General features: G+C 41.7%; 1 protein-coding gene across 1 annotated transcript; it reads right to left on the bottom strand.

Annotated features, from left to right (window-relative positions):
* Positions 1-11981: 11981 nt before the first annotated feature.
* Positions 11982-225150, bottom strand: ADAM12 (ADAM metallopeptidase domain 12). Its single transcript, XM_009907111.2, has 23 exons — positions 224943-225150; positions 206428-206561; positions 168061-168134; positions 106781-106859; positions 102620-102696; positions 88074-88257; positions 82264-82329; positions 81319-81390; positions 79014-79183; positions 77749-77833; positions 70146-70294; positions 48643-48820; positions 42590-42679; positions 40548-40743; positions 31685-31793; positions 31379-31577; positions 28366-28443; positions 26435-26543; positions 23024-23159; positions 22288-22396; positions 21641-21823; positions 14939-15066; positions 11982-12513 (listed from the first exon to the last, which is right to left on the bottom strand). The coding sequence occupies exons 1-23, from the start codon at positions 225058-225060 to the stop codon at positions 12453-12455; spliced, it is 2784 nt and encodes a 927-aa protein (XP_009905413.2). The 5' UTR covers positions 225061-225150; the 3' UTR covers positions 11982-12452.
* Positions 225151-231388: the final 6238 nt, after the last annotated feature.

Raw genomic sequence — 231388 nt, forward strand, 5'->3', positions numbered from 1 at the left:
GAGGAAATCACCTCAGGTTGTGCCAGGGGAGGTTTAGGTTGGACATTAGAAGGAATGCCTTCACTGAAAGGGTTCTCCAACACTGGAACAGGCTCCCTATGGGGGTGGTTGGATCCCCATCCCTGGAGGTGTTTAAAAGAGGCAGAGATCTTGTGTTGAGAGACATGGCTTACCTCCAGTCTCAGTAAAGCTCGAGAATGGTTTGACTCAATGATCTTAAAAGGTCTTTTCCAACCAAAACAATTATGTGATTCTATGCTTGTGCAGAGAAGGCAACATTGTCCCAGATAAAGAAGAGGTTAATGTCATATACCCTTGTTACTCCTGTATGGGTACATTTCTGAATCCTCTGGGCAGAGGAGTGCTACCATTTAATGGAAACTCATTTGCCTGAAAGGATGATGACAATGGCACAGAATTCAGGCGAGTCAAGGGCTCTGAAAGTAGAGACAAATTGAGCAGTAGATAAACCCCTACTAATATGATTATAATAAATAGAATAACCTCTGTGTCTTTAGCCCAATGGTACTTCCATAGTAGTAATTACATTTCTTCTCTTCTTTTTTTTTGCTGTATTTAATTACTGGGAAATTAATGGGTCCTTAATAAGGAGCAAAGAGTAAGGAAATTTTCTCTTTAGTAGTCGATACAGGGTATAATAGGGAACCTTCCTTGCCTATGATTGTACATTTTAAAATAAAAGCATGGTATTTTGTTTTACTTGCCAGGTTTCCGTGAAACAGGAGACAGGCAAGACTGCCTGGTTTTGGCTTCACATGATAGTGAGACAGAAATGTGCATTAGCAAACAAAATCGGGCATGTTTAGTAATGGCTCAGTAAATATTAGCAAATGGGTGGTATAATTTAATCAACATGGTTGCAGTTGATAAGGTGCTGAAAAGCTCCGATGGAGACTGCTGGGAGGCTAAATGAAAAGCTGAAGATTTAGAGATAAGGGTTGATGGATATAATGTTACTCTAATTGAGACTAGTGGAGAACCTAAAGGACTGAAAAATTAAATTGAGGACCTGTAAAACAAACTTAGATTAAGGAAAAAAAAAAATACATGAGATTGATAGAGGCTCCTGCAGGAGTGCAGGCAGAGCAAGGGGCAAGAGAAGATTGGCTGTGTGCTGGCTAAGCTTAAGCTTTGCTTAATGCTTTTCTTAAATACAGTCAGGATAATTTGTGTTATAAGGGTATGGGTGTCAATCAAAACTTGTGTGTTATGGGGTGGGATTCAGGCTTGTATTCCTCTTGTAGATTTGAGGGTGAGGCTGGGTTTTTCCCTTCCTTTACAAATCTCCATTCTTCCTAGTGCTGTCTTGTTTGGGAGCTGCGAGTTGTGATGAGATTCTCTGTCCCTCAGCTCACGTCACATTACTCTCAGCATTAACCTAACCATATGGTTACTCAATTCTGGCAGTTCTCTGGGGTGAGGGAGAAATGCTGCTTGGCTGTCTTTGGAAGAGGGTAAGAAGATGTAAACTGTAAAATGGAGATTTGATGCATTTAGTAATGAGCCAACTCTGGAGAGTAAGAAGGAGCAGAGCACCCTTGTTATTTACTGGGTATTACTGTCTCAGCCATCAGGAGGTTACCAGAGTTTCTCCCTTAATAGCTTTAATGCTGCTGGATATTTGTTAGACTAGTAATTTTATGGCTAAGGTGCTTACAACTATAGATATTTTTATTACTTAATGTTTTTGTAATGCTGTACAGTAGAACACACTACTCATGCTTCTGGTTTGAAGCTTTTAGATGGGAAGGAACAAAAAGTTAGTTGCTGGGAGCTGCTGGGGGGTGAATCCTGGAAAACTTTCTGTTTAGCAGTAGCTGCAGAGAGGCATTTATTTGATTTTTTTTTTTTTCCCCATGCTGTTTTCAGGGTTTTAAGGGCAGTAATGTTTTTGTTCTTTGGAAGACAAGAGACTTTAAAGAGTAAGGGCAAGATGCAGCATAATGCCTCTGCAAGAGCTATATTGCACTGGGAGACAATCTTTCAGCTTTTGCCCATTTGCTTGTTGACTTAGGGCTGCTGTTGGAGATGGATATCAATTGGAAAACTACCAAATTCAACACATTCTTGGGAAATTCCTTGTAGCTTTTTGTTGTCGCATTTCTGCATCCTCATTTCTTGTAATAGGCACATTCTGTAAGAAAAGCACTGAAGTTCCTGGGTGTCTGGTGAGATACACATTGAGCTGCTGGAGCAGGTCCAGAGCAGGGCAATGAAGCTGGTGAAGGGACTGGAGACCAGGTCTTGAGAGGAGTAGCTGAGGGAATTGAGGTTGTTCAGCCTAGAGAAAAGGAAGCTGGAGATCACCTAGTCAAAATCCCTGCTAAAGCAGAATCACCCACACCAGCTTGCCCAGGATCACAAGGTCCAGGTGGGTTTGGAACCTCTCCAGAGAAGGGGACTCCACATCCTCTCTGGGCAGCCTGTTCTAGGACTCCATCACCCTCACCCCAAAAAAGTTTTTCCTTATCTTCAGATGGAACCTCCTGGGTTCTAGTTTGTGTGTTGCCTCTTCTCCTGTCACTGGGCACCACTGGAAAGATTCTGGCCCCATCTTCTTGCCCTCTGCCCTCTAGCTATTGATAAGCTTTGAGAAAATTCCCTTTCAGTCTTCTCCAGGCTAAACAGCCCTAGGTCTTTCATTGCCACAGAGATTCTCCAGTCTCCTCAGTATCTTGACTGCCTCTGTACTCTCTTCAGTAGTCCCTTGTCTCCCTTAAACTGGGGATCACAGTACTGGGATGTTCCTATGCACAGGGATTCTGCCTAGCACTCAGAATAATACTTATTATCAAGTTGCTTAAAAATCACAGCTTGTTTTTTGTGCCACAGAATGTTCCTCTGAATGAATGAATGTCCTATCACAGTGCACCACTGAAAAGTGTCTGTCCCCATCCTCTTACCCCCCACCCTTTAAAGATTGATCAGCACTGAGAAGATCCCTTCTCAGGCTGCTCTTCTCCAGGCTAAACAGCCTCAGGTATTTCAGCCTTTCCATCTCATAAGACTGATGCTTCAGTCCCCTCAGCATCTTCTTAGTGTACATCTGAGTTTGCAAAGCTCCATGACAAACTAGAGACAAAGGTTGGGGGTGGTGGTAGAATTCTGTTTAAAGAGGCTTGTGTAATATCTTCCTTTGTAATCACCTTTAGGTTGAGATTGGCTTGAATGGCTGAAAATGGTCTGGCAAGAGAATTGTGCTCAGCAAAATTTGTTATCTGTAGTTGAAAGCTGAAACTAGAATTTGGCTTTATATTCTAGCCTGGCATAGCAAAAGAGCTGTACCCACAGTGAGCTTCTAAAGACCTGGGGCTCTCCTCTCTTACAGAAATAGTGAGCATGCCCATCTGAGGCAGGCACTGTGCCACTGTGGGAATGACTTGAGTCTGCATGCCTTGGAAAAACGAAGATAATGCTCAGAAGACAGGCCTGGCTGAAGCAAGGAGGGGAAGAGAAGCTCATTCATCTACAGGAGTTAGATAAAATTGGCTAGGGGAGAGAACAAAGAGAATATGACAAAAAGAAGCAATGAATGGCAGAAAAAGACCCCCAAAACAATAAAGAGGGAAGAAAGGATGTGCTGGATGTGGAAGGGCCAAGACTGTGCTGGTTTTCTTGAAGAGAACTGAGCAGCAAATTGCAAGTATGAATGTGGTCATGGCAGGGCTGCTAAGATGGAGGGAAGTCTTCTGTGGTACTGAGAGGACTGCAGGAGCCCTTAGCTTGCCTGTGGATCACACTCCCTTGGCGGTGGGTACAGATACCTGTGCTTGAAAGTGTAAAAGTAAACTTCAGGAGGTTTACATCATATTGTTCTGTAGTTTGTTATGTCTTACTGTATGCTTGAGAATATTGGAATCTTAGGTAATCTCTCAGCTCTAGTGCATCCAGAGGATTTGCTGCTTTCAGAGCTGTTCTTTTTCTTTAATTTAGATTTGTATATTAAGGCACTAAGTTGGAAATATTTGGAAAGAAAGGAATAACCCAAACTTCATCCAAAATGCAGTTTGGGGAGAAAGAAGTGTAAGCACTGAGTGTATTCATTGAGTGAATGTATGTTTCAGGCATTCCTAAATCACTTCAAAACGCTGCCAGTGATAAACAAGGAGCGTGATTGATTTTTGCAGCTGTTCCTAACCTATACTTTTATATCAATATCGAAGTCTCATGCAGACTACTTGGGCATGACCTAAAAATTCTTTCAAGCCATTCTTTTGATGCAGGTTCCAGGTTATTAGGCTTTACTCACTGCCCCAGTCAAATTAATTCTTTCTGTACTGATCTAATGACTCTGCTTTGCATCCTTAAGTGGGCTGTAAGTAGCAACAGGGGGATTAAATTTCTTTGGTATTTTATGCTTTGTTTAAAACCTTAGTCCATGCCTTAATACCATACTTTTCTTTTTGGCATTGCCCAGAGGCTATTGCAAACTGCCTTTAAGCTGCTGAAAATTAAATGCAGAATTGTAATTATTTTTTTCTCCTCTACTGCTTCCCTCTCATTTTCAGGATATTATTTTCTATTTTCATGACTGTCCCTTTAGTCAACAACAACAACAACACCACAAATCAGCATTTTTACCCAACCTTGTTAATGCTCCTCCTGAAATTTTCCAAGGAGATGCTACTTCACCCCAAATCATGAGCACAATGCTTGTACAGCAAATTTAGCTTTAGGTCCAGAAGTGAAGGAAATGTTCAAGGTGTTAGGGCATCTAATAATCTTTCAGTAAAGTGTATTAGGCTAGAAGTAACCTAATGTATGTCTGTAAAGAAAAAAAAGAGAGCAGCTTAGCTTTTGACTTTCAGAGTTGAAAAGCAATTTACAACTTTAATAGTAAAATAATCTGATATAAATGACCTGAGGTCTTTTCAGACCTGTGTCACAATGACACTGATGGGAAGGCAAAAATGAATTGCCACTGTTCAGTTGTACTCAGAAAAGGATAACTCTTCCCTTTAAAGATGTAAAGCACTTTAAAAAGTTTTATTTTATTGCATTGCATTTTACTTAGCCTGGTGTTAAATAATGCCTTAATTTACTTGAAATTATTGCACCATTGTATATGGGGCACTACTGTATGTAGCCTACTCTGAAAGAGTCATTGAAGAAACTCTTACAATAGAGACTCACAGAATCCTTTGAAGGTCATGGAGTCCGACCATTCTCTACCAGGTGCTAAATCATGTCCCTCAGCACCACATCTCTGCAAGCACAGGGATTCAGCCACCTCCCTGTTCCACTTTATGAGACCCTTTCAGTGAAGAAGTTTCCTCTAATATCCAACCTAACCCTTCCTTGGTACAACTTGAGGCCATTTTCCCTCATCCTGTCACTTGTTCCCAGGGAGCAGAGACCAACACCCACTTTGCTACAACCTCCTTTCAGATAGCTGCATTCTTTCTACACTGGGACAAGGTCTGCAAGGGAAACTGTGAGCCCAGCACTTTTAAAACAAATCAAAATCTTCCAAAGAAAGGCCAGGAGATGATGTAGCCCAGCTTTCTGTTAATTCTTCTTTATATGATGCAGTCTTCAAACTACAGGAATTTAGGAAGTCTTCAGAGGAAAAGCTCTGGCCATGGAAGAATGGTGCTGTTTGACCAGAGCAGGGAAATGGAGGAAACTATTCAGAAGGATGTGAGTGACATTAGAAACATTGCCTGGGAACTGGGAATGGCAGACAAAGGGGCATGGGCTGGGTCACAGAGGTCAAGAGTTAGGATAGTCAGTGTGGCTGTGGTGGAGCCAAGAAGCAGGAAGCCCCTCTTCTGCCACTTGTTACATAAAAAGGCAGTGAGAAAGAGTCAGACATGCCCTAAGCTATGGTTTGTGTGTTTTGCTTGTCCAAATTTGCCAGAACCTGCAGGGCAGAGTTGGAAGCTTTTTAAAACTGCGGACATGCAAGGCAGGTAATGTAAGGCCATTCAATGCCATCTACTTGAAAAGTTATCTGTCTGCTGTGTGTGCCTAGAGTTGGTGGTGCCAGTTTGCAGGGTGGCTGCTGGCTTTTCTTCCTGAATGAGATGATTTTCTTGATTTAAATGAAATTCTTCAGCAACTCTCTCCTATTTATTTTCCCCAGTTCTATTTAATAGAAGGAAAATATTCTGGGAATATCTGCACATATAAGCATCAGTGATGTGCCTATAAAAGGTATGTGCAAGGAAAAAAGCAATCAAATTTTTTATATGTGTACTTGAAGGAGTGAGAACATGCATCAGACGACCTTTTCTCTTAGCATCTTGAATTCTACCTTGAGAAAGCTAGCATTTTCTTTAGCCATCTAGGTGATTGCATGGATCAAACCCCAGATACAATTAAAAATGTAGTTATGGAGAGGTGTTACTTAAGAATGAACAGATAGCTCAGCTGGTGAATCACCAGATTGTGTTTGCTTGAAACATGTTCAAGTGAAAGATGTGGTGTAAAACCTGCTACAGAGACTGTGAAAACTTTAGCAAACTGAAGTTTAACTGAAGACTTGTCAATGAGTGAGTCATAAAAAATGATCTCAAAATTGAAAGGCTGAGAGAAGGAGCCTGAAGAAAAGCAGACTGAGGGGGGTATACTCTCAGTGCTGATCAATAGCTAAAGGGCTGGGGGCAAGAGGATTGGGCCAGACTCTCTTCATGATGTCTAGTGACAGGGCAAGGGACAGTGGGCACAAACTGCAACACAGGAAGGTCCACCTGAAGCTGAGGAAAAACTTGTTTCCTGTGAGGGTGCTGGAGCCCTGGTGCAGGCTCCCCAGAGAGTTTGCAGAGTCTCCCTCTCTGGAGAGATTCTGAACCCACCTGAACATTGTGATCCTGGGCAAGCTGCTGTGGGTGACTAGACTAGATGGTCTCCTGAGATCACTTTCAACTCCCACCATGCTGTCATAATGATGATATCGGTAGTTCTCTTTCTGAATTAAGTGAATTCCAGAAGTTCAAACTCAAACATGAGGATGTCAGGAAATGGCTTTAGGATGAAAGAAAATGGTCTCAAGTTGTGCCAGGAGAGGTTTAGGCTGGATGTTAGGAAAAAATTCTTTACTGAAGAGCAGTCAAGCCCTGAAACAGATTTCCAAGGGAAGTGGTGGACACCTCATCATTGGAGGTGTTCAAAAGATGTGTAGACAGGACACTTTAGGAGTGGTCATAGTGGTGTTGGGTTGATTTTGAAGGGCTTTTCCAGCTGACATGATTCTATGAAACCTTTATCTCATTATAGTCTGGGGGCTTAAGGCTTCTTTCCTAAAAGCATGATGTGAAAAGGGGAGCTGTCTGTAGTGAACAGGACAGCTTTAGCTTCTGGGTTTGTGGGGTGCAGCTATGTGGAAGGCTGCTGTGGGTGCAGTGCGAGTTTTGGCATTTCTGAGTTTAGAAACTTTTGTTTTGGAGGCTGCTTGTGAGACACAGAATGAGTTAATTTACTGTCACATGGTAAGTTCTAGTTAAATTAAAAAGTACTGTTATTTGATTGGAAGATAAGAAAAGAGAATTAATACAGTATACTGAAATGGTCAGAATTGAAGGGGGGGTGGGTAAAAAAGGATGCAGATCTGTTTCTTTTCTGTGCTTCTGAAAAGGCTTTCAACCTATTCTGTGAAATTAAAGAAAATCTTGAAAGTCTGGTAATTGATAGCTTAAAAAAAAAAAAAGAACAGCCAAACCTAGCAATACTAAACCCAAGAGTTTTGTTGAGGAAAGAGGGAGTAAATATCCAATTTTCTCTTTGTTTACTGCGTATTTATTCATTTTCTTTGGTGGTGGTTTGTACTTGCTGTTCTGTTCCTTAGCATAATAGCTGCATTGTCATGCAGTGCTTTAGGGAAAGCACACTGTGTGTGTGTGTGCTCAGCCTTGCCTCTGGAAAGGGACTTGGCTGCAGCAGTGTCTCATGTTGAGTAGGGAGGAGGGTGAAATGTGTGTGGGGAAGAAGATGGTAAGGAAGAGCAGTGTGGTCTGCTCAGAACATCTCTCCCAAGAAGATAATTTAAACACTTAAAATCTGAAGATGTAAAGTGTGAGGTATCTTAACTTTTAAAGGGGATTTAAAAGTCAAAGTCTGCTGAGTATAGAAGTAGATGAATATATTACAACAGGCTGTAAAGCCTAAGCTGACAGCATCACTTTGAAACCAGATGCTACAGGGCCATACACTGGGAAGCTACCTGGGAGTAGCAAATACTGATTTTCACATCCTGGTGTATCCCATGGTAATTTGGTTGCTTTTACACCGTCCTTAAGAATGTAAACCCATTCATCTGCTTTTCACAATGGGATGTGACATGACATCTGCATGGCTAGTCGTAAAGACACTAATTTGGTCTGAAAACATCACACAGGCAGCTACTACTCACATCCTGGGGAGGGTGGGGAGAACTTGCATCAAAACAAAAAGAAGTATTGGATAGCTTGATTAGTTTCCACACATACACTCATGTGAAAGCTACAGATCCTTTTCTGTCTGTGGTATTTGGCATCTGAGTATGTGTAAAAGCATTTGCATATCAGCTAACTGGAAGGATTCCAGACTCTATGACCATGAGAGACCGTGCTGGTTTGCAGCAGTGGCAGTCATTTTGATGGGATACTTTGGCTTCCTTGCTCTTGCTTCACAGTTTTTCTCCAGACAGGTAGAAATCTCCATCTTCAGGCATGTCTACCAGCAGATAGTAACCCCACTAGACACATGTGACCATGCACTACCAACTGTGAGAGGACATTCCACATCACAGGGGATGTGGTTTAATGTGCATGGTGGTGTTGAGTAAACAGTTGGACTCGGTGATCTCGAAGGTCTTTTCCAATTGAGATGATTCCAGGATTCTATATGCTTCAGCTGCTTGTGTTAGGAAAGTGTTAATTGTTTCTAAATTAGGCATGTATTTTTCTCCTTAATCATCTGCTGAGTTCACAGCTTGTTTAAGCATATTTTTCCCCAGATTGCATGCTCTTTCTCTCATTGGATTATTAAGGGCTCTGGGCTTTTGCTGCTCAGCTCCAGAGGCCAAGGATCATGGAATCATAGAGTCACAGAAGGGTTTGAGTTGGAAAGGACCTTCAAAGATGATCAAGCCCAACCCTTCCCTGCAGTGAGCAGAAACAAGGATGTCCTCCACAATGAATGGCTGGACTTTGCCACCTTCTACCAACAGCAGATGTGATACTGGGCAGCATGTGTTGATGCTTGTGGAGCTGGCTACCTCTGGAACACACCAACAGCCATATGGGCTCTTTGAGAGAGATAAGCCAGTAAGACCATCCTAACATTTCAATCTAAAACCACCACAATGCTAGGACTGTGGACACCTAGCAGTATCCTTATTACCATTCTTCTGCTGTCTTCCTTCATGAATCAAAGTGTTTGTATGTTTGGTGGTTCTTTAGGGGTGAAGAGGCACTCACCTGTATGGCCAACGGGTTCTCAGCATCAGAGAGTCACGGAATGGTGTGGGTTGGAAGGCTCCTCTGAGGATCATCTAGTCCAACACCCCTGCTAGAGCAGGGTCAGCCAGAGCATATTGCCTAGCATCATAATGTCCAGGTGGGTTTTGAAAAATTTCCAGAGGAGACTGCACAACCTCTCTGGGCAGCCTGAGGAACTCTTGAGCTCAGCTCCCAGAACAGATGGTCTGTGGAATGTTCTGGTTGGCGAGATGGCTGCGTGAAGTTACGGGGCTAGGACTGGGCGCTGTGTGCAGATATATGTATTTCAATACCTGTAAGACTGCATGGGTGGGTCCCATTTATTTTGAACCAAAATGATACTTTAAAGCTTTAAGTCCATACACATGCTAAGTCTTACCTAAGCTGGTACCATTGTATTCAGATGTTAGAACTTTGGATGTAGAGAGTACAAACTTTGTAGGCATTTAATTTCATCTTTTTCTTTCACTGCTTACACTTTCATCTTATGATTCTCAGCAGTCATGACAAACAGGGGCCTACAAGAAGGCTGGGGAGGGACTAGGACTAGGGGGAATGGAATGAAGCTGGAGGTGGGGAGATTCAGGCTGGAGGTGAGGAGGAAGTTCTTAACCATGAGAGTGGTGAAGCCCTGGAATGGGTTGTCCAGGGAGGTGGTTGGGGCACTGTTCCTGGAGGTGTTTAAGACCAGGCTGGATGAGGCTCTGGCCAGCCTGATCTAGTGTGGGGTATCCCTGTCCATGGCAGGGGGGTTGGAACTAGATGATCCTTGTGGTCCCTTCCAACCCTGACTGATACTGTGATACTATAACATTTTGATCCAGCAGGAGGAGTTGTCATTACAGGAGTGGGAGTATTCAAACCATCAAACTGAGATCATGTGTCTGCTTCAAACTGACATGCCCCCCTCAGGCCTCCCATTTTAGATATAAACCTACTGTAGACAGGAGGAAATTAGTGTTTCAAACACAAAATATGTAAAATGCATAAAAAGCTTTCAGCTGCTGTGCTGAGCCTAGGAGAAGTTCTCATCCTACTGTTGTTGTGATTCTCCATATGTAAAGCATGGTTGTTGCTATTAGAGTTGCTTTAAGAACTGAAATACTTTTGTGAAGCATTTGCTTTGCTATTCAGTAACAAATTAAACTAGGCTTTATTCTGGTTTATTTGGCTCATCCATGAATATGAGTGCTGCGTTGGGGAGCAAGAATGGGGGACATGAAAGCTGATAATACTGAGTGAAATGAGATCCAAGTTTCTATCAATGCTTTTATTTTTGCTTAAAGAAACAAAAACTTACAAGCAATGAGGGAACCAACCTCCATAAGGTAATAGTTCTATTTCAACTGATATTTGAATACTGTGCTTATTACAGCACAGGTGAAAACAACTGGATTCAGCAGTGGTAGTGAGAAGGTACAGAAGAGACATTGTAATGCTACCACATAGTAAAGAGATGATTTTTCTTTTCTTCTTTCTCCATGTCTTAGCACAGCCAAAGTCTATGTATTAAAATGTACACTTTGATTTGAAAATTAAGAAACCCAGAACAAGACTTTAGAAGTTAAATACAACACAGTAGTAAATATGCAAAGTACAGTTGATAAGCAGAGCGATGAGGCAAAAAGAAGTAAGTATAATGGTTGACACTTAAAATGTAATTCTTTGTAATGCTTGGCTTTCCCCCACCCCCTGTGTGTGAGCTACTGTCAGTCTAAATAGGACAGCTATGTGAGGTGTTGCCATCTTACACAGTGTAGTTGAATTTAATCACCCAAGCATCAAAAAGGCAATGATGCTGGGAGGGCTGATATCTGCGTTAATATGCACTAACCATCCCATGCTGGAGGAAAATGAGGTTAGAGAACATACAGTTTTATGATATACAGTACTTCTTGAGTAAGAGAACCTTGACAATGTGAAGGCATCCTCCTTCAGCACAGATTTATCAACGATTTCAAACAGTAAATTGAAAAGTGGAATTACAGTACAGCTGCTGACACTGAGATCCTTTGGTTGAGTCCATAGGTTACACATCTGCATGCAGATGTTTGGCATTTCACCATGTTCACAGAATCTCAGCATCGTGGGGGTTGGAAGGGACCTCTGAGGATCATCTAGTACAACCCCCTATAGTCACCCACAGCAGGTTGCCCAGGGTCACAATGTCCAGGTGGGTTTGGGATCTGTCCAAAGAGAGAGACTCCACAAACTCTCCAGGCAGCCTGCTCCAGGGTGCCAGCAGCCTCACAGGAAACAAGTTTTCCTTATGTTTAAGCGAAATCTCCTGTGTTCCAGTTCGTGCCCACTGCACCCTGTCCTATCACTGAGCACCACTGAAAAGAGCCTGGCCCCATCCTCTTCACCTGCACCCTTTCAGCTGTTGATCAGCACTGAGAAGATCCTCTCTCAGTCTGTTCTTCTCCATGCTAAAGACCCCCAAGGTCTCTCAGCCTTTGCTTGTAAGAGACGTGCACCATTCCCCTAATCATTTCCATGGCCTCTGTTGTTCCAGAAGACTTTTTTTTTTTATTACCCTGATATAAGTATTCAAAGGTTTGTTCTGAACCACTGAGATTGAGTTGTTTATACATTGGATTTACCCATGAGTATCAGCCCTCCTTAAAGAACAGATCAAAACTAAAAACTTGACATAGGACCAATAGAGCAGAATTATTCAAGTTCAGTGAAATATTACCAAAAAAAAAAAAAACAACCCCAAAAAAGCTTCCTTTTTAGGAAAACTCAGCTATGGTAAAAATATCTACTACAGTGCACTGCACTGTAATAAATATTCAACATAAATTAATAATTTACAAGTACCTGAGCAAGTATACAGAGCACCATAGCACAGCACAGCACCAAAGGCAGTAGCTCAGAATTCTTAAAAATAATGCTGTTTTAAACATTAAAAATTCTAAGTATTGTCATAAAAATGAACTCCAGCTGGAGTCTAAAGATAGTGCAAACTTGAGGCTTCACTCTTTAAAATAAAGGTGTCAGATTTCCTAGTCAGTTCACATCAGCAGTGTTGCTGGCCCTGGGTACCTGTGGTGGATGCTTAGGAGCAGGTCTGTTGGGAAGAAAGAAAACAGCAAGTTGTTGTTTAAAGTTTGTTAGCTCTTCCTGCCAGCATCATGCATGAGGCATGAAGATGATCACAGAATCATTTTGGTTAGAAAAGACCTTTAAGATCATTGAGTCCAACTGTTCTCTAACTCTACCAAGGCTGGTGCTAAACCATGTCCTTCAGCACCACATCTCTGCATCCTTTACCACACTTTCAGGGATGGGGATACAACCACCTCCCTGGGCAGCCTGTTCCATTGCTTGACAGTCTTTGAGTGAAGAAGTTTCTTCTTATATCCAACCTAAACCTCCCCTGGTGCAACTCGAGGCCATTTTGTCTCATCCTGTCACTTGTCAGTAGTGAGAACAGACTGCCCCCACCCCCCAGCTTCAATTTCATTCCAAAGAATTGTAGAGCACCAGGAGGTCTCCCCTCAGCCTTCTCTCTCCAGACTAAACCACTGCAGTTCCCTCAGCCGCTTCCCACCAGACTTGTTCTCCAGACCCTTCACCAGCATCATTGCCCTTTTCTGGACCCACTCCATCACCTCGATGTCTATCTTATAGTGAGGGCCCAAAACTGAACACAGATGAATGGTAAAAACTCTTGGAGTTTAGTTCACTTTAGGCCTGTAACACTGGATTTTCATACTGGGAGGAGATCAGACATGTTACTATGCATGCAAGTCCCACCAAGAAGGTCAAATGGTACCAGCAGACCCCTTTTATTTTCTGGTTCATGTTTTACTTGCTGCCTGCTGTGGCACAATGTTTCATGCATTGTTCTTCAAACTCTTTAAATGCTCAATAGTTTTGAACCTCTTCAAAAACGCTACTTAGAGTTGTAGAACACCAGCAGGTTTCAAACAGCCATAGCAGTCCGTTTGAAATATTCTTACTTGCAGAGTATCTTAGCAGAATTAAGCCAGGAGCTGAAGCAAAGTTCACAGTTGCAGTCATTTTGCTAGAGGTAATAGGGAACTAACTTGATTCTATTTTTAATTTAAGCAATTAAAATGTTGGGGGGGGGGGGAAGGGAGGGGAAGTATTAAAAGCAATTAAATTAGAATTCCTGGAGCTTAAAATAGTTTTATCTCCCTTGAAGCTCACTTTTTATTCATAGGGAACTGAATAATAATGGGTAAGAAAATAGCACCGACAATGCACGTTGACACTGGACATCGTGATTTTACTCTCAGATTTCTTTCTTTGTTTTCTGAATGCTTTGGGCATTCTTTTCAAATGATATAAATGGATGTTGCAGTGTGAAATATGTGAACAGAAAATTGTTTATGTTGGTGGTTGATCTCCAAGAGCATTGAGGTCTCGGCCTTATTCTGTAGATAGTCTGAGTAGGGTTTTTTCCTGCTAGAGCTTTGTTTCTCTGTAAATTGGTGCTCATTAACTCCTTTCTTCTGCAAGGAATGGTATTTGTTGGGAAGTTTTTGTAAATATACAGCCAGATGCTTGCAGTCACACCTTCATACGTAGTACAAATTGTCATCATTCCATGGACATCGGAGCAATTTGGCTGAGGTACTCCCAGTCATTCGAATACTGCCTGCTGTTATATCACAGCATCACAGAATGGTGGGGTTTGGAAGGAAGATCTGGAGACTATGTAGTCCAACCCCCCTGCTAAAGCAGGGACACCCACAGCAGCTTGTCCAGGATCACAATGTCCAGGGAGGTTTGGAATCTCTCCAGAGGATTCCAAACTCTACAACCTCTCTGGTCAGCCTACTCCAGGGCTCCAGCACCCTCACAGCAAAGAAACTTTTCCTCATGATCAGGTGGAATCTCCTGTGCTCCATTTTGTGCTCATTGCCCCTCGTCCTATCACTGAGTACCACTGAAGAGAGTCTGGTTCCATTCTCCTGCCCACTATCTTTTGAATATCAATAAACACTGCTAAGATCCCCTCATAGGCTAAACAAGCCCCAGATGTCTCAGACTCCTCTTCACAAAGACACTCCAATCCCTTGAGCATCTTTGTAGTCTCTGCTGGGCTCCCTCCAGCAGTTCCCTGTCTTACCTGAGCTGGCTAGCCCAGAACTGGACCAAATACTGCAAATGTGGCCTCACTAAGAGTAAAGAGCTTAACCTGCTGTCTGCACTCTTCTTGATGCACCCCAGGGGACCATTGGCTTTTCTGGCCTCAAGAGCCATTTTAACAGACTTCCCAGGTCCTTCTCTGAGCTGCTTCACAGCAGGTCAACTCCTATCCTGTACTGATGCAGGGAGTTATTCCTCCCTAGATGCAGGGCACTGCACCTGCCCTTGTTGAACTTCATGAGGTTCCTAAACAGCAAACAGCTAAACAGCACAGCTCTCAGCAATAGCTACAGTAGAGCATAGATACTCAAGACAGTTCAGAGCTTTCATTCAACAGAAAAACTATAAATCAAGGCATTTGGATCAGAACTAACCTTACAGGAGCAATGTGAGGCAGAGCTTTTGTGTGTCCAGGCACTGTCGTGCATGCTGTGTTACAGCGTGCTTTGTTCAGAGGGTCTGCCGGTAGGGGCTTCCGAGGAGGATTGGGTTTGTGGGTTTCCTGTTATAAAACATAACCTCATGTTAGTCCCTGAAGCTGACATAACATAGTTAACATAGCAACAACTGAGGGACATTGAAGGTGAGTTCAGAGTAGTTACAACCACATAGATTTAAATGTGTAAGCCATAACTTCTTTCTAATAAACAGGCACTTGTATGTTAAAACAAAGGTTTAATACTATATTTTAATGATTTTAATACTAGATCTCAATGATTTTCTCCTGATTCTTTACTTTAGAAATACTGCTTGCATCTGTACTGGAATGAATGATTAATTGGTGGCAAATGAAAGCAATATGGATTGAATACATAATGTTATGAAAGTAGTTATGTAAAAAGATGCAAGTACTAGAAATTAAAATGTCATTTCAGATGGCCACAGAAACAACCTGCTCATGGCCAGTTTGAATTGGTAGCATCAGTGAAATTCTTTCTAGAGATGCTGCTGTGCTTTCATTCTGTGGAATGAAATGATTCATTAATAAAGAACAGAAGTCATCTGCTGTCGGGCATGAGCTAATGTCTCTTCTGTGTGGTCCTTGAAACACTGCAAACATGGTAACATCTAGTTGTGGTCTTCATTATGAAGAACTGGCATCGATTAAGAGACTTCCCAGGGCTTCCCAAAGCTCTCCAGTTTATCCAAAAACCTCACTTCAGATCCTTCTGCTATTTGAACTACAGAGTCATGCTCTTCCTAAGGAATTTTTCTCTTTATTAGAAGTTTGCCATAGCTATCACTGGCAAAACTGACCAAAAACCCAAGCAAACAAGCAAGCAAACAAACCAACCCCAAGAAGACATCACAAGCAATCGACTTAAAGATTGTCTGAAAAATGCAATCAAAATAAGCAGAGGCATGAAATGCTCATGAATAAAGTGCAACTTCTCATAATTTGTTTTAAGCATCCCTTTGTTTTCTTACTTTTCATGGCAAAGGATTGCCCTTTCAAAAAGTAAATGCAGGTTGACTATCAGTAGGCATTTTGACAAGGAAGAAAATAGGAAAGATTAAGTAAACCTTCTGTACAGTAATTTGAAATTCAACACAAACTGCATATGAAAGCTGCATGTAATGTCCCTCTGCTTTTTCACTCTTGGCATAACATTGTTTAGGTGGTGTTGGATTGGTTGATGGGTTGGACGAGATGATCTTGAAGGTCTCTTCCAACCTGGTTTATTCTATGCATTCTATGTACTAATTCTCGAGTGAATTGCAGTCATAGAATCATAGAACTGTTTTAGTTGAAAGAGATCTTTAACATGATCCAAGCCCAACAGCTAACCCAGCACTGCCAGGTCACCACTAAACCATGAGTCTCAGCACCACATCTGCATGGCTTTTAAGTCCTCCCAGGGATGGGGACTCCATCACCTCCCTGGGCAGCCTGTTCCAGGGCCTGACAAGCCCTTCAGGAAGATTTTTTTTCTAATATCAAATCTGAACCTCCCCTGGTGCAACTTGAGGCCATTTCCTCTTGTTCTGTTGCAACCTCCTATCCTTTCAGGTAGTTGTAGAAAGTGAGGTGGTCCCTACTCAGCCTTCTTTTCTCCAAGCTAAAAAAAACACAGTTCCCCCAGCTGCTCCTCACAGAGCTTGTGCTCTGAACCTCCACCAGCTTTATAGTCCTTTGTAGCCCTTCTTGGGCATGCTCCAGCAAACAGCAGAGAGGGCAAAATGAAAACAAAGTTTTATTTTAACATATTAATAAATCTCACAGTCTGCATAAAAATTAGTCTTGACTGTCATCTGGAAGAACTTCCACTATACTTCAAAGTAAAGGTATCCTGCTTGTCTGTGAATTCTGTCTTCAGTGGGCAACAAATAATTGCAAATACCCTTGAATTATCTATGCCTGGAGAATGCTGAAATCAAGAGCTTGCTTGTGGATGCTCTGTGTGGCTTTATCTCATGGGGCTGTCCTTTGAAAGACTTGGAGTTTAATTTTACACTAGCAAAAAGGTTCTTCAAAACATGATAATGTCCCATGACCCAGAACTATAAACTTAAAACTATCAAGAGCAGAAACCTTACCACCAGGATTTCTACATTTACTTTGTGCACTAAATTTCTTATACAATGAAACCTTAATGTATATGTTTTGAAGTTTTGGATATTAGGAAAAATTCCTTCACAGAAAGGATTATCAGGCTTTGGAACAGGCTGCCCAGAAAAGTGGTGGATCACCATGCCTGAAGGGATGTGAAAGAGGTGTGGATGTGGTGCTGTGGCACATGGTTTAGTAGTAGTGGTGGGACTGAGAGCTATAGGTGAATGTTTGGACTTGATGGTCTCAAAGACCTCTTCCATCCTCAACACTCTTGTGGTTGTAAGTGAAATATTTCCATTTGGAACACGTTAGGAACTGATACTTTGGAAATAACTGAATTCTCTCTACAGCAAAACATAAGATGAGGTTGCTTCTGTAATAATTGTGTTAAAAGTCATAAAGTTTATTAGAGGCAGGGTACCTGCATCACCATGTGTGACAGCATTTTAAAATGAAGTTGTAATAAACACACCAAACATCTGCTTTATAAACACAGCAAACAACAAAAGCCTCTTTAAGCACCACAAAGCCTTTACTCCCTTGACTGCCTTCACAGGAGTGGCCTTTTCCCTCAAGTGCTTTTACATGATTAATCCCATGAATTAGTCTGATGACATGAGCATTCAGCTGTTTGCTTGATCCGTCCCTAATTGCTATTGCATGAGTTGTACTTACTCTTCACTTTGCAGACCGCTTGGGTACCATAATTGGGAAGAGGAACTGATCTAGGCTCAGCAGTCTAAAGGAATAAAGATCTGAAGAGCTTAAGATTGGGTAAGGATGAATAAACAGAAAGAGAGGAGAACTGTCCTTGTTTATTTGTTCTTGTTTATTAGCTGTGACTGATGTCTAATCACCACCTGAGGGTAGGGACAGATGGACTTTCTGAGAAGCTCAAAGCAGGACCCTATGAGATGCTTTTCTCCCTCTCTTTCAGGAGAAGATGGCTCAAATGTCTATCCAGATGTACTGGTTTAGAATAGTTCCTCAGCTGGAATCCTGGCTGAAAGGATGTTGTACTGAGGTGGGTGTCAGTCTCTCCTCCCTAGTATCAGGTGATAGAACAAGAGGAAATGGCCTGAAATTGTGCCAGGGGAGGTTTTTAGGTTGGATATTAGGAAAAATTTCTTTCCTGCAAGAGTGGTTGGGAATTGGAACAAGGCTGCCCAGGGATGTGGTGGAGTCACTGTCCCTGGAGGTGTTCAAGAAATGTGTGGACATGGCACTTCAGGACATGGTTTAGTGGCCATGTGGTGGTAGGTTGACTTGTGGTCTCAATGATCTTAGAGGTCTTTTCCAACCACAACTAGGCTATGATTCAATGATCTCTTTTGTTTGCAGTTCTGCTAAGAAGGGAATTCTTGTATTGAGCAGCTATAAAGACATCAGGTGCATGAAGCTTTAATTTGTTTCACTGATGATTTTTTTTGAATAAGCAACTGGAAGCAGGTTCTTGCCTGAAATGCAGTGGGTGCAGAGGGGTGTCTTCCTCAATCTGTTGAGATGGGAACTTGATTTGTGCTGGCACTTTGTGTCTAAAGCCAGTCTGAGGGTCATAGGAATAACTGTAGCAAAGTGAGCAGAAGGTGAGCTCAGCTCTGTTTTACTAGGGAAAAACCAAAAATACCAAGCTGTATTTCCTTCAATAAGGAGGACCTGGAAACATGAGCTATATTTTGGGAGTAAGATGATGACAGCATCAGAGTCAGCAACTGAATACTGACAGTGAAAAAAACCAAGTGATCAAATCAGGATGCATGGACTGAACCCATGGTCAGTATAAATCTGCACGGCATCCTTGATTACAGCGGTGCTGTGCTGATTTATAGTGGGCCATAAATAAAGTAGGCTTGCCCTGTGAGAGCATTTGAAGAAGAAAAAGCTGTTTATCAGTCAAGATTGTGTATTAAAACTGACAACAGCTCATCTGCTACATGTTTGGTATTTTTATTATTTGTTGGAGGGGAGTATTTTTGTTTGGGTTTTTTTCTTGTTGCTATTGTAGTTTTTGGTTATTTGGTTGCTTTTTTTGGGGGGGGGGGGGAATTGTATGTTTTGGTTTTGACTTTTTTAATTATATCTGGAAGGAAATTTTACACCACCATAATAATCCATTCATTGCTGGCTCAACAGCCACTAGAGGAGAAAAGAGTTGTCTTGAAGTCTACTTAGTACATTGTGCCTTAATTATCCACTGCTGGAAGCCCAAAGGCAGCAGGAAAGCAGCTCATGCTTGAGTGTACATCTCAGAAGGGAGAAGTAGAAGGAGGCAGCTGTAGAGCCTTAGAAATGGTAAGTGGTGTCAGATTCTCTTTCTGAGCACTGTACTGCAGTACTGAGCATCTGGACAATATTATGAACGTAGCAACGATTTTTGAAGTGCTTCCTCTTGATGACCTAATGGATGCAGTTTCAAGAGAGTACTGAAGCAAGACAGCAATAAATATCTGTATAAACTAGACCAAAACTATTCTTAATTTACTGCTTCCAAGCTTTCAGGGATTAAAACTGGTAACTTCAGATTTTCTTGTCATACAATGTTTTCCGTGTCCCTAGGATGGAAAATGCTATCTGTTTCTGACAATCTTCAACAGAGGTTATGGACACTACCTGAAAGGAGGTTTAGTGAGGTGGGACTTGGTCTTTTCTCCTAAGGAATAAGTGATAACACAAGAGCAAATAGTCTCAAGTAACACCGGGAGAGATTTAGACTGAGTAGTAGAAGAAACTTCTTCACCAAAAGGGTTCTCAAAGACTGGAACAGGCTCCCCAGGGAGGTGGTTGAATCTCAAACCACAGAGGTGTTTACACGACTCAGAGATGTGGTGCTGAGGGACATGGTATAGCAGCAGCCTTGGTAGTTAGATAATGGTTGGACTCAATGATCTCAAAGGTCTTTCCCAACCAAAACAATTCCACTCTTCTATGATTTTGAAAGCAGCCACTCTTGCTTGTTCACTAGACTGCACTGAGTTGATTTCCTGTTTGTCCTACTTTTGTTTCACACAGCAACTGAAAACTCACTGCAGTGATATTTGCTTGATAAAGTAACTGTCACAATTAATTTGAGCTACCAAACTGAAAAGCTTCTGGCAGAAAAGGGAAGAAGAAAAAGAGTAAATACCTTGAAAGGAATTAATGAACTGGCCACACTTATAAAAGCTGCTGCAACCTAACTAATCCAATGTTCATACAGACTAAAATAAGATACACTTTTTCTTCTGTCATGATACATAAGCACCCTGACATGGCAGCTCAGCACTGTTTCATCCTCTTTTGTTCCTGTCTTATTTTTTTTAAATCACTTTCAAAGAATGATAGAATCATTTCAGTTAGAAAAGACCTCTAAGATCATTGAGTCCAACCTTAAAGTTGACACCGCCATGGTCGTGAAACCATGTCCTGAAGTGCCATGTCCACACATTTCTTGGACACCCCCAGGGATGGTGACCCCATTACCTGCCTGGGCAGCCTGTTCCAGTGCTGACCACTCTTTCAGTAAAGAAATATTTCCTAAGAACAAGGCACTCTGCTTCAGCAGATGTTTCTCACAGCCATATCCTCCTATAAACCACTGGGAAAGGTTCTCAGAGTAGCTCATAATATTGCTGCAGGAGGAAGGTGCTCTGCCCTTGTGCATCCCAGCTAGGTTCAGACAGGCTTAGTCACTCAAGATGCATCTATTTGAGCACAGATTTGCACTGTATGCATCCAAATCAATGTGATAGCTTGGTGACAATGACACTCACTTCATTTCAATCTTGTACTATGTTCAGAAGCGCACAATGTCTATAGAACAGAGAGATAGCTGGGTGTCTTGTTCCTTTGCTTATACACGGCTGCACTACAAATGCAATCAAAAGAGACAAGCCAGTGACAAGAAGAGGGACAATTTACCTTAGTCAACTGCACAGACAACTTTATCTACCCTGAATATCGCCTTGAGGTGCACCTTAGTACAACCAACCAACCACCACCAACAAAAAGGTTACCAGCTCTATTTAAACACTGCAATGAGAAGCAATTGCACATGGAATAGTGTGGGTAATTACAAGTCTGCTTTTCAGATCTGTGCTTTGGGAAGAAATAAAGAAATTCATACATCCCTTGGCAGAGCAGAAGCTAATAGACCTTCTGCTCTTGCATGAGATGTTTGCTGCCTGACTTTCTAAACTCCATCGCTGTGTCTTGCACCTTGCTAGTAAGCTGTACAGTTTGCCCTCTGGTTGGGCAGCTGGCAAAATGGGCCTGTGTTCACCTGTAATGTGGAGCATGTTTATGCTGTTCTGTCTTATGAGTGGTGAAGAGACAGTTCAGGATCCTAAATGTGAGGATCATGGCCTCAGCTGGCATAAACCAATGTATCTATAGTGTATTTCTAATGTTGTACTAAGGATAAAGGAAATACTTGTGGAAAAAGGCCAATATGCAAGGTGAGAGAACCCTTCATTCCTCCTCATCACATGCAGATACTCATTAAATATTAAACAGAAAAGAAGTTGGAAGAAAAATCAATGATTACCTGGGTGAACCTCAGTGAAGGGTTAGCTGGCAAGGGTCTTTCAGGCACAGCTTGGAGACATGGCAGCTGAGGAAGAGGTGGTAGGACTCGCTGCGGTGTTTTCAGTTGGGGCAAATCGTGTGTCTTCACGGGGTTGCTGATGTCAATGATCTGGTATGGTATTGGTCTTCTTGGACCATCTCTCTACAAAAACAAGCCCAATCAAAAGTGATAGACTTAAGAGTTCATACAAGCACTGCTGCTTTAAAAATCTATCTTTTCTCTACCTCCTCCGCAATCAGAGAAGCAATTAACACCTTACAGAGTCCCCCTCAAGCAGTAATTGGTTGACGGTTGGACTCAGTGATCTTCAAGGTCTTTTCCAACCAAACCCATTCTAGTCTATGATTCTATGTTGCTAATCCTTCACTGTTCAGATGGAGTGTTCTGGTTCTATCCTCTTTCTCTTCTGCACTTGGCATCTCCACCTGTCATAAACTTGGAAGCTGTAAATGCATTTTAGAGGCTACATCTTCTCCCATATTACGTATTGTTAGATCTACATATTAAGATCATGTAATAATCATCTTGTAATGAATAACTTGTATCCAAAATATATAATAGATTTGGTGGTTTTTTTCCCCCCCCCAAACTATTTAGGGACTCACTTTTTTTGTGTTTGTATTCTGTGGCTTCATGGTGAGATTTTTACTGAGAGATGCAGCGTGAACATGATGAGGCTCAGATGAACTGGAAGGTCTTGCTGGACGCACAGACCTGAAATACAGAAGCATATTCATTGAGCACAACATTCTGCTTTATAACATTGTTTTAAACACTAGCCTCTCTTCAGAATGAGAATTTGCAAGGACTTTCTGACTTTTTATAGTAAACAAGGAAAGTGAAAATTGTCTAGAGCTCCTGCAAGAAAAAAAATAAATATTGATTTTTGTGGAAACCAGTAGTCTGTTAAATTAGCTTCTGCAATCTGTGGAAATGCAGCTTTGTAACACCCAGGAGACTATTCTAATGAATCTAGCATTTAAGCAGTAATGACCTCACATATGAAAGTTTCAGCTCACTCCACTGAGTTTGGATAAAAGGCCAAGCAATGTAATGAAACTGTTTCAAGCAAATGAAAATGAAGGTAAGGCTTCCTTTGATTCTTCAGGTATTAAAACCATAAAAGAGTCAAATCAAAACCTACATTATTTATCAACAATCAATAAAGTTAAACTAAGCCAGAGAAAACACCACTGTTAATATTGGAGAATATTTGTGTTTTGCCTGACTCTTTCTAACATATTTACCCTGCTATGTGATGAACGTTGAGGTGAGAGCTGCTGTGTTGCATCTCTGGACTCCTAATATCTATTAGAATACAATTAAGGAAAATAATCATACCTTAATTTCTCTATTGTTGTCTTTTTGCTTGTAAACAACCATCTCATGAATGTCTTCCTTTTCAGATACATGATTGATCCAGCAAAGATAAGGCACAGGATGGTTATCAACACTCCTACAGTTAAACTCTTATTATCTGCAATGAAATGCATTCAGTTAACTTCTACCCAGAGGCATCTTTACTGAAATATGTTGTGTGGATGGAGTGGAACATTGCTGCCTGGTCCTGGATTTCTCAAATGCAAGGCAGGTGAAGTGGATATTAGGGAATTAATTAAATGACTTATAGTGAATTAAAGACTAATAAACCCATTGCTTCCAGCCTGACACTTGAATTTTGGTCTGGTTTAAAGTTTTTCCCTTAGCACTGGGGAAAATTTGGTTCAAATATAACATTGTAGGTCTTTTCCAACTGAACCATTCTAGTCAGATATCTGGGTCCAAACATGAGCATCTCTGTGTACTCTCTCTGCTCCTATGTTCAGGTCCTGCTTAGGTTGTCACCTGCAAAAGGGGCCATAGGGTGTATGGGCTGTTGGCCTCATCCAGGCACCCACAGGGTGATGGCTGTACAATGCCGACTGGCACGTTCTCCATGGGCTACAGCTGCCAGGGTGGGAGTGAGACAGAGGCTGAGAAGGAGAGACAAGGAACAGAAACACCTGGGTTGTGGTTTGGTAAAGTGCAAACTTAAAATGATTCAGTCTCTCAAAAATAAGCAATAATCCTATCTCTTTTATAACTAGATTTTAAGGGTTTCACTCTGCTTTACCACTGGGCAAACACACTCAAATGTGGACTACTGTGGTCCAGCCAAGATAGCTGTTAAGTTGAACCTGGAGGCAAGTGAGGAGCTGAAGGAAAGCCTTCATCAATGGTGGTGTGTGCTCTCAGAGGGATGCTATGCCTAGTGAGGGGCTGCAGCCTTCTGCACTTGTTCCAGTTTTCGGAGTGCTTTAAACTGCTCTAAGTACCTTGCTGGGACCTAAGTGGGGCACAGTGGTGAGATGAACCCTCACTAGATGACTTGCAGCTCAAAGAAAGCCTTATTTTTAGGAAGAGGTAAGCAGCAGCCCTGATGGTTATAGCTATGGGATGTGATCACTGCCTAGAGGAAGGGATGTTGTGATTCTTCAGGACTGCTGACCTAAAAAATGCACGTCCCACAGTAGGAGAAACATCTTTAATCTTTGCTCTGGTAACCTATCATCACTGTGTCGCTCTTATCCTGATTGATTTTGAGCCAGCTGGCTCTCATCTGCTGGCCTGAGGTCACTTGGATACTGGTGAACACAGTCGGCAGCAGTGACTGAACAAACTGCACGAGAAGCTCGATGGGGCACGAAGTGCTGTGCTTTGTACTTTGTAGCACTGCAGAATACTAAACCCCTCACCTTTCTAAATGATTAATAAAAGTAATAAGCTAAGATTATGCAATTTAAATATTTAACCTTTTTTTTTGCAAGAAAAATAAAGAGTTAAACACATAAGTTTACACTAAGGCAGTTGGATGAAATCAGTTACTAAGTACTAATGAGCCCATGTGCCTTGTTTGACTAAGATGAAAGTGTTTTATTGAGTTAATCCTTCTGTAATTTGATTTAGAGACATGCAAACTACTCAGATCATAATCCAAGCCACCCCATCAAGTGCTCATATTTAAATCCAAGTGTCAGCAATAGAAAATTAGGTCCTCTAGCAAATTCCCTGTTTGTTTATTCCCAGTAGTATTATTGAATGTAGCACTCTCTTTAGAGAGAAGTGGTGAAACTCCCATAATATATTAAGCTATTAAAACACTTTGCAGTTACATTGAAGTTACACAAAATGCAAGAATTCTCAGAGATGTCTTGTAGTTGTCTCTTCCAGTTAGTGTTGTCTATGCAGTATGTTATGATGATATATTTTGTAGCTCCCTAGATACTTAGCTTTCAGGTAAGTTGAGAAAGGGCTACAATGCTTCAGAGCAAATCTTAGAAGAAAAGCATTTAACACATAAGCCATCACACCTCTTCAGTGCCTGAGCACAGTTTCTTTGCCACCTTACTGACTGGTAGGTATTTAAAACCAAGATCTTTCAAGTCTGAAATCATAATGTGAAGCTTTGTCACGGGAATGAGCATGATGTCATAAATTCAGTATTATAATTCACTGCAGGGTCTGGCATGTAGAGAATACAATCCAGTTTGATTTTGAATAGCATTATTCAGATGAAAACCGTGTAGATAATTTTCCAACAAGTTCTAGTTTATATATGTATCTATCTATCTATCAGTAGACTGCTCATCCTGTCACGTACTCAGACACAAATCAGAAACATCACTGTGGAAGTCACTGGAGCTACAGTCCTCTGGAGGAAAATTGGCATGAGATGATTATCAAATCCCATAAAATTCACAATGTGTAGAAATAATTCTTTCTGAGGTTGGCCAAAGGTGAAGTAAGATACCATAGCCAATGTTCTGCAGCCTGAACAAGGGGAAATGGAAATACAAATGACAGATAATGCACGTCTTCTGTCATATCTATCATTACGTTTTTTACAATGAGAGTGGTAAAATGCTGGAACAAACTGCTCAGGGAAGTGGTTAAGGCCCCTTCCCTGGAGGCATTCAAGATCAGAATTGATATGGCCCTGGGCAACCTAATCTAGTTGGAGATGCCTCTGCTCGCTGTCGGAGGGGTGAACAGGATGACCTTTGAGGGTCCCTTCCAACCAAATCCAAGCAGTGAACCTGAGAATATACAAGGGCAACTTAATGGTACATGTGTGGAAGCTCTCTGTAAAAGATAGTTTTAATCTGATGCCAGTAAAGAGCTGCTGGTTTTCATGATAAAAAAGATCCTGGGTAGAAGAACAATATCAAATAGATTTCTGATTTTTGATTGTGGAGTATTTTTGCATTTATCATCACTGCAATATCCACTTTGCTTTACCCATATAGGAGCAGTTTGTGTGTAGAATAAGTTATCTCTATCCTGATGCACTCAGTGGGAAACACTGGAGCATCTCAAAGTGAATCCAAGAGTGCTGCAATGTTCATCTACCATGGCAACAGGACTAGCTCAAGTGTGGGAGTTAGCTCATCATGCTCAGCTTAAATCAATGTAATTTCCTACTTAGTGCAGCGAGCTACTAAACTTGCCCATGTGCCTTGAAAAAGAAAAAGGAAGGCAAAACCAAGAACCCACCGGGACCACCATGCCTTTAATTGTGCAAGAACATCGACGCGCTCGGCCTGCCTTGATTTTGCTTCACCAGATTTCCAGGTTGATGCCAAAGTGTTTGGATTAAGCCACTTGATTTATTGACTTATTTCCAGTCTTGCAAGCTCATGGCTTACAAGCCAATACTTTGTATGCCCACTCCTCCTCATGGAAACAAGAGGCAAAGCATGAATTACTACTGACCTGCTTGCCTAATGGGTCCGCTGTCCACGCTGCCACCAAACCCTGGCTTGTCACAGTACGGCGGTGCCCAGTCAGCCTCACAGTGACAGTTCTTTTTATTGTTGCAGACCTGCAAAAGAAGACAAATGGCTTAACATGGAAAGGATGACCCTGTACCACTGAGAGCAGTGCTGGCTGATAAGGCTTCCTAATCAGATAGTGACACATCTGAAAGAAATTAAGCTTAAAGAAGAAAAGAGATCTGCTGGTATCTGCCTATTGCCACATCTAAGATCACAGAATCACAGCATCGACACCACAGCGTAACAGGGATTCTAAAAAAGCATTATTTATTTGGCAGGTAATCGTTTGAGTTGCACCGGCTGACAGCTTCAATAATCTAAGTGTAATGGCACAAATCCTCAGTCTTACTCTCTCTTTGCCTGCAGCAGCAACAATGTCTGCTTTCTAACTTCTGTTCCTTCTGCCTTTACATGAACAAGAGTCTCTCTGTGCTGTTAGGGTTGTAAAGCTTTGTCAGACCACTTGAACACTCCTATCCATCAAGGGCTGGCATTAGGCTGCATACTGATTTTGCCATGTCTCAGATCTCCCATCTCTAAGATGAAACAGTTGCTGAAAGGACACCTGAAAGCAGAATCAGGGCCAAGGAAACCCTGTACCATTTGTAAAGATAGTCCTCAGTGTTCTGGTGGTTTCAGTCTGAGTTAAGGAACAACCAGCAAGATCTGATTTACCCAATGCTCCCTGCAGAACAAGAGAGCTCTAAAGGACTGGAGTCCATCACTAACATCATCCTGTCCTAGTGCATAGGGAAGACTGAGCTAATAAACTCACAGCTTTTTCCTCAGGAGGTGCCAAGCATCAATAAAAGATGATTAGGGCTGCTTTTTATTTTCTTTTGCTACCACCCAAACAGTGGATATGTGGCAAAAACAGAGGCTGAAGCTCTGCGCCCTGTTGACAGAATACATGAACTGAACAGGCCAAAACTGTTGTGGGCACAGGACAGAGATGGCACTGTCATGTGTGACTTGTAGGTCATACAATGGCAAGGGCTGAAAGGGACTTCTGGAGATCATCTGCTACAACCTCAAGTTGATTTTGAGATAAGATATTTTGGCTTAGGGCTAGTTGTCAATATGGGCCTGAATTCTGTGCTAACACAGAATGATCTACCGTCAATGATCTCACACCAATGATCTAACCACCACCATGAAAAAACCACGCAACAGAGTAATAAATGAGTAAATGGGTTTCTCAGTAAGACATGAACACAAAGAGTTTGCAAACAGGCATTTTTCTGGCAAGGAGAGCTTCAGAAAAACTCTGCTGGCTGTGTCTGCAGAGTATTAAAGGTCCATTCATACAGCTTAGACTGGCTATGGTCATATAACATGGTAAAAAAATACTGCTTTACAAAGACAGCGAGATCATAAGAAATAGAATCAAGTGATGATTTTTAAAAGTAGTGTTCTACAGGAATTCCCAGCTATAACTTTATATGATTATTTATTTATGTATTTATTACACTTGAAAGTAACCAGAGGTTCATCACACAGAAATAAAGATTAGGTGGGTTGGATGATAGGTTGGACGTGATGATCTTGAAGGTCTCTTCCAACCTGGTCTGGTCTATTCTATTCTATTCCAGTCTAAGGTACTATCTAGCACTATCAGCACTGCTCAGTGTTTCAAAGGCATGATGATAAAATAAATCAAATTAAAATCCCTTCTCAGGGATTGGTCTTTTCCAATATGGTCCCTTCCAACCCTGAGTGATACTATGACACTATGATACTAAATAAATTTGCAGTGTCTTTGATAAATTAAAAAACAATTCTAGATCCTGAATCAATTACATAAAAGGGGTTTGGTTTTTTTGGTGCAGTGCTTATTGACTGTAAAAGAAATGTTCCCATAATGCTTACTCCACGTCCATGGCACTTTGTTGCACATTTATGAACTCCAAAAACACTTGTATTCTGGCACCGGCGATTAAGGCAAATCTGCAAAAGAAGAGAAAAGGGGTTTAAACAGGGACACAACTGCTGGTGCTCACAAGGAATCATGCCCCTCTTTTTGTGGCTACTCATCCATCAGTGTTTCCTCTAATAGTTAAAGATTTCCCAACACACGTGCAGCACTGGCAGTGTTATGTACACAGAAAGATGAGGACACCAGAATTAGGTGTCGTCATCTTCTGTCTTTGTAAGTCTTTCAGGTCCAAACCTGCTCTTGTTGGGCCAATATTGAATTTCAGACCTATTTCTTACTTGGTTGATATGCTGAGTTTGTGTAATCAAACACAGATTCACTGAACTCTTAGTTTGTTTTTAATTTGCATTTTTTTCAGGACTAGGAATGCACTGAGCAAGGGGGCTGGTCTCTTCTCCCAGGCAACCAGCACCAGAGCAAGAGGACACAGTCTCAAGCTGTGCCAGGGGAGGTTAGGGCTAGATGTTAGGAAGAAGTTCCTCATAGAAAGGGTGATTGGCCATTAGAATGGGCTGCCTGGGGAGGTGGTGGAGTCACCATCACTGGAGGTGTTTAGGAAGAGACTGAATGAGGTGCTTGGTTCCATGGTTTAGTTGATTAGATAGTGTTGGATGATAGGTTGGACTCGATGATCTCAAAGGTCTCTTCCAACCTGGTTAATTCTATTCTATTCTATATACCTGATATTCCTGCATTCATGTCTTCACAGCAACAAGTGGATGACTTCTCAACAGAAGGTTCAGGCCCCTTTGTGGTGTAAATAAGCATAGTTCTGCTTACATCAATACTTTTCCAGTACAGAACTTGGACCCAGGATATTCTGAATATTTACCTGAGATCATTGATATATTTGGCTCATTCCTGTTCTTCAGCAAAACTGAGACCTTTCTAAGAGTTTTCCCAAGTGAAACAACTTTTTTGTGTGTGTCAAACCCAGCCATGTTTAAAGCACAATTATAGGAAATGGAGACAAACAAGTAGAATATGCAAAATTCAGGTTTTGTTATTTTCCAGTCATTCCTGGTAATCTTTGCCAATATAGCTGAAAATTGAGGTAAAACAAGATTAGCCCAGGGGAGCTTTAGACTGGATAGCAGGAAAAAAATCTTTACTGAAAAAGTGGTCAGGCATTGTAACAGCCTAGACAAGTAGGTGGTGGAGTCACTATCCATGGAGATGTTCAAGAAACCTGTGGACATAGCTTAATGGCCATGATGGTGTTAGGTTGACAGTTGGACTTCATGATCTTAGAGATCTTTGCTAACCAAAACTATTCCATGATTCTAAGAACACCATCAAATAATTATATGACTGAAGAAGATGTCAATAATGAGAAGTTATCTTACTGAAAACTGGGGGAAAAAATGGAAGGAATTAGGACTGGGATAAGTGTTACCATGCTATGCTGACCAAAAAGGGGGGGGAAAAAAAAAGGGGGGGGGGTGGGGGGGGGGTGGAGAGAGGGGCAGGGGAAAAAGGAAGAAAAAATAATCACTGCACAGTTTTGCTCATGTTTAACTGCAGCTCAGTAGTACTAAAAGTCAGTCACAATAATTAGCATAAAGCAGAGAACAGTGTTGAAGGAGACGACAGGGATGCTTAATCAGGGCACTTAAGCCCTGGGGAGAAGGAAAAATGGGAAGGAAATTAGAGTGAATTGGCATCAACATGCATGCATGTAGAGAATATGGTCTGATTACAGCAGTATTCACAATTCAGATATTCAGAGTGCAGAAGCACACAGAATTTTGATCATGTGAAAATGGCTGCATTTCAAATTGTGTGCCTTCAGCTTAGAAAACTCAAGAATATTTAAATTCATATTCTTAATCCATAATACAAATGCACTAATGTCCTCAAAGTAAAACATACAATTTCCTAAGTATTAGCCTGTGTATTCTATACTGTGTATGTGTATGATTAGATAGATTAGAAAGATTAAATGCTCATTAGTAAAACATAATGGGGTGCTTTGCCAGCACTGAATTTTCTTTGAAAAGACATTTTATAACAGATTGCCTTAGAAATGTTGTCAGGGTTGTTTTCCTGTAACAAAACTGTGGTTTCACTAGGGATGTATTTTAAACCTGCTCCCAATGCAGTGTGATAATCCAACATAATTCAAAAGCACTCAGAAATTCAGAGCCTTACTTGAATTTGCCACAAATTATCAAAGCTTTTTATGTTGGGGTTTTTTTCCCCCTTTTTTATAAGATATTTTTTTCTTTTTGCAAGTAATCCACTGAGGGTACAGAAACCTTCTTCACTTCAGTAACTCTTGGATTTTTTTTCCATTCCCCCCTGTGCCTAAACTCATGGATGTCTCCTTTCTCTGTTCTTTTTCTCACAGAAGAAAACCAAAGAATGAGACAGCCACATGAAATCTGGACTACATTCACACTGGGTAGTTCATCAAGTATGCAAAATATGATTGCAAAAATCAGTTTTGGTGGCTGAACATCCATGGCTTTATATTTTTCTAGCAGTGCAAACAGAGAAAGCTTTTCATGCAAGAGAGAGAAAAGAAGGGGGGGTGGGGAGGAGAGGAGAGCAGATATATTAAGTTTTGAAACCCAAAGTGAAGTTAATGACAACTTGCAATGTCATAGATGCTGGCAAAGTGAATTGAACGCCTCAGAAATTAGCTAACAAGCCTGCAATGTATTTTGCTGCACTTATGTTGCAGAAAACTCTGTATGTGGAGAGATTCTTGGGATTGTCTTTAAAAAAATAAGTTGTAAATGTGAACAGCTTGGATTGCATCTGAAATCCAGAGCAGTATCCAAAAGAAGGGAGCAAACTGCTGACTCTGTGAGCATGAAAAACAATTCTTTTGTGAAGAAAAAAAGCAAATCCCCAAGCAAAAGCCATTTGGTTTAGTACAGAATATTTGGCTGCATGAGGGTGGTGATGTTCTCCTTGTATGGGAGTATTTCAGAGCCTTACTTTTCCATCTTCACACTTGGTTCCTGACAGGACAAGGCCAGGATCGGGCATATCATCTCCCAAATACACATGGGTACCACGACACAGAATCTTGCCACCTTCCTGAAGTGGGATATTAGTTTCTATGGAAACAGCATTGGTACCAATTACAGGTCGATTTGCTCCTCCTTGACACTGGATTTTTCCACATTTAGCATCTCTAAGGGATATAAACAAACACAACGATTAGTTAAATAATTGGAAATGTTATAAGCCCTCTCCCACCTCCCTTGCATCTGTCTCTGTGTTTGCAGGGAGAGACCCTACCTGGGTTCACACTTAGCAAAGGAGCTCTTGGAGTCTTTGCCACAGTTGCCATAAGGATCCCCTGCAGAATTGACTCTCTCAAAGCAGATCCCAGGAGCAGGCTTTGCACCTGAAACAAAACCTAATCAGAACTTCCATCTCAGACAAGGTGTTTTTAATAATGTTCTTTGAGCTCCACTGATGCTTTAGGGGAAGGCAGGATGTGATCTGCATACCGATGGAGTACAACAACCTAGTCATGCTGGATCAGCATGTTAATTGAAGAGCCTGGATGTGTGGGGTTTCCACTGCTCTCTTGGCTCTGCTGAGCAATAGACAATGCAGAACTCATTCTCTTTCGGAGTTTCTCTAGATGATATCCCTCATGTGAATCCTCCTAGGACATAAAAACTTGTAGCAAGTGCCAAATCTAGTTTGGTCATGAAAGACAAAGGCCAGCTGGTCAGGTAAGTCCCTTCATTTTACAGCAGTCCATGTGATTGTAGTGAGACCCCAAAAGCTGAAGCCAAAGAAAATACGTTTCAAGAGGAGCATTTTAAAGTGCAACTCAGAACAAGAAACCAGAAAAAAAGCAGTTGCAAACTGGAATGCTGTCTGGAAACCTGTGACCACATTGGCATGGCAAATAGAATATGCTGCTGTTATGTTGGGATAATGTACTGGGGAGAGGAGGGGAATCTATCCCTACCTTAATCCTCAGTAAATTTACTCCTGAGAGGAAAGTCTAACTTGAGAGAAAGGTTGTTTCTACTATGCTGGTAGAGTTAGGAATCTGGGAAGACAGGCAGCATCTGGTTCTTATCTACTGTAGCCTTTTATGGTGGAGACATATCCTAATGGCAAAGGAACTTCCCTGGTGGGAGTAGTACTGGAAACATTTCTGCAGACAGATTGCTCATCTCTACATTCTAGAAGATAAAAGGTACTATTAGAACATCTCTTCTAATGTCTTATGCACACAATCTCCTGTCCCTTTTCCCCTAGATTATGACCAATGTCTAAGTGGTGGAGGATTTACTTCTCTGGTTTTACTGTTGCAACAATTAATTAATCCATGTATTAGAATTTAATCCCTTTGTCCTATTGTGAAGTGTGGCTTTTGTTTCCAGCCAGCAATTGCTGCTCCATACAAGATTAAGAGGCCCTTTGCTAGGACCCTTTACTATCCCATAGTTTCTTCATATGAAGATAACTAATAGCACAGTCACACCATTGCCACCATTTCAACCACTCCAATACACAGGCTTGCTTTGGGAAGACGAGGTGGGAAGGAGATACACCAGCTAGAACTCTTCATAGATACCTGCTAGATACATTTTTATACTTTTGATAGACCAGCCAAACTGAACCAAAAAAGCCCTGGCTGCAAATGATGCAAACAGGCTGACAGTACAGCATTCCTGCACTGCTCCCTGATCTTGAACAGAGACAGAATATCTGCGTTAATGCTACATTTTTTCCCCAATGTTTCGAGCCACTTCCAAGTGTGTTTGCCTCTAACTGCTGCTCAAATGTATCATTTATCCTGAAGATTTCATTTAAAAGCCTTCAGAGAGGTAGGTGAAAAAAAAAAAAGAAAGGTCAAATTCCTGGGGAAGAAAATACAAATATGGTTGTAAAACTTGCTGTTAGTGTGGGTCTTTTCACTAATAACTCAGAGATTAAAGCCTCAATTAATTATCTGCGTTTCACAGTCAGAAGCTTGACTAATACTATATACTGCTGAACAGCCATCTAATGCTATTAAGGACAAAATATTCAAACTTGGAGAGGCTTAAGCTAGCACTCTCTTTCCTTTCTGACATTCTTTTACGTACTGAAACTGGGAAACTCAGAAAGAAAAACACAGAAGGAACAGAATATGAGCTGTTGGTTCCCTGGAGAGCAGGACAAAAGCTAGAAATTCTTTGGAAGATTATGATCAAGCTTGCTGAGTTCAGAATATTTCTGAAATCTGGCACTATTAAAAGGGACTCACACAGGAATCATTTGCTTCTTTTCATTAAACCACAAGCAATAATCAAAGAATCAACAAAAGCATCCAGACAAGGCACTGTGCAAGAAGCAAAAGCAAAATTTCCATTTTCAGCACAGATTCCTCCTTGTCTTTCCAGGGCAGTCACATTAACTATTCTGCTTCATACAAACACTAACATATCCTACAACGGCTTTAAAAGGAAAGGGAGTGGGGAGGGGAAGGAAAGAAACATGCCATGAGGAGAAGGCCAAGTGAAAAACTGCTTTTTCTCCCATATCGGCACAGATCAACTTGCTCAGACCTACCTCACAAAAGGTATCTGTCGACCATGACCACATGCAATTGTTATGGGTCTCAAGACTTTTTTGGCTGGGAGCCTTGTGCTCCAATCAGTTCAGCCAATGGCATATCATTGCCATGACTGAAGCCTTCCTTGGAGATGTGGCAGCAGCAGCAGCCCAGAGCAGCCATGCTTTCCCAGCAGTGATGTGTGGCTCCAAAAGTTGCCAAAAGCAAAGTTAACACTCACGTCTTGTGCTCTGACCTAATGAAGACTGGTTAAAAAGAATGGTATTCAAAAGAGTCCACAGAAATCCTAGGGCTTAGGGTATTTATCTTCCTCTTTCACCTGGCAAACTTTTTTTTTCTGTTTGGTTGGATTTTTGAATGTAGAAGTCAAGTGTGTTACACATGATGGACAGGAGGAACACCACATGTGCAGCACTCTGCAGCGCTCAGACAATGAACTTTAACTCCAAGCAGTAATACTTGACAAGGAAAAAGATCTCATGGAGTACAAAAAACCCCCAAAAGCTCCCCTGCCAGACTCAGAGCAGTCTGTGTATGAAAACACCTGGTACCCAATGATCATCTGCAGCTTGGAAATCAAAATCTAGCTTCATTTTCTGTCTTTGGTATCAAACCAAAGCACGTTGTTGCTCGGGATTCAGCTGGATGTTCCCTCTCCTAATTGATCTCTTACAGTATTTGGACTTTTTAATAGATGAAAACATATCAGGGTGTAAGAAGCTGAACAGATGGAGGTACCAAGATAAAAGGAGGTTTTCAGAGGAGGCTTAAGGAAGAGAATTGTAATGTTGTGTTTCTGGAAGAACCTCATTCATGATTGCACCACATAAACTGAAGCAGAAAGTCATGTCTTTCTCTATTTTGCTACCTCTACTGGCAAAGCAAAAATGATTTGTGAAAGACTTTCAGTGGTTATTAAGTGCTTTGAGCTGGATGAGCAGAGTTTATTTCACTTTGCTATTGATAATTATAGTATCATGACCCTGTAATTAAGGTCCTGTCAGCCTGTCCACACCAAGCCTTATTCAAGGGATTAAATCAGCCGTTTCCAACTGCAGAAGGTCAAAGCTCACCACTGCAGTCATCAGCCTGGAAACAATTTTTTCCCCTCCAAATCTGTATACTGATGAGCCCACTCCTTTCTCTATTGCAGAATAAGAGATGTTCTATGCTTTTGGAAGTGATACAGAAGTGCTGTGTCATTTCAGATCAGTGCAAGACCTGCTGCAATGAGAAGATACCCATCGCCATCTCCTGAAAGAGAAGGGAGAAATTTCTGACCATGGTGCTGATTTCAGGAACAGAGAAACAGCTGGTATCAGGCTGAGAGTGGAAAAGAAAGATACTTAATTCAGTTCCAAACATTGTCTGAAGACATCTAAAAAAACCCCACGTATCCAAATATTATGGAAGGGAAAAAATCCCAAATTCTTGTGTAGCACACTGGAATTCTGTTGTTTGGGCTATGCCAACCAGCGCCAGAAACAGCTGCAGCATAAAAACATAGGATCACAATATCATAGAATGTTTTGGATTGGAAGGGGCTTTTAAATGTTATTTGGTCCAGCCTCACTGTGGTCAGCATGGACACTTTCAACTAGAACAGGTTGATCAGAGCACTGTCCAACCTGACCTGGAATGTTTCCAGGGATGGAGTATCTACCGCCTCTCTGGGAAACGTGGACCAGTGTTTCACCACCCTCAGTGAAAAACATTTCTTCCTTCCCTCCAATCTAAATCTCTCTCTTTTGATTTAAAACCACCACCATTTGTCCTGTTTCAAAAGGTTGTTGTTACTACTATTAATAATTTTTCTCTAGACCAGCCAAATATAAGCATAAACCCACAGTTCTCTGTCATGTGATTTGCACCTGGATTTTACATCTCATTATTTTACTGCACTGATGACACAAAGCAAGCTTTCCACAAGCTCCCATTCACCTCTTTTCTCCATCTTGATTATCCCCGTTGTTCAGTCGGTGCAAAAGCGAGATGGGGCTGAGCTGTTGGGTTTCTGCATTTAGGGAGTACATGGGAATATGACTTAGAAGAATATTGCTTAATGCCTTTCACATCTTCAGAACAAAAAGCCTGGCTACAAATCTGTGATCATCAATTGATTTTACAGAATTCAAATCTTCATGGTTCTTGAACAAATCAGTATTTTTGCAGAAACCAGTTATCAATGGATTGGCCAGAATCATCTATTTCACCTCTAGGGCTGTACCTGGAGAAAAATTCACTGGTAGCTTTGCTGAAAAGAGAAGGCTGAGAGGGGATCTTCTGAATGCTAATCACCGTCTAAAAGGTGATGGTCAACAGGATGGGGTCTAATCCTTTCCCCACTGACTGGACAAAGGGCAACAGGCACAAACTGGGACACAAAGTCTTTCAAAGGGAAAACTTAGCTGTGAGGGTGCTGGAACACTGGAGCAAGCTGCCCAGTGAGGTTGTGCAGTCTCCTCTGGAGAGATTCCAGACCAGCCTGGACTCTGAGATCCTGGGCAACATGCTGTGGCAGACCCTTCTTTAGCAGGGAGGTTGGACTAGATGATCCCCAGAGGTCCTCTACAGCCCCCACCATGCTCAGATTCCATGACAAAGCATCTACTTTCCCTCTCTAAGGGATCATTTTCTTGTCAGTGTAGAAAAAAGCAGTGAGTCTGAAGTTGAGAATCTTCTATTCCATGTCAGTCACTACTTTTTTCTCTCTTAAGCAGTTTTATCTGTGTATCTAGGTGCTCTGTGAAAATGCCAGTGGAGTAGCAGGCATTACACCAGTGTATTACTATCAACATAGCTCTGAGTCACATGACTGTAAATGGGTCAGAACAGAGCAATCTGAATATGAAACAAAAAAGGTCACAAGCTGCTCATACGTGCTTATTCCTTCTTCATGCATGAGATAAATTAAGGTGAGAGAGGGAAATCTGTGTTTCAGGAGCAGACTGGAATGAACTTGGCCTCTAAGAGGAATTTATGGCTATTTTCACACTGTCCCCAGGTGCTCCTCTCTTCTTTCACAGAAAACTTTCCATACTACTGCAGATATGGAATAGCATAAAATATTCCTCTTTTTGATTTGAATTTACCTGGTGTAAGCAACAACAACAAACTACCGAGGAAATTCCATTAGTTCTTTCTGAGAACACGTTCCTGTTGCTAATGTCAACAAGCTCTGGCAGTTCTCATCATTTTTCTTTAACTAGATCTAAAAAAAATTAGGATTGGCGTTTATCATTGGGCTGCTGGACATCTGTAACCTGATGACTAGAGAGGAATATAAATAAGAAGACACTGATAAGGAGTCCAGTATGCTAACTATTATTTTAAGAAGAGTTATTGTGTTTTGTTCTGCATCATTTTCTCCTACTAGGAAGAATGAAAAAGGAATTAATGCAAATGAACTCTTGCCTATTTTTTTCTTTACAGGATAGAATTTCAAAACAACCAACCAAGTACCACCAACAAAAAAACCCTCCACACAATTGCTCCCAATCCAACACACACTGTTGTTAAAATCAATTCCAATAAATTACAACAATCTGGTAATAGCCTGAAGTCATAGAATCATAGAATGGTTTGGGTTGGAAGGGACCTTTAAAGGTCATCTAGTCCAATCCCATTGCAGTCATCAGGGGCATCAGCAACTAGAGCAGGTGGCTCAGAGCCCCAGACAATCTAACCTGGAATGGAGCATCTACCACCTCTCTGACCAACCTGGGACAGTGTTTCACCACCTTCAGTGTAATAAAATTTCTTCCTTCTCTCTAGTCTAAATCTCCCTCTTTTAGTTTAAAACCATCACCCTTTGTCCTGTCACAACAGGGCCAATGTTTCACCACCTTCAGTGTAATAAAATTTCTTCCTTCTTTCTAGTCTAAATCTCCCTCTTTTAGTTTAAAACCATCACCCTTTGTCCTGTCACAACAGGCCCGGATAAAACGTCTGTCACCAGCTTTCTTACAGGCCTCCTTAAGTACTGAAAGGCCACAAGGTCTCCCTGGAGCCTTCTCCTCTCCAGGCTGAACAGCCCCAGCTCCCTCAGCCTGTCCTCACAGCAGATCATTGCAGATGCTTACTCTGGCCCTGCTCCAACAGGTCCATGTCTCTCCTGTGTTGAGGCTTCCAGAGCTGGCCTCAGCACTGCAGGTGGGGTCTTAGCAGAGCAGAGGGGCAAAAATCAAGTGGGTCTTTTTGATATGAAGTACAGAGGCATCATCTTACAATGGCAGGTCTCTCTGCTGCAAATAAGGCTGGATTTTTTTTTTATTGGTAGCATGATATTTTTTCCAGCTGCAAGTCCCACCCAACCAGTAAGTGAAATTCACATCCCTAGTCTTTAATGGCCTTGGTTTTTGCTTGAATGTTACTTGTCTGCACTGAAGGCTCACTTTACTGGCATTATTTCTGATTTATACTTCAAAAAATGTGATAAAAATGAAGCCTTTCTGTTCAGGTTTGGTAATGTCCCATTCCCACTTTCAAAATCTTTATCCCTGGGTATTCCCAAGACAAATAAGAATATTCTGGTTAAAGTCTGCTTGAGCTCTGCTCTTAATAAAGTCATCTTTCTCATAAGCAGAAATCCACAGCCTTGACCACTGGAGACTCCATGTACAGCAGTACCCATATTGAATCGTCCCAAGAAGGAAGACAAGAAAGAATTAGAAGAGCCTGGGGTGTTTGGAGGACTTGCTGCCTTAGGAAACAGACCTGGCAAGGGAGCTGTAGCAATTCAGCTCCCTGACCTTTGTCTGCATTTTTCTCAGTGCCTGAAATTATTAACAGTCTGACCGAGTAACTTTCCATGGCATGGGAAACTGGTTCATAAGGAGATTTTGCTTTGTATAAGTGAAACTGTCTCTGTATCCAGGGGATTAAAAATCCCAGTATGACCAAAACTGGAGACTACAATTGTACATGCCTAGATGAGCTCATATTAACTCTACAACGCAAGTGGGACTCAAAGAAGTAGATCAGATGCATGCCTTGGTCCACACGGGGAGTTTAATTTTGAACTGCACCTGCTGTAATGGGTTTTAATACCCACCTGACCGAGTTAACCTGCTATCTGTATCACTGGCATTATTTCTTGAGATGCTTTAATGCTCTTTAAAACAAAAGTTGTGAATAGTCCAAGTTCTTGTGAGGATAACAGATAAATTCTTCAATAGGCTTTGGACGAGAGTTTTGGTGGAGGGAAACATCTGTCTCTCATTACATTGATACATATGTTTTGGAACAGAGTTAAAAGTAAGGATGTACCGAATTGAAAGAGGGTAAGTGAGCTCAAAAAGTTAGTTTGAAAGAGATCATGAAATCTAACTCTAAACAATGGGAGGTAAAAGTGGTTTTCCCATTTGAGAGAGGGGCTAAGTGAAATGCTGAAGGAGAAATGACATGTCCCCAGTGATGAAGGAGGCAAAAGCCAAATTCTGAGTTAGTGTTTGTATTTCAGTGGAACCTTCACAGGATGTTGCAGAAAGGTGAATGGCTTTCCTGGGATACTGTTTGGTTTAGATCACTCAAGAACTCACACTGGTGGGGTTTCAGAAAAAAAGTAAGTCAATTCCTATAGAATTACTTCAGTTGGGAAAGACCTCTAAGATCATTGAGTCCAGCTGTCAACCCAGCACTACCACAGCCATCAAACCATGTCCCAAAATGCCATGTTTACATGCTGTTTGAATGCCACCAGTGACAGTGACTCCAGCACCTCCCTGGGCAGCCTGTTCCAATGCCTGATGAGAATAAAATCTCTGCTTCATCACACGCTCTGCTAAGAGTGCTGTCAGGAGGTAGACTTCCAGGGTAACATTGATACAATACAGACAGTGACACAAGACTCTTATGTTAATGACAAATACTGAACTCTGCTTTGGGATGTAGGCACATAACATCTAGAAAGATGGGATCTAGTTGAAGATGTCCCTGCTAACTGCAGAGGCTTTGGACTAGATGACCTTTAAAGGTCACTTCCAATACAAAAGATTCTATTATTCTATATGGATATCCCCTCTCTGGATGTGTTCAAGGCCAGGTTGGATATGGATATGGTCCTGGATATGGTCTAGTGGGAGGTGTCCCTGCCCATGGCAGGGGGATTAGAACTAGATGATCCTTAAGGTCCCTTCCAAGCCAAACTACATTGATCTGATCATATCTGTTTCGCAGATGAGCAGTTTCAAACAGAGAAGAAAGCTTACATCTTAGTCTGAAAAGGGATTTGATTTCAACCTGTCAAGAGCATTCAGCACTTTGTAGGGCGACAGGAGGTCATATCAAAGTCAGTATTAAATGATTTGTCAAAGTTCAAGCAGCCAATTGCGGCAGTGTTGCAGAATGAACCTAGTTACTGTTGCTCTCTACCTCCTGCTGCAAGAAATGAACATGACTGCAAATCAGGGAGAAGATGAATCACAAATTGATTCCTTCATTATTCAGTTCCCCATTTCAGAAAAGAATGGCTACAGATTGGCACTATATAAAAATTTTCCAAATCACTCGCTCTTCTTGTTTTTTTTTTCTCCCCAAGTCTATGTCATAAACATATCTCCTGGTTCCCAAACTCACCTTGGCCCCAGAGAGTGATACACTGCTGCTCGTGGGTCTGGCATATACCGTTGTAACAGTAACCATCCACCATGTGGCATGCGTGTCCGTCGTGCAGGTAGACGTTGGCTGGGCAGTGAGGGCTGGCTCCTGTGCAAAACTCTGGCAGATCACAGGAGTTGCTTGACTCTCTGCAAGAAATCCCTGCTGGTTTTAACTGCAAAACAAACAAAACCCCTTAACTGCTGTAATTCCACTCAATGAGAGGTATGCGGTGGTACAACCCACATGGTACATGAACAGCTCTGTCCGCTGGCCCTGCACTGATTGACTGTAGAGGACAGTGCAAGGATTGCACAGCTCTTTACAGACATTTGTTTGATATATATTCTAAAGGGTTTGGCAGGGAGGAGGCTCAAATGGAAACTGCAGCTGCAACCATGGTTCAAAGGTAAATCCAGTCTCTGGTTAGTTTTCAAATAGTTTCCTGCAGTCCTGTCTAAACACATAGGCACAGTATCAGTTTGGACTGTAACACAAAGGATGCTCTGTAGCACTAACCAAAAGTCAGAGCAGAAACCTTTCTGTCCATATGAAAACTGGGTTCAGTTTTGGGGCCCTCAATATATGAAGGGCATTGAGGCGTTGGAGCAGGTCCAGAGAAGGGCAAGAAAACTGCTGAAGGGAGAACAAGTCTCATGAGGAGTAGCTGAGGGAACTGGGGTTGTTTAGTCTAGAGAAAAGGAGGCTGAGGGGAGATGTCCTTGCTCTCTACAGCTCCCTGAAAGAAGGTTGAAACCAGGCGGGGGACAGTCTCTTCTCCCAACTAGCAAGCAATAAGACAAGAGGAAATGGCTTCAAGTTTCACCAGGGGAGGCTTTGGCTGGACATTAGGAAAGTGTAGTCAAGCCCTGGAATAGGCTTGCTGGGGTAGTGGTGGAGTCATCATCCCTGGAGGAATTTAAAAGTTGTGTAGATGTGTTGCTGGGGGACATGGTTTAGTGTGACCTGGCAGTGCTGGTTAATGGTCAGATTTGATGATCTTAAAAGTCTTTTTTGAGCTAAGCAGTTCTGCATGGCTACAATAACACAGCAGTGACCAGGGCAGCCAGCTGATCACATAACATTCTGTTATGTGTCATGTTACGGTTCGTAAAGCCTCCACCCCACCTGACTAGATTTATCTGCCTGACAGCTTCCAGAGATGGAGGTGCATTTCCTCATGGAAATGTCCCTCTCTCATTGGCACCAGCATCTTCTCCAATGTATTTATACAACTAGTCCATGTAGCTGTTCCTGTCCAGATTTCCCTGGACAGGTACCATTTTTTCAGCGTTGAAGGCAACTAGTAGGTTACAGTGGAGCATGGCAATTTGAACATCCATATATCGACAACAACCAGACAAGGTGGGTGTACTGCAAGAGTAACACTGAATTGTAACTACACCCCCACAATGCCTTTGGTTAAAAGTAAAAAGACAAGCAAATTGGTTTAGCTAAAAAGCATCTCTAGCTGTTTCGAGAGCTCGCTGCTGCTGAGCTTTCAGGCAGATGGTTGCCACAGACACAATAGAAACTTGCTGAAAGCTTTATTAGCCCATATGCAAGAGATGGTCTGAGCACTGAAGAAGGTAAATACCTGAGGCAATTTGGCTTTTTACAGTGTGTTAGGACTCCACAAGATGGTCTGCCATTAAAAAATACATATGCTGTTGACAGAATCAATATTTTAAGCCCTGCCATAAAAAGAGGGTCCAGCATTTAATGAGTGCTTGGCAGAGAATAACAACCATATAAGCATGGGGAAAAAAAATATCAAAGCAACCAAATGCTCATGAAAAAGAAGAAGTAGATGAAGTGGTTACAAGCAGCACAGACACCATTAAAAAGGACTGTTCATCTGCTCCTTTCGTAACTGTTACAGTGTGATTATGCTTTTAATCGCTTACATGAAATGCACACGTCTTAATGTTTAATGATGCCAGTTTGGTGGTTCTCCACCCTGGAAAGATTGTGGGATTCTGCCCACCCCACGCAGACAAGAAACATTCCCATTGGTTCACCTGGCAGTCTTGGCAGCAGAGTCCATGTGCACACACTGCTCCTGGTTTCAGAGCACAGGTAGTTGCGTTGCAGCACTGGTTGGTACACTCCTAGGTAGAGGATAAATACAGACCAGACAGCTTTCAGTCACAATGAGCTGTAAATCAAGAGGCTGCTTATAGCTCCACCAACAAAAGCTAGGCATGACATGAAATTCTACAGCTTGAACCAAACATTCTTGTCTGTCCTTAGGTTCAACAGGCACAATAATTGCAGTAAAACCCCAGAACTCATTGGGAGGCTGCTTTATTCTTGAGGGTGCTGAACCCATAGAGCAGGCTGTCCAGAGATGTTGTGAAGTCTCCTTCTCCAGAGAGATTTCAAACCCACCTAGACATTGTGATCCTGAGCAACCCGCTGTGGGTGACCCTGCTTTAGCAGGGGAGTTGGACTAGCTGATCTCCAAAGGTTCCTTACAGTCCCCACCATTCTGTGATTCCAGCTGTACATTTAATCCCAAATATCCCAAACAACCCAAGTATGCTGACACCCATCCCTGATGCAGTAGTAGGATCTTTAATTACCACCAAAAAAATAATCAGTGTAATTCCACTGCCTCTGGTGAGGACCTAGGACCTGTGTTGCAGTTACTGAGCACCACAGCTACAGCTCTCTATTTAGTGACAGTTGCTCAACAGACTTCTGTATTGCAGGAAGCCTGTTGCCTGCTACACACACACACACACACACACACAAAGGGGAAAAAAAAGATGATGACACTATTCCATGTAATCTCTTATCAGGGTCTGCCAGTAATAGAGCTCTGAGAAATGAAATGAGTCTGAATTGCATTCTAACTGATACATCCCAATTTCACACTTAGGGATTAGATGGTGGCATGTACGGGCTCTTGCAAACTTTATTCTCAGTAGAATGAGCTAGTAAAGAAGTCTCAGAAAAATAATGGATTTGTTTTTCTAAGATTATGCTCACAAGCTGCAAGTTACATCAGCTGGACTGGAATCTCATCTCTCTAACACAAATAGCAGCAGATAAAATTGCTCTTCAGCTGTGTTAAGTCAGTTTGACTTAACAAGGGATCACTAACAATATAGGGAACACTGGGGGAAAAAAAATGAGTGGGTTAGAATGATGTTCACAGCCTCTTGTTACTTTATTGGCTTTTGTAAAGCTTTCCAAATGGAAGACAGGGCTACCACTGCACTCACAAATAAAGAGAAAATTATTCTCAGCACTTCACTGTTTTCTTAGATTATATCTGCCTGACTTTGCACAGCAAACTGTGCTTCTCTGAAGCAGTGGAATGACTTCCTGCACCTATTTTGGACCGTGCCCTAAGGCAGCAGGCTACGCAAATATTTCTGTGCAGCTGCTGTATTTAAGAAGCAATGTTCCTCTGCTCACAAATACACTTTGTAAGTTCACCTCCACAGCAATCTGAGAGAGGCAGAGTGGAGGAAAGCAATGTCAGTCCAATTAAGGTACCTCTGAAGCAGTCAGCTCCCATACCCCATCATCTGGTCCTACAGCAGCCAGCCATAGAAAGCAATCGGCATTCAGCAGGCAGCTTCGGACAAAGGCACAGCTCCTTGAATGGTGTTACTGCAGCCTTTGGAATTTCCAATTGCTCCCTCTCTTATTACTCATTGTAGGAAATGAGCTTGGTAAATAGTTTTTGTGCCTGGAGTTATTAAATTGTCAGGAATGGTTTTAACATCAAAAAGCAAGCAAACAGAAAAGGGTCACAAGGATTTCAGAAGGCTGCCACTCCAAACTATTGCTGTGTTGTAGTTTGTTACTGTTAGTTGTTATTGGCAATAACAGCAATGATGGGAGCTGCATTTCTTGGTGTAGGTCACCCTGGGCTCATGAGACCATCTCAGGCAGACTAACACAACAGAATTCTAGCATTACTTGGGTGCTGTTGGCTACTGTAGACAGGGACCTCTGTGGAAAGGACCTCAGGAGATCATCTAGTCCAACCTGCCTTCTAAATCAGGATCACCCACAGCCGGTTGCCCAGGCTCACAATGTCCAGGTGGGTTTGGAATCCCTCCTGAGAAGGATTCTTCAGCCCAGTTTTCCCTCATGTTTAGATGGAACCTCTTGGGTGCTAGTTTGTCTTATCGCTCTTGTCTTTTCACCAGGCACCACAGAAAAGAGTCTGGTTCTATCCTCTTGCCCTCTGCCCTTTAGATATTGATCAGTATTGAGAAGATGCTCAAGACTGACATCTTGATTTTAACCCTGCTTTTCTAAGATGGTTAGCCTATAACCCTTCTAGCCTTGTATTCTCCTGAGAGCAGCCAGGAGAAGATGCTTAAGCACAAGAATATGAACACACATTCATGACAACTTGCTAGCTTCCTGGCTTTCCCTTGGCTCCATGGATATTTTTAGCACCTTTAACATTCAGTGAAAGGAACTCACAAGTAATTGACACAGCCTGGAAGCAGCTCCATCTGCTTGTTCAAAACCTCCCATTTTCTACCTTCATTTGCACAGTTCTTGCCAGGGTCCAATCTCTTCTTCTCTGCTCTTTCCATTGCACTCACAATTTCATCAGCTTCTGTTGCATTTTCCTTCATTTTCTTGTTTTCCAGCCATAACCTCTCCAAAACACTGAATCACTTATTGCTTTTCTTGCAGCCTTTTTCATCCTGCTTTATCCTTCCCGAGATCAGGCACGGGGAGGACAGAACTGCACATGCAGTTTCAGATGCAGTACACTGCAGATTTATGGAGCTTACAGGTGCTTTGTTTTGTTTTCCCTTTTCTTTCTTACTAATTTCTAACAGCCTGTTTACCTTTTTGACCATTCTGGAGCACTGAGCTGACATTTTCATGGGACTATTTATTCCAATATGGAGTCTTGTTCCTCTATGGTTAGCCTCAGCTCAGACTCCATCATCTTATATGCAGTACTTGGAATGTGCATCACTCCACACTGAATCCCACTTGTCATCTTAATGCCCAGGCCAGCTGTCTCAGGAGGATTCTCTGTGGTTCTTCACAGCCAGCTTTCATCTCTACCATTCTAACTAATATCATCAGTGAATTCAAGACTATTCCTCTTCCCAGGCTGAATTCTGTAGTCCCCAGGACACGTTTCATGGATACATCACAGCAGATTTCCTTACATTGCATAAAATGGGTGATATTTGATATCCTTTAACCCATTTTTTTGCCCATACAATATTCTCTCATGCTACAGCTGCTTAGTCTACTAAAGAGGCTTTGAAGAAAGCCCCTGGTCTAAACCTCCTCTAAATCCCTAACAAGTTGCAGTAATAGAATTGTCCATTTTGATCCATTTGTTATGTCATGTGATAAGTTTGTCTGACAAGATTTTCTGGCACAAAGGCTGTACTGACTTGGCCCTGGCATGTCACAGCTATTCAGGAAGTAGCTCTTAATCACGTTTGGAAGTAATTTGTCTGATTTACCAAGTTTTAGCTTTCTGACCCCCCTCCCCCCCCTGAAGCCTGTTGTAAAATTGACCACATTTGTCACCTTTCAGTTCTCTGGGACCAAACATTTTTTATCACTTTTGTTCACCACCTTCTCGCTTTCTCTGTGTGACCTATGTTAACTCTCCTTCTACAGATACAACTACAAATACTCTACAGCCCCCTGAAAGGTTTCCCAAATAAGTGATAGGACAAGAGGAAATGGCCTCAAGTTGTGCCCAGGGAGGTTTAGGTTGGACATTAGGGAAAAACAAACTCTTCACTGAAAGGGTTGTCAAGCCCTGGAATAGGCTGCCCAGGAATGTGGTGAAATACCCATCCCTGGAAGGATTTAAGAAACATAGGTGTGGTGCTGATGGACATGGTTTAGTGGTGGCCTGGCAGTGCTGGGTTAACAGTTGAGCTTGATGATCTTAAAGCTCTTTTCCATCCAAAATAATTCTATGATACCTTGGCACTGTAGCATTTCAGACATTTTTGGCAGTATACTCCAAAGTGAGGTTGGAGCCTTATTGGTAGTATCATCCTTTGTCAGGCCACAAACTCTTGCCTGGGTGGAGAGCATACTCAAGAAGGTGGTAACCTGATGAACATGAGACCTACATCCATGTACTCAGACTGATTTAATTCTGGTAACATGAAAAATACTACTAGGCTGAAGCACCTCCCCTGTAGGGGCAAGCTGCAAGAGTTGGTGCTGTTCAGTCTGGGGAAGAGAAGACTCCAGGGAGACCTTCCAGTACTTGAAGGAGCCTACAAGAAAGCTGGGGAGGGACCTTTTATAACAGTTTTCAGTGATAGAACAAGACTGAATGATTGAGCTGGAAGAGGAGAGATTTAGATTGGATATTAGGAAGAAATCTTTACAGTGAGAGTGGTGAGACACTGGAACAAGTTACCTAGGGAAGTTCCAGGTGCCCCCTGCCTGGAAGTGTTCAAGGCTAGATTGAACAGGCCTCAAGGGTCTAGTCTAGTGGAAGGTATTCCTGCCCATGGCAGTGGGGCTGGAACTAGACAATCTTTAAAGGTCCCTTCCAACCCAAACCATTCTATGATTCTATGAGTATTGCACAGCTTCCCATAAGGGAAAATATTGCAACACTATTGACCAAACTCAGCTGGTGTAAATGATTGGGCAGTGAGTTATTAACTAATATAAAGGGTTTTCTGGTACCACTCAAATTATAGCAGCACATTCAAAATTAATTTAATTGGGCCCAAGCTTCACTTTCCTAATGTAATTAAAATGGAAAAGCACAGAAAGAAGAGGAAAATCAAGCCAGTGCTTGCTGACATTAAGTGGCTGTGACTTGAAAAGGCATCGCTAACGTTCAGAAGTGAAAATGAGAAAGATAACCGGGTTAGAAAGACATTTGCAAGCTGCTTGCACTCTATTGACTTTAAACAAGAAGATAAGGCTGCTTCCTTCAACCTTGTTACCCTGAAGAATGAGTGAACTGTCAGGAAATCCTTATGGCTTGTATAAATCCAATACAGTGTATAGGCAGAATGCAGCAATATCTCGCTGTTTTAACTGCCCCAGTCTATTTTGCCTTCAAAACCATATTTATCACAGGAAACAAATGCCTCATCTACTGATGTTTTTAATTCAGCTATTCTGAGAGGAGTTCAATGCAGCCAATGATCATGGGATGCCAAATGGATAAGGATGTGGGCTCGGATATTATTTGATCCCCAGGTTTTGCCTATCTCCTCCTGATCTAAGCAGTCCTCTGACACATTCAGTAAACTAAATGGAAGGATCTTTGAAGGAGTAGCAAGCATTTTGGGAGGCAGTAAAGGCTATTTCTGTCAGTACGGTAATTGGCTGGAGGCAAAGGAAAATCTCATAGTGAAGGAGGGAAAGGTCTTGTACCTAAAAACTGAATCTGTCTGCAATAAAACAATACCTAGCCAATATTAATTTATTTATGACATTAATGCAGAATATTTATAGAACCATTAATACTTATATTAGTATATGAGTGGCTTCTCATGTATGGGAACAAACCTTTGATGAGCACATGGTATCTTGAGAAATTTGAGCAATGTTACCAAATTTATTTTGAGTTTAGCTACCCAGCCAATATTAATTTACATTTATATGTGGGATTAACATGTAATATTTATAGAGCTCTTACTATATCTGTATTAATTTGTGAGTGGCTTCTCACATATGAAAACAAACCTTCAATAAACACATGCTATCTTGAGAGATTTGAGCAACATTAGTAAGTTCCTTTTGAATCTAACTCATTAGCTAGTACTTAAAGGAATTTGTGTGTTAGGAACATGACAGTTAGTCATGGCTGGTCTGTTGGACAAGCCTCAAGAGGGTTTGTTCTCTAACGATGAACCAAGCACACTGTTAACTAAAGCCCTGCCTGAAGTTTAGCAACTGAACTGCCAGATGAGCAAAAATTCCTCATGTTTCTAAGGGCTCAGGATTAAGCTGATAAGACAGAAGCAGAGAAGGGAGAATTTTGTTTTACACCAAATGGTGTTAAACAGGCTAAAGTGGTTCTTTACTCTTAAAACTCTGCAGACCGGAGTTGAGCAGTAATTTTCAGGAGGTGTCTTACATCAGGCTCCCCACAGTCGCACTCCTCTCCATCTTCCACGTAGCCATTGCCACATTTCTGTCCACCAAACGACTCCTTAACTTCAGGCAAGTTAAATAGGCACATTCCCACTCCTTTTTCCAGGCTGTTTTCCAGGTCCTTTCTACTGCAGCTACTAAACACCATGGGAAATGGATAGCTGGAAGAAAAATACAGAGACAAAAAACCCCAGAGGTTGTATTATCAGATGAAAATATCTCTCTCCTGTCACGCTGGTGACCTTTTAGTACATCTGTGCAAAAACAAGAAGATTGTGTTCATTTTTATTATTATTATTAACCTTTTAAAATAGGATTGAGATATAGCAGTTCACTGCAAAATTGAGCCAACCCCATTTATGATAATTTCTGAATATGAGTAAGGGAATTGCCATCATTTCCACTTAAATTTGTAGCTGTTGTTAAAGGCTGGAAGTGTTCATGTCTGGAATTCCTTCTTCCCTTTTGCATATGTAGTTAATAGTGCAAATTTTGATCATTATGCTGGGCTTGCAAGGAGGATTCCTGCAAAACATCCTAATCCTTCATGGAAAATGTAGCCTTAAATGGCAAATTCATTTGTCTTGCTCTGCAGTGTGGCAAACTTCCTGCTCTTTTCAGGAAAATAAATTGAGAGAAACACTGAGTTACTTGATAAGATCCTGTTTCTGCAGCGCATCAAAGCTGAACTTGGGGATCTCACGGTTAAAACATACACAGCTCTTAGTTTAAATTAGAATGACTGTAAAGGTATTACTGAAAATACCCATATTTTGAATTCATGCTGCTAGAGCAGGATTTGGCCCTGTCGTACAGGCACAGATTTGATTTCTTTTGCAGAACACAAGGACAATATTAGCAAAACAATCCAGAGGAACACAAATATCCCCAGATAACCTCTGGCTTTTCTGATTCCATTTTTACTAACGAATGTTTGCAGTTTAACTCACAAGTATGGGAAAAAGTGTGGCACCTTTATCTGGCCATCATGTCCTGAAGTCTGCTCTGGCTTCTCCGCATCAAAATGCATTCGTGGTTATGTTGAACCTATATCACAACGAGGTCATTAAATATCATGTCCCCTAAGGCTTGCTGCCTTCATCACTGCTGCTCTGTGGTCCAGCAGCAATTTAGCACTCTGGCAGCACAGGGAGCCAACCTGATGATGACTGGACTTTGTTCTCTAACTGCTTTGTATCACACGTGTTATTAAGGCACAATTATACAAGAAAAATAGTGGATGGAAGTTCTGCAGTGCTGAACTTCAGACTTGGATAAATCTACTGCTTTTTCTAATATCATGGAATGAAAAGCTTCCTTTGTGGAAGAATAACTCCCTGTAAGAGTGCAGGCAGGGGTTGACCTGCTGGAAAGCAGCTCATGGAGAAGGACCTGAACGTGCTTGTGTACAACTGTTTCACTGAGAGCCATCAGTGCACACCTTCGTGGCCAAGAAGGCCAGTGTTCTCCTGGGGTGCATTAAGAAGAGTATGGCCAGTAGGTTGAGAGAAGTTCTCTTGCTTTGCCCTAGTGAGGTCACATCTGGAATACTGTGTTCAGTTCTGGGCTCCTACTGGAGAAAGTCCAGTGAAGGCTATAAAGATGATGAGAGAGATGAAGCATCTCTGTGAGGAGGAAAGGTTGAGAGACCTGGGAGAGCGTGAGAGGGCTCATTGCTCATTGCTGATCAATAGACGAATCATGTTGGGCAAAAGGATGGGGCCAGACACTCTTCAGTGGTGCCCAGTGACAGGACAAGGGACAGTGGGCACAAACTGGAACAAAGAAAGTTCCATCTGGACATAAGGAAAAATTTGTTTGCTGTGAGGGTCCTGGCTGTCCAGAGAGGTTGTGGAGTCTCCTCTGGAGAGATTCCAGACCCACCTGAGCATTGTGACCCTGGGCAAGCGGCTCTGTGTGCTTTAGCAGGGTGGGTGGACTAGCTGATCTCCAAAGGTCCCTTCCAATCCCACCATGAACCAAGATACTTATAACTAACAGAAAGGGATCACTTCTATCAAAAAAGTAAATATTTGACAATTGCAAGTGTGATAGAGCTTCCTGTGCTGATATAAGGAGTTTAAGTAGGGGCTTCTAGAAAGATTATGGATTTATTTTCTTCCTATTTTAAATTACCTCTTTTACAGATTCCTTGCAACAAAACAGCCAGTTCATTGGAAAAGAACATAAACATTACTCTGAGGAAGAAAATAATTTCATGTATCACTGTTGGGCTTGTCTAAACAGCTCTGTGATTCACTGACATATGACTTCAGAAAGTTAATAGGCATCTCCACTTAAAAAGCTGATTTCTGCAAAACATCAATGTTTAGCAAAATGACAGAGTCTAAGATAAATAAAGGAATTTCAGAATAGCATGAGGTAGGAGTCAGGCTGTGAGCTGCAGCTCTGGGGCCCAAGGGAAGATAGGGAAGGTACTTGGAGGATAGAAAAAGAGCACAAAAACACTTGGGAAACCTTCTATTGACCATTTTATGTTGAGCAATTGGAGGTATTCCTAATAGGACACCACAGATTCCTTTCCTGCCCTAAGTTTGATTAAAAAAACCCCAAGCAAGTAAGCAAGCAACAAAAAACAAACAACAAAACAAGAACACTCCAAACAGAAATTGTTGGGTACATGACTATGACACGCAGCTGGATGTACGTGACTATCCACAAACAACTCAAGCAACCCAAATACATCCGACCGATGAACCCTGCACAAAATATGAGTGCTTGATCAGACATGATCCTCATATCAAAGTATGAATAAATGAATACTGCATCATCCAGGCAAGATCCCTCACTTTAGTGATACAGATTTACTTTGATATCCACTGAGATGAGACAGGAAGACAGACACACCTTACACAGACTGAAATCAAGTCAGGAACACAAATAATGCATTTTTCCTTGTGCCGTACATCTCAGCTACACAGGCATCATGAGAGCAGCTCACCAGTCAAAAGTCTTAGTATTTTAGGGCTGTTCATTTTTAATCCATGAACACCCAGGGTCATTTGCACAAGTGTGAGATGTATCTGTCTATCACCAGGAGAACAGAATCCCTGCTCTATACCAGAAGTAAAATAATGTCATTGTTAATGAATGAGGTTTCTGTTTCCCCTCAAAGGAACTTCAAGCTGTTTCCTATTTTGAACTAAGAGATCCATTCATCTTCTGGCTTTTCCTGCTCTTGACGCTGATTTCCTCAGCTGACATCAGTGCAACACATGTTATTTGATGACATTTTCTGAAAATACTTTCTCTTTACCAAGTAAGCCTAAAATAAAGCACTGCAAAACCAGAGATGAACCTGACAAGTGGAAACAGAGAGCAACTGAAGGGTAACCATACCATGGAGAGAAGATCCCACATCAATTGATGCTAATTGGCATTTCATTGGAAACTTACTTGATCTTTAATATCATGATATTCTGACACACAACCATTCTTCATGGTTTTGGTCAAAAAAAACCCCACCACAACTAATCCCATGTAACACCCACAGCATTTGATTGTTGTGATTTTAGGCTGCATTTTGGCCATCTTTGTAAGTTTTAAAGCTGTTTCATCAGACGCATGAAATCCCCAGCAGACAGGAAGTGAAGCTACAGATATCAGATGTCAGTAGCTTTAGGCAACATGTTTAAGTGAATCTGGAGCTTGTGAAAAATGACAGAGTAATGGCCCTGTGAAAGAAAATCATCCTCTGAACAAATGCAACAAGGTTCATAGCACTACCCTGTTAAGAGGCTTCAGACCTCACCTGGAAGGACTACCTGTGGGTGGAAAAAAGTTTAATGGGGTCTCCACAGTAAAGTCTATCCTTGACCTGTCTCCAAGATTTCAGAAAGATGCTAAACAGGGATATCTGTGCTTTCTGTGGTATCTCTGAAACTTATGCTATTGCAAAAGCCCTTAGCTACCAGGTCATATCACAGAACATTACAGAATCACAGAACATTAGGGGTTGGAAGGGACCTTGAAAGATCATCTAGGTCACCGGAGAACCTTCCAGAGGTAAGAAATTCATTAGCAATCAGTATAGTCCACTATCACTTGAGACATTTTCTTTTATAGATCCTTATTTATCTTTAGAAAAAGGAAACTTCAGTCCAACCTAATTCCTACTCTAAGATGCTGAATAGCCCACATATTTTCTATGCTGTTTGAACTTATTGCTCTCTACAACTACCTGAGGGGAGGTTGTAGACCGGTGGGGGCTGGTCTCTTCTCCCAGGCAACCAGCATCAGAACAAGAGGACACAGTCTCAAGCTGCACCAGGGGAGGTTCAGACTGGATACTAGGAGAAAATTCTACACAGAGAGAGTGATTGCCCATTGGAATGGGCTGCCCAGGGAGGTGGTGGAGTCACCATCATTGTAGATGTTTAGGAGGAGGCATGATGGGGTGCTTGGTTGCATGGTTTAGTTGATTAGGTGGTGTTGGATGATAGATTGGATGCAATGATCTTGAAGGTCTCTTCCAACATGGCTTATTCTATTCTATTCTATTCTATTCTATTCTATTCTATTCTATTCTATTCTATTCTATTCTATTCTATTCTATTCTATTCTATTCTATTCTATTCTATTCTATAGATTTAATACACATTGGATCATTCTGTCAAACCATTATGGCTGTGGATTCAACACCAAAGAAGACAAATCATGCTCAGCACTACATCAGTTTCACGAGGGGGTTTACAGCAAGGAAAATAATGTTAGTCTTTGTGTTCCTCTTGAATCTACAGCGTTACAAAGTGCTTCCATGGTACTGAAAAGTACCTAATCTCAAGCAATGGACATCGTAGTTTCCAGCAAACATAGCTGTGACTGCTCCTTCAAATAAGAGCTTCAGAGGAGTAAGAGGATGCCTGGTAATTGTCTCCTTCAGAAACAGAGGCTGGTCCTGTCCCATTCATTTACTTTTCAAGCGCCCCAGCCATTCAAACACCAGCTTCCTTTCTGTAATTTTGCATTTAGCCTGTATTAGATGGCTCCTTTTACTAAGTGAAGTGGCATCATCACTGTGTCAAGTCCCTTTCAAGAACAAAGAATTCTTTGTGCTAGCATCACATTGCCCAGCACAGACTTCTTTTTTTTTTTTAACTGAAAAAGTTCACAGAATAATAGAGCAAGGAATTGGAAAGGACCTCTAGGATCATATGGTGCAACCTTTCTTGGCAAAAGTACAGTCTAGACATGATGTCCCAGCATCCTGTCCAGCTGGATCTTAAAAGTGTCCAGTGTTGGGGACTCCACCACCTCCCTGGGGAGGTTATTCCAATGGTTGACTGTTCTCATTGGGAACATTTTTTCTCTTGTGTCCTTCTGGAATCTCCCCAGGAGTGACTTGTACCCATTACCCCTCATCTTTTCCATGTGACTCCTTTTATAAAGGGAGTCTCTAACTCCTTTTTGCCACCCTTTAAATACTGGAATGTGATGATAAGGTCCCCTTGATCCTTTTCTTAATAATGAGCAAACCCAGTTCCCTCAGCCTTTCCTCACATGCCAGCTTCCCAGTCCTTTGATCATCTTTGTGGCTCTTCTCTGGATGCTCTCCAGCCTGTCCATGTTGGGTTTTTTTTTGTATAACAGGGACCAAAATTGAACACAATATTCCAGGTATGTCCTGAGAAACACTGAGCAGAGTGAGATAATGACTTTATCTCTGCTGGTGATGCTCTTGTGGATGCAATTCAACATCATCGACTCCCTTTCAGAGGAATTCCCCCTCCCAAGGGACTGAACAACAAGAGAGTACAAGCACAGAAATGGAGAGAGTCACTGCCCCAGAAAATTATAGTCTTAAGAGACCAGGCAGCCAAGGCAATCAGGAGAAACAAAGTGGCCACTGATTCATGGAAGGTAACACAGCAGGTCGGCTACAGACCTGGCACCGATACCACTGCTGAGGCTGCTTTGCCATGTTCACCATTGCTGCATTTACCCTGGCTACAACTGGAAAATGCCTGCGGGGACACTGACTTAGGCTGGAGGAGATATTTTTTCCATTCCAAACCTTACCACTGCATTGCATATCCCAAAACCTTGGGAAAGCCTTCTGAAGTGAATCTCTCTTGATTTCCAAACTATATAGAATCATAGAATCAGTCAGGGTTGTAAGGGACCACAAGGATCATCTAGTTCCAACCCCCCCTGCCATGGGCAGGGACACCCCACACTAGATCAGGCTGGCCAGAGCCTCATCCAGCCTGGTCCAGGGATGGCACCCCAACCACCTCCCTGGACAACCCGTTCTAGGGCTTCACCACTCTCACAGTGAAGAACTTCTTCCTCACGTCCAGTCTGAATCTTCCCACCTCCAGCTTCATTCCATTGCCCCTAGTCCTATCACTACCTGATATCCTGAGCAGTCCCTCCCCAGCCTTCTTGTAGGCCCCCTTCAGATACTGGAAGGCCACAATTAGGTCACCTCGGAGCCCTTTTCTCCAGACTGAACAGCCCCAACTCCTTCAGTCTGTCCTCATAGGAGAGGTGCTCCAGCCCTCTGATCATCCTTGTGGCCCTTCTCTGGACACCTTCCAGCACGTCCATCTGCATCTTTAAGTGTCTAAACATTTAGAACCTCAGATCTACATCCTTGATGTTCCTCCACCAGAAAACACCACAAAATATACTGTTTCTCATGAGGCATCACTGAAGTTACACCATCAGTGCTTCTGGCAATTCTCTGTGTGTTGCACAGGAGGGTAATCTGCAGGTTCACAATATCTCAAAAACTAATATTTTGATTATTACAATTATCACCATCCAACCTCAGGTTGATTCTTATTCAGGAACCGTAGGACCTCTATAAATTAACTTGCCTTGATCTCTTCAAAACAGTGCTGTGTTTATATGAACATACATTATACAGATATATACATTATATCTCTCTCTATAGGGTTCATTTATTCCAGTCCATCATACAAGCTGATTATTCAGCAGTACAGTGATGTTTATACAATAGAGTCTTTTACCTAAAGGCCCTGAAGTGTTTTACAATTATTCACTTAATTAAAATGCACGTCAGCCCCAAAGAGCTCTATTAAGTACCACCAGGCCTTCCTCCCTGAGGTAATATGATAATTGGAGATGATATTAATTTTAAAAGGGCATTTTGATTTTCCAGAGCATACTCACTGAAACAACTGTTGACTAGCTAATTTCCAAAAGCAAAGAAAACTGGGATTGGGTTTTGTCCAGAATGCCTGAAAAATTGATCCATATCTGGAAATATTTAAGGCAGCAGCAATAGTTTTTAGGAGCATGAGGGTGCTCAAGGACAAGAGGGGTGCTGGGTTCCAGATTTCTGAGTCAGAGTTTTCACTAGTCAAGTAGAATAGAATAGACCAGACCAGGCTGGAAGAGACCTTCAAGATCATCATGTCCAACCTATCAACTAATTCAACCCACCCAATCAACTAAACCATGCAACCAAGCACCCCATCAAGTCTCCTCCTGAACACCTCCAATGACAGTGACTCCACCATATCCCCAGGCAGCCCATTCCAATGGGCAATCACTCTCTCTGTGTAGAAATTCTTCCTAACCTCCAGCCTAAACCTCCCCTGGTGCAGCCTGAGACTGTGTCCTCTTGTTCTGGTGCTGGTTGCCTGGGAGAAGAGACCAACATCTGCCTGTCTACAACCTCCCTTAAGGTAGTTGTAGAGAGCAAAATGGTCACCCCTGAGTCTCCTCTTCTCCAGGCTTAGCAACCCCAGCTCCCAAGTAGCTAAATTTACAATCCTTTCCATGATAACACCTTTTCTGAACTGGACATTGCAGTGGTTCTCCCAACTTTAGGACCCTTTAGATTTACAAATACAGATACTGACAATCCTTAAGTCTCCAAAATTACTGATTTTTGACTGCACAGGGGCTCATGCACAACTGGAGAGGAGGAGGGCAGCTCAAATCTTTTTACTGGAGGCAGAAGATGTGAGTTTAAGCTCCCTCTTGTTCAGACTCTACAGAATGACTTACACACACATGGGGAGGTATTCTTTTGCATATCCCAGTCTTATACAGCACCCTAAAGATAAGTGTTTCTAACTTAAAAATATAGAAGTAGGCTTGCTTTTTAAATTCAGGTGTAAATCACTTTTTTTTTTTTCCATAGAAAAAAATATCAGCAGTAGAGAGAAAGAAAGACCTTCTAGAAGGTAGTAACTCAAGAGACATGAATGCTTCTAGACCCTGTGAGGTGTTGATTTCAAGGAACTGTGACAATTTACCAGCCTCCTCTAACTCCTGACCGAACTGACTTCATTCTTTTCCATTAAAAAGCATCCCCCTTGGTTTTAACCTTCCAGACATTATTACTGCTCTCCATCTCTTGAAAGCATCTTTTTTTTTTTCCTATGGTCTCCTCAGAGAAATGACCCTACTAAAATAAAACTGAATTTGCTGTTAGATGACATTTTTTGACATGTCAGCTATTCTGTACAGCATGTATGTTAATGAATTAGTAAGCATAAAGAACCTCACAGAATTAGGTATTCAGCAGGAGATAAGATCCAATTTTCTTTGACATAGAAATAGGTGTTCAAATGCTACAGACCTCTTCATGTAGCAAATTCTGTCATTACACATTACTTCATGGCCCGCATTATTTTAATAGCAATTGTTTAAAATTAGACAACTGCCACAATATAGAAGGTCTTTTAAATCTATTATTTAAACAACATCTTCATTTGTAAGTACTTTTGAGGGAGTTTTAAAGTAGATCCCACAAGCACAATAAATGGGAGACCCTAAAGGTGTCTGCAGATTCTCTCCCGCCCAAAGCTTCTGAAAATGGCAAAAAACCCAGGAAAAATAGGAGGAGAAGGATAACTGAGGAACCCTTTGGGCTCCAGGAAGATGTGGAGGTCCTTGCAAACACCACATGGCAGAGCTTTGTACAAGACACCAGCCCCAGAGCTGATGTGGCACATGTTTTTCATCTGTGTTGGAAGAACCTAGCTGGAAACACAGAGTGGTTTTACATCTATAAAAAGTATTAAAATGGGAAGTTTGCTTCAAAAAGCATTAGATATCTGACAACTCAGACTTATTTTTCTAGCCTATTTTTCACTCTCTTGCTCCTCTTTTATAGTTTTAATCCCTAGAGCATCAATAAAGTAGAGCATGGAATTGGGCCATGTAGTTATACATGACATCAAAGCTCTCACTGACTGAGTTCGTGGTCAGTGATTTGAAAACCAAGCCTGGATTTTCTCCTCCAGCTTTTGTCTTGGGCACTACATGGCAGTTTTTACATTTCCAAATAGCAACTGCAAACATGCAGCACTTGCAGTTAACTTAATTGATGTGCAGGGGTGATGGTTTGTTGTCCTACGATCAAATTTCCAGGGTAAGTGAATAGAAAGGCTTTCCAAGTAGATGCTTAGATTTCACACACAAACACTTTAGGTTCATATTCATTTGGGCATGGAGATGGGGCAGTTCCCCAGAATGCAGTCAAGTAATCTCACTTCAGGTGCTGTGACTGGGATGTTATTTAGTCCTGATCCCTCCCATTAAACTGAAAATGAAAATTCACCTGCTTGAAATGTTCATAAAATCCTAGAGTCACAAAATGCATCGGGCTGGAAGAGACCCTCAAAGGTCATCTTGTCCAAGCCCCTGCAGTCAGCAGAAACATATTCAACTAGATTAGGCTGCTCAGGGGCCCATCAAGTTTGACTTTGAATGTCTCCAAGGATGGAGAGTCCACTACATGTCTATAATGAACAGAGAAACACTGTTCCAGTGTTTCATTGAGAACCTGCTCCAGTTTTTGTTGAGAACAACTTCCTCCTAACATCCAACCTAAATCCACAATCCACCCCACTCTAGATAAAAACGCAGATTCGAAAGGCAGATTTATAGTTCTGGATGTGGGACTTCAGGGCACAAAGCAAGGATGAAACAACCATCTGGATGGGTCAGGAAAGTACTTTCTACAAAGGGACAACACTTAATGGCTTTATGCAGTATGCACTGCCATGACTTGATATTTCTGTACTCACCAAACTGCCAAATAAAACATCATTAGCAGTTACTTTGACAAATGTACAGTCAGAGAAGTTTCTTCTTGTTGAGAGGCTGATTGTGACTTCCATCTCTGTGTTCTGGGGGTGCAACACCCAACCCAATTTATCAACCCTGACAGTATTCTGACAACATGCCGGAGTCATCTACATTGCAAAGGCTCCATGGGAATTGAACTCGGACAACTGTTCTTCCTGCTGGCAAACAGACAGCCAAGGAAAGGAGCTATAATCAGTTTGAATTTGCCTCTGGCTCATCTTTTGCTTTGTTTCCTTTTAAACCACTACCTCATTAATAAAAACTTGCTGGATTGCTGAGAGTTCAGGTTTCACAATCTACTACTTAGAATTAGAGGTTAAGACAATGCTGACTACAGTAAAAGTGAAAAAGCAACAAAAAGCAGAGAGAGAGGGATGAAAAGGTCAGGTCAGGTCTGGTCCCAGGCTAACAAAAAGCAGGGCAGCAGAAATAAGGTGCCTGCCAACAGCTGCCGGCCCTGAAGGAAACAGTAGATAAGAAGCCCAACCAGAATGCCTTGTGTTTAAATTTGTCACACAAAACACAACATCCTCAGCACATGACAAGCAAATAAAGACATGCACTCCATCTTGTTGCTCAAAATACCTTGCTGAAGACAGGCTTCCTACTGATTCCTGGCTAGATAAAAAGCAGTGTTTGACTTGAAGTGCTGGGGCAGTGCTGCATCATGATGACACTTCATTTAGTCCCCAACATTATTTCATACTTATTTTTTGGTTTAGGCAGTTATTTAGGCAGGTTTAGGAAGAGAAAATTCTGATTTCCTCTTTTCAGTTGAAAAACCCTGAATTGTTTTTTTAAATAATTCACGAGTAGGTTGGGAGAATAAAAGCCATAAATCTGGCTTTGGGAACTTGCTTTTGAGAGGATCACTTGATAGAGAGCATGTTTGGGTGAGGGAGAAGAACAAAATCATTTTTCAAAAACTAAGTGGAAGGGAACAGCAAACCCAGACTGTAATAGGGAAAAATCAATCCATGATATTTATTTATGGATATTTCCCCCTCTCACCAGCACAAGCTTCTGTCCTGCCCTGTGTGCATCCTCAATACTAAGCCATGATGTACTGCACCTTAAAGAACTGAAGAAGCATATGTGGTTCTTCTCCCAGCCAGCATTATCAATGTGACCAGCCTGATTTAAAGACCTGCCACACCACAAGTACCTGGAATCGGCAAGTGGGCGAGGATGAACCTGTACATCAGGTGAGCAGAGCAAATGACAGCAGGTTAAGGGAAGAGGGCTCTGAGAAGGGCTAAACCTTACAAGGAGGAACTCAGGAGAGGGAGAAGAGATATGTGATGCAACATTTTGGACAGAGCACATGAAGAAGTTGCCCACTGGGAAGAGTAGCAGCAGAAGTGTTGAGAGGATAAGGCTTGTGAAAATGCTGGTTGTGGGTACTAGAGAAAAACTACTGAGTCCTGCAGAAAGCTGAAAAGAAATTGCACCTGAAGGACAGGCTCCTATTGATTTCACTTAACATCTGCACTACCTGGTCTCTTCATAAATCAGGACTTCAAGACAGGGGTATCTGACTTCCAAGTAGCATGGCTCATTATTTTTTTCCTTTTAGAAGACCCAATGAAAAGATAAGTGAGGCATAATGGTGCCAGAAATCAGACTGCACTCCCCCAGCATTTTCACCTTCCCTTCTTCTGCTACAAGACAAGCGCTGGGCAAAGAGAATTTTGTCCCATTCTGCCCAAATCATCTCACACAAATGGAAGGGGAATTCTTAAACAAACCAAACCAAACCAAATTTTAAAATCCTAGATAGATAATAACAAGGAATCACTTTTCCTAGCTTCCTGTTTTTTTTTCATAGAGTTTGAACAAAGTAAATAAACTAACCAGTAGGAACATTGCATGGAATTGTTATTTCAAGCCATCAGAGAATGGATCCAGCCATGATCTGAGACTTAGGGATCCTGAAGTGAGCAAATTAAAAGTCTCATGCCCAGAAATGCAAGGTGTATGAGAAATCTAAAGAATCCATAGGTATCCTGATGAAATCCTGGCCTTATTAAAGTCCATAGGAGCTTTCCTACCAACTTAGGGGGAAGCTGGATTCCACGGCTAATGCTGATCAGCTGCCGGAAGATCATTAATAATGACAACGAACGCAATTTCCACGCTGTTTTTGCAGCAGCCATAAAGGCTCCCTAGGACACCAAAGTTATTTCATCTTTATTTTCAGTGGCTGTATAATAAAATGGGTGGTTGCTCACCTTCATCTCACCACTGGGGCTGTGTCATTCAGTTTTAAAAGGCTGAAATTGAGCCTACCTGCTTTTCTGAAATGAGAACCCCACAGTAAATGCCGCCAGGACTTTGTAATAGGTTTTGATGTTAGATAAGAAAAAGAATGACTTTACAGGAAGCAGTTGGTGGAGTAAAATGGATATCTTTCTTCCCTCTTTGAGTTTTAAACATTTTGCACATCCATTCCAGGCACAAAAGACTCTGTGATTCCCATGAAAACTGTGGCAAATGCAGCTGTAGGCAGCACTTAATTACAGTGATTCAGCCTTCCAAGTCAACAGCAATTCCTTAAAGTGTTTCAGGGCATACAACACATGCTCAAAAAAGGGAGTATTCACGTGACCTTAGGAATATGCCCTTTAAGGTATATTCTCATTTATACTCTGGGAATGTGGAATTCATTAACACCAATTAAAACTGGACACTGTGTGCTTAATTCTCTGTGCATCGCACTGCAGATTCATCCCTGCAGGTTACAAAGTTTTTGTTGATGGATCAGAAAGCTAAGACAAAGGGAAATGTCCTTATATGATTTGTTCTCATGGGTCATGGCAACAGCAGCACTGCAGGAGAAAAATGTCCCTTACAGAGATATATTTTCTATGGATATTACAGTGACAAGACAAAACACAGCTGAGATCTCACGTACCAGCATGCCAGCCAGAAAAACTGTACCCCTCCTGGATACATCACATAGTAGAAACCACAACTTCTCCTTAAGTATCTACTATAAATAATCACACCAGAAGTAAAATGTGTTTTCATTTCAGAAGGAACCTCTCTCCTTGTCACACTCACTTACAGAAAATACATACTGTAAATCCGTGTGAGTTCTCCTCTGGAATACAGCAGAAAAGCGAAGTATTTTCAGTTCTAACAGCCTATCTGCTAAAGTGGGAAGGAATGCAGTACCTGGTGGTTGGTGGTTTGTTTTCTTTTTAAAGACTTGCCCTGTAGTTCTGTGTGCTAATTATTAACAGTGACCCACTCCTGTAACAGACTGGGAAACGTGCAGCGTATGCCAACCAGCCCTTCTAATTCTTCCACACAGATCTTATTTACCACAACAGTTAGAGGTATCTGTACTGTATGGAAATTATTAACAAAAAAGGAACACCAAATGCACTGCAGACATTGGAGTGAAGAAAAAGACTGACATAAATCTATTCTGTAATCCTGTGGCTGTTTCCTACTAAAGGAAGGAGCAGAATGCAACATGCTAAATTACTGGGCTATGAGGATGTGTTGCTTAAGGTTTTTTTTTGAAGCAGCAGTTGCACTGCTGGCACAAGAGACCCAGCTCTGTCACAAGCAATTTATTACATCAGTATATCAGCTTTATTTATATACATACATATAAAAAGAAAAAAGAAGACAAAGAAGCCTGTCTTAGTGCAAAAGTCTGTCTTGGTGCAGAGCTCATCTCAGCCTGCTCTGGAAACATAAACAGCTTCAGAGCTTAATTAGAAACTGTTTACATCTTCAAGATAATTTCATTTTCTTCAAATGGTAACAGAGGTAATTCCAGCTAGTTATGCTGACTCCACAGTTTAATAGGTCTAAGCTGCCAGACTGAGAAATGCAAAGAGAGGTATGCAGGGCCCAAGCCAGAGAGGGGTCAGGAAATACTCTACTAACTAATAATGGTTTGACTATCTAAATTTCAATGGCTCTGCAGCTATGAGATGCTGTGACATATCTAGAAAGAGGAAAACAGAATCAGGAAGTAAATTAAAGTGTTCTTTCCCATGCTGTATTGCCAATTTGGGTCCCCTTTCTAGCATGATCTTTTTCCCTGCCTTTTTTTGTTGTTGTTTTGTTTTAAGCTTTTAAACATATTTTTTTCTTTACCTTGTGAAGTGTAGGAATGAGTGATTTTCACTTCACATTGATTTGATACCAAAGCAAAGATGCTGTTTTCACGGCATACCTGGCTGTTTCCCAAAGCCAGAATGCTGGAAGTCTCTGGCAGGCAGATATTTTCATTTCAGTAGGCTCCAGTCTGAATAACCAAAATCAAGGTGACCCTTATATCCTCTTTCCTTGAGATCATTTTTCAAACAGATGAAATGTGATTGAAACTAATCCTCAATGCAGCAAAGTAACAAGCCTCCCTAGGAACAAGTGATAGGATGAGAGGAAATGGCCTTAAGTTGAACCAGGAGAGGTTTAGATTGGACATCAGAAGAAACTTCTTCACTGAAAGGGTTCTCAAACACTTAAACAGGCTCCACAGGGAGGTGGGTTGAATCCCCACTCCTGAGGGTGCCTAAAAGATGCAGAGATGTGGTGTTGAAGGACATGGTTTAGCACCAGCCTAGGTAGAGATAGGGAATGGTTGGACTGGATGAACTTATAGGTCTTTTCCAACCAATACAATTCAATGATTCTAAGTGCCACATGTGATTAGTACTTCCTTAACTTCTCTTTAATAAATGCTAAGCCTGTTTTATTTATTTGACTACATTTTTATAATGTAGTCAAATATATACTTGGTTTTGTATAGCAGCTTGAAAACAAAACTCAGACAAAAGCAGATGACAAAATAACAAGGCTCCCCACAAAAGCCTTTGAGAGCCATCCCTACTGAGCAAAACTGGTTTTGAGGAGACACCAGTCTCCCTTTTATCATGCAAATATGTATTTAAGCATTACAAAATCAGCATTACTGTTCCTACCCTCCTTTTGATATGCAGTCCTACATCTCATTAATGGTAATGGCTGATCCATGAGGGAAGAAGAGACCTTCAACACCATCAAAGGACATCAGTTGTGTAACGCACTTTAATGATAGGGGCATTCCCCAGATGATGCTCATGATGGTGAAGGTAAATGAAGAAGCTGCTGAGCATCTCCTCACCCTGACCTGGTCCTGCTGTTCCCAGTTACCCCAGTCACATCTGGATAACTGTGTGCCTGAAGTGCCAAAGAGATCACTGAACAACCTTCAGCCCCACAAGACTTGCTTTTAACTTTGATGCTTTCCATCGTCTAGATTATGACATAGCCCCCCCAAAACCCTGTTCCAGTTCACCAGAAATGAAAGTTCACTGCAGCACAGGAGCAAATCAGGTTGAGGGTCAGATCCACCAGCAAATTTTTCTGCCCCAATCCATATGTCATTGTGTTTGCTGTGGGTGCAATATAACTCACATGCCAATGACCTGCCCCATAATTTTAATTTAATAGAGAGAAAAATACTTCATGCAAGTTATGACACTTCAGTGGCTGGGGTGTGTGTGTGTGTGTATTTCCAGAAGCACCTTTTGACTCCAGCAATCTGGGGAAGATGGACCATACTGATTACTGGACTTCTGAAAAGCTAAAACCTCTAGTAGCCTTCCCCTTGTACTGAATGTGAATGCTGGAGGTATTTTAGAAGTCTGAGCACTGCACTGGAAAATCAGGAAACAAACCACAGTAAGACCTTCAGCAATGTGAAAGTAGCATGAACTGGGGATGGGGAGAAGAGGAGAAAGTAAAGAAACAGCTAATTTAGATGTCTCTGATAATACACTTGCTATACAGAGGGCTGTCAATAGAGGGTAGACAATAAAACCTATTTTCTTTGCCAGCAGAAATGGACGCTTTAAACGACAGGAGCTAAAGTGTAATATACCTCCCCTTGGCCACTGAACTTAACACATAAAAGGAAAGAGTCAAATCTAACTGTTTCTCACTTGCAGGAAACCTGCCTTTTAAGCAGAACTTCTCTCAGATCACACAGCACTACAGTTTCAAAACAGTTGGGAATTGGCCTGCAACACTCAACAAAGAACAAACGTTTCCTTACATACTCCTGGGATGCCTGGGCCACTCAGTAAACTTATAGGCCAGTTTATCACCAGTGTGGTCAGTTGTTTATCAGCAGTGTGACCTATTTACGATATCTTCTGTGCAACTCATGGTCTTGCTTGGTGCCACTTTATAGACATCTGGTGCTATGACTCAGGAAAAAGTGCAGCGTTTCCACTTAAATATTTTATTTAGCCTTAATTGTAACTAACATACTCAGTGTTCAGAGCAGAATACCTAATGGTTTCTAGAGGGAATGTAAATAGAACATGTACCAATGCTCAGTGGTATCTGGAAGAAGCCCACCTGATGGTCCTTCCCATCTTTAATTATCCCCCCATTCCTCCTCATCAGTATTTAGATCAAGCCAATTAGCTTCATTTGGGACTGTCACACAGCTGCTTCTTAATGGATCATATTTTGCTCTCACTTCAGCTCACAAATACTCAGCTTCCCATTGGTATCTGTTTTAATTCTAACATAAAGGCTGCAATTTTACTTAAAAACATACTGAGAACAGTGGGTGCTTTATAGGTTGGTTAAAAGGAAATGTCTTCTCCAAGTATTTTTCTACGTGCTCTGTACAATTTCTACCATGTGCCCTTTCTGTGTTCCTAATTGTTCTCCTCCTACAAACCCTGCCTCCAAACCCCTCATAATTAAAGTGAAATTGTGTACTGAAAGGCAATTACTCAAAATTAGTTTGTTATTTTCTGCCAAGAGGCACAGTTCCATTAAAATACTCTAAAACAATGATCAATAGCTGAGAGTTTAAATAATTGATTTCAGCTCCATTTCTCTTTCACTTATGACCACCACACAACCCCCTTGCTCCTGGCTGGAGAAAAGCACCAAGCTATCCTGTAGCGTAACCAGAACACAAACATTCCCACCAGTATGAAGCCACAGTCTCACAGCCCAAGTTCCACTTCCCTGCAACAAGTGCAGCTGTATCTATTTGAATAAATTGAATTTCAAACCTGACCAAATGAGAAAGATAGACTGACTTCAAATTCTAGCTGTGAAAATGGAAATGGCAACACAAGATCTAAGATAAGAGCAGGGTGGGGGGAAGCAGCATAGAGGGATTCAATCCATCCTTTGACTTTTCAAAAAGGAACATCACTCTAAAAGGCACATGGCAAAGAGGAACTCCTCTGTGGAGAAACTGTCATGGGGAAGCTGCTTCCTTTTTTGCATGACTAGTCCACACCTTCCTCGGGCAATAAAGCTGGTGAAGGATCTGGAGCACAGGACTTGTGTGGAGTGGCTGACAGAAGTAGGGTTGTTTAGCCTGGAGAAAAGGAGGTTGAGGGGAGACCTTCTTGCTCTCTACAACTCCATGAAAGAAAATTGGAGTGGGGTGGGAATTGGTCTCTTCTCCCAAGTAGTAAGTGATAGAACAAGCACCAGGCTTGGTAGAGCTAGATAATGATTGGACTTGATGATCTTGAAGGGGTTTTTTCCAATCAAAAGGATTCTCTGACTGTATTGTACTTGCTTGCAGGGGCAAACTCCCAGCTGGTGTATTTTCCATTTGTGGTTTCAGTGCACTGGCATAAGTGGAGGTCTGCTGAATGAGTATGCAAAAGACCTCCCTGATTTTTAGCTGTCAAGACAGCTTTCAGCATATGGTTAAAGCATGCATCCTTCCAGGTCAATAGAATCTTGGAATTGTGGAATACCAGGTTGGAAGACACCTCGAGGATCAATATGAGCTACTTAATCTTGCAACACGGGGATAGTGGAAGAAATGGGGTGTGGGCAGTAGGACAGTCCTGGAGCAAAATCTCTATCATTCCCAGATCTAGGTGCAGAGGAGGAGAGACCACAAAGCAGCCCTCTTCCCCTCATCCTCTTTTCTATCAGCATGGTGAAAACATGCTTCTGTCTAGGGAAGTGTAAAGAGAGCTGAAACAAGCAGCTTTATCCTAGGATCCTGCCTGGCATTTCAATTAGCCATGGCTAGGATGATTCAGCAACAAGAAATGATCCTGGTAAGAGCAACATGCTTCTGCAAGAGGACAAGGAAAGAAGCTTTTATTACATCAAGTCATGGGGCTCAGCAAAGGAATGGGGACTACAGCAGGATCAGCATCTGAATGAGCTTGGTACAACTAGTTGTGCTTAGTGGATTCCTGGTCTAAACCCTTGTTAGAGGCGAGAGGGAGGGGGAGGGAGGAGAGAGATGGGTGGCAGGAAATGGAAAGACATCAAAGACTATTCTATGCTACAGGGAAGGAAGAACATGTTTACAGTACTTCAATTTCCCTGATGACAAGCTATTTGTGGAAGGCACCTATGTAAACTACAACCACAGAATCTTTTGGATTGGAAAGATCCTTAAGATCATTGAGTCTAACCAATCTTTCAGTGAAGAAATTTTTCCTAATGTGCAACCTAAGTTTTCCCTGGTACAACTTGAAGGCATTTCCTCTTGTCCTGTTTCTTCTTACTAAGGAGAAGAGACCACCCTACACATTGCTACAACTTCCTTTCAGGTAGTTGCAGAGAGCAAGCAGGTCTAAACCCCAGAACAGGGTGTGCAGGAAAATGGTTGAATCATCACCCCTGGAGGTATTTAAGAGACAGGTAGATGTGGTGTTGAAGGCTTTAGTGGTGACTTGGCAGTGTCAGGTTAATGGTTGGACTCAAAGGACTTTTCCAACCAACAGAATCTATGACTGTGGTTTATATATAGGTGACTTTCACAACTAATTTCAGGCCAAAGATTATTTCTTTTTCTTGCACTTCTTCAATCTACCTTATGTGGCCTCCCTGCTCTTTATTTCCATGGTTTTGCTGTTCTATGAATGTATTTCAGGTAGGGAATATTCATTTAGCCTTCCCTTAACAGACTCATGCTTTCAAACTCTTCTGTGTTCCTTGAATAAGGCTGCTCAGAGGAATACTACTGTTGGTCAGATGCTGGGTAAATATTCAAAGTGTTAATTTTAAGTTGGTAAAATGCAGTTTGGCTTAAGGCAGAAAATATTCTTCCAGAATACTTATTACAGATCGACAGCACAGTGTGAAGGTAAAGCCTAAGGCTAGAAACCTGATGTTCAAATTTCCATTTATAAATCAATAATCACTGCAAACAAACCAGCCTACTCACTTCTGTGAATGCCACAACTCTTCCTCAGGCACAGCTTGGATATAAAGGCTGGTATAAACCTAAAGAGGGGGATGCTGGCATGGCTGAAAGGTTGCACTGGCTTTAACCTGTAAGCTGCTACAGAAACTCAGCATAAAGTGAGCTCAGTTGCATGGACTCATACCTGAGGAGTACTCTGAGTGGATGCAGCTTTGCTCTGTCCGTGCCCTGAGCCAACCCAGAGCCAAGTGTCTGGACTGAAAGAAGAGAGGTTTTGATTATACACAAGGAAGAAATTTTCACCATGAGGGTGGTGAGGCACTGGTACAGGTTTCCTAGAGAAGCTGTGCATGTTCCCTGCCTGAAAATGTACAAGGCCAGGCTGAACACGACTCTGAACAACCTGGAGGTCTTCTGGCCCATGGTATGGGGGCTTGGGACTAGATGAGCTTTAAGGTCTGTTTCAACTCAGACCATTCTGTGATTCAATGACTGATCTACCCAGCAGGATAACTTCAGATACACCTGAAGGACTGTGGTGTACAAGGCAGAACCAGGAAAGAGCTGTCTAATCTCACATTAGAGACATCTTCACAAGATGAGTTCAGAACCTGTCTAGAATTTTCTGTCCTGAGAGCATCTCCTGCATTTATTTCCAGGCATGGAGAAACTGGATGCCCAGCCAGTAAGTCAGATGAGATGACTAAAGCTTGCATGCATCTTTCAAGAGATCAGAGCCCAAACCTGCCTGCCCACTCCTTTCCAGCTATCACATCACCTCATCTCAGAGACCTGTTTCCAGTTTCAGGGTTTTTTTTCACAGTGTGTGTACAAACCCTGATGTGCTTGTATGGAATGCAATTCCATAAGGATATTTACTACCTATTGTTTTAGAAGAGGCAAGTTATTTTTCTTTTCCAAACTGTAGAAATCACTCTCCTCCTCCACACACACAACTCTCTTTCGTTTGCCTCTTAACTTGCTGTGCTTGGCCTCTGGCCAGAATCCCTTTTTCTGCCTTGAAGGAGGGTGACAGCATGCCTTTGAAGTAATGCCAAGGCTGCTGTTAGGCTGACCAGCAGGGAGCAATCCTGCCCAACACTCTCTGGCCTCTCCCAGATTGCTTTCCTCCTTTCCCAGAAACAGTCTCAGACAGTGCAGAAGTTGAGTTGATCATGATTCCCAGAAGAAAATTTTAAGCAATAGATGAAGTTTAAGCACACAGAGAGAAAACTGGAGCTGCAAAAGACATCAGAATATAATCTAAACCATCTTTCCCTAAGGCAAACCCAGCCGTACCTACAAGACACTGCTGACAGATAACTGTCTGACGAGTCACAAGCAGTCTGGTCCAGCACATCACTTACCATCAGAAAGCTTTGGTATATCTTATTTCAATTTAATCCTATCACTTCTTGACTGAATATGGACATGGACAACTCATTCATTATATCATTCAGTTTCTAACAGTACTGTAAATTACAGAGAAACAAGCTGTCACTAGTGACCCTGGTCATGGTGTCTGTACTTTTGGTGCTTACAAAGAACACTACACTTCTCCACTGGCAAGGTGCCTTTATCATCAGCAGAATAACCACTCAGCACTGACTCAGAGACATGACCAAGGGTTCACCAACTTTATTTCTTACAGTGTCTTCTCTATTTTCTTGGAAGATCTCCCTCATGTCACTGAACATCCCTAACCCCACTGACCTGACATTTAATTTGCTCACAAGCTGAAACTGCTACAGGCTTGTAACAAGGAGTTAAATGCAAAAGTTTGTGCAAGACTAAAAACCTCTGCACAAGACAAAGGCTTTATACAAAGAGTCTAAGAATATATTTCCTGTGTTACTTTATTTCCTACACATCCATCATAGTCTTGGCTTTGGGATGCTGCTCATTTCCTATTATGACTGATACTCAGCTGGCAAGATGAAAGAAGGTGAAATTCTGATTCAATACTGGCTTTGGATTTTGGTGGGGTTTTTGCAGTTAACCAGTTGCTTACAGCACTTTTTGACTCTCACAATGGTAACATGGCAATGCAAAGGTACAACAGTACATGCTGTGCCCTGCTAACAGGTTTAATTGTTTTAGCTAAAGGGGATAAATGTAAGAAGGTTTGACAGGCATTGAAAAGGTTTCTCTTTTTTATCTCTTCAGATGTTCCTGAGACACAAATTGAAACAAATACATTTCCAGTATAACTTAGCAGTGCCTACCCTCACACTTACCCAGTGGAGGGGTTCATGATGCAACCCCCTTTATCAGTGGATGCTTTGCAGTTACAGCCCCTCTCCAAGGTGTCATGATTCATTCCAAAATTGTGTCCCAGTTCATGAGCCAGTGTGACCGCTGCACCAAGAGGGTTTTCTGAGTGATCCTTGAAAGAACCAAAGGAACCAGTCAACACAGCAAAACAATTCAAAAGACACATTTCCCCTCTAAGGTCCTATTGCCTGTCCTTTGGAATGTTTTATGACCTTAGCAGCTGTAGTTATACTGATGTCATGTGGACATAATTTTAAATTCAGCCACATATACCAAGTGCAGACTGGGAATTGCAGGACAGCCAATATGTCCTGGCCACCCAGTTTCCCCAGAACAAGACACATTCGAGACCACTGGGCAACTTTGAACATCTGAGCCATCTCTTTTTTTTAGGACTCAGAATTCCCTTGCTTAATAAATCCCCCCAAACCAGTCACCTAGCTGGGGAATATTGGGAAGAGCAATGATTTTATGGGTGAGGATGAGTGTAATGAGGGAAAGAGAGATGATCCTTCATGTCAGGAGGTAAATGACAAAAGGCACATTGGTCTATTTAACATTCTTCAGACTGTTGCTTTAATAACAGAAAGTCTAAGATTTCACAAGCCTTGTAACCAAAGGCTCCCTTTTTTAAAATGAAAGGACAAAGCAAGTAAAAGTCTCCAATAACCTCTTATTAACACCTATGGATATTCTAAATGGTGCATGTGTCAAGCTGAAATATGAAAATTAATCCTTGCTGAAAACCTGATTTTGGGGGGCACTTAGTTCTGAAAAATACACTGCATGGTCTGATTACAGGCTGCTGATCAGACTGATGCTTTGCCTGAGCCACAAATAAGAGACCTTCCACCTCATTCATTTCCCTTGAGGGGAGAAAAAATAATCCACTGTACTCATATGAAATCTTTCCCTAAATGCATAAATATGTAATATAAATGCATGATCCACTATCTATCAGTCACTAAATGGAATTACTGTGTACATCTGCCTGCTCTAAAAGTATATGAATATATTCAGTTTAAATAACTCTTTCAGAATCATCTAAGCCAACCTTCAGAGTGAAAAGAAGTGAAAAGTAAAACTGCCCAAAACATTAACTGTATTAACAAAGCCCTTGCTGTATGACTTGGGATACATTTAAGAGTTCCATCTGTCTTTGCTAGTATTTCAGTAAATAATTTTTCAAACAGAAAACAAAATCAGAAAGAGAATATAGTCATTCTGAAAACAGGAAACTAATCCTTTTGCATTTAGGATAAGCTTGAGAGAATTTTATCTTTTAACAAAGGTTCTCCCTGAATTTTAAAAATGTGATATAAAAATCTTGTGACTAACATAGCAGGCAGGTTGTGTGCATTTATATTTTAAGATGTTTACTTGCTGAAAGAACCTGCACAACATGTCCTAGTAAAAGAAAAAATAGGGTAAACCTCTGCAGCAAAATCATCTGTAATAATCATAGAATCAAGGTTGGAAAAGACCTCAAAGATCATCAAATTCAACCTGTCACCCAAGACCTCATGGCACCAAGTGACATGTCCAGTCCCCTCTTGAACACTTCCAGGGATGGCAACTCCACCACCTCCCTGGGCAGCCCATTCCAATAGCGAAGAACTCTCTCTGTGAAGAACTTTCTCCTCACCTTGAGCCTAAACCTCCCCTGGCACAGCTTGAGGTTGTGTCCTCTTGTTCTGGTGCTGGTTGCCTGGGAGAAGAGACCAACCCCCCTCCTGGCTACAACCTCCCTTCAGGAAGTTGTAGACAGCAGTAAGGTCTCCCCTGAGCCTCCTCTTCTCCAGGCTGAGCAACTCCAGCTCCCTCAGCCTCTCCTCATAGGGCTTGTGTTCCAAACCCCTCCCCAGCTTTGTTGCCCTTCTCTGGATACCTTCCAGCAACTTAACATCTTTCCTAAACTGAGGGGCCCAGAACTGGACACAGAACTCAAGGTGTGGCCTAACCAGTGCCGAGAAACGCACAATGCCTATGCATGGAGATGTTTTATTTAGATACTAGTCACATACAGATTGATTTGTCTTTGTGCCCATGGTAATTTAAGAGACACTTAGAAAATTCAATGTAATGGAAGCTGAGGCCATAAAAAGAACACAACCTCTCACTCAACTGGAAAACAATCCAGGACTAAAGATTAAGAAAACAATTAAATAATTCCATATTGTTTACCAGTGACACATGGGACTGATGCCTTGAAATCAGAGCTATTTGTTTAAGACAGAAATTCCTCTAAGCTTTGAGCTCCCTAGACACACAACAAACAGCTCAGGTTTTCTTTTCTTTTGCCAGTATCTCTTAGAATCATAAAATCATTTTGGTGAAAAAGAACTTTAATATCATCAAGTCAAACCATTCTCTAACTCTACCAAGGCTGGTGCTAAACCATGTCCCTCAGCACAACATCCCTGCCTCCAGGGATGGGATTCCAACCACCTACCTGGGGAGCCTACTCCAGTGTTTGAGAACCCTGCTTATTGAATGGGGATTATATTAATCTGAACAACTCTAAAAAATGTCAATTAAGAATAAAAAGAAGAATTCACACAGTCCATTCCAAACCCAGAGCAATAAATAAACTGAAATGCAATCTGGGTCTATGAATAGGCAAATGATTATTACAGCCCATGCGGTTCTCATTACTTGCTCAGATCCACTTGGAATGCAATTTTATCAGTTTCTAGAGAGGGTTTTTAAAACAAGGAATGTGATGCCTCAGCAAAAGAGGTTATTTGAAGGCAGCATAAATGAAGATCATCAAAACAAACAGTGACATGTCCCATTTGATACTGAAACCATTTGAGTTTCACAAGGATTGAAGAAATGACTTTGATTCATTCCACCAGGGTCTTTTAAAGTTAACTTGAGCAGTAAAAGTCATTACCAAACAGTTTCACAACCACTGAATAAGCAACCATCTACTGTTAAGAGATTATAAGTTGTTGCACAAAACATTCAGCTGCTTTCAGCTGAACTCTGCTTCATTCCACTGAGATTCAGATTAAATTGTGATAATAACGTATCGTCACCTACATCCAGAGCAGGCAAATGCCCCCATCTCGGTAGTTTCTATATAGTTTCACTCAGTGAAGGAATAAGTTTCCCAAAACATACTTTTATTTCGTTTAAGCAATTCACTGAAAGGTAAGTGCCTCAGCTCTACACTTCCATTTAGCCTGACTTCCCACTAAAGTCAATAGAAACTTGAAATGAGTGAGAATACTACATTACACATCAGCAACACAGCACTATGCTGCTCTTAAAGTCATTAACTTAGTGGGCAGTCTTCTGAAACAGAATGAAAACTGAATCATGTGTCAAAGACTCGCATTAATGTCAATATTTGTTTGGTCTTTCTACAACAAACAAGACCTACTGTGGTGAAATACAATTATGATGTTCTTCACACACCAAAAGCTTCTCATGCTCAGATGCCTGCTCTGTCTACTTAGAGTTTCTATTAAAATGAGTGGAAGAGAGATTGTCACCTGCCATGCCAAGATTTCAGCCCCATGGAAAAGCAGAGAGGGGCAGGCTCTGAGGGAGGCATGGCAGAGGAATTTAGATCATAGATAATCAAATATTTATCATGGAATTGAGAGCAGTCCTGCTGAGAAGGACTTCTGGCGCTGGTAGGTGAAACGCTGGACTTTCCCCAGCACCGTGTACTCACAGCCCGGAGCCAACCGTGTCCTGCGCCGATCCCCAGCAATGCGGGCAGTGGGTAGACAGAGGGGATTCTGCCTCTCTGCTCTGCTGAGATGACATCTGCAGTGCTGGGGGCAGATGTGGAATTCTCAGCACAGGAGAGACATGGACCTGATGGAGTGGAGCCAGAGGAGACCACAGCAATGATGGGAGGGCTGGAACCTGTCTGCAATGAGACCTGGCTCAGAAAGTTGGGGTTGTTCATCCTGGAGAAGAGAAGGGTCTGTGGAGACCCTATTGCGGCTTGCCACTACTTGAAGGGGCTGATAAGAAAACTGGGGACAGACTTTTTAGCAGGGCCTGTTATGACAGGACAAGGGGTAAGGTTTTTAAACTGAAAGAGGAAGAGTCACACTAAAAGGAATGAAGAAATGTTTTACACTGAGGGTGGTGAAACACTGGCCTAGGTTGCCCGAGAGGTGGTAGTTGCTCATCCCTGTAACTCTCACAGGTCAGATTGTTTGGGGCTCTGTTCAACATTTTCTATTTGAATATGTCCCTGCTGATTGCTGGAATGTTGGTCTAGACAACATTTAAAGCTCCCTTCCAACCCAAACCAGTCTGTGATTCTCTGATTCTGTATGGTGGAGCTAATTAACTGCAAAACCAGTGACAAAAATCAGATCATACAGGGATGACTCCAGGCTTTGTATTCAGATGTTCTCTTGCAGTCTCACCATTGTCTATTGAGAGCGTGGAGATTTTTTGCATTCTCTCTTTGGGTTGGGATCAGTAAGAGGTTGACTGAATTATAAGGGTAGCCAAATGTTCAGGTGCCCAGTGCTGGGACTGTTGAGCACTGTAGCCTCCCAGGTCAACAGTTATTCATTCTTTCTTTTAAAGCTTTCTTCTGTAGGAAATGTTATGATAACCCCCCCCCTTTTTTGTTGTTGCATACACCCGAATTAGCCCTCGTGAACTGGATTGGAAGCATTTTGTGCAGCTTAGCATTTGTGTTTTGGGTGTGAACATTTGCTTGCTTTTGATTTGGCTTCTTTTTGAGGATTTCCTTAAAGAACTGGAAAATATTTCTAGCTATACTGCACAAACCTTGAGCTAATTTGTACCTCAAAACGTTCCATTCGTGGAGGTGGGAATCTGTGGGAAACACTGTTCTTCCCTGCATGACTGAAGCTTCATCCTGACCCAGGATTCACACACAGACAGTGGGTTTCTTCTGAACATATAAATCTGCCTCTCCTGGACAGACAAATCAGTCTCTGCTCTGCCAAAGCCCTGAGAGTGCTTTAAAGAAATAATGCTGATTCGTGTTTTCTTATTACTGGAATGAAATATTTGTTGTTGTTTCTGTTTGAAATGACAGTTTCCAGAGCAGAGAGGTCTGACTTTGCAGTAAAACACACTGCAACATATTTTAAAGCTTTGCTAAAAAAAATCAAAAGGACAAAGAAGTTATCACTAAGGGCATCTCTGACTGCAGATAAAGCCAAAGCAGTGACTGCAGGCCTGGGGGTGAAATGGATACAACTGGGCTGTCTGTCTCACATATGCTTTTGCCAGGATTTGGAGCTGCACTGGGAAACTCCTTCAGCTTTTTCATGCTCTTTTCCTGCTCCTTTTGTACTTACCCTCCAGATACCCATCAAAAAGCTGCAACAAACACCAATTAGAGACTCAGCTTCTAAAACTACCAAAAGAGTGTATATTCTGTGTACCAAGTCTCTGTATTGTCTACAATTTTGACATGACTTTCTCCAAATTATATTAATTAATTGTTCTTTCCCACCGTTTCCCATACCTTGTCTTCCTCATTTACCTGACAGTCCTACCAGTCTGAATCACCTATGCTTTGTTTCCCATGAATGCAACATCACCCCAGCTTGGCTTTTTGCCTGCTTGCCAAGAGCCCACAAAGGAGCTCATCATGGCAGACCCGCCTCAGTCTGCATGCTAGTTAAGAAGGAAGAAAATGCAGGGGTTTCAAGGGCCTGTATCTGTGGGATTATTTCGCTACATGGTTTGTCTTGAAGCAAAAGTTTTAGTGTCCTGAGCTCCAGATTAGGCTTATGAAGCTTTGAAAAACTGGGAGCTTTGCAAAGTCTAAACATTGTGCGCTTCTTGGCAGTGCTGGGTTAACAGTTGGACTTACTTTAAAGGTCTCTACCAACCAAAACCATACTACCACTCTGAATTCGTACCTCATTTGTGTAAGGATCTACAGCTAAGTTGTCCAGCAGAGCTGGAGAGAACCATCACATCACCTGTGGTGCTTGAAGTCTAAGCAAAGCTGGGGGAAAGAGAGGTTTTCAGCATATGAAGGCTGAACTCGAAGAATATATAAGAGGATTTTAGGACTCACTGGCTTTCTGCTCTGGAATTGAGCTCTGAGGTCACCAGCTGGGCCGGCTAGTGACCTTCTGGCTCTGGGAGTCTAAATGTGATTAGATTTAAAGGACTTCTATTGCAAAGTTTGGTTAATGCAAAACTTCTTTCCCTCCTTTTGGCACAAACCAGTTAGAAATTGCTAAAAAAAAGGCAAAACCAACCAAGCAAACAAAACTATCCAACCAACCAACAAAAAAACCCCAAACAAAACAAAGTCCCCCCCAAAAAACAACTGAAAGAAGATATTACAACACTGCTTTCAGAAGCTGGTTAAAATGTTTGCTTGTGTGTCTACCATGTCTAGCATCTAACAACAGCATTACCAGCAATATATTTTTGAGAGAGGCTCAGGTAGAATAAATGCTGCCATTGTTTGGTCTCGTTGTCTGGCAATGCAATAAAACCACTGTGCTGCAAAGTTGGAAGAAAGACTTTACACAGGAAACTCTGTAAATACATAATAAAATCAATATAATAAAAGACTCAGGACAGAGTGTAGTTGTCTGTAACACCAATATACCCAAGTGCATAACAAACACACCTTCTGGTTCTCATCCTTTGCAGCACCTCAGTACCTGATATAATGATACCTAGGAGTGCATTACTCTTGCAAAGAAGTATTGCTATATTTTAGTGTAATATTTAATTTTATTGTTTTTCACTATAGAAAGTATCACAGCATAGGCTGCCCAGGAAGGTGGTAGGGTCACAGTTCCTGGGGCTGTTAAAAAAAAAGCATAGACGTGGTACTTCTGAGCATGTTTCTGGTGGCCCCAACACAAGAAGGACATCAGACTGCTAGAAAGGGTCCAGTGGAGGGCCATGAAGATGATCAGAGGACTGGAGCACCTCCCCTCTGGGGACAGACTGAGAGAGTTGGGGCTGTTTGGCCTGGAGAAGTGAAAGCTCCTGAAAGCCCTTATAGTGGCTTTCCAGAATGTGAAGGGGGTGTGCGAGAAAGCTGGGGAGGGACTTTTTACAATGGCTTGTAGTGATAGGATGAGAGGCAATGGATTTGAGCTGGAAGAGGGGAGATTTAGACTGGAGATTAAGAAGAAGTTCTTTACAATGAGGATGGTGAGACACTGGAACAGGTTGCCCAGGGGCACTGGATGCCTCCTCCCTGGAGGTATACAAGGCCAGGTTGGATGGGTCCTAGAGCAACCAGATCTAGGGGAAGATGTCCCTGCCCGTGGTAGGGGAATTTGAACTAGATGATCTTTGAGTTCCCTTCCAACCCAAACCATTCTATGATTCTACAGTCTAATGGGCACAGTGACATTAAGCTGACAGTTGGACTCGATTTGCAAAGTCTTTTCCCACCAAAATGATTCTATGATTCCATGATTTACAAACAAAGTGCATGTAGACATAGATGATATTGAGACAGAGAATGGGACTTATGGGGCTGATGTTCTGGTACAGAACAGAGTACTTCTGTGTTTGAGATTGTGTCACAAACATTGGGCCAGTTTCAAGTGCTGTGCTTTTACCACTTACCATGACAACCCCTCCAGACTGCTCTGCAGTACACATGCTCATTATGGGTGCCATGCCAATGGTGGTCCCTTGGAAGTACACCCCGCTGCAGGAGGGAGAAGAAGAATCACAGGATCACCTCTCAGTGCCAAGATATCACCCTATTCTTTTCAGTCTTGTATTTCTGCCAATTTCAAACAAAGGTCCCATTTCAAATGTGTCAGCTCCAGACATTTGCAAGTTTAACAGTGAAAAGCATAGATTAGTCATGCCAACTTGCTGAACTGGCAATGGCGGCATCCTTGCTACGAGAGCGATCCATTTGATCCTCATCAGTGGGGTTTATGGCTGTAACAGGACTCTGCTTGCCTTTTTTTGTTGTTTTTTTTATCTTTCCTCTCCTGACTAAGGTTGGGAATAGAAATACAAACATAAAAGTAATATATCAAGAAGGGTTATTTTAATGTAGTGGCAAGTGTATATGCTAATTGCTATAACACAGCCTAGAATGTAATCCTTACCAACAAAGTATTATTATGCATAGAGAGTAATCAAATATCTCATGAGGGGACAGAGCTCACTCTATATAGATAATGTAAGAAAACCTACACAATTAGTAAAGACCTCCTTTTAATTACTAAGGCATCAAGAATATTTATCTGTGTAAGATGAAGAATAGCTCATTGATCAAAATGATACCTGATTCATGAAAGATGAGCTTCTCTTACATATTTTTTTCATGAGTCCTTTTCCTTTGAGCATGTTTACTCAATTACTTCAGTCCAGGAAGGAGAATCAGGGTGAGAGATGGGTATGATTTCATTTTTAAGTCACAAATACAAATGAAATAACTAATTTAGGTACCATTTTAAAGTTCACTGATGTCTTTCTACTAACAAACAGGTTTCTTAGCTTAGGCTTCTTGTCCCCTTGGGGTGATAGCAGAATTGTCTCATTCAGTAACAATTTAGACTTGAGACCACCTTAAACCACTTGTAATTTTATACCCTAATTATTTAGCAGCTTGTTGCACATCTACAATTCTACATGAGCTGTATTCAAAAAAGGTGTACAAGCAACAAGGCTACTGTAGAGCTGTGGAAAAAAAATCATCTGAAGCATCTGCTGAGGGGCCCTGCAAAGGGCTTTGTTGTTTGATGTTTTCAGAGGGGCATGACAAACCCACAGGAGCACAGATGTTCCTCCCAACAGCTTAGCAACTGGGGAAGTATTCAGTACAGCTCTCCTCAAATCCCAGCCCATATTTGATACAGTGTTAAGTTTACCTTATCAGCTGTGCATTGTCATGGGGTTTACGAGGTAGTAGTTTTAGCTTTCTCCAGTCCAGGAACTCATGGAGGCTGGTGAAAGGGTCTTGAGAAATAGAGCACTTATCCATGTCATTCCATACTTCCACTCCAACCAGGGCTACTCGAATATTTAGTGACCTATAGAACTAATGAGAAAAGAAAATCTATTTTAGACAACATTGGATTACAATATTTCAATAGAATCACAATGTGCATATGAACAGGCTTAAATAGTCTCACCTCTAGGGCAAAAATGAACATCTGACAGGACTGACTCAGACAAAATATTGCTATAACTTACAGAAGATGGTTCTGACCTAACTAAACACCTATAAGGAATTCAAAGAGATCCAGAGACATGTTACTTCTTTGTGTCCCACCCTCGTTTGGTATCCTTCAAGATGAAATGCCACAACCGTCTTCACATGAACTTCATGGTACTGTTCTCAACACAGGAAGAATGTGAACGAATTGGAATGGGTCCAGAGGAGGACACAAAAATTGAGAGCTGAAACCCCACTGCTATGAGACCAGGCTGAGAGAGTTAGGGTTGTTGAGCCTGGAGAAGAAAAGGCTCCAGGGTGTCCTTCTTGTAGCCTTTCAGTACTTAAAAGGGGCTAGAAGGTGAGGACAGACTTTTTAGACAGGACAAGGGGTGATGGCTTTAAAGTAAAAGGGGAAGATTTAGGCCAGAGAGAAGAAATATTTTTTCACACTGAAGTTGATGAAACACTGGCCCAGGTTGCCAGAGAAGTGGTAGATGCCCCATTACTGGAACCCTTAGAGGTCAGGTTAGACAGGGCTCTGAGCAACCTGTTCTAGCTGCAGATGTCCCTGGTGACTGCAAGTGTTTTGGACTAGATGACCTGTAAAGGTCCCTTCCAACCCAAACCATTCTATGATTCCTTTACTTCTGAACAAATCTGTTGCTATGGCAGATGACTCTCTTCATGTCAACTCTCTATCAGTAGCACCAATACCATTCAAGAGGTTGAGATAGCTGTGTTGTAGCAGAGTTTTGATTCAAACTAGTAGATGAAAATTTAGCCAGAGTCATCAAGTCTTGCTCACAGCAGATGAAAACACGTGACTTAAGTGCTGTGGGCTACATATGCTCTTACCCCACTGGTAAATGCTGCAGTAGCTACATGAGGGTAGCAGGAGCAGCAGTAGCAATGGAGCAGAGATAACAATTCTAATGTGAGACTGATGTGAAGAAGGATTCAAGAATTGATTAAGTCCACATTTGGCTGATAGGCTGAAACAAAGTAGATACTAGATCTTTGTCTTGTTTATATGCATTACAGTGGATAACACTGGCATTTGCTGAGCATAAATTAAGCAGGAAACATAAATATAATATAACATGCAAAATGAATTTTGAGCAGGTAACATATAAACACATGTCCTCAAGTAATAAGTCAGTGAGACAATTATGGAAGAGGTGAAGGTGTCTTCAGCAGCTTGGTTTTAATCAAGAATGCTTCTCCTTGAGTTATTGCCCTTGAGGTATCACTTGATTAGTTCTCAGCTAAATTAAACCTCCCTCAATTATAATTTCACTACTGGACTCTTAATTTTTTTTTTTTTCTGGCCATACAGCACAAACAAAAATAAAATTTAATTTGTTCAAAAGACCCTGTAGAGGACTCTTAGTGATTGTTGTTTATTGTCAAGATATTACTTCAACTACAAAACAATCCAGTGCCTGTCTTTATTGCCCTCACTCAGCCACCAACTTCTGCTTACTTAAGCACTGCATCATTTTTAATTCTAGCCATCTTGACCATATTTTCACAAGTTCTTTATTGTTGGCCTTACAACTGGACCATTCCTTGTTGATGCAAAGGACTTTGCCCTGCAAATTGCTCGTCAAAATAATCCTTTCCTATGGGCTGTTCCACGTGTGATTACTCCCACCCTCTTCACAGGTTAATAAACTCTTAGGGCTGAGTTGTATATCTCCTTAGGAGTAGGGTTTCCACAGATATATGCATCCCATATATATTAGAGTTTACAATTTGGTGTGTTAAAGAGCAGATGAAAGGCTTAAGTTTACTTTAAGTTACTTAAAGTAATTGTAGAGAAGCATTGCTCTGTGATATTGGAGTATTACAAAAGCAGAGAAATGACCCTTTGGAAAGGTGAATGGATAAGGAGATGTGTCAAAGGCTGTGAAAGCTGCGATCTGAGAATGGTAGAAGAAATACAGATTTCACAGCAATGTCCACCAGAAAGCATAATAGGTTTGAATAAAGTGAAATAATGCTCATGATCTTACCTTATCAACATAGTTTGCAATTTCTATCAGCCTCTGCTTAATTTTCTCCACATCTTTGCCTTGTCTCTGAAACTTGGAATGTAAAGGATCAATGTATTAAACATAACAAGTATGACTGAGTTTTTCCCAAACAGCCACCTTCCTCTGCCAGCATTGTCAGTGGTGTTTGGGCATTACACGGTCCAGTCGAAGGCCATTGGCAGGCTCCTCTTGGCTTCATGGTCTGCCTCAGAACAAGCAGAAGCTATGGAATAGGATTTTGATTCTCACAAAGATCTAAAAATCTCTAAGTCTTACACAGGGATCTTTCAGGAACTGATGTGTCTGAGAAAGGAAAAGCTCTTTTAGCTGTTTTGGCTCTTGCATCAAAGTGATAGTGATTTCCTAACCAGCAGTGCTCAAGGAGACCAAAAAAAATGTATAAGTAGCAAAATAATTCAACCCAAAATCTAGATCTGTGGCTCTCTAGAATATTTCTACAGCAAATCCTGTAGAGGCTTTGAAGCTCTCTGTGAAAACCATCAGGAAGATTATTGTGTGCCATGCAATGCGATGGCAAAGTATTGCTTCAAAATTCAATGGTGATGAAGGCTTAATTAGCTCAAGGAGATCCTGGGGCAGTGAATTTTTTTGATTACTGCCAGATATCACAGTTATTTGAGAGTGAAATTCCTTATGAAACATTGCAAGAAATTTTACAATTAGCACTCTAAGTGTGGCCCTGACTGAATAGTGCCTTCCACTACTCAGCCCTAATTAGAGAAGAAGCTTTGGGGATTGGGCTAGATGATCTTTAAAGGTTCCTTCCAACCCAAACCATTCTGGTTCAGTGAAAACCATCATATTACTCTCTGAAACACATTACTTGCAATACCATGGTAGCTGAATTGAGCTACCTATTTCCAGTCCATGCTTCCCATGAGTTTTTAAGTTGAAGCTTCTTACCTCACGATTATCTGCCACAATAACAAGCTCCACGTATTTCGTTGTCTTCAGAGTCTCCCTCTTGTGCTGCCAACAACAACAACAACAAGATGAAAATAAGATTTTAGGGTTTGTACTAAGTGACCCTTGGAATCAGCTCTGCCTCAGTCCAACAAAATGCTTGCAAGACGAGATACACATCTCGGACTTCCAAAGATTTCACTGTGTACTAATTTTCATCGCATTCTTTCTCCTCACTGTGCAAAAGAGAAATGCAAAGAAATACTACAACAGAAATAATATATGCAACAATGACCAAAAAAACCCACCCCAAACCCAACAAACCAAAACCAAACCAGGATTTGATCACAAGAAGAAGGACAGTGGTGCAAAGTCTTGCTCAACCTTTCAGCTTTCTGCAGATGAAATGCTTGAATTATCTTTCCTCACAGGAGAATATCCTTTCTGGCAGAAAGACCTTTGCTGTTTCCAGGGCACACTTAAGGGAACGATGAGATGACTTTTAGCAAACATTTCACACAACAGACAAAGTGGCTACTAAGCAAAATGGGAGATAAAGGGATATTGAGTGAAGCAGAGAAGAGATCAAGTGGTCAACTGATAAATTATGCAGGAAGAAAAACCCCAAACAAAAACTGAGGGAAAAGACAGCCTGAGATCTCAGTGCCTGGGGAAGCAAACTAATACACTTAAAAATGGAAGGCATACATTTAGGTTTTTTATCTGTATATTTATCTACTTGCTGTTCTATGCAGATCTAAAAGAGTCACAATGCTTAGCTGCAAGAGATCACTGGAGAAAATGGAACAATTTTGTAATGGTATTAATCATAGAACAGCTCCTCTGCTACCCTAAATTCAGTGACCTATTAATGCCCATAGAAGTTCTGTGATTTACAGCAGCTGAGCATCTATTCTGTTATTCCTCCCTTGTTTCTGGAATAAGGCAGTTAGGGAAAAGAAGTCTCAGCAGTCTATCTGATCCTCATGCCAGAACTTAAGGAGTTTAAGCAGATGTCTGACCTACTAATGACCATGATGTCTTGAATTAAACCAATGCTCTATAACCCAAAATATGACTAAAGCTTTCCAAAGTAAACTGTTCCAAGGTGAACTGTGTGATCCCCTAAGCTAAGCCAGTGCTGGACATTGCCTTCCAGCCAAATTTCACAAAGCTTTCTTCACATTACCAGAGTGTTCCTCTTTGTTATCTGCAGATTAATGATTCTGAATGTTTTGCAAGAATCATTGTGTTTAGAGGAAAGTGACAGATGTGACCTTTAGTAACTCTGACTTTCAAACTCATATTTAATAGTGTTCCACAGCCTTCAAACTACAACAACTGGAAAACAGCTAAGTTCCATTTGGACAGTATTTATGAACTGAGAAAGCACTAAAATGTGTCATTAATGAACTAAACATCAATGACACCGACACTTCACAGGAATACACTCATTAGCAGGTCTGGCAAATGAGTTCAGGTAGATATTCTTACAATTTCTCCTGGTATTTGGCTTCTCTGACAGCTTCTTGTGCTCTGCAAGAGGCAGCTGTGATTGTGATGGGGTCATGATGTGTATACAGCCTTGGTACCCATGTCCATGCCTCATCTGCCACTCAGCAGTCAAGGCAGCTTATCACAGCAGTGTCTGGTGATAAGCTGGCTGGGAACCAGAACACCATAGAGTCATCAAGTCCCCTCCTGCTGCTTCTGCTACAGCAGCAGATGCAGTACAAAGGGCTTGCCATGTCTCTGTAGACTTCAGCAGAACCTGCAGTGCTGTGGCAGAGATTGTTTTACCTCCCTGTAAAATGTATCAGTTATGAGTGAGATGCCACACATAGCAAATCTCCATATGGGTGTTGTTTGTGGCAGAATTGATCTCTAGAATTCTAGTAGAAACCTGTTTCTAATCAAAGATGTACCCCCAAGGTGCCTCCAGCCTTCTTCTAAGTGAAGAGTTAAAGATGAGACATGAAAATTCAGATACAGAAATGTGAGAAGGGCTCTGCTACATCAGTCAATTTAAACCATTTACTTCTTACCAAGAGTAAAACTGTTTGGACTGGAGAGAGATAGCCTGAGAGAAATTGGCCAGCAAGGTACCATCATGTAAGCCTCTGGTGACTGCCTTGCATAACGAATGTGTTCCTGTGATTTGCCCAAAGGCTATGTGCATTCCTTGGATACAACAGTTCTTTCTACAATATACCTAATTGTGACTTCCTTCAGCTTCCTTCCTGCAGCCAGCTGCATCAATACACAATCCACTGCCTGAGTTCATCCTTCAGAATTAAAATGTGGAGTCAGTAATACAGCCATGATAGCTGTATGGGAGACAATATGCTTTGATTCATTGACCATGGTCTTTCTCCCCTGCTTGTATCACACCTGATCCTATCACAAAACTGTTGGCCCATGCCACTGTAGTCCTCCTTCATATGCCTCAATCAGATCACCTGCCTGATTTGTGGTCCACCAGCAACTGCAAAATGCTTTTCATTTTCATACTAGAATGTTTGGGTTAGAAGGAACCTTTAAAGGTCATCTAGTCCAACCAGCCTGCAGTCAACAGGGACATCTGCAACCAGAGCAGGTTACTCAGAGTCCTAGCCAACCTGGAATGGTTCCAGGGATGGGGCACCTACCATCTCCCTGGGTAACTCGAGCCAGTGTCTCACCACATTCTAGTCTAAACCTTCCTCTTTTAGCTTAAAACCCTCATCCCTTGTCCTGTCACAACAGGCCCTGATAAAAAGACTGTTCCCAGCTTTCTTCTAAGCCCCTTCAAATACTGAAAGGCCACACGAAGGTCTCCAGGCTGAACAGCCCCAACTTTCTCAGCCTGTCCTCACAGCAGAGATGCTCCAGCCCTCTGTGGCTACAGAGAAATAGTCATATTGTAAGAGTTGTCTTACATGTCAGGCTTGCTTTCTGTATGATCCTACCTCAAAGGAGTTTAATGGGAAAGGATACTCCTTGTTGAATTTTGAGGGTCCACTAAGTTATGGAATGACCTGGTATTTATAGAGGCCCAATTCCAGCAGGGTAAATCATCTTTGTGCAGACCTTTTACACAAAATCACAGAGACAGTTCAGTTGGAAAACACCTTTAAGATTATTGACTCCAACCATCAGTCCAGCAGTACCATGCCCTGAAGTGCCATATCTACATATTTTTTTTAACACCTCCAGGAGTGGTGACCCCACCACCTCCCTAGGCAGCCTGTTCCAACACTTGACAGGCTTTCAGTAAAAAGATTTTTCATAATATTCAGTCTAAACCTCCCCTGGTACAACCTGAGGCCATTTCCTCTTGTCCTATCTCCGATTACTTGGGAGAAGAGACCAACACCCATCTCACTCCAGCCTCCTTTCAGGTAGGTGTAAAGAACAATAAGGTCTCCCCTCAGTCTCCTTTTCTCCAGGCTAAACAGCTCCAGTTCCCTCAGCCTCTCCTCATAAGACTTATTCGTCAGATCCCTCACTAGATTTGTTGCCCCCCTCTGAATGCACTCCAGTCAACGTCCTTCTTGTAGTGAGCAGCCCAAGCTCAAGACCTGACTTGCTCCACTAAAACTCATGTTTGTATCTGCGAAGTTGAGTCTGCTGTTGTCCCATCATTTATCTGTATTTAAATCCAACTCAAAGGCTGGCCTAACTTTGTGGTACATTGATCTCACATTTCATCTCTGCTCAAGAAGAATTCAGTATTGCTAGTTGAGTGAAGGGTCAGAGGAAAAAACCCAAACAAACAACAAAACAAAACAAGACCGACCAAATTACCCCCCCCCCCCCCCCCCAAACAAAACCTATCAAGAAATCAACAATATTCATCATGCCCTGGGACTAGATTTCTGTTTATTTCTGTCACACAGTGGAATGTGGAGCAGCTGTATGTCTCCATACTTTGCAGGTCATCTTTATTCAGTACATCGTGCCAGTCTGCTTAGCTGATGACACCGCTGAAATGTGAAAACTCACTCCACACATTCCAGTTGACAGCTTTCAGAGTTCATACACTGGAAGTGTATCCAACATACTCATTATATATATATATATTGTACCTATCCATATGATGTGACTCTTGACAGGTTTATAATTATGTTCACTGAACCACAGCAAGTGTATTTTTCAGATATTTAAGGTGAATTCTGGCACGTAGTTGAAGCCATCAACAAAATGTGAGAACCATGAGGGTAATAGCAAAATTGCTTTGATTGTACCAGCTAGTTGCACACATACATTTTATTTCAGTTTCCTGGTGTTACATTGATTACTTCAGTGACATTCAGTCAAAAGTCATAAAGATTTTAAGGAAACCTTAATAAGGTTGTGAAAAGTACTTTGCCAATGTTTTCAACCCCCACACATTTTTAGAAATACACTTAACCCATACAATGATATATACAAAGTTATAGAATGGTATGGTTTGGAAGGGACCTCTGGAGATCAGCTAGGCCAACGTCCCTGCTAAAGCAGGATTACTCCCAGCAAATGCCCAGGATAGCAATGTCCAGGTGGGTTTGGAATGTCTCCAGAGAAGGAGACTCCACACCCTCGCTGGGCAGCCTGCTCGAGGGCTCCAGACCCCTCACAGCAAATCATGTTTTACTTATGTTGAGGTGGAACCTCCTGGGTTCCCATTTGTGATCATTTCCCTTTGTCCTGTCACCAGTCATCACTGGAAAAAGGTTTGGCCTCATCCTGTTGACACTTGCCCTTTAAATATTAAGATCCCCTCCGTCTGCTCTTCTCCAAGTCTCTCATCCTTGCCTCCTCACAGAGATGCTCCAGTTCCCTCAGCATCATTATAGCCCCTATTGGATTCCCTCCAGTATTTGCCTGTCCCTCTTGAACTGGGGAGCCCTTAACTGGATGCCAGTACTCCAGATGTGGCCTCACTGGGGCAGAATAGAGGGGGAGAAGAACCTTCCCTGAGACAAAGTTAAATGCATTAGATGGAAGACAAAGGCTAACACATTCAATGTAATATTTAATGTGAAATAACCTAACGTCATTACATAAATAATATCCAGGGATGTCATTCATGTTGCCTTCCTTAACAATTAACCTGATGCAAAGTCTTAGTAGTACATGCAAGTTTAAATCCCAATATGAGATATTTAATAAATGCTGAGGGCAGATTTGTGTCATTGTGTAATTTCTGAGCAGCTGAACCAGTCTTTTCTACAATCCTCTTCCAATATCCTTATTACAGACTTCCCTCTTCATGATCTTTAGCTCATTTATTTTCTACCATTTCCATTAGGTAGATGCATTTCACATTAAGTGCATTTCTTCCTACAGACTAATACATCTGTAAAATGATATGGTGAGAATTTGTTTTGTCTGCATAAGATACTTCCCTACTGAAAGTAAAGGTAAAAGTTCAGACCCTAATATTAACCAAGCATCACAGCTATCATGTTCTTCTTCACCTTGGGTGGGCAACAGTTTTTCCAGACATTGCTCAGTGTTCTTCTGGGGTCTTCAATTCTGTCTAGAATCATACATGAACCAAAATATATTACTGTAATATGAACCCCTACACTTTTCTGCGTCTCCTCATTACCAATAAGAAAATAAAGAGCAGGTTATACAAGTAGGAGCAAGAAAAAGTCCTAAAGCTTTTACAAATCACCTAAGTACATGCTTAATTTTAAGCAGGCACTTGAAAACATGATGTCAAAAGAAGCTGACTACATGGTTTAATATTTTACTCTCTTGGTAACTGAGGCAGTAAGACGTAAGAGCCACCAGAGATGTACTCAGCAAAGCAGAAACATCGAAGTGCATCATCCACCTACCCTGCTGGCTTGAGGATGGTGTGATGTGTCATTGCCATCCCCTCCCACGGTAGAGATGTCGAGCTGGTGGCCGCAAGATCCTGGGGCTATTTTCAAATTCTCTGCTCGGTAGATCTTGTGTTCACTTGTAGCACCTTCTAATGGTTCCAGGATGTAGCTTTTGTTTTCAAATACAATAATTCCCCTGTTACAGAGAGAACAGAGCAAGTTGTGTGGTTTTCAATAACGGCGAAATACGAAGAAGCAAAACTCTGGTTTACAAAGCCAAGGTCAGATGGAACAGGAAGCATCAAAGCTGTCTATTTGTCATTGCAACACACTATACTTTAAAGGAAGCAATGGCTCAAAGAAAAATTTTCTCTTCTAAAGTGTTGTTCTGTAGAGCAAAATTATAGCTGTGTTTTATGTGTCTTCCACTCTCTCAGTGATGCATTGCCACTGCTGAGTGGAGTCACGATGCGTCTGCTTCTGAGGACTCGTGGCAAAAAGCAATGAACAAAAGCATGGTGAAATGCTTTTGTAAGAAGTTACAGAGTGAAAGTATTCATTATAATCTGAGGTATGCATGACACCTTTTAAACCAAATGCTGATGCAAGCATCAGTTCTGTCAGATGAAAGAGGCTTTGCAGCATCAAAATGGATTATTAAATATTGCACAGTGGGGCAGAAGACTGAAACTGAGCTATATTAACAAGTGGATCCCTGTCTAACTCATTCTGCTACCCAAAATACTATTTTTTACAGCAATACCACCTGCTTTCTGAGGTTCTCAGAGATTTTCCATCAGTGAAACTTACAGCAAAGAGGGAAAAGAGGTTCAGGAAGAGATACATCACCTTCCTCCACATGTTTTTTTTGAGCAGCCTAGGGGACACAGTTAATTCTGGGCTTCAAGTACTACCTCCTAACCAAAATTCCTGTCTACAGCAGAGAATTCACCAAATAAAAGGCATGCTTGTGTTCCTGTCCTGGGACATGGCCAATCACTGCTAAAGTAAAATGAAGTTGACAAGAGGTTTAATATATTGTGGCCAGTAGGTGGATGGAGATGATGCTGCCCCCCTGCTCTGCTGAGACTCCACCTGCAGTGCTGGGGACAGCTCTAGAGTCGTCAGCACAGAAGAGACAGAAGCAGGGCCAGAGGAGGGCACAGCAATGATGGGAGGGCTGGAACACCTCTGCTGCAAGGACAGGCTGAGAGAATTGGAACTGTTCAGCCTGGAGAAGGCTCCAGAGAGAGGTCATGGCAGCCTTTTGGTATTTAAGAGGGTCAGTCATAAAGATGGGGATAGACATTTTAGCAGGGCCTTTTGTAACAGGACAAGAGGTGATGGTTTGAAACTAAAAGAGGGAGATTCAGACTAGAGAGAAGGAAGAAACTGTTTGCACTGAGGGTGGCAAGACACAGGCTCAGGTTGCCAAAAGAGGTGGTAGATGCCTCATCCCTGGAACCATTCTAGGTCAGGTTGTCTGGGACTCTGAAACACCTGATCTAGTTGCAGATGTCCCCACTCACTGCAGAGGGGTTGGACTAGATGACATTTAAAGGTCTCTTCCAATACAAAACAATAATCTTTCCAATTCCTCCTTCTGAAGCTGCTGGCTTGAGGCTGCCCTTTCAGCTCAGCATGGAAAATTCAGACAGTGTGATACAGACGTCCATGGCCTGCACGTGCTGGATTATCTGGTACTCTCTGGCATCAAGCAGGACAGTCCCACTCGATGATCATCAGAGGTCCCTTCCAACCCCTATTATTCTGTGATTCTGTGTGAATTAGTCATTAAAACTGCGTCTGCAAGACCACAGAATAAGACTTCTCTTTATGTACTTCAAGACTGGCACAGCAAAAGAAGATATGAAGGAGGTTTGTGGACAGGGCTCAGATAGAAATTACTTTAAGAGAAAGGAATATCATACTCTTTGCCTAACTTCCAGCTTGCATCCTGAGCACTGCCAACCACACAGAAGGATGCTAGGTAATTTCTAACCGCAGCTGGATATCAGGTTCTGCTGGGTCACTGTGTGACCAAAGAAAGGCACCCTTTAGAATCTGTTTCTCGCTTCTAAATGAGAGAGAAGCATTTGCTTATGGGCTGTTGTAAACATTCATCAATGAGACACTACACTGAGTAGTGTTCTGCATTACTAATTCCTTCCTTGTCTTTAAATCATCAAGGCATTAATCCCTAAGCCCTGGAAAAGATTCAGCAGCAATAATTATCATTTACCCATACAGAATTCCATGGAACTTCTAATTGGCCAAGGCATTTGTCCTCAGTTCCTCCTCTAATCTGCTTTGTAGTGTCTGCATATGCTATTAAACAGCAATATCTTCCAGCCCAAGGCTGGCTGTATTTTATTGGGGTGCCTTCTTCATGTCTGCTCTTTTTATTCCTGTCTGAGCTGCAACAAAGGTAAGATGCTACAACCAACGTGAGACCAATAGGTGTCTCTGTACAAATCTTCTGCAGAAAGCTTGAAAAAAAATAGGGGGGAAAACAAAATGCAGAGGAGAGAAGAAAAAAAAAAGGGGGGAGTGGGGGAGGGAAAGAGAGCAGAAAGAAGAGGGGGAAAAGGAAAAATAAAGAAAAAAAAAGGAAAAATGAAGAAAGGAAGAAAGGAGGAAAGGGAGGAAAAGGAACAAAAGGAAAAAAGGGGGAAAATGGGAAAAAAGGGAAAAAAGGAAGTGAAGGGGGGAAAAAGAGGGGGGGGGAAGGAAAAAAAATTACAAGCAAAAGAAGGAAGGACCCAGAGTCAGGTAAATGACACCATAAAGACATTTAAAAATAAAAAGTAGAATGTTAAGGAAAAGCTGCCCTAGCTATTCTATTTTTAGCAAGCTAAGATGAAGAAACTCAAAGTCTTTGGCCTCCTGACCAATTAACTGAAATTTTCATTCCAAGTTGACTGCACTGTTTAGTTATGAAACATCATTAGCATCACTGCAGCCAAGCCAACAAATGACCATTTTACTTTTAGCTAGAACAACTAGAAATCCAATGAAGGAGAAAAAGACAGGAAAACAGTGATATTAAAGATTGTGGAGCAGCATTCACAAGGAACCTGCTTCACTGATCTGAACCAAGAATCAGGGGTGATAACTCCTTTGTGGCTTCTTTCTTACCCTTGGCAAATCAGTAGGATCTATTATTTAACCATGATACAGAGAAGCTGTGTATGATGGATCACAGCAGGAAAAGCAGGACTGATATATCACAGCAACCCTTGTAGCTCCAGCCAGGATACACCCTAGCATGCATGACACATGAGAGACCTCCATGCAGGTCACCCCATGATTTGAGTAACCTTGCAGCCTACAGTTCTAAATTATTTTCAGATCTGCCTTATTCCTTGAAGACTTCAGGAAACTAGGACAACATATTCCCTTTACTCTAACAATCAGCCACTCTGTAATCAACACAATCAAATGAGGTTTGTTGTCTTGCCCTTGTGTAATTAATCATTGAATTTTGGAGGCAGCTGGAACCAGCAATAAAGGCAGAAGTCCACTAGTCACTGGTTGAAATGGGACAGCCTGACCATGTCCCTTTGCTGACAACTGAAAACCTTTATCCTGCTTAGAACATTAACTTAAAAAAATACAGACCTCAACCATTTTCTTTAATTATTTACACAAGAGACTGAGTGGTATCCTTTTATTGGGTAAAACTCTCTCTTTTTTTCTTCTTTTTTAAAAGCCAGCATCTAGTCAAGAGTTGATAGTCAAAACACACAATCATAGAATTGTTTTGGTTGGAAAAGACCTTTCAGATCTTTGAGTTCAAGCATGAAATAGCTAGAAAAAAAGTCACATCAGTGCCAGGTGTCCAATGTACCCCTTGTGTAGTCAGGTACTGCCTAAAATAACTAAATACCTATTTCTTTACCCCTCAAGCTCTTTAGCTGCAGAGGGTATGGAAAAGGACCAGGGAAATTAGTCAACAATCATCTGAAAATGAGCCAGTGTGTGCCCAGGTAGCCAAGAAGGCTGACAGCATCTTGTCCTCTATCAGCAACAGTCTGACCAGCAGGAGTTGATCATCCTTCTGTATTTGGCACTGATGAGGCCACATCTCAAATACTAGGTTCAAATTTGGGCCCCTTACTACAACAAGGTCTTTGAGGTGCTGGAGCATGTTCAGAGAAGGGAAACAAAGATGATGAAGTCTTCAGAGAAACAGCTGAAGGAACTGAGTCTGTTTAGCCTGGAGAAATGGCTCAGGGGAGATCTTCTTGTACTCTACCACTCCCTGAAAAGAGGTTGTAGCAAGGTGGGGGCTGTTCTCTACTCCCAAGAGATAAGAGGAAATGGACTGAAGATGTGCCAGGAGAGGTTTAGGTTGGATACTAGAATTAATTTCTTCCCCAAAGGGTTTGTGAAGCTCTGGACTATCCTGGAGGATGATGAAACTGAGAGCAATGTTGCAGAAAAGGCCTTGGGGGTGCTGGTGGATGAGAATCTGGCCATGAGCCAACAATGGGCACTTGCAGCCCACATCCTGGGCTGCATCAAAAGAGGTGTGGTCTGGAGTACTGTGTTCAGCTCTGGGGCCCCCAGCACAAGAGAGACATAGACATTCTGGAGGGACGTGTTGAGGCCCCATCCCTGAAGGCATTCAAGATCAGACGTGATGGAGCCTTGGGCTGCCTGATACAGTTGGAAGTGTCCCTGCTGACTGCAGGGGGGTTGGACAAGATGACCTTTGAGGGCCCCTTCCAACCCAGTGCAATCTGTGTATCTGTGAATCTGTCACCAGGCTGCCCAGAAAAGGATTGGAGTCTCTGTCCCCAAAGGGATTAAAAGGCTATGTAGATGTGGAGATGAGGGACATGGTTTAGTGGTGACCTGGCAGTGCTGGGCTAACAAATGGATTTGGTCTTAAAGTTCTCTTCCAATCAAAACGATTCTATGATTCCATAGGGGAAAATGAACAGATACCAGAGAGATTAGTTTTGTTTTCTACTAAGCATGACAGAGCCAGAGCAGCCCATTCAACTTGCCACCAAGAACCTCCTCCCTAGTGACAGCAGGAGCCTGTAAGAACAATTCCATCTTTGCATAGGAAGCAATACCACTGTAAAATATTATCTGCAGTTTTGACATAAAGGAAATCGTACTTTTCATTTAATGCACTTATCCTTTGAGTGCTGCCTACAGGATATCAGCCCTTGGCTTCTGACCATCTGTAATAAGGTAATGACCATAAAATATGGATTTTCTTGGCAAGTTCTCTGGTTTTGACTAATTTTCTTTTCCTACAATTGCATTTTCCCCCCATCTATCAGAGCCAAGCACAGCACCTTAAAAATGTAACTCATTAAAAGCTACAATTTCTTTCTTGTTTTTGGTGTGGCAGGATTAGATGAACAACACCTACCAGTCATTCAGGACTAAGAATTTGATGCAAATAAAATAAATCCATAACTACTTTTCCCTTCTGGTTCTGACAGGTGTTTTAAAAGGGCCCTCTGTTACTCCTACACTATTTCTGTGTTTTCCCCTTGAACATTTTCCTCCCACACTCCTGAGCCAGCCTGTGTTCCCTGAAGAGCAAGATGGGCAACTTTTCCATTTTTCAGGAGGTATTCATGTTGAATAATACAATGTTTTCCAATGTTGTAAATATATATACCGGGCTACAAAATTATAAAAGGAACCTCAAAAGGATGTCAGAGACTCTATGAGTTTCCAAGAATTACCTATTTCAGACCAAGTTCTACTGAAACCTGTGGTATTTCTACTATCACTTCCACAAGACAAAAGACTAACAATTCTCAATTCTATAAATATTTGGGGGAAATGCAATATAAAACACACTTATTTTTTTTCAATCTCCAGCTATCTAATTCATTGTAGCTATGTTTTTCCTAGTCCCAAACCATACTGATACTGAGAAGTCAAAAAGATCTTGCAAATACATCAGGTGTGAAATACAAGAGACAATTCAACCCTATCTAAAGCTATTGGACTATCTCACCACTGGTAGCAGAGAAGGAGGAAAAAAATGTCTATACCGTACAGCATGTCCAGACATCAGTTGACAGGCTCCAAGACAACTGGAAGCACCATCAGTGTCATCTTCCTGCTCATCCTTCAATCTGGAAAGACCTGGTTTCCCATGTCCTGTTTTTCTGTCCATTCTTACATTATTTTGAAGTGGAATTCACTTCAGTGCAGGTTCTGTGTTCACAACTTGAAAGCAACGAGCTATGTTGTAGATTAGTGGTGTCACCCCATCCAGCTAAGGCTGTTCTATGTGGAGGTGTGCCAGTGACCAGTTTAGACTCTGATTTTTGTGTTTTAGAGCTATTGGTTTAACTGCCCAAGGGTGTTGTGGAGTTTCCCTCTCTGGAGATATTCAAGACCTACCTGGATGAGTTCCTGTGTGACCTGGTCCTGCTTTGGCAGGGGGGTTGGACCGGATGATCTCTAGAGGTCCCTTCCAGCCCCTGACATTCTGTAATTCTGTCTTGAGCCTGAGTTCACATTTTACTTTACTTCTCAAAAGGGTTGGAGCAAACAAACCACCTCCACACCACCGCTAATCATCTCTAACCATGAACAACTCATTGGTGTTTGCCTACTGCACCCATTATGTGTCATATAGACACGCAGGGGATGTGTGTGCGAGATGGCCTCTGATGGCAGAATTCCATTTCAAAGACAAAGAGATTAAAACTTAATTTACAAAATTTATTAATTATTACTTGCTGCTTAACTTGCCAGGAATCTCTTAATTAGGGGGAAAAAAAAAATTGGATGGAATGATTCCACTATTTAAATTGCCAATGAAGTCAAATGTGATTTTTTTTTTTCTTCTTCTCAGAGAAACAAAACAAAACCTAACACAAGGCCAGTCATATCCCATAAATCATCAGGCTTTAGGAAATCTCAAAATATAAATGGGATTTTTCTTTTCCAACTTGTCAGCAGAAGCAAAGGCCCTGCCAACATAAACCATCAACGCATACTTGTCTGAGAAATTGTGATGCTGGAGCGAAACTTGGCTGGGACAGCACTATATGAAACTGTTCTATATTATTCTGCTGTACGACACAAGGAAAGTTAAGTAAATCAATAAATCTGATCTTCATGAGTGCAATTAAACATTTGGTTTTAATGAAGCTCCAACTTACACTCCTTTCTAAACAATAATAATAAAAAGCTCTATTACCACTGGAAGAGGAATGTAGATGTTTCCACTTTGTAAGAAATTAATTAGACTGCAGAGGGCTGTCATGCTTACATACCACACATCCACATTAACTCTGTCTCTGCCCACAGATACAACACCAGGCTCATGTGCCACTGAAAAACCTAAGGGACCTTCATTTTGTAATTAATGCACAGCTCCTAAAGTAAAGAATCTGATCCCACAGCTGTGCCACCAATTTCCAGTAGAGTTCCAGGTGAATAGATAACAGAATTGGAGCCCCGTGGCCCTGAAGTGCTGTTCTCCTGATGGATATTCAGCAGTTGCTCACTGCAGGGTTTTCTCAACACACAGCATACCAGAAGGTGATCTAGAAGGTGGTAGGGCATTTTTATTTATTTTTTTCTTACACATTCTACATTCTCAGGACTTTGTATAAAAATTTTGCAGGGAAGTAAGCAGGTAAACAAACAAAAGAGGAAGAAAAATAAAGTAGCGAAGGGAAACCTCACTTTTCATCTGCTGTAATAAATTGCAGATGAATCCTATTGGGATAAATAAACAAGATGATCTATCAACTGTTTTTCTAATGATGATCTGTAGATGTTTTCCAAATGTTTTGGCAATTTTTTAACTTTAAATAACTGGCAAATATGAAGAGTGGGAGGCAGAAGTACTCCTGTCTCCAGCGCTGCCCCTGGGCAGTCTTAGACAGACAACTCACCTCTTTCTGTATCAGTTGCCTACCTTTAACATGAGGTAATTTTTAGTAACTACCCTTAGTAATTATCTATTGATGAAAAGCATTGCACAAGACCCAAGTAATACCCTTGTCCTGCTATACTGCACATCAGGATTCCATCAAAATAACAAGTCTGACCCAAATCAACAAGGGGCAAGATCTCAAAAGGAGGTTAAAGCAGTAGCATTATCGGTTTTATATACTGCAGTAGCAGTAGAGGTGTTCTCATGCAGACACATCATTAGTCAAATACATTTTATTCCAGCCAATGCCTTTCATTAACCTGAAAATATATTCTGTAGCACACTGTCTAAAATATAGTCATAGCCAGAGAGTGCTGCAGCACACACTTAATGCTTCCTCAGTGCAAGACAGATTTGTCCAGAGCAAATGCATACGGGTCTGCAACTTTGATGCCTGGAATTTAAACAGGGAGTTACTTGAATTGAAAGTGATAATGCAATTTCATGTCTAGCATTTGGGCTGCAAGAACCAGTAATTGTGTAATCAGAAAAAGTGTCATGTGTGAGCTTAACTGGGAGGGTGACAAGACAGACCAAGGGAAGCAGAGAAAAATGAAGGAGGAAAGAGACATTGGCATCAGTGCCAATTTAGGGAGCATATTTTATAGCACTGTGCAGAGAAATGTGTTTTAAGAAGGCTTCATTCAAACCTGAACATCACGTTAAGGTTCATTGGATGTTTTTTTTCTGAGTCTCAAAATACATAATTGTAGTTTTAGGGATTTTTGTTTGTTTCTTTCTTTGCTTATAAATTAAGTGCTATCAGGTACAGACTTGATGGAGAAGGGGCAGGCTCAGATAGCTTGGTACAGATCATCTGTAACACCTGTCCCAGCGGTAGCAGTGATGCCTGAGGGATTGCTGTGCACCCAGAGACAGTGTGCACACAATTGTGCGATAGTGGTCATCTCAAATCACAGAGGTGATCGCTATCCAGGAGCCATTTACCACTTGAACAGACAGATTATAGGAGATATGAAACCTCAGAAGCTGAATATTTTCCAACATTAAGCTCAAAAAACCTCCAGTAGTTTCACGGTCAGATAACTTACAAACCATGCGAGATGTTTATATGAACTAAAAGCTCTTCAGAAAGTGTTGAGGAAAAACATACCTCCAAACCAGTGCTTCTCAACTGGGATTTTCTCCTAACTCCATTTTTTGGATGAATTCTCCCCTTCTGTGGGGAAATCATGCTTGAGGAGTCAGGAGGAATTTCTTTTTTCCTTCCCCCCCCCCCCTTCTCATTGGTTTCCTACTTCCATTTCTTTTTTAAATAGTTGATGTCTGGAGTGTCATATTTAAAACCTCTCTTCAGATGACTGTCTGGGATGCAGTGGGTTCAGCCAGACCAGCTGAAAAATGGATGGCTCTTATGCTGGCAGCCTCATGTAGCATAACTGTGTAATCCCATTAAAAATGAGTGTTCAGTTCTGGGGCCTCATCCCCCTTACTGTTGCTGTGGACACAGCATCTTTCAGTCACCGATGGAGCTGGACAATGAGTGAATAGTTTCTGAATGTGTCAATGGGCTTATTATCTAGCAGTTGGATAAATCCAAGGGCAACTTGGGGTTTTCAACAACATTTTGGTGTTTCTGAAGGAAAAAGGGCTGGTCTCATCTCCCAGGCAACCAGCACCAGAACAAGAGGACACAGTCTCAAGGTGTGCCAGGGGAGGTTCAGACTGGATGTGAGGGAGAAATTCTACACAGAAAGAGTGATTGCCCATTGGAATGTGCTGCCCGGGGAGGTGGTGGAATCACCATCGTTAGAGGTGTTTAGGAGGAGACTTGATAGGGTGCTTGGTTGCATGGTTTAGTTGATTAGGTGGTGTTGGATGATGGGTTGGATGCAATCATCTTGAAGGTCCCTTCCAACCTGGTCTATTCTATTTGATTTGATTTGTATCCTTACACTAACAGACATTTCTGAGAGCAGCTCTCAGGCTCCCCCTACCAGAGGGGTTACTGCAGGCGCCTTTGGAACTGTGCCATCATTCTCTGCCAGCCCCTGAACCATGGAGATTATGCTCTTTTTCAGGCCACATTTTTGTGTCTATTTGCTTGGTTCTGCATTTGCAGAAAAAGTAAAAGGGAAAAAAAAACACTCAGGTCTATATGAATTTATCACAGAAGATGTGTGTGGTGGTGGCCACTGGCCGAAATTAATTGCTACACCTTGAAAAGCCTTCGAGCTAGATAAACAGAAGGCTATTTCCTGAGGACAGGAAGGAAACGACTTGACTTTGTCTACCCTCACCTTCCCACAAGCTCTGGCAGGCTAATTGACTTTCTTATCCAGACAGAAAGGAGGGAAATCCTGATTGCCCATTGTTCCCATTTCGTGCGTTCAGCATTTACCACCTCCTCTGCGCCATTCAGTTCTTCCTCCTCCGGCGGAGCCAGCAGGATACAGATTATGGCATGATTATATTCTCCTCTAACCTGCATTTTGGGCAGCTATCAGTGTCAATCCAACTATTCGTGCCGCTGTAATCCTACATGAGGCGAGGCACTTGAATATTATGTTGGGGAGAATGTAACATAGATGGAATACGTGAGTGTCTGTGTATAAGAGCTTTGAGTCTCCACCTCACTTATTATATCTCACTCTCCCTATCTGCTGAAAACTGTAAACTAGTCAAACCTCTCTTAGTCTGCAAATTCCACATTTCTTCCTGTAGCTCATCACAGAGCAATCATGTCATATTTACAATCTCAAATACTCAATTTTGTGGCTGCACTCTAAGAACTTGATAGTTGCAGCAGGTCACAGCAAAGTTGCTCCAACTCAGTACTTGGTTTTTGGCTAACAGCAGATACTTAAGTGTAAGACAAAAGAACATAAGCACATGCAAGTTGGCAACCCCAGATCTGACAGGATGAGTGTCAGGGACGTCCTTGAGTTTGACAGCCCTGGAGAGGCTCCCCCAGCTTCCCTTCCCAAATTGTCTCACTTTTTTTTGAACCTCCTGATAAATTTTTATATTGACATGCATGCATCCTGTGACACTGGATTTCCACAGCTTCATTATGTGGTGAATATAAAGTGTCTGCCTGTGCTCCAAAGGGTTATGTGATGTCTCCTAATCTGGGGGTTTATGAAAATGTGCAGTAATTGTCCCCTCTTCAGCGTGACACGTAGCCTCATTTCATTATACCTCTTTTCTCCGTCATCTCCTTTCAAATGGGACAAATCCGAGTCTATTTTCTCCCCTTGAATAAAAGCTGTTCCATACCTTTGATCACAAGTTTTGCCCTTCTGTGTACCTTTTCTGGATATAATATTTCCTTTTCTGAGATGGGAATGGGGAGTACAAGACAAGAACTGCATGTAGAAATCAAGATGTGAGTGCCCTATGGATTTATAAAGTGGTAATGAGGAGTTTTGTTCTATCCTCTATTTCTGTCTCAGTATGTCTTATGATCCTTTTCCCTTCTTTGACTACTGCTGAGCACTAAGGCTTCAGAGGATGATGAAATATGGAACCTATTCTTTATGACTCATTTTGTGTCTTGTAACAAACTCTCCTAATCTGGGGGAAAAGGCACAGTCCTTACCTATCCAGGCCTGGGAAAATGCCCAAGGTGCCTGTCTAGCAGGCGTGGGAGTATATTCATGCTCTGAGATTTCAGTGAGCTAACAGCTTGCACTTCTTTTTGTTAGATGTTTTTCAGACACTTAAACTTTAGCCCCATGCAACAGCTGTGTGAGGTAGGTAAGAATTATTAAATGGATTTCACAGATGGAGAAATTGATACAGAAAGATTTGTCCAATTCGCTTAGAAACTGTCACAAAGCCAGGAACAGACCCTGAGAACAAGACCGGTCTTTCCTTCCATGGGCTGTTGCAAGTGAAATGGCTACTCCAGGGACTGTCCTTACTCAAGACTCCATGATCACACCATATCTCATGTCTCCTGCAGCCTGCAGTCTTCATCATGACATGGAAAAACAAGAGTCCCTACTCCAACAGGTTGGTGGATGTGTACAACATCCTATCCTATCCTATCCTATCCTATCCTATCCTATCCTATCCTACCCCATCCCATCCCATCCTACCATACCCTACCCTATTTCTATCCTAAGTTTCTTTCAGTCTGTAATACTCATAAAGCTGTCAGCAAGGTAAGCCATGAAGTAGTTTTGAACTGTCATATTCTCCTTGTATTATTTCAGATTGAATCACGGGCAGTACATTACAGAATCATAAAATGTTTTGGATTGGAAGGGACATTTAAAGGTCATTTAGTACAATCCCCCTGCAGTAAGCATGGGCATTTTCAACTAGATCTTCCCACTAAATTTTCAAGGGACACATCGCCACAATAAGGATTTGGTGAAAGAGGTATACGAAGAACTGTGGGCCTGATTCTGGAAGATGCTTAGTTCTCTCAGGACCTCAATACAGGACTCTGGGATTTCACACCACCTGGCTTTTTATTCCAAACCAGTTTTAATGAGAATGCCTGGATGTCTCAAGGAGCTGGTGGTACCGGATGAAGTCTTTCAAACAGACATCGCTGGCTCAAATCAAGCACAGGGAATGACTGGAAGTTAATACTATTGACTATCAGGCTGTGAAATGAGTTTCATGGAGCAAGTCAACAGGCAGCCTTATCACAAACTGTTCATGTTCGTAGACACTCTTAACCAACCTCAGCAGCAAATGCAGCAGCTAAATTGGTACTGATCACAGAATGGTGGGGGTTGGAAGGGACCTCTGGAGATCGTCTGGTCCAACCCCCTTGCTAACATAAGTATGCCTCGATCAGGTTGCATACCAAGATATGTCCTCAGTTGCTCTACAAAAGCAAACCAAGAATTGTCAGGGAAACTTAGGAAACTGTACTGGAAAAAGATGCTGCTACACTTTTCCTGTGGGGAAGAAGCCTAATACTGTTAGCTCACACTTCGGAGATTTATCTGCAGTAGTGCCAGATGAAAGAAAAAGGTCACTGCCAGCAGATGTTGCCTTCACATACCTAAAAATGGGAAATGAGTCTGAGAACTCCACAATTGTAAAATAAGCATATTAGAGAAGAATCACAGATAGACTGGGGAGGACCTTTAAAGGCCATCTAGTCCAACTTCCCTGCAACAAGCAGGGATATCTTAGAATCACAGAATGGTTTGGGTTGGAAAGGACTTTAAAGATCACCTAGCTCCAGCCCACTCACAATGGGCAGGACACCTCCCACTAGACCAGGTTGTTCAAGGCCCTCTCCAACCTATCAGGGTGGAGGTAAGTTCAACTAGACCAACATGCTCTGAGCAAAATGCTTTTAATGTGGTGAAGTGTAATTTGTCTTGAGTTCTGAATTTCTTAGGTAGTTCTGGAACAAGACTTTGGTGCGGATGCTGTGCCCCATGATGTAGATTTTCCCTGTGGACCCTGCAGGAATTCAGTCCCTTGAACAAAAATAGCAAGAGACTGCAAATACAGCTGGTGAGTGCAGACTGTGATGGTCCATGCAAGGGGTTAAGTAGAGAAAACTTCTGGAAGATGCCAGATACATACCAAAACACCCATAAACCCCCTCTGTTCATGGGAATGAGCCACAGGAATCCCATCCACTAGAGCAAACAGAGAGAGGTGTCCTGGTAGCACACTGTTTGCGCTCTCTGCTGCTGTCACTCCTAAAGCTCTGTTCTGAAAGCCTTGATAATACCACTACTGCACAAAATGCAAAATCGAGGGAAAAAGACTCCAGCTACCCATGCTGTTTGTAGATAAATTAAACAAACCCAGAAAAGGTTGAGACAGCTGGAAATCTGACAGGAAAACTGGGTTTTCCAGGGAGAACACTAGAGCCAATTTACAGTTAATTACTGTGATTTGGAACAGCTCCGTGAGTAAATACCAGTCTCTGATAGTCCAAGTAAGGAAGATAATTGTTTCCTGAACTGTGTCCATTGTGTATTTAAAATAATGTCAGCCTGTTCCTTTCTCAAGCTCAGAAGAGGTTTGATTTTCAGCGATGTGATTCTGCTATGCTTCTGTTAGCGAGGATCTAAATTTCTAATGCTGAGCATCTGACCTGCCATAAATGCAATTTATTTGGCTCCACAAATATATTTCTAAAGCAATCTCTCCTAATGATGAGGCTGCTGGATGAGGCATGAGTTTGCAGCTGCACAGCAGTCCTGCTGTTGCTGTTCACACATTTTTGAGGATAAGGAGCTCTGGAGGGCTACCAGGCACTGCCAACCCCAAAATATGCCAAGCACCATACCATTGCAAATCACAGAATCATATAATACATCATGTTTGAAGGGACCCTTGAAGGTGATCTGGTCCAGCCCCCAAATGGGGATCACAGAATGATTACCGTTGGAAAAGACCTCTAAGATCATCAAGTCCAACAGTCAATCCACCACCACTGTGCCCACTAACACAGAGTGGATAAAGGATGGACAGCAAGAGAGAAGAAACATCATAGAAAATCCTTAAATTATTTATTTCTTTTTTCCTCTCCAGAGCAACCAGAGAAAATGTTTATGGAGATTGCACCAACAGCTGAAAAAGGGATGCTGATGTGCTCATTGAAAGGCAAATCAAAATTCAACAGGTACCAGGATGGTTTCTTAAGAGCTCAAGTATCAATAAAATATTGGCTTACCTGAGTCCAGAGCAGGTACTGAGACTGACCAAGGAGTCAGGGTACCCTTGTACATTGCCATGGTAGTAGCAGTGACCCTGATGGCAAAAAAAAGAGAAAAGATTTCAGTAACTAGAAACTATCTGTAGTCTCTAGTTTTCTCATTGGTTTCCACAATCTTTATTTCAAAGTGATTATCGATTTCAGGCTACAGCATTCCGAACCACACTGACAGCACCTCTGCTGCCCCACTAGATATTCACTGTACGCAACAGTCCAAACTGATCCTAAATGGAAACCTTGGGTATTGTTTAAACACCAAAGAGAGGGGAAGGTTTTTGCTTTGTTTTGTGGTTTGTTGGGGTTTTTTTCCAGACAGAACTAATGGTGTTTAAACTGCAAGACTGGCCATCTTCTTCTGTGTTATTTTAACTAAATCTACAACATGGACTATTTTGTAAAATGAAGCAGATGAACATTTTACTCCTTTTCAGAGACATAGATTTTTATTTAAGGTCATTTACACCTGTGTGTAACTATGATAAAAATAAGTAGGGAAAAAAAAGCCAACCCCAACACTACAGATTGAAAAAAAGAAAAAAAAAAAAATCACAAGAAGGAGAAGGGAAACAGGTTGGAAAGGAAACCTTTTATTGAATTACCCAACCGAGTGGCTGTGTGTTATTAAGAATAACCAAGAATAAGAAGGTCTTCTGTTTTGAGAGGCAAGAATCCAATTTCATTTTGTGGCTGGGTTATTGTATTTCCTTAATAATCCACTGCTTGCAAAAGGCCCCCACAACAGAGAGACTTTCTCAGCACATACACATATCTGTCTGGAATCAAGGTTAATTTTATTGTTGACTAAAGGTTATATTACATTCCCAATTATGTGACTGGCTGGAAAGTAATGATTGTGTCACATCCAACATGTCTTTTCTCGTGGCTCCTTTGAAGGCCACCTGGAAACTGTTGTAAAAGGTTCCTATCTTATTAGTGCAAAGGAAAGTTATCATTCATGCTTCAACCTGACAGGCATCTCACTGTGCCTTTTTATTACTCAGTTCATTCACAGCCATCTAGCTGCATTAATTAACCTTTTCATTTTGGGGGCATGGCTTTCATTTACAAAGCCTCACATCGCAGGCTTCTAAAGTCCACCTTGATTTTATTGAAGAAAGCAATAGCCATGAAAATGCTGGGCAAGATGGAATAATTCTGATATCAATTTCCTGCAAATAAGGTTATACCACGAAAAATATTTGTTTAGAGTGTTTGTATTCCCAGCATGAGCAACTGAACAGAGAACAGGAACATCTGACTTTCTAAATACAAATCTTGGTAGCTTTTTCTCACAGACACAAAGTGAAGGTGTTTTACTCTTGGGTATTTTTACCACCAGTTCTTATAAAGAGTCAATAGCACATTAGCAAGGATAAAGCCACGACAGAAGGGAGGAAGTCATCGACAGGATTTTGGGGAGATGATGGCTACAGTTAGAATTGCTGTGGATGTCAAAGTCCTCAGTGTGAGTGTACTGTTTCACTTTATGTTAATATTATTAGTTACATGCATCCAGTTGTTAAGACAGAAGAAAAAACAATGCTTTTCACCACAGCACTGACACAGCACTGACTCTCATGCAGTGACCCCCAAAATGGTCTAAACCCCAGAGTAGTTTATTCTCATCACTTAAAGTAAGTGTAAGGCAGAGGTGCAGTTCAAAGCTCTTCAGAAGACAGTCTTTGGGATTGAGCATCACCACCATTAAGCTCAGTCCATAGTGAAAGGGTAGGGCAAGCTGCAATCTTGTCCCAGACAAGCTGCTGCAGTCTAGCTGTCTTCATCAAAGAGTGAATTATGGCAAAGGTCCTGCTTTTTTCCACCCCCCATCTGAACACACAACTTGTTATTTTATTAATGTTGAGCTCCTTGTTGTGGCCCATTTCACAGCTTCTCTCAGATCCCCATGCTATGTGATGCCAAAGTTCAATATCAAAAATGTAAACTTATCAGACCATGGCCTTCAATTGGACTGTGAGAAAATTGATTTCTAGCTCAGTAACTCCACTGAACTGCAGAATTTTTTTTTTTAAATTTATTTTTATTTCTCCTGGACATCTTTTTATCCCTGTATATAAGTATAGAAAATGGATGACCCCCTAAACCCAAATAATTACCATGGCTGATTTGTCACACTCAAAGCAGTGCTCTAAACTTACTTGGGATCATTTAAGAAATCTCAGCTTTTGACAACTGCAAAATTTTCCAGAGCTATAATCCAGAAAAAAACCAAACAACAATCATACTGAATCCTGTGCTAGAGAAACTCCCCAAATGACAGCTCCACAAACCTAACTTGGTTTGACCTCCAAGCACAATTTGACTGAGCAACTTTTGAATGGAAAATTGGATTTGGTTTCAACTACTGACTGTATTGATGTCCTCAGTGAAGAAGAGAGAGAAAAATGAAATCACAGAGACTTATCTTTCTTAAACCATATTGCAGTATTTAATGAAAAATGAATTCACTCATCTCTCAAAAACATATTTTAGGCTGCAAAATGCACTGTCAGAATTAATCATGACTTACTGCCATTGTGAAAAGAGATAGGTTGGGTTTTTTTTTTAGTAAAGGAAAGCTTACCTATCATTAGCTATACACATATCTATGTCAACATAAGTTAATCTATCAAAGATAGGGGTGCTTCATTTCTTTCCTTTTACATCTTTTAGGAGGCTACATCCAAGCTTTCTGTTTCTGAAACAAATTACTATTTGCTCCTAAGCTGATTTTGAAGAAGATAAGAGCATCCAGCAATAAAAATCAACACTGAAAGCTTTCAAAATGATTGCTTTACTTGGGAGGTCTGGTAATGAAGATGCTTTTTCAGAAGTAAAATGCTGTGCACAGAAATAATAGCATTCACTGAGACCAGCAAAGCTCATTATGGATAGGAACACAAAGCATGATGTCTCTCCTGACAGTGTCAATAAATAAATAAAGTAACATAACAAATACATTATGGGACTTAGGCAGATGAAAGATAAACTTTATAATTAAAACTGCTTGCTGCGTTGTTTCTAATTAAGGCATTCATGTTGTCAGAAGAGAAAACCATCACTGCCTCAAAGTGGTTTGTTTATTTATAAAAGCAGTTTATAAAACTGATTCATATTAGTCATGTTTTTTTTGTTACACAGAATCAAAACATGGTAGAGGTTGAAAGGGATCTCTGGAGATCAGCTAGTCCAACCCCTCTGCTAAACCAGGTTCACCCACAGCGGGTCACATAGTATCACAATGTTGGTGTGGGTTTGGAATCTCTCCAGTGAAGCAGACTCCACAACCTTTCTGGGCAGCCTTCTCCAGGGCTCCAGAACCCTCCGAGGACAGAAGTTTCTCCTCATGTTTAGGTGGAACCTCCTGAGCTCCAGTTTGTGCATGCTGCCCTTGTACTGTCACTGGGCACCACAGGAAAGAGTCTGGCCCCATGCTCTTGCCCCCTACCCCTTAGGCTCTTGCTGGACATTGAGGCAATCCCCTCTCAGGCTGATCTTCTCCAGGCTCGACACAGAAGTGGACCCAGTACTGCAGATGTGACCTCATTAGGGCAGAGCAGAGGGGCAGGAGAGCATGAAGAAATCTGTGTACGTGTATGTGTGTGTGTGTATGTATATAAAAGCATATCCATACCAATCATATGATCTGCTCTAAAAAACAAACCCAATCAACCAATTCTTCCTTCCCCCTTCTCATCACAAACCCCCAGCCATGGATTTCCCAGTGTGGAAAGACATCCAAGCCTTCAAAATGCCTGATGTGAGCTCCTGAGCTATGGAAACCAAGTATTTAGGGTTTTCTCCTTAACTGACCCACAACTTTCCTCCATAACTGACCAACAATGGCTGCATTTAAGATAAAAGTTTAATGGATATATTTCCAAGAGGCTGAACATATCTACAGATGTTAGAAGCCACCTGGTTAAAACCCCTATGGCTTGCCTGTAAGTGTCACTCTCTCAAAATTTATGCATAGCATCACAGCAGTCAAACAGGTCCTGAAGGCAACAATAAGAAAAGATCAAACGCTGAGCTCAGATCCCATGGCTCAGATCCTGGCAGAGAGCACTTTGGGTTTTAGCACTGAAGCATCAGGCACCCCCGGAACTCCAGCCTTACCGTGTAATTGCGTGCGAGAATCACGTCAGTGCCGTCTTTCAAATAATGGGTTTCTGTGAAGCTGCTGGCTAACAGGCCCCTGCAAAAAATACATCACATGTCATATTAAGGCCACATCACCTTGCCTTTGTCCTTTAGTGAGTGGTTCCATTCGAGACGGTGATCAAAGCCAAGCACTAAGAATGCAGTGACTACAGGGGCTGCGTGCGAAATAAGGAAAAACAGAAGTCCAAATAGTGAAGCTGCAGCACCCAGGTGCAGGACCTTGTGCTGAACTTCATAAGGCTTGGGTGGACCCACCTCTCAAGCCTTTCAATGTAGCAAACCCCCAGCACCATGACTATTCAAGCACAGATTCTCACTTAGTAGTTTTCAGCTTGTGGGAAATTTTAGCACATTAATAAATACAGAATGTTAAAGTACTGCTTAATTTGTTGGGTTGTAAAGAAACTGCGATGGATCTCAGCCAGCCACCCCACCTGGAGTAGTATTTAGTTGCTCAGCCAAGCATCTACTGTTATATACTCTATATATTTCATCAACCAGGTCTGTAGGGACACTTCAAATCCATGTGGTGTCTTGGAAGGCACTTGACACCAATGTTTATCTCATTTCTTGTTCCTGCAGTCTCTGGAAGACCTACCTGAAACCAAATGGGCTGTATCCCTGTTTCCTCATTATCACAAAGATCAACTGCTTTTCTAATTATCATTATTTATATAACAATGATAAGTCCTGCACTTAGCCAGCAGTAATTGCATTTGTAAAGGCAAAAAGCAAGATCTCATCATTGTTGAAGCCAACAGAGTTCTTCTATGCACGTTTTGGAGATGAGATTCCATATAGGATAGATTTTTGTTTAATAGCACAAAATCTAGGCAAGAGATAGGGTAGCAGATGTAGCATAAGGGCAAAGTGATTGAGGAACATACTCGCTCTGTGTGATGGTATTTCCAATGTGTTTGACAGCAGTGATGATAAAGGTGATCTTTCTGCTTCTGTTCATTCCACCCTCAGGCACAGATTTTGAAAATATTTCATATATTCACAGTTTTCCATACCAGAAGGGAGTGCTGTGATCAGCAGACTGACCTCCTGCGTCACATAGGTCATTCAGCTTGAATTAGTTTTCTAGTAAGATGTCCATGGTGGAACCAGATCCATTTCTTACCATATAAAGCTCTTGTCTAGGTCTCCCATGATGAAGAGGCCTGGTTTGTTTTTACCAATTAATTAAGCTCAGTGTATAGAATAATAAAATGGTTTTGGTCAGAAGAGACCTTTCAAGGTATTAATTCCAACCCTAAAAACTCTGCACTTTCTGTCTAGATCGACTGTGTTGACATTCCAGTTTCCATATAGAAATTCCTAGTGTAGCTGTCAAGATGAAAGTTTGCTATCTACCACATTGAAAATACCAGCTGAACATAAGAATTCCCAGTGTGAGCTGTAGAAGACTGGTAAGAGCACCAAGGTGATGGAATCCTACTGTTGGACTAACGTCTTAGAAGAAAAAGTATACCCCAGTGCAGAAGCCAAAGTAGGATTTCAAATCATGGAAAATTCATGTACCACTGAAGGACCTTTTTAAGAACATGAGGACTTTTTCAGGAGGTTTCATTAATGTTCCTTTAGTTTACTAACTCAGATATCACTGCTGAGACATCTGTTTCCCTGCCACATACAGTGCTGGTGCTAGACTGAGAACAAGCCAGAGGAAAGGACAATGACAGGGGACCTCTGGGGACTTCTACATGCCATGCTGCTGGGAAATCCAACTATTTCTGGCAAAGAAAGAAGCTTTTAAAAGCATTTAGTATAGAATCATAGAACCATTTCAGTTGGAAAAGACCCCTAAATCATCGAGTCCAATCATCAACCTAATACAACCATGGTGATTAAACCATGTCCCAAAGTGCCACATCCAGATGTTTCTTGAACACCTCCAGGGATGCCGACTCCACCACCTTCCTGGGCAACCTATTCCAATGCCTGACCACTTTTTCAGTAAATGTTTGTTTTTTCTAATATCTTAAAAGCTGTAGAAGCATGCAGCATCCAGGGACAGCAAGTCATGTGAAGGCATTTCTTGTAAGGTTATGAAAGCTAAGCATAACAAGCACTCAAAGTCCACAGCGAGCGTGTGCCACTTCATTTTCCAATTATGGCAATAATGTTTAACATACTAAATGATGGAGTCAACATATGTATCTATTAAGTAATTTAATTACCTCCTTGCCCCTCAATGCCATGCAATGTAATAGATTGATTTACATTTCTGGTTTTGACCCACAGGAAAGGAGATTAATAGTGGAAAGTAAATTAATTTAGATGGCAAGCTACTTATCCTAATTGGATCAATGTAATTCCAAAAGAATAGGGATCAAAACAACATTAATGTATCACAGTGCAATTCATCACCATGTCTGGAGTTTCTAATGTTGTCAGGTACAAGACTCAGCAGTATCAGATGATTATCCTTTTTTTTTTGCCTGGCATGAAGAGGCAGAAACAAACACTATCGAGAATTGCATCAATGGCTGGGTACAATTAAAACAGATCAGTTGAAACCAACACCATGGCTTTCTCATTTATTCTCCACATACGTGAGAATGGAATTCTTCAGTTAAATTACTTATCACAGAATCACAGAAGCACTTAAAGCAGGTTTGTCTAGATCAGGTTGCAAAGGATCATGTCCAGGCAGGTTTGTAAAGTCTCCAGAGAAGGAGACTCCCAAGCCTTCCACTGGGAAGTCTGCTCCAGTGCTCCAGCACCCACAAAGAGAAGAGGTTTTTTCCTCGAGTTCAAGTGAAACCTCCTGTGTTCTAGTTTGCATTCATTGTCCCTTGTCCTGTGACAAAGCACCACTGAAAAGAGCCCAGCCCCATCCTTTTGACCATCACATTTTAGCTCTTGCTGAGCCTTAAGAAGATCCCCTGTCAGGAAGATCTCCTCCAGGCTAAACAGCCCCAGGTCTCTCAGCCTTTCCTCCTCACAGATATGCTCCCATCCTGTCACCACCTTTGTAGCCTCCACTGGACTGTCCAGTAGTTCCCTGTCCTTCTTGAGCTGGGGAGCCCAGAATTGGACCCAGTAGTCCAAATGTGGACACATTTTGGAACCTCCTTCTACTTGCTTACCATGAAGACACCTTGCTAGCTTGTGTATGTACTGTATCATTGTGTTTGTCAGCGCTGCGGTGTTTTTTTCCTCCCATCTTTCAGAGCCAAATTTATAAGTAGAATCTTTGATGGCCCAGGACAAGCTTTACCCCTCCTCACCTATGACAGGCACAGCCCAGGCTTCCTCATCCTCTGTACATCAGTAGGAAGCTACCCTGTCAGATTTGCTGGGACTTTTTCAGTTGTCAGGCAGCTTCCACTAACTTAAGCCTCAGGGAATATGATGAATGTTATTTAAACTTAAGCCTCAGAGGGTATGATGAATGTTATTTAAACTTCTAGTAGTCACCTTCCTGGCCCCCCACAATGTGAAATCTTATGGGGGTTTTCTGGGGAGGGGCAAAATATCTTGTTTTAAATACATCTGACTTTTGTCTCAATCCATTCACTGACAGGAACAGTAATTTAACACGCTGCCTCTCACTTGCAAATGAGAAAATCAGTCTGTGCTCTCAAGGCACCAATATATTATTTCAAAAGGTTATAATGATATTTCATCACCCAGGGAGAGGCAAAAAGACAGAGTCACAGAAGTTAGAGGTGGAAAAAAAATCTAGTGGGGCATAGAGACAGCATCCCTGGAAGCCAAGTATGCTATAGATCAAATTAGGTTCTGTCTCATCGAGCTTCAAATGTCATAAGCAGTGCTGATCCCACCACTTTCAAAGGGAGATTACTTTGCATTCCAACAGATGTTACTGTCATGATGTATTTCCTGCTATTCAGCCCTTTTTATTTTTTTCTGGTTGCACTTCTTTTACTAGCTGAAACAACTGCTTTCCCTCTTGGTGCATAGATCACTGAGAAAGGTGAAGATTATTATCAAATTTTCCCTTAACCACCCAGGTGCCAAGGATGGAATATCAGGCCATAAAAAATGACAAGAACTGTGTACTTCTCGGGTTAGAGCTACTCAGGAAAAATCTAAGCAACATCACAGCAGAAGCAGACACCAGGGTTTCCCTTGGTGAGACTGGAGAACGCAGCAGACAAAAGCCTAAGGAGCAAATCTTTTTCTAACAGCACACAGGCTTATTTTTCCATTTGTCTTTCAAAATGAAACTTCTTTAGTTGCCCTCACTCTTCAATGTCATCTATCTGCAATACAGATACAAGGGGGAAGACACCAACATTGTCATCCATCAAAAGGGATCTACAAGTCTCTCAAAGCTGCTCTGTGAGACTGAAGTGACACCCAGCAACTGACATTCAACAGCACTGCTTTAAAACCAGACAATATGATGTGTGGATGGTCTGGTACACATTTCTTCAGCATCCTGGGTGGTGCATGGTTTAGTGTTACAGAAGGACTACGCCTTGCTCTGGCATGACATGGAGAATAAAATGTGACCTTTGGTTTTTTTCAACAGGGAATCAGGGCTGGCAGAAGAGACGCAAGATTTTGCAATAACACATCTCTGATTCTCACTACAAGACAGACATCAAGGTGTGGAGCATGTCCACAGAAGGGCAACAAAGCTGGTGAAGGGTCTAGAGAACAAGTCTTGTGAGGAGTGGCTGACAGAACTGTTTGTCTAGTCTGGAGAATAAAAGGCTGAGTGGAGATCTTACTGCTCTTTACAACTCCCTGAAAGTAGGTTGTAGTGAGGTACGGGTCAGTCTCTTCTCCCAAGTATCTGTTGGTAGGATGAGAGGAAATGGCCTCAAGTTGCACCAGAAGAGGTTTAGATTGGATATTAGGAACAATTTCTTTTCTGAAAGAGTGGTCAGGCACTGGAACAAGCTGTCCAGGGAGGGGATGGAGTCATCAACCCTGGAATCGTTCAAAAAACATGTAGACGTGGCACCTCGAGACATGGTTTACTGGGCATAATGGTGGTGTTGGTTTGACAACTAGACTTGGTTATCTTCTTTGATTCTCCTACAGCTGTCTAATTGTTGATGCCAGTGAGCAAGCAGGGACATGGGCTTCTTCTCTTGGGTTGTTACCCTGTGGCATACAATCCAAACCCACCCAGCACAACCCAGGGATGTGGCATGATCTTTCTACTGTCATCAAACATTAACTAAGACTTGAAGTGGGGTAAAGCGAAGCACGGACACTTAGCAAAACTCTCATGCCTGGAATAGAAACACCATATGCAATTTTTAAAAGCAGTACTGTGTTTTCTTCAGAGTCTCATGGAGCCTCAAATCTGAGCTGGAGCTTTGTCAGCTGTTTGATTCTGGGATCTGACATGCCTAGGAATGAATCTTGGGTACTCTGCATATACACTATAGGCTCACTGCACCGAGATGTCTGATCTGAATGCCTTATCCTGTTGAAGGCTTTGAAAACATAGCCTCAATCTTTGCCTTAAATCTGGGTTCAAATATGGCCACATGTGGACATCTCTGCTCTGGGGTCCAACATCACAGCAATGTGCTCTTGAGTTAGGAGGTTTCACAGGGTTGCTTTCGATGATATAAAGAAGATGTTGTGAAGCTACTGAGCTTTGAAAAGGAGTGTTCACTTTTCATGCTCCTTAGTTTGTTTTTCTGCTTGCCTTTGGTTTTGTTAACACCTCAGTATAATTACACTACTTTAAGAACTAATATTGTAGGAGGTACATTAAATATCCGTGTGACTTCCAAATTATGACAGTCAGCTGCTCCACCTACTCTGTGGGAGCCCTGATCATAACAACCCACTGGCAGTGCAAGACTGACTCAGACCTGGTTCTGCTGTTTCTCTTCTCCTCAGATACACTGCCGGCAGCTCAGACAGACAGCTGACCTTTATTTCTACTTGTTACTCTTTCTCCTCCTTCCAGATGATAAAAGTGCCTGTTTTCTCCTCCATCCAAGTACTACCTCACTCTATTATACAAATTCTTATTTAAAGCCCTCTGGCTACGGATTTTGAACCTTGCCTGCAAATGGGGGAGGTGAAGGCAATGAAACACTAGGGCATACAGGCAATTATAAAATGTCATCCAAACCTCTGCCTACTGACACCAAAGTAGTCCATTAATTTTTAAGTATCTCAATTCAAGTGATTTTGACCTAAAGACAGGAGTCAGCTGCTACTTCTACAATTGTTGTATGTCTTTGTAGATATATCCAGACAAATATCAGGCTCAGCTTTGGGCCCCTCACTACAAGAAAGACATTGACGTGCTGGAGTGTGTCCAGAGAAGAGCAACAGAGCTGGAGAAAGGTCCAGAGTACAGGTCTTATGAGGAATGGCTGAAGAAAATGGGGTTGTTTAGTTTGGAGGAAAGGAGGCTGAATGGGGACCTTCTGGCTCTCTGAACTCCCTGAAAGGAAGTTGTAACAAGGTGGAGGTCAGTCTCTTCTCTTGTAACAGGACAAGAGAAAACAATTTCAAGTTGTGCCAGGGAAAGTTTAGGTTGGCCACCAGGAACAATTTCTTCCCCTAAAGGTTTTTCAAGCCCTGGAACAGGCTGCTCAGGAAAAGTGGTGGAGTCTGCATCCCAGGAGGGATGCCATGAAGATGTGGTGCTAAGGGACATGGTTTAATGTTGACCTGGCATTGCTGGGTTTACAGTTGGACTTGATGATCTTAAAGGTCTTTTCCAACCAAATGATCCCATGATTCTACAATAAACCAGTCTGTTAAGCCTGTTGCTCCTGCAGGGGTGGTCTTGTTGCAAGTACCTCCTGATAGTCACAAAGGACATTCACAGAGGCATTTTTCAATTCTTCTTTCTCATTACACTCTAACAAATGAATGAAGCATGGGTAATGAGTTTCCCAGGCACAGGCACCTGACATCATCCCGTTCGCAAAACCACCACATATTCTTTAAACGCATCACATTCTTTCCCCTTGTTTAATTATCTTAAGTGATTTGAAATGCTTTTGGACATTTTCCCACTGAATGTCTGCACTTCATAATATCCTATCTGCTACACTTCAGTGTGCTGCCATAGAGGGACTGCAATGTCATAACTGAAGAACCTGAGCGATTGAAATTTGCAGAGCTTCATTAGCACAACAATTCCAAGGTAAAAAAGGGAGCAAAATAAAACCATAATGGCTATGAAATCAACCAAGCTTCCAAAGTTTCAGTACTAACTCTATGGGAGTAGCCTCTGGCCTACATCATATGGTCTATAGATAGACAATTTGAGTAGATCATGGAATCCTAGAATTGTTTCACTTGGAAGAGACCTTTAAGACCATCAAGTCAAATCTTCAAAGTCCAATCTTCAAATATCAAACACTGCAGATGAAAAATGTCTCTGTATTTCTACCCAGTTTTTTGATCTTTAAATTCATATAATCCTGTGGCTAGTGGAGTCCCTGTTAAAATCCCACTCTCATCTTTTTGTATGTGGCACAAAGTACAAATTTCTACAAACACCTTAAGACATCAAAAATGAGAGCCATGCTCTGAGTTGTCTCTAGAAGATGTCTTGAAACACAGCTACTCTCATCATAGCTGCTCTCTGGTGTGCTGGGCATAGGAGACAAGAGAGACAAGCAGTTTTTAAAGCCTGCAAGCATGTTGCCTTCAGAACTAGTCAGTATTCACCATTGAAACCTATAGAAAACAGAATAACATTTTAAGCAAACAAGTCTGAACAAGGGGAAGATCCCCTCCTTAGCTAGCAATCACAGAGTGACTGAGAGCTTTCTTGTTTCCTGACTGCCTGGAAAATAAACCATAAACCTCACCTCCTCAAACTTCACAGAAGACTGAAAGAATTTAAGGAAGATTGAAATGAAATTAAGGATGTCAGCAGCCTCCTGTGCTGTTCCAGGCTCTTGATGCACACCCGGCTTCCATCACTCCCTGTAATGTCTGCAGCAAACATTTACTTGCCAAAGCTGTAGCATTTATTTTATCATTCTAATTCCAAAACATTAATGAAGAGACTACTACTAACTAGCCTTGGGCTGAAATCATGTTCTCCCCTGGAACAAGGTAAATGATATGTTTTCCAACAAAGCAGATGGGTAAAAATAAGTTCTTCCCCTAAAATTGCTTAAGCATGGCCAAAGCCCTCAGGGTAGTCATAATGGGACAGCATTAGGTATTCTGCACCTCAGATAGTCATAAAAGGAAGAAGCAACCCAGAATTGAACTGTTGGAGCAGATCCAGAGAAGGGCCATGAAGTTGATCAGAGGGCTGGAGCTCCCCTCCTATGGGGCAGACTGCAAGAGTTGGGGCTATTCAGCCTGGAGAAGAGAAGGCTCCAGGGAGACCTTAGATTTGTGTTCCAGTACCAGGGGGTCTACAAGAAAGTTAGGGAGGGACTGTTTACAAGTAGTGATAGTAGTGAGGGGGAATGGCTTTAAGGTGTCAGAGGGGAGATTTAAATGAGATATTAGGATGAAATTATTTACAGTGAGGATGGTGAGACACTGGAACAGGTTGCACAGAGAAGTTGTGGAAACTCAAATCCTGGAAGTGTTCACAACCGGGTTGGATGGGGCCTTGACCAACATAGTATAGTGGAAGGCATCACTGCCCATGGCATAGGGCTTGGAACCAAATGATCTTTGAGGTCCCTTCCAACCCAAACCATTCCATGATTCAGTGAAGCAATGTGTGGGGAAATGAAAAGAATGCCAACAAGATTTGCTCCAACTTTGCAAACCATCTTGGAGACATATTAGACATATTAGAGATTCAGAAGAGAGAATGGTATCACTTCTGTGAGCTCTGACTAAAACTTCTCATCTTGCACACACCAAAAGCCAAAGCCAGAACTGGTTTCCTGGCATCCCATCTGCGTTAACCTCAAAGATGTTCTGGCTTTGTTTTTCACCATCTAACTCCAATATACCAGAACAGCATTTAATAGTTTTCAGCATCTGTCTCACAGAATTGTCCTAGGAGGGTTCATTCATAGGAATATTTTATATTACCTCCTTCTGCTTCCCTGTGCAGTGGAATAATAGAAATCCTCTTATCAGTTCAGCTGGGCACTATGCCATGAACAGCAAACACCTTCTGTAAAGGCCCCAGAATAACACCAGCCACAAATTGTTGTTAGCTATGAAGAGAAGACAGCATTTATTGGCTGATTCTTGATGAAAAAATGCAATTCTGTACATTTAGGTAAACTCTGTAGGCTGACTGCTTCAGAGATACTTTATGGTGTGAGCTACTTTAAGTCATTTTAACTCACGATAATGGTAGGGGCTGTGAAACCCTGAAGCAACATGTCAAAAGTTAAACCATTATGCTGGAAATAACCACTGAACTACTACACCTCTGAAGTGTCTATGGCAAAGATCAAAAATAATTCTGATCTTGCACTGTTACGCTGCAGGCAACACCCAGACAAATTTGCGCAATGCAGTGTTCTGAGCCGGCTTTGGCTACACTACAGACTTGCGCGGCTTTGAAACTTCTAGCTCCCCTTCCCCTGGACTGGTTCCTCAGATGACAACACTGTGGTCTCTGATGAAATGCATGCTTCCTATCATGATGGTTACACTAAAACTTGTAGGATGTTCTTTACCATTCTGATCTTCTGTGCAGAATATAACACTAGAGTTATAGATCACAGAGTCACAGAATGGTTTGGGCTGGAAGGGACGTTAAAGATCATAGGCACAGATACTTCCTACTAGACCAAGTTGATCAAGACCCCATCTGACATGCCTTTGAACACCTCCAGGGTTGGAATCTCTACAGTTTCTCTGGGAAACCTGCTCTAGTGCCTCACCACCTTCAAGGGCAAGAATTTCTAACCTCAATTGAGCTGCTTCTGGTTTGAGGCCATTACCCCTCATCCTGTCACTACATGTCTTTGTAAAAGGTTCCTCTCCAGTTCTCCCGTAGGCCCCTTAAATTACTGGAAGGATGCTATAAGGTGCCCTTGGAGACTTCTCTTCTCCCTGAAGGCAACACAGACAGTGATGCAAAATCATAGAATCACAATATCATAGAATGGTTTTGGTTGAAAGGGGCCTTAAAGATCATCCGGTTCCAAACACCCCACCATGGGTAGGGACACCTTCCACTAGACCGGGTTTTTCAGGGCTTTGTCCAACTTGGCCTTGAACAGCTCCATAGCTTGAAAGATTTAGTAGAAGATATTCAGATGTTTCAGCAGCTAAGAAGTACATATATCACAAGTGTCAGACATAATATTTTAATGTATTATTTTCTAGCATCACAGCAGTGCCTTTCATGAAATAAATTCTTCATGGTCCCTGTAACACTTCCAGCATGGCATATTTTCATTAAAAAGAATGCTTAGAAATACTGGGCTGGCAAGATCTCAAATTCTATTTCAAATGTTTCATTCAATTAAATATGGTTTTCGTAGCAGAGTAAAATTCTGCTGCTGCACAAACATCATTGGGAAAAGTGTCCAAATGTACTTTCATCTGAACCTTTTCAGACTGGTACAGAATCCTTTTGAAAGCATCCAAGAAAGCTAATCCTAAGAGAGAAAGTTTATAAACACAGACATTTAAGCAATTCCAATGAAAAAGCAGATCTCATTAAATTATAGCTTATAGATTACAAAAACTTGTATACTGGTACCTGCAATACTTTCAGAAAGCCAGGCTCTCACATTCATCACAAGTCACTGGATCTAGGTTTATTCTTAGACTCAAACCAACACTCAAATCCTCTTCCTAACTTCTTATTTTTGAGTGTGTGCCTGTAGGTTTGCATTTGCATTTTTAATTTAAATGAAGTCTGTCTTGCCATTTTCTCCAGCTTGTTGTAACAAAATAGCATTTTTGTTTTGCTAAACCCACAATTTCTTCCTTGCCACAAGAATGAGCCATTCACCCCGAGTAGGCTGCGCTCATATTTCACTTGCAGAACACCTCTGACTTTTACAGATACTCCTTCATACACCCTGCACCTCACTGTCTTGATAACCTTCTAAAATTCTGGATGAACAAGGCGGAGATGTGTAAGGACACTTCTGTGCAGGATCCATGTTTAGGTCTCAAGCCTACAAACCTGGTACCCATGCTCATTTAAACCAAAGTAAGTGGGAAAGCTGCAAGACTGGCCGCAGGCTGTCAGACCAACGGTTCACCTAGTCCTGTATTCTGTCTCCAACAGTGGCCAATCCTAGGGAAATAACTCTTGAAGTGGAGAAGTATACTACATTTACCAAAAAAAATTCTTCCTTCTCTGCCTCAATATCCTTTATAAATCATATAATCACAGAATCTTTTTGGTTGGAAGTGAACTTAAAGATCATCAAGTCCAACTGTTAACACAGCACTGCTAAGTGACCAGTAGACCATGTCCCCCAGAAAAGCTTTTAAATCCTTCCAGGAATGGGGACTCCATCACTTCCTGAAATGAAATAAGACAGGGACAAACATGGAGTTGAGAATCTGAGATTAAACAAGAGCTCACATGGGTGTTTTTGCTCTTCCCTGCCATTTTTCCTTTCCAATTAAAGCAGTGACCTCTATGAAGATCCATTCATTTCATACCACAGCAGACCACAGCTGGAGATTTCAGGCAACGTGTTAAGGCTAATGACAGCAATTACAGTGTGGTGTGCTCAGAAGTCTGCTCCTGTGGAAGTCTATAGGTAAGGCTTTGATTTTGGTGCTTAGCACAATTGTACTGGGACAAAAAAAGAGCTGGTAAGATACTCATTGGCTCAGAATTTTTGCTTGGAGGCTGACTATGAATGCTCAGATGGTTTTCAAGTGTTTAAGGGTTCTTCTTTGCAGCACAAGCAAAGCTTGCATGAGATCACAGACTCCTTTTAACATTACCCTAATCCAGTAAAAATCCAATCACTCTCTGGCTTTACCAGCAGCATCATTTCTTGAGCAAAGGTGTAACTGCTCATTTTCAAAACTACTGCTGAAACACCGTTCAGGCCCAAAGACGGTGGGGTGCTCTTGCCCTGTACTGACTGCCTCAGCCCCTGACAAAAACTGCATCCACTGCTGGCATATGACGCTTCAGGTGGCTTGGGAATCCTGGAATGATTTTCATGTAACATTAAGCTATACTCTCAGAGGATGATGGCTCACTTCCTACTAAGTCTGCTTCAATTTAGAACTTGAAATTGAGATGAGGTGATTTGGGTGACTGCAGAATAAAAACATGGCCTGAGATACCAAGCAATAAGTGCACTTTTATAGAATGGAGGCATCTGAGCGAAAGGATGGGGGTTGAAATTTTCCTCTTTCCTGTCCTGTTTCTTACCCATTAATTACTTCCCTACATTCTTTGCATTTTAGCACAGCCATTCTTCACTGTCATACCATTCCCTCTCCTGTTACCCCCTTTCTTCTCCACAGCCTTCCTTTCATCACCTCTCACACACCTATCATAGAATCAATAAGGTTGGAAAAGACCTCAAAGATCATCGAGTCCAACCTGTCACCTCATGACCACTAAACTGTGGCACCAAGTGCCACGTATGTTTATTATTTCACTTTCAAAGAGACAAGAAAAAAGACACAAAAATCCAACATTGGTGCTCTTCTTAAACCTCAACTCCAGAGATGCCACAACACAGTATATCAAGCTGGCTGTTGCTACGGCACCAACTCCACAAGGTGTGACTTCAGTGGGATCTCTAATGGAGACGACAAAGATCGTTATCCCTGTTTGTCAGGTCAGGCTCCATGTTCATGTTTTTCAGACAGGAAAGGAAGACTGGCCAAAATCAGGGCACTGGGGTAAGGATAAATTGGGTTTTTTTTTTGTTTGTTTGGTTTGTTTTGGTTTTTTTTAAGTATTATTTTTTCAATTCTCTCTCTGTTGCACATTTAGACTACTTAATTCCTTGACTCTGCCATATGTCAGAACCCTTTCCAAACCAAATAAACACATTAATTCAACAGCAAATCACTGTAGGAAAACATCAGGTAAATGCCAGTGGCTTCAGTCAGGTGCACTGGCTCCCTGCAGGTGATGAGTGTGGAAGAGCTGCAGCAGATGGATGTGGGAAGAGGGAGCAGGAAGTGGAGCTCAGGCACAAGAATCTCTCCTCCCCACTCCAGTTGCAAGCCCGAGGTCAGAAACACTAAGAAAAACCCCATGGCATAAGCTGCTTCTGCTTTTACTTATTTAAGAACTGATTAATGTCAGAAAGAGATTCCAACTTCTTGCTACAAGAAGGTTTTTTGCTGGCCTAGGGGTCCAAACTTGCTTCTTGCCCACTTTTGAGGTCATCCCATTCCACTATAGTCACTGAAGATATTCTGGTGAAGGCAAGAGAAGGATCAGATCCTGTCTTGTAGCAGTTAAGCTGGCAAATTATAATTCTCTTTTCAATTCAAGGAAGTAATTAGTTTATAATAACATTTAAGATTTAGTTGCTGACAGAGATACGACACTTATCTTACATAAGTCATTTTAATTATTCCTACTAACCAAGACCTCAAAAATATTGTCTAGTCTAAGATAACAATGCCTTTCCAGATACTTTTGGTTCTAGTGTCATTTGAAAAATTGATGCCTAGAGCATCAGCATTTATCAAGCTCATTAAAGATTTCATCTGAATGACTACAGATAATTAAAAGTCTGCTTCATTTTTATTGTAATGTTTCCACCTTTACACTGCAAACTAATTCTCTTATTGCTCAGGGTTTTAGCAATTAATGGAGACTCATCTGCCAGAAAAGTTCCAGAGGATTATCTACAAATTGATAATATATACAGAGATGAGTCAAACGTGCAGAAACCATATCACAGAACTGTAAGACTGGCTTGGATCAAAAAGGATCTTTAAAGGTCATCTAGTCCAACTCCCCTGCCACATATGGGGACACCTTATCACAAAAACATAGAACTGTTTTGATTGGAAAACACAGGATCACAGAATGCCAGGTTGGAAGGGACCCCAAGGATCATCTGGTCCAATCTTTCTAGGTGATAGTGCAGTTGAAACGAGATGGCCCACTACCCTGTTGAGTCTTAAAACTGTCCAAAGGAGGCGAATCCACTGCTTCCCTTGGGAGATGATTCCAATGTCCAATTGTTCTCACTCTGAAAAATTTTATTCTGGAGTTCAATCAGAATCTCCCCAGGAGTAACTTGAACCCATTGCCCCTTTCTATTCCATGTGACTCCTCGTAAAAAGGGAGTCTCCATCTTCCTGGAAGTCACCCTTTATGGCTGGTACATGATAATAAGGTCTTTCCTAAGCCTTCTATTCTCAAGGCTGAACAAACCCAGTTCTCTCAGCTTTTCCTCAAATCTTTAAGATCACTGAGTCCTGTCATTATCTAACACTACTTCAACTAGAGGAGGTTGATTAGAGCCCCAAACAAGCTGACCTGGAATGTTTCCAGGTTTGGGGCATCTACCACCAGTCCAGAGAACCTGTTCCACATATATTTTGTAGCATTATATGCATTTGCACAGATTTCAAACAGTCTTAAGAGTGAATGGTTATTTCAGACACCTGGGTAGCCATCCTCTGAAGATCAGTACAAAACCCCTCTGGACGTACAAAACCCCTTTAGAAAATGTATGTCACACTTCTGTCTCTGTGGTGGGTTGAAGTTTCTCTGTTACTTATATAAAATATGAATACTTATATGAAATACATGTACCTGATGTCCCATCATCTACCTTAAATAAAGCATATGTATGCTGCTACTGCAGACATGAGTGGCGAAATCTTGGCAGCACATTGCTTTGTTTTCTGTAGGCGTTGCTAACTTAAAAGATGCCCAGTGTGAACAACAAATCTTTTGAGAATCTCTTCAACAGCATTCCAGAGAGTCATCCTTCCTGAGGTAGAATTTAAGTGCTATATTGAAGGTTGATTAGTGATGTAAAATCCATTAGGAAATTTCTGAAGCAACTTGGCTTCCTCTGATTTGGGAGCTGTGTCATTCACATATAGAAAGCTGGTTGCTGCATAAATGTAGGACATGCCGAGTCAACATCAGGTCAAGTATTTGTTTCTGCTACTGATGGATCAGGCTATGTCTATCACACCTGGAGCTGCTATGATAATTGTCAATAATGCTCACAGAAAACATGCATATGATAATTATTTTACTGTTTGTGAATTTGCAATAATTAGTACAACACTGACTTGGACTTGCACAAGCACAACAGATGACACCTAGGAACCTGCTTCATTCTAGGATCCCTAACAGTACTCCAATTAAACAACATCATGTATGATTAATTTTCTTTGGCACACCTTTATCTTCAAATGCTTTATGTTTCTACATGACTTTCCAGGTTACTTTGAAACTAAAATTACCCATAAATAGCAATGACATTAAAAAGCAATTACAGAGGCGTGCCTTTTTGATGCCTCTATTATAATCCATGTTCTGGTAAATCAGAGAAAGGCTATTTAATGACACAGGCATAGAAGAAACTCTAATGATATAGGTTTAACATACATGTGAAGCAGTGGTAGAAAGGGCTTGGAGAGGTAGTTTCAGACTGAAGCAAGAAAAAGAAAGGAAAATACAATGAGTAAAATCTGACATAGATATTAGGAAATAAATCTGTATTTTATAAAGGCCATTTTATCCAAGACAGTTTAGGTTTCCTCCCACTCACAGAATGAATTCACACTGAATAAACCCTTGACTCATGAGAATATTTCACATGCAGATTTGAATTTTATGTAAATTATTTAAGGATGTTTTAGGAAGTCTGGGCACTGATGTAGAAATGTTCCCCTGCCTTTGCATATCGGTCAAAGAAACAGCACTCATCCCCAAGGAAATCAGAAGGGCAGAAGTTTTACTAACAGGCTTAAAACCAGAATGGAAAAACCAGCATGGAAAAAAATGACACTATATTGTCCTGTCTCTTCAATTTACCCACTCCCTATAAGAGGAGGAGAAGGCAGTGCCATGGAACAGGCTGTACCAGCAGTGCACAAACCTCCATTCAGGACAGCACATTGAACTGGAAAAACCCAAACCTGGATAATGTGGAGACATATGGACTATGCCAGTCCATAAGGAAAAGGAAGCCTTCATGTCTGGAATATCAAAGGAAAGGTGAATTCCATTAAAGGATATGTCTTTTATACTATATCTCCTGATAGGTTCCAAACCACTCAAGGGTGTCAGGGAGCGATAGGACTAGGGGGAATGGAAGAAAACTAGAAATGGGTAGATTCAGATTGGATGTTAGGAAGAAGTTCTTCATCATGAGGGTGGTTCAACACTGGAAGAGGTTGCCCACCATCCCTGGAGGTTTTTAAGGGCAGGCTGGATGTGGCTCTGGGCAACATGATCTAGTGTGAGGGGTCCCTGCCCATGGCAGGGAGGGTTGGACCCTTGAGGTCCCTTCCAACCCTAACAATTCTATGATTCTATGATTTTATGTGGCTGAACTTCTAATCTTCATTTATGTCAAAACCAACCAAACAAACAAAAAAACCCAACCAAAAAGCCAAACCAAACCCCAAAAAACCCCACCAAAACCCACCACAAAACTCCCACATATGATAATTTATTGATGATTGTTATACCTGAAATAAATTACCAGAAGCTGGGCTGTGTTGTGAGGTCAACACTAACAGGGAAATACAAAGCTGTCTTTCTTGATGAGAGATGTTGCACTGTGCTGCCGTGTAGGAATTAGCTACAAGGCTTCCAGAGCAAAAAGCAGGAGATAAAATGTTATCAGTACCATACCAGCTGCCCAAACAACACAGCACATGCTGAAGGAGCACAGAGGCTGTCCACACTCTTGTGTCTCTCTGCTACCCAAAGCCAAACAAATCTACAACAGTGATGTCGACAAAGCTTAGAGAGAGAGCACACATGACAGAAGTGATGCCAGGTTGTCAAGGAGATCTAGATAATGCTGAACAAGGAAGCTTTAACCCAGCTCACTTAAGTGAGGGTAGAGAGGACACAATCAGAGTTACTAACAACATAGCAGAGATTTCAACTATTTGGAAACTTGTAATGGGATACTGAGCTGTTCCCCTCTAGACTTCTGGTTTTAATTAGATCCTTGTCCAAAATAATGGAAAGGTTTTTAGCAACTGCTGGCTGATGTGTAGATTGAAAAGAATGAGCTGGTCTGAGATCAGATAGTGATATCATAGTAAAATACACTCCATCTCACCACATTCCCCTTTCCCCCCTCAATTCTGCCAGCTGTCTATGCTGTTATCAGTCTGAGCAGGAAGGAGATATCCCAAAAGTTCCAAAGTATTCTCTTGCTATTAGAAGACAGGAGGTAGATTACAGCTGAGGTAGATGAAGTGGGCACAATATAGATGGGAACAGTCAAACTGGCTCACAGATTCTGTATGCAGAGCTCATCAGTCACAGGTGTGTTAGTCCAGCAGCACAGACAGCTAACTAACACAATAAAGGGAACAAAAGAAAAACAAGAATTCAGAGAAACCCCTAGAAAAATCAAAGTAACAACCACCAAAGATGGACATGGAATTTTTCCTTGTTATTTATAGGCATTTTCCAGGTGTCAGTAATGCTTTGGGGCATGCTTCTGCTGCTTTGAATGTTTTTCTTCTCCACCTCCCAACTAGTTTTTATGGAAAGTGACTGCTTTTTCTTAAAATCCAGCTTCATTTCATTCACACTTTGACCTAACTTTCCATACAGCAGCCAGGTCCTTCATTTCAGTAATAAACCACATATTATTCACCATGGATTTTAGGTAGGGTAGCGTTTTTTAATAATAACCACTCTTATCATAGTCCTAACATTTTTAGATGCCATTAATTAAATACTCCTACTCAATTCAGCCCTTTAAAGCCAAATTGTTTGGTTCTAGATTTCCCATTGGTTCAATTTAATAAAATCATGAAAGGGGCTGGGTTGGAAGGGACCCTTGAAGGTCATCTAGTCCAGCCCCCCTGCAGTCATCAGGGACATCTGCAACTAGAGCAGGTCACACAGACCCCCAGGCAACCTGACCTGGAATAGCTCCAGGGATGGGTCATCTACCACCTCTCCTGGCAACCTGGGCAAGTGTTTCACCACCATCAGTGTAAAATATTTCTTCCTTGTCTCTGGTTTAAATATCCTTCCCTTAGTTAAAAACATTAACTCTTTTTCTGTCACAACAGGCCCTGCTAAAAAGTCTGTCCCCATCTTTTTCCTAGGCCCCTTTAAGTCCTGAAAGGCCACAATAAGGTCTCCCTGGAGCCTTCTGTTCTCCAGCCTATTTGTCATGCCCCAGAGAGGACTAATACTCCAGCTGTACTTCAAAAAGTGCAATAGCTTGCAATTCACACGACCTTCCGAGACACACAGTTTCCCCATATCATAACATGCCAAGAGGGATGAGCTTTGTTCTGCAGCCCAAGACACTGCATTTTCTCAGCATTGAGAGCCATGAGAAAGCTTTCCCTGGAAGATGGTCCTCAGCACCACATTTACTATCTTTACCTTTATCCGGTAGAAAACTTTACACTCGCAGAGTGCATCTACTGATGAATGTACTGACTTTGTTTCAGAAGCATATTTTGGACACACCTAGAAAACTCACAGGAAGCAGTATTTCGTAAGTATTAGTGCAAATCAGCAGAAACTCATTTGCTCCTACTGAGCCATGGTGATTCATATCAGCTGCAAGAGATACAACGACAAAACGAATGCAAAAGAGACTGGGGCCTTCGATTAAAATCGGGCAGCCAACACATGAACTGAGCTTTCACCTCAGTACAAGATAGCAAGAAAAAAATTCATCATAGCACAGGAATTCCAGAAATCTGTTATTCTATGAGGAATTTTTTCTTATCCTTTCAGATGGATGAGAGGCTTAAAGTACAGTGTCACTGAAACAGTAAAATAACTCACAGTATCACAGTATAACTAAGGTTGGAAGAGACCCCAAGGATCATCAAGTCCAACCTGTCTCGACAGACCTCAGTTACAGAGACCCAAATCTGCCAAGACATAGACAGCGCTGCCAAAAAGGCATTTTAAACTTCAAGAAGACCTGACCAGAGACTACTTGTCTTGTTTCAGCTTCCGGATGGTTAAAAGATGTAAAGGTAACAGAACCTCAGCAAAAACACCTGGGGAGCCTAGGTAACAGAAAAAGAGCCAGAAGTGTGTTTGGAAGGGGATGGACACAGGAGCATAGCTTTTCAGTGAGCTTTCATATCTAGACAGTTTCTAGAACCTTTGCATCATAGAATTGTTAGTGTTGGAAGGATCTTTAAAGGTCATTTAGTCCAAGTCTCCTGCAGTCAGTGGGAACATCTTCCAACTCAGTCACATGGCTCAGATCTCAGTTCAACCTGAACTTGAATGTTTCCAGGGATGGGACATTTACCACCTCTGTAGGCAATCTGAGCCAGTTTGCAGAGTTTTAAAGATACTGCTTACTTGAAAGCTTTTCTAATACTGGAACAGGCTTCTCAGGGAAGTGCTTGAATCCTGATGTCTGGTGGCATTTAAAAGATGTGTGGATATGGTGCTGAAGGACATGGTTTAGCACCAGCTTTGGTAGAGTTAGTTAATGGTTGGATTCAATGATCTTAAAGGTCTTTTCCAACCAAAACTATTCTATGATTCTAAACATACCAGCTTAGCCTGTGACTCTGCATCTTGTAACACAGAAAGCAAAACCTCCTCCACTTCACAAAATACCCATCTGCACTGAACCTCACTTAATTTTGTTTATATTTCTTCATGTATTTTATTGCTTTGATGGTCTAGAAGCAAGAAAGTCTCATAATGCTTTGAGATGCAAATAGTTCCAGTAGGAAAGCAATGGCCAAGCACCCTGTGAAAGGATCAAGAAAAGAGTGTTGATGGTTTGTATGTTTGTTTGCATTTGAAGAATCCCTGTTGCCCATTACAGTTGGCTGCTGTCAGAGAGCATTTTCCCTAACAAGATCTGTAGAAATATACAGCAAACATGATCCTGAAGTTTCTAATACTCCAGATCAGTAGAAAGCTTGAGGACAGTGATATCATGCTGCCAACAGCTGTCATAAGTAGTATGGTTTCATCCTGTCATTGGCCTAACAACTGTCTTTTCCCTTTCTATTTCGTGCTTCAGCATATCTTAAGCTGTCATAACAGATATGTCAAGCAATATTACATTCCAATAAAATATGACTTCAAATCACTTCCCAGAATATTCCTTTTCTGGTCTCTCAAAAGCCTGAGCCTATTTTCTCAACTGAAGTCAGTGCACTAGTAGAACTAATTCCCTCGATATCAGTGTAGCTTCTCCATAAAGCAGAAATTCGAGATGTCAAAGATTAATCTGAAAGGCAAATTCATGTAAAATTGCTAAATCACAGCACTTATGCACTGAGCTGATATGGAAAACTTCCCAGTTAAAGGAGGAAGAAAACCTTTTGCTTAGGGCATTAATGGTGAGGTAACAGAAAGACACGTTTTGCAGTCTAGACAGACCAACTGCCTGCAGGCTTTTTCCTACCAGCAAAAGCAGAAATGTGCAATGTTCTTTTAAAAGTTTACTACTTCCTAATAATTATCTGCTTCTTGAATCATAGATGTGAAGAAAGTAACAGTTTACAAAGAAGTCCCCAGGAAATGAAAGCCTTTCCATGACGTGGCCCCTCACTACAAGAAGGACATTAAGGTGCTGGAGCATGTCCAGGGAAGGGCAATGAAGCTGGTGAAGGGTCTGGAGAACAAGTCTTGGGAGGAGTGGCTGAGGGAATTGGGATTGTTGAGCCTGGAGAAAGGAGGCTGAGAGGAAATATTCTCACTCTCTACAACTACATGAAAGGAAGTTGAAGCCAGATAGGGACTGGTGTCTTCTCCCAAGTAACAAGCAATGTGACAATAGGAAATGGCCTCAAGTTGTACCAAGGGAAGTTTAGGTTGGGTCTCAGGAAAAAATTCATCACTGAAATGGTTGTCAAGCTCTGAAACAGGTTGCCCAGAGAAGTGGTGAAGCCACCATCCTTGGAGAGATTTAAAAGATGTGCAGATGCGGTGGTAAGGAACATGGTTTAATGGTCGCCTGGCAGTGTGGGGTTAATGATTGTACTTGATTATCTTAAAGATCTCTTCCAACTTGTGAATAAACAAGTCTGTGAAGCCTGTTGCTTCTGCAGAGGTGGTCCCCATACAAATACCTTCCAACAATGACTAAGTGAAGCGTGGGTACTGAGATGGAGGAGGAATGGAAACTGTCATTCTAGGAGCTGCAAATTCAGAAAGCGCTGCCACACACCACAAATGCATCACAGGTCAGCCTGCAGTCACTGATCCAGCTCTCACTGAGTTGTTCAGACCTCTTCTTTCCTTATACAAACATCAGTGTTTAGGAATCCTGTTCTTTCATGAAGACACAGCTCTTGCTGTAGAAGAGCCTTGAACCTGCCTTGCATTTATTGTAAGGTGTCAGCTGTGTGAAGCAGGGAAGAGTAATGGCTGACAGATCCTCTTTCTCAGTCTATGTCTCTATGTTAAAATAGCAGGTGTGCCATGGCATGAATATTTTATTTCCATAGAGAAATTATTTCCTTATTATAACACACTAGCTGCTCAGCACAGCTGATTTCACACTTGGTTGGTGTAGATGATGCTACAGGTCATACATTTGTTTTCTGACACCAGATAAAAACCTGTCCGCTGGAATCAAACCCCAAGCTGTCTTTGTCAGGCTCAGGATTTCACTCAAATCTTATTTGGTTTATGCACAGGTAGAAGTAGAAAGGAGTAAGCCAGCAGACAGCTATCTGAGACAGACATCCAGAAATGTAACAGATAATTCATAGGAGAGCTAAATTGTGTCTGCAAGGAGGTAGACATGCATCAAGTGTCCCAACAGTGAACTGCTGGCCAAGAAAATGAAGTCTGGTCAATTGAAATTGCAGCAAAGAGTATTTTCAAGTTTTCTTTTTTTTCCCTTTAATTGCCTGCCAGTTATGTGTGTCTGGCAGGGTGTGTGTGGGGGGAGCCTACAATTTCATTTTCCTGTTTTGAAAAACATCTCCTCCCCTTCCCAATGAGTGAAGCCTATCAAAACTAAATAGGAAACTGCAGAATTATGGCTAAGATCCAGCTGACATTTCAGCACCCATCTAAGTAAAAACACATGCTTATTTCCAGCTCTCTTCAGAGAAATCTTTAAGCACATGGCTGAAGATTTTTAAGTGTTGGTTTTTTTAAGCTGTTTGATAAAAGTAAATGGTAAGTAATAAAGCACTTCAGAAGAGAAGCAACACTCAAGGGTGAAGGTCTGAACTGGGACTTGTACAGCTTGTAAGCCCAGATTTGTTCAGGACACTTTCTGCCAAGAAGTTTCTGTATTTAGAAAACCAATACATAATAAACAGGAAGGAAAAAAAAAAAAAAAGAATTAGTTGTCCTTCATTTTCTTTGTGCACAGTAACTGTAGAAAACACACAGACAGAAATGTGACTCTTAAGTATGGCCCATTTAACAAAGTCATCATCTGTAAGACACAAAGAGCAACAACTGAGTACTAGTGCAAGTGTCACTATCCTATCATGAAGGAAGATGGACGAGTTAGCAAAAGTCATTCAGCAGGTACAGGCAAGAAAACCATAATCTGGCATCTCTATTCTTTGTCCAACTAGCCCAAGAGGCTAAGAAGTTAATGTCTTCTAACCACTTGGCTCCTGCTTTCCAAAAACAAGGTGGGTCCTCAGCCAGGCTGATGGGTCACCAGCAGTTTGGTTTCAATGATCTTTATGCAGCACACAACATAAGGCCTTTGCTTCCCCACTACAGTATCTTCTTTACATTAAAAGAAGAGATAACTATAGAAAAGACTACTTCAGGCAGAATGAAATCCAATAAAATTGACTGGAGCAATTTCAATATATGTAGAGAAAATGGAAGAGACAAGGATTATGGCGCTGAAAAAAACCCAGAAGGCTGAAAGCCCTTGAGGTAAAGTACAGTGTAGAATTTTCTCAGTTTACTTATAACAACTTAACACTATCTGGAGGCTGGTCTGAAGAAGAAGAACTGGTGGGTTCTTCTCCTCACATATTTGTTTTCTCTAGGCCAGCACAAGGTGCTACCTAACCCAGCAGTCTGGAGCAGCAGTGATCCCCATGGCATTCAGGCTCACCAGCATCTTGAACCATGCAGTGCAGAATAGCAAGAGAAATTGTGGTAGAGTGCAAGTATTTTGTAACATAAGTGGTCCAAATGCTACTCTAAGGTGTTGGCAGTTACACAGTTTCCAGAATACAAGCATTGTTTTCCACATGGCCTCCAAAATACTCGTAGCCAGTTCAAGCAAACCACTATGACTTATTAAAAGCATGGCTACATCTTGTTCTTTACTTCTTGCCACTTTAATAGTAATATATCAGGCTTCAATGGTACTGTAACTCAGTGTTAGACTTCTGTGTGGGTTTGTAAAGTGATGAGTCACTATGAGAGAATTTAAAACTGATAGCAGATTTTCAATGTAAACATGAGAAAAGGAAGAAAAAGAATGAAAATGGTAAGAAAAGCCATTAGTCTAACTGCTATAGAGCAAGGAAGGCATTCATCCTAGGTAAAGGCTTTTGTGAAGATATTGATCCATCATTATAAAATGAAATAAGTCAAAGGGTTAAAGTATAAAGAGGTACTGGCAGACTGCTTTATGGAATTGCACTACGATTGTATCTCCCAGTGTGAAGGTGAATGAGTTTTGCTGTTTTACGGGAAGCCTGCTCAGGAAATTGAAGAGTATGTCTTTTGGCATAATGGTCAGTCCCTGCTGAGTTCTGGCTATGCTGGGAAGTACTAGGATGGACTTAACTCTTCTATCTGCTTACAAGAATAACTGTCTACCACCCCTGAAACACTGAAGCTTCTTAATATAATGAAGATGGGAAAGAAAGAAAACCAACTGATATTTAAAGGTCAACTAAAAGAGAAACAGCTGAAATAATACATGAGAATAGTCAGGAACAAGAGAGACAAGAGAAAAATGAAGAGCAAGAACTCCTTGGGTCTAATCCTAGCTGCTCTGCACTGAAGCACCTTCAGAAACTTTTTTCATTTGTTCAAATACTTTGTTTCCTCATCTGTGAAATGCTCTCATGCCCCAGTACTGCAGACTAGACAGTGGTATCTGTAGATCTGCATCATTTATATCACATAGCCCTGAGAAGTCTGGTGCTGGAAGACATATATTGTTCCAGTCTTGCACAATGTGAGGTGTCTCATATCTAGTTTTGTCAGATTTCTAAGGCAGAATCTTAAAGAGAAATAAAACTTCAAATCAAAACAGAAGCATAATGCAGACACTTCAGGAGATAAATAATGAAAATAATGCTAAACACCTAGCATTGGAAGGGGACAAATGTGGAAGTGAAGCAATTCCATGCTCAGATAAGGAAAGCAGCACAAAGATGAGTAAAGAGGAGTACAAAGCAACAGGTTGATGCAGACAGTAACATTGTGGGTATGATGGTGGAGAGCTCCAGTCCTTGGAGGGATGGGACACGAATTTATACACGTATCTTGGCTACAGCTACAGGCAAATCAGACCTGACCACACAACATCCCATACTTTTCTCATGATGCAAGATTCTAACCAAGTTATTATCTTAGTTAATATTAATTAGCAACAGAAAACACATTCACACACCATCAGTAGAAAAGACTTCATGCCTATTGTATGTTCAGTTGGACAAGAGAACAGAATTGTATTATTAGGCAAGGGAGAAGATCCAGAAGAATGGAAATGGGAAAAACACAAAACCCCAACCTACTCATAAATAATAAACCACCTTAATCACAGAATTATTTTAGGTTGGCAAAGACCTTCAAGATCAAGTCCAACTGTTAACCCAACACTACCAGGTCACCACTAAACCACGTCCCTTAGCATATAGTGTAGGGAATGACAAAATGAAAGAACTGAAACATAAAACAGGAACAAAACAAACCATCTACTGCTGTCTTTATAGAAATAAATAGCTTTGTGTTGTGGACTCATTTTGGAACAGCATCAACACCAACTTTGCACTAAAACTCTGCTGCAATCTTGTTAGATGTAAGTCTTTCAATAGCTTACATTGTAGTGTTCAGCTGTTAGGTATAACAGCTAGGTTATTCTATTAAAATACTTAGTATTCATTACCTTTAAAAAAAGTTATTTAGCCAGGAAGAAACAATGAGGAACAGTGTGAGCACAGAGAAAGCTGGCAGTAAATGGACTCTATTTTCTTCTCAGTCACAATGAGTTTTCAAGCACTTGTTTAAAGAGATTATTGTTATTACATTCATCATTATTATTACATTCACAGTCATATCCATCACCTTTCTCCTGTTTCAGGGGACTCTCTGGAAAGTCTGAATTATCTCACCAGGCATGTTAGGGAGCTCTGTGGCAGCTGAGGGAGGTCCTCACTGCACTGACAACTAAAAAGTGTGTCCCAAGTCACTAACCCTGACAACTACCTGTGTATAGCCATGACTGTGTATAGCATGTAGTGTTTTGGGATAAATAAAAGGTCAGACTAGAAAATAGAACATCTGGACCTGATGTTCTGTACCCATCTGTGCAAAAAATCCAACCTGGAGGCAGAAGGAAACATTATTACTGTAATTTGTGACTGAGAACAAAGTGATTAGATGGAAAAGTATTTGAACGAGAAGGCTGCTGGGGACACATTTCTCAGGGCAGCACAGCATCAGTTAGGAATCATGGAGATAGGTAGAGTATAAAAGGCCAGAGCATCCTATGGAGGGCACAGAGAGCAGCCTACTGATTTGCTTGGCAAACACCAAGATGATTATATGCTACTAAATACCAATGTTTAAACTAATAGCAAAATCTCAGCTTCTGCTTCATACCAGACCTGAAAGCTAACTAATTTCCTATGTAGAGTACACAAAGATGAAGAGCATTGCTGGCAACAAATCTGGTGATTGCTTCTACTCAGAAGCATCTTTCCTCTTTGAATTTAATGTAATCCTCAACCACTATTGTACACGTTGCCTGCAATTGCTATACATCCACCTTGTTGTGATGCAAGTTAAAATAAGCAGCAAGACAAGTAGATTTTGTTTGGGGGTTGGACTTGTTGAACTCCAGAGGTCCCTTCCAACCCCTAACATCCTGTGATCCTGTAAATAATACCATGGTCTGAAAACACAATTTGTCAATTAGTCCATGTAGTAATTTGCAAGAAGGACTTTTGCTCAGAAGTTATCTGAATCCTCCACAAACAAATTTTTGTTGTTGCTTGGATATACAAACTGGGCATTGCTTTTCAAATGGGGAGGCAGCAGATACTAGTGTATGGAGTGCCTGCCGGCTGCCTGGGAATGCAAAGCATTCCAGTATAATCAGATATTGCAGAACATGAGTCTTGAGATACCTCTTTAACAAAATGGTATTTCTTTGAACGAGGTCTTTCAAGGTTAAGTATGTGGAGCAGCTATGATTTATGCGAACAAAATCTACCCTGATTCTCTGAACTGATCATATCTACTTTCTATCTCAAGTGTAATCTAAAAACATCAAAACCATCTGATTTCCCTTTTCTACCACCCTTTACTGAAAATAGTGCTGGTGCTTTCAGGAAAAGGTCCATGAAAACGCAGTAGTGTTGCTTGAAGTTCACTTGCGATTTTCAGGTGTGCTTATTTTGTCAATATTCTTTCTTTTTATATTATTATTATTATTTTTAAAGTATTTTAAAACTGCAGAGTAATGTTGCAGTAATATACATTCCCCTCCCCCTCCCCCCTGCAAAATTCACGAAGGAGCAAGTTAAATAAAAAAAAAAAGGAGTTCAAGAAAATATTTACATGCACAATACAAAATAAATAAGGTGCAACAACTGCCTCTTACTAAATGCAATCTGACTCAAGAGTTTGATTTCTTGATAGGTTGTTGTCTCTTCTCAACAATTCCCCTCTACCAGCGACATGCATCAGAATTGTACAGTCTGCTTTGTCATAGTTTAATGTGTCCTTTAGTACACACCTACTCTTCCTACGGGAACCCATCGAAACGATTATTTATTACCTAGCTTTTCATTTCATCAGTCAGTCATCACAGAATCATTAAGGCTGCAAAAAAAAAGATTTAAGATTATCAAGTCCAACCATCAAAGCAATGCCACCAGGCCTGCTAAACCCAGCCCTGAAGTGCCATGTCTATACATTTTTTGAACATGTCCAGAGATGGTGATTCCACCACCTCCTTGGGCAGTCTGTTCCCATGTCTGACCACCCTTTCAGTAGAAGTTTTCCTGATATCCAATCTAAACTTCACCTGAATACATAGAATGCATAGAATAAACCAGGTTGGAAGAGACCTTCAAGATCATCGCGTCCAACCCATCAACCAATCCAACCCACCTAAACAACTAACCCATGGCACCTGGTGCAACTTCAGGCCATTTCCTCTTGTCCTATCAGTAGTCTTGATGTGTTAATAGCAATGCCAAATAGATTTCACAGGAAGAAATACGAAAACAATTTCCATCTGCCCTGTTCTTCCCGGTTCTCGACTCTTACTGACAGGGTAAAGAAATAAACCGGAAATAAGAAGTTCTCAGTGGTAACATAAGGAAGAAAACCCCTAGAAATCAACTCAGCTATCTTCTGCTGCCCTAAATATGAAAGCTTAAACATCATAAAATTGGAAAATCAGACTAGTAGCTGTGCTACACACAGCTTCTGGAGGTACCTATATATATCAGCCATCTATTTACCAGATAACTCTGCCTTCAAACCACAAGTGATCACCTTGGAAATAAACAGATCTCTCCCTACATATGTAACTGAAAATTTTACAGGAAAATATCAAATACTAATAAAAGGCACATTTACTCTCACATTTGTTGGAAGATGTCACATGAAATATGATGGCAATAAATAGATTTCGTTCTCTGCCATACATCAGAACAAGTAAAATCTGTCAGTAGGTTGGCCCAGAATGCAAGATGAGAATGTAGCAACAAGTGTTTAATAGAAGACCCTACATTTAATATTGTTTCCCCTTTACTGGCAAGGAAAACATGAGGGTGGGCAGATGCAGACACAGTTTTCACTGGCTCTTTCAGTGAGACATTTACCATCTGGTTCATTGAGGTAAAGTAAGTTGAGAGAAAAAGCCAGGATCTCTCACTGAATGTTAAATGAGTTGTTTATGTTGGAGAGTAGACATTGAAACTCAAACTGCCTGGGTAGAGGGTTCTTTCTCTTCCTTTAAACGACCACTCAGTTGTTAATGTGCTATTCAATTATAAGTAATGCAGCATATATGAGAAAATCTAACGACAGTATAACAGTTATAAGTTACAAGGAAAGGCTTCATATGCTGACAATGAATTGCAATTTTTATTTCAAGGTATGTATGCTTGCCCTTTCCAATGTTCACTTTCCATTCTGTAAACTAATTTTTTTTTTTCACATTTCATGTATATTTATGAATATACTATTACTGCCAAATTCCTGGCTTAGCTATCCTTGCAGAGCTTAATACATATTCAAAAGTCACAGCTGTGACTAGGAGGAGATGAGTATTTTTGTGGAAACCAATTTTTTTTTCCCCTCACATATCAAAATGCATTTCCTTAATTTATTGTCACATGCTTGTTAAACCACATTTTAGATCCTTTTCCTAATGCATACTTATGTAGAATACATATTGCAGTTTAGAAGGCCCCTGCAATTGCAGTCCATACTTATATGAAGAGAGATTTCCTTCAATTAGAAAATACCATGGGCAAAACACTGGCAACAGCATTTGGTGCTTAGCAGGAATGCTTGGAAAACTAACAAAAACTCTAAGATTTTATTAACATGCAGAGTGTTGATGACTCTCCTATAACATCTCTGACAGTTATTATGGCTGTTCTCAGAAATTACTAATTAAGTAACTCAGTAATAAGGGTAAAGGATGAGAGTTGAGATAGATTTAATTCATGATAAAAAGCCCTGTGTACAACACAGAATATATTTGTGATCAGAAATTTTGGGAAAAGCTTCTAAAAAGAAGACAGGGAAATTTATTGTTTATCATTCACTCTTAACTGAACAAATTACTTTAAAATTCTTGATTTCAATGAAAACCAGAGCTGTTGGGATAGCTGTAAATGTCTGACATATGTTATGCCACACACAGAGAGAGTGAAAAGTTATTGCTCCTTTTGACAATGATGCCATATAAATCCTCTGGGCCCACTCTAACAGGTTCATGTCTTTCCCATTCTGAGGAGTCCAGAGCTGAACCCAGCACTGCAGGTTGGGGCTCAGCAGAGTGGAGCACAGGGGTGGAATGTCTTCCCTCCACGTGCTGCCCATCCTTCTGGGGATGCAACCAGGGGCACCATTTGGCCTGGGCTGTGATTGCACATTGCTGGCTAACAGTTAGCTTCTCACACACCAGTACCCCCAAGTCATCCCCCACAGTGCTGCTCACAATCCCTTCATCCCCTAGCCTTGACTGATACTGAGAAGGAGGAAGTTTTACACAGAGAGAGTGATTGCCCATTGGAATGGGCTGCCAAAGGAGGTGGTGGGGTCGCCGTCGCTGGGGGTGTTCAGGGCGAGGCTTGACAGGGTGCTTGGTTCCATGGTTTAGTTGATTAGGTGGTGTTGGATAATAGATTGGACATGATGATCTTGAAGGTCTCTTTCAACCTGGTCTATTCTATTCTATTCTATTCTATTCTATTCTATTCTATTCTATTCTAGATCCTTCACTAGCTCTGTTGCCCTTCTCTGGACAAGCTCCAGCTAGAGCCTCTCCTGTCTGTAACAGACCAGAATTTAGCTAATGCATCTAAAATACACATTTCCTCTCCTATCCTGGACAAACTCAAAGAACAGTGATTGTGAAGTTATAACAAGATATGCAAAGAATAAAACATCTGGCACTAAGATACAGTCTGTTCTGGAAGACAATATCGATGTAACGTATTTGCATACTTTGCACATTTCTAATGGAATGGCACTATCTCTAGAGCATGGATTTTCCCAATATCATTTTCATCTGGCGAGCGAGCCCGAGTTTGTTAACCATCTGCATATGGTGCAGTATAGATTTTAAAAGTAATTATTTTTATAGCATTCCAAATTGCTATTGCCCAAAACAGCATCTATTTTTTCAGTTAAACAGCCGGAGGTTACGTCAGTCGTAAAACACCATTTTTGCCTTCATTTTGGTTTTGCTGTTGCACAACTAGAAGATGGCCTAAGTGTGTTTTGTCTCAAAGACATGCAAACATTTGGATTGAAGTTTTAAGGTCCCTTGTTGCTGACAATATTTGAAGGGAGATTTTTTGTGTGTTTTATTCTCAGGTCTTTAAAGGACAGACTTGGGATAGTGTCTATCGTGACCAAAGTCTACAGAGATGCAATTCAAGCTTCTCTGCAGAGATTTAATTCAGATGGAAGCTGGTCAGGTGGAGTTTTACAAAGAAAGGGGCTTCATTTGGATACATGGCCCTCTTCTCTGTTTCTACTTTTTCCTACTGAATGAACACAACCAAAATTCTGACTGAGAAAGGAAACTCAACGTCTACAACATGCATTTAATGCTAACCAAGGGCTGTGGTTGTGCTGTTGTCTTTATTGTCTGGGAATGCTTGTCAATCTGGGGGGAGAGAATTCAGTCTAAAGCCTTCTGCTGTAAAATAATGTTAAATAAGGCATTAGAAATACCCTAAGTTTCTGAAATACTGACTAAAAATAGAACAGGGCCAAACTGCAATGAGTAAAACTGGCTTGGCCTCAAACCACAACTTTCAGTAGGCAGATCGATAGAGATAACACAATTAAAGCTGGAGTTAAGCCTCAGTAACAAAAATGTCCACTGTGAAAACAAAGTGAAGTCTAACATGCATTTACATTTTTTCACATACCCAAAGAGAGAGCAATTTCTCCTCAAGATAGCCATCACAACCAAAATAGCTGCTCAGCACGGTCCCCGGCTGACTGAGTTGCACCTTCAGGAAGACAAGCTACTTCAAAAAGATCTCTAATTATTTGAAAGGTCAGAATGAGACAGAGTACTTCAAAACCACTGTAAAAAAAAATTTACTGAAGGCTCTTCTTTTATTTTGTTTTCTTTCAGAGAAGAGCATGACTGGCAGTTAAATCCACGTAAGAACTCTTACAAGGTTAGGAGGCTCCTGATAAGCGAGTGTTGCGAAATTGTACACTTCTGTGGCCTCAGGCAAACAAATTTCTTCTGATGGATAAACAACAATATCATCCTACTAACATGTGTAAATTCTATTCCTTCATGCACAAATTCCATAATTATTTTTCAGGCTTTGATACATAGCATGAATTCTCTATTATGCATGGTCCTCCCCTGTAATGAATAAATTTGCTTTTAAAAATTCTGCAGCTCTAACAACTAAATAGGGAAGAAACAAGAAAAGCATAAACCACAGAACCAACCAGAAATAGGAACTGTTTTGCCATGCTGATTGTAAATAAGGTAAATAAATAAACAAATGGTAAAACTCCTAAAGCGTAGTCAAAGTTCGATGGTGATTTCCAAAGGAGGCTATTCTAAATGTAGCACCTTTAGACAGATGTAAATTTGATCTACAACAGCAATGACTGTAGCAGTGTTTTAATCAGGAGTTACTAGCCCTATCATGTCTGGTACATTTTGTATTCATACTTTGGGGGTTTTTGGTTGGTTTGTTTTTTCTTTCAGCATCCATTTAAAGAGAGCAGCATGCTTTTTGAAGTGAATGGAGAACACTGTACTGTGGCTCAATCAATTTAAAGCAAATCCAGAAACTGATATTTCTTGCTTTTTGAACTGCCACTGCAATGGAACTCCTTTTCCTTAACAAAAGAAGTTTGCAGATTTAAGATCCATTTCTACTACAGGTGCATGCAAATTCCATGTCCTCACCCACGCATCTTGAATGTAATCTGAAATTTGATCAACGTGGAGATATTACAAAGAATAAAGATCAATATATGTGGTTCAGACCACAGAAACTGGGAAATCGGATTAGGAATTAAATAATATAAGGTGTATTAAGCACAGAAAAATGTAATCATGGAATGTTTTCATTTTGAAAAGACCTTTAAGATCATCCAGTCCAACCATCACACATAAGCGCAAGTTAAACTCCTCTGAGCTTCACAGGTCATACCTACTGATGTCATCAAGCAGTCAGGTAATGGTCTAGTGCATAGAATTTCTTTCTATATTAGGCCTGCTTTCTGCACCTAGAGACTTGCAGTCTATCTACCAGTGTGTGAGTAGACCAACACAAACAAATTTCTGCAGCACAGAAAAAAGTCAGTATTTTGCTCACTTCCAGTCCATGCTGTCATATCCTGGTCCTAGTCTGTGCTATGCATAAACTCTGAAAATAAGCAGAAAATTCTTTATGCTAAGGATGGTGAGGCACTGGCCCATGTTGCCCAAAGAAGAGGTAGATTCCCCATCCTTGGAAACATTCCAGGTTAGACAGGGCTCTGAACAACCTGATCTAGTTGCAGATGTGCCTGCTGGTTCTGTTTCAGATTGTGCAGTATGATTACTCAGCAGCGTAAGATGACAGACAATTCAAGCAATGCCATGAATCTCTGCTCACATCACCCAGTTCAACAAAATAGGATTCTTAAAAATCACTGCCTTTTGTTATGCTTTCTTGATTTCATTCTCCTCTCTTGCTTTCCTGTTTGCGTTGGGATTTCTCTCTCTCTCTGCATACAGCTGTAAGTGCATGAGAAAGAGAGAAAGGGAGGGCAAGGAAGCCTTGCATCAATACTCACACTTCAAACAAAGAGAGCTCAGGAAAAATTGCAAGCTCTGACCTATCATCTTGGTGGCTGTTATATCCCCTCTCTGCAGAAGAACAAGGTTCACTTTTGAAGTTATTGCGTTTTTACAGGAGCAAACCTCTATTTACCTTTCCATTGTCCATTGTTTGGGGATACCCTTAGGGCACACTAGTGCTGACAGCCTAAATGAAGACACAATTATTTTACAGCGCCTGTTATAAAATCAGGCAAGTCAACAGCACTGCCCCTGTGCAGAAGAGGAAAACCAAATAAGCCATGCAAGAAACAGCTGTGTCCCACCAACAAACATCAGATTTCAAGAGGTAGAGCAATCACCACCCACTGCAGCTCTCAGCACGGAAATTGTTTCCCATGATCTTTTTGGTTCTCACACAGCACAAATGCTTTCACCTGAGGACAACAGTGATCAGCAATGGAACACATGGCAAAGGGGAACAAACTGGAACCCAGGAGGTTCCTTTTGAATGTAAGGAAGAACTTATTTCCTGTGAGGATGCCAGAGCACTGGACCAGGCTATCCAGAGAGGTTGTGGAGTCTTCTTGTCTGGAGAGACTCCAGACCCACCTGGCCATTGTGATCCTGGGCAACCTGATCTGGGTAGCCCTGCTTTAGCAAGGCCCTTCCAACCCCCACCATTCTGTGGTTCTGTGAAATGCCAGGTTCTCTCTCCTTTCTTGCAACTCAGCCTGTTTTCTTGCAGGGCTCAGCCCTTGGAGTAATTCCAGTGCAACAAAGGGCAGTGTGCTGAACACACTGAGCCAAACCAGTGGGTTTCCTTCTGGAATCCAGTTGCAAAATCAAGGTCATGGGTATTGCATAGCACAAAGCTTCTCACTCCTGCAAGGCTATCCATCAAAGTACATAAAATTATTACAAATGACAGCTACTTATGTATGTGGAAACTGCATTCTTTTTCTGCTGTATTTTAGTCTACAAGCCAAAACCAACTCTATGAATGTCCAAGGGTATGAAGATTACAGCAAATTATGGGCACTTCATATCTGAATGAGAGCATCTGCTGGAGGGAGGGCGGTGAGAGTGGAATGTAGATATTTTCACTTAGCTTGTATTAACTTCTTATTTTTTATTAATTCATTTTAACTTTCCCAGCTTCCTTGTGTGAAGAAGTCCCCAGAGAGCTTGCAAAAGACCCAATTCTTGCTGCTGTAGCAGCTCTTGTCACTGGAGGGCACACTGCTGCTGCTTTCTCGGGCTTTCACAGGTTCATCACACACGTTTTTGGGTAGATCATGTTTTTTTGCTAATAACATTTTAAAATCTCTCCCTAAATCATCTGATTGCAATGATTTTTTTTTCCCTTTTATAGATTTCTGACTGCCAAATTTTGCAAGGAAAGAAAAATGGAGGGGGGAAAAAACAGGAACACCCTTCCCCCCTCTCCCCCCAGCCCCAAAAAGCTAACCCCTACACCCTCCAAGTTTTTATTTCCTGTGTAGTGTTTCGGGCAGAGTAACTGTTCACTAATTTGAAAGTATACAGTTGAAAATTCTGCTCTTCTTTTGGTCTCAGCTTTATATCCTGGAGTTTATTTAGACCCAAACCAAACCCCTGGCTCTGATTCTGCCCTTAGTATTAGGAAAATTTGGCTTCCATCCACTTAGGCTGTTATGCTTATTCAGCAATGCTTCTAGATACTCGAGGACAAACCTGACGCAGGTAAGGCTCCTTCTTATAGATAAACATTGAATCCCAAAGAAAATCCTTTTCATTGTGCCTGTGCTCTCCTGGCAGGGTTCTCTGGACTGTCCAGTGTGCAGATAGTGTGAAACACCGAGCTGTGGTGCCAATTACAAAAGAATTACTAGAAAAAAATAAAAAATGAAATATCAGAAATCTTCCTAAATAATTAAAGCTCGTGTGACAGAAGTTGTAAAGCAATGAATGCTCTCAGACTACCTGTCTTACATAAGCCCTGTGTATTGTGCAGGGGTGATTGCAGCATTCACATTCCTCCACATGATGGTTTTGCTCCGCCAAACTTGAAGAGAGACACCACAGAGGCAAATCCACCAGGAGATTCTTCCCAAGTGGGCCTTCTGTGTGGTTTCTCCTTCCTGCCACCGCCTACAAGATGCAAATTTGAGCCACCCAGAGCCAGGAAATGTGTTTCACAATGCTGACAGGCTCCTCAGTACTTTTGAAATTTTGAGTACTTTTGAAATATTATGACCCATGCCTTGGAACAGTTGGACACAACTACTGGAGAAGCTTTTTGGAAAGCAATTTCATTAGCACACAATATTGGCCTGACTCTGCCTGAAAAGTCAATGGTAAAAGTCAGAGTGATTTTAATGAGAGAAGAAGTAGGTCAGTACTGGAAAATCTCATGCACAGCCTTTATATTCTGTCACTGATTCTTTGTGATCTCCAGAGAGAGGAATAATTCTGCATCTCCACAAGCAAAACAGGGAAGTCACTTTTACTGCCCTAGCTGGGGTTTTGCACAAGATGCACAAAAGTCCTTTATAGCATAAGAATGTCAGTGTGAGACTTGTGAGTAAACGACAGATGCATCTTTGATGTCCTCCCAGTCTTTCAGACCATCCCACTGTAACGTTTCCTTTAAAAATAATAAAATCTCAACAGTAACAGAGCTTTAGATTGAGATATTTTGGAGTGCAGTGTAACAAGTCTCATGCAGATGCTGCTGGAGGACATGTATGAGTGTGAACAGCACAGCGTAAGTCCCTGAAAGGATCAATTCTTAATTCCCTGACCAAAGCAGGTTATAACACAGTCTGTACTATTCAGACTCACAGGGTTTCTTAGCTCCATTTACAGGCTCTCTTTGCCTAGAATGTGAGTTATTCAAGCCCACATACCTCCTAGCCCAGACCCTGAATGCTTCATTTATTAATCTGATATTATTTCCTCTGTAAGCAAAGGAAAGGATTCACAGCTGATGATTTGGGCTGGTTGCTAAATAGCTGGGTCTCCTTCCAAACCGTTTTTCATGCTCTGCATTTTTGCATGCTTGGGAGTTCAGCTCCAGCTACATTATACAAACTTTTCAGCTAAAGGAACAAATTAAAACACTGGAATCCAAACCACTTTAGACTGGCAGCCACATACAACTGCTGAATATCTCCAAGCCCTAACAAAATGGTTGTGGAGATCAGAACCTTCGTTCCAAAGACTTCATGGAAGTTTTCCATTCTGGTTTGGCTCATTGCACTTCTGATATGTGGTGGCATGTTGATCCCCATGTCCTTTCAGTGATGATATACACCACAGTCCCTGCTCTAATTACAGACTTCAATGGTGTGGAGAAGGATCAGCACTCCCTGCAAAGCACTGTATGATCATAGATTATATTTCTCTGTGCTCTCCCTACATGGTCCCCAGGAAGGGGATGGTCCTGCATTAAGCATGATTCATCAGTCCTCTTGGTCAACCCCAAATGTGACCTCTGGAGAAGGAGTAGGTAGACATAAACTGCAGGTCTGTCTTTGAAGGTCACATAATCCTCTACTAGAACTGCATTTCCAAAGCATCAGCTTCCTACCAGTGAGGAGCAGCACAACAGAACATCTGAAACTGAATAAATGTAGATAATTATCAAGAGAATGATAATTGTGACAGTGAAATATATTGATCTACTAGGTCAAATATTTTCCTGAAAGAAACATGCCTGAAAATTATATTGAAAGCTTGACTTAGACAGATTGCAGGGAACTGATCCAACACTTTGTTCAAAGATTTTTTTTCCCCTGAAGAAATCAGTCACTGCACTACATGAAGCTTAGAGGGGCACAAGCACAAACACAAAAATAATTTAACATTTGTTCTGACTTATCTTCCTGTGTTAATATCATTAGCACTGATCCATACTGGAATATCAATCAGATAATGCATCCATGTTTTCTAGCAACATAAGCTGAGGTCTTAAATATTGAAGTCTTAAAAGTCAGGAGGTCTAAAAGCCAAGTTCAAGACAGGTTGAAAAAACAAAATATTGACAGTATTCTTCAAGCACCATCTGCAGCTAATTTGTACCTCAGAAGGCACTGTTTTCCATTCAGCAGATAAGACCTCCCCATACATTACACATTATATACTACATACATACATATTACATACTACTAAGACCTCCTCATACTACACATTAAAAATGGATTGTAGCATTGCTTTCAGGGAGTCTAACATTTCTATGATTAGATATCACTCAAATTCAACAGGTCACAAACGTTCACCCAATATCTAAGGTCCCTGTTCTTTATATTTCCACTCTCACATGACTGAATTATATTGCTGCTTGCTAAAATCACCTTGACACAATAGTTTGCAAAAGGATCACAAGAATGTAGGATGAGAAGAGATCACCTTGTAGTATTCACTTTGAAAGGGTGTACATAACATCAGCTCCGGTCACCTCAGGTTGAGAAATTCCTAGAATCTTATAATAAAATAAAAACCTTCAGAAAAGGAGCCCAGAAGCCAAAAAACTCTGCTGTGCCACAGGAGAACAGCAGGAGAGATCAAAGTTGTTGCCACTGCCTTAGGTCCCTCCATCAGCAACAGATTTGCTAGGTGAAAACACCCAGAGAGCTAAATTATCTGGAGACATTTGCACTTGTTCATCTAATTCTGTATCATGGAGCAAATCCTATTACTATCAAAACAAATAGGCATTCTTAATATAAAAAGCATTGTGTTCAAGCCATATGTCTACAGCTGACCATCTAACCATAATATTAATCATAAATTAAGTACAGTTGCATCCAGATAAGTTACAGCTGCATCCAAATACATTACAGCTATCTATGTCTCTTCAGATGTTCTGGAAATCATTTTATTTACACTCTGTAACTATAGAGGCAGTTATGTTATGTAAACACCCCATGATTTGTTGTGTTTTTAAATGCTATAGGAGTGAACTTAGATGTCTTAGAGGATATTCTACTGACCATGTCATGATGCAAAGGTCTTTGGCTATGACCAGGTTAGCAGTGACACAGACTTGAAGAAAATCATAGAACCACAGAATATCTTGGGTTGGCAAGGACCTTAGAAATATCTACTCTGACCTTATTGCCAGGGACAGAGTTGCCAGGATTTGGCTGCTCAAGGCCTCCTCCAGCCTGGCCTTGAACACATCCCAGGAGGAGGCATCCACAGCCTCTCTGGGCAAGCTATTCCAGAGTCTCATCACCCTTGTACTGAAGAACTATACTGTGAGGTCTCAGCCAGCAGGACACTGCCTATCATGGCTACAGACCATGACTGACATTCTGGACATCTTTGGAAATCATGATTATAAATTTACTAACCAAAGATGAGCATTAGGTTAATTAATCATGAACAATGAACAGTAGGTCATGACATCTACTCTGCTTTTTTTAACACCACAAGACCATCACTACTGTAAATGAACACAGCTCAAATAATTTGATGTAGGACCACTGATTTCATGTTAATGACACATCTACCAGTTTCTTCGCCCTTATGTTTCAGCATTGCTTAACTTATGCTACTTACTCTGCCTGCCCCTGCCCTTGCTGTCTCGTGACACTCACAGAGTGTCATTCTGGCAAGTTGATGCATACATTGAAATACAGCAGAAAGAAGATGGAATTTGTTTTCAAAAGTGCTGGCAGCTGCAAGATGTCAGCTGTATTTGTAATAACAAACCCCTCTTCTGGGGAGTACAAAACCCCACAATTTTCAAGAATTAATACAAACCCCAAGTTACATCAGCAGTGCTAGCCAAGGGTGATAACATGAGCATGTTTTATTAGTAGAATATCACCCATTTATTTTCTTACTGGCATATATTACTGCTTACAGCCCTTTATGGCATCTGAACTTGTGTCATGGTCCTACACGCTACTCCACCCTCATAGCACAAGAGCTTCTCTGGACATCATTAAATGTCTGTCTGTTCTTTTGACATATCAAGCTTTCATACTGGATAAAGGAGCTTTTTCTTTCCTCTGCACTGAATTCTCACCTCAAAGTGCCCATTTGGAGAAACCTTTTAACCACATCAAGCAGCAATGAGTGCTAAAAGAGTGTTCTATGCTTCCCTGCATAGGGCAGATTAAAATCCTCCTGAACCACTGATTACTGGAGACTGCACCAAGAAAAAGAAGAAGAAGAAAAAAATCCCTTGTAAAAGATAAAAATACCTGAGGTTTCATATTAATATCAACAGACTCTGATCTAGCAACACATCTACCAAATGTTATCTCAGTATCATATTCTAAATCTTTCTCTCAAATACTGTGGACTGTCAGAACTTCATACATAAATTCATAAGAGACCATCTTTAATTTCATGCAAATGACAGTCCTAAGTGGCCCTAGTAAAAGAGTCATTGTCTTCTAACATCATAAATTTCAAACTTCTTTCAGTTTTTCATGAACTCTGGCGATGAATGATATTCTGACTGACATGTTACTATGACCTTGGTCTTGGACTGCACTGCTGTGCTGAAACATCAAGTTCCTACAAGAAAGCAGCTATCAAGCAAAGGTTTTAACAGTTCTGAAAGAATTCTCTAGTTGGGAGAATTCTGACTAGAATTCCTGACTCTAGCTGGGAAATTAAATGTTTTAACATGCTTTAGGTGGTCTTTTTATGCCCTAGGTAAAATGTGTGTCTTAATGAGGCCACATTCATTATTATTTTGGAGCCCCATACAATGTACATGGATTAATCTGTAACTTGAGAGGATTGTTCTCCATCCTATTTTTGTTACACCAGTGCACTAGCTAGTTCTAAATGTTTTCCTTCAGAGCATCTTCTCAGATGGCAAAAAAACCCCAACCAACCAAACAAAAACCCCACACACAAACAAACAAACCAAAAACCCCAACCAAAACCAAGAGTTCTAGAGACCTTTTCCAGCTCTGCTTCTGTAACCATGCTGCTATCCTATGTATTTACTAACCATGTAAGGATAACAAACGTGACTGAGCTAGTGCATCATGTGGCCAGGCTGTGGTGTGAACCTACTGGGACCCAAATATGGCCATAATTTAGGAGACTCCTAAACAACAGGAGAGCCTTAATGAGCCCATTCCCAAGCCACTTTTCTGTCAGGACTTACAAAAAAAACCCCAACCTATCAGGCCACCAAGAGCAAACAAAAAGGGTTCTTAAAATGCTTCCAGAGCTGTGACATGCTGTGACAGTCAGGTCAGAGATATAAATAGTTCAAATCAATTAACAGTATAGAGGTTCATTTACTATAGTTATAGGAAGGAATTCTACATCCAAGCCACCTGCAGAGCCCCTGTGGGCTTTATGGACATGAATGAAACATGACAAGGGCATCACAGGTCTTATTCTACATCGTTACAGAAATTTTACTGTGGCCTTTGAGGCATGAAAGAGCCAGAAATGGACATGCTGTTGTTGGCATGGATATTCAGTTCATAAAATCATAGACTTCCAGGATCACAGAATCATAGAATTGACTAGGTTGGAAGAGATTTTTAATATCAAGGCCCACCATTATCCAACTCTACCAAGGCTGGTGCTAAATCAGTTCGTTCAGACCTACTGAAAAATCAGTCTCAGTTCTTGCCAGATTCTTTTCAGTGGTGCCCAGTGTCAAGACAAGGGGCAATGGGCACCAAAAAGAACCTAAGAAGTGGCATCTGAGCATAGTCGTCTTCTCTGGACAGATTCTAAACCCACTTGCACATTGTGATCCTGGGCAACCTGCTGTGAGTGACATTGCTTTAGCATGAGGATGATCTCCTTAGGCCCAACCATTACCATTCCATGATTCTGTGAAAAAAATTACAGAATTTGGCCTTGGGAGTCCTGTAATTAATACCTGTAATACAGAATGACAATACATATGATTCAGCGTCCATATGAACACATGCTGTGAATTCCCTTATATTATGACAGCAATACAAAAAGGAAATTCAGGGATACACAGGAATACAAAAAAGAAATTCAGGGATACCTTTGAAGGGAATGTGGAACCAGCAGAGTGTCTTCAATTGTTCTTAAAAATGGATCATTAATTCTCAAAATGAGGAAACCAATCAGTGACAGAACTGAATTGTGCTGGGGTGTGTTACACATGACCAAAAGCAGAACAAATCAAATTTGCTACTGGGAACATGAAGATAGCAAACAAAGCATGGCAGAGGTGTCGCAGGAAACAAGAGTGAGGGCATAGCATGCTTCCCTTTTCTATTTATCCATGGGGAGATTAAAAAATGAAGCATTTCTTCACCACCCCTTGATGCAGATTAAGGGTGTTATGGTCCTTCTGCATTTAGGATGCTATTGCCCAAAATATACTTGTGAGTGTAAATACAAGAATTAGTCTTTAAAGTCTTTCTTTTCTGTTGATGATAGATGTATCAAATGAAGCAGCTGTGTCCTAGCAACAACATAACTCTTGCTAAACTCAGGCAATTGGAAAATCAGTCAAATTCAGACACAATTAAGATTAAATGTCATAACTGACAAAGTATGAAAAATACTAAGCTTTCCCTTGGTTTTTTGGTGTGTTTTTTTTAATTCTCCTCTGCATATATTTTGCAATGATTTAGGCATTGACACTAGTAAGACACATAAATAAATTAGAATTGACTTTTGCTATAATATCTGCATAGTACATTAGCTCTTCTCCAAGCGTGTCTGAATGGAGTTCCCATTCTCCTCTGAAACAAAATGCACACAGCTGATAGAAAGCATGAATGTACCCAAGCACCAAATTGGACTATTTCAGTACTTAAACTTCTGCTACATCATAAACCTCTTTCCAAGCCTGAAGGCTCCTCGAATTCTCTGTTCAGCTTTGGGCCCCTCACTGCCAGACTTTGATTTGCTGGAGTGTGTCCAGAGAAGAGACCAACATCTGCCTCACACCAGCTTCCTATCAGCAATGAAGTCTCACCTCAGAACAAGTCTTATGAGGAATACCTGAGGGAGCTGGGATTGCTTAGTGTGGAGAAGAGAAGGCTGAGGAGAACTCACTGCTCTCCACAACTCCCTGAAAGGATGAGAGCCTGAAATTGTGCCAGAGGAGGTTTGAGTTGAATATTAGGAAAAATTTCTTCCTGAAAGAGCTGTCAAGCCCTAAGACAGGCTGTCCAGGGAGGTGGTGGAGTCACCATCCCTGGAGCTGTTCAAGGAATTTGTGGACATGGAACTTCCAGACATGGTTTAATGGCCATGGCGGTCTTAGGCTGATGGTCAGACTCAATGTTCTTAGAAGTCTTTTCCTACCAAAACTATTCTATGAATTTTTCTTTGACTGATCCTCAACACCATTGCCAACTCTTTGTCCATTTGCTAGTGGATGCAAACATTTCTCTCTGTGCTTCTTTTGAGAAAAACCTGTGCTTCTGAATCCTGCATTTCCATCCCTCCCAAAGTCAAGTGTTTCTGGTTTTCTACAGAAAAGAGAGCTGCATCATCTTTAACTATCAAAATCAGCTGGACAATTCTCATATCAATAAAATTGTTTCTTCAAGATTTCAGATAAAAAGCCCACACCACATTGTTATGGAATCAGCAGATTTTAAAGTCTCTTGACTCACTCAAGTTCATTTTACTTCTCTGCTATGGCATATTTCCAGTAGTTTTCTCATTAACATAAATTTTGGAAAGCAAAGAATCTGTTCTGTGACCAATTTGTTTTCTCCTACTACTACCTAGCATCTTCCTTTCTGCCTTTTTTCTTCTTGATAAAGAAGAAGAAACAGCCCTGAGTTGCAGCAGGGGAGGTTTAGGTTGGACATTAGCAAACATTTCTTCCCCAAAAGGGTTGTCAAGGCCTGGAACAGGCTGCCCAGGACAGTGGTGGAGTCACCATCGCTGGAAGGATTTAAAATACACGTAGATGTGGTGTTGAAGGACATAGTTCAGTGGTGACTTGGCAGTGCTGGGTTAACGGTTGGACCTGATAATCTTAAAGGCCTCTTCCAACCAAAACATTTCTGTGAGTCTTTGAAAAACTCTTTTTATTTAGGCAAAAAGAAAATAACCATATGTAAAACCCACAGGAATTGCTCATGTTTGACACTTACATGCTCATGGTTAACATTGCTACAGCTTTACAAATTAAGATTACCTTAAATGAGCAACAGATCTCCTTCTCCCCTTCTTCCCATACAATTTTTAGTCAGGAACTATCGTGTGGTGTTGATTTCCTTATACCTCATTCCTGACATAATTTCCTAAGGGAAAAAAGAGTTTTTGAACATCCTCTTCCAGTACCAGCTGGGCACTCTAACTTGTACAGTTTGCAGGCTTAAGGCCATTGGCATTTTTTAATCCTATCAATAGTTGCACTGTCAATTATGTACTTAACAGCCTTCCTTTGCCTGGACAGAGGCATTATCTTAATTTTTCACTTATCTCTGAACTGCGATAATTCCTCCTTAATGAATTCTGTTCTCAGAATCCCTCTAGGAGTGAAAAGAAAAACAAGTTTCAGCAGTGCAGCATACATGATCTCCTGACTTCCAGGGCTCACCACAACTCCATTTTCAGTAAGGGCAGTTCCTGTGCAACCTTGCTGCACAAGAAAGGTTTTCCCTAGAAGATTCCCACGCACATAGCTTACCTGAGTCTTTTCTCTGCTATTCCCTACACAAAAGTTGCAACTGCCTCTCTAGTGTTCCTTAGCCTGCTGTCAACTGCTCAAAGTGGTGCCCAGAATAGAGTACTATATGGCATATATACTGTGTTTTGTAAACCAAGTTGCTGTCACAGTCTTGGGAACCACCTCCCTGCATGGTTTCATCCTGTGATCTCATGGAATCAGCAAATCCACCCACATTCAGAGGGACTAAATGGCCACCCTGACTCCTTGCCTCATTGCATCAGCACTGCTTCTTCCATACCCCAGATCTTCCAGAATATTGTTCACAATTCTGGGATCCTAAGTTCAAAACAAACAAGAAATTACTAGAGAGAGTCCAGCGGCTGCTATGGAGATAATGTGGAAAATGGAAGATCTCTCTGAGGAGGAGAGGCTGAGAGACCTGGGGGTATTCAGCCTGGAGAACAGACGACTGAGAGGGGAGTTAGTCAATGCTTAGGCCAGACTCTTTTCAGTGGTACCCAGCAGCAGAACAAAGGGCAATGGGCACAAACTAGAATCCAGGAGATTCCATCTGAACACAAAAGTGAAACTTGTTCCCCGTAAGGGTGCTGGTGCCCTGGAGCAGGCTGCCCAGAGAGGTTGTGGAGTCTCCTTCTCTGGAGAGATTCCAAACCTTCCTGGACATTGCAGTCCTGAGCAACTTGCTGTGGGCGACCCTGCTTTAGCAGGGAGGTTGGACTAGATATTGCTAGAGGTACCTCACCAAAATGCTATCCTTATCAAAATGATAAGGTTAGCCCTTACAATTTTGTGGTTCTGTAAGGAAGAGTGGAGGTTGTAAAATCACAAAAGCATATTGATATATAAACAGTAATGCAAAACATAAACAGTAATGCAATATTTTGGAACCTTGTGGGATCTGCAGTCCTTAAGGATTTCAGTTACCACCTGCTGGATTTTCACAGACGTACCTGCCCTGAAGACCTAGGAACATGGGAAAATCCACAAAGCTGAGATCAGATCTCAGAATCTTGAGTGTCTTGCAAAACATGTCATGCTGAAGGTTGAGCACTCTGCCCATAGTCTACCTATGTGAAAAATCTGTATCTTTTCCTTTAATAAGAGGGCTACAGGATAACCAACCAGAGAGAATTTTCTCCTTTCAGTCCTACTGCCAAAAATGAGAATGTTTTCCTGCTGAACTGAAAAGAGATACAGTTGCATCCTGCTCTGTTTTAACTCTCAGACACTGGCTGGTCACCCAAAACCTACCTGGTAAGACTGCTCAAACATGAGGGATATTGTGGTTTCAGATGAACAAAAATAACCATGAAAAACTAACATAATAGAACACTTGCACCTCTAATTGCTTTAACGATAGGTGAGGAGATGCTGGGAAAATCTACAGCATTAACCCCAGTGCAGAAAGTCCATGGAGAAAGCCAACAACAGCAAAAGCCCTGGATGTGGTTTCAATACATGCCCTTCCACAGCCCTCTGCTCTTGAAGTGATTTTCATCCTGCTTGAACTTTGCAAACAACGTTTATAAAGAAGCAAAGAAGAACTTTGGAGATGAGAAAAGCTACCATCCTGTGATTAAATATCTGTGGTGATGCCAGTGCTTCTTGTGGAGGTATACAAGAAAAACAGCTGGCTATTGAGCCAAGTAACACATGACAAGGCATCCCCCTCTCTCTGGACTTCTAATATTCTAAGGTCAGTTTCCAAGGGGAAAGCTAATGTCACTGAAATACTTTTCCCAGTAATATACAGCTGAAGCTCTATCAACAAGTAAATTAGTCATAACAGAAGAGATAAAAGACAGAACATTTCATAGAGTAAAATATTTAGACACACACACACCCCCACCCACCCTCCCCCTCCCCAAGCTTGGAGAGCATGATCACACTCAGACTAACTGGATGTACTGGGAATCAAAATGAACCTGAATTAAGTGGTACAAACTATGCATATAAAATAGATTCAACTGATAAAACAGGGAGAGCTCACCTGTCCCAGTGTTTCATCTTTCACGTTGAACTATTCAAACAGAATTAAGTAAAGATGCAATTTATCAGTGATCTGACATTGTGCTGCTTATCAATATGGGAGTATAAAACTTCAGTAAAATAGGATGCTTAAAAGGCTGCTAAGTGTATCAATATTTAATTAAATAATGTTAATAAAGCCCTTAACAGTGAAATTAAGTGGGTTTACACAGGAAGCATCTCCATCTGGCATTAGGTGGCTCTTTAAACATTTTGTAAAGAAATACTGTAAAAGGTTATTAAAATATTTATGCAGTGCTTGTATTAGCTCAGTTTAATGGGCAGAGCAACAATAATACCAGCACTTTAAAATGCTGTGTGCCTCAGCATCATGATTATCCGTCAGTTACAAGAGACAGGACAAGAGGTAACGGCCTCAAGCTGCACACGGGGAACCTTAGGTTAGACATTAGGAAGAATTTCTTGAATGAAAGAGCTGTCAGGCATTGCAACAGGCTGTCCAGGGAGGCGGTGGAGCCACCATCCCTGGAGGTGTTCAAAAGACATGTAGACATGGCAACTGGGGATATGGTTTAATGGTTACAGAAGTGTTGGGTGGGAGGTTGCGCTTGATCTTAGAGGTCTTTCCCAACCTTAATGATTCAATTAATAAATGACCAGTTTTAGAGTTCTAGTGCTTTTCATTTTAAAGAGAAAATAAATTTGAAATCCTTTATTAAGGTTCATACTACACCAAAATTGGATGCTTCTAACTATTAGTTGGGAAACTAATATTAGAGTAGGCTGGAGCTTGCCACCAAGGTTCTCGCCTGCTGCTCAGCAATTCAGGTAGCCCCAGAGGAAACATGGGTCTTGCTCCAAAACTTTGTTCATTGCAAACTCAGGGAAAGCCTTCACAGAGACCTCAGAGAGAAAGCAGGATTATTTCATTCAAAGAGATTGTGCTGGTGCAGCAATTCTGAAGCCTGTGGCTCCTCCTCACTTACTGAGTAACACAAAGCCTCCTAGGACTTGTTAAATTAGGCAATGTAATGAAGTCCAATTCTGTGTTATTTGCACAGGGACTGGAAAAGATTTCGTGTTTCCATGTACATAAACAAAACCTGGCTCAGCACACCAGGGACTTCAGAGGTTTATAAAATATAAAAGACATTCACATTAATCTGTTAAACAATTCATTCTCTACCCTGCCCTTTCCTACTAAGTGAATTCATTACTTATTAAAAATATATATTTGCTGATGGCTCTTTGGCTCCCAGTGACTCACTGCTGAACCTCAACACCTTGGGGCTCACTGAGGGGGACAGTGATGCTAACCCTGGGGCATGTCTGGTATTGGGGGAAGGAGAAGACATTGGCAGAAAATTTGAGATGCAAATATATCTCTTCCTACTATTCAGAGGAGCCGGGGCCATGACAATTTGTAGAATCACAGAATTGGTTTGGTTGGAAAAGATCTCCAAGATCACCAAGTCCAACCATCAACCCACCACCACCATGGCCATTAAACCATGTACCCAAGTGCCATGTCCGTAGGTTTCTTAAACACCTCCAGGGACGGTGACTCCATCACCTCCCTGGGCAGCCTGTTCCCATGCCTGACCACTTTTTCAGGAAGAAATTTTTCCTAATATCCAATCTAAACCTCCCCAGGACATTTTCTCTCATTCTGTCATCTGATAATAGGGAGAAGAGATAACCCCCCACCTCACTACAGCCGCCTTTAAGCTGCTGAATCAAGGACAGAAAGTGTTTGGAACTGCACCGCTGATCAAGAATTAAATTATTAAAAGCAGTGGAAATGAAACAAATCAATTTACCCTCTAGAAAACAAAATCCATAGCAATCCCTCTGATGCTGCCTAGACAATGGTGAGTCTTTTTCTTTCAGGAATTGCTAAGCTAAGGGAAAATTCCTCCTTCTTGCAGAGCACCACGGGCAAACACGGGCAAAACAAATCCCTGTTTACATCTAAGCACCTGCGACTCTTCTCAAGGAACTGCTGCATGCAGTTTTCACAGAATCTCAGAATTCTGTGTGGGTTGGAAGTGACCTCTGCAGGTAGTCCAACCCCCCTACTAAAGCAGGGTCACCCACAGCACGGTGCCCAGCATCACAATGTCCAGTGGATTTGGTATCTCTCCAGAGAAGGAGACTCTACAACCTGTCTGGGCAGCCTGCTCCAAGGCTCAGGCACCCTCACAGCAGAGGGTGTGCTGAGTTCCTTATGTTCAGACAGAACCTCCTGGGTTCCAGCTTGTGCCCGTTGCCCCTTCTCCTATCACTGGGCACCTCTGAAAATTAATATTTTGATGGATACCCATACATATAAATATTTTTTCCCCTCCTTGAAAATAACAGCACTTGCTAATTAAAAAAGATCAAACAGATGCTACTAAATGAAAATATCTTAACAAGAACTCATTTTGCTTTTTTTTTTCCAATAAAAGATCATTGTACCAAATCACTACAGCTCCAAGTTCAAAGACAGGCAAATGTATGCCACACTTGAGCATTATGCCCAAAACAGTTTAGAAAGGCATGAGTTTGCCACAATTTGCATCCACAACTATAACTAAAGAAGACTTCTAAAGGTGATGCAACTCCTCTATGCACAAAGGTTATACTACCTCAACCTGAAACCAAAATAGTTGCTGCTTGCTTTTAGTTTTTGTTTTCAGAAGTCACTATCAACTTCCTCAACTAAAACAAAAGACTTTTGCTGCTGCATTCCCGTCTCTCTTCCCCCAGTATTTTTCTTGCAGAAGCACTTATACTACAACCATTGCCAGTTTTTATGCCACTTCAACGCTATTGCCCAGCTAATAATGTGACGTTATTAACTTTGTACTTGCAGGTTTTTTGCTGTTTATTTAGGGATAAGAAATTCTATTCTTCATTTCTTGTGTAGCATTCAAAATCCCTGCTGTTCCATAAATTAGATTTTTATGTGTCCAACTAAAATTGCATAAGCTATCCAACAGGTCTGTGGAACAAGTTAAACTATTATGACTTCCACCGATCTAATCCAATCTCCAACTAGATTAGTTTCAAGTCTAATCGAATTATGATACACCTAACAGGCACTAACCAGTCTGAGGAGGGAGATCTGCCCATTTTCCAGCCAAATGCAGCGTTCACTCTTGGTTTAATTTTGAATCCTCTGCCAAGCTACCATTCAGTCATCTTGCATCCAGTGCTGGTAAGAGTGTCTTTTTTTCAAAGCCCAGCTCCAGCCAGGGGACACACATCTCATACAGGAAATGGTGTTGCACTGGACTTGACACGTACTGCAAGGAAACAAACGTGTACGTGGAATTTATGAGTCACCCCAATACATTTATTAAGCATTAAGCTGTGCTTTTACAACTGGTCTTCATCAAAGATATTTCATCTGTTAGCCAAAGCGTCATCTTTTCTAATGACTCATAATGAAGACTCATTCCATTTAGCTTGATTTTACTGGCTCATCAGCCTCTTGTTCTCAAGGGGCTAAGCTGTTCTTTTCAGCATGTTCAGCCCACATATAAGTGGCCATTAACTATACTTTCTCATTATGTAAGAATCAGCTAATCAAGACTGACCAAGAAATAACTGATGTTGTGATTAAAGAAAGGGAGACATCTGCTTGGAATTATCCAGACCGCTGTTTCAAAACTGATAAAGCATTTACTGCCTTTGTATTAAATTATGGCAAGAACAAATGATTCCAGGGGGCAGTGGGGGAGGATGTGAAGTTCACTTCACCTAGCACTTCAAAAGACAAAAAGATGGAGAGCGCAAAGGGCAGGCAAAGACCTTTGCTGAGTAAGAGCAGTGGAACCTGTCTGTAAACCACATCAGTACAAGGGACAGAGGGAAGAAGACAAATATTCTCAGCTGCATTAGAGGGACTGACCTGGACAGGCTGGAGAGTTGGGTGCAGGGGAACCTCATGAAGTTTAGCATGGGCAAGTGTAGAATCCTGCACCTGGGAAAGAATAACCCCCTGAACCAGCTCAGTTGAGAGGCTGACCTCCTGGAAAGCAGCTCAATGGAGAAGGACCTGAGAGTCCGGATGGACAAGTGCATCATGAGCTAGCAATGCGCCCTCTTGGACAAAAATCCCAAGGGACATCTGGGGTGCATAAAGAAGAGTGTGGCCAGCAGGTTGGGGAAGGTTCTTCTCCCCCTCTACACTGCCCTGGTTATACCACATCTTGAATACAGTGCCCTCTGTTCAAGAGTTACAAGGAACAACTGAAGGGAGTCCAGTGGAGGCTATGAAGATGCTGATGGGCCAGGAGCATCTCTGTGAGAAGGAAAGGCTGAGAGACTTGGGGCTTTGTAGCCTGGAGAGGAGCAGCCTGAGAAGGGATCTTCTCAATACTGATCACTATATAAAGGGTGGGAGTTAAGAGATTCTTCTCAGCGGTGATGTGATAGGACAAGGTGTGATGAACACAAACTGAAACCCAGGAAGTTCCATCTGAATGTAGAAGAAAAAAACTTGTTTGCTGTGAGGATGCTGGAAGCCCTAGAGCAGGCTGCCCAGAGAGGTTGTGGAGTCTCCTGTGGAGAGATTCCAAAGCCACCCAGACATTTTGATCCTGAGCCAACTGTTGTGGGTAACCCTCTTTTAGCAGAGGAGGGGAACTAGATATCTCCTTCAGGAATTCAGTTATCACCTGCTGGGTTTTCACGGACATACCTGCCCTTGCATGGTCTTCAGGAAACATGGGCCCTTCCAACAGCCATCGTGATAGGAATCTTTCACTGCATGTCATGTAAAGAAAACTATTTTCTCTGCATCTTTCAGAGATGTAATAAAGGCTAAGTTGTAGAAACTTTTCTACTTCCATCTCCTAATTCTTATTCAGGTTTCTTTCTCTCTCTCTCTCTTTTTTTTCCTTTATATGCAGAATACAAATAATATTCACATCTATCAAATTCTCTTCTCATGTAAGAAGGCAACCATTCCCCTGAAGCCAGAGTGGGCTGCATATATGTATTTCTGATTAAGTTTGAGTGGGAAGCTTGCTTTAACTTCTTTTGCTTCATCTTATTTCTGCATGATTTTAACTTATTTCTAAACGTATTTAATACATTTCTAAATATATTTAACATATTTCCAAATGCATTTAACTTCTTTCTAAATGTCTTCAACTTCTTTCTAAACATCTCTGACTTATTTCTAAATGTCACATACAGCATTTCTGAAGGCAAATATTTACTTTTTTTTTTTTGGTAAGAAAGCAGAGGATACATCCTCCCTCTTATTCTTTCTTCTTTCCATAGAAAGACCGTCATTAGATAAGATCATTTTACACATAAGCACTAGCAAAATAGACATGCCAGAATGCTCATCAGATTAAATATGTAAGGTGATAGAGACTGCATCAAAATTGAACCCCAGCTAGGGCTGAATCTGAACATGACTATTTTTAATGTCTTAAAAATGTCCAAAAAGCAGCATCAGCGAGGAAGAGGACAGCGTGCCTTTACTGGACTAAACACCATTAAGGAAGTGCAAATATGTGGGTCAGGTGAAGGAACAGGCAAGCTCTGTTCTCATCCCAAGAGGACTCAGGAAGAATATATGGCCAAGAACAGACCCATTTAGGGGGAGCATTACAGTGTACTCAAATTACCTTACTCATACAAAAAGCATACTTCTACATGCAGCCAGGTACTCAGGGTGGTGTTTTTTTCATAGCTACTTCAAATGAACAAGTAGCAGGTAGTAAGATGAAAGCACAGAAATAAATTGGGCCAATTTCTTGAAGGAATCTGTCCGGATTACTGAGTCCAGACATCAAAGAAGTGGGGTGGGGGGAGATAGGAGGGAGAAAAAGAAAAAGTGCCCTATTGCCAAGCTTATGTTTCCATATATGTATTTCCTCCCCATTCAGACTCTTCACATAGACTCTGGTTTTTGAATCATCCCTCTTGGCTGATATTGCAATACTTAGCACTCATATGCTGCTTTTCATCTTCAAAATGTGAACAAATTAATCCTCAAGGCTCTGCTTGAAGGAAATGAAATAAAGAAATACCGTGAGCCCTATTTCCCAGCTGGGCAGCTGGTGGAGGGGAGGTGAGCTGCCTTGGCCTGGGGCTAGCAGAGCTGAATGCAGCGCGAGCGTCTCCCAGCTCCACCATGCTCTGCAAGGGGGGATTTCTTTCTTCAGCAGTGTTTTCTGCCACCCTCTGAGAAACTGCTCTGTCACTTGAACAGGAACTGACAGTTTTTGGAAAAAGTCTCAGATTTAACATCCAGGAATGCATCAGCTTCTCATCTGAACCCAGACCTATACAGAAGATTCTTGTACTTAAATACCTTGTGTCAAGCTTTTTCTTAATTTCTCTTTTCCCCCCCTTCCTTTTCTATCTTTTATCTTTTTTCTTTTTTTTTTTTTTTGAGGAAAACCTTCCCTAAGTAGATGCAGAGATCCAGCTGTTGCAGCAAGCAGCACTGCAGACATGCCTGCTGCCTGAGTCACACACGACTCCCTCAAAAAATGTAACAGAACCCCTTACAGCAGTGATGCTGAATCAGATCGTGCCCAAAGAAACATCCAAGGATCACACTTTTTCCCTGTCAAGGCTGGGCATCAATTTCTTCCTCCTCTTGGCCCTCCTCTTGTATTTTGTGAGACAGAAGGATCACAATTTTTTTTGGGGGGGGGGGGGGGAAAGGAGGTGTCTGTGCAAACATACCTCCTTACCTGCACTCCTGGCAGAACACAAAAGCTTGAATTACTGAAGGCTGCCCTAGTTTATATATGGAAATTCATATGCACCTGGAAATGTCTCTCAAAGGAGTTTTGAAAAAAGTGGGGGAAAAGAGTAAAAATGGAAAAGAGAAGAAAAAAAGTAGAAAAATGATATCAAGATTTATGTGGAAGTTCTGGCACTCTAGAAAGAGATTTTAAAGGAAACAGTGAAAGTGTGAACTCTTCACAAGAACAGGGTGACTAATATTTCTTTAGCCCCTTAAAAAAGGTTGTACACTCACTTCTTTGCAAATGTTTGTCCCTTCAAAGCTACAGGAATGTAAAAATCACGTCCCAGCACCTCAAAACAAAAATCACTTTCAGCAGAGTATTGAGGAGGAAACCAAAACATTATTCTTGGACCTTCATGTATCTACACTCTAGGGCAAAGCTGCCATCCTTGGTTCTCTACCATGACAGTGACAACAGGACAAGAGGAATTGGCCTCAGGTTGCACTGGGGAGCTTTAGGTTGGATATTAGGAACCATTTCTTCCCCAGAGGTGTTGCTAAGGCAGAATCCCCATTTCTAAAGGGATTTAAAATTTGTGTAGATGTGATGCTGAGAGTCATGGTTTAGTGATGACCTGGAAGTGTTGCTTTAATGGTTGACTTGATGATCTTAGTGGTCTCTTCCAACCAAAACAATTCTGTGATTCTATGAATATTATCACGTCTTTGTGTTTGCCTTATTGCTTTTTCTAAACTTATAAGGGAGCTGTAAAGCTTGAGGACGTGAATCTTAAGTATCAAAACAAAAGAGAAGGTTCAAAAGAACTTCAAATACTTGTATTTGCTGCCTTGTTTCTTTTCTCCAGTTCATACTGACAAGGACATATATTGCCAAGACGTGGGTCATCCTCCTCCTGCTGCCATCTCCTTCCTGATAATATCCCACCACCCAGTTAAAATCCTGGGAGTGCAAACTCAGGTAAATACCATGATACATACAGGGGGCAAGAGCAGCAGCAACTGGATGTGTAGATAGTTCACAGTACTAAGAGAGATGTGTTTTAGGGAAACTACCCGGTGTACCTCTTCCTTGGAGAGTTGTAATTTTTGCTTTGGGGATACATGTGCTGTGCCCAACCCTGTGCCTGGCAGAGATGTTGATTGGGTTTCCAGACAAGGATTATGGGCAGAACTGAATTGTTCCTTCTGAATGCTTCCTTTCCATATGCAACATAAGATAATGGAGAATTCATCTGAGGAACTGTGTTTCAGTGTACTCTGTATTTACTAACCCTCTAAAAATAAACACATGAAACAGTGAACACTATAAGCAACTTGAATAGCTGGCATCTTTCCCTATGGAATGTTGTGAAGGCAACACTGTCCTTTGCTCTGCAAAGCCTTGAGGAGAAGATGAGATCCTAGGAATGAAGTGTGGGCCAGCAAAATGCCACTAGATGCAAAAAAAAAAAGACAAATTTTAGAGATGCTGGACATATTATCACACAACTGCTCTTATTAAAAGATATTGCACCACTGTGCCTGAGCATCCAGGGTTCAGCCCCAATTTTGACTTGAAACCTCATTTACAGTCATAGAATGACAGAATTATTTGAAGGTAATCTAGTCCAACCCCATGTAGTCAGCAGGGACATCTGCAACTAGAGCAGGCAGCTCAGAACCCCAGACAATCTGACCTGGAATGGGTCCAGGCATCTACCACCTGTCTGGGTAATCTGGGACAGTGTTTCACTGCCCTCAGGGGTCACAATAAGGTCTCCTCGGAGCTTTCTCTTCTCCAGGTTGAATAACCCCAACTCTCTCAGCCTGGCCTCACGGCAGAGGTGCTCCACCTCTCTGTTAATTTTTGCATCCTACTCTGGCCCTGCTCCGACAGGTCCATGTCTCTTCTGTGCTGACAATTCAAGTTGACTCCAGCACTCAAGGTGGAGTCTCAGCAGAGCAGAGGGGCAGAATCCCCTCCTTCCACCTGCTGCCCACGCTGCTGGGGATCATGCTGCAGGACATGGCTGGGCGCTCACACTGCCAGAATTCAATGCTTCCCCTTTGCTGCTATCCAAACACTTCTTGCTGTTGTTAGGAAGAGATTTTTAAAACCCCAACAAATGAAATCAATCTGAAACCTGCCCAAGCAGCAGATAGCAGAACCATGTGAGGAACACCCAAGAGGTTTGAGAGCCAAGCCTGGATCCAGTTGGATGCACGCATTCTTCACCTGCCAACCTGCAAAACAACTCAGTGCTGGCTGCAAGGTCATCACTCCTGGGGTGTGTAACATTTTTGCAGCATGTGGACTGCTATATGACTATCAGTGGGAGGTTAAAAGGTTTCCAGAAAGTTGGTTTTATCTTGTCTTTCCTGCAATTATTTACTTTATAGTCCCAGATGACCACATTTTGCCTGCATGTTCATCATCATAGCAATCAAGCCAACTCCAGCCCTCCCATAGGAGGGAGGGAGTGCACGTTCTTATTGTCTTCTGATAGCCAGTTCTCCTCCCTGAACTCTGCTGAGCAATGCCAAAGATTCTGCAGTGCAAACGGAGGATAAACACAATTCTGAAAACATTACATGATATATAATATTCTACTACTGCAATCTCTGTAGAGAGTGAAATCTAAATCAGGCATTTCATTATCTTAGAATCAGAGAACCACAGAATTATTGCAGCTAGAAAAGACATCCAAGATCATCGAGTTCAACCACCAAGATCCAACTTCACCAAGTCTGGTGCCAAACTATGTCCCTCAGCACCTCATCTCTACATCTTTTAAAGACTTCCAGGCATGGCAATATTAAATGTATTGCACCAGCAAGAATATTTTCCTCTTCATTATTGTTATATATTTAATTGTGAGGGACAACCCTAGAGTTGCTCTGACTGACAGACACTGAATGAGCAAAACCTGGTGTTAACTTAGTTCTAAACTGTCAACTGATGCAGTTCTGGAAACTATTATTCTTGGGAAAACATAGAATCATACAATCACTAAAGTTGGAAAAAACTCTAAAATCAAGTCCAACTTTCTACCCAATGCCTCCATGTCCACTAGACCATGTCCCAAAGTGCCACATCTACTCGGTTTTTTAACACCTCCAGGGATAGTGACTCTACCACCTCCCTGGGCAGCCTGTTCCAATGCCTGACCACTCTTTCAGTAACAAAACTCTTCCTAATATCAAACATAAACTACCACTCTTGTCCCATCCTTAGTTACTTGGAAGAAGAGGCCAGCATCCACCTCACTACAGCCTCCTTTCAGATAGCTGCAGAGAGCAATAGAGTCTCTTCTCAGCCTCCTCTTCAGGCTAAACATAAAACATGCTCTCCAAACTCCTCACTACTTCTATCTGTCCTACCTATGAGACCATAATATTTTTGCATGCTATAAGATCAAGGTGTGTAGTTCTGCAGTACATAAAGAAATGTTAAACTTCCTCAAATCTCTTTCCCATCATTCCCCCAGTTCTTCACACATACCAAGGCCACAGAGCACAGAAAGCAGCACTGGCTCTCCTGACCTGCTATATTCCCTCAGACCCAGGGTTTGGGCTGTGAATAAGACACAGACCTCTCTCCTCATCCTCTCACCGCTCATCCCTGGAGGTGTTCAAGAGAGGATTGGACGTGGCACTTGGTGCCATGGTTTAGTCATGAGGTCTGTGGTGACAGGTTGGACTTGATGATCTTTGAGGTCTCTTCCAACCTTGGTGATTCTGTGATTCCTCCCAGGGGACATGGCACAGCGCCACTGCTTTCCTGCTTAATGTGGCAGAGGCAAGAAGTTCGGCCACGTTGGAGATTACAGCATGCAGTCACATGAAAATCTCCAGAATAAAAATTCCACTTCACTTGCTGCATCTTTTATCAGCGCATAAAGGTCTTCTCTCATTGTTTCCTTCTATTAGCGTGCACTTTCTATTGGTGCATTTAAGGAGAAGAAAACAGACCAAGAAAACAGCAGTTACTCTCCTGGTGGAGGTGACCCAGGGGTCTGATGTGGCTCTGAGCACCCTCCTGACTGCAGGGAGGTTGGACTAGACAACCTTTAAAGGTTTCTTTCAATCCAAAGAGTTCTATAATTCCGCAATTTTTTTCACTCCAACGCACAGCTCCAAAATGACGCAGCCAAAGGCAACCCCAACTACACAACCTCGACTACCATTGTTAATACCAACCTAAGCTAATACTCAATTATAGAACAAATCATAGAATCATAGAATGGTCTGGAATGGTCTGGATCATAGAATGGTCTGGATCCCCCCGCCAACCAATCTTGCTATCTCAATTCTCATACTAAATAAGTTCCCCTTATACCACAAAGCTACAGCAAATACTTCAACCCCTAGAGCCATGGATTGAGACCACTATTATTCTAGCTGAAATAGAAGAATCTCCACATTTCAGTGCAGTGTAAACCACTTGACTGTTGCCATCACATTGGGAAGAAATGGTCACCTCCAAGTGAAATGTTTACTCCAATTAAAGCTGAAACTCAGCTGTCAGCTCATGTTGAAAGAGTGTCGTACAGCTGCTAGCTCCAGTGTTTGCAGATGAAACAGTCAAGAGTCAGAGTTCTTTTGCTAAGTTACAGAACAGAATTATATCAACAAGTGCACTGTCAGAGGTCCTGTTTCTCTGTTTGGTATTTGTTTACTTAGACGTGTTTTCTCTATTTGTATCTGAAGCCATTGATTTTATATAAGCATTTCAATTCATTAACAGATTTTCCCAGCATTTATATCCTTTGGCACTGGAAATGTGTTGTTTCCCTGCTAAATTAATCCAGCTGAAATGTCACTTGCACACCAATCAACGTTCCTATTCAGAAAGGTCAGGCAGAAAAGAAGAGAGAACGACTTCTCTGTTAACTAAAAGAGAATACAAAAGATTTCTGCACACTGAAGTCTCACTGGAACCGGTCACGTTAGCACTGTGCATGAAGATGCCTACTGCCTGCCATTCAGACCTGCTAGAGCCTCCTCCAACCTGCAGCTAAGCTTTCAAAGTGATCTCCAGTACCAGACCATTACATTCCAATACATCCCTGGTACTGTTTCCCCATGTGGAAGTAGTGACACGCAAGGGGAATGGTCAGAGATGCCCTTCGATCTCCAGAGATTTCAAGGATAAGATGGAGAATTATACCATGGCCTGGGATGGATTTGCCTCCTGGTAAAATAGAAGTATTTTTAGTGAGGCAGCAACCTAATCTCATATATTCTCTTTTATTTTCATATTGCTTTGCTAAAGGTCCTATCAGAAACCTGATCCAAAAAAAAAAAAAAAAAAAAAGGAAAAAAGAGAAAAGAGCATAAAGTTAAGGTTCTCCAGAGTGCCACCTTACTTTGCAAATAAATCACAGTAAGAATCATAGAATGGTATGGGTTGGAAGAGACATCTGGGGGTCATTGGTTCCAACCTCTTTGCCGAAGCAGAATCACCTATGGCAGGTCACACAGGAGCACATTCAGATGGGTCTTGAAAGTCACTAGAGAAGGAGACTCCACAACCTCTCTGGGCAGCCTGCTCCAGTGCTACTATCACCCTTACAATAAAGAAGTTTTTCCTCATGCTGAGGTGGAACTTCCTGTGTTCCGGTTTGTACCACAGGACACTGTTGAAAAGAGACTGGCCACCTCTTCTTGATACCCACCCTTCAGATATTTATAAACATTAGTATGAGCTACTCAGTCTTCTCCAGGCAAATAGCCCCAGGTCTCTCAGCCTTTCCTCATAAGACAGATATTCCAGTCCCTTAATCATCTTTGTGGCTCTCCACTGGACACTCTCCAGTATATCCCTGTCTTTCTTGAACTGGGGAGTCCAGAACTGGATACAACACTCCGGCTGTGGTCTCACCAGGGCAGAATAGAAGGGAAGGAGATCCTCCCTTGACTTGCTGGCCACAGTCTTAAAGCACCCAAGAAAGAAATGCACTTGCAAGGTGAGCTCACTAGTAGATTTCCTGCGACTGACAAATTGAATTCAAGGCAAATGATTTTTGGTTTTGCAACTACAGATGTGCAATGCCTGAAAATTAATCACTGAAGTATTTAATGAATATGTACGAAAGTAATCCTAACAGCTGGAAAGCATAGAGAGGATTTGAAACCCCAAGCTGTGAAGTGAGGTACCAGTAACTCTTCCAGAACTAACTTACATCATCTTGCCCAGTACATATGAACACATCTTGCTGAGTCTAAATATCAGAAAACACCAAACTGACATTAAATATTTCTATAGATAACAGATGGTTTAACACATCAGTCCCCACTTGGGGATGCCTAATGCATCTGAATCATGTTTCAAAATATAACTCAAGGTTTGGAAAATCTCTAAGGTTTTCAATAAATGGAGTTTAATGTTGAGACTACTCAAAACAGCTGTTTCTACTAACCATGGAAAATCACATCCAGTTGGGTTTTTTTGCATGACCCAATGCAGAAATTATGTAATTTAGGGGTCCCGTCCACCTCCACCCCCACCATTCTCCAAGAAACAACATGCTTTACATGAAACTCTAGTAAACTAACAGCACACATATCAGAGCTTCATATGTGTTGTCACTTATTACCTGAGAAAAGATGTCTGTGACTACTTCTCTCCTTCTGCCTAAAGCCAATGATTTAATGGTTACTCCGATGTTCAGCATCAACGCTTTCAAGATATTTGAGCTGCATGTTTCATGCCAACATCAGGAAGAGGCAAGATCTCTACGCACATCTGCTGGTCCTTTCTGAAGCCTTGGAGACTCACAGGCATTGCTCCCTTCTCCCGGTATGTGATGACCTTCTTGCACCTCCGGAGTTTATACTCTACCTTAGGTCCAATTTGGCCCACTGCCACCATCTGTTATTCCCCATCCTCTCTCTGCTCTGCAGAAATGCATTTTCTCATTATTTTGAGCATTACTTTCACTCTGTGAACCAGCAGGACCCCCTGGAAGCAGCAGCACATACATGCTGCCTTCTTCATGCCTCAAACTCCTCACCTGCTCTGCTACTCACTCGTTTCTGTATTCTCGTGACAACATGCCCACCACCATCATCACAGGCAGAAGAAATGCAGCCACCAATTTCCACAGATAAGCACAAACTGTGTACTCTGAGTAGCATGAACCAGTCCTGCAGACTGTGTGTTATCTACAGAAATAGATTATAAGTAAGCCTATACAAACTACCACCTAGGCAACTTCCACATGGACTTGCATCACTCAGACTACTATTGCTTCTGAAAACCAAAGCATGTAATCTTGGAGAAAAGGGAGACATGATTTTAGAAAACCATGACCAATTTATTCTGTAGTTTAGGTTCTATGAACTGCTTCATGTGCTTTGAATGCCAAAGACAGGTAAGGCTAATTGTACTGGTATAGAGCACCACCTGCAAGCTCCTTCTAAAATGAGGAACCTCGTGTTATTAGTGCCACACATGATTCTATTAGAAAGCAAATCCTCTTGTTGGACACCCCACCACAGACATAGGTAAACTAAAACACAGTTGTTGATAAACACTATGTTCCTTATGAGCAGATCTCAACATCTCCAAACCTGGTTAACCAGATACTCATAGAGTTATGTAAATGTACTTCCATGTCCTACTTCTAAAAGAAGTGGAGATTGCATCTTACAATATTCTAAATCCAACTTTATTACAGGTACAGGAGAGTTTGGTATGGCCAGCAAGGCTTGTATTAGCAGTTTAATGTTCTTTTAATCGCTGACATGGAATGTAAATAGTCCTCAATTGCTGCATACTTCCCATTCCTGAAGGAAGGCACGCCCTTTGAAAATGATTAAGAGAATGTAAAGTTAAATCCCTGTTTACTAAAGGAATTAAATCTTCCTCCAGTTAGTGAAACACAGCAATTGATGCATTGGGGATCTACATACCCTTCAAGGATAGGAAATTAACAACTATGGAGCATTAAAAATAATGTAATGAAAGCTCAGGATTTGAACCTGGTGTTGAATAATAAAGCAAACTAGATTTTATCACAGCTGGGTAACGTTCATCTACATGGCTGGAAATAAAAAAGCATTTTGTATTGGTTAACTACAGAGGAATAAAGAGGTGCCCCATTGTTTTCCATTGAGTTTGTCCACCACCAGCCTCCGCCAGCATGTGCCTGACATCCCTTGGACTTTTGCTTTTTCAGGCACATTCCTTTCTCTTAAGACATAAAGCTGCATCACTTACATCTATGGTCTCTCTATAAGTAAAAAAAAATATGTCTCTGCTGCTTTTGTTTCACTGCAGGGAAAAACTACAGAACACACAGATCCTTGCTAACATTGATCAAACATTTTCTCTAGATTGAGAGTGACCTGTGGCTGTCCTTTCACAAACAGTACATAGCTGTCCTGATGTGGATTCCCACACTATATTCCTGAGATGCTCTTAGAGGAACAGTAGTTGAACATTTGAGAAGGTAGACTAAGACTTTGACAGCTTTGGTGCCATTTGTCATATACTTCCAGAGAAGTGACTTCATTTCTATATGATTCTGTACCTCATTGTAAATAGTCTGCTGGGATTCTGCCCATGGGACCATCTCTATGGCAGTCCCTGGGATTCCCCTCTGAAAGCTCATGGAGACAAAGCAGAAGCTCTCAAAAACACACAGAAGATGCAATATTTAGAGTGCACAGACAGGAGCTCAAACTCAGTTTTGCCCACAGGCTGCATGAACAGCATCAACACTTCATCATTAGCCCCATTTCATCAGTCCCAGACAGCTTCCATTTAAAAGTCCAGCAGGGGCTAAGCCCTAATGCTTGACTCATCTTCCCTGAGCAGATGCCAATGGCCACTGCTCAGAGGCAGCTATGGTCACAGTCAGCCTTAAGAGGGATGAGTCCTCCAAAAATGTTCCAAAGACTGTAGGATTTTTCCACATTACTGTAAATAAAAGGAAGGGAGTTCAAACCCAAAACAAACAAAACTAACGATCACAGGAAAACGGAGACGCAACACATCCATTTTCAATCCCACATAAATACAGGTGACCATAGAGATTCCTGTTCTATGAGCAGTGTGCACATGCACACGATCCAACTTGGAACAAAATCCTCTTGTTAAGGGCCTGTTCCATAACGGACCAGTAGCAAACTTGGCTCCAGTTTAGTTTCAAACCATTAATTTTAAAATTATAACGTTTCTCAGAGAATCTCCAGTACAAAGCAAACATGTAATGTGGGTACTTACTCATTCCTCTCCAGATTGATGACTAGATGTTGACTTTCAGCTTGTATGACAAACTGCAGCAGTGCTGGGTGATTCTGAAAAAGGAAAAGAAGAGTCGGCTGAGTCCGAATGCAGAGCTCAGAGAGCTGGATATACAACTGTTACTGCAGGAACAGGCCCTGCTTGGGAGGAGTGAGCAGCTGGAAAGTAAAGTGTCTGAGGTTTAGTTGTGGGCATGCATGGTGGTGTTGGTTGGACTTGATGATCGTAGAGGTCTTTTTCAACCTTAATGATTCTGTGATTCTATGGTGTTGCAGCTCAACGCGAACAAAAGTTGAGAGGCAGCAGAACACTGTAGGATTTCACACCTGGATCTTCTAGATACCATGGTGTGCCCTTAAGCAATTGCTTCATTTACAACTTTGCACATCAGTGTGCATCTTGCCTGGGAAGTTAAGTGTGGTGGTGCAGTACACATCGGATCCAGGAGACATCTGGCACACTTTTGAATTTTCTCTTTTTCCTCTACATAAAATGGCATAAGCACATTAAACACTAAACTGGATATTAGGGACAATTTATTCCCTGAAATGTTTGTCAATCCCTTGAGCAGGCTGCCCAGGAAAAGTGGGGGAAAAAAAATAAACTACAGAAAAAAAAGGAGAAAAAAAAGGGATAGGAATAGTTAGAAATGTGGTCACCAATATTTTCAAGGATTTGCCCAGGGCAGTGGTGAAATCCCCATCCCTGGAGGCATTTAAGAGCCGAGTAGCTGTAGTGCTTAGGGATATGATTTAGTCAAGGCCTTCTCAGTGCTAGACTACCAATTGGATTTGATCTCAAAGGTCTTTTCCAATCTAGGCAATACTGTAATATCTATGAGAACAATAGACAAAGTATTTGTAAGTTTACAAGTATTTAAGAGAATTTTCTAAACAAGACATCAGCAGCAGAGCACACAGAAATCCCAGCTGCACATCATGGAGCAGGGAGGAGGACAGCTGGATTGCATTTCCAGCACCATCGTGACTGTGTGCAATCTTCACGTTGCCTTTCTCCTGATTATAAACCAAGTTCTTGTTCATGTCAAGCACCTGAAGGTAAATCTACTGTTTTTATGGAAGCTGTGAAAGAGCATCAGAAAGGTTTGGAGATCCAGGCAGGAGGCGATGGAGGCTTAAGCACTGCTTTTAGAAAGAGACAGTGCACCTACACAGGCTCTTGAAACTATTATAGATGGGAAAGCACAGTTTACAGTATGATGGTTACCCTTAATCCAGCAGGCTGAATTCACATATATTTTAAGACTGTTTACACTGCACTTACATTTCATTAAACAAACTCACTGGATTGTGAGATCCTCTGTTTGAAATTCCAACAGTAGCTCAGTAAATCAGTTATTCCTCTGAACAGCTGCTTTTCAGAAGATTTATGGCAGCCAATTGCAGTACTGCAGCAGGATAATTTGGAAGGTTATAGTATTTAATTGATTTATTGAGAAAGGGGCAGGTAGTTGTGATTGCTGCAGCAGTGCATTGACGGAGCCCCAGCTGCGTGACAGTCCAGGGCACTCTGCCTGGGAAACAATTATTTTTTTCATACTACTTGGAAAATTGTAGATGTTTATTGAAAAGTGAAATTCTGAGGAATCTATCCTAGACTAAACAAAATTGTAATTTTGCTCTAATAAAAAAGAGCTGACAAACTCCCCAGAACTCTCAGGCATTATCAAGCGCAGATTGTGTCTGAGATACTGTTGCTTTCTCCTAAGTGTCCTGCCCCACTGCTCGTCCAAAATCCAACCTGTTTTCCCCTCTCCCCGTGCAAAACAGCAATATTGAAATTCTGCATCGATGTGATCTTTGCAGAAACCAGATCCCACTAGAATGCTAAATAAATTCTTCAGACTATCCTTGGCATCCAGCAAGCACATGGGAGTCATTTATTGGCATGAATATTTAGCAGCAGTGTTGAATACTGAGTTAATATTAGTGTATTGGTTCCAAACCCTGTAAGATGTACATACTATAGTAAGTTTTGAGGGAGTAAAATACAATTAATTACAATATGACACAGTAAATAATTAAGATATTGCAGTAGCACAAATGGATTCTTTTCAGCTAAAGGCTCCCTGTTACTATGTAAATGACAACTATGTTTATTCATGAGTTCACAGTGGTACTTATTTGACAGTCAATTGATGTTAGGAAGTTGTAAAGTTAAAAAAGCAGCTGCAGAATAAAACAGACTGTTGCAAGACAAAAACACCTCTGAGAGAATGCCTAAACCTGAACTTTCTTATTAAGGAGCACAATAATGTCCCCAGTTAGGATGCTGTGCTGCTCTGCATGAGACCAAGGTTCAGGTTCTTTGCTTTACCAGAGACTTTTCTCTCAGGCAAATGGCTCATTTCCTTATTTTCCCTCTGGGAAGAGATGAAGTGATATTTTTTCTTTTTCTGACTAGTAGTCATAAGCATAAATACAGTAAAAATTACCTACTGCTCAGGTGGTATGGCACTGGAAACCAGCAGCTTTGAAAATGGTACATTTCTGATTTAAAATAAAAACTAAGTATTATTCAGAAAGGGGGGGGGGGGGTGGGAGGGTGTTAGGGGTTTTCCCACTCTCATTTTTTTAAATGCATACACTTGTGAAACAGGATCAGACCTTTACTTTTCCTTTCTTTCTTTTTTTTTTTTTTTTTTCATTTAATTCTTCCCTTTTATTGGGGGGGGTGGGGGGTGGGGGGAGGTGGGAGGGATGGGATGGAAGTGTTACTGGTGGAGTCTCCCCTGAAGGATCACAGGATCACAGTATCACCAAGGTTGGAAGAGACCTCAAAGATCATTGAGTCCAACCTGTCACCACAGACCTCATGACTAGACCATGGCACCAAGTGTCACGTCCAGTCCCTTCTTTAACACCTTCAGGGATGGTGACTCCACCACCTCCCTGGGCAGCACATCCCAATGACGAATGACTCTCTCAGTGAAGAACTTTCTCCTCACTTCAAGCCTAAACTTCCCCTGGTGCAGCTTGAGACTGTGTCCTCTTGTTCTGGTGCTGGTTGCTAGAGAGAAGAGACCAACACCTTCCTGGCCACAGCCACCTTTCAGGTAGTTGTAGAGAGCAATGAGGTCACCCCTAAGCCTCCTCTTCTCCAGGCTAAACAACCCCAGCTCCCTCAGCCTCTCCTCACAGGGCTTGTGCTCAAGGCTTCTCACCAGCTTTGTTGCCCTTCTCTGGACGTGTTCAAGTGTCTTGATGTCCTTCCTAAACTGAGGGGCCCAGAACTGGACACAGTACTCAAGACCTTAAAAACTCATTAGCTCATTTCAAATCTCACAGAGCACCATAAAACTCCCCACTAAAAATCAATATTTTCCAAAGTGAGCTGCAAGATGAAATGGGAATTACTATGAATACAGAGATCAGAACGCTGCTTTATATTTTTCATTAGGAATAATCGAATGAGCATGTTGTCAGGGCACACACTCTTCTGCTCAGAACATTTCAGAAAGAACCACTTGTTATAAGCCCTTAAGAATCACCAAAAAAAAAAATAATTTTCACGCTGAAATAACTTATTCCCACATTGATCCCTCTAAAATTGCCAAATGTTGATGTGAACCTTATGAGAGCAGCATTATATAAACCATTATGAATAATTTTATATGGTTCTACCTTCTTGTCTCTGCAGATTGATGTTTTCTAGTTCTGTCTACTCTTAAACTACAATTTGCTGCTTTCTTTTTTTTGGCCATGTTGTTCTGTAAGAGAAGAATTCATCGATGCATACAAACCATTCTGTGATATCCTAAGAGGGAGAACTGACTTCAGGATGACTGTAGCAGTGCTCTGTGTACTTTTCTGCCTTATTTAAAGGATTTACTCTCCAAACCTACATCAAATTGTACCAGCAGAAAAGTATTTCCCTCATTCATCTGCTTCTTGCTTGTTTGCTTGCTGAGGGTTATCAGTTTGATCTGGGTTAGTATTGGTGAAACTAAATATTCTGAAGGAAATTGGTGAAACAAGAAGGTAAAGCCAAACAAGAATTCTCTCTGATAAAGCAGATAAAAAAAGAAATTAATAAAGCTCTACTTGAATAAATGGAAGCTGATGAGATACTAGATTGTTTCTGAAGCAGAGAAGTTCTCTTGCAATGGAATAAAAATCACTGTGCACTAGCAAAACCAGTTTACCTGCTGCACAGTTTAAAGTGCTATGAGTTTTTTTAGTTTGTGGTTTGTTGTGATTTTTTTTCCCCTTTTAAATCACACAGATCTCCAGGTCTTCACATAGAAAGAATAGTTTGAGGATTAAGGACCTCACCTGTGAACCTGAAGATGGTGTTGGGAACCTGGCTCTACGATGGATTTGTATCTCATCTGGAACAACTGCATTTCATTGTGGGAAACAGCAAAACCCTCCAGCTGATAATAATAATATGATAGCATCCAAAAAAACACCAACCTATAACCCCCTTCCCCCCAAACAAACCAACCAACCAACCAAAACCACAACCAAACATCAACAAGAGAAAAGAGAAAACAAACCAAACAAACAAAAAACTACAAAGCCCAAACAAACCAATCCCAACAAAATAAACCAAAAACCACCCTAGGTTTTATGCCTGAAATACTAGTAGCTGCCTATTAGCAGCAGATTTGTTCACCTCAGTGGGATGCCCGTTCCAGAATTTGAATGCAAAGCAGTTGCCACTGAGCATATTTTTCTGCACAGCAATCTAGGAAAACGTCTTAATAATTTCTGGATCATCTCTTCCTCTGAGCTGTGGAGCTGGCATGCACTGTGATCACACTTGTGGTGCTGAGAGCTTTCCTCCTGATACTGACTGTTGAGACTAGGATGGAACGCTTCAAGTCATTGCTTATTACATTTGAAGAGACAGAAAGATGATTAAATGGAGAGTCCTAATGCGCGTGCCTTTGCAGCTTCCTCTCTATAAAAGATATAAGGGACTTTATTGGACTAAGATACATGAACTAGACCAGCATGTACAGCTTTGCAAAAAAGCACTCTAGCAATTGCATAATAAAAATAAAAGGAAAAGATCTATAAGCAAGGTAAAGAGTTAAAATAAACTCAAACCAGTAGCATTAATTCATTTGGAAAGAGAAATGCCTTTTCAGCTCTAGCAGATGTCCAAATCCAGTATCTGGGAACAGAAGTCTGCACAAGAACTAGAACCAAAAGGGATAATTTTACTTCTCTCATTTCAAAGTTTCAAATTATATCTTAACAGGGCAGACTGAAATAGGCAGGTTTGTATAATCCAGCAGAGTGGTTCCCAGGCCCTCTAGAGATGCTATTAATTTTGCTCAAGCCAACCTTGCAACAGGGTCAATTTTACAGGTGTGGTCAGATTCATCTGCACTTGTGAAGGTGTCACATGATTTGTCCTGATAGGTCACTGGTGGGACACTTCTAGTTTGAAATAGGTCAAAACTGACAACATGATAAAGGGGAAGAAAAAATCCTGAGGAGAAATACAGATTGCAATTAGTTGTGTGCAACAAGGTTCCTGAAATTTGTCATGGAGCAAATTAAAAACGCAGCAAAACCTCACAGACTGTCACATTTAACAGACAGCTGCCTGGGCTTATGTTTGAAGAATCAAAACATCAATGACAAGCACGGGAGAAGAGATTCTGGAAGCCACATCAGCTTTGTCATTGCTGTACCAGACCACAGCAACAAAGTACAATTTTCCCGTAGGATGCATAAAGGACATAGAGATGCATGAGATGAATGCCATTTGTTTTGACCTGCTACCACAAAGCCAGCCTGGCTCCAGTCCATATGTGGTGGTGGATGGCAGCTTAACACAGCATTTTATAAATGAGTTGGATGCAGAAGCAAATCAGTGTTTATGAAAACAGAGAGAGCAACAGTGCAGTGACATCTCCATAATGTGGAGAAACCAGAATATTTTTCTGAAATGTCAGTGTGTATTTAGAACAAAACTAAATACATGGCTCATCCATGCAGAAAATACCTACTCCATGCTGCCCAAAAACAGTGAAAGAGGACTGATGCCTTTTGGTGAGCTGGTTTCCTCCAGCATTAACACATGTCTGACCAGAACAGATGGTGTGATAATCAAAGTATTCTGTCAGGGGATTATTTGGGAGTATTTTTTAATCCAGAGTCTAACCCATTCCAAAAAGTCCCAGTATTCTCTTTAAGCCTCTATTTTCTTTCATAGAATCATAGAATGGTTTGAGCTGGAAGAGACCTTAAAGATCATCTAGTGCCATGGGCAAGGACAAGTTCCACTAGACAAGGTTGCGCAAAGACCTATGCAGCCTGGCCTCAGACACTTGCAAGGATGGAACATACACAACTCCTCTGGGCAACCTGTTCCAGTGTCTCACCACCTTCATGGAGAAGAATTTCCTTCATATATCTAATATAAATCTCTGTTCCTTCATTTTGGAACCATTACTCCTCATCCCATCATGGCACTCTCTGAAAGAGTCCCTTGGCATATATCCTGTAGGTCCATTTTCAGTACTGGAAAGCAGCTAATAAGGTCTCCGTGGAGACCTTTTATGTTTCTCCTTTATGCCCCTGTTATGTTCCAAAACCAAAAAAGTGAGGGTCATAAGTGCACATCATAAGCTGGGAAATCTATAAGAAAAAAAGCCACTTGGGGAAACTTACCATGATAACTGGAATCCGATCTAACAAAAGCAAGCTGTCCACAAAGTATATACATTTAAGATAATTGCAATCAGCAAAGAATTTTGGGCAGCAAAGCTGGTAGAAGGTCTAGAGAACAAGTGTCATGAAGAGCAGCTGAAGGAACTGGGATTGTTTAGTCTGCAGGAGACTGAGGGGAGACCTCTTGCTCTCTACATCTTCCTGAAAGGAAGTTGGAGTGAGGTGAGGGGTTGGTCTCTTCTCTGTAGTATCAGGTGATAGAATGAGAGGAAATGTCCTCAAGTTGCACCAGAGGAGGTTTAGGTTGGACATTAGGAAAAACTTCTTTCCTGAAAGAGTGGTCAGGCATTGGAACAAGCTGCTGGGAGGTTACTGTCCCTAGAGATGTTCAAGACGTGTGTGGACGCGGCACTTGGAGATATGGTTTAATGGCCATGGTGGTGTTAGATTGACATTTGGACAGTTCTTCCAGCCTAAACAATTCTATGATTCTATGAATACTTTTAAATCAGTAAGATTTCTCCCATTCCTCTGGATATAGTTTAGAAGCAAAGTGGGTTTGGAAACAAGAGGCTGTATGACTTGCAACCACCTCCAAACCCAAGTGATATTTCACATGGACATGAAAAGTATCAGCGTTTAGTTCCCATTGTTTTGCAAGCTCCTGAGGGCAGCAAATTCAGCAGTGCTTTCCTGCCTGTCAAATGACAGGCATGTATCCCCATGGCTGTATATAATGAGCAGTAACAAAGAGAACAGACTGTTTTCTTTTGCAGCTCTTTTTTTTCTTTTCTCTTTCTTTTAATGGTATAGCAAAGAATCACAGCCCCTTAACAAATTGGCCAGAAACTGTAGAAAAACAGAGAACTCCCAAATTTTATTCCAAACTTTAAAATAAAGTGATTCTTTGAATAGAGAACAATCATACTCTTCTCTTTCTTGCTGACTTGACAAATGGAAAGGCGTAATTTTTACTTCCCCCCACCCAATCTTTCTTACCTCCCTCTCTAGCAAATCAATCTGCTGCTTAGAGGTAGTCAGGTGTTTCCACCCTCTTTTTTTTCCTGCTTCCTACACTGTATGTAACCTGCTGCTCACCACAAGATAGAGTGTAAGCCATCACACATGAGGTCCTGAAGCAGGGACACAGGAACAGCAGTTCTTCTGCCCCTTCCCTAGCTTCCTTACAGGAGTAGAAAACCCCACCACAGAACTCACATGTATACATAAAACAAGAGCAACAGGACAACCTCTGGAATTACTCGAATTTAGCAGACTTTTGTACATAAGCTAAGAAGATTTTCAGTTCAAATGAAAACCAATAAATATTTAGATCCATTGTCTCTACACCACCAGCAGTTCTAGCCTCTGGTCATCAGGTAATTTGGCAACATCTGCTGAATCACAGAATCACCAAGGTTGGAAGAGACCTCAAAGATCATCAAGTCCAACCTGTCACCACAGACCTCATGACTAAACCATAGCAGGGCTATTTAACTTAAAAGTTCCTTGCTTGCTGTTGCTATCCCAGGATCCCTCTCCAGAGTTAAAAATTCAAGCAAATAACGCTCAAAAAAAGAGGAAACTGAGAACTTAATTGTGCCAGAACAAAATCAATAAAACTACACAGTTCTAGCACACAGTTTCCTGGTTTCCATGCAGAAATACGAAGCTAATGACCACTCTGGGAGAGGGAAAACATGCTTACAATTCAGCTACATCCTTTTTGTGAGGTACTGCTGATTTACACTGTTTTAAATTAAGGAATAACCCAGCCAAAGCATTCTCAAAATGTCATAACTTTATGAATCAACTGTTGCAGGATCAAATCCAAAATAACCAGTTTTAGTTGATATTAGGAAAAATTGTATTTACAGAAAGAGTGGTCAGGCTGCCCAGGGAGGTAGTGTGGTCACTGTCTTTGGGTGTGCTCAAAGATGTGTAGTCACGGCGCTTTGGGATATGGTTTAGTGGGCATGGTGGTGTTGGGTTGATGATTGGACTTTTCCAACCTTAGTGATTCTAGAGCTCTGTGCTATGATGTTTTAAAGAAATCTGCATCTTCTGAGCCTGACTTGTTACTCTTTGAATTTATGTGGTGTCAGTTAAAAGGTATGAAAGCAGAATCCAACATTTCACAGACTCACAGAATGGTGGGGGGTTAGAAGGAACCTCTGAAGGTCATCTAGGCCAACTCCTCTGCTAGAGCAGGATCACCTCACTGTCCTAGTTAGTTTGCTCTCCAGCCCCAATTAAAATAGATGGAGACAATTCTGATAAACATACATTTAAGTTTACATCCTGAAAACCCCAAATCCTGTCTTCTTCATAGGTGCATTTAATGCCTGCTCTGTGAGCGTGGCCCCACACCAGCCTTGTGTCAACTACATCAATAATTCCACCATCCAATAATCTTGCACTGAGATAATAAGGGTTTCCTTCCTCCTCAAACCTTGTAATTTCTACCATATTTTCCACTATCAGTCACCAAAGTTGCACTAGAATATATTTATGTGCATTTGGCCAGTTAGAGATTCATAGAAAATTCATTACCTTTTACATTAAAAAAAGAGAGAGAGAGAAAGAGAGAGAGAGAGAGAGAGAGAGAGAAGTAAAATCTGTTTGCTGCCTTTTTTTTTAATGAAATCAAAGCAGTGCAAACAGGGCAGCCTTGGTTTCTAAAGCTGCCATCCAATTAGCTGCTGAACTGTATTGGTTAGAAACAGGTGAAAATCGATGCTGTCTTCACAAGACCAACTTTGAAACAACAGAAAAATCTCTGAGACCAACTCAGAGCACAAACACAAGTGAATTCTGAAAAATGAGGGACTGGTGTTGCCAGAACCTTGAAAAGCTGATTGGGAGGGAGCTTCACTATCCTGTGTGTCAGGATGTGGTTTGGGAGAAGGATGCGTGCTGTAACACAAACCAGCCAGTGCGAGGTATTGAAGCCCTTGCTGTATCTCTGCAGCAGGATGGATGCAAACCAACATAAACCAAGGTTTGGTGTGTATTTATTACACTTCTCTGCGTGCCTGATGACCTGCAAGGAGTCTGCTCCACAGCTGGGAGAGGGTGAATCGTTGGCTTCAAGGATGGCAGAGGAAGGAGGAAAAGCAAATGCAACAACATATGGTTCTGACTGAGTGGAAATGACTGCACCAAACTGTGAACTCAATTTTGTATTAAGAACAACTAATAAAAACAATACAAAATGCCTATGCTTTTAGCCAGCTCTCATCTACTGGCATGTATCCCAAACAGACCTCCACTCCTGGAGGAGAAAAGGTTCCAGGGAGACTTTCTTCCTCCTCAAACCTTGTAATGTGACTTTTCAGTACCTAAAGGGGCTGATAAAAAATGATGGGGACAGACTTTATAGCAGAGCCTGCTGTGACAGGACAAAGCATGATGGTTCTAAACTGAAAGAAGGAGATTTGGACTAGATACAAGAACGAATTTTTTTACTCTGTGTATGGTGAAACACTGGCCCAGGTTGCCCAGAGAAGTGGTAGATGCCCCATCCCTGGAACCATTCCAGCCCAGATTGTTCAGGGCTCTGAGCAACCTGATCTAGTTGAAGATGTCCCTGTTCACTGCAGGGTGGTAGACTCAGATGACCATTAAAGGTCCCTTCCAACTAAGATCAATCCATGATTTTATGACTAGTAACACAGAACTATCTAAGACCCTGAATTTTGTCTTGCAGGTGGTGTCTTGACCTCATGGAGCACATGACTTTCTACCTAGACTATCAGTGCAATCACTAGCAGCTCAAGAGCTGTAGTGCTTTTTAATTTGAGTTTGACAGAGGGGTGTGTTGCTTCCTATCACAATCCCCTCCCTACGCTGGCTGGAAAGACCATGCCCTACCCATCCTCTGACACATTGAGACCATGTCAAAGATGTTGACTGAACCAATGCACATTTTAACTTACTGAAAGATTTGCAGGACTTGAGCAAAAATTGAGGCTTTGAGCAACCTGGTCTAGTGGAGAGTCTCCCTGCCCATCTTTAAAGTCCCTTCTAACCCAAACCATTCTATGAATCTATGAATATAAAGGTCTTTTTAATAGTAAAAAAATACTCATTGAAGAGTCTGGATAGAACAGTATATACTTCCCTACATTGTTTTTCCTTCCTGTGTTCATAGAATAGGAAGGGACATAGAAATCATCTACTCCAACCTCCCCACCATGGGCAGGGATGCCTTTCAATGATACTCAGCTGCTCAAGGCCTCATCCAGCCTTGCCTTGAACACTCCCAGGGAGGAAGCATCCACAGCCTCCCTGGGCAGCCTATTCCAGAGTCCACCACCCTTGTACTCAAGATCCTAACATTCAGTCTAAATCTCTTCCCTCTCAGCTTAAAACCATTCCCTTTTCTAGACAAATCCACAGCCCCTTCAGTCTCTACAGAAGTGTCTACATGACCTTCAGGCGACTAGATACAACACAGCCTTGGAGGTCAGACAAGCACACGGCCACTCCTCCTCCTGGTACCTGCTGCATGCCAGATCTTCTTGTGGCAGCCTTTTACTATCACCCCTGGATGATGATGAGTCACTCTGTTAGAGGGACGTTTAACACCTGAAAAATTCAGGCCCAACATCAAAAATGTTTCCCCGACTCAAAAGAAAAAATGGACTAAGAACTGGCACAGGAATGAAATAACCTGGAATTTGCTCAAAGTAAACCCACAGTCATTATACAGTATTTACACTGAATCACAACTGTTCATTCTGCTATCAAACAGATGGGAGCAAAAAGTACCTCATTGTTGGAATACGTTATGTGCTGCTTAAACAATGCTTGGTGGAAGGCAGTGCAAAGAAAACAAACATGTCTGTTCCATAGTAAAGTGTTACAAAACACAACTTAATAGAGCTGGCAGCTAGGAAGCAGTGGCAGTGGGTCTGGGTAGTCTTATTGAACAGAACTTGCTGCAGACGGTCCTTTTCAATTTGGGTAATTAGAATGGGAATGAGCAGCTGTTGATATTTGCCAGTTTTAAAATGTACGTGAACTTCTTCGAGGGCTAAGCCACGGAAATTGAGTGGATCCCATCTGGTTTTAAAACTACTCATAGCTTTAAAAGCAGAATGCCTTCTCTTTGTAAGCATGCAGGGACTTTGATCTCCTTTTACTGGAAGTTTGATTACAACAGCTTAGTCTTCTGAAATACTCCAAAAAAAAAAAAATCAAGGTGAATCAGGGACTGTGTCAGACTAGCTACCCGTTGTCATTGTATTTTATGCACCTCCCTCTCTTTCTCCTGCCATACTTTCTGTGAATATTCCCACCTAACAGAATCACAGAATTGTTTCAGTTGGAAAAGACCTCTAAGATCATAAAGTCCAACCACCAACCTGCCACCAAACCATGTCCTGAAGTGTCACCTCCACATGTTTCTTGAACACCTCCAGGGATGGTGACTCCACCACCTCCCTAGGTAGCTCTTGAACACCTCCAGGGATGGTGACTCCACAATCACCCTGGGTAGCTCTGCATTCTACCACCCTCACATTCACTGTGTTTTAACAGAGCTAGAGCTGAACATCAAACCTGAACTCCTTCAGAAGCATCTCCTCTCTCCTATGCACGTAATTATGCAGCATACATTTGTAGGGAACTCGGAATGTACTGTGCACTGCAGGGGATAAGAATTATGATGATAATTACTTCTAAGTTCACAAAGTTCATGTCCTCCAGATGATATCAGAAAATGTTCTCCACAGTGGGAGCTGTCTGGCAGAATGAGGAGGACACAAGCAAATGAGTTCTTTGAGGGTTATATGCACAATGTATTTGTGTGTGCTGCAGAAGAAGCAGGTCAAAGGAATGATGTTTCAGGACCGAATTAAGTCTATTCTGACCCATGCCAATTATAGACATTATCTGAGCCACTTGCCCATTGCTTATATCCCAGCAGTGCCATCTGCATCCTCAAAGCTACCTGTGACAGTCCCAGGGTGGAGGTTTCTCCACATCCATACAGAACAGTTACAAAGATGTTGAAGAGCGAAAAAAAGAACAAGAGGTACTGGTTTTAAACTAGAGGAGGGGAGATTTAGACTAGATAGGAGGAAGAAAGTTCTTACAATGAGGGTGGTGAAACACTGGCCCAGGTTGCCCAGAGAGGTGGTAAATGCCCTGTTTCTGAAAACATTCCAGATTAGGTTGTCTGGGGCTCTGAGCAACCTGCTCTAGTTGAAGATATCTCTGCTAATGTCAGGGGGGTTGGACTAGCTGACCTTTAAAAGCCCTGTCCAACCTGAACCATGCCATGATTCTGTGATTCTATGAAAAAGGAAACCCACAGCTGGCCTTCTCCCAATATTTCTGTGTTTCACCTAACTAACATGGAAAGAAATAGCAAAAAAAATACAGTAGCAACTGTCCACTGAGGAAGAGAGATGGCCACCTATTTGACTGAGCTGCATGACAACCCAGAGTGTTTTAAGAAAGCCCATAAATTATTCTATCACTGAAAGAGGATTTCAGATTCTTTTTGTCTCCCGTCAATACAAATCTGGCTGGGCTCAGTAAGTTATATTAAATGCACGTGTATCTCCTTCAAGCCACATTGCATGCTCGCCAAACATCTTTCTCTAAATTAGATCCTTTCATATTCCTTGAAAAGCTCAGTTCTTAATTAGGAAAGAGTTCTGCTTCTCCATTTTCATTAATTCATTTTGATTTCAGGATTTTGAAGCCAGAGTAATTGCAACTAAATGAAACTTACTGAAATGCAAGGGAGAAAAAAAGATACAATCACTTTCAGACAATGAGAAATGCTTGAATTTTTCAGTGCAAGTAAAGGGTAGGTCTAAATGTCCTGACAAAACTGAACCCTTGACAATGCAAGAGTCTCCAGAGAAGCAATGATATGTGTTTTGCTTCTCTGAATGAACTCGGAGGGTTGGCTAGATTAATGCTTAAATCACTTAATTACTTGGCTTAATTCACATGCAGTTCTTCACTTTCAGATCCCTCCTGCTCCCCTCCAATCACACTGCTCCCATGCACCAGGTCTGTGCCAAGACCTCTGATCTCAGGCTTCATTCTATCTAAACATCTTTTCATATTATGTGGCTCAGATTAAATCTTCTTTGCTAATTTGTTATTGCAATCACAGATGTGCTTCTGGATTCAAGTTCCCTTTTGCATCACAAATACTGGAATGCAAACCAGAAGTGAGGAGCTGGTATCTAATTTCCACTCATTCAAACCATAATTTGCCTCTGATGATCTTTTGAAGATGACAAATGAGTTATACAAAGACAGATACAACATTAATACTTTTTAAACTAATGGAAGAGCCTATTTCACACCGGTCTTGGGCTACTCAAGATAACTTGACAAACTTTCCAAAGCTGTACTTCCAAGACACATGAATCATTTTTATATCCTGGAATGTGCCCTAAGAGAAAGAAGGATCTGAAGATTTCCTAGTAAAGCAAATGATATTGCAAACCTGTGGGCAGCATGTCACATTCTTCTACTTAATTAGAAAGAGACTTTGCTTGCAGATACCCCCATCTGTACATTTACAGTCTCACAGAAAATAAATGACAAAAAGTAGCACAGAAAGCTCAGCAAACTTATCTAAGAAACTGCTCCATAGAACAAAAAAACTTACATGTTATTCTGCATGAGATCCAGAAATTTAAAGTATTAATGACCGGTATATTTCTTAACACAAAGAAAAAATATAAATGGAAGTGTCATTAACATTAATATAGACACACAAAAACTATAAACCAAATGCATCTATTAATTATCTTCTTTTTTTCCCCCCTTTTTATTTTTAAATGCATGTGATTAGATTATAGAATCTATCTGTATCCAGTTTTGGGCTCCCCAGTTCAAGAGAGACAGGGTTCTACTGGAGAGGATCCAATGGAGAGCTATGATGATGATTAAGGGACTTGAACATTTCTCCTATTAACAAAGGCTTTCCTATGAAGAAAGACTTGGGGCTGTTTAGTCTTGAGAAGGCTGAGAGGGGATCTTGTTAATGTGTATAAGTATCTGAGGGGTGGGTGTCAAGATGAAGGTGCCAGTCTCCTTTCAGAGGTGGCCAGTAATAGGACAAGGAACAGTGAGTACAAGCTGGAACACAGGAGGTTCCATCTCAAAATGAGGAGAAACTTCTTTACTATGTAAGTGACGGAGCACTGGAACAGACTACCCAGGGAGGTTGTGGAGTCTCCTTCTCTGGGCCTTTCAAAACTCTCCTGGAGGCATTCCTGTGTGGCCCACCCTAGGTGACCCTGCTTTGGCAGGGGAGTTGGACTCAATCTCTGGAGGCCCTTTCCAACTCCTAATGTTCTATGATTCTATAATTCTATGTATCTGTCCAGATCTAGATATCTGTCCAAATCTGCATCGAATTCCTTCTGTAGATAAGTTACTCAAGTATTTTCAAGAGCTACCTGAGCCCACAGAAAATCTGTTTCTTTTCTTATTACTCATAGGTTCAATAAGAATAAGCTATAAAAATGTATTTATAAATAAAGTTTTCTCTTGACATATCAGATGAACTTGTGAGTCGAAAAAAATAACTCTCGTACGTAGGTTATATAAATTGATATTAAAGTGCAGCAAAGATCTGCTTTGCAGTAAATCATCTAGAAATAGCACACCCTTTCTGCATTGAAGGGTATGAGGTAAATAACTGAAGAGGAGGTAAAAAACAGATAATCAATTATTTCAGTTGGCTTCAGGGTTAGTGCTGAAATTTTCAGCCCCTTAGAGAAAAAGCAAAAATCAATATAGCACAGTATTTTGAGATAACAAAGAAAGAAACATCTCAAAGGCATTTGCAACACATGCTAAAAGTAGAAAGAAAAGTCCTCTGTCACCTTCAGCTGCTCCAGCACACAGTATAAACGAACAGGAATATTCCAAACTGACTGCACAGAAAACACAAAAAGGACAGTTCTGCAGAAAGAACCCAAAACACTGCAGCTGTGCAGCCTCGGTCTCATGGGCCAACACAGCAATAAAGAATGAGCAAGAATATTCTGCAGTTCAGCCGCGGGATTCGGGAGTCACATACTCATAGAGGCTGTGGCAAAATGGCCCTGACAGTAGCATTAAAATTATGGAAGAAAGTAGCTGTTTGTGCAGCTAAAAGATGAGGACCATGTGGAGTTACATCTGCAAACTGTATTTTAATTGTGCTTTATGCAACAGGACCCCTTTCCAAGAACTACCTGTGTAAAACCCAGGCTACCAGACTACCCCATCATGGGAGAAACCTCTAACTGCCTTTCTGGACAGCTTGCAGTTGCCTTCATGTTACCATATCATTCAAAAATGTATTTCAATGTTCACCCCTCTTCTTGTCACTCCAGTATTTGTACAAGTCCTCCTCTGTTTTGCCCCATACCAGATGGCAGGGAATTAGCACAGGTAAGAAAGGATAATAAAGATCACCTGAGATAAGTCTGATTTATGTGGTTTTGCCTGAGCTCTGATTTAAATGTTGGTGATAAGCTCATGTTCTCTGTCTCAGTTTCAGAGAAATTCTACCCCCCCTCTGCCCAAAATCCCAATGGGAATATAAGCACAACAGTTTTCCCAGGGATGGGCCATGATACATTAGTGATTTAGGTATTTCCACTAAATAAATTCTGTGCCATATGCTGTTGAGTTTCTATCAGCTTTGGAGATTTTTTTTTGTCTTCTCAGGGAAAAGTATCACTTTTAGACACAGAGAAGTCTTCCTTTTAGAACTACAAATCAACTATCCTGTCATAGAATCATTAAGGTTGAAAAAGACCTCGAAGATCATCAAGTCTGTCAACCCAACACCACCATGCCCACTAAATTACATCCTGAAGGGCCATGTTATACACACTTTTTTAACACTTCAGGGATGATGACTCTACCACCTCCCTGGGCAGCCTCTTCCAATGCCTGGCCACTCCTTCAGGAAAGAAATCTTTTCATAATACCCAAATTAAACCTCCCCTGGTGTAACTTGAGAAAAAAAAAAATGAAAGCAGAAAAATCATATTTTCCAGCTTAGCATTAGGAAGAGTTGGTAACCACAAGAGAGATATATTACTGAGGAGCACTGAGTGAAAAAATCTGTTGAACACCTGAAAATTTCTAACAACAGGCCAACCGCAGCTCTATCCAACTATCCACCCCAAACACGCCATGCTCTGCATCCCATCTACTTCCTATGTAGCTACTGGCAAAAAAATTGTGGAAAAGATACTGAAAGAAAAAAAAAAAAACCAACAAGAAAATAAAAAAGAAGGGATTCACTACCAGCTCTGGACTGAACATGTTTTCATTCAAATGTTCCTTCCAAAAAAACCACCTCAAAACCATCACCACGTCTCTGTTTGCTGCTAATTAAAACAGAGACAGATCTGCAAGACAACCCATGTGATCTGCTAGGACTCTACAACTCCAGTGTCCCAGGATGTGTTTTGAATTACTTCATGCTTATTGTAAACAGTTGAAATTGTCATGTCAGGATTTGGTCTATTTAGGATGCATTGCAGTTAATTCTTCTCCTCCCTTCCCCCTTTCTGAAAATCTTTTGAAGCTTTGATGCGTCTCAGAATAACAGATGGCACAGATACGAGTCTGCTGCTACACCCAACTTTGCTGATGGCATTATACTCCCAGAAAGCCATTGAAGGGCCTCTGGTGAAGCCTGATTATTGCTGAGTAACAGGTTTTCAGAAGGACATACAAAAGGGACTTCACTCAGCCTTCAAAAGACATGCTATAAAATATTGTAAACAAGGAGATTAATACTTGGAAAAGAGGCAATAAAGAAACTGCTCCTTCAGGACATAACCAACAGCTCACAAGGACACTTTATTTTTCAAAAAACCCTCTCTCAACAGAATTCCTTGTACATCTCTCTCTTTGAACATCCACAGTTCCTCAAAGAAGCAATTTCCTCAGGCTGTCTACTTCTGTTTTCCAAAACTGTCTTTCACTATTCAGCAGAGCCAGGTGCTGGGTCCTGCATGTGGGTCACAACAACTCCATGCAACACTCCAAGCTTAGGGAATAGTGACTGGAAAGCTGCCTATTTTATAGTTATGTATATAGTATAATATATATCACAAAGTATATTCATATATATTACACAACATATATTATTAATAAATAAAAGAATATCATTTAAAACAAACAAACAGCTTTCCATTTTCTTTTCACCCACTTAATAGTTCATGTCTTAGTTGTCTGTGTATTATTTATAGTCTGGGTCAAAAATGCGAAGAACTAACGGTTAGAAGAGAAAGAAAAGCTGTGGGAGAAAAATGTCTTCATCCTAGGTAAGAAACCAAAGTGCCCCCTATGAAATTTTGGGTATTTAACAACACAGAAAAATCCAAACCTTATTCTTTGAAATGCAGAGATAACAAAAGTGTGCAAAAGAGGGTTTTATAGAGGAGAAAGAATGGTCTCCACTTGACATCAAATCACAGAAAATATGGCTTATGAGACTTTAAAGGTTCCTGCCTCATGTCTGGATCGACTACATCTCTCCCATTAGCTGCTGTTTCTCTGGGTTGTTTTGCCTGAAAATCAAGTACACTCAGAGACTTCAGAGCTTGCTTCCTCACTACGTGCATGTAAATACATCCTTTTCTCATTACCTTCATTACTGAGCTCTTAATTGCTGCCTTGTAAGGCCATTCTTCTTCTCCCTGATAGACAGGGAGCATATCTAACAGTCACACAGACACTAATTATGCCTTCATACCTTCCTGCAGCATTTGCATATGGGAAGATTTATCTTGTTTCTGCCCAGCCTCTTCCTCTCTAAACTGACAGTGCCAGTTCTTTGGTCCTCACCATGGATCATGGTTTCACACCTCCAACCATTCCCTGCACTTCTTCCTGTATTCTACCCAGGTGACCTCACTTTCTCTTTTAGTGCTTGATCTCTTTCCCAGTAAGAACAGAATCACAGAACTCTACCATGGTGCCATTCTACCATAGGACCTCTGGGGATCATCTAATCCAAGCCAGCAGCTAAAGCAGCATCACCCAAAGCAGGTTGCCCAGGATCACAACGTCCTGGTAGGTTTGGAATGTCTCCAGAGGAGACACCACAACCTCTCTGGATAGCCTGCTCCATGGCTCTGGCACTCTCATGTTCAGATGGAACCTTCTGGGTTTCAGTTTGTCCTCACTGCCCCTTGTCCTGTTGCTGTGCACTACTGAAAAGAATCTGCCCCATCCTTCAGCTATTGCTGAGTACTGAGAAGATTCCCTCTCTAGCTGCTCCTCTTCAGGCTAAACAGCCCCAGATCCCTCAGCCTTTCATTCTTACATTGATACTCCAGTCTCCTCAGCATCTTACTAAACTCCACTGGACTCTCAAGCAGTTAGTTCCCTGTTTCTCTTGAACTGGGAAGCTCCCTTCCCAGCCCAATAAAAATAAAAAGAAGCCTTAATGCTGCCCTGTGTTGCACATTTAAATGAATTTCAGCTGCACAGTGCATGAAACTTTGCCTGTTAGAACATGACACATTTCACCACGCTTCTGGCTTTTGTACTCCTGAGTCACATAAGTCATAGCAGAATGCAAAGAGGAAGGATTCTGGAGAGGTTCATTAGTGTCTCTATAAATAGCTAATGTTTGCCAGATATGGACACCACTGTTTTGTATCGTGAAGTGTCAGTGAACACAGTGTGTTTAGACCAGGACTTGGAAACATAGGAGCAAGCCAGAGTCTTCTGGCAGGTTTAAAAGTATATATAGTGCTTTTGGAAGTTTTTATCCAGGCTCATCAACATACAAATAGAGAAAAGTACTGCAGGGGTTCCTCCTACAAGGTGAGTTCCTGAGGTGAGGAGGGAAGAAGCCTTTTAGAGCTGTATCACAAAGCTTAGAAGTCTCGCTCCTCAGAAGATTGAAGAGTTTCAGACAGGAACTCTGTCGGACAACTCACAGTGTACAGTAAAATACATCTAAGGGCTGAACAAATGGGTAACACTTAGAGAAAGAATTAGGAAGAGCAAAGATGCCCCATGTGTATGCATCCTGTGGGACTCTTGAGCTACTGGCTCTGAACTTCCTTAGCTGTGAGATGCTGCATTATTCTCTCAGGAAACAGTTATTTGCTTTTCCACATAAACTCTGGTTTTAAAGAAATCCAGATTTTATGACACGTTTGATAAAGAAGGAATATCACCTGCTCTCCCCCAAACAACTCCATCAAATTTTAGTTTGCAAGATAAGAACACCTCATACATATAACTTTGCCTTAGGCTAAATACACAGGACGAGTTATTTCCTTTCCATACATCAAGGCTGTGATGGTGACATTGCATCAACAGACGTGATACAGCTCCCTAAAATTGAAGAAGCAAGTTTGCAATTGTGAGAGATGCAGAGGAATGATTTTGTGGGGTAGGTAAAGGAGCAATAAATTGCTATTTGACTTGATATTTTGCTGAATAAATTTCTCACTAGCTCAAGGTAGACTGTCAGGTGCCAGACAGCACAGGAAAAACAAAGCAAAACAACAGATCATGAAAATAATTTCACTATTGCTCTGGAGAAACTCTTGAAATTCACTGCTGACAGGAAAATAGACACACAGAAAACATAAACATAGAATAAAACCACAAATATAGAATATAAACATGTAAAATGGTACAGTGACTGCTGAAAAAAAAAAAAAGGAGCACACTGCAGTGTCTGCAAATCAATTGGATCGCTTGTGATAGCTAAAGTAAGAATTCACATTCAGCTTCTGCAACATACCTTAGTGAGATATAGCTTTGTGTTTTACCAGGGATGGAGTGACTTGTCTTACATTGAGAAGGTGAATATTTTCCTGATAAAACCAAACCAATGTTGCCCTTGAGGACTTCAAGCTGAGACCGGACTCTTCAAGCAGAGCGTTCACACAGGAGTGTGCCCAGATGGCCAAGAAGACAAATAGCACCCTGACCTGTATCAGCAATAACATGACCAGCAAGACCAAAGAAATTATTGTCCCCCTGTACTCCGCACTGGTGAGGCTACACCTTGAGTACTGTGTTCAGTTTTGGGCCCCTCACTACAAGAAGGACATTGAGCTGCCAGAGAGTGTCCAAAGAAGGGTGAAGGGGCTTGAAAACAGGTCTTACAAAGAGCAGCTGAGGGAATTGGGTTAAGTTCAGCCTGGAGAGAGGGAAGCTGAGGGGAGATCTTGTCACTCTCTACAACTCCCTGAAAGGAGGCAGTAGAAAGGTAGGTGTTTGTGTCTTCTCCCTAGTAACAAGTGATAGAACAAGAGGAAATGGCCTCAAGCTGTATCAAGGGAGGTTTAGGTTGGATATTAGAAGAACCTTCTTCCCTGAAAGGGCTCTCGAACACTGGAACAAGCTTCCCAGGGAGGTGGTTCAAGCCCCCACTGCTGGAGGTGTTTCAAAGATGCAGAGAGGCAGCGCCGAGGGACATGATTTAATACCAGACTTGGTATAGTCAGATTTGGGTTGCACTTGATCTTAAAGGTCATTTCCAACCAAAATGATTATGTAATCCTATGTTCCAAATTGTCTGGAAATGAAAGCTGGGAAACATTTTTGGTATTTCGTTTGATATTTCATTAGATATTTCTGGGAATAATATCATTTGAATTTTCTATATTTGATTACCTATATCCTTAATCTCCCTTTTTCAGTTGGCCAAAATTATTACCATTAAAGGCCCCACACGACTCTCACTTCACATGAATCAGCCAAAATAGCCGCAGCGGCTGATCCTGCTGCACTATTTAAGCTCTTTAATGATGACATAGGTAACACTGACACTTGCAGCGACTGAATACTGCTTTTATGCCTTTTACAATATGATTTTTTTCCTGGAACTAAAATTAGCACAACTCTATCTACATATATGAAGCTCATGACATTGGCCAGTGTGTTGCAAGGACACACTGATAAGCTCTCTGTTTCTAAACTCAATTCCTTCCTAATATGTCCTCGCAAAGTACAAACACTGATAGGAATTTCACCCAATGGTATGTATCTTCCCTCTCACCTACTGGAATTTTGTGATTTGATTTCAACACTCAATCTTGCTATAACCTTATTGAGTAATTTTTTTTTTTTTGCTTCACATCTTATTGAAAAAAAATAAATCATGATTGAAGAGCTGAATCTTGAGACAAGGTTGAGAACAGATTATCTCTATTTATAGATATAGATAGCACTATCTATATAGACATTGATATACTGATATTAACCTAATATTGATATACCTACTATGCCAATATAGATACAGATACAAGTACTAGGAAATTCAGCAGTGTGGTGGGGATGCCTCAGGAATCTCTTAAAGAACTGGCTCATATCTATCTGTCTTTTTTGCTTTCATCACAAACACATCAGTTTGGAGCAATCTCTAAATACTAATTCTGTGAAGGCTGAAATTAGAGTTGATTTAAATTCTACACATAGAAATTTATTTGTAAATTAGGATTATAGATTCATAAAATGGTTTGGGTTGGAAGGGACCTCACAGATCATCACATCCAACCACCCTGCCAAAGCTGGATGACTTAGGGTAGTCTGCACAGGAATGCATCCAGGTGGGTTTTGAAAGTCTCCAGAGAAGGAGACTCCACAGCCCCCCTGGGAAGCCTGTTCCAGTGCTCCATCATCCTTATTGCAAAGAAGTTTCTCCTCAGGTTGAGCTGAAATCTTTTATGTTGAAGTTTGAACCCGTTGTTCCTTGTCTTATTACCGTGCACCAGCAAGAAGAGCTTGGCCCCATCCACTTGGCACCTACCCTTCAGATATTTATACACATTGATGAGATGCCCTCTCAGTCTTCTCTTCTCAAGACTAAATAACCCCAGGGATCTCAGTCTCTCTTCACAGGGGAGATGTTCAAGTCCCTTAATCATCCTCATGGCTCTCTGTTGGATTCTCTCCAGCAGTTCTCTGTCTTTCTTGAACTGAGGAGCCCAAAACTGGACACAGTAGTCCAGGTGTGGTTTCACGAGGGCAGAGTAGAGAGGTAGAAGAACTTCCCTAGACCTGCTGGACGCACCCTTCTTGACGCATCCCAGGATACCATCGGCTCTCTTGGACACAAGGGCACATCGTTGTTCCATGGAGTACTTGCTGTCCACCAGCACTGCAAGGTCTTTCTCTGTGGAGCTGCTTTCCAGCAGGGCAGCTCCTAGCCTGTACTGCTGCATGTTGTTATTCCTCCCCAGATGTGGGACCCTGCACTTGTCCTTATTAAATTTCATGAGGTTTATGTGCACCCAGCCCACCAGCCTGTCCAGATCTCATTGGATGGCTGCACAGCCTGATGGGGAGGATCTCCCCTTGGTAAATCCATGTTGGCAGCTACTGATAACCTTCTTGGCTTCGATGTGGTTAGAGAAGACCTCCAGGATGAGCTGCCCCATTAGCTTTCCAGGGATGGAGGTGAGGCTGACTAGTCTGCAGTTGCCTGAGTCCTCCTTCCTTCTTTTTTTGAAGACTGGAGTGACATCTGTTTTCTTCCAGATCATCTAGACCCAACTCCACTGCTATGGGCAGGGACACCTTCCACAAGACCAGGTTGCTCAAAGTGTCATCCAACCTAGCCTTGGACATTTCCAGGGAGGGGGTATCCACAACCTCCCTGGGCAACCTGTTCCAGTGTCTCACCACCCTCACTGTAAGGAATTTCTTTCTAATATCCAGTCTACATCTGCCCTCCTCAATCTTCAATCCTTTCTTCTTGTCCTATCACCACAAGCCCTTGTAAAAAGTCCCTCCATATCTTTCTCGTAGACCCACTTCAGGTACTGGGAGGCTGCTATAAGGTACCCCTGGAGCCTTCTCTTTTCCAGGCTGAACAATCCCAACTCTTGCAGCCTAAATAAGAATCATATATTCATAGAATGGTCTGGGTTGGAAGGGACCTCAAAGATCATCTAGTGCCATTAAAATATATGCATCTAAAACTCCATAGAGAGGTGTTAAATTAATAAATTCAATTTTAAAAATAATTTTATGCTGGCTGATTAAATTGCCTGCTTGAAAGCAGCAAAAAGTTATACGTGAAAGAAAAATACACCACACACTAAAGTACTCTCCAAATGTTCCTTATAATCAAACATAAAGTTAATCTCCCTCGAAGAAAGGTGATCATGCTAATCTTGGATTGATTTACATGTCTCATCATCCACTATAAAAATCTCAATTAACATTCTTCTGAGTGCTTACAAGCTGCTCTTAAATTCCAACAGTGGAAACCCACGTACCCAGCATTGCAAACACTCCTCCTCTTTAATTCTTTGAGACCTAAAATCTTGGAAACGTTTATTCCCTTGCTCTGACAACACATGGGATTTATCCACATGCCAGACATCCCTCTTTCCCCCAGAACAGCAAATCCTTGCTCCCTAAAATTTGTACAGCAAGAGTACAAATACAAACGACGCTTTCAATCTGAAAAGGCCATTACCAAGATCAAAACGCTGTCTTATGGCTTGCATCAAATTTTATTCTTATTTGATAGCTGGAAAAGGGCAGGACCATGGAAGGGGAGATGTCTGGTTGTACAAAGCAAACAATTTAGGTTTCCATCTTAACAAACCCCAACTCTTTCAGTAACTGTCTTGTAAATTTGCCCCCTTTGACTCTCAGTGTTCCCAGGCTCTCCCCAGTGCAATGGTTTCCTTTCCTCATTCCCTCCTATGGGGATCCTGGGAAAAATCCACTTTGGGATGGAAGGCTCCCACAGATTACAGTCTCTCTTACACTTTTCTTTCTTTGTTTTTAAAATCCTTTATAATCACTGTACCATGGCAGGAAGCAATTCTGCACTAAACTTAAAATAATCATAATTAAAAATAAAAGGGGGAGGGTTTCTATATTTAGAAATATCTTTTTGGTGCAACTGAAGTTTTTATTTCCCAACCAGAAATGCCAATGTAAGAAATGCAAATTCACAGTACGAAATATAGGACTGTATATTTAATTATGGGCATTGAAATTGATTTTTGTTTGCTTGTTTTTTTTAATTTAAGTGCATTTTTAATTCTCTCTGCAGGGTGCACTTTTGGGGTCTGGTTTTGGGGTTTTTTTTTGCATATGCCACTCACAATTTCACTGTAATATCCATGCCTCAATGTACCTCAATATCTACTTCACTGCAAAACATCTCTTGGTAACAAACAGTTAAAATCCACTTTACCCTCTGACTATAACAGAAATGCCTTTGCAAGCTAATGACTGTAACAGGCTGGTCTGTTCCTGAATAAACATTCTAGGGATTTCCTGAGGTGTTGTTTTGTTTTGTCTTTTCTTTTCTTTTTGTTTCCCCCCCGCCCATCATCTTTTCAATTGAGGCAAAAGAATTTGGAGGGCACAGCCAGCTTAGATGCTATTTCAAAAAAAAAAAAAACACACCCATGTGTATGCTGTCTTGCTGTACACTTTTTTAAACTGAAAAAAAAAAAAATAAAACAACCCACATTTACACAGCTTCTGGATATTCATTTTATAGGAAAAAAAATAAAAATCTTTAAAGCCTATCCAACTCCTCTCCTTTTGCCAGCTTTCCTTGCCAACTCTTTCTTAGTAATGCCAGTAAATGCCAAAAAAAGTCTGGTTTAAACAATGTTTCTGTCTGTTAAAACCAAGGGAAAGGCATTTCTTTTGGAGATACTCGATTTAGGGATCCCACTTTTTTCTCCTGCTGCTGGAAATGTACCCTGGCCATGTCAGCGTAGGCAGAAGGGAGTGTGCAATGTTCAAACGGCAATATGCTAGAATTTGCTCTGAGGACAAAATTACACAGTTGTTCTTATTGGCTTTTCCCACAACTGATTCATTTCCAGAAATTCTCTTCTCCTTTGCAAAAGGCAGATTCAGTATCTGCCAAGGAAACGGTCCATTTTGGGGCAGGGATACTATGGCTGTTCAGATTAACACATCTAAGAGCTTTTGTCTCATCGACACTTGCCAGGAGTTGAAGCAGACCTCCCTTCAGCAGCGTTTCTTTTTCAGTACAAGATGTACTGCATGTGAAAACATCCACAGAAAGATGATGGAATGAGGGAAATGAAAGTAAATAATGTCATCTAAGAGACACCACTGCAGGACTTGGTGCCATGGTCTAGTCGTGAAGTCTGTGGAGACAGGTTGGACTCAATGATCCTTGGGGTCCCTTCCAACCTTAGTTATACTGTGATACTGTGACTTTATCTGAGATTGCAACCCAGAGGAGCCTGCCATCTCCAACACTCACACAAATTAGACGTACCAGAAAAGTGCATCAACCAGTGTGCAACAATTAGGCATCTCGATGAAGATCTAGGCAGCAGCTTTGGCAAAAAACATTTCCTCCTGTGCCCGTTTAAGTGGCCTCAGGTAACAAACACCATTCTCCCAAATATTAAAATTGTCTATAGGCTTCACTTTAAACACACAATGTAAAATGCTGCCACCTCAGATGGTGGAAAACAACTTCAGACAGTGACAACTAGTTGGGAAGAGTTTGGCAGATTCACCAAAAAAAGACCAATTTTTGGTGGAAGACTGATGCAGCGCTCCTCAGAGGATGTGGTCAGTGGAGAGAGAAGCAGCAAATAAGGAGACAAGCCCTGCCAAGACACCACCCAGTAGCTGCTGGAGGAGGGAGATGGCCAGAGAGGAAGGGCAAACAAGCTCATTTGTCAGGAGCAAAATAAATTTGACCCCAAGGCAGGAGACACAGTAAGGATGAAGGAATGAGGGCAGGACCCAAGAGCACTTCATTTCCTGAGAGTGATTCAAACTTCAGAGGAAACAACATATTAGCATCCTGGGACTTGGGGCAGAGGATGAAAAGGCAATGAGAAAAATCAGAGCTGGAGATCTAAATAGAACATGAAGCATTGCAGTTTGCTGAGGAGCAAGGAGAGGCAACAAGACACCCCCTTGGATCCAGTGGCCCCATCAAAGCAACCCTGCGTGTCTAACTGCTATGTTGGGACGAGAAGACACATACTTCAGTATAGCATGTATCATCAGATGATGTATCCTTTACACTGACCAGAAAGACCACAACAACATCCTTGGAGGACAGAGATGAGATCAGATCCAGTAAAATGCCTGCAAACTCTGGCAGCACCTCCACCACACACACCCATCAAACAAGTGGAAATGCACGCCGCAAATTATCACCAAATGCATTTTATCTCCAAGCTCACCAAGCTTCCTCACCTCACCCAGACTACAATGCCATAAATTGCAATAATTCTGTTTAATAGGCTTCAAAAGCTCATACTTAAAAAAATCATGTCCTTGAGGAAAGACAGTGCACAAAAGGGACACACAATTTCCTCAAGACAGAAACTGAACACAATCTATACGCTACGATATCAGAATGATACAGATAATTTTTACCCTATCTACATAAGCTTTTACCACCAACAACAAACAAAAGACAGAATTTTTCATTCCTGTCATTTTATTTCTTCAGAAAAAAAAATAGTAGCCACAGTTTGAAATCCTACATTATCATCCTATATTATAGGATTATCCTATATTATAATCCTATATTATTACTGCATTTAAAAAGGCTTATTAAATCACTCCTAATTATTGTTTCTTATCAAGCTTTAAACTTCAAGAACCTCTATGATTTCTCATTGTTGTTCCAAGAAATGAGAAATATTCCTAACAGAAGAGGGAAATCAAGTGGGGTTTCAGTAAATAATTGAAAATTGCAAGGTTTATGAATTAGGGCATTAGGAAAAGCATCTTCCCCAAAGAGGCTGGCAAGCCCTGCAACAGGCTGGCAATGGTGGAGTCCCCATCCCTAGAGGGATGTAAAAGTGAGGTGGGTTGAAATTTCCCCCCCACCCCAACATTAAATTTGCCAGCCCAGCCCAGTTGGAAGCAAATGAAAGCCATGCAGATGTGGTGCTGAGGGACGTGCTTTAGTAGTGGACTTAGCTGGGCTAATGGTCGGCTTCCATGATCTTAAAGGTCTTTTCCAACCATTATGATTCTATGAAATAGAATTAGAATTCAACAGCAAAGGCATTAGGGTTGTTAACAGTAGGACTGAATGGTTCAACCAGCTAAACTTACCTCTTTATCCCTAAAATATACACTGAATACAACCCAATTTCCTATGGCTTGCTGAGATAAGGGTCTTATTCACAGCATATGTCAGCAGCTCTTAGCTTTCATGATATTCCCCAATTCAGAGAACTTTAGTCCTTGGAAAGCTCCCAAGTTCTGCTGTTACCTCCAAGCCATCAAACAACTCCTTGCAGGAGGAAAATGCTCCCTATACCAAGAGTATATGGTGTGAGGGGAAGCCTGCCTAGGGGACACAGCCTCAAGCTGTGCCAGGGGAAGTTTAGGCTCGAGGTGAGGAGAAAGTTCTTCACCGAGCGAGTCATTCGTCATTGGAATGTGCTGCCCAGGGAGGTGGTGGAGTCACCATCCCTGGAGGTGTTCAAGAGGAGATTGGATGTGGCACTTGGTGCCATGGTCTAGTCATGAGGTCGGTGGTGACAGGTTGGACTTGATGATCCTCGAGGTCTCTTCCAACCTTAGTGATACTGTGCGATACTGCTGTAGAAATTGTGTTGTGTTCAGTTTGAATCAAGGGAAACAGAATAAAAATTAAGAACAAGGGAGATTCTCCTTTTGCCTGTAAAAGAAATAAATAATGATCACATGTTCAGAGCTGGAAAGCAAAGTATTATTTCAATCCAACACCGACATTCATACCTTACGCTCGCAAGATCTTTTGCAAGAGACATGAAATAGCCAAGAATCAGCTAAATTAATTCAATATGAAAATGCCTCACTACAAGTGCTTTACAAACCCAGTGTAATGCTGCATAATTGCAAGAATTCAATTTTAGATTTTCATACCACCTTAAAGGGTTGCTAGCATCAGCTGCACCATTAAGACCAAAATATTTCTTTCCCCCCCCCCCCCCCCCCCCCCCCCTTTTTATTAGGGAAAGTATGATCTGTTTGTTTGGGTTTTTATGAAATACCAGTCTGAAAACTCATGGTAAAGAGCATTGCTTCAGCCTCATCACCTTACAGAGGGACATGTGAATGGATTCCTAAAGTTCACATCTGAGACACTACCTCATAGCTGGTGGGTCACGGGCAGCAAAGGCAACAAAGCACTTCTGCAGCATCCCATCGTATACAATTGCTGGCAGAGACAGGATGGGTGCTATGGGGAGACAGAGCTTTCCCAAGATTATTAGAACACTGGTGATCTTTGCTGGCCAAGTATGACAAAATTCCTCCCAGCAGCTCAGCGTGATACAAGCTCATGAAAGAGACTCTCACCCTATTGACAGCTCCAAGATGCTCAGGGGAAGTGTTTATATGTCTGGTGGATGGTTCAGATAAAACTCCAATATCTGCTGTCTGTTGAAAGAGGAATCGCTCTGCACTATCTGCTATTGATACTGCTCGTGAACTATGGCATATAATGTAACAAACTTCACACACTGCATCACTTAAGCTACAAATGAGATGGACTCTTTTCTGGGATCAATCCCAATTGCTTAACACTTCCCAGTATGCCAAGTGTTTCAGGCAGGAAATGAATCCCACTATATCTAGTCGAAACTAGGGCACTGATTCAGTGCAGACAGAGAAAAGAATTTCCCCTACTCAATCACCAATGTAAAGTTTTTATTGGTGGTCCCAGCTCCAGGAATTTCTCGAGTCTGTAGCTGCTAGGTAAGATCCAGCTAACCCCTAAAACTAGGAGACGCAGAATCCCAGCATGGTGGGGGTTGGAAGGGACCTCTTGAGATCATCCAGTCCAACTGCCCTGCTAAACCAGGGTCACCCACAGCAAGATGCCCTTAGTCACAATGTCCATGTGGGTTTGGAATCTCTCCCAAGGAGACTCCACAACCTCTCTGAGCAGCCTGCTCCAGGACTCCTGCACCCTCACACCAAACAAGTTTCTTCTCCTGTTCAGATGAAACCTGGGCTGCAGTTTATACCCACTGTTCTATCATTAGGCACCACCGAAAAAGAGTCCAGCCTCAATCACAAACACCTACTGATGTCTCTAAAAGATATCATTAATGAAATTATTAAATTGACTGATTGATTGGTTGGTTAATCATGGGTATGGGGATGGCTGTGGAGAAGGAAACATATTTTCCTCCTTGAGGGCCTCCCCTTGCACAAAATTAGCTGAGAGGGATGGCTTTAAGCTGCTTTTACTCAGCCAGGGAAGCAACCCAGCCCTACTATCACGGGCACAGAAATTCAAGTGTGCAGCATAGGAGGTGACACACTCTCTTTCCTAATAGCTTCCATGCAAAAATTACACTATTTCTCAATTAAACAAATGCAGCAGAGTTATTAAATAATAGAGCACATTTGAACTAATTAGCCCTCAGAGTGGCCCTGGAAGGCAGATGTATAGCTACAATAAAAAGGAAAAGAAATACCAGATTGTTTACTAGGCTGTTAAATTAATGACTACCAGGTTACTCATGAAAGGTTGGAGGAGTAGGATCTGCTGGAGAATTTTATCGAAGATCAGTGCAGCTCCTCACACCGCTGAGGCTGCCTGTGCCAAGCCACATTCCCAGCTGATGACGCTGCCTGAGCAGAATGTACAGCTTTGCCTCTTCCATTTGATTCTCATGAGTCAGAAAACTATGGAGAGGACTATGAATTCTGTTTATGCCTCCCTCTCTCTCCCTCTCAAGATATGCAAAGCCACTACGTGAAAGAGCTATGAAAGCTGTCCTGTCAGTCTGCAAAAGCTTGTTTAAGCAGCACTGTATGATTCCCCTTAATACAATTGTCTGGAAGTCTAAACTTTGGTAATTATTTCAAATGAAAAAGAGCAGCAGGAGGCTCTGTTGAAGGGAATATAAACAATTATCACTTGCACAAAAGCTATGTCAGGTATGAAATAAACTCAAATGAGTTTGTTCTCAAAAACACTGAGCACTAAATTAATTATGAGACATGGCAGTCACCTCAACTGTGCTCCATGTATCAAACCTTTTAGAGTCACACAAGAACATGAAGAGGTGCAGCAGAGAGGAGAAATGTGAACTGGCAAAGAGATCTTGTTAAACAGAGGTCTTTCTAATTGGTGCACTGATAACTTCATAGAGCCATGGAACAGTTTGGGTTGGAAGGAACCTTTAAGATCATCTGGTTCCAAACCCCCTGCCATGAGCTGGGATACCTCACACTAGATCAGATTGCTCAAAGCCTCAATCACCCACCTGGCCTTGAACAATTCCAGGGATGGTGCATACACCCCTCTCACAGTGAAGAATTTCTTCCTAACATCTCATCTGTATCTCCTTTCTTTCACTTTGGAGCCATTACCCCTCATAGTGTCACTACACTCCCTGATAACAGAGTCCCATCTATCCTGTAGGCCCCCTTTAAGTACTAGAAGATCTCATAATACAACTGGTGTGCATACCATAACTTCAGATGACAGAGTGGACTGCGACAGACTCTGTCCATTCTGCCAGTTTGCAAGAGAAGTGCAGTAAAGCAAAAGCATAAAGATAGCATCATAAAAATCATAAAATGTTTCAGGTTGGAAGGGAGCTTCAAAGGTCATCTGGTCCAACCCCCTGCAGTGAGCAGGGACATCTGCAACTAGATCAGGCTGCTCAGAGCCCCAGACAATCTGACCTTGAATGTTTCCAGAGATGGGAAATCTACCATCGCTCTGGGCAACCTGAGCCCTGTAGGAAAGAATTCAAATGGGTATGGCTTATCTCTGGTAGCTTCACATATACCCTTAATTGTCTCTCATGATTTTTGTGATTTATTTTTTTTTAGCTGATTTAAATACAGGTTTTGTACTTTCCCATGAGCTTTTGGTTTCAATGGCAAAAAATCCCTCTTTCAGAAGGTGTTGAATTAGGGTCTTATAGTGAAGGCATGAAAAAAAAGTGCAACAAGTTGAAAAGAATCAGTGTAATATTGGATACATTTGATATATCTGGAGAACCATAAAGGTAACCATCTTCTGTCAGAGCACATGATACTTGCACAGCTAGTGGAGAGTTGCACACTGAGATTCAAATAACCATTGTCCAGAATGGCATTCAGATAATCAAGATTCTGATTCTTGTTTATGGACACAATCCATAACACAGTACTCCCTGAATGAGGCAGGCAGAAATGCAAAAGCTGCTTCTTTGCAAGCTCAATGAGGTGCAATGCATGCTAAGCAGTAAGAAATGGTAATCTTCTGCCACTTTACATGCAGAATCTTTGAGCTGTGACAAGTGTACCCTTAAAACCCAGAAGAAATATGGTCTGTGTGTGTATTTATAGCTGGCCTTCATCTTTATCTTTGCATTTCATTGCTAGAGTTTGCAATCAAAAGTATAACATAACAGAACACCAGGGGAAAAAAAGTGTTACTACAAGAAAAGGAACTCATCTTTCCTTTCTTAAGTCTTCTCATATTTCCCTTCTCCTTTATTGAAAACACTTCTTTAAGATTTCTATTTGCACACTTGATTTATACCAGCACAGCAAAAGAGAGACTACTGATATCCTCCAGCTCAGAATCTGGCCTTGAAAGCTAAAACTTGATGAAACGGGTTTAACGTTCTCTGAATCCATCTTCCCCTTCTCTAAGGGGAAACAAATTCTCTTATTTATTTGGATTTTAAAATCATAGCTGCTCTTTAACAGAGAACCTTCTGCAAGTCTTTCATTCTTCTCTGCCACTGTGGACATCTTCCTATGCCCTTGCCACTAACCACAACAGCAACACATTGAAATCTCCTGGTGTGTTAAAAAATATTCAGCATCTACCACTAAACTAGAGGTGGAACCCTCTGTGAGTTGGGGGAGAAGTTGCTAGTCCTTTTTTATATACTGGTTTTGGTGTCAGGGCTTTAAAAGTGTTATGTGAAAGTCACTGTGATTCAAGTGAAGTAAGAGTCTTACTGAGTGCATTGTGTGCATCTACTTTACCATAGTTAATTATCTTTAGAATGATTTTGGCTGAAAAGGACCTTTCAAGGCTGCCTAGTCTAACACCTCTGCAGTCAGCAGGGACATCTGCAACTAGAACTCCGACATCTGCTCAGAGCCCCGTTCAATCTGACCTGGAAGGGTTCCAGGGATGGGGCATCCACCACACCTCTGGGCAACCTGGGCCAATGTCTTACCAGCTTCAGTGTGAAAAAATTTCTTCCTTAAATCTCCCTCTCAGTTCAAAATCATCACTCCTTGTCCTGTCACAACAGGCCCCTTCAAGTATTAAAAGGCCACAATAAGGTCTTCCTGGAGCAGAGGGATTCAAACCCTCACATCATGCTTGTGGCCACTTCTGGACCTTCTCCAACAGGTCTATGTTTTTCGTGTGCTGAAGAAGCCAGAGCAAAATATTGCACAGCAGAATTTGACCTCTAAACGTCACCCAAATGTAATGTTACAAACAAAATTCTCTGTATCAGTTGAAAGCAACTTGGATTGGCAACTTCCAAACTCAAAGCAACATAAAACATTTCAGGGGTTTCCAGCTATTCATGTGGTGCTTCAAAAAACGTGCTCAGCTCCATGCTGCCTGGCTACAGGTCCTTCAAGATCTGCCTAGGCTCAGACACATTAATGAATGGCAATCACACCCTGACTGGAGCATACACCTATATATGGAGCAGTCCAATGTAGCACTCAGATGGATACAGAATTACAAAAGGAAGTATATAAGCATCAAATGATGCAAAGCATCACCCAGTAAGGAGAGTTGTACCTAATTTGTTCATATGCTTTTAGAAACTTACAAGGATTAAGTCTTTCAAAGCATTTGTTCAGCCTCAACATTGTATTTCACAGAATCACAGAACAATGGGGTTGAAGGAGGCATATGGAAATCATCTAGTGCAACTCCTCTGCCACAGCAGGGTCATCCACACCAGCCCAGGAGGTCACAATGCCCAGGAGGGTTTGGAATCTCTCCAGGGAAGAAGACTCCACAACTTCTCTGGGCAGCTTGCTTTAGGGCTCTGGCACCCTCACAGCAAAGAATTTTTCATTCATCTTCATATGAAAACTCCTGGGTTCCAGTTTGTGCCCATTGCTCCTTGTCCTATCACTGACTACCACTGAAAAGAGCCTGGTCCCATTCTGATGATACCCACCCCTTACCTATTCATCAGTACTGAGAAGATCACCTCTCAGGCTGCTCTTCTCCAGGTTGAACAGCCCCAGGTCTCTCAGCCTTTCCTGATGACAGAGATGCTCCAGACCCCTCAGCATCTTCGTGGCCCTCTGTTGGACTCTCTCCAGTAGTTCCCTGTATCTCTTGAAGTAGGGGGCCCAGAACTGGACCCAGTACTCCAGATGTGGCCTCACTAGGGCAGAGTAGAGGGGAAAGAATCTGCCTAGACCTGCTGGCCACACTCTTCTTAATGCACCCCGGAATACTTGCAGGTGTCAGCAATGGCATTATAGATCCAGCACAGCCAAGGCTAGAAACAAACCCCACACCTGAGTGACAGCTGCCACAACCCAAGAACTCTGTGTACTTGCATCATTGATCACATCATATATGCACAAAACACTTCCAATTGTCCCCAGACTGAATGCATTTTAAGATCTGGACTAAACCCTGGATACAAAGCCAAGTTCATTAATAAGCATGTCACTCAGGGCAATGCCATGCTGGGATCTCCCCAGCATTACAGCTATTTCACGTCTGCCCTGGAGGGTCTCCAGCAGACAGTATTTCTCCACAGTTATGACCTTTTAAGCCTAGAAATGGAGCCAAGGAACCCTTAATGCCCATGTGAAAGGCTGCCTGCCTATATCTTCCCACTCCAAGAGACGACATGTGCTTCAGGCTCTGGTCTAACACAACCAATGCTACCTGACCTTCAGCTCCTGTGATGCAGGGATCTGGCACAAATTAACCGGTGTGCATCCCTAACAGGGTGTGAGGATAAAAGCTGAAGCCAAACAGATGGTCTTCTAAAAATCTTCCCTAAAGTGTTCTGTGTGCTAAAACATCACTTGCCCAAGTCTCATCAAACTTGGCTTGATTTGCAAGTCTCAAGCCAAGTTTGAAGAAAAAGATTCAGCTGGAAGCATGCAGGGAAAGAGCCTCTCTGCACTTGAATAACACAAAAATGAAACAATTTTGTTCAAACCCTAGAAAAAATTAAGCAAATTAAAACTCAGTTCCCCTGGGTTTGAGCCAAGCACTGAGGCAGGGGTGGAGGGGTGGAAATCACCACAGTGCAAAGTGATGAACAAATGGAAAAGAGAAGTGGAAGAGAGCTAGAGCTAGAATATATAATGACCTCTCAACACATTCAATAATGCACACAAAACTTCAGCTAAGGTGGAAATCACATCTGCACCGAATGTGGGCAGCTATTGTTTGAAAGCACAGAGCAGTGTTGCACAACAATTCAGGGTTCTGAGTTAGCTGTCACACCCCCACACATCCAGTTACTCATCAGTAGTCCTGACTAGCAACAACTGGGTACTCAAAATAGTAGCCACAAATTTTAGTGGCATGTTCAGGATTAGCAACTGGATACGATCTCCGGTTCATAACGGAATGCAACTGGGCACTGTTAAAATATTCCAACTGCAAATGGTCTAAATTGCTTGGATTCAACAGATGATGTCAGGAGAAATATTAACAGCCACTAACTACCATCATACTGTTGCAAATCCATACACGTACTTCCTCAGTAGCAGGTTTAGTGGGCATAGTGGTGCTGGGTGGATAGTTAGACTTGATATTTTAGAAGTCTTATCCACCCTTAATGATTCTATGAGTCTAGTCTCTTAAGTATATATATATAGTAAATGTGCTTCACTATATTAAGCGCTTGCATGAGCATGTTAATCTTTTTAAACAATAAGGAAACAACAGTATTTCTCAAATAACACCACCACGATGAGATCCTGATCTCCTAGTCTCTTATAACTTCAACTTGGGGCGAGTAGGGCAGGGAGAAAAAACAATCTGCCCAGTAAATGAGAGGTTCTCTCCTCAAACAAACCAACCACAAAAAAAACCACACACAAAAAAATCCAAAACAAAGCAAACAAAAAAACCCCACGCACAGAAAAAAACCCAAACCACACCCCAACAAACCAAACCCAAACAAAACCCCATGACTACATTTATGCTTAGGGAAAGCCAAATCCTTTAAATATAATTTCATTACGTGTTCTGATTTTAAAATAGGATTTTTCCTGCCATTAATTTGAACTGTCATTCTTAGGAAGTACCTAAGTCACTGGATGTCCTTGAAAACATACAGCCTAACTGTGTTAAAGTAAAACCAGGTTATAGCAAAGTAACTTGAATATAATTTTACTCCTCCTGGTGAGCAGGTCTGCGTGTCTGCGTGATTAATCAGCGTGACTAGTTTCAGCTTTCTTGCTCCTGCTCTGCATAGTATGCTTTATGGATGGTCCTCAACGAGAACATCATTAGCTTAATAAAGATTCCTGACAGATTCTGAATGAGACATTCCAACAGTGGCTCCTGGGGTAAATAAAAAGAGAGTTTTATCTTCAAGATGGGAAAGAAAAAGTGCAGTGCTCTAAACGACTAGTGTGGCTGCTCAGGGACTAATTGTTAAGCAGGAGTATTTACGATCAAAGGATCAAAAAAGAAGGGGCTATCGTTGTGAGGCAATTATCTATATACAAATAACTTTAATAGCTTGACATTTTTATAACCACTGCATTATTTATTTTACTATATATTCTATTGCAATACCATTCCCCTGGCTGGAAGTGCAGGGTACTTCACCCTTTACTGCATATAGAATTAAAATAAAACGGAGGAACGCTTTGAAGCCAGTTGACGAACAATAGGTCCCATTTCATCCTCAACTACAACAGTATTTAACTTTTGTGCTTTTGATCAATATTTATGTGACAAGCTATTCATTACTCTTCCCCTCCACCCATTTAATGCTGTTGTTCTTCCCACAGCCTGATCTGCACTTTTGTGCGTTTAATTTATAACGGTTTCCGTGGAAAAGAAGTATTCAAAGAGAGAAAGGGGGAAAAAAAGTGCTGATATAGCACGTGGATCTTTCTACCAAGCTACAAATCTTTTCTAATGTTCATCTCAAACTGAAAGCAATTCTGGAAAACAAATTAATGATATAAATCACATTATCATTACTCACATAAAGAAAGATATTCTGTTGTAACTCTTTCAGAAAGCTACAGTGAGTAGCTAAAAGAATTCTATATGGAGGATCCCTGCTTCTAATTAAATGATCCAAAAATAGAGTTGCACATACATCTAGGACCAAGCCATCTGTGTTATCTCTCCAAGATAAGACATTATACACCCACTACAATACCCCTTTCAGCACTGCAGATACTCCGGACTAGGACTGGCCCTTCTTTCCCATTTAGGAAAGGCAAACAAAGCAAAAGGAAGGAAAATGTTAACCCATACAACATATTTGGAAAGTCACATCCCTTTGTTTTGAAATCTCTTTTTACTCTTACTTTTGTCAGTCAAGAGTGATTTAAAGCCATGTCCCACAAGCAGTGGCAATAATCAGGCAGGATTTCTCCATGAAATACTTCCCCACTGCAGCACAGAAAACTGTTTCTGCTGTTTGCATTGATGTTTGTACCGTTTACATTGTCTGTGTATGATGGGTTTTGCTTTTATTTCTGCCTGGCTTTCCCTCTGATGTTTTGTTGCCTGGGTTTTGGTTTTGTTTTCTTCTTTAAAAAAAAACACACAACTTTTTAAGTTTTGGGATTTTTTCTTCTCATGTTGATGCTTTAAAGAACAACATTAGAAGCAGACTGGAACAAAAATGACCTGAGTTAAAAGAGCTGGGTAAGAGATTCCCATGACATCTTTGGCGATAATGAACACCACCACTCTGTCTTTGTACTTCAAGCAGGAGACCAAGAAGACAGAAAACAGCCCTAAAACCAGCTTCCCATATTATCAACTAATGTCTGACAGGGGAAAAAAACAGAGGAAAGCTTATCAGGGCCCGCCAAGAGGGGGAAACAATTCCTGGTTAGTCAAAGTTGGTGACAGATTATCCCATCATTACCCAAAGAGAATGCAGAACATGGAGACCTGTGGTGGGGCAGCATTTATGGGCTATTTCTCATAGTCTGGCTTGTGCTGTAAGGGACCTTTGAAGTTCATCTAGTTTAATTCCCTGCAGCAAGCGGGGACAGCTTCAACTAGATTAGCTTGCTCAGAGCCCACCGTGAGTTCCATCTAATGCCTCAGGCTGCAGTCAATGAAGTAACATTATTTACCGTTTCTTGAAGTTCTTGCTGTCAGGCTATATTTAATCAATTAAATATACTTACTGTATTTGACCCTCCCTCAGTTTTGTAGATCATTTGCTGTTGTATGATACAATCTCAAGCAATGGATGTTAACCACTTAAAAAAATTATTTCACATTAAGCTTCCATTTGTGCCAGTGGAAAGAAGAATGTCGCATTACATTAAAAGGCATTCATTTCAAACAAAAACCTTATGTATTTTCTTAAATGAGGTAACAATTTCATCCAGCAGACTCTACAAAAATAGAGAACATACTCTTACAACCCATGAGTATATTTATTTGCCCCTAAAGCCTTCTAATTGCTAGAATCACAGAATCATTTCAGCTGGAAAAGACCTTTAAGATTATCGAGTCCAACCATTATCCAACTTCACACCTTAGAATAAAGTAACAAGCAAAACACAGACTAACCTTTGAGTAACTGCTATTTACTGGTCTCCACTGCTCTCCATTCAAGAGGAAAGGAACTGTTATCTCATAATCTTTTGGCTGGTCCTTTGGCATCTGCTGTCTGGAGGACTCCAATGTGCTGTCCACATTCTCACCTAAGGACAAGGAGAAGCATTTCATGTTAGTAGAGAACAGCGTCTGACAATAGAAACCTTGTTATTTAAGGTTTCAGCATATTTCAGAAGGAAATAATTCAGGGAAAGGATTCAACATTAAAATATTCTGTGGCCATACTTTCAGTGTCAAAACCTACACAAATTTCTGAGAGAAATGGAGTTGTGGGACAGGAGTGGTGACATCGATTTGGTGAGCTTCAATAACAGTAGAAGACAAAGACAGCAAATAAGGAATAGAGATACCAGGCTGCAAAGATAAGGAGTTGGGTTGCAAGACAACTAAAATATTTGCAGGTGCATGGGTGATCCATTAATAATCACACTGGAGTTTGGATTTATTTTCCTGCTGAAGATGACAGGGAAGGAGAATGCAGTTGCTGGCTGTATTATCAGTGTCATCATTAAGAAGGTAAGCAAGCTTCAGGGATTTAAAAGAGATAAGATTATATCACAACTATTTTTTCCATAATTAAGGTAAGAATTTAACATTCCACTCCCCAAACCTCCTTCTCCCCAATCCTTTTCCCAGGTATAATTCCAGTAGATTATATTCAAAGCAGGGTGGTAGAAGCAGGGGACAGTACCCTGGGGATGTAACTGGAGCCCTATGCATGTCCACAAGGCTCCCTAAGGTTAGAAAGTGACCCCAGATTTTCCCTTTATGTCCATCCCATTTCTGCTGTGGGATCACCTGGTTCTCATGCTTTGTAAGCTGGAGTCACAACACTTAGGAAACAACATAGTCTGGGGTTCCTGAGAGCTCCAGGTTTATTGTTCACACAGCAGATTTACCACCTTTAAACCCTGGAATTTTATTTTCCCCCAAACACTTCTCAATGCACCATCTAAACATGGCAAATGTATGGCTGTACTCCATTTTAGCTCCTTTGAACTGTGTGCAATAAAAGGCCAAATATTTACTGAGTAGCATCAGCATTTCTATATGGATGTGCAAGAAGGCCATGAATCATCAAGGATGCACATTCTCATTAGTAAGGAAAAAAAATTGTCTGGAAGAGACTATAAATTCTCATTGAAACAACGCTCTACTCCTACACAGGCAGATGACTTCAATTCATACTACAATGTCAAAAAGCTATTTGCATGCAACATTTATGAAGTGTTTTTCTTCTTGCTAAACACGCTAATGATATTGTGTCTGTCAAAGCACAGCCCTAAAAAACAGTATCACAGTGCAAGGGCTGGAAATGGTATCGAAAAGGAGAAGACAAGGAGGGCTTCCAGTGCTGTGGGACAGTCAAAACACCAGTGGAGTTTACTGTACATTTGATTCAGCACCACAGAGTCCTCTGGTGCACTTGGACCCCATGAGGTTTTGCAGGTGGTCACCTAACATTCTCTAAGGATCAAGAGTTGTTTTGAGCAGAATTACCCAAATCTAGTCAATGCTAGAATTAGCTTAAAGATATTTATGGCTGAGCCAACATGCGAGGAAGACAAGTTCAGTAGATTCCAGCACAGTTTTTAAAATAAGACACTTTCCCTAGAACATCAAAGGAAGATCAAGATTAAAACATGTGTATATATACACACACGCATGCTTGGGAGAGGAAAGATGTTTGATATAGGGGTGTTCCCGTAAATAAAGAGCTCTCACCACATCCTCAGCGCAACTCAAGCCCAACTGCCAGGGGTCTAGGAAGACGTCCTCCCAGGGATGCTCTAAACCCTGCACATGATTGGTTTCACCCTCACAGAAATGTACAAGACACCATCTCATCTGCCTAGCAGGTTCTAGTCAGAACCTGACAGCTCTTTATTCTCATTATCAGCCTTGAAGCTCCCTACGTGGAACAGAAATTTATGAAGCATACCTCAGAGAAATGAGAAAAGTTTGGCTCTGGCACTCTTTTTTTTTTTCAAATCTTGGCTCATTAGACCAGTCTCAACTGTATGAGTTACATGACTCAGGCCTTCCTATGATTTTGTAGGATTTGCTATCTGAAAGGCTACCTTTATTATTAATTCTGCAAAGCACTAACATCACAAAAATACCTGAAACAGAGGGAAAAGACTCAAAAAATTGTTTCATTTGGAAAAGACCTCTAAGGTCATCGAGTTCAATCATCCAACTACCACCACCACAGCCACTAAACTATGTCCTGAAATATCATGTCTTTTAACGCTGCCAGGGATGGCGACTCCACCACCTCCCTGGGTAACCTGTTCCAAAGCTTGACCACTCTTTCAGAGGAGGAGAAGGGATCAGCATTCATGCACAGATGTGCTATTACCTGGCATGCTCCAGAAAGTGCAACTGCTACCATGTGAAAAGGGAACTAAACCTACCTAAATCAAGTGTGGTTCAATTTTGTCACTCCTATTCCATCACAACAAAGTGATGCACAACAAAGCACAGGCTGCAATGAACAAATTTAATCTTACACACATGCTTATTTATCTGCAGACTGAGAATGCATATTGTACAGAAGTGTTGATAGTCTGGAGACAGACATACAGACAGGTTTATAGGCAGCAGTTACATCTTTATTGGAAAAGATAATTTATTGGGGGGTGGGGGGCAGGAACAAAACAGACAAGCTTTAGGCTTGGCGAATTCTTTTGAAGACACAGCATTTATAAAACACAGGATCAATTTCTGTGTCTAGTTGCTTTCCTTCAGCCAAATATTTTGCTGCTTATCTGAATGTTTTTATTTAAATTATTGGGTGTGATAAAAATCACAGCTTCCTGCAGAAGGCAGAGAAAGTGCTGCAGCCCAGTCACAGGGACTCCTTCTGAAGAGCACTTGGGCACATGTTCAACATCATGCACTTAACTCCCAACTATCCTCAGTGTGATGTATTCACACTACAGTTTCACTTGTAAATCAAATGCCATCTTTTGGGATCTAAGATCATTCTATATGCATACTATGCATGTAAATAAAGTCATAGAATGGTTTACAAAATGTTTCTGAAACACTACAAAATGAAGAAACCTCTGTTCACTGATAGGTAGACTTTAGATCAGTCTTTATAAAAGTAGGAGTAAGGCATAAAGGTAAAGCCTTCGCATAGAATTCTGCAGCCTGATCGCAAAGCTTCAGAGAACACATTGTAGAAAATAAAGGATTGCAGCCAAGGAAGAGAGGCCCACACATATCCATATGAGCTGGGAAAAATGACTGTATCTAAACAGCCTCCGAGCCTGACTGACAACAGGACATGGTTTACAAGAAACATAGATAGACCAAGAGTCTAAGTTGAATAAACAAAGCAACACCAAAACTACCAGACAGGTCAGAAAAAACACAGGGATGGAAGTTGAAGTGTGCAGGACACTTAAAAATAATGGGACAAATAGATAAGTCTGTGTAGAGGTGAAGGCTTCTGGACAGGTACAAAGATGGGTTGTCTGCTGGCAAGCTCAGAGAGCCTTCAGCACAGGTGGTCTACACCCCAAAGGCAGAAACACTGAATAATGAGGGCTACTTCACCCACTCTCTTGCACAATGGCTAAAAAACCCCCACACTTTCAGTTTTCTTGTTGGTTTCAGGCAAGTCACCTCCAAGCATAAGCCCAGCCCTCCCAAAGAGCATCCAAGGGGCACCAGGAGAGAACCATGGTGGGATAGAACTGGACATCTACACTAACAAAGGGTTTCCATCACCTTAATCCCATCCCTTGAGCTCCCAGTGCTGCTGTTCTTCATGTACACAGACGTGCTGGTATTTCCTCTCTGCCACTCCTCATCTCCTTTACCCATTTTCATTACGAGTTCTTTGAAGCTGGAACCATTAGAGCTGTTTGCATTACATTAATAACGAGGTCTCTTCTCTACAGGGACTTCAGGTATTACAGCAATATAAATAGTGTAATAATTGAAATCAGAGAATCTAAATTTCGCTAACGTGTCATGAGAGGGGAAGAAAATCAGGCCATCTGTATTACCAGAAACTTTTATTAGACCCAGGTTTCCTATCTTTTGTGTCACATGCACCTACTTACTCACCTACTTATTTTCCATTTCAGTGAAATTCTGTCCAGTTCTTCCTGACGCAAGCTCGTCTCCCACTTTGCCACATGAAACACTTCACAGTTGTGTCTATCTGTTTTCTATTTTCAGCCTGTGCTGAAGGTAACGCTTTTGATCCACAAGCAGCCCACAAGCTGATGCAGCGTCCTTTATTCTTCTTTTTTATTTTTTTTTCCCTTCAGTAATATAAAAGATACTTTGTACAAATAGCAAGATGAGTAGATGTTATCTGTCAGTGACTTTTGTGCGGCTTAAATATTCTTCGTCTGACATGTACTTCTACGACTTTTCTTCTTTGCAAAGTATCATACAAGGACTTGTTGGCAAAGAAGCCAAGAGTAGTTTTCATCTTTTTCTTTGTATTTCAGCTCCTCTGAGCTCTGAGCAAAATAAACTCCAAGCATGCAACGTGACAGAATCACACAGAGTCACAGAGTTGTTTAGGCTGGAAAAGACCTTTAAGATCAAGGCCAACTTTTAACCCAACACTATCAATTCTGCTGCTAAAACCATGTCCCTCAGCACCACTTCTCCATGGCTTTTAAATCCCTGCAGGAATGATGATTCATAGAACAGTTTGGGTTGAAAGGGACCTGAAAGATCATCCAGTTGCAGCCCACTTGCCATGGGCAGGGACACCTTTCGTAAGACCAGGTTGCTCAAGACCTCATCCAGTCTGGCATCGCCAACCTCCCTGGGCAACCTGTTCCAGTGTCTCACCACCCTTACTGAGAAGAATTTTTAAATCTACCCTCCTTAAAAATCACAGAATCACCAAGGTTGAAAGAGACCTCAATCCATTCGCTCTCACGCTATCACTAGAAGCCCCTGTAAAAAGCCCCTTCCCGGCTTTGGGTACTGGAAGGCCACTATAAGGTCTGCCCAGAGCCTTCTCTTCTCCAGGCTGAGTAGCCCCAACTCTCTCAGCCTGCCCCCACAGAGGAGGTGCTCCAGCCCTCTGATTATCTTTGTGGCCCTTCTCTGGACTCGCTCCAGCAGTTCAATGTCTTTCTTCCCTGGGCAGCCTATTCCAGGTACTGACAACCCTTTCAATGAGCAAATTTTTCCCAAAGTCCAATTTTAAACCTGGTTCCTCTCCCATGTCACACACTCCACAGAGTGGCACCTCCCCTGTGCTTGTGCCAGGGGACAATCATGAATCCCCTGCAGTGATCAGGGATGTCCTCAACTAAATCAGAAGCTAGAACTCAAACAATTCACAACCCTTGTGTGTTCAGCACTGTGATGGACAGAGGATGCCTTCCCTTTGCTGTCTCTCAGACTTGCTGGTTATTACAGCAGTCTTTCATCACAGGACTTCTCTGAACCTGACATCTTTGTTTAGCAGCTGCCTGCTGAAGAAGCCCAGACACACTTCAGTTTTGCATTTGCTTGAAATTAATAAGCTTTTCAGTCAGGTAGTGCAATTTATTTGTTCTTCTGATAAACAGAAAGTTGAATGCTCTCAATACTGAGTGGGTCTGGATAAAACATGCTGAAGTGGAAGAAAGAGAAGAAAATGTGCCCCCAGTTCCACATCTCTGCCATCCTGCTAATGCTGGCATAGGGAAGAGGAAACAGACCTGAAGTGGTTTCTAGATATCATCCATCTATTAACATAAAGGTTTACAATAAAGCTAACATGTGGTGCTGTGCTTCCTTCCCACGCTGAACGTGTATCTTCTAGGAGTCGTATCCATACATCTTGTCCCACATTCATTAATGTGATTCCATCAGGGTCACCCTAGGGTTTTTACAGCCCCAGGACCCCACTAAAGCCCAGCCCAGGACCAATGGCCCCAGCGCCAGCAATATTGTGGTATGTCCATCTCCAGCCCTGACTCACTGAGCCCAGACACCCTTTATGGCACCCACAGCAGTCAGTGCTGAGTTATGCAGTTAACTGTAGCAGGGGACTGAAAATCCACTGAATTAAATCTTCCTTGAGTTACCTTTCATATTACAAATTGTGTGTCACAGCCTATCTACTTCTTCCTCTGCCACAAACCACCAATGTACTAGAATAATATTAGGATAGAAAAGAATAATAGAATAGGACAATCTTCCCACAAACTGAAAACTGTTGGTGACTGTTGGAAATGGTGTGGAAGACAGAAAAGGCTGAACTCATTCATTATTCTCCTCATGTTTTTCCACTTTATGAGCTTGGTTCACAGTCAATGGAATCCATGATTTGCATGGGGCATTTCTGATGATAGAGGACCTGGCTGCATCCAGCATTCACTAGACCACTAGAAATTAGTTTTGTGGCACAGAACTGAAGCATCCCCACAGGCTCTACTGCCAGACAACTTGCACTTTTGGCCCAGGATACCTCAGGTCTGCTCTGTGCCACCAGCATCAGCACATCACTAACTAACTAGGTTTCTACCAAAGGTTTATTAAGAAAATATATTAGGATTAGTCATAGTATTTCTATCAGCAGCATTTACTCTGTGTGCACAGGTGGCCTCCTGAAATCCAGTGCTCCAGATTAGGAGAGGATGTCTGAGCAGAGAATATTACAAAAGAAACCAAGAGCAAAGGGTTGAAACCAAATAGTACGGAATGGAGAGTGGTAACATTAGGGACTAACAGGTTTTCTGCTCTAAGCAGTAGTCTTCAAAGGCAATGGCACCAGAAAGAGCCACATGTGTTACTCAGTGTAACATTTGATGCCACATGAAAGCGTAGGCAGTCCTGCAATGACGCATCAAAGAAAAAAGGTGTTTACAGTGAATATCAGATATTGAAGGTACTCCTGAGACATGGCACTGGAAGCATGTCTGAAATACTGAGAGCATTTCCCTTCACCTGTGTTCACAGAAGAGTGATTCATCCTGGAGCTGGCAGATTGGAAAGGCTGCCAGGGTGAGCAGAGAAGTGGAAAGACTGAATTCCAAGAAAGGAACTATAAGAATCCTTTTACATAATCTAGAAAACTCAAGATGACAGGACCTATGATTGTCCTTTAGCTTTATATACCTCTTGGTATTTACCCTGCCAGCACTGATGTATTTATAGATGGCAAGAGTACAGTGGCTCTACATAAAGTTCAATTGAACTTCAGTACAGAACGAAGCAAAGAGGACTACATCCAGCTCTTGTGCATCGAGGGGGGGTGGGGTTGGGGGGAGTGGGTTGAAATCAACTTGCTTTAAATGGAAATTTTTAACATTAGGACTCAGACTATGTCATGCCAAAAAAGAAAGCGTCAATAATCCAACTATCTGGCCAAGGAGTAGGGATGTGTGCTTCCAATCCTCCATCTTCCAGTAACAGACAAAACATTACCCAAGCTAAACATTATCCAGGCACAGATCTCACTGAAACCATCTTTCTCAAATGGAATCCACTTTGCCTGAGGCAGGAAAAAAAATAAATTGCCACTTATTAATCTAACCACAAAGAAAATCATAAAAAAAAAAAAAAAAGATAAGAAATATGAAAATACAGAAAACCAAACAAATTACACCAAAAAAACCCCAAACAACCCCCAAAAAACAACAACACGCCCAAAAACCCCACAACCAATCAATATGAGATTTCCAGTCCATAATGATCAAAGAAAGAAAAACCAGTAACTTTGATAGGGTCCACCTGGTCTAGTGGAAGATGTCTCTACCAATGGCAGAGGGGGGTGGAACTAAGTGGTCTTTAAGATTCCTTCCAGTCCAAACCATTCTACAATTGTACAAAGTAGGCACATACAGCTTGCTTTAAAGTTAACCTTCCATCCATCTGAAATGTCACCCTAACCTCCATCTGAAAACACAGACACCCCCTCAAAAGAAAAGACAGGAATCAGAAACTCCACCACACTGATAAAGTACTTCCCATTATCCCACTGACAGCCATCCTTATAACACAGCTTTAAAGACGACAGAACATAACATGCCAGACTCTGCCCTCATCTGTGTAAGCACAAAGGTCTGGGCAAGATCTGACTCTGCATAAAATATAAATCTTATCTCTTGCAGTAAAGGTTTTATTAGCTCAAAATCATAAATTATTTTCCCAACTAACCTTTGCACATCTAAGCAGCACTTTGATTTTCTCTACAACCTCTAGTAAAATCAGTCCTTTCATGGCCTGCCTGGAAAGGAATTATTAAAAAGGGGGAGCAGGGGGAGCAAGCCACATAACTAAACACAAAGTTTCACTTCTTTTCTTACTCTCCCCCTTGCCATTCCCAAACCCAAGACCTGAGGTATTTGAGCACAAGTAACTTTTGGAGAGGCACTAATCCCATGGATCTTCGTGGGCTTTTTGGGTGGTTTTTTTTGTCTTTTCCTTCCTGTTGCAAAACTGCTACTCATGTAGAAAAATCATTAAAACATCAAAAGTCAGCAAAGGTCTTTGATGAGCCTGAGGATGGGCAGCAGCAAGATGACTCCATGCATTTCTGAATTTAATTTTCTGTTCTTTCTGCTTCTAATGGAAAAAGATCCTCTCTCCAGCTTGACAGATCCATCAACTTTGAACTGATCCGTGTGTGGCTCTGCAGTGTGTCCACTTGATCTTTGACATTAAGCGGTAAGCAGCTTCATGAGCACTTCATGACTGCTCAGGTTAGAAACAGGAGTTTGAGATTCACTGATCCCTTTTTATCTAAACAGCATTCAAAACATGCTTTTAAATATTGGGGGTTTCTAATTCTAAAAACTATCTGCTGTCATCACTTGATCTCACATGAGTTATTCCCTTCGTAAACCTAATTCTGCTGATGAAATAATCTGCAACAGGAAACGGCCCTCCCACTCCTCCCCCGTGACATCCCATAAACTTCATGGAAAAAGTCATGTGTTGAACATTTTAATAGGAACATGGGAATGGAAGCTTACATTTGAAGGTAACTTGCTGTTCTTCTCCACCAAAAGATCTGCAGTCAGTGTCACTGCACGACCAGCTGAACAAACTAATGACACATTTTAAGGCGAAAAATAGAGGTGGGGGGGACGAGGGTGGAGGGAAAAGAAAACTAAAATGTTCATTGTGGAACATACCCCCTAAGCAGTTGGATCATCTTAATCTTCAAGCTTCTGTAATACAACTGTTGGAAGGCTCTAAGTCTGCGCACAATAAAGTGCTTTATTCAGGGAACCATATGACTCCATCAGTCATTCAAGCACATGTTTGGCACAGATTGAAAGTGAAAAGCATAGCTAAGGCAAATATTTCAAAACTGAACTTGTCTTTCTAACACACATGGTTTATATATTGGTGTAATATCTATATAACTTTTCAGCTGTCATATAGGGTAATGTCATGGCTGAAGTACAAAATGTTGTCTGTTGCTCTCGGCACCGGCATCGCGCTTCTTGGAAGCTAACACGCGCCAGAGAGTCATTGACTGGAGAATTAAAAAGGGAACTATCACACTCGACAGGTCCTCCAGAAAACTGTAAAAACATCTTTTGTTCAGCTTCATTTCTTGCCTATCAATTTCTCAAATCGGGATGCTGCACCATGCCTTGCTAGAGAGCTACTCTGTAACAAATCCAGGACAGGCAGTTCCTTCCTCATCGCATGCCCAAGATCAGTCTCCTCTGTTTGCAGATGAAATACTGCTCATCATCCGGAGTTCCCCCTGCTGATGTAAATGCGATTAAAGCAATCTTGGGAGAGCACAGTGTGATTAAAGCATAAGCAACGTGAGAAGGATTTGGGCTCTCATTATACAAAATACATGTTGAAATGCAGTCAAGGAAAGAAGCCAGTAGATCTCAATATTCTCCCTGTTCTCTAGAACAAAATGTGACAAGTGGAGCTTCGAGAACAACATTTGCCACTGACTGCAGGAGGGGGTGGGGAGGCTGCAGAACTTTTAATAGTGAAAACCAAGCTTTATTACATGGATAGAATCTATACATGCACTATATTTGGGAAACAGCTGTCCAGCCTTATTTGTGATGTTGTTACATTTAACCGAAGAATTACTGTTCAAGACCAGTCCAAAGACAGAGTTGTCTTTATTTTCCTAGAGGAGAACATTCCAAACTATGAGAGAAATAAAGCAGTAAAGCATTGAACCAAAGGGAATCTCAGCACACTGGGTGATGAGGATGTGTCCAGAGGTTCCCCTCATGGAAGAGCTCAGGGCTTGGAGTTGACAGAAGAGGACAAGTTATAAATGCAAGACTCAACCCTGAAGTTGCTTTGAAAAATGAGCGACATGACAGCTTAGGAGAACAACTGTCCTCTTCTTGTTTTAAGCCTGCTTCTCTTCCAAGTCCTGATGCACACCAATATAAATTGTCCCAGTCATTCTTTCTTGGGAAAACAAGCAGGACAGAACTAACAATAGTTGAAAAGTATTGTGGTTTGTATGCATTTTCAGGAAGACAAAGTGAAGGACATCCCATCTCAACTCAGCATCACCCCAGCATAGGCAGCACTGGGGCACATCTGCTCTTCCTAAACTGCTGATCCCCAGAGCATCTGGGGGATCTGCTCTGCTCCCCAGAGCATCCCAGTCAGAGAGATTCTCATTATGGTTTTCAAATCAGCCTTTCACACCCTTCAAAGAATCATCGAAGTTGGAATTGAACTCCAAGATCAGAGTCCAAGTATTAACCTAACACTGCCAAGTTCAACTTCAGCAAGACAGCACCTAACAGAAACACTCGAGCAGAGAAACAATAACCTGCGTTTCACAAGCACAGGCACAATTAAGCCATAGAGCTCAAATGTAAAATTTTAAAAGGACTGAATATATTCATTTCTTAGAAATGAGTCCACATAGAATCACAGAATTGTTTTGGTTGGAAAAGAGTTTTAAGGTCATCAAGTCCAAACATCAACCTAACACCATCATGGCCATTAAACCATGTCCCAGAGTGCCATGTCCAGACACGTTTTAAATGCCTCTGGGGATGGTGACTCCATCACCTCCCTGGGCAGACTGTTCCAAGGCTTGACAATCCTTTGGAGGAAGAAGTTTTTCCTAATATCCAATCTAAACCTCCCCTGGTGTAACTTGAGGCCAGTTCCTCTCATTCTATCAATTGTTACGTAAGAAGAGAGACCAACACCCATCTCGCTGCAATCTCCTTTTAAGCACTTGTAGATAGCAAGGTCTCCTCTGAGCTTCTATTTCCCCAAACAACCCCATTTCCCTCAGTGAAGCCTCAGAAAGTTTCAGCAGACTTTAGACCCTTCAGCAGCTTTGTTGCCCTTCTCTGGGTGCACTCCAGCACCTCAAAGTCCTCATAGCAAGGACCCAAAACTGAACCTAGTATTCAAAGCAAATTAGATAATCACACCAAAATCCATCTCCAGCATTCCTTTCCAGCTCCACCCCTTCACACCCTCAACAAAGGCTGCTTTCCACTGAATGAAGCTGAGAATTGGCCCCCAAAACACAATTTCCTCTCACTCTCCTTACAGGTAGAGTTACAATCCTTTTCTGCAATGAGTTACCAGCCACCCACACTGAGTACAAGGACTCCTTAGGACAGCTACATTGGGGGATATTCCTTCCCATAGAAAATCACCAGGAAAAAAATCCCAACTGAGTGGGAGTTTGAGCTGCGCTCGGCACACACACGCAAATCATTCACTCAGACATTCTCTGGGAAATCAGTCTGAAAGCACAGCAAACCCAGCTGAAGCAAATTTTACTATTAATTTAAGGAAACGTGCATGGGAAACAATTTGCAGTTCTTTCCCAAGCCTAGAAAACAAGCTATTGGACTGTGGAGTTAATTTCCATGGTGTGTCTCTCTTTGTATGGGGAATACCTACTACTTGAATTGCACAACAGCAGACAAAAATTCACTGCTCCTATGCTAATGTGAGTTGTCACTGAGGTGTCTTTTCCTATTTTCTGACACATGAATGAACAAAAAAATCTAGAGTTATTTATGTTCTTGAAGCCAGCTCCTGTTCTACACAAGTTTATGTGTGCAGCCTCACAGCAAATGTCACCATAAGCACTGAATTGGTCCATAATTCCTGACTTCCACAGGATTCTCAAGGAGGTGAGCTACAGGAGTAATGAACATTTATTGTTATTGTTTCCTCAGGGCAGGATATCTCCCCAGGTCACTCACACAGCTCTACTCATCCAGCCTATCTGTCCTGTCAAGCAGATTGTAAATGAATAGCACAGAGCTCAGTGCCAGGTTGTACAAAGGAGACAGATCCGTAGAGGTGAGACAATTTATGCCAGCTGAAGATAAACCCCACAAACAAGGAATGCACACAACACAAAATAAATAGAAAACTCCATCTTTCTAAAGGAAGATCTGTGAAGAACCTGTGAAGATTTCTTCTGCAGTGACCCTGCACTTCTCCCTCAACCACGTTTACCCAAAATGTCTCTTCAGTGGGGTGTGTTTTCCTCTCCCAAGAAGCGATAGATGAAGAAATAAATCCTATTTCTCTTGGAATATTTGCCTCATGCTTTAAAATCTTCATCACAATGCAAGGGTGGTTTTTAACTTAGATACAGTATTATGACCTCCAAACAGGAGTGTGGATGAGAAGTGAGATGATGGATCCTTCCCTACAAGCTGCCGAGGTCACATTTTACTCACAGTTATAGTTCTGTCACTGCAGGGCTCTCAATGGCAGGAAAGGAATGCAATAAAGCCTTAAATAACCTGCAATGAATAGTTTTCCTCACAGCTTCTAGTCATTGAAGTAACAGAGGATCTTCAGCTCACTACCATTGCTGCAGAGACACTGAATAAAGATACTGCTGGTGCTCAGCTCCTTGTATGGTCAGGTCCATATGTTCCATACATTAGGAAGAAGTTCTTCACCACAAGGGTGGTGAGATGCTGGAACAGGTTGCCCAGGGAGGTGGTGGAAGCCTCATCCCTGGAGGTTTTTAAGGCCAGGCTGGATGTGGCTGTGGGCAACCCAATCTAATGTGAGGAGTCCCTGCCCATGGCAGGGGTTTTGGAACTAGATGATCCTTGAGGTCCCTTCCAACCCTAACAATTCTATGATTCTATGATATGCCCACCTTATTAATACAGCATGGCAGCCCAGATTTATTTGTTTTTAACATGACTATATCAAAACAAAATCCCATAAATACATCTTTCAAAGGTAAGAAGCCAGTCATGAGGTTCTCTCTCTTGACTGATCAGCTGTTTTCAGAATCAGAATACATGAAGCGGAAGCAAGAAAACAAGAAACTTTCAGCAGCATCTGGAGTGTTTGCACCTAATGCATGCACACAAATGCAGGCTGGGTGCAGAGTGGGTTCAGAGTAGCTGTGAAGAAAAAGACATCAGCTGGCAGTGTGCTCATGCAGTCCAGAAGGCAAAAATCAGATTCTAGGCTGCATCAGGAGGAGTGTGGCCAGTAGGTCAAGAGAAGCAATTCTACCCCTTTATATTTACTCTGCTCTTGTGAGACCCCCACCTTGAATACTGCATCCAGTTCTGGTGTCATAAGGAGGGCATGGAACTGTTAGAGTGGGTCCAGAGAAGGGCCATTGAGATGATCCAAGAGCTGAAGTAGCTCTGCTAGGAGGGTAGGCTGAGAGAGCTGGGGTTGTTCAACCTAGAGAAGACTCCAAGGGGATCTTACAGATGCCCTCCAAGACCTGAAGGGAACCTACAGGAAAGCTAGAGAGGCACTTTTCATAAAGGTGTTTAGGGTGGTGAGACTCTGGAATAGGCTGCCCAGAGAGGTTGTAGATGCCCCCTCCCTGGGTGTGTTCAAGAACAGGTTGGATGAGGCCTTGAGCAACATGAAGTGATTAGAGCTTTTCTGACTAGATGATGCAGTTCATCAAGGCACTTTCTGAAGCACCAATGCCAACATCATACTTGGTTATCAGCATAGCCTCAAACTCTTACAACACAAAAAACAGAAAGGTCAACATCTTGGAGTAGAATTCTCCTAAGAAACAATACTTTTTCTCAGTTAGTGTGATCCTTTTAGCAAAAAAGGTAAGAATTGAATACAGTTGAAGCACTTAGCTCTATGTTAGCCAGAAACTAAAGGGACTGTCCTTTTGGACTGTGCTGTCCTATCAAGAATCAACTGAACCCTTCAGCAGACTTACTTAAGGCACAGAGTTTTAGTTTAGTTTGGCACAAATTTTCCCTGGAGAATCAGGACAAGGACTAAGACTACATATAAGGATGCATGAAGTCAGAACAAGGCTGGTGGAGAACCAAATATGCCTTGATGTGACAAGAGAAAGTGGGCTTAAGCTGCACCAGGGAGGTTTATGTTGGATATTAGAAGAAAATTCTTTCCCCAAAGGGTTCTCAAACATTGGAATAAGCTCCACCACCAGTGAGGTGGTTGAATCCCCATCCATGGAGGTGTTTAGAAGAGACAGAGATGTGGTGCTGAGGAACATGGTGAAGCACCAGAATTGGTAGATAATGGTTGGACTTAATGTTCTCGGAAGGCTTTTCCAACTAAAACAATTCTTTGATTCTATAACTTCAGCCTTTTACAAACAGAATTTCAAGATCAATAGCATCAGTGGCAGCTGACAGCTCGAGTGGAAGTAACAGATAAACACAGCCCTGATCTGCTGCAGCCACTCAACCTGTTGTTAGAAAAGTGCCACCCAGGCAGCCTTTGTGCTGCAAGGATGAAAAGCTACCCAAACTGTGGCCTCTCAACCATTAGTTCAAGGATGTGGCTGGATGAAGACCTTTCAAAAAAATCTCAAGGAAAACAGGAGAGGACAATCTCCACAAAACACCAGGGAACAAGCCAGCAGCTCCCCAGAGAGCAGGAGAGTTAATGATGCAAACATGATTTGAAGAGTGGGCATAATGTCCACAGCTGGTGTACTTTGGCATGGATCTACAGAGCCCTGTGGACAGTGACAGCTCATGCCAGGCTATCTGCAGGGGGCCTGATAGGGATAATCAGCAGACAAGGTGATTATACACAGGCCATAAACATCTGCCCCAAAGGCTGGACCAGCTTAAAAGAAGACAACATTTGAAAGTAAGCACTAAAACAGAGTGTGTTGGAGAGATCTGTTTTAAAGTAAGAAACAAGGAAAGATTTCTACCCCTGTAATTTATTTCTGTTGCAGCCAAAGCAGCTGCAGTCAGCAATAAAAAGAAAACCTGACAGAAGATTTATTTTAATTGAAGGAAAAGAATTTGGAATGGCAATTTTGGGATTGTCATTTTTCTGCTGTTCTTCCAGCTAACACCTAATACCCCAAAGAGATTGAAGGGTTTTCATGCTAATTTGGAGTTTGCCTTTGCACACCATCACTTTGCCTGCCCTGCAGATACAGGAAGGCCCTGACTCTGTGAAAAGCTTATACAGATGTGGGTTTTAAAACTTTTCACTAAGTCTGCAAGATTAGAGCTTATCCTTCTAGATATCATGTTCAATGCTTGTCAATATCTAAAGGGTGGGAGTCAAGAGGATGAGCCCAGACTCTTTTTAGTGGTGGCCAGAGGCACAAATTTTAAGACACGAGGTCCCATCTGAACATGAGGAGAAACCTGTTTGCTGTGAGGGTGCCAGAGCCCTGGAGCAGGCTGCCCAGAAAGGTTGTGGAATCTCCTTCTGTGGAGAGATTACAAACCTGCCTGGCCATTGTGAGTCTGGGCAAGCTGCTGTGGGTGATCCTGCATCAGCAGGGGGGTTGGACCAGGTGGTCTCCAGAGGTCCCTTACAATCCCCACTATGCTGGGATTCTGTAATTATCTTCTAACAAGACAGCAAAGCTGATTTTACTTTGTTGAGGCTGGTAGTTCAGTTAGTTTTTCTTTCTGTCCAGGAGGTCCTTTAGCCAGCTAACATGAGCTAGCAATGCTCAAAACCAGAAAAGGCAACTGAAAACCCATGAAAATTGGAAAGGAAACAAGAAGTGAGCAGCAAGGCTACAATTTTAAGTTGTCCAACTCAAAACCTCATCATTTTTGTTGAATACTAGAGCTGTTACTAGGGCTGCCCCACATTATGCCTGTCTCTTGCCACATTTACAAGCCAGTTTTCAAGGCCTATTGAAACTTAAACTTGTGTCTTATTCATTAAGCATGTGTTTATGTAAAAATTAGGATGTCCTGGCAGGTCCCCAAATCACTAACCCCAGGCCCAGAGCAGGCGCAGCACTGAAGCCAGCTGAGGTGGAAGTTCAAAACTCCCAGTTGAGAAGTGTGCCAGCAGAGCTAAGATGACTTTTCATCACCAGGCAGCTTTGCTGGGTCTAGAAGCACATGGCTGTAACTTTCAGCACCTCAGCGACCAAGAAAGCAGCACATGCTCTGGCAAAGATAAAGCTGTTCCCTACTTCCACAAAGGAAAAAAAAAAGGAACTACAGAAGAGGATGCTCTCTGAGTATGCTGCCTGCAGATGCCAAAGAGAAAGTTGTAGATGTGTTATGGAAAGGAGTAAGAGAGATGCAGCGAGGCAAATGCAAAAGCCAGCTGGGCTGCAAGCAGCTCTGTTGCTTCAGCTTAGATATGGGCACCATAAAGCCATGGGCACCCTAAAGATGAGCAGGCAACACAAACTTTATAGATAATTGATCAGCGCAAACATAACCTTAGAGCTTCAGCTTGGCTCTCAGGGAATCCCAAAAGACAAGTAATATCATTTCCATCTCCACTTACCATACCATTCCCTTCCCTCATCTGCATGCTAGATCTAAGCCATCCACAGCTTGCTCTCTTATTTTAGGGACAGCTACTTTGAGATATGTTCATTTCTTCATTTCTGTCATATATAAACACTTGAAGCATCTTACCTCAAACTTTCATGGATATGTAGTCAAAGCCTGGCCAGCCACGGTGACTCCCATACACTGAGAAGGGGTTCTCATGCTCAAAGACAGAGCACATACTGCCTCAACCCAAACCCACCCTCCACCCACGCAAAAGGAAGAAGCACAGGCCACCTGGAACCTATTTCTCCTCATCTACCTCAGGAGTTCTGCATTAAGCTGATTTGGCTTTTAAACACAAACATTGACAAGACTCCTTCACTATGGCAAAGCAAAGCTTAACACCTGTTAATTCATTAAAGTAAATCCAAGGTGCTCGATTGAATACAACTTGTTCTTTGCCCAGAATATCAATGTGCTGATAAAGTACATCTCCATCATTCTCTTAGCAGGTCCAGAGCCAAAATCCCAGTGAAAGTCACTGTGCATATATTTGGAGACAAACAAACATTTACAGAGTCTAAAGTTACAAGGAAGAGAAGATCCAGGACAAGAGTTTATAGTAACACACAAGGACAGACGCACTCTCCAGTGTCATTACATGTATTTACACAAGAGAATCTCCCTTCCTCTCTCACACAAAATATGCATGGTCAGCTGTTGCTGAATGAAGAGGACAGGGTCTGGGCGCTCCAGTCATTCCTGATCAAGCCCCAGTTTTGCATACAAAGGGACAAGTCACTTTTCCTCTAGGCTGTTGCCCCATATGTAACGGGGAAAGCAGAGAGACAGGACTGCAAAACAGCTTTAAAGCTGCAGCCACCCATCCCTGACTTGGGCTCACTTTGAATGAATGCCGCAGCCAGTCAACTTTTACCCAGTCAGGATGCTTCTATCGACAACATTTGGGGTTTTTTTCAGGCAACTTTTCCCGAAGTGGAAAAAAAGTCCAAACTCTGATCAGATCCTCAAACTCCTGAATTCAACCCCAGTCTGGAGCAGGTGGTGGGGCTGCTTTCAGGGGACCCCTTAGGAAATAAGAATCCCCTGGGATGACCCACTGCAGTGGGGACCCCACCCGCTGTCCTTCTAGGGAGTCCCTAGGACCCAGCTTAGCCTCTGCCTTGGGATCCCCGGGAGCAATCCTCGACCCCAATCGGGGGCTCCTGACGCCAGCTTATCCCCCCATCCCGGGGATCCCCAAGATCAACTTCATGGAAGGTCCCCAGGACCAGAGACCTCTCCCCCCCGGGGGATCCTCGGGACCAACCCCTCGGAGTGTCCCCGAGACCACATCCCCCCGCGGCGAGGTTCTGCAGGGTCAGGGATGCCAGCGGGGGTGAGGGGTGCCGCAAGCTGCAAAGCGAAATTTTGCCGGGAAAGCCTTGGAATTCCTCACTCCGCGGGAGTTCCGCGGTTCCCGCCCGGGCCACCCCCTCGGGACATCGCGGGGCACCGCAGAGGCTGCGCTGCCGGAGCGCGGAGCGTTGCGGAGGGGAGCTGGGGGCAGAGCGGAAAAGAGAGGGAAAAGAAGGGTAAGAAACGCGGCGAGGGACGTAAAATCCGCGCTGGCGGCAGCCCGAAAGCTGCTGGGCTGCATCGACTTTGTTAAAGTAATTTCTCTGTTGCTCCTTCGCTTAAAATGGAGTGTGGGCTGAGGCAAGATTGGGGGGGGGGGGGGGGGGGGGGGGGGAAGGGGGGGAAGCGGAATAAATGTATATGGTATAAATGTATATGATAACTTACCTTGAGCTCGGGGGGATGCTAAAAAGAGCCAGCTGAGGCTCAGCAGCAGCATGGAAATGTAGGCTGGGGGGTGCAGAGGAGGGAAGCGCTGCTGCTCTGCATGGAGAGGCTTTGACATCTTAGCCCAGACTGAGGGAGACAAACTTTCATCAGCTGGGGCTGGAGAGCAGCTCCATAATATACAGTTACAGAGAGGAGCGAGCTGGGACTCAGGATGTGAGAGATTTCCTGCATGCAGTTAACTCCAAAACCCCTCCTGCTCCTGCATGAGCTGCTGATGAGTTGGGCTTTGCTTTCTTTGAGGGGGGTAGGGGGGGCTATAATCAGAGTTGTTTTGGGGTTGATTGTTTTTTTCTTGCTTTCAAAGAGGTTTGGATTTTATTTATTTATATTTTATTTTGGCAGGGAAAATTCCGTTGACCGTTGCAATAAATGAGCAGCCTGTCCTTGCTGGCTTGTGCTCCGCACCACGGAACAAATGATCTTCCTCGGCCCTTCCGTGGGGTCCCGCTACCCGCCGCAGCACAAGCACAAGGTGGGGCACTCAGCGGATTGCCCCAATTCCCTGCAGCTGCTCATTCCCACCTCCCCCCACTGCCGAGCTTTTCCCATTCCTGCTGCAGACACAGCCCTGGCTGCTTCCTCTGGAAAGTCGTCTGCATACGTTAGAGCTTGGGGATTATTTATTGGTTTCATAATTATTTTGGAGCTGTTTCTGGTGCCTCCGACTTATATTGTGTTCTTTTTAAAAGAGGGGGGAAAAAAAAACCCCAACACAAACCAACACAACCCCAGCCCAACATACCCACAGAGCTGTGTGTTTTTAAATGTTCCTAATTTAAATTATTATTACTGCCTGCCTGGGAGAATAACTAAATACAGATTATCTATTCCTTAATGTACCACCAAAACACATCTAAGGCCCACGTGTTGCACAGAATCTTTGTAGAGCAGGAGAAGGAAATACCCTAATCCTGTAAACCCTCACAGAATTTAATTGGGCAGTTTTATTCTTCATTTATTGAGATTATTCCCAAATCTCACTGTCTGAATCTTGATACTTAATGCTATGGATTGGCCCTATGTTCCTTGTGCAGAAAGAGTTGGGAAAACTGGTTTATCCTGTCTCTGAACATCAGCACACATTACACTCTGCAATACCACTTGAAAAAGATAGTATCATTTTGCAACCATGGTTTGGGGGTCTGTTCTGGAGCAGAGGCTGGTAACTAACCACAATAATCCAGATTATGCCTTTTCCCAGCTCAGAGGATAAATGAGCCAGAAGAAACTCAATGTATATAAACTGCTGTTGTTCCCAAGCTGCAGTCCTCCACCATGGCTGGATTCATGATGTTCAGAGCACCTCTGAACTGCCCTTGGGGACATTCACATCACCAGGATTATAATGGTAATATCAGGTCATCTCAGCACAAACAGACCTGAAAAAGAGCTGGGATTGTGAAACATGAGGAAAAACTTCTTTACTCTGGGTGTAACAGAGCCCTGGAGCAGGCTGCTCAAAGAGAGAGGTTGTGGAGTCTCCTTCTCTGGAGAAATTCCAAACCCTCTTGGACATTGTGATCCTGAGCAACCAGCTCTGAGTGACTGCTTTAGCAGGGGGGTTGGTCTAGATGATCTCCAGAGGTCCCTTCCAACTCCCATCATGCTGGAATTCTGTGTTATTCTGTGAAAAGCCTTTTACTGGCTACTTTTGTTCACAAAAAGAAAACTAAACCAAACATTTTCTCCTCTTATCCCTCCATCCAAAACTAGACTCGTGGACTCATTTCTGGTTGCTTTGAATTTTGAACTCTCTCTGTATTTCCCCCTCAAGCCTCATTGCAGCAGCACACATTTTCTTCACCACACACTTTCTCAGGAACCCCTTAACCTTGCATGCAGTAAGGGATTATTCTATATAACGCTTTCAATACTCACATGCTAAATTTTCACAGAATCACAGAATGGTGAGGTTGGGAGGGACCTCTGGAGATCACCTAGTCCAACCCCCCCTGCTAATGCAATTTTGCCTAGATCAGGTTGCACAGACATGCGCCCAGGGGTGTTTTGAAGGTCTCCAGAGAAAGAGATGCCACACCCTCCCTGGGCAGTGTGTTCCAGGGCTCTGTTGCTCAAAGTAGAGAATTTTTCCCTCATGTTCAGATGGAACCTCATGTCTCCCAGTTTGTGCCCACTGCCCCCTGTCCTTTCATTGGTCACCACTGAAAAGCCCCATCTGCTTGCCCCCCATCCTTCAACTGTTGGTCAGCATTGAGAAGATTCCCTCTCAGGCTGCTCTTCTCCAGGCTCAACAGCCCCAGGTCTTTCAGCCTTTCCTCCTCACGGAGACACTCCAGTCTCCACAGCATCTTTATAGCCTCCACTGGATTCATTCCAGTGGATCCCTGTCCCTCTTGAACTGGGAATCCCAGAACTGGTCCCTCTACTCTAGGTGTGGCCTCACTAGGGCAGAATACAGGGAGGAGAATGTCCCTCCACCTACCTACCCTACTTACCCTTTTACTTACCCTTTGCAAGTATCTTTTAACAGCTGTAATCAGCAACATTTCATCCCTTAATACACAAACTCATGAACTCTATCAATGGTCTCATTGAGGACAGATGTACTCCCCAGAGCAGACTGGGTTAAAAAGTTACCATTAAACAGAAGACTTCTTTGGAGAAGGACACCATAAAAGCCATGTAGATATCCTTATTCTTTGAAGGCATTTTCTTCTTAAAAAAAGAGAAATCAATCAAAGGGAACTAAAGACTCCTAAACAGAGTTTTGGTAATCCCACATGGCTTTTCACTAAGATGGAAGTATTTTTTGAGTCAGACTATTTGCTAACAGAGAATGTGGAGCCAATTATATCTTGGGTCTTTCACTGGCATGAATGAAGCAGATATTATCAGAGCTCCTCCTCCTCCCGAACCATAACCAGAAAGCAACACTTGCATTTTACCCCACTGCTTTTAGGGGCTTGAGGTTGATAAATTCATAGTTCATCACATAATATTTCATGCAATTGGATGACAGTTATTTCTGGTTCTGGAGAACAACAGAACTATTTTATAGCAGTTTCAGAACTCCCTAGGAAAAGAAAAACCTTAAGGAAAATGGAAGTCAATGTGAAGAGCCCCTGTTTCACTCTGATGTGCATAAGAGAAGCCAAACCTTGGCTTTTAATTTCTCATGTCAAACCACCTCCCACAATTAGTTTTATGAGGCTTGGTTTATCCCCTTCAGAAGAACAAGGCCGAGTTTCCCTGCAGGAAATGAAAATTGCATCCAGGTTGTGTGGCTGCTTCAAAGGGGGCCACAATCCTGATTCTCCAGGTTACTCCCGCAGGCAATGGCTCTCCATCCAACCTTCCCAGCTTTGTTCTTTAGCACTGCCAGGAGAAGAGGAATGGGAAGGGGATGTGTATGTGTGTGGTGTGGAGGTGTCTCACTGTCTCTGGGGTTTTCTTTACCTTTGCATCATTTGCTGCCACCTCTTTATGCATTTTTCCCCTTCCATTTTTGTCCTCCTATCTTTCTCACTCTTCTGTATTTAGTTTTTCTTTGCTTCCACCATGAGCAGCTTGTCTTTCCAAAGCACAGACTCCACTCTATGCTAGTTTAGGGCTATCCTGCTACAGAAACAACGTATGAATAGCTAAATAGTCTTTTTTGCTCTCCATTTTTATCTCCTTGGGAAAGGGAAACCTTACACGTTGCTATTTCTGCTCCATAAATATAGAGAGAGTTGGCATATGCTGGTAGCTTGGTTTGCACTCAGCTTTGAGCCTCAGCCTCTGCAGCAGCAAGCCAACCGAACTGAGGAGCACAGACCTGACTGCTGAAGCATCTCTGTACTTGGAGGTGTGGATTAAGTATCTCACCCTGTGGCTAGCGGAAAGAGACAGGAATGAAGTGACAAGGATCTCTGAGATCCTATCGGGACCCCTCTTCAGGCAGGCCTTTCAAGTGCATCTCCTTCACTTCCTTTCAAAGGAATGTTTGGGAACATAAACACACCTTTTTCAGCAGGGCACTGAGAACTGGTAATGCTTACAGGGTACTCAGGATGGGAGGTTCAGATTGGATAGTAGAAGCAACTTGTTCACTGTAAGGGTTCTCAAACACTTGAACAGGCTCCCCAGGGAGGTGGTTGAATCCCCATCCCTGAAGGTGTTTAAAAGATGCAGAGATGTGGTGCTGAGGGACATGGTTTAGCACCAGCCTTCATAGTTTTATATAATGGTTGGACTGAATGATCTTAAAGGTCTTTTCTAACTGAAGTAATTCTATGATTCTGTGAATCCTTACCTTGTATCATTCCTCCTTTCCTCTCCAGCTTCCATACTTGCCTCCGACTTGTGTCACTTGAATAGGTCACATTGAAGTAACTTAAGTTTCAATTTGCATATGAAAATAATTAGATGTAAAGAGCACATGTGAATTTTAACAGTTAATATTTGACCCTGTCACAATACAGGCAGTTGGCTCAGACTCTGGTTATCAAATTACCAATTCACGAGGAGCTTTTGTTCACATGGCGCTGAAAAGGTCAGAGCAGAAGAGAGCGATGCTGAAGAGAGCAGTGTGAAATAACTTACCTGGAAACAAGCATAACACATGGGTTAACACCACCAAGCAGGAGGAGTATGCACTGAGGGAAACATCAACTTCCATTAGCTTCCCCTTGGCTAAAGAAGAAGGCATTTTGAGAATGAAGTGTAACTGATGGAGACACAGAGACAACATATGTTAAGTTTAAAGCCTCCAGATTGTGGTTTCATCTCATTGGATGTAGGGCACTGTAACAAACTATATGGCACTTGTGAGATGGATTATGGTATGTGTGGAGTACAGAGCATAAGAAAAGGAAAGAGGAAAAGGAAGCACGAGGCAAAAGAAAAGGGAAAGGGAAAGGAAAGCTCTGTCTGCTTCCCTTCTCTGCTAGAGCAGGGATTGCAGCCCTGTGTTACAGCCAGAGATAAAAGAAGAGAGGATAAGCCACCTCAGATAGCTGAACAATTTCAAGATAAGAGGTTCTGCTGAGGAGAAAGCACCTCTGTAACACTGCTCTCACATCTTCCCAGATCAGCTGTGATCTCCTTCTGGATCTCCAGAAAACCTCACGGTAATCATAACAGCGAGCACTATCCATCAATCCAAGTCCTTTTATTCCCACATGTGCCAAATTGCATGAAGATTTGTCTGGGCTTAGCTACAGGGATCTACAGTTTTGGGGCCTCCAGGCTGAAGTTTTTGCTTCTAAGAGTAAACAAAACAAAACAAAAAAATGCTTTTCCCTTTGAAATCTGTGTGTCCCCTAGCCAGCTGCTGAGACTTTGTGTCTCCAGCCCTCCCTCACTTCATTAACTCTCTGCAAAATCAAGATCCAGCTGAATTGTGACTGCAGTAGCAGATTACAGTCCTCTCTAATTAACAGGCATAGACAAAGCATAAAGCAGCATGACCTTTAGCCACAGAGCTTTGCTATAGACCTCTGTCACAACACTCAGACATAAAATAGCGTGCTCCCAGGAATAACATCAGTTCTGCATGATGAAATGAAATGCTGGCTGTAAATATTTGTTGCACATGCTTGAGAAAAGTTGCATTCTATAGATTTCCTCCTCTATAAGGGCAAGTTTCCATGATCTGTGTCTTTGGCAAGTGTGCCCTCCAGCATGCCTTGACCATCCTCAGTATCACAGTGAGTCTGGACCAAGTTGTTCAGCCCATGACACACGATGCAAGATCACAAATCTTGCCTCTCTGTAATTGTTAAATACATTCCTTCCCCTTTGCTCCCCTTGCAGCTCCCTGCTTCTCTTTCTATACCAAAACTTCAAATTCATCCAACATTCTTGCCCTCAAGTTTGAGTTTGCCCTTTTAGCTGGGAGCAGTGACAGAAGGCGATCCAGCCTCACCTTGTGTCTCCTCCACCAGCCACGACGCCACAGTCTACCTCTTTCTTTGTGTTCCTGGACTCCCAGCTGCTGCTCCATGAGTTTCAACACAGCTCAGTTTAATCCCAGAGATAGACTTCTCCTGATGTTGAAAACCAAAGATTTACTCAGTTTCCCCCTTGCTGCACACATGCAAGGGACATGTTTATAAAGTTAGAGTTTTGTTGAGTGGAGACTGTTTCTGAGCCCTATCTGGGAGCTATCTGAAGTAACTTAGCCCTTTGTATTTGTACAGAGCCTTCACAGAATGGTTTTCATTGGTAAAGACCTCCAAAATCATGGAGTCCAACCATTACCTAACACTAAAGCACTGCAGTAGACAGGCAGGATATAATAATTGTAATAATAAATATATAATCATGGGTCACAGAACCCCCAAACTGAAATATTTCTAGATAACTCTTTATTTTTTTTTACAAAGTATAAACAAACCCATTGACCATTTAAAATGATAAAACCATTTCAATGATAAAGC

This window comes from Dryobates pubescens, chromosome 30 (assembly GCF_014839835.1).
Source record: "Dryobates pubescens isolate bDryPub1 chromosome 30, bDryPub1.pri, whole genome shotgun sequence".
NCBI lineage: Eukaryota > Metazoa > Chordata > Aves > Piciformes > Picidae > Dryobates > Dryobates pubescens.

Excerpts from the sequence above, each read along its gene's own strand:
- ADAM12 (XM_009907111.2), bottom strand. The coding sequence starts at position 225,060 with ATGTCAAAGCCTCTCCATGCAGAGCAGCAGCGCTTCCCTCCTCTGCAC. Across the intron at positions 106,860-168,060 it reads ATCAATCTGGAGAGGAATGA|GGGCCTGTTAGCCAGCAGCT; the intron begins GTAAGTACCCAC and ends TATTTTTTGCAG. Across the intron at positions 23,160-26,434 it reads CGGACCCATTAGGCAAGCAG|ATAATAAGAGTTTAACTGTA; the intron begins GTCAGTAGTAAT and ends ATTTCATTGCAG.